Source organism: Amblyraja radiata, chromosome 24, assembly GCF_010909765.2.
Source record: "Amblyraja radiata isolate CabotCenter1 chromosome 24, sAmbRad1.1.pri, whole genome shotgun sequence".
Lineage (NCBI taxonomy): Eukaryota > Metazoa > Chordata > Chondrichthyes > Rajiformes > Rajidae > Amblyraja > Amblyraja radiata.
The window spans coordinates 25,436,127-25,724,484 of record NC_045979.1 but is presented as its reverse complement, the minus strand read 5'-3'; the positions used below and the strand labels follow the sequence as shown (position 1 = coordinate 25,724,484).

Here is a 288,358-nt window from a genome sequence, read left to right as displayed (position 1 = left end):
TTAAAGCCCTCCGTTTCTTCCTCGACAGCAGAACCAGCCAATTTCCATCTACCAATACACTCCTCCTCCTAGCAGTCCTTACCCTCAACAACTTCTCTTTTACTCCTCCCACTTCCTCCAAATCCAAGACGTAGCTAAGGGCCCTCGCATGGGTCCCTAGCTATGCCTGCCTCTTTGTAGGGTACGTCGAACAATCCCTGTTCCAGGCGTACACTGGCCCTATCCCCGAACTCTACCTCCGCTACATTGACGACTGCATTGGTGTAACCTCCTGCACACATGCAAACTCACTGACTTCATCCATTTCATCACTAATTTCCATCCTGCACTCATATTCACTTGGACCATCTCCGACATCTCCCTACCGTTTCTCGATCTCACCGTCTCCATCACAGGAAACAACTATTGACCAACAACTACTACAAACCTACTGGCTCCCATAGCTATTTTGACTGCACTTCTTCCCACCCTGCTTCCTGTAAAGACTCTATCCCCAACTCTCAATTCCTCCATCTACGACGCATCTGCACATAGGATGAGGTGTTCCATACCAGGACATCCTCTCCGATGTCCTCATTCTTTAGGAAATTAGGGTTCCCCTCTTACATTATAGTCGAGGCTCTCACTAGGGTCTCCTCGACATCCCACAGCTCCGCTCTTACTCCCCCTTCCCCCGTTCGTAACAAAGACAGAGTCCCTCGTCCTCACCTTCCACCCCATCAGCCATCGCATACAGCATATAATCCTACAACATTTTCACCACCTCTAACGGGATCCCACTACTGGACACATCTACCATCTCCACCCCTTTCTACTTTCCGCAGAGACCATTCCCTCCGAAACTCCCTGGTCAACTCGTCCCTTCACACCTAAACCACCTCCTCTCCAGGTATTTCCCCTGCAACCGCAGGAGATGCAACACCTGTCCATTTACCTCCCCCCTCGACTCCATCCAAGGACCCAAACAGTCTTTCGAGGTGAGGCAGAGGTTCACGCACCTCCTCCAACCTCATCTACTGTATCCGTTGTTCCAGGTGTCAACTTCTCTACATAGGCAAGACCAAGCGCAGGCTTGGCGATCGTTTCACTGAACACCTCCGCTCAGTCCGTCTTAACCTACCTGATCTCCTGGTGGTTCAGCACTTCAACTCCTCCTCCCATTCTCAGTCTGACCTTTCTGTCCTGGGCCTCCTCCATTGTCAGAGTGAGGCCCAGCACAAATTGGAGGAACAGCACCTCATATTTTGCTTGGGTAGTTTACACCCCAGCAGTATGAACATTGACTTCTCTAACCTCAGATAGCCCTTGCTTTCTCTCTCCATCCCCTTCACCTTCCCAGTTCTCCCACTAGTCTTACTGTCTCTGACTACATTCTATCTTTGTCCCGCCCCTTTCCTTGACATCAGTCTGAAGAAAGGTCTCGACCCGAAACGTTGCCCATTTCCAGAGATGCTACCTCACCTGCTGAGTTACTCCAGTACTTTATGCCTACCTTTGATTTACTGTAAACCAGCACCTATAGTTCCTTCTTACACATTTTATCCATATCCCTCTATTCCACGTGCCCGTCTAAACGTGTCTTAAATGCTGTATCTGCCACCAGCATAATCAAGGACATTTCTTATGGGGGCTGACTGGTTAGCATGCAACAAAAGCATTTCACTGTACCTCAGTACACATGACAATAAACTAAACTGACTGACTGTAAACTGACTGACTGCATCCTGGTCACTCCCTCTTCTCCCCTCTCCCATCAGGCAAGAGATACAGAATTGTGAAAACACTACCTCCAGATTCAGGTACAGTTTCTTCCCAGCTGTTATCAGGCAACTAAACCATCCTATCACCAATTAGAGAGCAGTCCTGAGTTACTATCTACTTCATTGGTGACCCACGGACTATCTTTAATCGGACTTTACTGGACTTTACCTTACACTAAACGTTATTCCCTATTTCCTGTATCTGTACATTGTGGATGGCTTGATTGTAATCATGTATAGTCTTACCGCTGACAACAACAAAAACCTTTTCACTGTACCTCGGTACACGTGACAATAAAGTAAACTAAACTAAACCAAACCATATTATGATGCATCCCAATGGAATCTTTAGAAATCGGTAAGAGTCATTGAAATCACGCTGAAACCCCTTCGTCTTCTGAGGGCACAAAATTCCCCTCTTTGGTACAATCCAGCATTCAATTCCAATCCAATCCCTCCCATTCTAATTCCTACCTACCCAGAACGGTGCCAAGTTGCTGTGGATTAACTCTGATAGCTGCCTATCACTGTAGTAGCAACAAAGAATGAACTTACAATGCCGTTCAGCTAATTTAGCCACATGAAGTTCATACGTCGAATGAAATCCATTTCAGCCAAATGGGTTCAGAAATACATAACAATCATAATGGTAGAAAGAGCTATGCTGTTCTCTCTGTGCAGTACACTTCATAGGATGGATGAAGCCTTAGTCTGAGGAGCTGCACTTCACCGTAGCACTGTATATAAACCAGAACATCTGCTCAGTTTTACCACTCAACTTTCTGCCACATAGATGGCGACAATCAACCACGAAATTAACGTGATTATTCTTCTGGGGGAAATTACCAAAGATGAGGAATTTGCATTCTGTCACTTTGCGGAAAACCTCTGACTCAACATTTCTTGGTCCACTCTGCTTCGGAATACCTCCATGTTCTGTTTGATTGTTGACAATTCTGGGGCACATCTTGAGAGGCCGATGGAGACAACTACTCATGCAATGGTTAAGAAGTCTCTGGAGGGGCATTTGAAACGCCAAAAGGTCGAAGGCTGTGAACCAAGTGCTGATAAATGGAATAGTTACCTGATGGTCAGCATGGATGTGGTGGGCCAAGGGTCTAACTATGGTGCTGTTTGACTCCCTGACTCTATTCATTGAATGAAATGAATCCTGTTATATTTCTGATTTGATGAAGATCTTGTCCAAGCAAGGTGATACAAACCCTATCTTAATCATTCTCTCTGTTCAAAAATTCCTGAAAGTACTATATCAGATAAATGTAAAGTGGAATTAGGTCTGGCTGTGTTTTATGATTAGCAAGTTACACCCAAAGGCAGAATGAGATTTCAGCGTTCGATAACTCAAAGGTCCAGTCTATCTCTAAGTGAATGAGACCTAGTCCTTGATCCAATGATTAAGATAGGGTGTGGTGTTCCATGCATCAATGAGAATGTGTGCATCATCTTTATCTCCCAGGGTTGCATTTCTCTGAGCTTAGCAGTCTCTCAGTAGCCCGTGTTTACCTTGGGGCCTCACATTGCCTAATTTATGAGCAGAGTATCTTGAAATCTGCCTAAGATCTCAGAAAGGGGTTGAATGAGAGTGCTACATTCCCAAGTGTTTGTCCACAACAAACTCAGAGAGGCGTCTAAATATTAGTGACCAGTTAGCCCAGATCTCGTGTTACTGGGAGGAACACCTGATTGACATAAAGTTGGAAGGTGTCAAATAAATCTCAATGTAATCATTTTCCATCCTGACCTGTCCACTATGATATTATCCTTTGTATAAAAATATAATTGCAATAAACTCCAAATCTTAGGGCATAAGAGGAATTTGAAAAGGAAACAAACAAGGAACAATTCCCTAAGGCCATGACTGCCCATGATGTGAGCCATGAATGTATCTCTGATTCAAAGAGCCATAAAGAGTCATAGAATCATACGGTACAGAAACAGGCCTTCGACCCACTGAGTCCATGTTGACCGCCAGCCCCCTATGTACACTAATCCCACATTGATGCCATTTCATTCTCTCTTTTTTGGGGATGTAGGTGGAAATCAGAGGACCTGGACGAAACCCTTGCAGGGAGAACAAGCATACTCCGCACAGACAGAACCCAAAGTCAGGATTGGACTCTGGTCACTGGAGGTGTGAGGCAGCAGCTCTACTAACTGCGCACATGTGTCTGTTAATTTACATTTGACAAATTGGCCTCTAAATTCCCTGTTTACTCAAAACCTTTGTGATACATTTTTATTTTCCAATCCCAAAGTTCCCTGATCCAATATATTGACTGTTTCCCTTTCTAAAGATGCTGTCTGATCAGCTGTGTCAAGTGGGGAAGGTGGAGGTATGGACTTGGGAGGCAGAGACAGGTAAACATAGAAACATGGAAGTAGGCCATTCGGTCCTTCGAGCCAGCACCGCCATTCAATATGATAATGGCTGATCATCCAAAATCAATTTTGTTGCTGCTTTTTTCCCATATCATTGATTCCGTTCGCCCTGAGAGCTATATCTAACTCTCTCTTGAAAACATCCAGTGAATTGGCCTCCACTGCCTTTTGTGGCAGAGAATTACACAGATTCATAACTCTCTGGGTGAAAAGGTTTTTCCTCATTGGATGGAGACAGACACAAGAGAGAGGGAAAAGAAGGTTGCTACAGGCCCAGAGAAAATATTATATGGAGTGTGTACAACATTTAGCAATTGTAAATCTAATCAATTCTAACTTGATTGGATGCCTTGACACTTCCTCATCTCTGACTTTACTCAAGTAATCTGGTATGGTCCTGTTCAGACAATTCCGGGTAAGTCCATAAAACAGACAGCTGGAAGTACACAACGTGTCAAGTAGCATCTGTGGAAGGAAATGGACAGATGACATTTCTTTAGAATGATCATGAGCGGATAGTCTGTTTCATTGCCAATACTGGGCCGGCCAACAGGGTGAATGCCCACAGTGTTCTCTGAAATGGACTATGAACAGTTCTCAGTTCAGCCTGAGAGGGAAGAGTGGCCTTCAGTTTAACTTCTGCTCCAAGCAATGGGATCTCTGACAGTGCCACACGTCCTTGGTGTTGCACTGGCTGTCAACCTTTAAATCTCAGCACCGCGAACTCAAATTTAGGACATGAAAGGAAACCAGAGCACCGGAGGAAACCACAAGACATAGGATCATATTGAAGCTATTTGGTCCATCGGGTCTTCTTTGCCATTCTATCATGGCTGATCTATATTTCCCTCTCCTGCCTTCTCCCCATAACCTTTGACACCCTTACTAATCAAGAACCTATCAATCTCCGCTTTAACAATACCCAATGACTTGGCTTACACATCCATCTGTGGCAATGAATTACATAGACTCGCCATTATCTGGCTAAAGAAATTCCTCCTCATCTCAAAAAAAAGGTCAAGGTCAAAAACTTTATTTGCCATTTGTGCTTACACACATAGGAACTCTTGTGCGGTTGTTCAGAGAGTCAAGTCAAGTCAAATTAAAAAGACACACAGAAAGACACATAATCTATAAAAACATATACTTCTCTAAAAATAAAAAATAAAGTGCCTAAAACCCTATATAAAGGGGAAAGTGAGAACATTGTAAATTGCACAAACCCTATATAAAAGTGTCGATTGCATTGTAAATTGCACAGGCCCAGGAGACAATATAATATGATATAATATGATATGCTATGAGGTAGGTCAGGACATCAGTTCATTTTGTTTTGGCCAAGAGTCTCACTGTGGCAGGGAAGAAGCTCTTAAAAAAGCGGGTTCTGTTTGTGGCGATGCTGTCCGCTCGTCTGTGCCTGAGGTTGTATGTGCAGTTTTTGTGTTTGAGCAGGGAGTGAGCTGGATGTAGTGTGTCGCTGATGATTCTCTCTGCCCTTTTTTGACAGCGCTGTGTGTAGATTGTGTCCATGGAGGGGAGTTCCGTTCTGATAATCCTCTCTGCAGTCTTTATGACTCTTTGCAGAGCCTTCCTCTCTGTCTGTGTGGTGTTTCCATACCACACCGTGATGCCTGTGGTGAGGATGCTCTCTATCAGTCCTTTGTAGACCTGGGTGAGAGGGCGACAGTGCAGACCAGCTTTTCTGAGCAGCCTGATGAAGTACAGTCTCTGCTGGGCTTTTTTCACTGTGGCAGCAGTGTTCAAAGTCCAGTTCAGATCTGATGTTACTTGTAATCCCAGGTATCTGTAACTGTCAGCCCTCTCCACCACAGTCCCCTTGATGATAAGGGGCTGCAGGGGGGGTGGATTTTTTCTGAAGTCCATTATTATTTCTCTTGTCTTGTCTGTGTTGAGGCTTAGGTCGTTCACCTCACCATAGGCAAGAATGTCGTTCACCAGACTCCTGTAGCCCGACTCGTCCCCCCCCTTGATGAGGCCCAGGATGGTGGTATCATCCGCATACTTAATAATGATGGTATTTTCCTGGGTGGAGACACAGTCGTGTGTGTACAGGGTGAAAGGTTTGGGACTGAGACAGCAGCCTTGTGGTGATCATGTGCTGACGGTGAGCTCTGCAGACACCCTCCTCCCCATCCTCACCACCTGTGGTCTTTCAGTCAGGAAATCCAAGATCCAGTTGCAGGTGGGAGTCGGGACGCCGAGGTCTGTCAGCTTCTCAGTCAGCCTGCCCGGGCGAATGGTGTTAAAAGCCGAGCTGTAATCCAGGAACAGCGTTCTGACGTATGTTCCTCTGCTGTCCAGGTGTTGCAGGATGTGGTGTAGAGCAATGGCCACTGCGTCGTCCACTGAGCGGTTGGGGCGGTAGGCGAACTGGAGGGGGTCGATCGTGCCCGGGACCATGTGATTGATGTGTGTGAGAACCAGTTTTTCTAGACACTTCATGGCAACTGGCGTGAGTGCCACTGGCCTGAAGTCATTCAGGGTGGATGGGTTTGTTTTTTTTGGAACTGGTACAATGGTGGAAAATTTAAAAATATGGGGGACCGCTGCTTGGTTTAAAGACAGATTGAAGATGTCTACATACACTCCAGTGAGTTGTTCTGCACAGGCCTTCAGAACTTTAGGAGGGACGCCATCTGGTCCCACAGCCTTGTGAGGGTTCACCTGCCTCAGAGCTTTCAGGACCTGTGTGGGTGTCACCTGAAAGACAGTGTCCGTGGGGTTGCAGGGGGCTTTTGAGGGGTGTCTGTGTTCAGTCTGTCAAACCTGGTGTAGAAGGTATTAAGGCTGTCTGGGAGGGTGACATCCTGGGGTCTGTAGTTGGTACTGTTTTCTTGTAGTTTGTGACTGCTTGGATTCCCTGCCACATACTGCGTGTGTTGTTACTTAGGTAAAAGCTTTCAAGTTTTTGGGAATAAGCCCTCTTTGCATCTCTGATGGACTTCTGTAGCTCGTACCGAGCTTTCTTGTACTCCCTTTGATCTCCTGACTTAAAAGCTTCCTGCCTTTTCCTGATCTTCTGTTTTATGTTTCCATTGAACCAAGGTTTCTGGTTTGGAAACACACGCACAGTTCTGGGAGGGGCACATATAGATGTGCACCAGCTGATGTAGTCACTCACAGCCTCTGTGTATTCATGAATGTCATCTGTGGCCACCTTAAAGATGTTCCAGTCTGTAGCCTCTAAACATCCCTGCAGGCTAGCCTGTGCACTGTCCGTCCAGGTGTTAACAGTTCTGACTGTGACTGGCTGTGCCTTAAGCCTCTTGGTGTAGGTGGGCTTGAGCCGAATTGCCAGGTGGTCAGACTTGCCGAAGTGGGGTATTGGTTCAGCTATAAAAGCATTTCTGATATTACTGTAGCAGTGGTCCAGTATCTTATTTCCTCTAGTTGGGAAAGTCACAAACTGATACAGTTTTGGTATGTTTTTCTTGAGGTTGCAATGATTAAAGTCTCCCAGAATAATAAAAGCAGCATCAGGATATTTGTTTTCATGCTCATTGATCATGTCGTGTAGCTCCCTGAGTGCAGCCTCTTCTTTGGCGGAAGGGGGAATATACACGACACTCACAATAATACATTGCAGTTCACTGGATAGATAAAACGGCCGTAGCTTCACAGTTAGATACTCCACATTCTCAGAGCAAGATTTAGAAATAAGCTTACAGTCGGACACCAGGTTTGTTTGACGAGGACGGCCGTTCCTCCGCCGCGGGTCTTGCCGCTGTCCGCTGCGCTCCGGTCCTCCCTGAAGGCTGTGTAGCCGTCTGGTGTTATCGCCTCGTCAGGTGTCCTTTCCTCCAGCCATGTTTCACAGAGCACAGCATGGAGCAGTCCTGTAAGTCCCTCTGCGTGGAGATCCGAGCATGGAGCTCATCCATCTTATTTACCAGAGACTGGACGTTAGCAAACAGTATGACCGGGAGGGCTAACCTTCCACTGCTAACCAAGCGCCGGAGTCGTCGTTCGGCCCCTCCCCGTCTGCCGCGTCTCCGCCTGGGCCTGTCGTTGTCCGGGTGTCGGCCTAGCGTCGAGTCGCCGTAGTGTATTAGCTCAGGGTAGGGGTTAGACGTGCTCGGGTCTAAATGTCCAAAAGGACTGCACTCTCTCAGCCGTAGTAGGGTTGCCCGGTCATAGACGCCGTTTGCTGACCATGCTGTTACCGTAGTATGGCACAAAATAACAAGAGACAGACAAAAAAGCAGGTTGACTCTGAGAGCTCCGCGACGTCGCCCACTCCATTCTAAATCCACATGCTTCCAGGAAGAACGTGCAAATTCCACATACTCACCATCAGAAGTTGGGATTGAACCTTGGTCACTGGGGCCGTGAGGTAACAGGTCTATCTGCTGGATCACTGCATTGCCCTAAATGACGGCATCTTGAAACTCCGTAATGTCTATCCCCATCCCTCGTCACTTCAGATACCATTTAAAACCTTTCCCCAGGCTCCGATGAACACTCATCAAATCGAAACATTGACTCTATTTCTTCCTCCACATTTACCGCCTGACCTGCTGAATGGTTCCAGCACCTGCCGTAATTCTGCTTTTGCATTCCTTCACGGAGCTATTGGTCTTTTATCCTGAAAGTTCTTCTTTTGGCGAGTCAATGTTTTTATTGGTAATGCTTTGCATTTGCTTTGTTAAAGATGTGATACGGTAAGATGTTGCCATGCTTGTTAAAAGTTTCTTTATTTTATAAAATGCACTTTCATTTCCAAAATTCACTCAATACTTTAAGTCTATGGATTGCCGCCAAGAATTTGTTTCTGCCATGCTCGGTTTTTTTTCTCCAGTGCGCTCATTTAATTAAAATCAGACTTCTGGTGCAGATCCTTAGCCGACCTCAGTGAAGTAAGCCGGACATATGAGCATTAATGGAACAACCAGCAACATATCAAGCTGCAGATGGAATGTCAATGATAAAACAACACAAAATCCACAAAGCATACTGTATGGTACTTTAATTAGACAGATGTCGTGAGGTTTTAGACTGTCAATAGGATAAATCACTCCTCCCATAACCCATGGAATGGCACAGCACAGAGGGAAGTCATTGAGTTTATCATGGTTCGTGTTGGCTCTGAAAAACTAGCCAATTATTTGCGCTCCCCTGTCTGTTCTCCATAATCCTATAATATTTTTTTATTTTTGTAGTAGTTATCCCATTCCCTGTTGGAACCTATTACTGGAAGTCACAACAACCTGTTTCGTACAAAAACAAACTTTTCCTTATTTCTCCTCTACCTTCCCCACATTGTTGTGTCCTGGTTACTAACTCCCCATCTGCTTTCTTCTCAGTTACTCGATCAAGGCTCCTTATGATTTTCAACCCATCTGTTATATCTGAGTATCTCTCCCTGAGAGATGGCGGAACAGTTGATGAACAATCAAATTAACAACAAAGTACAAATACAAGAAGTACTGGAAACTCTTAGCAGGTCAGACAGCATCTGTGGAAGAGGAGCAGTCAACATTTCGACCTTTCTCCAGAACTTCGTCAGAACTCATCGCAGAGCCGAACATTGGCTCTCTCCACAGACGTTATCTGACTTGCTGAATGTTTCTAGCACTTTTCATTTTTGTTTCCAATTTCCAGGACCTGTAGTTGTTTTTATTTTCAACAAGTGCACTTTATTAAATAAAAGGAAAGTTGAACAGTGTTTGAAAACATTTCTTGCTGAGGCTTTTTCCATGGAGACAGACTCTGGCACGTTCGACATTGAACATAAATGAGAGAGCAGTTACATGCCATAATCCTTAATGTGGTAACATTTTAAAATAACAGCTAATATAATGCCTATGTGACATCATTGATAATAAAATACTGAAAAATCTGTAAATGGATTTGGCAAATGGGATTGGTGTGCAGATGGGCAAAAGGTTGACATGGACATGATGGGCCAAAGTGCCCGTTTCTGTGCTGCATGACTCCGTGACTCTGAATGTCCGAAGACCTCCAGTCCTCAGGTTGTGGTACTCCTGTGGTGTCCTCTCCTCATTCAGCAGGGTCTGGTATCTCCACGCATGCATCCATCAAGCCTCTTCAGTCCTGTCTGAGGTGATTCCTGTCTCCTACCTGACTCCCACTGATAAGGGACACTCGGCTCTGTTGGGACCTCCTATGGCCTGGGCTGTCATGTGTGTTGACTTGCCTCTCTCTATCTCTTCCATTTCTCCTGTCCATACTCCATCTCATACTCTACCCAGTCCAGTCTTTTGGCTTCTCTGTAGTGCCGCTGTACCTGCTTTCTATTGTCAACATAGTTACAAGATTTGGGGCTGGTTATTTAAGATTGTGATGCCGAGAAATGTCTTTCATACATACAACACAAATAGCAGTTAATCACATTGTAGGGTCAGTAAAGTGGTACAGCCTTGAAACATTATATGCACACACATGATGCATGTTAACTGCCTTGTGATTTCTGATTCTCTTATCTCCCTCACAAATTAAGTTCTGCGTTACTAGGATTAATAAGCAGTGTGAAGACATTATTTATGTGTGCTACAAAGGTGTAGATCACGACTGACATTGTCCAGATGAATGAGTGGAGGTCAGAGTGTGGATACTCTCTCAAAACCACAGACCTATCAAAGGTCACGTCGCTACCTTTTACAGTTGTCCTGCTTGAAGTGGTGGAGGCAGGTTCAATTTTATCATTTAAAAATAAATTGGATAGGTATATGGACGGGAATGGAATGGAGGGTTATGGTCTGAGTGCAGGTAGATGGGACTAGGGGAGAATAAGTGTTCGGCACGGACTTGAAGGGCCGCGATGGCCTGTTTTCCGTGCTGTAATTGTTATATGGTTATATGGTTATATAAGTGCCCTCTCTTGAAGAAAGGAAATAAATTAGCAGTTGGGAAACTGATTGAAGATGAATGACTGTAGCAGGGATTTCAGGGCGGGCCAGTGAAAGGAAGAGGAAAATAATTATTTCAGTCTGTTCGCTAGGGGGAAGCAGCCTTAATCCAGCCATGAACTATGTCTCTGTTACCCTGTGTTTCTGCATTTCCTTCCCTACATATTGGATTGGACCCATCTTTGATGAGCCCTGTAACTATGTGGAAGGTGAGCTGATTGTGCTCCATGATCAACCCTTAGAGATTTCACCAAGTTGTCAACAGTGAACTGCACCCCATTGTCTGTGATCAGCATCTTAGCATCACATACCTGGAACCGTAATGGTTTAGGTTTATTATTGTCACATGTACCGAGGTACAGTGAAACGCTTTCTTTTGTACGTTATCTAAACAGTTCAGATATCCAATACATGGATGCAATCAGATCAAATTCAAGTACATTACATAGAGCAAAGGGGAAGATACAAAGTGCAGAATATTGTTCTCAGCATTGTAGCACATCAGTTCCTTAGACAATGTCCTCAAAGGAGCAGGGGTGAATCGAACAGTATCCTAGCTTATGGAAGGACCATTCAGAAGCCTGATAATGGAGGGGAAGAAGCTGTTCCTGAGTCTGGCGGAAAATAAAGCCTCCCACTAAAGAAATTGACCAAATCTGGTGTGTAAACAACATTAGGTTGGTTTTTATCTGGTAACGTGTCTCCTGTAGATTGCTTCGATGGTGGGGAGGTTAATACCCGTGATGGATCGAGCAATGTCCATCACATTCTACAGCCTCCTTCTCTCTTGAGCGTTTGAATTACCAAACTGAGCTGTGATGCAATCTGTTAGTACACTTGTAGAAATTCGAGAGAGTATTCCGTGACTTTCACTTGCTGCCTCACAGTGCCAGAGTCCCAGGTTCAATCCTGACCTGTGGTGCTGTCTGTGCGGAGTTTGTACGTTCTTCCTGTGACTGCTTGGGTTTTCTCCAAGTGCTCTGGTTTCCTCCCACACTCCAAAGATATACAGGTGTGTGGGTTAATCGGCTTCTGTAAATTGTAAATTATCCCTAGTGTATAGGATAGTGCTAGTGAATGGGGTGATCGCTGGTTGGCATGGGCTCGGTGGGCCGAAAGGCATGTTTCTGCGCTGTATCTCTAAAGTGTCAAGTCTAAGGTCTCACCGCAAAACAAGCCAGTGACGTCAGTCGAAAATGCGCACATAATTTCATCACCCTGCATTAATTTGATTTACAACTATACAGCATTTTTGTTAGCCAATCAGCTCGACATTGAGACCACCAACACCTTTTATGTCCATGGTACACAAAATTGCTGAAGAAACTCAGCGGGTGCAGCAGCATCTATGGAGCGAAGGAAATAGGCGACGTTTCGGGCCGAAACCCTTCTTCAGACTTTTATGTCCATGACAGGTCCATGTTCATTATGGGAGAATGAATGGAGTGTTGCCAATGGCATCCTCTGCTGGTGGGAGGTCAGCAATACAGGCAAGTTATTGAGAATGTTGCGGAGACAACACTTTCTCCTCACTGAAAGAACGATGGAATATTAGATCGTCAATAGAGTTTGGGTGTTCAGGGTGGAATTGTCCTATACTAGGGGGTATACCTTTAAAGTCAGTTGTCAAACTTTTAAAGGAGATGTGTGGGGCAAGACACAGACAGTGGTGGGTGCCTGGAACGTGCTGCCAGGGGTGGTGGTGGAGGCCGACACAATTGTGGTACCTAAAAGAATTTAAGAGCCTGTCTCACTTAGGCGATTTTTTTGGTGACTGCCAGTGACTGTCGCAGTCATAGTAGGTCGCCGAAAAAGCGGCGACTGGACCCCCCCTACGACAATGTCTACGACAAGCTACGACAACCTTCCACTTAGTCGATGTCAAGCTACAGCAAGTTACCAACAACTGGTGACCCATTAGGACGTCCACCTACGAGGCGCTGTCCTGTGCACGGCTGCCCAGCCAGCAGCTGTCTGTCTTTTCATCTTTTTATTTTTTATTTTAGTTAGTTAAGTGTTTTGTTTGGAGGTCTAGACTTTTTTATGTGGGGGGGGGGGGGGGAGGGGGAAACTACCTTTCAGGGTCCCTACCTGGTCGGAGAGGCGGCTTTTCTCCGGGCTGCAGCTTCGACCCGTCCTCGCGGCCTACCAGCGGGCCTGGAGCGGTGTTTCCTGTCAGGGACCGCCCAGAACCTCGGCTTCGGCGGCGGCACAGCGCTGGAGCGCTATCGCGGAGCGGGCGATGCCTTGCCTGGGTCGCCGCGCTGGAGCTCCGGTGAGCTGAAGATCGCTGAGGAAAACATCGCGGAGCTGCGGGACTGTGGAGCGACCAGCTGCGGGCGGCGGCGCTGAACTTTACACCGGGAGCCTGGGATCTCTAGATGAGATCGCCAGCTGTGGAGCTCCAACCGGCGCGGCCTTGTTGGCTTTGGAAGCCGCGGCCTCCAGTACGGAAGCGGCCATTCCAGGGTTCCCAAGCCGCTGAGAGGACTCTCCCGACGCCGGAGCAACATCACTCGGCGAGAACGGCCTGGAACATCGGGCCTCCGTAGAGGCAACTGTGGAGGCCTCAATAGGCCCGACTATGGGTGAACTGGGGTTGGGGACTGGACTTTGTGCCTTCCCTCATAATGGGAACCATTGTGGGGGGATGTTCTTTATGTTTAAAACTCTTATTAATGTTATGTCTGTATTCCTTCTTTATGTGCTGCAAAATGGCAAGAAGCATTTCACTTCACTACACCTAGGTGTATGTGAATGTGACCAATAAAATACCTTTGATACCTTTGATACCTTTGATACGACAACCTATGACCACACAGGCGACAACCCACAACAGCCAAAGTCAACCTACGACAAGCAACGATCCTGACGGCGACAACTGAAGACAACTGTAGACAATTCAGTGACTGATACCTTTCGCTGGTTGATGTAGTTTGGCGTAGGTAGTCACCAATAGAATTCACTGTTGTTGTAGTGTCAGTTGAAGTGTCGGCACCCGGCGACAACCACATCACCTGGCGACAACCTGCGTTAGGTAGACGAAAGTGCTGGAGAAACTCAGCGGGTACATATTTCCTTCGCTCCATAGATGCTGCTGCACCCGCTGAGTTTCTCCAGCACTTTTGACAACCTGCGTTATCCTGATGACAACCTACGACAGCACCTACAACAGGGGAAGACAAGCTACATCAAGCTACGTCAAGCCCACAGTTGCCAAAAAGTTTTGAACATTTCAAAATCCAATGGCAACCAGAAAAACGTTACGACTCTTTAGGCGACTACTCATGACCATACAGGCGTCACCCCACGACCATGTGGCAACAGCCTAGTTGCCTGTAGTCGCCGAAAAAATTGCCTAAGTGGGACAGGGGCTTTAGGATAAGCACATGGGAATGGAGGGATATGGATCACTTGTCGGTGGAAGGGGTTAGTTTAATGTAGCTTCATGTTCAACACAAACAACATAGCCGGAAGGGCTTATTCCTGGGCTGTGCTCTTCTATATTTTATGTTTTTCAAGTAGTGTTCTACATGGTGCCATGTAGCAGCGCTTGCATGCCCTTTACTAGTCAACTTACTTTTTCTCAAGGATGTAGGAAGGAACTGCTGATGCTGGTTTAAACCGAAGACAGACACAAAAAGCTGGAGTAACTCAACGGGATAGACAGCATCTCTGGAGAGAAGAAATGGGTGACGTTTCGAGTTGACCCAGTCTGAAGAAGGGTCTCGATTTTTCTCCTTACAGCCGTATCGGAAGTCGAGTTGGACTCCAGTTAACTCTGCAGTTGCCACGGAGACGATAAAGTCTCACACCTGAGCTAACTAATCTAGGCGTATTCAAATCAAAACACATTTACTTAAGTAGTAATACCTGATCCATTTAGCCTGTCTATTGTTCCTAAGATGGTTACAGATCATGTACCAGGTAATGGTTATGAGTAGGCCTGTTCTGCTTGGAATAGAATGACGAACATGGAACATTAAAGCACAGGAACAGGTCCATCGACCCACCATGTCTATGCTTTGAGGATGATGGATCAATTACAGTATTGAAAATCACAATTGACATAAAAAAACATTCATGTTGCACGATAATGATGAGGATTTACAAGATGTTGATGGAACATTATCACCTATCATTGATAACTACTTATCAGTAATGAAAGCATATCTTACTTCAAATAGAATAGTGACACAATTGAAGTCATAGCACAAGTCGGAGTCATAGCACAGAAATAGGCCATTATGTTCATGGAGATCGGCACGTCCCATCTGCACATCCCATTTGCCTGTGTTAGGGCCGTATCCATTTATGTTTTGCCTGTTCCAAAGACGTATGGGTTTGTTGGTTAATTGGCTTTGGTGAAACTGTAAATTGTCCCCAGTGAGTAGGATAGTGTTAGAGTATGGGGTGATCACTGGTCATCGCGGACTGGGTGGGCCAAAGGGCCTGCTCCCCTGCTGTATCTCTACAGTCTAAAGTAAAGTCTGTTCAAGTGCTTCTTAAATATATCTGACTCAACCACTTGCTTGCAGCAAATTCCAGATATCAACCACTCTCTGTGTGAAATAATCTACCCCTTTAAATCTCCTTTGTCTCGCCTTAAACCTATGCTCACTCCCTTACCCTTCCATGGGGAAAAGATCTTGATTATCTCACCAAACTCACTGGTACTGGTGCCTCTCATGGTTGTATCCACTTCTAGCAGGTCATCCCTCAGCCTCTTTCACTCTGTTGCAAAGTAGCCTCCTTAACCTACATCTCTCCCAGTAACCAAAGTCTTCCAATCCAGGTGACATATTGGGGATATCTTCTGCGCTCTCCCAGTGCAATCACATCTTGCTGCACCAGACAAGAAGCAACAGGAATGATTGATCGGTGGCACATTTCACTACCAGACTAGTAATGCAGAGGCATTGACTAATGGAGATTTAAACTCAACTCCCAACACGAAAGCCAATTTAAACTCAGTTGATCATTGCCACAGTTGTTTTAGTAACAGTGACCACAAAACTACCAAATTGTCAAAAAATATCCAGATGGTTCCTTTTAGCTGCTCAGGGGAGGAAATCTGTCATTGTGATTCCAGACACACCCCGTTGGTTTGGTGCTGGGAGTCAGAGGGTGATTGTGGTGGGCCGTCATTCAGATTGGAGACCTGTGATCAGTGGGATGCTGTCGGGATCGGAACTGGTGCCTCTGTTGTTGTGTCATCCGTGTTCATTATTTGGTATTGATGTTAGCTTTGGTTTATTATTGTCACGTGCACTGAGATACTGCGAAAAACTTTGTTTACATGCTATCCGGGCAAATCGTACCATGTGTGAGTACATTCCACAGTGCAAAAGAGAAAATAAACAGAATGCAAGTTATAATGTTCCAGCTAGAGAAAAAGTTGAGATTAAACAAAATGCAAGGACTGCAAGGAGATAGATTGGGAATCAGGAATTCGTCCTTAGCGTAGGCGAGATCCGTTCAAGTGTTTGACAACAGTTAGAAAGAAACTGTTCTTGAAGCTGGTGGTATATGATTTCAAGATTTTTTATCTTCAGCCTGACTGGAGAGGGAAAAAGAGAGAATGGCCTGACAATGGGTGGTCCTTGATTATGTTAACTGTATTCCCGAGCAGCATAAAGTGTAAGTGGAGTTGATGGAGGGGTGTGGTGTGGGAGACTGGGTTTTCATGACGGACTGAGTTGCGTTCACAACTGTTTGCAATTTGTTGCAGTTTCCGGCATATCAATTGCCATTCCAAACTGTGATGCACCCAGAATAGATGTCTTCCACACTCCATCTATGGAAATTGGGAACCGTCAATGGTGAAATGCTGTTTTCATCGCAGATGAAAATCAGATGCAAGTGGGGCACCAACACACTCTATGCAATCCTCGGTTACTGGGATATTCTTCAGTGCAGCATAGCTCCCAATAGACAATAGATAATAGGTGCAGGAGTAGGCCATTCACCCCTTCGAGCCAGCACCACCGTTCAATGTGATCATGGCTGATCATCAACAATCTGTACCCTGTTCCTGCCTTCTCCCAATATCCCCTGACTCTGCTATCTTTAAGAGCCCTATCAAGCTCTCTCTTGAAAGTATCCAGAGATACGGCCTCCACCGCCCTCTGAGGCAGAGAATTCCACAGACTCACAACTCTCTGTGTGAAAAAGTGTTTTCTCATCTCCGCTCTAAATGCCTTACCCCTTATTCTTGAACTGTGGCCCCTGGTTCTGGGCTCCCCCAACTCTCGCATGGCCAAACCCTTAATAATCTTATATGTCTCAATAAGATTACCTCTCATCCTTCTAAACTCCAGAGTATACAAGCCCAGCTGCTCCATTCTCTCAGCATATGACAGTCCCGCCATTTCGGGAAATAACCTTGTGAACCTACGCTGCATTCCCTCATTAGCAAGAATGTCCTTCCTCAAATTAGGGAACCAAAACTGCACACATTACTCCAGGTGTGGTCTCACTAGGGCCATGTAGAACTGCAGAAGGACCTCTTTGCTCCTATACTCAACTCCTCTTGTTATGAAGGCCAACATGCCATTCACTTCCTTCACTGCCTGCTGTACCTGCATGCTTACTTTCATTGACTGATGAACAAGGACCCCCGTTGGACTTCTCCTTTTCCCAACATGACACCATTTAGATAATCTGCTTTCCTGTTTTTGCTACCAAAGTGGATAACCTCACATTTATCCACATTAAACTGCATCTGCCATGCATCTGCCCACTCAGCGAACCCGTCCAAGTCACCCTGCATTCTCATAGCATCCTCCTCACAGTTGACACTGCCACCCAGCTTCGTGTTATCTGCAAATATGCTAATGTTACTTTGAATTTCTTCATCTAAATCATTGATGTATTTGTAAATAGCTGCTGTCCCAGCACCGAGCCTTGCGGTACCCCACTTGTCACTGCCTGCCATTCTGAAAGGGACCCGTAAATCCCTACTCTTTGTTTCCTGTCTGCCAACCAATTTTCTATCCATGTCAGCACTTTACCCTCAATACCATGTGCCCTAATTTTGCCCACTAATCTCCAATGTAGAGATTGTATCCACATTGTAGAGATCACATATGCACCACTAGTCATCCCACTAGTTATCAAGAAACGGATACAGAAAAGTCTGTCATTACATGAACAATGTCTAAAACAATAACAGTGAGTGAGAATAAATGTGCGATAAGAAAATATTGAATATATGCTGGAATCTGCAGCTTATCATTCCATAGACTGCAAGATTTGCAATACGTTTCTGATGAATTCACAGTTGGATCCACCTTAGTTATTTGGTTATGAGATCATTTCATTGTCACCTCTCAGCCATTAGTGGAAGATTTATAAACATTGCTAATAGGAATTGGGAAACAAGGTTTAAGGGAAAAGGAATGATTTTGAAGAAATGGTTATTTGTTTGAACAAACGAAAATCAATAAATATCAGTGTGCGGAACAACTGTGATGTCAAACCTGTAAGGGAAGAGTCATAGTCATACAGCATGGAAACGGGTCCTAAAGTCCACTGAGTACATTCTCACCACAACCAACTATTTACAATAATCTTCCATTTAATCCATTGTTCTATATTCTCCTCACATTCTCAATAATTCTTGCCAGTTTACAATGGCCAGTTAACCTACTGAACCAATTATCTTTGTCACAGGGAAAACGTGCAAATCCACACAGACAGCACTCTAGATCAGGATCAAACCCAGGTTTTCGGCACTGCGAGGCAGCAATTCTGCCTCCTATGCCAGTGCTAAATGGCAGGCTTACTCAGAGCCCTGGGGTTTAATATTAGTATTGATTTTGCAGATCTACATTTTGAGGATCATTTGCTTGCAGTTGCTGGCAACGGTTGTACCTTCGCCATTGCTGAAATTATCAGTTCTAAATGGGTACATTTGTTAAGGACAAGCTTTGTTATGTAACTTGCTTACATGGCGAGTTAGGCCAAAAGGCCTGTTTCCGTGATGCATTACTCTATGACTCCATATGTGTTCAGGGTTACTGGCTCGGACACTAGAGATTGAAAACTTCCATACTTTTCATCAAGGGCATTATTAAAGTTCATTTGAGTGTAAAAGATACCATTGGCTAAGCCGTACACTACAACGGAATGGTATTGGAAAGTTAACTTTGACTTGTAAGCTCCAGGCTTTGGAAGGGGAAGTTAAATCCCTTCTGACAAGAAGCAGGATTTTCTTCAATGAGTTATGACAATGTATCATCCACCCATCCTATGAACAGGGATCCTCCCTCTCCTCCCTTTCTTTACATGGTCTCCATATTCCCATCCTCATACCCCATTCCTTAATATCACTTTAATTCCTTGCATTCCCCAGATTAGGAATGTATTTGTTCTTCCCTGTATTACCATCTCCATTCCAAAGATTGATGCTGTATGATGTTCCGTGAAGACACATAGCAGATGCGGTTTGATACTGGTAACCACCACGCGTGCAACCTCCTTATGTTTCAGATATCTCTGGCCTAACACCAGTGGTAGTGGAGCAGTTTATGAACATTATCCAGTCATACAAGAGACTGTAAATACTGGAATCTACAGCAAAACCAAACTGCGGGGTCAATCAATATCGGTAGGGAGGAGGGAATTATTGGCATTTGGCATATGGACTGAGAGTGGAGGGGAAAGATAGCAGGAAAGAAAGTCATCCATACTGCTCAGGCTGAATGAGAAAATGGAAACACTAACAGATTTTGTCTATCCATGGTACTGCAGAGGAACTATGCACTCAACAACTGTAACACCAACTGTCTTTGCACAACTTTTCACTACACTGATACACCCTTGTGAGATGGATGGCCAACTTTGTGCAATCTTAATGAAGTCAAGGGAGATATATTAAAGTGAATAAAGTTGTTATAAAATGTGATAAACATATTGGCAAACAAACCACATAGATTTAGCCACTTGAAGTGACAATGGCAATATATGGTTCATAAAGCAGCACACAAACATTTCCCAAAACTCTCAGAAGCAATGTGTATTGTTGGGAAATCCAAAATGGATTGCTGCAAGATTGTTTCAAAATGGATTGCTTCCAAGATCGCAGCTGACAAAACAGCCAACTTCTTATCATTAAATCACTCAGCGAAACCACTGTCCGAGCTGAAATCTCTTACATATCAGAAAGACCTTGGAACAGATTGATGGCAAAAAAATCGTAATGGTTCTTTTAATTAACATGGAAAGTTCAGTCATGTTGTAATCTTGTTATTGTTAAACTATTGTAGCACATTTCCTTTCTACAAAGATTGTGTGTGTATTTCCTCTTTAATCCTGTGCATAGTTTTGAACAAGTCTTCATGTGTGACAATAAGCAGCAGTGCAAATGTATATTCTATCAAAGATACAAACAGCTGAATCTTACACAGACTACACAGCTTTTAATGATCTCCGAATCCATCAAATTACTTTTTGATAATGGGATACTTTCAACTTTATGTTAATGTAATAAACATTTTACACAGCAAGCTTGCAATGGTGTGACAATATAATGGTGAGGTGAAACAAATAAATGTGAGATGTTACATTTTGGTAGGGCAAACCAGGGACAGAAAGACCAAAGATTGCAGGTATGTTTCCATGAAAGTGGCAACATAAGTAGATAGGGTGGTAAGCAAGGCCTCTTGCCTTCATCGGTCTAGGTATTGAGTAGAGAAGTTGGATGTCAGGTTACAGCTGTATAAGACATTGGTAAGGACACATTTGAAGTACAGTGTATAATTCTGGTCATCCTGCTATAGGAAGAATGTCATTAAACTGGAAGAACGCAAAAAGTATTTAGTGGAAGTTCTAGAGAGTATTTGTCGACATACCGAATCTCCTCAATCTTCTAAGGAAGTAGAAGTGTTTGTGAGTTTTCTTTATGATTGCATCAATGTGCTGGGTCCAGGACAGATCTTCATAGATATGCACGCCCAGGAATTTGAAGATTTTGACTCTCTCCACCACAGTCACGTCGATGAAGACAGATTTGTGGATTCTCGATCTTCCTCTTCCATAGTCAACAATTAGTTCCTTGGTCATACTGACTTTGAGAGCAAGGTTGTTGTTCTGGCACCATTTGGTCAGTCAATCAACTTCCCTCCTATACTGTGATTCATCGTCATCTGTAATTCGTCCAACAACAGTAGTTTGTCAGCGAATTTGAAGATGGATTTGGAACTGTGTCCAGCTGCACAGTCATGGATATAGAGTGAGTAGAACAGAGGGCTGAGCATGCAGCCTTGAGGTGCCCCAGTGCTGATGGTTACGAGGAGGAAGTGTTGCTGCCAATTTGTACAGATTGTGGTCTGTTGATGAGGAAGTCGAGGATCGAGTTGCAAAGGGATGCGCAGACACCCAGTTCCGTGAGCTTGCTAATATGTTGGAGGGGTTAATTGTGTTGAATGCCGAGCTATAGTCTATGAACAACAGCCTAACATATGTGTTTTTATTGTCCAAATGGTCCAGAGCAGAGTTCCCGAGGAAGTCATCTCTTCCTCCCTTTCCCAATAGTGTTTCAGTCAATCCATAGTTACTCTGGATGATCATGTATCTCTGCTGTCCTCAGTAGCACCTCAGTCACGGCAGCCTCTGACTGAATATTTGTGCCTGTTTCAAATCACAATGCCCAGTAGGAGTCAGATTCAGGGCAGTCATGCCCTCTCATGAACTGCCTATGCTGGTCACCCTGACTTTGCCTGGCAACCTGAAGGACTTTTAAATCTTTTCTCTCTGCTTCTAATCTCTTGTCTGGCCGCTTGGTTCCTTGTCTGTGTTTTCACTATGTTTTAATTCTGTAGCGATGGAACAATAGGCTAAGCCAGTGATCTGACTTGCTTGGAATGTAAAACAAAATGTTTGAAGGTATGACCTAGATTTTGTGGTCTCTGATCAAATGGTTTTTCTTTTCTATTAATGAGTTCATGGCTCTGAGCGATGATCAAGGTTTCTTTGGGCTGCTGATCCCACATCTCCTGCTTGCCAACAGATCTGCTGCTGGATGCAGAGAACCATGTGTACTTACTCCTGCTGTGACTGCCCTCATGGCTGATCATAGAGTCATAGATCATACAGCGTGGAAACAGGCCCTTCGGCCCAACTTGCCCACACCGACCAACCTGTCCCATCTACACAAGTCCCACCTCCCTCTAAACATGTCCTACCCATGCACCTGTCCAAATGTTTCTTAAACATTACGATACTACCTGCCTCAATCACCTCCTCTGGCAGCTTGTTCCATACACCCATCCTCTGTGTGAAAAAGTTGGTCAATCTGGGTGTAACCATAGCACTGAAGAGGTAGGTCATAGAGTAGCTCTAATTTGGACTATGCAAAGGAATTAAGGGCCTCAGTGGATAACGTCTCAACTTTTGTACTCAGCGTCCCGACCAATGATAGCAAGTGTATCTGATATCTTCTTCATTACCTTCTCTCAGGAAATTATGTACTTTTAACCCTTTGTCTCTTTGTTTGACAACACTCTTCAGGGCCCAGCCATTCACTGTGTATGCCTTGTCCCGAAAGCCAGCTCTGAACTAATTGGTGATCCACTGGTACCCTTGAGGATCATTCAACAACAGCATAACAACATTCAAAATAAATTTTGAGGGAAAGTTTTCGAGGGATATGGACAATATGCAGGCAAATAGGACCAGTGTATATGGGCTTCTTTCTCATCATGGATAAATTAGGGCATGACTCAACGACTAAGACTTTATCCCACTGAAATGGTTCGCACCACATAGAGACTGAACCCATTGTCAACGCTTCCAAAGGAATTGAATGTTTGGGCATATCAAAATCTTTCAAGAGCCACAAAAAATTAAGCCTATCACTAAAAAAAAGCAATATTATTCAATGGTAAAACATGTTAAAGAAAAGAGTTTAACAAAGAGGCATGGTTTAATTTACTTAATAAAACAAGAATGTACATTGCCTGCAATTTATTTCCCTTGAATTGAATGCCTTGATTCCCTTGAATCTGTGTCAGGTTGCAATGTTGTCAGTTCACTGCACAAATTTCCCACAAGGAATCCAGTGTTTAACCTCAGTCAGATGACAACAGCCATCAGTTGTACAGAACTTTGGATCTCTCCATTGACTCCATGTTGTGCTGGCATTCCAAACATTTGCAACGCCATTGAGGAAAAAACCATCTGTTGCGTTGGGCAGCACTGTACCACAACTACTCAAGCCATTCGCTCGCACTCCAGTGACCCGGGTTCAATCTAGACTTTGCCTGTTGTCTGCATGGAGTTTGCATGTTCTCCCTGTGGCCACATAGGTTTCCTCAGTTTTTCTCTCAATCCCAAAGATATGTGGGTTAGTAAGTTAATTCTCCATTGGAAACTGCCACCAGTGTAAATGAATTATTTGGATCTGTGGGAGCATTGGTAGAAATATGGGGAGAAAAGATTACACGGACAATATTAAGGGGATGGGGATACAAGGAACAGCAGATGCTGATTTACAAGAAAAAAGACACAAAATGCTTGAGTAACCCAGTGGATCAGGCAGGATCTCTAGAGAACATGGATAGGCGACGTTGCCAGTCAAGACCCTTCTTCAGAGGGTAATGGAATTGTTCTGTGAGCCAGTATAACTTGATGGGCTGAAATGGCCTCAATTTTCCTCCTGGGATAAATAAAGCTCTATCGCATTGTATCGTATCGTATGCCATGAGAAAATATAGAAATAAAAACAGTTAGCTTTTCAGCCAAAAGTTTGTGTCAATGTTTCTCTGTGAACTCGAAGGTGTTCCTAACTCCCTGTTATTGGATTTACCACTTCTATATATGTAAACCCCCCACATATTATGTCAGTAAACCACAACGTTGAACTTTTCCAACTCCCTGAGCCCGGACCCCTGATTTATTACATGTTCTTACCCATGAAGGTAGGATTAAGCTGCTGGTGAGCAGCTGGAGAAGGTGTACTGTATGGTACGGCAATGCCCCATAGCTGTGGGAAATGTGGGATGGGAATGTGAGACAACCCTAGGAGGAAAGACAAAATAATGAGGAGATTTTCTCACTTCATTCTTGGGTTACATCAATAGTGTAAAATACAAAGAAAGCTGTTTACTGTTAATTCCGCCTTTGATCGTCAATTTTCATTGGAACCTTTCCAGGATTCCAATCCCACAGAAAAGTATGGATAGCATGATATTAAAACCCATGCATGCATTTGTGGAATGTCAGTTATTCTCTCTCTCTCATTTTCTCTCACTTTCCTTTTTTCTTTCTTTCTTTGAAACTCTGTCTACCCCTCTTTCTTTCCGGGTGTTTTTTCTGTCTCTCCTTCTATCTCTCCCCTTTTCTTACTCTTCTTTTCTCTCTCTCTCTCCTCTTTCTAGTTCTCACCTTCTCGCCCTCCCTTTCTTTCTCCTTTCTTCCTCTCTTTCTTTCTCTGTTCCCTCTCTTTCTTTCTCTCTAGCCGAGAGGGTGGTTGAAAATTGTGCATGGCGCCTCACTACCATGACCTGGTGGAGCGTCAATGCTGTATAAAGCTATATAAAGCATCTTGCTTTATGTATCAGGGACCATACCCACCAGTGTTTAAGAAGGAACTGCAGATGCTGGAAAATCGAAGGTACACAAAAATGCTGGAGAAACTCAGCGGGTGCAGCAGCATCTATGGAGCGAAGGAAATAGGCAACGTTTCGAGCCGAAACATTGCCTATTTCCTTCGCTCCATAGATGAGAGAGACATGTGGGAGAGAGACATGTGGGTCACGCTAAGGAAGGGCAAGGGGCAGAGGCAGGGACGAGTGAGTACTCCAATGTCGGTACACCTTGGAAATAAGTACTCCTGTTTGAGTACGGATGGGGGTGACAGCCTGCCCGGGGGTAGCGAGAGCGGACGGGCCTCCAGCACAGAGACCGGCCCTGTTGCTCCTGAAGGTAGGGACAAAAAGAAGAGGGCAATAGTAATTGGGGACTCTATTGTTAGGGGGTCGGATGGGCGATTCTGTGGACGCAGTCGGGAGACCAGGATGGTGGTCTGCCTCCCTGGTGCCAAGTCCTCGGACGTGTCTCAACACGTCCAAGATATCCTGAAATCAGAGGGAGAGGAGCCTGAGGTCGTGGTACATATAGGTACCAATGACATAGGTAAAAAAAGGGAAGAGGTCCTGAAGGGAGGATTTAGGGAGTTGGGAGGAGAGTTAAGGAAAAGGACCAAAAAGGTAACAATCTCAGGATTACTGCCTGTGCCACGCGACAGTGAGAGTAGGAATGGAGCGAGGTGGAGGATAAATGCGTGGCTGAAAGACTGGTGCAGAGGGCAGGGATTCAAGTTTCTGGATCATTGGGACTTCTTGGGACTACAAAAGGTAAATCATGTCTGACGAATCTTATAGAATTTTTCGAGGATGTAACTAGTAGCGTGGATAGGGGAGAACCAGTGGATGTGGTGTATCTGGACTTCCAGAAGGCTTTCGACAAGGTCCCACATAAGAGATTAGTTTACAAACTTAAAGCACACGGCATTGGGGGTTCAGTATTGATGTGGATAGAGAACTGGCTGGCAAACAGGAAGCAAAGAGTAGGAGTAAACGGGTCCTTTTCACAATGGCAGGCAGTGACTAGTGGGGTACCGCAAGGCTCAGTGCTGGGACCCCAGCTATTTACAATATATATTAATGATCTGGATGAGGGAATTGAAGGCAATATCTCCAAGTTTGCGGATGACACTAAGCTGGGGGGCAGTGTTAGCTGTGAGGAGGATGCTAGGAGACTGCAAGGTGACTTGGATAGGCTGGGTGAGTGGGCAAATGTTTGGCAGATGCAGTATAATGTGGATAAATGTGAGGTTATCCATTTTGGTGGCAAAAACAGGAAAGCAGACTATTATCTAAATGGTGGCCGACTAGGAAAAGGGGAGATGCAGCGAGACCTGGGTGTCATGGTACACCAGTCATTGAAAGTGGGCATGCAGGTGCAGCAGGCAGTGAAGAAAGTGAATGGTATGTTAGCTTTCATAGCAAAAGGATTTGAGTATAGGAGCAGGGAGGTTCTACTGCAGTTGTACAGGGTCTTGGTGAGACCACACCTGGAGTATTGCGTACAGTTTTGGTCTCCAAATCTGAGGAAGGACATTATTGCCATAGAGGGAGTGCAGAGAAGGTTCACCAGACTGATTCCTGGGATGTCAGGACTGTCTTATGAAGAAAGACTGGATAGACTTGGTTTATACTCTCTAGAATTTAGGAGATTGAGAGGGGATCTTATAGAAACTTACAAAATTCTTAAGGGGTTGGACAGGCTAGATGCAGGAAGATTGCTCCCGATGTTGGGGAAGTCCAGGACAAGGGGTCACAGCTTAAGGATAAGGGGGAAATCCTTTAAAACCGAGATGAGAAGAACATTTTTCACACAGAGAGTGGTGAATCTCTGGAATTCCCTGCCACAGAGGGTAGTCGAGGCCAGTTCATTGGCTATATTTAAGAGGGAGTTAGATGTGGCCCTTGTGGCTAAGGGGATCAGAGGGTATGGAGAGAAGGCAGGTACGGGATACTGAGTTGGATGATCAGCCATGATCATATTGAATGGCGGTGCAGGCTCGAAGGGCCGAATGGCCTACTCCTGCACCTAATTTCTATGTTTTTATGTTTCTATGTTTCTTTTGGGGAAGGTGGGACCTGTACAGAAAGGATGGGTTGCACTGGAACCCGAGGGGGACCAATGTCCTGGCGGGGAAATTTGCAAAGGCTACTGGGGAGACTTTAAACTAGAATGGTTGTGGCGAGGGACTCAAATAGAGAAATCTAGTAGACAGAATGGGAGGCAGGAAGCAGAAAAGGGAAGCACTCAGGCACAAGAGGAGAAAGAAAAAAAAGGAAATAAACAGAGAATATTTTAATGCTAGGAGCATTGTAAGAAAGGTGGATGAGCTTAGAGTCTGGATAGATACCTGGAAGTATGATGTTGTGGCGATCAGTGAAACATGGTTGCAGGAGGGCTGTGATTGGAAACTAAATATTCCAGGATTTCGTTGCTTCAGGTGCGATAGAATTGGAGGGGCAAGAGGTGGAGGTGTTGCATTACTAGTCAGGGAAGATATTACAGCAGTGCTTTGGCAGGATAGATTGGAGGGCTCATCTAGGGAGGCTATTTGGGTGGAACTGAGAAGTGGGAAAGGTGTAGCAACACTTATAGTGGCGGCGCGGCTCTGGCTGCAGCGGCTCTCCGGCAGTCCTGTTTGTTTTGTGTTTTTTGGGTTGTTTATTTTCGTTTTGGTTTTTAGTTTCTGTTTTCGGGGGGGGTTGAAACGGGGCTTGCTGTCTCTCCCTGCGGGGGAATGCGACTTTTATGTCGTATTCCCCTTCTCTGCCTCCGTCTGCGCTGAGGCCTAATGGCGGAGCTGGCGACCTCGAGGCTCAGGAGGCAGAGCCCACCAGGACTCGCCCTGAGCTCGCTCCCGTGAGGACGGCCCGGCTCGGGGCTGGAACAGGGCTTTTGTGAGGGGCTGTGACGCTCCCGTGAGGACGGCCGGCCCGAGGGAGGAACGGTGCTCCCGTCGGAGTGGCCGAGCTCGGGGGGGTACGGCGTTCCCAGCCCGAGGGAGAAGCGGTGCCCAGTCGGGGCGGCCCAGCCCGAGGGAGGAGCGGCGCCCGGAGGGGGAGGAACAGAATGAGGGAGGAGAGGGGACGGGAGGGGAGGAAAGACCCAGGGAGAGAGGGGACGGTAGGGGGGAAAGACAGAGGGAGGAGAGGGGCCCGGTGGGGCGGGACCAAGCCAGGGGAGGAGCGGTGCCCGGTCGGGGCGGCCCAGCCCAAGGGAGGAGCGGCGCCCGGTCGGGGCGGCCCAGTCCGAGGGAGGAGCGGCGCCCGGTCAGGGCGGCCCAGCCCAAGGGAGGAGCGGCGCACAGTCGGGGCGGCCCAGCCCGAGGGAGGAGCGGTGCCCGGTCGGGGCGGCCCAGCCCGAGGCTGAGACGGTAACGGCACTCACGTGAGGGTGATCCGGCCCGGGGCTGGAACGATGGTCCGGTGGCTTGGACGGTGTTCTGGCGGCGGTGGCCTGAGTCCGGGGTTCGGCCGCGGGCCAGCGGCTGCGTCAGCAGGACTGGTGAGCGGCAGCTTCGACCACCCCGGGCCGCGGTGTTTGAGCCGCGGGACAGTTGTAACATCGCCCGGGGGGTATCGCCTCAGCGCAGAGGGAGAAGAGGAGGGAAGAGACTGGAGACCTAAGACTTTTGCCTCCATCACAGTGAGGAGATGTTGGGTGGACTCACTGTGGTGGATGTTAATATGTGTTTATTGTTGTTTTTTATTGTATTGTATTGTATGTATGACTGCTTCAATTTCGTTCAGACTTCGGTCTGAATGACAATAAAGGCTATCTAATCTAATCTAATCTAATAGGGGTGTATTATAGACCGCCAAATGGGGATCGAGAATTGGAAGAGCAAATATGTAAGGAGATAGCAGATATTAGTAGTAAGCACAAAGTAGTGATTGTGGGAGGTTTCAACTTTCCACACATAGACTGGGAAACACACTCGGTAAATGGGCTGGATGGTTTGGAGTTTGTAAAATGTGTGCAGGATAGTTTTTTGCAGCAATACATAGAGGTACCTACTAGAGGAGGGGCAGTGTTGGACCTCCTGTTAGGAAATGAGACGGGACAGGTGGCGGAGGTATGCGTTGGGGAGCACTTCGGGTCCAGTGATCACAATACCTTTAGTTTCAATATAATTATGGAGAGGGTCAGAACTGGACCTAGGGTTGAGATTTTTGATTGGAGAAAGGCTAACTTTGATGAGATGCGAAATGATTTAAAAGGAGTGAACTGGGACATTTTGTTTTATGGGAAGGATGTAGAAGAGAAATGGAGGACATTTAAAGGGAAAATTTTAAGAGTACAGAATCTTTATGTTCCTGTTCGATTGAAAGGAAACAGTAAAAATTGGAAAGAGCCCTGGTTTTCAAGGGAAATTGGACATCTTGTTCAGAAAAAGAGGGAGATCTACAATAATTATAGGCAGCATGAAGTAAATGAGGTGCTTGAGGAGTATAAGGAATGTAAAAAGAATCTTAAGAAAGAAATTAGAAAAGCTAAAGGAAGACATGAGGTTGCTTTGGCAAGTAAGGTGAAAGTAAATCCAAAGGGTTTCTACAGCTATATTAATAGCAAAAGGATAACGAGGGATAAAATTGGTCCATTGGAGAGACAGAGTGGACAGCTATCTGCAGAGCCAAAAGAGATGGGGGAAATATTGAACAATTTATTTTCTTCGGTATTCACCAAGAAGAAGGATATTGAATTATGTGAGGTAAGGGAAACTAGTAGAGTAGCTATGAATACTATGAGTTTCAAAGTAAAAGAAGTACTGACACTTTTGAAAAATATAAAAGTGGATAAGTCTCCAGGTCCTGACAGGATATTCCCTAGGACATTGAGGGAAGTTAGTGTAGAAATAGCCGGGGCTATGACAGAAATATTTCAAATGTCATTAGAAACGGGAATAGTCCCCGAGGATTGGCGTACTGCGCATGTTGTTCCATTGTTTAAAAAGGGTTCTAAGAGTAAACCTAGCAATTATAGGCCTGTTAGTTTGACTTCAGTGGTGGGCAAATTAATGGAAAAGATACTTAGAGATAATATATATAAGCATCTGGATAAACAGGGTCTGATTAGGAACAGTCAGCATGGATTTGTGCCTGGAAGGTCATGTTTGACTAATCTTCTTAAATTTTTTGAAGAGGTTGCTAGGGAAATTGACGAGGGTAAAGCAGTGGATGTTGTCTATATGGACTTTAGTAAGGCCTTTGACAAGGTTCCTCATGGAAGGTTGGTTAAGAAGGTTCAACTGTTGGGTATAAATGCAGGAGTAGCAAGATGGATTCAACAGTGGCTGAATGGGAGGAGCCAGAGGGTAATGGTGGATGGTTGTTTGTCGGGTTGGAGGCAGGTGACTAGTGGGGTGCCTCAGGGATCGGTGTTGGGTCCTTTGTTGTTTGTCATGTACATCAATGATCTGGATGAAGGTGTGGTAAATTGGATTAGTAAGTATGCAGATGATACCAAGATAGGGGATGTTGTGGATAATGAAGAGGATTTCCAAAGTCTACAGAGTGATTTAGGCCATTTGGAAGAATGGGCTGAAAGATGGCAGATGGAGTTTAATGCTGATAAATGTGAGGTGCTACACCTTGGCAGGACAAATCAAAATAGGACGGACATGGTAAATGGTAAGGAATTGAAGAATACAGTTGAACAGAGGGATCTGGGAATAACCGTGCATAGTTCCTTGAAGGTGGAATCTCATATAGATAGGGTGGTAAAGAAAGCTTTTAGTATGCTAGCCTTTATAAATCAGAGCATTGAGTATAGAAGCTGGGATGTAATGTTAAAATTGTACAAGGCATTGGTGAGACCAAATCTGGAGTATGGTGTACAATTTTGGTCGCCCAATTATAGGAAGGATGTCAACAAAATAGAGAGAGTACACAGGAGATTTACTAGAATGTTGCCTGGGTTTCAACAACTAAGTTACAGAGAAAGGTTGAATAAGTTAGGTCTTTATTCTCTGGAGCGCAGAAGGTTAAGGGGGGACTTGATAGAGGTATTTAAAATGATGAGAGGGATAGACAGAGTTGATGTGGATCAGCTTTTCCCTTTGAGAATAGGGAAGATTCAAACAAGAGGACATGACTTCAGAATTAAGGGACAGAAGTTTAGTGGTAACATGAGGGGGAACTTCTTTACTCAGAGAGTGGTAGCGATGTGGAATGAGCTTACAGTGGAAGTGGTGGAGGCAGGTTCGTTGGTATCATTTAAAAATAAATTGGATAGGCATATGGATGAGAAGGGAATGGAGGGTTATGGTATGAGTGCAGGCAGGTGGGACTAAGGGAAAAAAGTTGTTCGGCACGGACTTGTAGGGCCGAGATGGCCTGTTTCTGTGCTGTAATTGTTATATGGTTATATGGTTAACTGTGATTGTGCTTATGTACTTTTACTGAACTGTGTGCAAGAAAGGAATTTCACTGTACCTCGGTACACATGACAATAAAGTACTATTGGGTGAAGTTGGCCATTTGGAGCCATTTCTGTTTTGTACGATTCCCCCTCAAAAATTCTGTGAGATGGATATATTTTTAGTGTGTTTTAAAAAGTATGTGTTATTTTTCTCTGGTTTGCTTTATGTGGGGGGTGAGGCGGGGGTCGGGGGAAACGTTTTTCTCAATCTCTTACCTTGCCTGAGATGCGATTGTTTTCCGGATCGTATCTCCGGTCGTTCTGTGGCCTAACATCATGGAGCTGGTGGCCTTGCTTGAGACTGACTTTGAGCCCCACCGCAGAGTCGTGGACTTACCATCGGAGCCTGCGATCCCTTGCCTGGGATCGACGCTTCAACTGCGGCCTACGAATTTCAACATCGAGGAGCTCGCAGTCTTGGGTAGAGACTGATGTCAGGATGCTCCAAAGTCTCAAGAGGTTCGACTAGCCCCGACCCCGGGTCCGATCGCCCGGCGCGGGGGAGCTGAGATCCCCCCGGTGCGGGAACTTGATCGCCCCGACGTGGAGGGCCCGACCGCCGACTACGGGAGCCAAGATCGTTCCATCAACGGAAGGCTCGAGGCCCCTGACCGTGGGAGAACAAAGAAGGGAAGCAATTGAACCTTTGTTTTTGCCTTCCATCACAGTGAGAAATGTAGAGGAGTCACTGTGGTGGATGTTTATGTTAAAATGTATTTTGTGTGTTTTGTTGCTTTTTATTGGTATAACTGTATGGCAAATCAAATTCCTCGTATGTTGCAAAACATACTTGGCTAATAAAGTACGACTATGATTATTATGATTATGATCATCTTCCAAAGTTCCCTGGATTCTTGGAAGATTCCAATGGGTTGGAAAGTGCAAATACAATGCGAAGACAGAGATAAAACAGGGAATTCTAGGCCAGTTTGTTAAACAGAGAGAGAGAGGGAAAGATAGAGAGGGAGAAAAAGATAGTAATAATAGGAGGGTAATCTTGCTACGGATAGAAAGGGGCTTCAGTGGGATCACACCAGGAACATGGTGCACAGATTTATTTACGGTTGGATATACATGCTTTGGAAGTAGTGCTTGGAGGATTCATTAGATTGTATCCAAGCATGGAGGAGTTTCCTAGTGAGGTAAGTCTGAGCAGAATGGTCCTTTTGTTTGCATGCTATCCAATATATTCAGATAATTATGTGCATCAATACAATCAAGTCAAACAAAAGTGAAACGTTAGAATTAAGAGAAAAATATCAGGGTGCAGAATATAGTTTCTCAACATTATAGTGTTACAGTTCCAGTGAAAAACTCCAATGTCTATAGTTGGATAGATTGGAAAATTGGGACCCTGCACTAGTTTATGGAAGAGCCATTCAGAAGGCTGATAACAGAAGGGAAGAAGCTGCTCCTGAGTCTGGTAGTACATTCTTTCAAGCTTTTGTATCTTCTGCCCGATGGGAGCGGGGAGAAGAAGGGATGAATGTGGTGATGAAGGAATGGCCCGGATGGGAAAGGTCCTTGATTATGTTGGTTACTTTCCCGAGGCTGCGTGAGGTGTAGATGGAGTTGATGGGTGGGGAGCATGGAGTGTGATTGACTGGGCCACATCCACTACTTTGCAATTTCTTGTGGTCCTGGGCAAAGCTGTTCCCAAACTAAGCCGTGATACTACACAACTGCATGCTTACTTCAGTGCTCTGTAAACGTTGCTAAGAGTCATCGGAGACATGTTGAATTTCTTCCGTTTCAGTCTCAGATCACTTTTTAATGAGATATAAAGACTGGAAGGTTAACTAACTCAGTGACTTGAACCTCAAGGCAGGGCCTGAGATAATCTTTGCACTGAGTCATGTTCACAGATGCTCAGGGTCTGCAGGTCAAATGGAGTTTACTCAGGATGGAACTTAAACAGCAGGGTAACGGAGAGGTCCGGCATTGTGCATCTACAATCAGTGCTGAGATGTTTCTGCATAACTGTTGCATTCGGTCACGGAGCCCAGCACAGAGCCCACACAGAGTTGTCAAGTGAGTCAGCCGTTGACCATTAGTCAGTGGGATTTCTGCCCTTCACTTCTCACTGGAGGAACATAAACTATGTCGGATACTTTACACAACTTTTCCCAACATGTTGACCTTTTGTTTCTGGGATTAAGAAAACCATTACAGCTCCTCAATCAGTCACTGCAGGGGTCCTGTGGAAAATGAAATTAACATTTGCAGATCATATACTAGATATACTGTCAATCCACACAATCCCAGCCCATAATTCATCAGAAAGATGTGATCATTTTAGCTGAGGGATATATACCACAGGGTGGCTTGGTTGGGTGATGGGACATCCATCTGGACTGCTGAAGGTTGGGACTGGGAAATATCTGTGCAGCGAAGGTGTAGATTCGCTTTGCGTCCAATGTTGCCTAGATGCATGAGGCTATTTGGTCGAATGGAAATAACGTGCCTCTCAGAGCTACTATGTGGATCCATACACAAATTATATTCTATATTCCTGAGGATTGTTGTAAGAGTAGGGCGCAAGGGGGCAGAGTGGAGGGGGTTTCATCTTTCCCTGACTGGAGATGGTTGGAGAGTTTTGCTCTTTAACAATCCCCACACAGCAGAGAAAGTGAACATGTTGAGCCGGAGAGCGGCTCGATCCCTTAATGCCGTTTGTTCGAAGCTGATAACACTTCTGTTTCCCGGCATTTAAAGAACACTAAACTGGGCCGTTACATCAGCTGAAATAAACACAGACAGCTCCTTGTTTATCTCCTTTCTGGTAATTGTTTCCATTTCCACCCTCCCCTAGTCAGCCCTTTGCGTGCTTGCTTGCCCAGTACAGAGCAGTGCTCTTAACATTTTCCAAGCTGTTCCCAATATACTGAGAAGTATTGTTATTCCGTCAAATATAATGTAATCAGCTTCTTATCCTCCAAGTGAACTAAAGTAGACTGACTAACATCTTGCATCGAACACCAGTTGAGCCAACCCACGCACACTGCAATCATTGCCCTTCTGAACATCGACAGTTTCTAAATGCAAGAACACTAGGATGAAGGTACAGGAGAAGGCCATTCGGCCCCAAATGCTACCCCACCATTCAATGCGATCATGACCAATCAATGCTGGTCTCAATTCAATGCCAGTTCTACACACATCTAGATTCTTTATTTTTTAAGATATTTATCTATCTCCACCCCAAATATATCAAATAACCTGACTTCTGCCACCCTTGAGGATGGAGAATCCTAGAGATTCACTACCCTTGGAGAAGAGGTGATTTTTCTCTTCATTCTAACTTTTGCATTTCTGTTTGGCTTGATAGTATTCATGTATAGAATTATCTAATTTTATTGGATAGCACGCAAACAGCTTTTCACTGTCTCTCAGTATACATGACGTTGATAATACTTAGTTTAAATTTGTTTAGTTTAGTATTATCACATGTACCAAGGTACAATGAAAAGCTTTTGTTTGCATGCTATCCAGTCAAGGAAAGATTATTCCTGAATACAATCAAGTTGTCCACAGTGTATAGATAAAGGATAAAGGTATAACCTTACGTGCAAGATGCAACACTGTAGTCCAATAATGTCTGATTAGAGATAGTTCAAATGTATCCAGTATAGTAGATGGGAGGTTAGGACCACACTTAAGCTAATAAGAGGACCGTTCAGTTGCCTGGTATCAGCTGAGAAGAAACTATCCCTGAATCTGGACGTATGCAATTCCAAACTTCTGTACCTCTTGCCTGATGGGAAGAAGAGGGAGTGACCGGGGTGAGACTGGTCCTTGAATATGCTGCTGGCTTTGCTGGGGCAGTGTGAAGTGCAGATGGACTCAATAGAAGGATAGTTGGTTTGTGTGATGGTCTAAGCTACATCCACAACTCTCTGCAAATTACACCTAAACCGACGTGTACAGTTACATTCCACATTCTATAACCATTGGTTTCAACGAGACTCTCGGAGCCACTGTGCTGGCTGTGCCGTCTTGTCCTCATTACTAAATTGCTTTGTGGGCTTACAAACTCCTCCCTTGCTCTGTAATCTTCTCTGGCCCTAAACACTTCTGGAAAGTCCACTGTCTGCAAATAGGACACCTCGCAGTGTTGTAGAGAGATACAGCATTGAAACAGGCCTCAGCCCAGCCATCAACGACTCCTTCACAATAATACTATATTAATCCATAGTTTTAGTTTTTTCCACCATGACACTGTGGCTATGAAGGCAAACTAATGCCTCTACTTCCTTAGAAGGCTTAGGAAGATTGATATGTCCTCAACTACTCTCACCAACAGATGCACCGTGGAAAGCGTTGCAGAGAGTTGAGGACCTAGCCAGATCATCATGCAAACCAAACACCTTTCCTTTAACTCCATCTACACTTCTCGCTGCCTCAGCAAGGCCACCTGCATAATCAAGGACCAGTTTCATCCCAGTCATTCCCTCTTGTCCCCTCTCCCATCAGGCAAAAGGTACAGATGTGTGAAAACATATATCTCCAGATTCAAGAACAGTTTCTTCCCAGCTGTTATCAGGCACTGAACAGTCCTCTCATCAGTGCGAACCTGACAAACTATTTTCGATTGGACTATATCAGACTTTACCTTCCACTAAATGTTGTACACTTTATCCTTTACCTGTGCACTGCGGAAGGCTTGCTGTAATCATGTATAGTCTTTTCCTTGACTGGGTAGCACACAAACAAAAGCTTTTCACTGTACCTCAGTACATCTGACAATAATAAACAGAACCAAATGACACTAAACTAAACTAAACTCATCTAAACTCAGGTGCAATTTACAGCGACCTCTTAACCCACTAACACACACGTTTTTGGGATGTGGGATGAAACCGAAGCTCCTGGAGATAACCCACATGGTCACCTGCAAACTCCACAAGGGCAGGACCCAAGGTCAGGATCAACCCCAGGTTTCTGGTGCAGTATACGATATGATACGATATTACTTTATTGTCAGAACAAAGTCTGAAATTTGTTTTGCATCGCAGCAGCTCCATTTACAGCATCACTTAAAAGATAAAAGACTTGCATTAAGACATCAAGCCAGGACCCAAAAATACATACATTCAACACAACATTACAATAACAGAAGACAACATTTGAGGCCTATCAGCGTGCATTTGATCTGGGATTAAGCGCCGTATTTAGTTTGAGGATTGACTGGTGCACTATGGCACTAGCACCACGCAACTGTGAAGCCCTTTGGCTTTGGATGTCTCAGGTCATGCTCAAGGCATTGTGTGGGCATGGATACATATTCTGTCAGACCATGGGAAATGGAGCTGTAGGCTGGGGCACTGCAATCCTCCTCAACCAGAGACCCGGGTTAGATCCTGACTATGGGTGCAGTCTGTACGGAGTTTCTACATTCTCCCTGTGACCGCTTGGATTTTCTCCGGGTGCTCCGGTTTCCTCCCACACTCTAAAGACATACAAGTTTGTAGGTTAGTTGGCTCCGGTAAAAAATGCAAATTGTCCCTAGTGCGCAGGATGGTGCTAGTGTGCGGGTGATTTCCGGTCGGCGCAGACTTGGTGGGCCGAAGGGCCTGTTTCTGCTCTGTATCTCTAAACTTTAATGTCTAAAGAGATGGCTTGACTGAAACATGTAAGATCCTGTGGCGGAGAGGATGTTTCCTCTTGTGAGAAATTTGAGACTACGAGACGTCCTTAAATACAGGAGAGGTGCCGGAAGACTGGCAAATGTTGTGCCTCTTTTCAGGAAGAGCTGCAGGGAAAATGCTGGGAACTATAGGCTGCAGAGCTTAACATCTGTAGTTGGAAAGTTACTGGAGAGTATTCTGAGGGATAGGTTATACAGGCATTTGGATGGGCAAGGGCTGATTAGGGATAGTCAGCATAGTTTTATACGTGGGATGCCTTGTCTCACAAATCTGATTAATGTTTTTGAAGACGTGAGCAAAAAGGTCAACTGTGTATACGGATTTCAGTAAGGCATTCAACAAGGTTCCGCATGGTAGGTTGCTCTGGAAGTATAGATCGTATGGGATCCAAGGAGAGATGGCTGAATGGATTGCAAATTGGCTCCATTGAAGGAAGCAGATGGTAATGGTGGAATATTGCTTCTCAGAATGGAGGCCTGTGACTAGTGGTGTGTCTCAGGGTTCGGAGCTGGGCCCTTTACTGTTTGTCATCTACAACAACGATTTGGATGAGAACATACAGGGCAAGATTAGCAAGTTTGCTGATGATACAAAAGTGAGTGGTTTTGCAGACAATGAAGATGGTTGTGAAAGATTGCTGCAGGATCTGGATCGATTGGCCAAGTGGGCGGAGGAATGGTTGATGAAATTTAATACAGGGAAGTGTGAGGTGTTGCGTTTTGGGATGTCGAACAATCTTAGGCCTCTGGGTAGTGTTGTAGAGCAGAGGGATCAAGGAGTACAGGTGCATGGTTCCTTGAAGGTCAAGTCACAGGTGGATATGGTGGTCAAAAAGGCTTTTGGCAATTTGGCCTTCATCAGTCAGAGTATTGAGTATATAAGTTGGGAGGTCATGTTGCAGTTGTATAAGACGTTGGTGAGACCGCATTTAGAATATTGTGTTCAGTTCAGGGCACCATGTTATAGAAAAGATATTGTCAAGCCTGAAAGATTTACGAGGATGTTGCCAGGACTAGAGGGTGTAGTAGTCTGGGTCTCTATTCCATAGAGTGCAGGAAGATGAGGGGTGATCTTATAGAGGTGTTCAAAATCGTTAGAGGAATAGATCAGGTAGATGCACAGAGTCTCTTGCCTAAAGTAGGGGAATCGAGGACCAGAGGAAATAGGTTCACGGTAAAGGGGAAAAGATTTAATATGAATCCGAGGGGTAACTTTTTCACCCAAAGGGTGGTGGGTGTATGGAACAAGCTGCCAGAGGAGGTAGTTGAGGCTAAGACTATCCCATCGTTTAAGAAACAGTTAGACAGGTACATGGGTAGGACAGGTTTGGAGGGAAATGGACCAAGCATAGGCAAGTGGTACTAGTTTCGCTGGGACATTGTTGGCCAGTGTGGGCGAGTTGGGCTGAAGGGCCTGTTTCCACACTGAATCACTCTATGACCCTATGACTCTAAGGGTCACTGTTTAAGAATTAAGAGTCACCCATTTAAAACAGAGATGAGGCCATTTTCTTTCATTCAGAAAGTTGTGAGGCTTTGGTATTGGTATTGCATTGGTGTTGGTATTGATTTATTATTGTCATGTATTCCAAGATACAGTGAAAAACTTTGTGCTATCAGGACAAATCATACGATACATGATTGTAATCAAACCATACATGAGGGTAGTCACGGTGGCACAGCGGTAGGTTTGCTGCCTTACAGCTAATGCAGCGCCGGAGACAGCGGGCCAGGCAGCAACCTGGCGAGAAGGAATGGGTGATGTTTCGGGTCAAGGCCCTTCTTCAGACTTGTTAGGGATAAGGGAAACAAGAGATATAGATGATGATGTAGAGAGATAAAGAACAATGAATGAAAGATATGCAAAAAAGTAACGATGATGAAGGAAACAGGCCATTGTTAGTTGTTTGTTGGGTGAAAACAAGAAGCTGGTGCAGATTCAGACAATGATGATGTCACAGGGGCTGGGCCACGAGTGTAACCCAAGGCCTCTATGGTAAGTCTGGTAATGCAGCGAAAGGACCAGAGAAGGGAGAACGGGGAAGGGCTGAGGTATGGGTGGTCCTTGATTATGTTGGCTGCTTTCCCAAAGCAGCGCGAAGTATAGACGGAGTCTATGGGGAGGACAAATTTATAGGTGGAGAGATTCTGCCTGTCCCGCTGAGTTACTCGAGCTTTTTATGTCTATCTTCAGTTTAAAACAGCATTTGCTGTTCATTCTTACACAAGTGATAGGTGGATACAGGCGAGGGGAATTTGATTGGCAGATGGATGAGCATCTTGCATGCCAACAACATGAACATTGAATTCTCCACTTTCAAATAATACTTGACTAAGTGGGACCCATTGGGTCCCTGTCACACAGGAGGCCTGGTCCCCCAACGCAACCTGTTCGCGAACGCAATATTCTACCATTCACCCGTTCCCCCAAAGCAATATTCCACTACTCACCCACTACGCGGCTCATTTCCCCTCATCCCCAGCACTCCCTCCCCCTCCTCTTCACCCTCTCTCTTCTTTCCCCTCTCCTCCTCCCCTCCCCCAATCCCTCCCACAACTGTCCCTCCCTCTCCTTTCCCCTACCCTCAGACACTCCCTCCCTCCATAACTCCTCTTCCCTCCCTACACCCCTCTAATCCCTCTATTCAGGCCTCGGATTCTCGGCGCGGCCTCTCCCCACCTCCGGAGCCTGCCGCGCAGGCCCGGAGCAGCAGCAGCAGCCGTCGGCCTCAGAGTCAGCCTCAGCGCCAAGGCCCCGGATCGTCGGCGCGGCCTCTCCCCGCCCCCGGAGCCAGCCGCCACTGCCCGCAGATGCAGCCCCAGCCTCAGTGCCACTCTTTCCTGTGCACCCCCTCCTGATGCCAGTAAGCATCAATTTTTCCCACTATCCCACCCCTCTTTCTCTCCTCTTTCTCTCCTCCCTGTCCCGTTCACCTATATCCCTCTCACTGGTTATGTATTTCACTTCTTTTCTCACATTGTCTCCTTTTCATCTCTAGCCTTTGTTCACCCATCTGCTAATCAACCCCCCCTCACCTTTATCCGTCTACCACTTTCCAGAATTTGTTCGGCCCCTATCTCTTTTCCAGCTTTCTCACCCTTTCCACAATCAGTCTGAAGAAGGGTCCCGACCCGAAACATTGCCTATCCATTTCCACTACAGATGCTGCTGACCCACTGAGTTACTCCAGCACTACTACTCATCTGGGAAAAATAACTTGGGCGGTGAGTTTGTGGAATGAATTCAAGAATGTTTTCTGGAACAGTATGTCGAGGAACCAGTGGAGTTTATTTAGATTTTTATTTTTTAACAAGGCAAGGCTAAACACTAATCATAGTATGAATTTTCTAGAGGGTGAGTAATCTTAGAAAAGATTGATGTGGCCAAGGCTGAAAAATGCAATCTTTAATTTAAACAAAACCATTTGCTTTGATATAAAAGGTTGGTTAAGAAAGCAAGAGAAATTATATTAAAAGATATAGTTGTAGATTGTCAATTGCTAACATTGAAAGGAAAAGTTCATAACTCTCAATGAATATATATTTTAAATTTAGTTTAGTTAAGAGATACAGTGCGGAAACAGGCCTTTCAGCCCACCGTGTCCACACCAAGTACACAGTATCATACACATACTAGGGACAATTTACAATTTTACCAAGCCAATTAGCCTGCAAACCTGTATGACATTGGAGTGTGGGAGAAAAGTGGAGTACCTGGAGAAACCCACGTAGGTCTCGGGAGAACGTACAAACTCCATACAGACAACACCCGTGGTCAGGATCGAACCCGGGTCTCTGGCGCTGTAAGGCAGCAACTCCACCGCTGCGCCACCATGCCACCCCAATTTGTTTGAGGAGTAAGGATTCCACCTGAAAACTAGCATAACCATGGCTAACTAGAGACGTCACAACTAGTAGAGGGTTTAAAGATGAGTTGCCAAACTGGTAATGACCCTGAGGGTTGCAAGGGTTTCAGTAATTCATAAAAAACAATGAAGAAATGGAAAACCTAAATCTTTATATTTGAGCATGTTAGCAAGTATAATAGAAATGGGTTAATAGAGCTTTGACAATAAATAAAGATATTAATTAAAATCAATGTGGCTCTTGTAGGGGTGAGATTATAAAGGAGAGTAATATTATGACAAAGATAATTAACAAATATTTTCTGTATGTCTTCATCGTGGGGGCTCAACTGTTAAATCCAAAATAATAGTTTTGTAAGAGAATGTTAATTAACAATAGAATTTAACAACATTCAAAGCAAACAGATCTCAAACAGTGATAGACCCAACCACGTCCCAGAAGGTTAAAAAATATGTTAGCAGGGATGCTGATTGCATTAGTTTTTACCTAAGATTCTCTAGTTTCTAGAACATTATCACTGGTTGGCAATGGAGCTCTTCTCCCAGAAGGTAGTGAATTTCTAGAATTCTCTAGCCCAGATGGTTGTGTAGGCTGGGTCACTGTGGGTAGTTTAAAAAGAGGTAAATGCATTTTTGAATGATCAGGCAATTGAGGGCTATGGAGAACTGGCACAGAAGAGCTCAGTGGGCCCAGGGGCTCTTCCCAAGCTGTATCTTTCAATCAATCAACTGCTTGCTGGATGAATCGTGAACATTTGCGAGAGCTCCAGTGTCAGGTTACAGTTAAGTTGCTTCAACAGGGTGGGATCAATAAATGGCACAGGAGCACTGGTTTCCATACACAGCCAAGAGTCAAAAAATATTTTTGTCTTGTGCACCGGGATTGGAACAATACTATTCTTACATGCTGCAGCCTCAAATGGACATTAACGCAACAACACAACAAAAAGATATACAACACATAATATTACAATAAATTATCAGTTAACAGGCAAGCAGGGCATAATATTACAAGCCCAAGTACGTGGTGCAACCTGATGTAAAGTTCACAGTAGTTTGGTGCTGAGATAGGGTTGTGGTTAGGGTTCGACAGGGTAGTTGATGGTTGATGGGAAGAAGCTATTTTAAACTTTAGATTTAGAGATACAGTGTGAAATAAGCACTTCGGCCAAATGAGTGCGCGCCGACCAGTGATCATCCCGTCCGTACACTAGCACGATCCTATAACCTAGGGATAATTTACAATTTACAGAAGCCAATTAACCTACAAACCTGTATGTCTTTGGAGTGTGGGAGGAAACCGGAGCACACCGAGAAAAAACAGGAAGTCACAGGGATGGGCAGCACGGTGGCACTGCGATAGGGTTGCTGCCTTACAGCGCTTGCAGCGCCGGACACCCGGGTTCGATCCCGACTACGGGTGCTGTCTGTACGGAGTTTGTACGTTCTCCCCATGACCCGAGATCTTCAGTTTCCTCCCACACTACAAAGATGTACAGGTTTATAGGTTAATTGACTTTGTATAATTGTAAATTGTCCCTAGTGTGTGTAGTGTGCAGAGATCGCTGGTCGGCATGGGCCGAAGGGCCTGTTTCCACGTTGTATCTCTAAACAAAACTAAACATATAAACTCCCTGTGGTCAGGATCGAACTTGGGACTCTTGCGCTGTAAGGCAGCAGCTCTAATGCTGAACCCCTGTGCCGCACTGTCGCACCACTTCCACTAGATCCCTTCAATGGTGGAGAGATCAGTATCTATGATGGACCAAACAATATCTATAGCATTCTGTAACCTCCTTCGTTCTTGGACGTTTGAGTTATGTAACCAATATGTTCTTGGACATTTCAGTATGCAACAATTCAGTATGCTCTTCACTGTACACCTATAGGAGTTCGATGCAGTATTCGGCAACATGCCTAATCTCTTCAAATTGCTGAGGAACTAGCTCATTGAGAAGGATGTTGTCCAGCTTTCAAAATATGGATGCCTGAATCACACACGTTAACCTTACATTTCAATCCTCATGGACCTGAATCAAATTTCAGACCTTATTCGTCCTCCCGAGCCTCATCGGCAATGTCAGCTGAGAGATAAACATTGACCACAATCCAGGGAAGAGCAACATGGATATGTAATGTGGAGCCACCACGATAGAGGTTTAAAGTCATATCTGAAAGACACCTCAGCAAATGTTGCACTCTCGGCCAGACCGCACTTACGCACTGAAGTATCGTGCTTACATCACTAGGGTGTATGCGTTGAGTGTGCAACCATGAAACTCAAAGATAATCCTGCTACCACTGACCCACCATTGACACTTGAGGAATCAAACAAAGACCCAATCAGGAATTTCCTTCAAGTTCAACCCAGCGCACATCCAAGACAGATGTGAAGGCTGACTTCTTGATGGCTAACATCTGTATTTATAGCTTTTTAATAAACCGACATATTGGGTTGCTTCATGTTTGCCGTTTTTTAATTGGAAACAGAAGTATTTCCCAGAAGCGGTCCTTTATGACCCACTATCAAAGCAACAAGGCTTCAACAAGATATGCCAGCTGCAGTTGTTTGGAAGCAACTATATCATGAGCAGAAATTACAGGCCCAGTGATTTGCCATGTGGTCTACTTTCATTTGGGTTTCAGCATGCACATCGTGAGCTTGGCACCATGTCACTATACCAGCCGGTTTTATTTAGCAGCTGTCAGCCACGGTGAATGGTTGGACATTCTTGCACATATTGTTCAGCATGAATATAATCAGAAGCTATAAAGAGTGCGGTGCATGTTGGGTTGAGGGAGATTGGACAGCCTCTTCTATAAAGCCTTTACATCTTTCCTAAAGTGTCCAGGACTAGAGAGACCACTCTGTTGGACATGACATGCCTTTAACCAGTACATGGAGTTATAGAACATAGACCAGTACAGCACATGAACAGGACCTTCAACCCACAATGTCTGTGCCAGACAAGATACCAAGATAAACCAATCTCATCAGCCTGCACATGATCCTCTATTCCCTGCATATCCATGTGGCTATCTCAAAGCCTCTTAAACACTGCTATCATATGTGCTTCCACCACCAACCCTGGAAGCACGTTCCAGGCACCCAGGACGCTCTGTGTAAAATAAATTGCCCCACACATTTCCTTTAAACTTTGCCCACTCTCACTTTAAAGCTATACACAAAGTAATCAAGTCTTTGACCTTTCCATCCTGGGAAAAAGGTTCCGACTGTTTACCCTATCTATGCGACTCATAATTTTATACATTGCTATCAAGTCTCCCCGCAACCTCCATCATTCCAGAAAAACAATCCAAGTCTGTCCAACCTCTCCTTATAGCCAACACGCTCAAAACCAGGCAGCATTCTGGTAAATCTCTGCTGTACCCTCCCCAATGCCGCCACATAATTCTGGCAATGGGGTGACCAGAACTGCAAGCAATACTCCAAATGTGGCCTAAACAAAGTCCCATGAAGCTGCAGAATGATTTCCAGACTCTTATACTCAATGCCCCAGCCAATGAAACCAAGCATAACATACTGTATGCCTTCTTAGCCACTCTATCTACATCTCTTGCCACTTGTAGGGAGCTATGGATGTGGGCTCCAAGACCTTTCTTTACTCCATTGCTGATGAAGATCTTGCCATTAACTGGAGGAACCATATTGGTAAATCTCTTCTGCACTGTTTCTGTCACTACCACATCCTTTCTACAGTCACAGAATGTAGCACATAAAAAAGATATTGTGGCCCAACATCCATTCTTATCTATGCTAATCCCCTTTTCCTCCCATATTGCTTTCCAATTTATCTATCTGTCTAAAGAAATGCAGTGATTACATTCACTATGGCAGCTTGTTCCATATACCCACAACCCTTTGTGTGAAAAATTGTCAGATCTCCTTTAAATACTTCACCTCATATAGATTTCCTTTGTTTAGACTTCCCTGCTCTGGGAAAAGAACTGTGACTATCTACCCTACCTATCCCTTCATGATTTCATAAACCACAAGCCTCCTGTGTGCCACAAAGTCCAATCCCAGCCTATCCAATCTACTCTTGTAACTAAAGCTCACCATTCCAGGCAAGGTCCTGGTAAATCTCTTCTACGCTCTTTCTAGCACTAGCACATACTTTCTATAGTATGGTGACGGAATTGCACACAATATTCCACAAGTGTTGTCTAATTTATGTCTTGTACAGCTGCAACCTGATGAACCAAATTTATACTCAAACATCCTGTCTCTGAAGGCAACCAATCTAAAAGCTTCCTTCACTACCCTATCCACCTACATTCACCATTTTCATGGAGCTATGAACTTGCACCCAGTGTCCCTCTGCACATCAACACTTCTAAGATCCCCACCATTTATTGTATATGTTCTATCAGTATGAAATGACCCAAAAATAGATTTCCAAACATTAAATTCCACCTCCCACTGCTCTGCCCAACTTTCTCGCTGTTCCATGTCTTGCCATATCCTTAAACATACATATAGATAACACCATTAAAACATGTGTTGTCTAAACATCACCTATCCATGTTCTCCGAGATGCTGCCTGACCCACTGAGATACTCCAGAAATTGCAGCATTTTTATCTAATCTGACCAGAAGTTATCTTCTCTGAAACGTGACCAACATTTTCTTCCTCGTCTCAGGAATATGTCTGGATTTCATTTCAGTGTTTGCCAAGAGGTATGGGTATTGGTTTATTATTGTCATGTGTGCTGAAATACAGTGAAAAACTTTGTTTTGCTTGCTATCCAAGAAATTCATACCACATGTGAGTACAATCAAATCATACACGAGTGCAACAGATAGTGCAAAAAGAAAGAAGAAACAGATTGCAGAACAGAGTAATAAAGCTACAGAGAAAGTGCAGATAACAACAAAAAGTGCATGGTAGATTGGGAGATTGGAAATACATCTTTATGTTATGAGAGCTTTTTTTCAAGGATTTGATGACAGTGGGGAAGTTGCTGCCATTTGTGCTTTTTGTATCTTCTTCCCAATGGGAGAGGAGAGAAGACAGAATGACTGGGATGTGAGTGGCCCGGGTGAAGGGGATGTTTTCCCCAATGGGAATATCTAGAACAGGGGCACAGTTTCAGCATGAGGGCTCGCTCATTTAAGACAAAGATCAGAAGGAATATCTTCTCTCAGTCAGTCAGGATTTTTAGCTTAGTTTAGAAATACAGCATAGAAACGGGCCCTGCAGCCCACCATGCCTCCACTTACCAGAGATCACTCTTACACTAGTTCTGTCCTACACACCAGGGACAATTTAGAGAAGCAAATCTTTAAAATGTGGGAGGAAACTGGAGCATCAGGATAATACCCGTGGTCACAGGGAGAACGTACAAACTCGCACAGACAGCACCCTTATTCAGGATCGAACCCGAGTCTTTGGCACTGTATGGCAGCGACTAACGCTGCACGACTGTGCCACCATTTGTTGGAATTTTGTATCCCAGAAAGTTGTGGAGACATCAAATTTAATCACAGCTGAAATTGCTAGACATTTTAACTATAATGGAATTGGGGTGTATGGGGAGAGCAGGAAAGCTGAGGCTGGGATTAGATCAGCACTAGTGTTATTGAATGGTGGAGTGGGCTCAAGAGCCTAATTGACCTGCTCCTGTTCCCGGTTCTTATATTTACTGGCAGTCATTTCTCACACTCCCTTATCTTCAATTTCACATCCTCTCTGAGTAATCAATGTCAAACTTGCACTTAAATTCTGACTCATTTTAAATCTATTTCTTTCAACAATTTTAAATATAGTTGCAGCTGCATCACTTGGTTTGTCCGGGGGCCATTTGGAGATGTTACATGATTGAAGGACTGAACTTTACCTTCACTTGAGATGAGATTTTGGACTGTGGCACTGCATAATAAACAGAACAAAACCAATATGACTTCAATGAACACCTGCAGAAAAGGAGCTTTGGTGAGAATTGGTTTGGACATAAAGTGCAGATTAGAATCCTGTGTACAAGAGTGAGGGGTTGGAGGATGTCGCCTAAGCAAACACACCAATAGATGATCAAGGAAGTTTGGCTTATTCCCAATTATACCAATTTCTATAGATGCACAAGAGAAAATGTGCTACTAGGATGCATCGCAGCTTGGCCACAATAATGACAACAAGGTTTCCCAACAGCACAGTTTCTTAGACCCTCACCCTTAGACCCTTAGTTTCTCAAAGCTCTCACCCTTGGTCCATTCTTGAGACTGACACCAATGGTCTGTGCCAGCTGAAATCCTGTCACTATTGTTTACAGAGCATCCTGTCCATCTGTGTGAACATCAGATCCGGAGTCTTAAAGAAATTGGACTGAATATCCACATATATTAAACTTGCCTCTCGATAGACACATGATAGCTACAACCTTACAAAAACCATACAATCAGTATGGTTTTCAGCAAAGTTTAAAGGATATGCGCGGGGCACGTTATTTTACACAAAGGGTGGTGAGTCCTTGGAACATGCTGTTGGGTTGAGACAGGTATAATAGTGGCATTTACGAAACGTTTGGATAGGCATATGGATAGGCGGGGAATGGAGGTATATGGTTAATTAAGACACATAAGATTTTGTCTTGACATCATATTAGGCACAGACATTGTGGGCCGAAAGGCATGTTACTGTGCTCAAAGGTTCAAAGGTTCAAAGGTTCAAATTTATTTGTCACATGCACCATAAGGTGCAGTGAAATGAATTTACCATGCAGCGTTTCAATTAAAAAAGGACATAATACACAACATAATTCAACACAGACATCCACCACAGCATTCTTCACTGTGGTGGAAGGCCATACAGTTCAGACAGTCCTCCTCCTCCTCCTCCTCCATTGTTCACCCATGGTCGCCACTACGAACGGCCCGATGTTCAAGCCCTCTGGTCGGGATGGTCGGAACGCCGACATCGGGGCAGGTCGAGAACACTCCGCGGCCCAGAACTCCCAAATCAGCCACCTCCTTACAAGATGTTGAAGGCCACAGGCCGGTGGTTGGAGTTCTTCTCCAGCGACCCCCGGCGAGGGATCACCCGCTCCACGATGGAAGGTCCGCTCCACGCCTGCTGCCAGAAGCTCCACACACCGAGGCTCCAAGATGTTGAAGGCCGCAGTCCGCCAGCCGGAGCGCTTATCCGGCGATCCCCGGCAAGGTGTTGCCCCGCACCATGATGTTAAAGTCCCCGCTGTGCCACCGCTGAAGCTCTGGGCCCGACTCCGGGAAAGGCCGCACCAATCCAGCTGTAAGGCCTTGAGGCGGGGGGAGAAGAAGCGACAAGCAAGGTCGCATCTCCGTCGAGGTTGGTGCCTGAAAAACAGTTTCCCCCCTTCCCCCCCCCCCCCCCCACCCCCCACACAAGACATTCAGAGAAACACTAAAACATACTTTTGGACATATTTTTTAAAAATGTCGATACAACGAACCCGTTGCAGGCGAGGCAACCGACTCGCAGCGCCACTGGTCCAGCAGTGCTGTACTCTTCTATGTTCTATGTTCTGTGAGACACACATGGACACACTAGGTAAGGATGATAATGTTCTTGTGATATATTCTGTATTTTCTATGACAATCTGGGAGTTTCTCTCCTTTGGGGATCTACACTCGTAACTTCCCACTGTCTCAAAACGCTGGCTGAAATGAGTTTGCAGCCACTCTGTTACTTTAATAATTGGGAGAATGCATTGCAAATAAATTTGCCAATGTTACTTAAGGATCTGGCCTTCTTTCTAGTAACACCTTCTTTATTGCCTAATCTCATTCTGAGTACCTTTGTACTTATCTTCCATTTCAACAATGTTATTCACCCAGACTGGAATGGTGATATTAAATCTTCATCCTTTCAATGTTGAAGTTCTCACATGCCCTTATACCTCTTAACCAAAACTGGTGCCTTCCAGTTTGGGTGTAGTCTATTCAAGAGATTTTTCACAGCATGCCTCTGGAAATCGCTGGACAGGTTTTTGCGATTAATCACATAACACAATACTTAAAGGACGACAAATTCAGAATATTATATCTTCCATTCATTCAAGATGGCATAGAGGGCATAGTTTTAAGGTGAGAGGGGCAAGGTTTAAAGGATATGTGTGGGCCAAGATTTTACACGAAGATGGGTGACTGCCTGGAAGGTGCTGCACAATTAGACGTATATGAGAGCGGCATTTAAGAGACTTTTGTATAGGCATATGGATGTGTATGGAATAGAGGGAAATGGATTATGGGCAGGCAGATAACATGGCATCATGTTTGGCACTGAAATTATGTTCTATGTTCTATGAAACACACATTGACAGACTATGTAAGGATAGGCAGATATAGGCAGACTAGAGAGATGCTGTCTGATCTGCTGAGTTACTCCAGCATTTTGTGTCTACCTTTGATTTAAACCAGCATCTGCAGTTCTTTCCTACACATAGGTAAGGATTTTGTTCTCTTGTGATATATACTGTATTTTTAAGGATAACCTGGTAATTTCTTGGCTATTGTTAGCAATAGTGTTTTTTTTTTTGCAAATTTTTAGTGGAACTTAAATTCCCCAGCTGCCATGTTGGGATTCAAACTTGGTCTCTGATCAAAGGTCCAAAATTCTGGCTGCAAGTCTGTCCAATAACCACAGCCATAGCCCTACCATATTGCAAAGTCTGTATAACATATGCTTTTATTTATTTATCCATTCATTCACTGGGCAGAGGTCCCACTGACAATGCCAGCATTTATTGCACATCCCTAAACAGCAGGGTGCAGTAAGAGTTGACAAGAGTTGGTGGTACGAGACTCACATCTAGAACTGACCAGGTATGGTGTTGATTTTATGTTCATTAGTGTACAAGTTGGTGTTTTTATGAAAACTCTTCCCAATTCCAGCTGTTATAAGATTCCAGATTGATTTAATTACTTGAATTTGTTCCCCAGCTGCCTTGATGGGATTCAAACTTGTGTCTCTGAATCTGTGTTCATGAACTCTGGTTATCAGTCCAATACCTTTTAACCATGATGCTACCAGGCCATTATTACAGTGATGATCGCACACTCTCAACTCTATAGCAGATACAATAGTTTAATTAGAGATACAATGTGGAAACAGGCCCTTCGGCCCCCTAATCCGTGCCAACCAGCAATCACCGATACAATATTTCTATCCTACACACTAGGGGCAATTTACAGAAGCCAATCAACCAATGAACTTGCACATCTTTGAAATATGGGAGGAAACCGAGTGGTGCCACCAGCGGTGGCTGCTTGCCAACAGTCTGTCTGTCCTTTCTTCTGTTTTTGTCATTTTTAGTATGTGTTAAAAGTATGTTTTAGTGTTCCTTGGTTTGTTTTACGTGGGGGGGTGGGGGGTGGGGGGTGGGGGGAAACTTTTTTTCAATTTCTTACCTCTACAGAGATGTGATTTTTTTCTGTATCATATCTCCGTCCCCACTGCGGCCTAAAGGGCCTGTCCCACTTGGCCGTCAGTTGCGCGTCACGCAGATGGCGCGCTAAGATTTTGTACGTCACTGCCTATGTCATCGCGCACCATGCACGCTTAATGCACACCATGCGAGCATCACGTGCGTGTCACGACGCACGCGTCGTGTGTCGTGATGCGTAAATGATGTCGCGTAAATTACGCGCCAATGACGGCCAAGTGGGACAGGCCCTTAACATCGTGAAGTTGGCGGCCTTTGCTGGAGACCGACGGCCGCTCCAAGCCGCGGGAGACTGCGGGGCTTTAACATGTCGGAGCTTGCGATCCCTTTGCCGGGGATCGAAGCTCTAACCGTGGTGCCTGTGGACTTTAACATCATGAAGCCCGCAGTCTCTGGTAAGAAGAGGCCGATTCTTCAACCGCCCCGACGCAGGGGTTTCGATCACCCCGACGAGGGCTTCGATCGTCGGCTACGGGGGCTTTGATCTCCCCGACTGCAGATGATTTGACTGCCCAGACTGCGGGAGAACAAGAGGAAGAAGATTGAACTTTATTGCCTTCCATCACAGTGAGGAATGTGGAATCCACAGTGACGGATTTTTATGCTAACTTTTATTTTATGTGGTTGTGTGTCTTGTTGCTTTTCAGTTAGTATGGCTGTATGGTAACTCACATTTCACTGTACCTTAACTGGTACATGTGACAATAAACTGTCCTTGAAACCTTGACCTTGAATCCTTGAAGCCGGACTGCCCGAAGAAAACCCATGCAGTCACAGGGAGAATGTACAAACTCTATAGTCAGAATTGAATCTGGGTCTCTGGCGCTGTAAGGCAGCAGCTCTACCTCTGCACCACTGTATCTGGAGATGATTCTTAGGGATAGGATTTACTCGCATTTGGAAGACAATAGACTAAAAAGCAGCAGTCAGCATGGCTTTATGTGGGCCAGGTCATGACCTACATACTTAACGTTTTTGTAAGAGGTGACAAAGGTGATTAATGAGGATGGGGCCATGGATGTCATCTACATGGAGTTTAGTGAGGCATTCGAAAAGTCTTCCATTGTAGGCTGACGCATAACAGTTAGATGCATGGAATCCACAGAAACAAGGTTGGATTTAGAATTGGATTATCCACAGAAGAAAGAGAGTAGTGGCGGAAGGGATTTATTCTCGCTGGAGTTTTGTGACCACTGGTGGGCCACAGGGGTCAGTGTTGGGAATGCTTTTTTTGTGATATATATTAAAGACTTGGATAAAATTGTAGATAGGTTTGTCAGTAAGTTTGCATACAGCACAAACATTGGTGGAGTTGCAGACAGTGAAAAAGACTGTCAAAGGGAGCAGCTGGACCAGTTACAGATGTGGGCGGAAAAATGGCAGATGGAGTTTAATCCACGCAATATGTTGTGATGCACTTTGGGAGGTCAATTGTAAGGGGAAACTATACAGTTGATGATAAGACCCATAACAGTACTGATGTACTGAAGGACCTTAGGGTCCAGCACCAGGTCTGCTGAAAGTAACAACACAAGTAGATCGAGTGGTAAAGAAGGCATACGGTATGCTTGCCTTCATCAGTTGGGACACTGAGTATGAATCAGAAAGTCATATTGCAGTTTTATTAAAACATTGGTTAGGCTGCATTTGGAGTATTGTGTGTAGTCCAGTTCATCCCATTAGAGATTTGCCAGGATGCTGCCTGGATTGGAAGGTGTTATCTATTAGGAGAGGTCGGTCTAAATTAGATTTTTGTCTCTGGAAGATGGGAGACTGAGGGGAGACGTGAGCAGGGTATTGAGTACATCATGGTGCAGTTGTATACGTCATTGGTGAGACTACACTTTGAGACTAATGTGCAGTTTGGTTTACCCAGCTAGGAAAGGGTGTAAAAGAGATTCACAAGCTTGTGGGCTTGAGTTATTGGGTGTTGGATTGGCTGGGAGTATAGGAGGTGGAGATGTGATCGTATTGAGATGTGCACGATCAAGAGGGGCATGGAGAAAGTAAATGCTCATATTATTTTTTCCCAGGATAGAGGAATCAAAAATGAGAGTACAGAAGGTTAAGATGAGAGGGGGAGATTTAAGTAAGGACATCAGGAGCAACTCTTTCACACACAGTGGTAGTCCATATGTGGAATGAGCTCCCAATTTTTTCAGCTGGAAAATCCACCTCTCTGTCTGCACAGATAAAAAATTGATTTGTAGATACCAATCCCTGTTTGAAAGAATGTGACTCGTCTGCAGGTCAGGCAGCATCTATGGAAGGAGCAACAAAGCCAACATTTCGGTTCGAACAACCTTTTGTCAGAACTAAATAGGAGTCATAGAAGCATGACGGTCCATATGGAGAAGTTGAGGGAAGGTCCATCCTGGGAAGAGAACATGGCGAAGATGGGTGGCTCTCTGTCATGGTAGTTGATACAGATGATCATGGCACACACTGACACACACTGGCACACACTGAAGAAAGCCCATCTGGAGAAATGTGTCTGGCATGGACACCAGATAAGAGGGATGAAAAAGCACTCACTCAACAACCGTTCCTTTGTTTTACCTCTGGCTTCCAGATCTATTTTGATCTATTTTGAAAGAGAAGACTGATTTCATTGTCTTATTTCCCCACTGTGAGGTCGCAGATAAATCAATTCATGACCTTTCCTGCTGAAGAGAGCAACCATTGGTCCAACATTGACCGTGTCTCTGCCCCAGTGACTCAAACCTTCAGCCCATTTCTGCACTTATCCAAAATCAACCCTAAATTGCAACAAGGATTCCAAACTTTTACAAAACAGATTTCAGCTTTAATGATGTTTATGATTTATTGTCACATTTTTCACACAGGGCTCATTGTGCAGGGTCTCCTCACCTCATCTGATCGAACATTTTAACATGTGACCTCCTGTACATCAATCAAATGAGCCCTGCGGAAAACCACACTGGTCACAGATCTCCAGTCAGAATGAAATGCTTCCATAATTATTCTCTGTCTTCTATGGGTAACAGTTCTGAATCCAAACTACCAAGTTCCTGGATCTTAATATTCTTGGTTCGCCTACCAGTGAGGAACTTTATCAAATGCCTCACTAAAATACATTAGATAACATCCACTTCCCTACCAATATCAATCACCTTTATCATCTTCACAAAAAATATGAATCAATGCTGCAGACTGACTGTCCATAATTAAGATATTCGCTTCCACATGTGAAACATCCTATCCCAATGAATACTCACCAATAGCTACCCCCCCCCCCCCCCCCCCCCCACTAAAGTGAGGCACATTGGCCTATAATTTGCTGGAGTAACTCTACTTCCCACAAAGAACCTCACATTTCCCTTCTCAAATTATTAGTAAGTTTGTGGATTTCACTTCAATTTGGTGGTTATAGTGAAGTGAAGAAGGCTATCAAAGGTTACAATGGGATTTTGATCAACTGGCCCTAATGGGGCTTTTTCACGGGGCGAGTTGACGCAAGATGTCACCAGAGTGAAGAGGTCGTGGTCCAGCACGAGTCTCGCACGATATAACGGGGGTAGATAAAGAGTTCCCACGGTACTCGGCATTTCTGTTATTTGTGCGAGTGACTTGTCCATTTCCCGAGCTTTCGCGTTAAATCTTGAATGAACATCGTGAACTACACGTGACACAAATGATGTAACTTTTTTTTTCACACACTATATATATCCTCCTTTGGTTGAATTGGCTCATTTGGAGACATATTTTACTGTGTATGTGGGAGACACAGATGGACTGAGCACAGTACCTCGGTCTTACTGTGTGTGGGAGAGGGGGAGAAAGAGACGTACACTCACAGAGGCAGAGTCTCTCAGCCTGTGTAAGAGGGAGGGAGAGAGAGAGAGAGGCACACACAAGGTGGATGTGAAATCTCACCTGCCTGTTTCAGTGACAGACACCCGCCGCCAGTAAATGAAGACACCCCCATCTGTCTCCCCCTCCTCTCCCTCGACTCCCCCACCTTTCCCTCCCAACTCCAGTCCCGTCCCGACCCCCTGGGAAACTGAATAGAGCAACAATATAGATATAGAAACTGAAACAATATAGAAACTGAATAGAGCAACATGGCAAAAACATCTGACACGCTTTACCCCCTTTCTTTGAGATTTTCTAGGAGCCATCTCTGCAAGTGTTCCTGTTAAAAAGATTATCCAACAATGACAATTAGGTGGGACGTCCTCGAAGGACACATACTCACCTTCTGTCCCCTCTGTCCAGCTTCCGGGTTTACCGTTCGCAGGAGTTCCCACGCGCTATATCTCTAAAATCTGAAGTTAGGTAATGTCTAAAGGAACTGCAGACGCTGGTTAATGCTGGTTAATACGCACAGAAGGACACAAAATGTTGGTGTAACTCAGCAGGTAAGTCAGATCTGGGAAGAAAAACATAAAAAGCTGGAGTAAGTCAGCGGGTCAGGCAGCATCTCTGGAGAAAAAGAATAGGTGACGATTCGAATCGGAGCCCTTCTTCAGACAGCCTAATCGAAATTGAGTCTGAAGATGTGTCTCATCCCGAAACATCAGCTTTTTTTCTCCAGAGATGCTGCTTGACTCGCTGAGTTACTCCAGCTTTTTGTGTCTGTCTTCGGTTTAAACCAGCATGTGCAATTCACTCCTTACACGGGTCTCTGTACAACATTGATTGGTAGCGTCCCGGACCCCTGGACCCGAGGACTCTGACCTGTATCTCTCAAAGAAGTACATGTGAAAAATTTCTCACGGACCATAAAAATGCGTAACCTTTCAGTAAAGTCCCTTTTAAAGTCCCTTTAAAGATTATAGTTATTTTCTTGAATCTCATTAACATAACTCATGAATAAGTTGATGTCCATATGCGGATGCAAATCTTTATTTTTATTTATTTTTAAAATTCAATCCCACAGAAGATAATTTTTACTCACCTTCTGTCCCCTCTGTCCAGCTTCCGGGTTCACCGTTCGCAGGAGTTCCCACGGTACCCGCAAGAGTTATTACGGATATCGCACTGGCCACTACGTTCATATAATGTTGCAATACTCAACCACAAGTGTACAAGTCAATCTTGGAGAAATTCAAACTTTCTTGAGTTTTCTCCCGAGTGACCAAGTTACACGATGACCTGCCGTTAGCGCTACGGTGGTCCACGGTGGTCCACGAATGCCGTACTGTTATCGCACGAGGTTCCCACGATGTTAAACTCCGGTTAACTCTTGCGTCAAGTCGCCCCGTGAAAAGGCCGCTTAAGGGCTGAGAAATGGCGGATCAACCTTAGCTCAGGTCAATGTGAGGTGTTGCATTTTTGTCATCCAGAGTCGTACTTGTTCAGTAAATTTTAGGAACCTGAAGAGTACTGTACAACAGAGAGATCAAAAGGTGCAGGTACATAGTTCGAAACAAGTGGTAACACAAGTAGACAGGATGATGAAGAAAGCATTTGGCACTCTTTCCTCATCAGCCAATGTATCGAGTACAGAAGTTGGGATGTTATGTTACAGCTGTACAAGATGTTGATAAGGCCACTTTGGAGTACTATGTACAATCCGGGTCACCCTGTTATTGGAAGGATGTCATTAAACTGGAATGGGTGCAAAAAAGATTTATGGGGATGTTTGAATTTGAAGGTTTGAGTTATAAACCTTCCACTAGGATATTTCCACTAATGAGAGAGTCTAGGACCAGAGGTCATTGCCTCAGAATTAAAGGACGTTCCTTTAGGAAGGAGATGAGGAGGAATGTCTTTAGTCAGAGGGTGGTGAATCTTTGCATTCTTTGCCACAGAAGGTTGTGGAGGCCAAGTTAATGGATATTTTTAAGGCAGAGATAGATAGATTCTTGATTAGTATGGGCGTCACGGGTTATGGGGAGAAGGCAGGAGAATAGGGTTAGGAGGGAGAGATACTGCAGATCAGCCATGATTAAATGGGGGAGCAGACTTGATAGGCCGAATGGCTTAATTCTACTCCTATCACTTGTGACCATATGACCTTATGATAAGGCAAGGCTGCATTGGCTAGGTCTTTTTTCACTCGAATGTAGGTGACCTTTAAAAGGTTTATATAATCATGATGGGAATCGATAAGGTGAACAGCCACAGTCTTTTCCAGAGGGCAGGGGAGTCTAAAACTGGAGGACATAGGTTTAAGGGGGGGTGGAGAAAGATTTAAAAGGGAACTGAAGGACAATTTTTTAACACAAATGGTGGTGTGTTTGTGGAACGAGCTTCCAGAGGAAGTGGTAGAGGCGGGCACAATTACGACATGTAAAAGACACTGGGAAGGTAGATGGATAAGAAAGGTTTGGAAAGATATTGGCCAGGCACAAGCAAGTGAAGCTAGGTGCAAGGTGAAGCAACTTGATTAACATGGGCAGGTTCGGCCGAAGGGACTGTTTTTGTGCTCTATAACTCTACAACACCATGACTTTCCAAGTGATCAGACCACATCTTCTCTGAAAGAACACAACTAATTTAACCTCAGCTGGCTATTGAAGTAGACAAGCAAGTGATTATATTGGCACTTGTACACAGATACTCTATTAAACAATATAACATAGTCTTTAGTAATTTTAGCTTGCATTAACAGAAATTAAAAAGATCTTTTTATTTGAAAATCCTGCAGGAAAATCAACTTTGTTATTGCGAATCTGAAACTCACCGGCCCCAACCACCTCTTCCCCATTGACACAAATGTATTTTGCAACATGATTTTCTATATCATCAAGCCACTTAGAAACCCATCTATCAAGTTGTATAGAACTACCTGTACAAAACACCACATTTGTCTTGTTCATATGCAGTTCAAAATGATTTGCAGCTGTTTGAAACGCTTTCTTAATTGGAATTTGGTCTCTTGGAATACAGCAGCAAAATCATATGCCATTAATTTTTTAAATGCTAGCCATGCCGAGGAATTAATTTGCTTCCTAGTAGGAATATTAAAATGGTTCTAAGTAGAAAAGAGGTAAAAGGTTTAGAGGGGACATAAGGAATTTTTTTTTACCCGGAGGATGATTGGAATCTGGAACGCCATGCCGATGGGGGAGGTGGAGGCAAAGATTTACAACATTTAAGACGGGCACTCAAATCACCAAGGCTTTGAAGGCTGTGGACCAAGTGCTGGCAACTGGGATTAGTGTAGGTGGGTGCTTGATCATGAACAAAGTGGGCCAAAGGGGCTGATCCTGCACTGAATGTTTGTTTCGCAACTGGGATACCACATTCAATTCTGGTCCTCATACCTCACCAGCAGCGTGTCCATTATTTTGACTTTTTATTGTTTATTTAGTATGTCCAAATGTTTGTTTTAATGTCTCTCGGTTTGTCTTATGTGGAGGGTGGTGGGGGAGAATAAGGGGAAACCGTTTTTCAGTCATCTTACTTCGACGGAGATGCAACTTTTTTCCATGTCCCTTCTTCGCCCCCCTCGTGACCTAACAGCTTGGATTGAAGCGGCCTTTCCCGGAGTTGGGCCGAGTGCTTCAGCAGCAGGCGCAGCATGGACTTTAAATCACGGAGCGGGGCCATTCCCTGCCCGGGATCGCCAGAAAGGAGTGCTCTGACCACCAGCCTGGTGACTTTGGCACCATGGGGCCGTGGTCTGCAGAGCTTCTAGCCGCGGATGTGGCGTGGAATTACCATTCGAAGCCTGGGATCCCTTGCCGGGGATCGCCTGATAAGAGCTCCGACCGCCGGCCTGCAGCCTATAACATCCTGAAGCCGTGGTCTCCGGTAAGGAAGTAGGCAGATTTGGGAACTCCAAGCAGCGAGTGTGTGTTCAATTCCCCCCGATGTTGGAGTTTCAATTCTCCCGACGAGAGGGCTTGCACATCGGGCCGTCCATAGTGGCGACTATGGAGGGTCAAGGCCCCCGACCACGGGGGAACAAAGGAGGAAGATTGACTGAACTGTATTGCCTTCCATCACAGTGAAGAATGCTGTGGTGGATGTTTATGTTAAATTCTATTGTGTGTTGTGTGTTCTTTTTAATTGTATGGCTACCTGGTAATTCATTTCACTGTACCTTAATTGGTGCATGTGACAAATAAATTTGAACCTTGAACCTTGAACCTTGAACCTTGAATCAGGTGATGGTCCCAGAGAGGGTGCAGTAGAAGTTTAGTTTAGTTTAGAGATACAGTGCAGAACCAGTCCCTTTGGCCCACTGAGTCTACGCCGACCAGCAATCCCCATACACTAGCACTATCCTACACACTAGGAACAATTTGCAATCCTTATCAAAGCCAATTAACCTTCAAACCTGTACGTCCTTTGAGCGTGGTTGGAAACCAGAGCACCTGCGGAAAACCCACAGGGTCACGGGGAGAAATTACAAACTTTGTACAGACAGCACCCGTAGTCAGCCAGGATCAAAGATGGCGGCGCCTGTCGGCAGCGGCCTCTGCAGTCCGTCTGTCTTTTTTTTCTTTTTGTCCTGTTAAGTGGATGTCTTGGTTTTAGTTATTATATTATTTTTAGCTGTGTATATGTGGGGGGCGGGGGGGGGGTGGTGGAAACTTTTTCATCTCTACCCTGTACGGGGACCCGACTTTTTCCTTGTCGAGTCTCTGTTGCCGTTGTCGTTGGGCCTAACATCGTGGAGCCGGAGGCCTCCAACCGGAATCGACCTGGGGCTCCAGTCCTGCGGGCTCACCATCTGGCCGACTTCGGAGTACGGAGCACTGTGGTGGCGCGCGGCTGTGACCCGACTTCGGAGTTCGGATGCTTCGGCCGCAGGCCCGGTGGACGGTAACATCAGGAGCTCGCGGGTCCCTGGTGGGAGACCGCTTTTCGGAGCTCCTGCAATGACAACTTCTCCCGCCCGAATCGCGGGGTTAAAAATCGCGGGGCCTTAAATCGCCCGGCGTGGCTTAAACAGCCGCGGGGCTTACCATCGCCCGCCGGGGGCTCCAACATCAAGATCCGGAGCAGGGCCTTACATCGCCCGGCACGGCCTTAAAGGCCACGGGACTTACCATCGCCCGCCGGGGGCTTTAACATCGGGAGAAGAATAAAGAACAGGGGATAGACAAGACTTTGCCTTCCATCACAGTGAGGAGGTGTTTGGAGATTTACTGGGATGGATGTTTGTGTAAATTGTGTTAGTTGTGCGTCTTGGTTTTTTCTTGTTCGTATGACTGCAGAAACAACATTTTGTTTGAACTTAGGTTCAAATGACAATAAACGGCATTCTGATTCTGATTCTGTCTCTGGCGCTGTAAGGCAGCAACTTTACTGCTGTGCCACCATGTCACCCTTTGCTAAGACATTGCCAGGATCAGTGGAGAAGCCGGATTTCTTCTTTTCCAAGAAAACGATCGACACATAATTTGATAGAGGTGGACAAGATGATGAGAGGCTCAGGAAGAGCAATTGGCAAGAAGTTGTGATAATTATTGATTTTAGCACAGGAGATGTAGATTCAGAATGAAGAGCAATTGGACAGGGAATGATAAATCAAAGGAAAAGCTTTTAAAAACAGAGAGTAGATATGATCTGGAGGGTTAACCAAAAGATGAATAATTATGGGGCAATCGTTCCCAGGACCACATGGGATAGGGAGGGGATGATACTGGAAGGATTACACTGCCAGTGGTCAAAATGGACAGCTCCTTCTAATCCCACAGCAGTAGGAGGGCATGCCTGACTTCTCCTAGGAAACACCCCTCTGGACAAACAGCGAGGTAGCGATTCATCCCAAAGGTTTCACAAGACCCGTAACATCCACCACTTCCTGCCCACTCATTCGCCAAATCATTTACACAGTGTCACTGTCAGCACAGTGTCCCATTCGATCAATTGTTGGCACTTCACGCCACAGCCAGACGGAAGCTATTAAAGATTTCAATGACATTACATGGCTTAAAACAGAGGCTGGTTTTATTCTCCCATGAAACAAGCAGGCCAAAGCTCCCTAATCACTCTCAGCTGATATTGCAACACCGTACCATGGTTGGATTTCTGAGGAAACGCTGTCTTTGAAGCAGCTCTTAACATCTTTGATGGCCAAGTTAAGAAGCCTGACAATAGTGGCCTATACACGCGGTGCTGTAAGACTCAGGGATGGGCCACTGTCTCCTTCCTATGCTGGATTGTAAAGCTTCTGTGACGGGCTGGTCTGGTGCTGCAGTAATAAAGTGTTGACTCTGCTGATACCTGGGCAACTGTAGCTCCTGAATGTAGTGCGATTAGAGATGGCGACCTATTCTTTGAAAACATTGAATTTTAACATATGTTTAATCCATGGACCAGGTCTCACAGCAACAGTGATTATTCGATGTCAATCTCTCACAGAGTCATAGAATTGCACAGCATGGAATGCTGTAAATAGTAAAGTGGTCAAAGGTAATGGGGAAAAGGCAGGAGATGAGTTGACAGGGAAAGATACTGTCCTCCCACCCCCCCCCCCCCCCCAACCCCACCCCCACCCCCACCCACACACACACACACACACCTCTTCTGGTAAACTTGTAAGCACAGGAACCTAAAGGTGAACGAATGTGGTGAATTGTACAAGTCAGTAGGTGGGTTTTCCACATTTAGATTAAATTTCCGCCAATTGCAGCATGCACTTTGCCTTGAGTCAGTGAATCAAATTAATAGCCCTGGTATTCCACAAACCTTGGCAAGAATTCCCACTTTGGTCCCATCACACCTATTCTGTATCATTATATCCTGCCCAGGATATTTTCCAGGGTTAACAGATGTTCTGCTTCTACTGCTGCTGGAGCCAGGACATCATCCATGAAACAGTCATCGATTCATAGAGGCATACAGCGTGGAAACAGGTCCATTGGTCCAACTGTCACATGCCGACCAACATATCCCATCTACACTAGTCCCACCTGCCTACATTTGGTCTATATCCCTCCAAACCTGTCCTATCCATGTACTGTACCTGTCTAAGAGTTTCTTAAATCGTTTCTTCTGTGCAGTATCAACCAACATGGCAGCACAGGACATTATCGTGTTTATTGAAGGCTTATGGCTATTTGCTCACCAAACCTGCTAAAACCATTGCAGAGGCAAGAGGAGGTTGGATTCTTTGGTATGAAAAATACCTTCAGCAACGCACATAAGGCGGTTTGAACTGCAAGCACACCGTGATTTGGAGAGAGCTATGTGATGGGTTAAGACATTGTTAATCCTTCTTCTACAGAGGCACATGCTGGCAAAGACAGAACAGCAAGCTACACAGCAGCACACAGACAGATGGATTGCAGAAGTCAATATGCAATGCACATGAAGTGTAATTAATCTAAATACCACATCAAACAAGGGCATTGTCATTAATTTGTTAATCAAGAATCATCAGTGCTGTGTGATTAATGGTGATCCAAGAACTCAAATGAATGGCATGATTAATTTTTAATATAGGTCACATCTCTGCCATGTGATTCATCTATAAACTATGTCTCACATCTGTGTAGTGATTAATCTGCAAACCAGGACCCACGTCTGCAATTGAATTTATATCTACACCAAGTCCCGTATCTCCAATTACGGGCGTCACGGTGGTAAAGCAGTAGAGCTGCTGCTTTACAGCGCCAGAGACCCGGATTCGATCCTGACTACAGATGTTTGTCTGTCCAGAGTTTGTACGTTCTCCATGTGACCTGTGGTGTGGGTTTCCTCCAAAATATTCGGTTCCCTCCCACACCCCACAGATGTACTGGTTTGTAGGTTAATTGGCTTGGTATAAAAAAATGTTTTAAAAATTGTCCCTATTGTGTGTAGGGTAGTGTTAATGTGCTGGGTCACTGGTCAGCATGGACTTTGTGGGCCAAAGGGCCTGTTTCCGTTGTAATGCTAAACTATAAACAAATACTACCGGGGGGCCACACGATTGGCAGCCCCGCTAACGGTCTGTCTGTTTTTGATTTTTAGTGTGTGTGTTAAAAGTTTGTGTAAATGTTCTCCGGTTTGTTTTATGTGGTGGGAGGGGGAGTGGGTCGGGGGAAACTTTTTTTCACTTTCTTACCTTGCCTGAGATGCAATTATTTTCCGGATCGCATCTCCGGTCGCTCTGCGGCCGACCATCGATGGAGCTGGAGGCCTCGGACTGGCCTTGAGCCCTACCGCTGACCATGGACTTAAGGCCAGAGCCGATCCCTTGCCTGGGATCGCTCCAACAGTGGCCTGCGGACTTTACCATCGTGAGCTCGCCGTCTCAGGAGAGACCGTGGATGTTGGGAGCTCCAACGACGCAGATGTTCGACCAGCCCTGACCCGTGGTCCGATCACTGGCTTGGGGGAATTGATATCCCACGATGCAGGAGCTGGTCGCCTCGATGCGGAGGGCCCGACTGCCAGCTACGGGTGTCAAGATCATCCAGTCAACGAAGGGCTCGAGGCCCCCTACTGTGGGAGAACAATGAAGAGATTTGAACTTTTTTTCGCCTTCCATGACAATGAGGAATGTGGAGGAGTCACTGTAGTGGATGTTTATGTTAATATGTGTTTTGGGTGTTTCGTTGCTTTTTATTTGTATGAATGACGGCAAATGAAATTCTTCATTTTGCCACATACTTGGCTAATGAAGTATTATTGTGATTGTGATCCCACGATTGCACTGTGATTAATCTTCTAAACCAACTTCACCTGAGCGGTGCAATAAATCTGCACATCTGTAAATCTCAAAAACTGGTCCCACAGCTGTTGAGTGCATCATTTGCAAACCAGGACTCAGAACTGTGATTAATCTGTGAACCAAGTCCCCCATCTGAAAGGTGATCAGTGTATAACCCAAATCTCCTCTGTCATGTAGTTAGCGCATGGATCAATATCACTTCTGCGGTAAGTAATCCGTAAAATGGATCTCACATCTGTAGTGTGATTAATCTAGAAATGTTTTCTCATATTTGTAGTGTGCACAAATCTGTAACACAATCTCATTTCTGTAGTGTGTAGATCAAACAAAGACCTATGATAATTAATCAAACCAACCTCCCCTCTATTGACTCAATTTATACCTCACGCTGCCTCAGCAAGGCTAGCAGCATAATCAAGTTGTACCCTGGCCACTCCCTCGTCTCCCATCTCCCATCAGGCAAAAGGTAGAGAAGTGTGAAAACGCACACCACCAGATTCAGGGACAGTTTCTTCACAGCTGTTATCAGGCAACTGAATCATCCTACCACAACCAGAGAGCAGTGCTGAACTACTATCTATCCCAGGGGTGGGGAACCTGCGGCCTTAAGGCCATTAAGTGCGGCCCACTTAATGAAGGAATCCAAATGTTGTAGAACAAATCCTTTTATTTTTATTAATATGTTTTTGTTCATCTTTTATTTTTTTAATTTTTATCTTAAAATGAACCTATTTAAAATACCAACTAGTAAAAAAAGATTCAACAAAATAATCCTCCCCGACTGACGGCCACAATTAAAACAAAAGAAATGCCTCCTTGCACTTTTTGACAAAATTCACAACCTCTTTAGTTCCCTTATTGTGCCATCCTTATCCTTCTTCCTTACTGGTACATGCCGATTCTAAACACTGATCCTCTGGCCTTCAGGACCTACCTGATAACAACTACTCCCAATTTACTCTCCCCAGATCCTGTCTAAAACTGCTGTAATCTGTTGTACTCCAACTTAGTACCTTCCCCCAGGTCCAGATTTATCCTTATTCATAACTATCTCAGCTCCCAAAAAGCTCGTCCACTGCACAACACCCATCACCTTGTCAGACTTGTTTCCCAGTACAAGGTCCAGTATGATCCATCTTTGAGTTAGATTATCCACAGACTATGGGTGCTTGTCTGTACGGAGTATGTACGTTCTCCTCCTGACCAACATGGTCAGGGGGAGAACGGTTTCCTCCCACACCCCAACGGCGCACAGGTTTGTAGGGTCATTGGCTTGGTGCAATTGTAAATTGTCTCTGGTGTGTGTAGGATAGTGTTAGTGTGCGGGGATCGCTGGTCGGCGTAGACTCGGTGGGCCGAAAGGTCTGTTTTCGCACTGCATCTGTAAACTAAACTAAACTAAACTAATCTAAGTCTGTACATGGCAACACATGGGCCAATAGCATGTCAACGAAGAGCTCAGACTGCCCCGCACTCATCAAATGCTTTTAAGAAATTTCTTTGGGGAAGGTTGTTCCAGACATGGCAGCCAAGTGGAACAGTTCCATTGTTTCTCAGATCTCACCTGCAAGTCAGTACATTTGCCAAAAAAAATCCTTAACTACTGCTTCATATCAAATTCTATCTTTGACGTTTAATCAACTTCATCTGCTATCGGTATTTTTACTTCATGAAAATAGTTCTTCATATCTGCTTATCTACTGCATTTTTAAAATGCTTTTTAAGAGTCCAACACCTGCTCCTCTGACATGCCGACTTCATTGAGGGTCGGCAGGATCCTAAAGTCCCACACAGTCAGTGCAGAGATTTCACTTTTTCCCTAGGACCATGTGGGTTTCCTCCAGGTGCTCCAGTATCCTCCCGCATTCCAAAGACATGTTGGTCAGTAGGTTAATTAGTTGCTGCAAATATCCCTCATCCCCTCGAGGATAAAGGAGGAAATCTGTGTTTGGAGTCTGGGGATGCAGGCGAGGTACTAAATGAGTACTTTACATCCGTGTTCACCAAGGAGAAGTACATGAAGGACAGTGAAATATCTGTGGAGAATACTAAAACATAATAGCAGTTTGAAATTAAAGAAGAGTAGCTGTTGGTGTCTTAACGAGCATTAAGGTGGATGGTGGGACCTGGTGGGATCTAAACCGTTATTGAGAAGGTGTGGGACCCTTGACAAAAATCATTGGGTCTTCTCTATCCACAGGCGAGGTCATGAAGGACTGCACAGTAGTTAATGTTGTTCCTTTATTTAAGAAGGGAAGTCGAGAGAATTCAGGTAATTATAGGCCGACGAGCTTCACATCAGTGCCAGGAAAGCTATTGGAGAAGATTCTTCCTGATAGGATTTACTCCCATTTGAAAGAGAATGGGTAAAATAGGGACAGTCAGCGTGGCCTTGTACATGGCAGGTCATGCGCATGGCAGAAGGACCTGGCAAACCAGGTGAGAGAACCTGCTGAGCCCAGTCCCTGTTCATCCCTGAAAACTAGGAACCGGTGAGGAAGTGGAGGGAGTCAACGACGGTAGTGGACGCTGGACAAAGGGCCGGTAAAAAGGTCTGTGGGTCTTACCTTTCTCGTCCCTGGGGCAGGAAGGTTGAAGATGGCCGAGCAAGGGGAGGGATGGTTTGCAGGACGACCGAATGGAGGTGACAGCTGCAATGTGCCTCAATGGCTATTGTTTATTGTCCATTGGCCAGCTGCAGCTGGGACTGGAAAATGGCACCAAAACATGACAACTCATTGGGCTGTTCTTATGTATTATGTGTTTATTGTACTTATGTATGGCAATAATCTCCTGATCTGTACGCAAAAAATATTTTCACTGTACCTTGGTACATGAGGCTAGGGCGGTGGATGTTGCGTACGTGGATTTTAGTAAGACATTTGTTAAAGGCCCCCGTGGTGGACTAATCCAGAAGATTAAGATACACGGGATTATGAAGATTAAGAGCCCCAGCACCTCCTCTGTCTCTGATAAAAGATAGAGGGTTGTGGTAGAAGGACAATATTCAGGATGCAGGAGTTCTGCGGGGATCCATGCTGGGGATTCTGCTGTTTGTGATATGCATAAATGACTTAGATGTAAATGTAGGTGGGTTAGTCAGTAAGTTAGCAGATGACACCAATATTTCTGGGGTCACAGACTGTGAAGAAGGCTATAGAAATAGTAATTCTGTCGGGGTGGAGGTGAGGACCACTCACAGACTTCCCTCCATGTACAGTCTGGCAATATATAGCCATGTTGCCTGCAGTTTAATCACTGCCCCACTCCAAACCTGACTTCTCTTGTACAGTTACAATGAGGCTTGAGAAAAGGATTCTCATTTTCCATCTGGACATTGTGGCATCGGAGATGACACCGTGATAATGACCGCACCAGACACTAACAAGCTAGGGCTTTATAACTTGGAGCACAGGAGGATGAGGGGTGAACTTATAGAAGTGTACCAAATCATGAGAGGAATAGATCAGGTAGACGCACAGTGTCTTTTGCCATAACTAGGGGAATTGGGAACCAGAGGACGTAGGTTTAAGGTGAGGAGGGAAGATTTAATAGGACCCTTTTTTACACAAAGAGTGGTTGGTGTATGGAATGAGCTGACAGAGGAGATGTTGAGGCAGGTACTATTGAAGTGTTTAAGCAACATTTAGACAGTAACATGGATAGAATAAGTTTAGAGGGATATGGGCCAAACACAGGCAGGTGGAACTTGTTAGTGTAGATGGGGCATGTTGGTTGGCGTGGATAAGTTGGGTCGAAGGGCCTGTTTCCACGCTGTATGATTCTATGAGTAGGGTGAACTCATAAAACATTATTTATTTATATTGACAAGAAAGTCCAGGTCTCTGGTTGTTCTCTCACCCTCTCCCTTCTCCTCTCCCTTCTCCTCCCCTGGCTGGAGCGCTTGGGTTTATAAGGACAAGGTTCTGGTGGGCAAATCTAATGTTAGCCAATTGGATACTACTGTTACCAATGGTGCTGAGGTTTGTCCACTCCTGGCCTGTCTGCCAATGATGGGGTTCGGAGCGGCATTGTCACAGCACGTTCTGGATTCAGTATTGAATTCTCCGGTTTTAGTTAGCTCACTCTTTCTTTCTGTTTGATCAGGCCAGGCCTTCAGTTGTAAGAAGAGATTGGATATGCTAAGACCTTTATACCTGGAGCATAGGAGGTCGAGGGGTGGCTTTATAGAGGTATACAAACTCATGAGAGGCATACATAAGGCAAAGGGTCTCACTCCTTTTCTCAGGGTAATAAAGGGTGTGGGTTTAAAAGAGAGAGGAAAGATTTGAAAGAGACCCAAGAAGCAAGTTCATCCCATAATGAGTGCTGTTTATATGGAACGATCTGCCAGAGGAAGCTATAGAGGTTGTAACAATAGCAGCATTTATTCAGGTGAATGGATAGGAAAGGTTTAGAGGTACATGAGCCAGATGCAGGCAAATGGGATCAGATGCATGAGTTGGGCAGAAGGGTCTGTTTCTGCACTGTATGATTCCATGACTGTGAATTTCACAGTCAAGCAGCAACAAAACGAGGGTCTTTTTGTAGCTGATGATGGAAACCATCAGGGACACGGCTGGGATCTGACAGAAGGAAGATCCCAGTGCCGTTCAACTGCAGGTAGTGGGAACAGGACTTCTGGCAGAAAACGACACATGGCAACAGCATGGGCCTGCCAGCATGTGAGCAAAGAGATCAGACTGCCTCGCACTCATTTAATACTTTAATCCTATTGTTTTGGGGCAGGTTGTTCCATGACAGCCAAATGAATCAGTTGTTGGTTATGTCTCAAATCTCACCTGCATGCCAGTGCTTTTGCCAAAAAAATCCTGAATTGTATCAAATTCTACCTTTCATGATTAATCAACTTCATCTGCTATTGGTATTTTAACTTCATGAAAAACACTTCTTCATGTCAGCTTATCTGCTGCAGGGTTTTTTTTTTAAGTCCCCTATTTTCAGGCTTCAGTGTTGGTGAAGGCAGGGTCCTAACCTCAGTCAGTGCAAGTTGCATATGTTGCTTATGTCCACATGGGTCTCCTCCGGGTGCTCTGGTTTCCTCTCACAGCCCAAAGACCTGTGGGTTGGTAGGTTAATTGGCCACTGTATATTTCCCGTATTGTGTGGGTGAGTGATGGCATCTGAGGGGAGTTGATGAGAATGTGGGGTGGATTTAAAAAAATGGGATTAATGGAGGATTAGTGTAACAATGGTTTGTTGATGGTGGTTGAAGGCAATGACATACCCATACCTATCGCTGGCTCTCCAAACTCAATTCAAGTCCCTGAGGTTTGAAAGCGAAATGTCCTCCCGAGGATGAGACATCAAGCAAAGGCTCCATCTGCTCTCCCACATAGACATGAAAGTGATAGACTCATGGCCTAATAGAAAGATACGGCACTGAAACTGGACCTTCTGCCCACCCAGTCCATGCTGATCATAAACCACCCATTTACACTAATCCTATGTTAATCCCATGTTTTATTATTCCCATATTCTCATCACTGTGGGCGGCAGTGGAACTGCTGACTATGGTCCTGACTATGTTTTACTGTGCAGAGTTTGTACGTTCTCCGTGCGTTTTCTCCGGGAGCTCCTGGTTCCTCCCACATTCCAAAAGACGTGCAGATTCTATTCCTCACCTACACAAAATCTTCACCTCCATCTCTGATGTCATTTGTAGCGCCTAAGAGTTCTCCCCAGTGTATTGGTCAGTTAACATCTCAGAAATGATCTTCTAATCATTCTTCTTTTAACAAAAACAATGACGCAGATGGTAGAGCCACTGCCTCAAAGCTCCAACGACCCACATTTAATTCTGACCTCAGCTGCTGTCTGTGTGGAGTTTGCACGTTTTCTCCCTGTGACCATGTCTGTTTCCCCAGCTGCTCCAGTTTCCTCCCACGTGACATTTGCTTGATAAATAATTGGCCGGTATAAGAGAAGGGTCCCGACCAAAAACGTCACCCATTCCTTCTCTCCAGAGATGCTGCCGGTTACTCCAGCTTTTTGTATCCATGGCCAGTATAAATTGCCCCTAGTGTCTTGTGGGTGCTGAAAGTGATGGGAGAGTAGATTAGAGGGAAAGTTAGTGGTGGAATGGGACTACTATGTAACCTGGCATGGACTCGATGGGCCAAATGGCCTCCTTATAAAGACCTTTCCTTCCCCAATTTTGATGATTGGTCGCAGAAATGATTCACTGATTCTCTTACCACAGATGCTGCCTGACCCACTGAGTTCTTTGAGCATTTTCTTCTTTTGTCACAGTCCTAGTCATTTGGTTTTGTTGATGTCTGGCTGGATTCACTGGCTTGAAGATTGGGTTCTGGGCCTTGGTGGTATCTTGGACTGGCCTTCATTTCTACAGGAACGGCCTTCAGTGCATGTCATCAGGCCGCAAGGCAGCCAATCAGCATTGGAGTTTGAGCCCCTCTGTCACCATAGCAACCTGGAGTAGGGTGAGGTTCCATGTGAACGCTGGAAGTGGAACTAAGCTGCCCCCTAGTGGTGCTACCCCGCTCCTCCTGACTCTGTCTTCAGGTACTGATAAACTACAGGCATGAACATTGAATTGTCCAACTTCAGGTAACCCAGATCTTCCTTCTCTCTCCTTCTGGCTTCCTTCCCCACCTAGTTCCATTTGTCTATCACAGACATAATAAACCTTCTGATCCCCATCCCCATCCCCCCCCCCCCCCCCCCACTACTGATTCCATCTGCCCCACCTCCCTCCCTTATCTGGTTCCACTTATCACCTCTTCACTTATTAGATTCTAACAGATGCAGCCTCTTGCTTCCACTTACATCTTTCAGCCTCTGTTTCTACCTCCACCCCCTCCCTTCCTTCCAACTGGCTCCATCTGCCATCTTTCTCTTTCCTTACCTTTCCTTACCTGTCTCTATTACCCAGCTGACTCTATCCCTTCCCTACCCCACCTGGACCTATCTGCCCACCATTTCCCACATGGTTCCATCTATCGCCTGCCAGCCGCTGCCTCACCCTTCCCCCTCACCTCTTTATAATGGCCATCTCCCCGCTGCACTGGCAGACCTGATGCAGAGTCTCGACCCGAAACGTCAACTATCCCTCCACCTCCACAGACGCTGCCTGACTCGCTGAGTTCTTCCAGCAGTTTGTTCCTTGCTTCAGGTACTGACGCATCTACATGGTGAACCCAACCTATAATGTTGTCATAATGAAGCAGCTTAAACACTGCTCTTTGCAAATGTTTTTCCAACATGGGTGATTCTCTCTTGTGCCATAAACCATGGTGTTAATTGTTAATTTAACACTTGTCCTGGTCTGAGTATGAACACCATTCTCATCCTCTGCATGTCACATTCACTAAACGCAGAATTTCTTCAGCCTCTCCTTTACTGATTAGTTGCTCTATCCAGAGTCACAGTGCAGCTTCCGAGTTGGAAGGTCAACAGTAGACATGGTCTTTTCTCTTCGCCAGCTCCAGGAGAAATGCAGAGAACAACGGATGCCCCCGTATGTAGCTTTCATTGACCTCACCAAGGCGTTCGACCTCGTCAGCAGAGATGGCCTATTCAAGGCTCTCCCAAAGATTGTCTGGCCACCAAAACTGCAGAGCATGATAGAATCCTTCCACATCAACACGAATGGGACAGTGCAGTTTAATGGCAGCTTCTCTGAGCCCTTCGACATCTGCAGTGGCGTCAAACAAGGCTGCGTCCTTGCGTGTGCGGACATGGCGCCGACGGACGAGAAACCAAAGCAAAGAAGTCGAAGCCAAAGAACCGAATGGAAACGAGGCCCAAACGCCAAATAATCGAAAGAGTAAGAAGCCGAAACGCCAACTAACCGAAAAGATGGGACGCCTAAATGCAAACTAACCGAAAGGGCGGGACGCGTAAAAGCCAATTAACCGAAAAGCTGCATTGCCTAAAAGCAAACTCGCCAAATGGCCACTCTGTCGAAACGCCACCTACCCGAAAGGTGGTGTCGCCTAAAAGGCAACAAACTGAATGCCGCTCAACAGAAAAGTCAAATAACAGACATGTCGTTGCCGGGGCCGGGACTTGTCAGCGATTGGTCCAGACCCCCACGTCCATCACATCACTGTGGAGGGATGAACATTGTCCCACCACTCCGCTCCACCCAACCCACAGCCCGCGGAGGGTGGCTGTGGGAGAGTGGGGGCTGTCCTGAGGGATGCGCACCTTCGGTCGCTTACAACTTGGTGCTTGGGTTCAGATTGCCCAGCCACCTATGGCTTGTGTGGAAAAATGACCCCCACGCTCCTGTCTCCCCTTCTCTCAACCCTCTTCTCTTCTCTCTCTCCCCCTCTCTCAGAGCCTGTCACTCCCGTATTGGTCTTTTCAGCCACAAGCGATGCTGCTTTAGCCGAGGTTTGGAGCAAGGTGGACCTACTATTCTTATGCAAATAAATCTGGGGCTCCATGAGCTGTTGCACATCTCATGTTGCACACCTCTTGTTGCACACTCCTGAAACTTTCACAGCCTTGTCCGGACCCATCTGCTCTCACGCCATTCATTACAGCCTCAGACATGGTATTAACTGCTGACTATCTTGAATGTCTGTGTTTAAGTTCTTGTTATTCAAGATAAAGGTTGTAGCGCTGTGCATAATTTGGCAAGGAGAGGGCTGTTAGAAGCTAGGGAGATACACAGCCCAGACTTTTCTTTGAAACATTTTTGAATCCAATCAAGATTTTGGCAGACACAATGCACTGGGATTATTCATCAATCCTGACCAGATTGTTCAATGGGGAGAGTGATTAACTTTGTCGACAATATATTGCCCAATCTTCCCTTCATTTCAAATTTCACTTACACTTAACACACAAACTTAGCACTGATGTTTTACAACCAAGTGAGTCATTTGACCAAAGGAAGGAAACCATTAGCCATTTCGCAGACCTTTTGCTAAATCATGAAGTCAATAATAGTACTACAACTGTTGGGAACATTTAGGCTTTTTGGTTGTAATTATTACCACTTTGATCATTCAATACATGAGAAGTGCCAGCAGACCAAGTGGAGCCCAGAACTTCATTTGACTCCCAAGCAAGTTCCTCATTGTGCTTTATTCAATAACTGTTCAATTGGAATCATAAAGTCACAGAAACAGGCCCTTCATGACACTGAGTCCAACGTCATCACCCATCACCATTTACAATTATACTATTTTTCAATCCCATTAACTGCCCCCTCAGATTCTATCATTCACCTACATACTGAGAGCATAGGAAAGGTTTAGAGATGGTGAGGAAAGGTTTTGATATGTGTTGGGAAAAGATTTCAAGATCGATAGGGAAGGTTGGACATGAATATGAATTTGACTAGTTTCGATGGGGCATCTTGGACGGCATGGACCAGTTGGGCCGAAGGGCCTGTTTCCCATGTGTATGGCTCTATGACTCTATGGCAATTTACAATGATCAATTCACCTACCAACCTGCATGGATTTGGGATGTGGGAGCAAACCAGAGTACCCGTAGAAAATTTAAGCAGTCATGGAGAACATGCAAAATTCACACAGACAGCACCCAAAATGGGAATCAAATCTGCGTCACTGGAGCTGTGAGGCAGCAGCTTTACATCTGCACCATCATACGGCCCTGATTGTTCTGGGGTTATTTATCAGTAAATAATCTGCTGGCCATTAATTTGAATTATGGATGTGTCTGCGTGCATCCACCCTGTGTGTGTGTGTGTGTGTGTGTGTGTGTGTGTGTGTGTGTGTGTGTGTGTGTGTGTGTGCGTGCGTGTGTGCCCACCGAGTCCGCACCGACCATCCTACACTTATACACTATCCTACACACACACTAGGAATTTACACATATACCAAGCCAATTAACCTACAAACCTCTATGTCTTTGGAGATGTGGGAGGAAACCGAAGATCTCGGAGAAAACCAATGCAGTCATGGGGAGAATGTACAAACTCCGTACAGACAGCACCCATGGTTGGGATTGAACCTGGGTCTCGGACGCTGCAAGCACTGTAAGGCAGTAACTCTACCTCTGCACCACCGTGCCGCCCGTCAAAGCCCATGTGTGTGTGCATGTGTGTGTGTATTTTGTGCATGTATGTATGAGTGTGTGAGAGAGAGTGGAAATGCAAGTATCACTCCCATTGCCCCAAGGAAGCTTTACAAATCTTATAGAAGTTTAATGACTTCTCCAGGAAACCAAAGTTAAATAAATCGCCAAGTAAATAATAAGAATCTACAAAAACACTGAGATGAGAAATGGTTAATATTAAATAGTTCCCATGTTACATATTGTGATTACATGGGAGACACATAAATAGAAGAAGTAGGCTACTGGGTGAAGACTGTTTGGTGAATAACCCACTACCTGACACCTGAAAGCTCTCCCATCCCCTCCAAGATACAATGCTATAGCACTATGGCGCGGATTATTGTTGCACCTTCAACAGCCAAGGGGTCTGACATCATACATTACAGAAACTGCCCCCTCTGCCCATTTATTCTGCGCAAGCAATCCAACAAAGAACATAGAACATAGAACAGTACAGCACAGGAATGGGCTCTTTGGTCAACAGTGTCTGTGCTCAACATAATCCCAAGTTTAAATTATCTCACCTGCCCGTACATGATTCATATCCCTCTATTCCCTGCACTTCCATGTGCCTATCTTTTTAGTTAAGTTTAGTTTAGTTACAGCGCAGTATCAGGCCCTTCGGCCCGCTGAGACCATACTGAACAGCGACCCCCTACACTAGCACCATTTTACATATGGGAGGAAACTGGAGCACCCGGAGAAAACCCACGGGAAGAACGTCCGAACTCCATATGCAAAGCACCCGTCATCAGGATCAAACCCGGATCTCTGGTGCTGCAAGGCAACAATACTGCTGCGCCACCATGCTACCCTAAAAGCTTCTTAAAAGCCATTATTTTATCTGCCTCCACCATCAGCTCTGTAAATGTGTTCCAGGCCCCAGACACTCTTTGTGTAAAAAACCTGCCCTGCACATTTCCATTAACCTTTTCCTCTCTCATCTTATAGCTATGCCATCTAGTGTTGGACCTTTACACCCTGAGAAATAGTTTCTGACTGTTTAGCCTATCGATCACTCTCATAATTTTATATACTTCTATCAAGTCTCTGGAGAAAACAATCCAAGTCTATCCAACATCTCCCTGTAGCTGAAACTCCCTAATCCAGGCAACATTCTGGTAAAGCTCTTCTGTACCTTCTCCAAAGCCGCCACATCTTTCATGTAATAGGTCACCCAAAACTGCGCACAATACCTTAAAAGTGGCCTAACCAAAGTCCTATAGAGCTGCATCATTTCTTCCTGAGCTGGTAGAGCTGTTCACATCCTGAACATCATTTACAATAATCCCTTGTCAATCTCCGTACATTCCCATCTATACTTCTCAGATTCTACTACTCACTTATACATTATGGGTAATTTACAGTGACCATTTAACTCACAAAGTCTTTTGGATGTGGGAGGAAACCAGAGTGCCTGTAGGAAATTCTCAGGATTGCAAGAAGAACGTGCAGATTCCACACAGACAGCATTGGAGATTGGAATTGAACCCATGTCGCTGGAATCGTGAGGCAGTGGCTCTACAAGCAGTACCACCATGCTTCCCCAAACATAGACCTAGCACCTAACCTCCTAACCTGGTTCGGCTCCTCACCCTTACTCCGCCAACCTGCACGCCCCACTGCCAGACACAAGCCCTGCTCCTAATTCTGCACAGAAGCTGGGAAGAAGAGCGAATGGTGAGTGTTTTGTTGGGATGTTTATTCCTCATCCAGTTGTTAAACAACAGAGGTTGTGGAGCAATCTTCTGAGGTCCCTTTTTAGGTCAGAGTTACGTCGATGTGCGTCGGTGCAATGTGTGCATGGTGAACGTGTTCTGACCCCTGCCGCAGATCGCATGATAAACTCTGAGGTCCCAGCACGACTTGTTTCCCCTGAATTATTGAAATTAGTTTGAACGTACTGAATGTGTTTTGAAAAGAATATGATGTTGAGTTCACGGATCTTGATTGCAACTCACAAGGAACAAAAATCCTTTAACTGTGAGTCACAGCATGTGTTGCACATACTGCTGGCTGCCACCTACAAATGGAGCACTGGAAGCAGTAAACAAGTGGAGAGCTGAGCCCATTTAACATTGTGCCATTTACAGACTGAAACATCGCAAACTTACCCACCCTAAATGGGTGACATACTTTGGCTCAGACGGTAAAATGACATGTAAACAAGTATTATCATATTCCCGGAGATTTCTTCCTACGATACATCTGCCTTCAACCTATTTATTCAATTAAACCAGCTCCTTTTAAACTTTCTCCAATATTTTTACAACAAATAAACAACATGGCAAATGTCAAAGATTTTTTGATTCTTTGCCTGATGCCTACGAAGAGTTTCTACAAAATACTTTGCTGTGGCGGGACAAATAAAGAAAGTTAATAAAAGGGCAATGCAGGTTTTTTGGGCAAGAACTAATCTTAAAATGTTACAAAACTCAGCTTGGGGTTCACTGGATTCAGTTCTGGCTGCCACGTTGTCGGAGCATTGTATTAAGGATGACACTGAGGAGATTTGTTGGAATGGAAGAAAGGTTATAGCACTTTAGTTACATTTCAAGTGCAGAGGAACAGGGATCATTATCCTTAAAGCAAGCAAAGTCAACGGGAGATTTCAAAGCATGGTTCAAAATTAAGGAAGATTTTAAAAGAGGAAATATGGAGACTCAATTTATTTTGTCAAAAGGATCAGGAACCAGCACATTCAGTTGGACGTAACCCTTGTATAAAAAGGAACCGCAGATGCTGGTTTACACCAAAAATAGACACAAAATACTGGTGTAACTGATGAAGTCTGATGAAGGGACTCGACCTGAAATGTCAACTATTCCTTTTCTCCAGAGATGACTCATTATGTTACTCCAGCTTTTTGTGTCTATCTTAGGACTAATTGGATAGCTCTTTCTTTAGTCAGAGGGTGATAAATCTGTGGAAATCACTTCCACAGAAGGCTGTGGAGGCCAAGTCAATGGAGATTTGTAAGGCGGAGATTGACAGATTTTTGATTAGTACAGGTGTCAAGAGTTATAGGGAGAAGGCAGGAGAATTGGGTTGAGAGGGAAAGATAGATCAGCCATGATTGAATGGTGGAGTAGACTTGATGGGCCGAACGGCCTAATTCTGCTCCAATAACATATGAACCTATGAACTATGGGGCAGTGAATTCCTGATATTTGCCACCTTTTGCAAGAAGAAACTCTTATTCATCTCAACTTTGAATGACCTCCCCCTAACCTTGTAACAATGTTATCTATACTTAATTCTATAATTATGAAAACCCTATAATTTTATTCTTTTTTTTAGAGGTTTAGAAACAGGCCCTTCAGCCCACCGAGTCCGCACCGACCAGCGGTTCCTGCAGATCAACGCTATCCTACACACACTTGAGACAATCTATATATACAGCAAGCCAAACCTGTACGTCTTTGGAGTATGGGAGGAAACCGAAGATCTCGGAGAAAACCCACGTGGTCACGGAGAGAACGTACAAACTCCGTACACTCAGCACCCATAATTGGGATCGAACCTGTGTCTTCAGTGCTGCAAGCGCTGTAAGGTAGCAACTCTACTGCTGCGCCACCGTGCTGCCCATTCCTTAAACTTCCACCTTCCTAGAAAAACAAACCCAGTTCATGCAATCTCTTTTCGGGCTCTTAGGAAGGGAAGTTTTCCACATTTGGTTTCTTACAATGAGTGGTGGCCATTGCAAACAAGGTACCACGGGTTTCACTAAGCAAGATCATGGCAAGACAACTGAAGATCAGTGCACAAAATGGATATTAATGCACAACCATTAACACTGCTTTACATATAATATGCATACTCACTCGTTCACACGCCACTGGTGAGGACTCCTGTGCCTAAACCCACTGTGCAGTGGGTTTAGGCACAGGAGTCCTCACCCACTGCCTCCCTCTAAGCCTCTCCCACCCCTCTTCGCCATCCACACTCTGGTCACCGGCTCTCACACCCAGTCTGCAGAATGCTAATATTCCCCCTTTAAGATGCAGCACACAGAACTCCAGGTGGGATTAAACTGAAACTTCAGGGCTGCACAGTGGCGCAGAAGTAGTGTGCTGCCTTACAGCGCCAGATACCCAGGTTCGATCCTGACTACATGTGTTGTCTGTATGCAGTTTGTACGTTCTCCCTGTGACCGTGTAGGTTTCTCCGGGTGCTCCACTTTCCCCCCACACTACAAAGACTTACAGGTGATTCAGGTTAATTGGCTTCTGTAAATTGCAAATTGTCTCTAGTGTGTAGGATAGTGCTAGTGTACAGGGTGATCGCTGGTCCACATGGACTCAGTGGGCTGAAGAGCCTGTTTCCATGATCTATCTCTAAAGTTTAATGTAAAGTCTAAAGTAAAGTCTTATTGATTGGATTGGATTGGATTGGATTGGATTCAATTTATTGTCATTTATTGTCATTATTGACAACGAAATGGATTTTCCTTACAGTCAAGTAACATTAAAATAAATAATAAATAAAACATTAAAAAAAAGCACAAACACAGAAGTCCACGACACAACATAACCCCACAGCAGCACCAAAGTTGAGGAAGGTACCATAGTCCAGCCAGCCTCCCCGCCGATCTTCCCAGATGTTCACCCGTGGTCAGGGCCTCCCAAGCACCCGCAGTCACTGCCACGGGCGGCCCGATGCTCAGGCCCTCACGGGATGATGGAACACCGACGCCGAACCTTGAAGGAGAACGTCCTCAGCGGCCCAGACCTCCAGATCAGCCACCTTCCACCGGAGTCCGCGGCTCCTGAAGTCCACAGGCCGAGCCGGGTGGAGTCACAGGACTCCGCGATGTTGGTCAGTGCCGCCCGCGTTGGGAGCTCCGCAAACCACAGCTCAGCGATGTCGGTGCAGCAGGCCCAGCACCCGGGGCTCCAAACGGCGATCCCTGGTGAGGCATCGCCCGCCCCGTGATGCCCCTGCTGGAGCTCTGGTCGGTCCCGGCAGGAAAGGCCGCGCCAATCCAGTAGGTAGGCTGCAGGGAGGTGGGCGGGGGCGAGGATGCGACTCGAATAATAGTCGCATCCTCTCCAGGAAGCGACTGAAGGAAGGTATCCCCCTTACCGTACCCTCTTCCCCCACATAAAGACATTAAAAAACCCACAGAAAACGCTCTTCAACATAACAAAAAAACAAAAAGATACCGGACTGAAGACGGAGGCAGCTAGTAACAGCGCCACCGGATGTCCTTCACATCCTAGCTCTCCAATGATAAAAAAACATTCCATTAGGTTTCTGTTTACTTTAAGCCTGACCTCCTCATGTCATGATGCTATATTTGATCCAATTTTCACACGGTACAATTCATTCATTGTGTTCTACACATGATTCCAGCATCTGCAGATCTCTAACAATCCTCACCAACTTCTACAGATGCAACGTAGAGATCATTTTATCAGGATGCATCACAACATGCTTTGGGAACAACTCCATCCAAGACCGCGAGAAATTGCAGAGTTGTGGACACAGCCCAGATGATCATGCCAACCAACCTCTCTTCCATTAACTCCATCTGCACTTCACGCTGTTTTGGCAAGGCCACCAGCATAATCAAGGACCAATCTCACCCCGGTCACTCCCTCTTCTCCCCTCTCCCATCAGGCAAGATGTACAAAAGATTGACAACGCATACCTCCAGATTTAAGGGTAATTTCTTCCCAGCTGTCATCAGGCAACTAAACCACCCTCTCACCAACTAGAGAGCTAGAAAGATCTCCCATTTACCTCATTGGCGACCTTCAAACGATATTTAATTGGACTTTATTGGATTATCTTGCACTAAACATGATACCCTTTATCATGTATCTGTGCACTGTGGACAGCTTGATTGTTATCATGTGTAGGAAGGAACTGCAGATGATGGTTTACACCAAAGGTAGACACAAAAAGCTGGAGTAACTCAGCGGGTCAGGTAGCATCTCTGGCAAAAAGGAATAGGTGATGTTTGGGTCTCGACTGATTGGATAGTATGCAACAAAAAGCTTTTTGTTGTACCTCAGTACACATAATAATAATAAACTGAACTAAACTTGTGTCTACATAAATTATTCTTCACTCTTTCTTGCTCTGATTGAAGTAAAACCTCCACCCATCTGGAGGTCCATGTGTCTCACCTTTGCCCACTCCTTAATCTATCAATATCTCTGTAGGATTTTCTGCTATTTATGGTACCACTGATCTATGTGTGTGTGTGTGTCAAAGATACCAGAAGACATATCTCCCTCCAATGTGCTAGCTAAGTTATCTCAAGCTAACATCAAGGACAGGGTAAAATTCCATGGTCTATTATTAGGCTTGGCAGGGGCCACTTGGAAACCAAGAAGAACAAAGCATGTTGGATGTTATTTAAGAATGTGACTAGTAGTGTGGATGAGAATACATCATTGGGTGTGGTGTCTTTCAATGTTCAAAACACTTTGAATGAAGTGCAATGCCAATGTTAGCACTCATGGAACTAGAGATGCATATTAGTGTGGACTGAAGATCAATTCATAGATGGGAAATAGAATTAAAGGATCATGTATAGCATGGCATACAGTACATAACGTCACTGGCTGGGCTCCACTATCTACAATGTACATCGATGACTGAGATCAAGTGTTCAGAGGGAACAAAATTGGGTGGCAAAGAGAAAAATGAGAAGGATTCTAATGGATGCCACAGGTGAAATAAATTGGCCAGAAGAAATGAGAGGCAATTAAATCATGATTGTTATAGTGGTGGGGTAAAAATAAGAGAGCAAAGCTTCCGTTATAAGGTAAAGGAATAGGAACTTTTGTTATAAGATAAAGGAATAGTCAAGTCAAGTCAATTTTATTTCTATAGCACATTTAAAAACAACTCTCGTTGACCAAAGTGCTTTAAATCAGTGAAGGTACTAACGTGCTACATACCATGGTACATAGATCTAACAATACCTGTACATACATAAATACATACATACAGCACTCCCTCAGGGGACCTCAAGAAACTTGTGAGTAGAAATAGGTTTTAAGTCTAGACTTAAAGGAGTCGATGGAGGGGGCAGTTCTGATGAGGAGAGGGATGCTGCTCCACAGTCTAGGCGCTGCAACCGCAAAAGCACGGTCACCCCTGAGCTTAAACCTGGACCGCGGGATAGTCAGTAGCACCAAGTCGGCCGACCTGAGGGACCTGGAGGTAGAATGGTGGGTTAGCAGATTTTTGATATAGATGGGGGCAAGCCCGTTAAGGGCTTTGTTATACATATAGGAGGAGCTTGAATTTGATTCTGTACCGTACTGGGAGCCAGTGAAGAGAGGTCAGATTCGGGGTGATGTGGTCCCTTTTACGAGTACCCGTCAGAAGTCTCACTGCGGCGTTTTGGACCAATTGCAGGCAGGACAGAGATGACTGGCTGGTGCCAGTGTATAGGGAGTTGCAGTAATCAAGGCGGGAAGAGATAAATGCGTGGATGATTTTTTCAAGGTCGTCGAATTGGAGGATTGGTTTGATTTTAGCTATCGTGCGAAGCTGGAAGAAGCTAGCTTTTACCACCGTATTGACTTGTTTGTCAAACTTTAGTGCAGTCAAATATCACGCCAAGGTTTTTGACATACGGTTTGACTAAGGAGGTTAAGCTTCCAAGACTGCCTGTTATCGCTTTGATGGAGTCCGAGGGGCCGAGTAGGATGACCTCAGACTTGCTCTCGTTTAGTTGGAGGAAGTTCTGCGCCATCCAACACTTTATATCCTCGAGGTAGTGCATAAGGCTGAGTAGATTTGATCGGTTGTTGGGTTTCAGGGGGAGATAGTGTATCGTCTGTATAGCAGTGGAAAGAAATGCCGTGCCTTTAAATGACTTGGCTGAGGGGGAGCATATACAGAGAGAAGAGAATGGGGCATAGGATGGAGCCTTGTGGAACCCCACAGCAAAGGCTAGCTGGGGAAGAGAAAGAGTTGCCTAGGTTTGCAGAGAAACTCCTATCTTTGAGGTGGGAAATAAACCAGCTCAGGGTAGTGCCATCAACACCAACCCCGTACTGGAGACAGTCAATTAGGATGGTGTGGTCCACTGTATCAAACGCTGTGTTGAGGTCGAGAAGGAGCAGGATTGCACAGTCACCGGAATAGGACCTTTTTAATGATGAAGGACTGGCACACATACATACAGGTCACAGAAGGTTAGTGTGCAGACAGAGTTAATATTAAGAAAACAAAATTAAGAGCATTAATCATAGAAGGATTGGACTGTAAGTCCAAGAGGCTTTGGCAGTATATAGCGTCTAAAAATCAGTGCACTGGAGTGTTCAGTGAACGTAAATATACCATTCAAGGGTCTGTTGCTGGGAAATTGCACAGCACATTCCCAGCATATGTCATTAGGCTGGAAAGAATGCAGTGAGGATTTACGTAGATGTAGCCAGGACTCGAGGGCCTAAGCTATAGGGAGATGTTGGGCAAGCTAGGACTTTGTTCCTTGGAGCACAGGATCTTACAGAGGTGTATAAAATCAAGAGGGAAATTGACAGGGTGAATGTACAAAGTCCTTTACCCAGGTTAGGGGATTCAAGAATCAGAGGACATTGGTTTGAGGTGAGAGGAGATAGATTTAATAACAACCTTAGAGGCAACTTTTTCATTCAGAGGGTGGTGGGTTTATGGAACAAGCTGCCAGAGGTGGTAGTTGAGGCAGGCACTATAACACAATTTAAAAGATACTTGCACAGCGATATGGATAGAAAAAATTAAGGGCCTGTACCACTTGGGCATCATTTGCGCGTCATGCAGGTGGCACGCGAAGATTCTGTGAATCCCAAAATCCTAGGGCGCCGCGCGCAATCGCGCGTCACTGCCTATGCCACCACGTCTCACCACACGCCGTGCGCACATAACGCACGCCATGCGCGTGTCATGCATCATGACGCGTAAATGATGTGTAAATCACGCGCAAATAGCGCCCAAGTGGGACAGACCCTTTCGAGAGATATGGGCCAAACACATGCAAATGGAGTAGCTTAGATCAGGCATCTTGGTCTGTATGGGTGAGTTAGACCGAAGAGCCTGTTTTTGTGCCATATGACTGTAGACATGAAGTTCAGAACCATGTGCATTGGAAATTGGGCCTTGCACACCTTATACATTCAGTGGCTTTTCATTTGTACAACCTGCCAGTGCAGTAAGGTCTTGGGTTAGGCCCTGACGCCTACAGGTGTTATGAGAGAGGGAAAGAAGTTAGGCATGGAGGAGGGTCATTCAGTTCTAATATTAGGGTAAGTAAGTTTACCGCTGAATATTTAGTTGATGAGCAACTTCTTTCCACTGAGAACTATAAATGTTTGTTTAAGAAAGAACTGCAGATGCTGGAAAAATCTAAGGTAGACAAAAATGCGGGAGAAACGCAGTGGGTGAGGCAGCATCTATGGAGCGAAGGAATAGGTGAAGTTTCGGGTCGAGACCCTTCTTCAGACTGCAAATGTTTGAAACTCTCTACCTCAAAGAATGCCGAATGTTGAGCCACTCAGTTTGGGCAGGAACATGGAATTGAGGCCATCGTATTAATCATGATCCTATTACTCAATTGAACAGAGCACCCACTCCAACTCCTGTTTATTTTGTTAATATGTAATGATTATCACCCAGGAATTAGAATCATAGAGTAATTGAGAGATACAACACAATGACAGGTCTTCCAGCCCACTGAGTCCACACCAATCATCAACCAATAGGTTTGTAGGTTAATTGGCCTCTGTAATCTACCCCGAGTGTGCAGGGGGTGGATGTGAAAGTGCGATAACAGAACTAGTGTGAAAAAGTCATCAGTAGTCGACATGGTCTCAGTGGGCCGAAGGGCCTGTTTCCATGCTGTTTCCACTCATCTTCATTTCACTGGCCTGCTGGACTTCCAGCTCCTCTGACATGTGTTGTGATTTATGGAGATGCCAAGCTCTTTGTAAAACATTCCTTATCCAAGAACAAAATATTATCATAACTTATACTAAACTCCAGCTCTCTTGTTTATCATGCTGAGAAGGAGGAGGGTGTTTTGCTTTTGGTGTGATTGCTGAATGCTTGCACTTGCAGACTGATACACTTATTGTTTTGAAGAGAGTTTGCAGCTGCCTTGTGCTTTCATCATTCAGGTTCCCCTCAAGCCACTGTCGGCACAATCTAAGCCATCAAGCTGACCTTTCTGTTGACTTGCAGTTTGTTGGATCCGATGCCAAACATGTTAAAATCTTGTGCTCATCAAGTTGAATCGAGGTCAGTGCTAAGCCAGGTCTCCCACTATTCCACTCTCATAGTGGAAATCTACGCTTCATTTCAAGAAGTAAGATGGGTTAGAGGCAAAGTCCGTCTCCCGTGGTCCCATAAAGGAATCTCAAACACTACATCTATCCGTTGGCTTAGCACAGTGACGGAGATGGTACAGCCACTGCCCCACAGCTTCAGCAACCCAGGTTCAATTCTGATCTCGAGTGCTGTCTGCTTATTCTCCCTGTGACCACGCATATTGCCTCTCTGGCTCTTGTTTCGTCCCACGACACCAGGATGTGTTGGTTGGTGGATTCATTCACCCCTTTAAATTGCCCCAGGTGTACGGGTGAGCAAAAGAATCAGGGGCGGAGTTGATGAGGAGAGAATATGTTAAGTGGGGGATGGGACAACTCTATGAGCCGGCATTGACATCGTGGGCTGAATGGCCCATCGAGTCTAACACATATTGTACGCTCAAAGCCTTTTTATTTGTACAGCCCACCAGTGGAAGGGACTACAGTGACCAGTGCTTACAAGTGCCATGATAGAGGGAGAGAGGGTGGGCATGGAGGAGGGTCATTCATTTCTAATCGAGCCGGAGATGTTGAGGGACTGCTTCCATTTAGAGGACTGCAAATGTTTGGAATTCTCTATCCCAGAGACATCCAATGGACCCGATGGGTTAAGTGGATTATGTCATCAGAAAAAAGGAGCAGGAATAGGCCACCCAGCCTCTCTATACTGCCCCACCATTCAATATCACGATGATTGACCTCAGCTCCTCTTCTCTGCCATTTCTCCTTACCCTTGTATCCCTGAAACTATCAAATATTTATCTGCCTTCATATGACCCAGCCTCCGCGACCTGATCGGGCAGAGAATTCCAGAGTGGAAATGTCAAAGACTAGAGGGCATTTTTTTAAGGTGCAAAGAGCAAAATGTAAAGGAGATGAGCAGCACAAATATTTTAGACAGAGTGATGGGTGCCTGAATTGCACAGTCAGCGTTCATGGTGGAGGCATTTACAATAGTGTCGTTTAAGAGGTTTTTAGTTGATATTCACTGTCTTCTGAGAGGAGAAATCTCTATGCGTCTCAGTGTTAAACATCCCTTTATTTTGAAGCGCTGGCCCTTTGTGACTCTCTCAGTAATCTGCCATCTACCCTGTCAACTCCCCTTAAGATTGAACACTTCATTCGTCTAAACTCCAACTAATACCGACCTAAACTATTTAGTCTCTCTTATAGGACAACACTCACATTCCAGGAAGTAACCTGGTGAATCTCCTTTGGACTGCCTCAAGTATTAATCTATTTTTTAAGTAATGTTTCACTGGCTAAAATGGATATTCGGAGTTTGTTTCAATACTCCTTCATCTATTTCCATTGTAAAATATTACCTTTGCTTTGCCTTCATTGATCTAAATCCAAAAATCTATCCCTTTTAACTCCCAATTTAGATTTTTACCTATTTGTTTGACTAAATGAATTGTTTAAAAACAAGTATCTCTGTGGGATTTGTGCCAGACATTTAAACTGGTATTTCTGCATTGGAAATTCCCAAAATTTCATTCAATTATTCTTTGGATGCTAATTTTTAATGAATGTGATTTTGACATCTGGAATTAAATATTCATATATAACTCTGAACATTAATCTGAATTTCACATGGCCAATGTGGAATTACACATGATCACTGCTGAATTCAAGTCTCTTCTATTAGAAATGCTCAGAATCAGTTTCTCGTGTCTCTCCAAAACAACATGATAACTCCACTGATTTGACCATGACCAGGCTATGTAATTGGTATGGAGAAACAAGGAACTGTAGATGCTGGTTTGGAAAAGAAGACACTGGAGTATTGGAGTAACTCAATGGGCCAGGCAGCATCTCTGGCAAACATGGATAGGGTGATGTTTCGGGTCGGGACATTTCTTCGGATTGATTATGATGGGGGGAGAGAAAGCTGGAAGAGGGAAGAGGCAGGACAAAGCTTGGCGAGTAGTGGATACAGATGAGAGGGGGTTTTCATCGGCATATGATTGAACAAAGGCCAGAGATGAAAAGGCAAAAGGTGTGAGATCTTTTTCTTCTTCTTGCATATGACGTGCACAGCCTAAAGTTGTAGGACAACTTGTTCTATTTGATCTTATTTGATTGTGCACGCCGGGTTGATTGCATTCGTCGAAACAGGGCGGATCACGTGAAGGTTGCAATCTTCCACCCCAAGGTGTGAGATAAGGATGGAAGTGCAAACTGTGACCCCAGAGGAAGAAATATAGGTGGATGGGGAGGGGGAATTGTGAAATGGGTGCGAGTTCAGGTGGGGCACAGGGAAAAAGGAGGTGGGACTTTGTGGGGTGGGGGGGGGGGGGGGGGGATGTTGTGGAGAACGTGGAAGTTTGTAGGCTAGTTGCCTGAAATTGGACAAATCTATGTTAATACCATTAGGTTGTAGGCTATCCAAGAGGAATATAAGGTGTTGTTCCTCCAGGTTGCGCATGGCATCACACTGGCAATGGAGGAGGCCCAGGACAGAAAAGTCAGTATGAGAATATGAAGGGGAGTTAAAATGGTTAGCAAATGGGAGATCCTGCAGGTCCTGGTAAACCGAGTGGCAGTGGTGGGCAAAATGGTCCCCGAGTCTGCTCTTGGTCTCGCAGATGTGAAGAAGTCAAAGGTTTCAAAGGTCTTTTATTGTCACATGTACCATATCACAGCGATATACGAACTACCATATAACCATATTTTTAAAAAAGCAAGACACACAACTACATAAATGTTAACATAAACATCCACAACAACGGATTCTCCACATTCTTCACTGTGATGGAAGGCAAAAAAAGTCCAGTCTTCCTCCTCTTTATTTTCCCGCGGTCGGGGCAGTCGAAACTCCCGCAGCCGGCGGTCGAAGCTCGCACGTCGGGTGATTGAAGCTCCTGCGGCTTGGAGTTCCCAAAGTTCGTTCAGACTTGCATTTGTTGGTGTACTTTTGAATTACAATAAAGTCTTACATTGATTGATTGATTGATTGATTGATTGATTGAAAGGCAGAAAGAGAACGAGACACAAACAGCCCATAATTTGTAAACCACCCAATAAGCTGCAACTAGCTGCTATTTTCTTTTCACACGCTTTGAGTCTGATTATCTAAAACCTAAATGACTAAAATAAGTAAAATAAGTAAAATAATTAGCATTCCCATTCCTTCAAGATAATACGAACACTTCTGGACTTAAAACAAAAGAGACAATACAAAGGTTTAACAGTGTTCAACTCTCAGCAAAATCTCACTTATTGATAACTTCTTAAAATGAACTTAACACCTACACACACACCTGTCACATATAGACAAATTCTCTCTCCCTCTCTCTCTCTCTCTCTCTCTCTCTCTCTCTCTCTCTCTCTCTCTCTCTCTCTCTCTCTCATGTTTGATTTCTAAGTTTTCTTGATTCTGAAGGAAGGTCGGTTATAGAAACATAGAAAATAAGTGCAGGAGGAGGCCATTCGGACCTTCGAGCCAGCACCGTCATTCATTGTGATCATGGCTGATTGTCCCCTATCAATAACCCGTGCCTGCCTTCTCCCCATATCCCTTGCCATTTTTGGTAATTGGTACCTTCATCATTTTTTCCCTCTCCACAGTTACTGTCTGATTTCCTGTATATTTCCTGCATTCATATGTTTTTTAAATTCTTAGTTTCTATCTGTACACCTTTTAGCTTTTATTATCGTAGCATTGTTCAGGGGTCAGTTCTGGGTCCCTGGGAGTGAATAGCAAGTCTGCCACAGATTGTTCTTGTCTTGCTATGTGTCATGTACTGTGGGGAGAATGGAAGATCTGAACAAGCTACAGTAAATCTTTGGCACTTTGGTGGTGCCGGGCTAGCAGATATTCTGGACTATTGTAAATGCGTCTCTATTAATACCCAAATACACATATATGTTAATTTTTTTACATTTTACACAGTGAATTCACAGATTCATAGAGTTATACAGCATGGAAACATTGTAATTGTACCAGCCTCTACCATCTCCTCCATCAACTCGTTCCATATACATGTACCCTCTGTGAAATATTTGCTTTACAGGTCCTTTTCACATAAAATTATTCCCTCTCACCTAAAAACTTAAAAACACTTTCATGCTTCCTTACCACCAGCGGTGTTGTAGGCAGACAAAAATGCTGGAGAAACGCCGCGGGTGAGGCAGCATCTATGGAGAGAAGGAATAGGCAACGTTTCGGGTCGAGACCCATCTTCAGATTGTTGTCGGGGGGGCGGGGAAAGAAAGGAAGAGGTGGAGACAGTAGGCTTGTGGGAGAGATGGGAAGGGGAGGGGAAGGAGGGAGAAAGCAAGGACTACCTGAAATTGGAGAAGTCAATGTTCACACCGCTGGGGTGTAAACTACCCAAGCGAAATATGAAGTGCTGTTCCTCCAATTTGCGCTGGGCCTCATTCTGACAATGGACGAGAAAGGTCAGATTCGGAATAGAAGGGGGAGTTAAACTGCTGAGCCACCGGGAGATCAGGTTGGTTATTGGGAACTGAGCAGAGGTGTTGGGCAAAGCAATCGCAAAGACTGCGCTTGGTCTCACCAATGTAGAGAAATTGATACCTGGAACAGCGGATGCAGTAGATGAGGTCGGAGCAGGTGCAGGTGAACCTCTGCCTCACCTGGAAACACTGTTTGGGTCCTTGGATGGAGTCGAGGGGACAGGTAAAGTGACAAGTGTAGCAATTCCTGCGGTTGCAAGGTAACATACCAGGGGAGGGGGTGGTGTGGGTGGGAAGGGACGAGTCAGTCATTGGCATAGGAGTTCGGATCTTCAAGTTTCACAGCATTGAGATGGGAGTAGATTCGCCAAACTACACCCAACAGTGCTGCTATTAACTATTCTCAGTCTATGCTTAGCACATTTTACCACCGTGGCTAAGCATCCTATCAGCCCAAACGTCTTTGGATTGAGGAAGAGCAGCATCTCCTATTCCGCTTGTGTAGCCTACAACCCAATGGCATGAACATTGAATTCTCCAATTTCAGGGAAACCTTCCCATTTCCCCCCCACCCCCTCCCCCCCCCCTCTCATCCACCCTATTTCCCCCCATCCCCTCCCCTCCCCCCCTCTCATCCAACCAGTTTCCCCACACCCCTCCCCTCCCCCCTCTCATCCACCCCTCATTTCACTTCTCTTTACCAACTTTTTCCGAACCTCCATCAGTCTGAAGAAGGATCGTGACGAGAAACACCGTCTGTCCACTCCCCTCCACGGATGCTGCCTGACCCGCTGAGTTCCTCCAGCATGTGTTTTTTGTGCGGTCCTAAGACTGAATGGATGGACAGTGTGTCTCCTTCATTCTGGTGCCAACCATACCGTTCACCAACATCAGCCAACACAGCCTGCATTCAGTAGCAGGTCTGGTTTATCGACCAGTTACTGGCCTTTAAACTCATTGATAGTGCATCTCGGAACTTGAGCTAACCCCAAAACATGTTGGCACACGTCAGATAAAGATGATTCCCTTCCTCCCCCAGGTGACAGCTCACGCTGGGAGTGTGTGTCCACCAAACTCAGCTGCAACTGTCCAAATGTGTTTCATGTCCGCCTGTGGGAGCCAGAAACCTTTGACCACTTCAGAAAAGTAAGTACTAAGTGAAAAGTTGGCAGTGATTCCCTTGGACTGGCCCGTGTCATTGGCAGGCTATTCAACACACACTGAATGAATAAAACGTTCAAAAGCATTGCTTTAACATTGCAGGTTATTTGAACGTTGAACTTGTGTACTGTTATAATGAACCGAGTTCCTGCAGTAAATAGCTGCAAAAACACAATCGTTTGACAATCTCTTGTTTGCTTACTATAATAACCTTTTGCCTCCACAGTTCATTATTTATCTGAGTTTACAATAGTTGTGAGTCATAGAATACTAAAATACTAATGAGTGAAGGATGATGCAGCGGAAAGGGCTATGAACCTTCCTAGTGTGAAAAACAACCTATAAGATGCATAAGATAGATACAAAATGCATGAGTAACTCAGCAGGTCAGGCAGCATCTCTGGAGACAAGGAATAGGGGATGTTTCAGGTCAAGACCCTTCTTCAGCCTTCTGTTACTCCATCATTTTGTGTCTATCTTTGATTTAAACCAGCATCTGCAGTTCCTTCCTACACCATAAGATGCATAGATAGGGTAGACAGTCACAACCTTTTTTTCCCACAGTGGAAATGTCCAACATTAGAGGACATAGTGAGAAGGGGATAGGTTAATGGAGATGTGCTGGAAAGTTTTTTACATAGAGAGTGATGAGGGCCTGGAACACATTGCCAGGGGTGACAGTGCAAGAGCCTTTTAACTCTTACTAGACCAAGTGCAGACCCGTTGGGTCTGTTTCCCCAACGGCGTTTTGCAGGAGGGGGGGAGGGGGGGCTGCGGCATCAAACTCATATTAACCAACCCCCAAACACACAGGTGGGGGGAGGGGGGGGGGATGGGAAGAGGGGAGGGAGGGGAGAGGAGGTGGAGGAAATGGGACAGATTTGGGAGGGAAAGGAGAGCGGGGTAGGGGGTGAGAGAGGGGGATGGGGAGAGAGATGTGGGGGAGGGGGAGGATGGGGAGGTAGGGGAGGAGGGAGGGAGGGGGAGAGGGGTGGGGGAGAGAGGGGAAAGAGTGGGGAGGGAGAGTGGAGGGGGAAGGGGGAGAGGTGGAAGAGTGGGGAGGGAGGTGGAGAGGGGTAGGGGGAGTGATGGAAGAGGGACAGAGGGGTAGGAGGAAGGGGGTGGCGTAGAGAGGGAAGGGGATAGAGGGATGGGTGGGAGGGGGTGCGGAGAGGGAAACATAGAACCATTGAAATTAAGTGCAGGAGTAGGCCATTCGGCCCTTCGAGCCTGCACCACCATTCAATATGATCGTGGCTGATCATCCAACTCAGTATCCTGTACCTGCCTTCTCTCCATACCCCCTGATCCCTTTAGCCACAAGGACCACATCTAACTCCCTCTTAAATACAGCCAATGAACAGGCCTCAACTACCTTCTGTGCCAGTGAATTCCAGAGATTCACCACTCTCTGTGTGAAAAATGTTTTTCTCATCTCAGTCCTAAAGGATTTACCTCTTATCCTTAAACTGTGACCCCTTGTTCTGGACTTCCCCAACATCTGGAACAATCTTCCTGCATCTAGCCTGTCCAACCCCTTAAGAATTTTGTAAGTTTCTATAAGATACCCCCTCAATCTTCTAAATTCTAGCATGTACAAGCCGAGTCTATCCAGTCTTTCGTCATATGAAAGTCCTGACAACCCAGGAATTAGTCTGGTGAACCTTCTCTGTACTCCCTCTATGGCAACAATGTATTTGAACATTGGGCATTGTGACATCACACAATGGAACGTTCACCAAGTGCTTGTGCTCCTGCAAAGGCATATGTAAATGGATCCATTCCGATTGGACATCTGTGAGCATAGGGCATTGTGACATCACACGATGGAACGTTCACCAGGGGCTGGGGCTGGTGATGCTTCTATGGGTGAGAAGCCAGTTTATTTTTGAAATATTGGGGGGGGGGGTGAAGGATTTGATTAAAAACGTGCACTTAAACACGACGACCAATGGCAAACCCGTTGGGTCTGATCCCCCAACGCAGCCGTACCCTACCCGTAGCCCCCACTGGGGGGGGGGGGCGGCATCACCCCCACTAACCACCCCCACACACAGAGTTGGAAAAGTGTATAAAGACCGTCCCCTACCTGTAGCCCCCAGCGGAGACGTGGTCGTCGAAGTCGGGTTCTGGCCGTCTTAAAATAGCGTATATTGAAGTCGTTGAAGTCGGGTCCGTCTCGGCAACGGGGGGGGGGAGGGGGTGGCGGGGCGGCATCACACACACGAAGCATCCCCACACACAGAGTCTTAAAAGTGTAATGCCCCAACGCAGCCGTTGCCTACCCGTAGCCCCCACGGGAGACGTGGTCCTCGAAGTAGAGCCGTTCCCGAAAGGCCGTTTTTAAATGGCGTCGCGTGAGGTTGTGCTGCGGGCACCAGCAGCCGTTATGGTCGCAGGCCAGCAGGAGGCGACAAAATGAGTGAGGGGGGGGTGGGAGGAGAATGTTTTAAAGAAAAAAATGGACATAAACATAACGAAATGTAATGAGGAGTGGATAGCTGGAAGGGAAAGTGAAATGTCTACCGAAATGGCTGCTTGTATGGGTGAGTAGCCAGTTTTTATTTGAAAAACTGGGGGGGGGGGGGGGGGGGGGGGCATTACACTTTTGCGTTGGGGCATTACACTTTTAAGTGGTGAAAGTTCTGACATAACAGGAATCAGTCTGGTGAACCTTCTCTGTAATCCCTCTCTATGGCAACGATGTCTTTGAGCATTGGGCATTGTGACATCACACGATGGAACCTTCACCATTGGCTGGGGCTCCTGCATAGGCATATGTAAATGGTTCCATTCCGATTGGACATATGTGAAGATTGGGCATTGTGACATCACACGATGGAACGTTCAGCAGGGGCTGGGGCTGGTGAAGGTTCTGTGGGTGTGAAGCCAGTTTAGGTTTGAAATATTGGGGGGGGGGGGGTTAGGATTTGATTAAAAACGTACACTTAAACACGTCGAAATGTAATGAGGAACGGATACTTAGAAAGAAAAGTGAAATACCTACCAAAATGGAAAAGATGTCGGCGATTCAGCGTTCCCCCTTATCCTTAAACTTTGACCCCTTGTTCTGGTCTTCCCCAACATCCGGAACAATCTTCCTGCATCTAGCCTGTCCAACCCCTTAAGAATTTTAAACGTTTCTATAGGATCCCCCTCAATCTTCTAAAATCTAGCGAGTACAAGGCGAGTCTATCCAGTCTTTCTTCATATGAAAGTTCTGACATTCCAGGAATCAGTCTGGTGAACCTTCTCTGTACTCACTCTATAGCAAGAATGTATTTGAGCATTGGGCATTGTGACATCACACGATAGAACGTTCAACATGGGCTGGGGCTCCTGCATTGGCATATGTAAATGATTCCATTCCGATTGGACATCTGTGAGCATTGGGCATTGTGACATCACACGATGGAACGTTCAGCAGGGGCTGGTGCTGAAGCTGAATCTATGAGTGAGAAGCCAGTTTAGTTTTGAAATATTTGGGGGGGGGGAAGGATTTGATTAAAAACGTGTACTTAAACACGACGGAATGTAATGAGGAGCGGATACTTAGAAAGAAAAGTGAAATCTCTACCGAAATGGAAAAGACGCGGGCGGTCCTGCGTCCGGTTTTGGAGTTGCGGAGAATCAAAGGGAGCGCGCCAGCAAAGGGAGTGGGCCAGGCTGCCGGACGGACGGCCGGACGGAGTTCCGTTTCGGAATCTGGGGCGAGAGTTTTATATAATAATAGATATGCCACTATAGGCATTTAATAGTGCTTAAATGCTATTAAATGCTTGTGGAAGTGCAGGGAGTAGCTTACTTATTATTTTTAAAGATAGAGTACAGAAATAGGCCCTTCCTGTCCACTCTCACACTGTTCACACTGGTTCTATGTTATTCCATCCCCTACAAACCAGGGCCTATTTACAGAGTCTAATTAACCTCTAAACCTGCAGGTCTTTGGGATGTGGGAGGAAACTGGAATACCCAGAGGAAATCCACATGGTCACAGTGCGAACGTGCAAAATCCACACAGACAACACCCGAGGTCTGGAATTGAACCCGGGTCTCTTATGCTGTGAAGCAACAGCACTACCCGCTGCGCCACTGTGCCGCTCTGAACCGTGTGCTGTTATGGTTGAACGGGGAGCAACAGGATGGCTGGGCTGTGGTAGGGTGGGGTTAGGTAAGCTTTGATTACATGAGGTGGCATAGCATAGGCTGAAATGGGGAGTATTGAGTGCTGATGGATATTGGTGGATTATCAATGATGGTAAAACAACTACCTTCTTATGTGAAACTCACCTTAGTTCTGGACATGCTATAGGTGTCCTCTGGTTTACTAGAGGGGTGTGTGTGTATGAAGGACCACTGCCCTGTCTTGGCCTGAGTAAATCAACTGATTATGTTGAGCAAGTCTTCAGCCGGTCTTTGGAGGTTGGCAATCAGTTAGGTGAGGCAAAGACATTACACTGCGCGATTATCAATTCCCCATGGTATGAGTTAGATTGCATCCCGGGTGTGAAAGTCTGACTTAATCAGTCACTATTCGGGAAAGTAAACACTTCTTGGAAACCGTGCGTAACATTCGCCCACTCGAAACACGCAGAAACATTTTAAATTCCCATACACATCACATCAACCCAAGCCAAGATTTGTTTGATATCAGAGTTACATCGGACGAAACCAGCTCCTGTTTCTGCTTTTCCGGAATGTTCTATTGCTCAACTAATAACGATAATTTTCTCATTGTTTACAGCAGCTTTGGGTCTTCTGGTGATGAAACAATGACTTTGATGTGGGTCCATCTTGCTCCAAAGCCAAGAACAGTGACACAAGAGGTTGAAATCAACAGTTACAAATAATCGGGTGGCAAAAAGACAAAGGAATTGCTGGGTCAGGAGAAGCCAAACTTATTTTTGTTCAACTTCTCCCATTTGGGTTGTGCAGTTCGGACGTACATTCATATTGTTGTGGGTCAGGGCTTGGTTCCAGTGGTGACCAGCCACCCTTGTGTGGTAAATAGGAACCATATGCAGAGCCCCTGTTACTGCCAAACAGTGACAGATGTGTGACCATCACCGAGACATTATTGGCTTGCAAGCGTATTTCATTGAGGAGGCCTTCAAAGTGATGCCCCTAGATTTCCATATCACAAAGCAGGTAGATGTGCTGCTGCCTCTCAACACTACAGCCTTCTATAAGTGTGGCCTGTGTACATGTGGAGGCCCCCTGTCCTAGAACCTGTCCTGTCCTGGAGTCAAGAGTGTTTTACTGTCCTGCAATGGAACAATGACATTTCTTACTTGCAGCAGCACAACAGACGTAAACATAGTACTCAGTAGACAGCATAATGTCCTGCCTTGGAGTGTGTTTTGTCCTGGAGCACCCTGTCCTGGAATGGCTTGTCCTGGAGTGTGGTGCTTGGAAATGAGTATAAACAGGTAGTTGATGGTTGGCCCACACTCAATGGGCTGAATGGCCTGTTACTGTGCTCTGAGACTCTACAACTATGTCATTCTCCTCTGGGATTTTTGGTACCGAGCTGTTCTGTGGTCACTTCACTCAACCCTAGTTTGTGTCTGTAATAGAGATATTCCACCACGTGTTGGAACAGCCCGGCCATGCAGAGTGTACTTGTAAAGTTCCTGTAATGTGGGAACTTTTGCACCAGATTGTTAACTCCGAAACACTGTTATTCACCTAACAGAGCTGGTACAATCTCTGCTGTTCCTGCCCTTGCCCAATGGTTCTTTGGCAGCTACTGTCGCACTGTTGGCAGTGTCTGACAGAATCTTGACATCATTTTAGTTCAATTGTAGGAATGTAGCCGTTGTTGCGGCTCACGTTCCACTGACAGAATGCACTCGGTCATCGTGGGGCTCCCTTCCCTCTCACCGCTGTTGCTTCTGAGGTAGAGTATAACCATATAACCATATAACAATTTACAGCACGGAAACAGGCCATCTCGACCCTTCTAGTCCGTGCCGAACACGTATTCTCCCCTAGTCCCATATACCTGCGCTCAGACCATAACCCTCCATTCCTTTCCCGTCCATATAACTATCCAATTTATTTTTAAATTATAAAAACGAACCTGCCTCCACCACCTTCACTGGAAGCTCATTCCACACAGCCACCACTCTCTGAGTAAAGAAGTTCCCCCTCATGTTACCCCTAAACTTCTGTCCCTTAATTCTCAAGTCATGTCCCCTTGTTTGAATCTTCCCTACTCTCAGTGGGAAAAGCTTATCCACGTCAACTCTGTCTATCCCTCTCATCATTTTAAAGACCTCTATCAAGTCCCCCCTTAACCTTCTGCGCTCCAAAGAATAAAGCCCTAACTTGTTCAACCTTTCTCTGTAACTTAGTTGCTGAAACCCAGGCAACATTCTAGTAAATCTCCTCTGTACTGTCTCTATTTTGTTGACATCCTTCCTATAATTAGGCGACCAAAATTGTACCCCATACTCCAGAATTGGCCTCACCAATGCCTTGTACAATTTTAACAACAGTATGTCGGAAACTCCAGGGAGAAAGAGGAGGCAGTGGCGGTGATGGGGCGATGAGAGGGAGAAGGGTTTGGGGGGAGGGGCCGATACCCAAGGGGAGGGGAAACCTGTAAAGCACTGCACCTCGGTACACGTGACAAGAAACACAACTAAATTGAACTAAACAGGGGGAAAGTTTAATGGACATGTGCGGGGCAGGTTTTTTTTACACAGAGAGTAGCGGAGGCCTGGAACGCATTGCCAGGAGTGATGGTGGAGGATACAATAGTGGAGTTGAAGAAGCTTTTAAATAGGCACATGGAATTGCAGGGAATAGAGGGATATGGATCATGTACAGGCAGGTGCGATCAGCTTGGCTTAATGTTCGTAAAAATAAATTGAGGGCCATTCTGTGCTGGACTGTTCTGTGCTCTATGTTCTATGTTCTATGCTATGGAGAGGTGATGAATGGAAGTGGTCATGTGTTAGGCAAGTATTTGGGGAGAGTTTTATGTGCAGTGCAAATGCCGGCAAAGGGCAGCTGGGGAGAACGTTCAACTTGCAGCTTCTGTGCAAGGAGAGGGAAGTTAAACGGGGAGTTGGGTGATGGAAGACGATGCACCTAACTCAACCCCTGCGTCGGGTAAACATTACAGCCGGCTGCAGCTCATCAATTCATTCTCTGTGTCAGTCGAGGTCAAAAGCAGGAATGCAAACCCAATTGATTCACTGGGGTTACACAACACAGAAATATGCTTTCAATCAATCAAAATTAGAACCAGGCAACGGTTATGCCTAAAAACAAACTTGCACGTGCCACTTCCTGCCCTATCTGACCCATTTCATAGTTGCTTTGTACGATTCGCTCGAGGAAGGTTTTTCCAATGTGGACTTCTCTCTGGGGTTTGACGAGAGTCACGGCTTCGCATTACAACAAGCTTGATTCAGACACCATCCCAACCAGGCCACAAGATTCCGAAGGCGTCATTAATTCTGTTTTCGGCCCTAAAAATGTCAGAGCAGGTCGGTAAAAGGTCAGCCCCGAGGTTCAGGAGGCACAGTGGCACAGCAGTTAGAGCCGCCACCTCACAGGTCCCGAGACACGAGTTCGATCCTTAACTCGGTCTGCGTGGAATTGGCACGTTCTCCCTGCGACTATGTGGGTTTCCCCAGGCTGCTCCAGTTTGTTCCCACCTCCCAAAGACCTGTGGGTTGGCGAGTTAATGGGTCACTGTGGGGTCGCTGTCAATTGCCACATAGTGTGTACGTGAGTGGTAGAATCTGGCAGAGAATTGGCAGGAGAATAATATGGGATCAGTGTAGGGTTAGTGTAACCGAGTGGCTGATGCTACCTAAGATAGACACAAAATGCTGGAGTAACTCATTGGATCAGGCAGCATCTCTGGAGAAAAGGAATTGGTGACGATTTGGGTCGGAACCCTTCTTCAGACTGTTGACCTGAGCTTCTTTCATTATGGGCTTTCTATGAGGGAGGCAGATATAGGTTGGCTGTGACCACAAGTCATGTTAAAGAGCTAGGAGGAGCAATCCTTTCCCTTTCTTCCTCCTTACTCGTTGAGCTGATCAGACCAATGATCAGACCCTTGAGCAGATCCCCACACCATAATGGGCCAATGACACATTCAGACAAGAAGTGGAATTTCATTAATCTCTGATGCAACTATGCATTTACAGAGGTTCAAGGTTCTCTGCTCAAAAAACAAGTGAGATTAGTGTAGGATGTGGATGAGTATAAATGGGCGCTCAGTGGTGGACACAGACTCAATGGGCTGAATGGCCTGTGACTATGAGTGAATGCAGTAGAGAGAACACTGTGGGAGCAGACATCATCGTACGAGGCCAGAAAGCAGGCAGGACATCCTCTCAGCAGTGAGCTCGGAGGGGGTGGAGAGTGGGGAAGAGCAGCAATTAGATGTCACGCAGGCCCAGCTTCGAGAGGGTGCCTAGAGTGTGGCACACAAACAGCAAGCTCAGCCCAATGGTCAATCTGTGCTCCACACCAGCCTTTGCAAGTGGGTGTTGAATCAGTGGAATTCATTGCCACAGACGGCTGTGGAGGCCGTTATTTAATATGTTTAAAGCAGTGATTGAGAGATTCTTGTAAGGGATGTCAAAGGTTATGGGGAGAAGGCAGGAGAATAGGGTTGAGTCAAAAATAGGTCAGCTGTGATTGAAGGACGGAGACGACTCGATGGGCTGAATGGCATAATTCTGCTCCTATGTCTTGTGGGTCCCACCTCACCAAGGCATTTATGCAACTTTGCTTAAAATATTCAAGTCCACTCTGAGATGTTTTTCTCTGTCAACAAACAAGATCGGTGCAGCTGGCAGAGTCACTGCCTTGCCGCTCCAGTGATCCAGGTTCAATCCTGACCTCAGCTGTGTTCTGTGTGGAGTTTGCCCGCTCTCCGTGTGATCACTTGGATTGCTGTGGGTGCTCTGCTTTCCTCCCACATCCCAAAGACATACCATGCAATGCAATAAGATGGGGAATTTGTGTAGAATTTGTGTAAATGGATAGTCAGCGTGGAATTAGTGGGTGGAAAGGCGTGGAATTGGTGAGCATTTCTATGCTCTATGACTCTACCAGATGAATCTCAATGTGATAGCATTGTTCTTTAATGACATTCTAACAATCATGTGGTAACGAAATCTATCCAGAACATACTAAATGATTGATTACAGACAATCAATTCAATTCAATGAACTTTATTTATCCGTTAGGAACTTTGGTTTCAGCAGCCATACAACAAAAAGAAACAATTTTACAAGACACACAACCAACTCAATTCACACAGACATCCATCACAGTGAATCCCCACCACCCAATGTCAGGCTAACTGGTCTATAATTCCCTGTTTTCTCTCTCCTGCCTTTCTTAAAAAGTGGAATAACATTAGCTACCCTCCAATCCACAGGAACTGATCCTGAGTCTATAGAACATTGGAAAATTATCACCAATGCATCCACGATTTCTAGAGCCACTTCCTTATATCTAGAGCCACCCCTATCCACATCAACGGGACGGAGGTGGAACGTGTTTCCAGCTTCAGGTTCCTGGGGGTCAACATCTCCGATGACCTCTCTTGGACCCACAATACATCAACTCTGGTCAAGGAGGCTCACCAGCGTCTCTTCTTTCTGAGGAGACTGAAGAAGGTCCATCTGTTTCCTCAGATTCTGGTGAACTTCGACCGCTGCACCATCGAGAGCATCCTTACCAACTGTATCACAGTATGGTATGGCAACTACTCTGTCTCCGACCGGAAAGCACAGCAGAGGGTGGTGAAAATTGCCCAACGCATCACTGGTTCCTCGCTCCCCTCCATTGAGTCTGTCCAAAGCAAGCGTGGTCTGCGAAGGGCGCTCAGCATCGCCAAGGACTGCTCTCACCCAACCATGGACTGTTTACCCTCCTACCATCCGGGAGGCACTGCAGGTCTCTCCGTTGCCGGACCAGCAGGTCCAGGAACAGCTTCTTCCCTGCGGCTGTCACACTACTCAACAATGTACCTCGGTGACTGCCAATCACCCCCCCCCCCACCGGACACTCCTCCCACAGGAAAAACACTATGACTGTATGCATGTAAATAGATTTATTTATTGAAATCATATTCTATGTCGCTCTTCCAGGGAGATGCTAACTGCATTTCGTTGTCTCTGTACTGTACACTGACAATGACAATTAAAGTTGAATCTGAATCTGAATTAAGTACCCTGGGATGCAGACCATCAGGCCATAAGGGATTTATCAGCCTTCATTCCCGTCTGTCTATCCAACACCATTTCCTGCCTAATGTGTATTTCTGGGCACCATGTTATACGAAAGATATTGTAAAGCTTGAAAGGGTTCAGAAAAGATTTATGAGGATGTTACAAGGACTAGAGAGTGTGAGTTATAGGGAGAGGTTGAGTAGGCTGCGTCTCTATTCCATGGAGTGCAGGAGGATGAGGGGTGATCTTATAGAGGTGTACAAAATCATGAGAGGAATGGATTGGGTAGATGCACAGCGTTTTTTGCCCAGAGTAGGCGAATCGAGGACCAGAGGACAAGGTGAAGGGGAAAAGATTTAATAGGAATCCGAGGGGCAACTTTTTCATACAAAGGGTGGTGGTCATATGGAACAAGCTGCCAAAGGAGGTTGGGACTATTCCATCATTTAAGAAACAAATTTAAGACAGTTACATGGATAGGACAGGCTTAGAGGGATATGGACCAAACGCAGGCAAGTGGGACTAGTGTAGCTGGGACATTGTTGGCCGGTGTGGGCAAGTTGGGCCAAAGGGCCCGTTTCCTCACCGAATCACTCTATGACTACTAGTTTCACAGTCGTCCTGCTTAGCTTCACTGTTTGTATCCACTCGTTATCACCTTCTTCACAACCAACAATGGACCATTGTGGGTTCCACCTTTCCATGATAATCGTTGCTGGCTTTGATTTGTCCATTTGCATATCTTTCATTGCATACATTTCTCAGTGCCTTTTCATATTGCTCGTTTCACTCTCCATTGAATCTCAGTTCTGAAGAAGGGTCTCGACCAGAAACGTCACCTGTTCCTTTTCTCCAGAGATGCTGCCTGACCGCTAAGTTTAGTTTAGTTTAGAGGTACAGCGCGGAAACAGTCCCTTTTGGCCCATCGGGTCCGCGCCGACCAGCAATCCCCGTACATTAACACTATCCCATACTCGCTGGGGACAATTTTTACATTTACCAAGCAAATTAACCTACATACCTGTACTTCTCTGGAAACTGAAGATCTCGGAGAAAACCCACGCAACTCTCGGGCAGAATGTACAAACTCCGTACAGTAGTAGGGATCGAACACAGGTCTCCGGCGCTGCATTCGCTGTAAGGCAGCAACTCTACTGCTGCAGAGGGATATAGGTCACATGCAGATAGATATGTGGAAGTATATTTCTTAAATAAGGTGCAGGCTCATTTGGAATGGGATCAGGAATCTATTTTTCACACAGGTCTGGAGAACATGTGAAATACATCAGGAATTCATTCCACTGAATATGTTGCTGCATATCAGTAGTTTCAAAGAAATTGTAGAGCGAAGAGCAAAGATGGGTAATGGAGTGTGAAGAACAGATTGAGAATTCATTAGATCATAAGAGATAGGAGTAGAATTAGGCCATTCGGCCCATCAAGTCTACTCTGCCATTCAATCATGGCTGATCTATATCTCCCTCATAACCCCATTTTCCTGCCTTCTCCCCATAGCCTCTGACATCTGTACTAATCAAGAATCCATCTATCTCTGCCTTAAATATATCTATTGACTTTGTATCCCGGGCCTTCTGTGTCAAAAAATTTGACAGATTCACCACCCTCTGACTAAAGAAATGCCTCCTCATCTCCTTCCTAAAGGAACATCCTTTAATTCTGTACGATTCAATGGGGTCCCCCCTCATTCTGCTAAACTCCAGCGAATATAGGCCCAGTGCCGTTGAACGCTCACCATAAGTTAACCTACTCTTTCCTGGCATCATTAGAGTCATAGAGTGATACAGTATGGAAACAGGCCCTTCAGCCCAACTACCCCACATCGGCCAACATGTCCCAGCCACACTAGTCCCACCTGCCTGCGTTTGATCCATGTCCCTCCAAACTTGTCCTATTCATGTAAACTTCCCTGTTTTTGTATATGAGCCCTCTCAAAATAAATGCTAGCATTGCATTTGCTTTCTTTACTACTGATTCCACTTGCAGATTAACTTTTTGGGAATCCTGCACCAGCACTCCCAAGTCCCTTTGCACCTCCGATTTCTGGATTCTCTCCCCATTTAGATAATAATATACGCCTTTATCCTAATTGGAGAGCGGGCTCTTCCCGAACTCTAGCTAGAGATGATAAAACTACCAAATGAAAACTAGATTCTCAAATGTACACAGATAAGATGAATTAAATATCACAAACTCATCCAAATACGATGAAACCTCCTCACCACCTGCCTAGTCAGACCTTGGTGTTCGCTCATGCTCAAGTGAGAGGTTATCGGAGAATGAGTGGGATTTTGAGATAGTCGTTGCCTGAACGTGCTATAATTATTATCTGCCAGCTGTTGTGGAGCAGCTGGTGGCCAAGTTGAACTATTGGAGAAGTTTATATATGTACGTGTTGAGTGCTGCTCCAGGTAAACAGATCAGGGACCTTGGCACTGACGTCACTGGGAGGTTTATCACCCTGTAGTACTGCAGTCCTGAAATGTTTTCACTTTGATGTTCTCAGTCCTCTGTCGGGTGGATAATGCGATGGCAATTATCCAACAAAACACAGGGCATGGTGCCATATTTCGGTAGAAACTGCAGAACACTCTTTGCAATGTATCTTTGAGGAGTAAAGTCCACCGTACCTTGCTCGTGCCACCAACGCAGTTACATACACAAAACCCCGATTTCATTGCGACGTCACGGTCCAAACAACGCATGACAAACAGCTGGTCATTCTTCTTTGGCGGTTGATGAAGAACTGGCACCTACATTCTGATTTCCACCACATCCACATATCTCAGTCACAGGTGTGCTTTTGAAGTGTTGTCTTTGCCATAGGGCAGTGTTTCCCAGAGTGGGGTACGCATATTCCCAGTGGTATGCGAAAGGTCGGCAATTTTCAGCTATGTATTACTGAAAAGTAGTTTAATTATGAGAAAAAAATACTGTGGTCACAAATTATTTTATACGTACATATTTGCAAATATATTATATATTTCGTATGAATTCTCCAACTCAAGTTGTGATAGCTGCTGCATTTGGGTAGTCTGCACATTCCCGTGCGACAACTCGTAGATTTTCGTTCAGCCTCACTTGCCCGAACGGTTTGCACTTCATGTGCATCAGCGACTAAGAAAGAGTAATCATATGGTCGTGGGTAAATGCCTTTCTAGCCTTTAAATTCTCAATTACGGATCATTGGTTAAAAACTGGGTGTATAAAACACACAAAAGAGAGCAATCAGGAAGTAGCCACAGACAACGAGAAAACGTTGATATATCTGGGCCATATGAATGCAATGAAATTGAGAAGGGTGCGCCACCTGACATCTCTAAAGGACCAACTAAGAAGATGGCGAAGAAACTTCATAAGTACGATGTAAATTACTTGAAATATGGATTTTCATGGATGGGAGATGAAGATGAACCAGCTCCATTATGTGTAATTTTTCATGAAATTTTAACAAATGAGAGTATGAAGCCTTCCAACTTGAAGCGCCATTTTGAATCAAAACATATCGAATACAAAGACAAACCTGTGGAATTTTTCAAGAATAAACTTAAAGATTTTTTTTAAATCTCAGAAAATAATGTGGGGCCTGACAAGAAGTGAGAATAAAAAAGCCTTATTAGCCTCATATATGGTTTCGCTCTTAATAGCGAAAAATGGCGCACCGGAGACAATTGGCGAAACTTTGGTCAAGCCTGCAGCAAAGATAATGGCAGAAGTAATGATCTTTTGTTCGTATTTGTCTCTCAAATAATACTGTTCATCGAAGAATCACCAAAATGGCTGAAAATATAAAACAAATATTATTGTCCGACATCCGCCAGAATCGTTATTATCCACTGACATTGCGAATTTTGGAAACCTTTTGGTGTTTGTTAGGCTTGAAAAAGACCAAAAACTTCATGATGACCTTTTATTTTGCCAACCTTTGCCAGAACATACAACTGGAGAAGAAATCTTTTATACTATGGATGAATTTATGCAGCAAAACAAACTTGATTGGAAGCATTGTGTTGGAATAAGCACGGTCGAAGCGAAGGCCATGGTTGGATCTAAAAAAGGGCTTGTTTCAATAACACATTATTGTATACACAGAGAGGCTTTGGCTACACATATGAAGTCTGCTGACCTAAAAAAGTTCTAGATGAAGGCACGAAGCAGTGAAAAATCATAAATGATATTAAAGGACGTCCGTTAAATGCCCGACTTTACTCATGTTTACAAATACACAGGACTAGATGTTAAAAGTCCAAAGTGCCAAATATCAATTTACTCCCGATGGTGATGGGAGCCTTCTGCACTCACCTATGCTCCTCCGATGTTGAGAAAGGCTAGGCAGACACGTCATTGGGGTTATCAATTGGGCACCTACTTTCATCAACGTTTCGCTGATTGAACCCACGACGTCTCCAGTAGGCTCAGCGGTGCATTCTGGCGTCCCAGAACCACCCCCCTCTGCATCTGTCTAGTCGGTTATTTGGGAGACCAAATGGGGTCTTTCCTCTTCAGCCAGAGCCACTGGCTACGCCGCTCTGCCACCCGTGATGTTTCTTTGATGGCCTGGCGTAGGGCTTGTCCGCTGATCCCCAGGCCCTTCATCAGTCTTAAGGTAGATGTTGCCACGAATCCTCGACATCCAACTTCTACCCGACTTTACTCACAACTGTGTGAAGAAATGGGTAGTAATCATACCCAACTTCTTTTCCAGACCGAGGTTCGTTGGCTTTCTCGTGGAAGAGTGTTGACTCGTTTATTTCAACTCCGGAATTAACTACTAGTTTTTCATAATGAAAGCTTTGAATTGAAAGAATGTTTACAATACGGGAGATGGCTCTGTCAATTAGCATATCAGGCAGACATATTTTCTGTTTTAAATAATCTTAATTTGTCCTTACAAGGCAAGGACATTTCTATATTTCACCTTCAAGATAAGGTGAGCGCCACAGTGGCTAAATTTAAGTTGTGGCAAAAGCGAGTTGCTAATGGAGAACTGGACTCTTTTCCATCTCTTCATGAATTACATGAAGTTCGAGCGAACTAATTGAAGACGGTGTGATGATTATTATAATACAGCATTTACAGAGTTTACAGATGAATCTAGAAAGGTTATTCCCTGAATTGGCCTAGATATTGAGTGGATAAGATAGCCATTCAACATCAATCAATCAGTGCCAAAAGGTCTGTCATAAACAGAAGAACAACTTTTGGAACTAGCTTCTGATGGATTCTTGAAAAACAAATATAAAGAGAACACATTATCTTCATTTTGGTTACAAACACAAAATGAATTTCCAGAATTGTCAGATAAAGCCCTAAAGTTCATTTTTCCATTTCCAAGCTCATACCTGTGTGAAGTTGGATTTTCGGCCCTTATGGACATTAAGATGAAGAAGATGAACTGCATGTTAGATGTTGAACCACAACTGAGGTTCAAATTAACAACTACAGAGCCAAATTTTGCCAAAATATTTCCGCAACATAAGCACTTTCATCCTTCACATTGATGGTAAATTATTTTAATTAAAAATTAATGGATACTTGATGGATACTTTATTAATTTTATTCTAGTAATTATATATTATATTATAGAAAACTTTTGTTTACATGCATACATTAATCCAAAATAAAAATATATGCAACTTATATCGACTTTTACAATGAAATACGATTGTTTTTAACGAGGGGTGCAAGATGCAAACGAAAATTTACGAAGGGGTACACGGGTATCAAAACTTTGTGAATCACTGCTGTAAGGAATCCCCTCCCAATCCCCCACCCCCACGGTGAGAGAAAGATGGAAGAGTCCACCAGATTGACTCTTAATGAGATAAGGGCTGGAAAGCTGCGCTTTTTATTTATTGCCAGTGCTAGTGTCGAGTTATTGGCTTAAAACACTATTATTCTGAAATGGAGGGCAAGGAAAATTACTGAAGTGTTGTTTAGAGACTACAGTGCATTGTGACAGCATATGTAAGAAAGGCCTATGACAGGGTCAAAAATATTATACACCAGACCCATACGAAGCTTTTCAAAAAGGGGGTGGCATGGCAGGATTATAAAAATGTAATGTGAAATAAGTGCACGCAACACATATCACAAGCACAAAGTTCAAAGACCCTTGTGGCCGGGGTCCAGGGCCCTTATGCGGGCCCTGGAAGCTCTGGGGTTTTAGATACTCTCTGGTGCATTCTGAGCCTTATTTTGGAGCATTTTTGCACCAAATTTATGACCAATATTTTAGAAATAATTTTGGTTGAGTCAAGAGTAATGAGTGGTTGGAATGGCATGATTGGGGTCATTGTTGTACACATTTTTTTTAAATCGAGAATTGAAGCAGTCCATGTTTTAATAATCAAGTTGTACTGTAAAATGTTATGTAAAATGTTATAAAGGAGCATGCAAACTCTGCAAATAAAATACTGTATGTTTTTGCAGTAAAAAAAACATTTTTTTAGAAAATGTTTTGTGTGTTGATTTGATTGCCTGTTACTGTTCGGCTGTGTTAGTGTGTGCACATTAAAAATATGATGCAAAATGAGAGTCGCAAACTATGGAATACATATTTTTTAGTATTGTTATCAAGGAAAAGAAAGCAGTTCCAATTGTTTGATATTATTCATATGGAGGAAAAAATATAATTGCTCTAAAACCTATCTTTTGCAATCTCACTAAAGATAATCCCTCTTTCCCTCCCCCCTCCTTCTTCCCCGTCCCTCTCCCTCCACCTCTCTCTCCCTCCCCATCTCTCTCTCCCCCCCTCCCCCCCTTCCCCTCTCTCTCTCGTTGGCCTTGGGCCCCTTAGATTTTGAGGCCCTAGGCTTCAACCTATGAAGCCTCTAGGTAAATCCAACCCTGCCGAGGCCCCCCTAGATCTCGAGGCCCTAAGCTTAAGCTTGTGAAGCTTATAGGTAAATCCGGCCCTGATGATTGGAATATGTTTTTTGCGGGCAAAGGGACATGTAGAAAGTGGGATGCTTTTAAAAGTTTGATGGTGAAAGTTAAATGCATGAATATGCCTATTAAAGTAAAGGGCAAGGCAGGTGTGTGTATAGGATAGTGCTAGTGTATGGGGTGTTCGTTGGTCAGCGAAGACTCGGTGGGCCGGAAAGCCTGATTCACGCTGTATCTCTAAATGGTATAGATGATGTGAAGGCAGATGGGATTTGATTAATTTGACGTGATGCTTGGCACAGACAATGTGGGCTGAAGAGCCTGTTCCTGTACTGTTCTATGGTCTGTGCTCTTTGGCACCAGTTGTTAAAGACGCTGCATATGAGAGGAGTTGCTAAACTCCCTTGACAAGCTGCAGCAGTGCATTATAGAAGGATTGCACATTTACTAAAAGATAGCCAAAACTGAAAACAATAAGTTGTAACAACTAACAACAAGCGATAAAACTGTGAATACTGGAAATTTGAATGTTTTATCAGAAAAACTTCATAATGATCTTTGGCCCATTTGGCACCATCTAGAGATAATTGAGAGACAGGAATATCAACACATCGTTTCTGTCAGACAAATGCATCCAGTAACCAGGGTTAAACCTTGGGTTATGATGGAGTGAGGTAGACCAGCTGGGACCAACATGCAAGAACACACGCATTAACAGTGGGCACGTGGTGTAAGGAGTGAAGACATCCCCCTGATCCTCATGCCTGCATTCAGAGTTATATTCATGGGTTATCCACTGGGAAACAGAGGAAGAAAAGGTGAACAAAACAACTGCTGGAATGTTGCTGGAGAAACTCAGCCGGTAAAGCAATATCTGAATGGACCGACCGTTCTGAGGAAAATCACTTTCTACCTGTAAGTAAAGCATTGGTGCTAAATGTTCGAATGATATTCGCTAATATCTCTGCAGGTCTGGCGATGCTACGACCCCCAGGAATGAAGGCTTTAGCTGACCTGAGCCGGCCCGACCAACGAGGCCTACTCTGACCGGCGAAGCCTGCACCCTACACACATCCCCCGAAGCCTCGACTTGGAGTAGGTGCCGACCCGACCGGACGACCAGTCCAGCTTTTCCCTTCTACTCCTGAAGTCTGATGAAGGGTTCCAACCCAAAATGTTGTCTGTCCATCTGTCCTCCACAGATGCTGCCTGACCCATTGAGTCCCCACACTAATGGGTCCACACACTAATGGGTCCCCACACACCTATAACCCACCCCTTATGGGACCCCACACAACAATAGCCCACCTCCAACAAGATGCCACACATCCAAGACCCCACCTACCACTAACCCACACCCAAGAGGCCAAGCCTCTCTTACAACCAGATCTGTCCAGGACACATCCTATCCATGACACTCCCCACACCATGCTTGACCCATAGCCAGGACTAACCCCAGCCACACCCCACCCCAGTGTCACAGGAAAAACTGCTCAAGACTGGAAGACCACCCAATACATATTTTGCAAAGTCCAACCACAAGCCCAGACATCCATTTGAACTTTGTTAATAGAATTACAAATGGCTTTCAACACTGCATGTCATACGGAGAGGGCTAGTGTCTGGCCTGTTTCAGCATTTGGAAATGTCCCATAGAGGTCTTGATGTCAATCAGCCTCTAACTACACACAGTATGACACAGCACACTGACCCTGTCACAAACATTAGAGGCTCCATTTTGATGATGTGTGCATGTTTATGAATCACTGCTGGACATTCTGCAGGCTTGCATAGCAGCTTGTCTTTGAGTTGATCAGTATTCTGCAGATGGTTTCTGCAGTGACAAAGAACTTTAGTAACACCACACTCTGCAATTGATGGATGGAAGATTGTTGAATACAAGGGTGTGATATCTCAGCCTAAGTTGGATTCAGAGTTGCTGCCTCAGAAGGCAGTGGAGGCCAATTCTCTGGATGCTTTCAAGGGAGAGTTAGATAGAGCTCTTAAAGATAGCGGAGTCAGGGGATATGGTGAGAAGGCAGGAACGGGGTACTGATTGTGGATGATCAGCCATGATCGCAGTGAATGGCGGTGCTGGTTCGAAGGGCCGAAGGGCCTACTCCTACACCTTTTGTCTATTGTCTATAACTGTCCACTCCTGGACTGAGTGCACAGTGCACTTTTGAACACACATGTGAGCTTTGTGCATTTCCTGAACACACGTTAGCAATGTGCATTCCCTGCACATATCTCTCAACCCCGTTCTCCTGCCTGCTCCCTGTAACCTTTGTCGCCCTTACTAATCAAGAACCTATCCATTTCTGCGTTAAAAATTCCCAATGACTTGGCATTCACAGCCGTCTGTAGCAGTGAATTCCACGGATCCACTACCCTCTGGCTGAAGAAATTCAGCATCTCCATTTTAAAGGAACGCCCTTTTATTTATGCCCTCTGGTCCTAGACTCTCCCACTATTGGAATCATCCTCTCCACACCCTCTCTATCTAGCCATTCTCCAGTATTAGCATCTTGTGTACAGTTTTCCCCGAGAGAGTGCTTTCCATAAACATACATGTGCTTACCGACAACATTGTACTTCCTCAGAGCACACATGTGTGAGACCCGTGCTTACACTGAACAGGAATGTGAGGGCAGTGCTCTACCTGAATTCACAACTGTGATCATGGTGCTTTGGTCCAAAGACACCAGTTTGAGCTGACCTTTCCCTGGGCATGAATATTGACCATGTGCTTCTGAACCAATGAGCCTGAGCACTGTGGTTTGTGCACACACTGTGGGTTTTCTTTCAGCCCTTTATTATGGGAACCGTATCCCCTCTGAGATCATAGGTCAGTGCACTGTGCTGTCCTTCACTACGTGAATGTGAGCCCAGAGCATATTCAGCATTCATGAGTGTGAGCAGTGTGCACGCTCAAAACTCCACGGTGTGAGGACTATCTTTTCCCTGCAGTCACAAGGAGGGCCACTTCTTAGTTTCTGCACACACTCGTGCAACCACTTGTGCATTTTGTGAACTCACAAGGTGTGAGCTTACTCTAATTTAGTTTAGTTTAGTTCAATTCAAATCAGTTCAGTTCAGTTCAGTTCAGTTTAGTTTAAGGGCCTGTCCCACATTCACGACCTAATTCACGACCTCTGCCGTGTTTGCCCTTGACTCATACTCGCAACATGGTCTTCACAAGGTCGTAGGAGGTTATAGGAGGTCATAGGTAGGTCCAAGTTCAAGTTCAAGTGAGTTTATTGTCATGTGTCCCTGTATAGGACAATGAAATTCTTGCTTTGCTTAAGCACACAGAAAAATAGTAAGGCATTTACTACAGTACAGATAAATGTGTCCATATACCATGATATAAATATATACACACATGAATAAATAAACTGCAAATAAAGTGCAAATAACAGAAAGTGGTTGTTAATAATCAGAGTTTTGTCCGAGCCAGGTTTAATAGCCTGATGGCTGAGCGGAAGTAGCTATTCCTGAACCTGGTTGTTGCAGTCTTCAGGCTCCTGTACCTTCTACCTGAAGGTAGCAGGGAGATGAGTGTGTGGCCAGGGTGGTGTGGGTCTTTGATGATACTGCCAGCCTTTTTGAGGCAGCGACTGCGATAAATCCCCTCGATGGAAGGAAGGTCAGAGCCGATGATGGATTGGGCAGTGTTTACTACTTTTTGGAGTCTTTTGTAGGTCGTGATGCTAGTCATAGGTACTCGTGGTATTGGGGCGTTTTTTCAACATGATGAAATATGTCCACGAGTAAAAAAGGTCGTGAATTAGGTCGTGAAAGTGGGACAGGCCCTTAGTTTCATTTCATTTTGTTTTGTTTAGAGATACAGCATAGAAACAGGCCCATCAGCCCACCGAGTCCACGCCGACCAGCGATCCCTATACACTAGCACTATCCTACACACTAGGGGCAAGTTACAATTTTTACCAAAACCAATTAACTTACAAACCTGTACATCTCAGAGGTGTGGGTGGAAACCAGAGTACCTGGGGAAACCCCACTCGGTCATGGGTAGAATGTACAAACTCCGTACAGACAGCACCCATAGTCAGGATTGAAACCAGGTCTCTGGCGCTGTGAGGCAGTAACTCTACCACTGTGCCAATGTGCAACCCTCTAATATTTTTAAAAATCCTGAACTACTGGGAGCCCAAAATAAAATCAGAAAATATTGGAAACACTCAGCATCTGTGGAGAGAGAAATAGCGTTACTATTCAGCGTTAAAGAGTCGGGTGAAGTGTCTTCAACCTGAAACATTAACTCTGTTTTTCTTTCCCCAGACACTGCCTGATCTGCTGAGTGTTTCCAACATTTTCTGTTACTATTATTGAAGGTTAATGACTGACCAAACCAACTGAAACTTTTGAGGATGTAAGTAAGAAAGGTTGATGGGGGAATATACTGGATGATATTTATATAGACTTTCAGAAGCACCTGACAGAGCCCCAGCCAACAGATGGTTAGCAAAGCTGGGGCCTGTGGAATCAAGGGGTCAGTGGCAGCAAGCATTAGACATAGCCCGAAGATCAGCAATGCAGAATTAGGTGACTGTTGTTTCTCAGACTGGGTATAGTACGTAATGGTTTTCCAGGGTTCTGTGCTCAGACCATTGTTTTTATTTATGGATATTACTGACTTAGACATGACTATGTAAGAGATCCTAATTTTCAAATTAAAGGGCACAGTGACACAGTTGGTACAGCTAGTGGCTGCCCCTTGGATGCTGTCTGTGTGGAGTTTGCGTGTTCTCCCCGTAACTGCATTTGTTTCCCTCGGATGCTCCGGTTCCCACATCCCAAAGACCTGCTGGTTGGTGGGTTAATCAGCCAATGTAAACTAGCCCCTGGAGAGTAGCAGAATCTTCGAAGGATTGATGGCTATGTGGGGAGAATAAAATGGGTAGAAAGGAACTGCAGATGCTGGTTTATACCAGATAGACACAAAATGCAGGAGTAACTCAGCGGGTCAGGCAGCATCTCTGGAGAAAAAAGGATGGGTGATGTTTTGGGTCGGAACCTTTCTTCAGAGGAATAGCTAGGGTAAATGCATGGAGTCTATTACCCAGAGTAGGGGGAATCAAGAACCAGAGAACATTGGTTTAAGGTAAGGGGGGAAAGAATTAATACGAACTTGAGGGGCAACGTTTTCACACAAAGAGTGATAGGTATATGGAACGAGCTGACGGAAGAGGTGTACTGTACACTGCACAATGACAATAAAGTTGAATCTGAATCTGAATCTGAATCTGAATCTAGTTGAGGCAGGTACGATCACACTGTTTAAAAACATTTGGACAGGTACATGGATAGAATAGATTTAGAGGGATATGGGTCAAACGCAGGCAGGTGGGACTAGTATAGATGGGAATAGACTTTATTTTTGGAATTAAGTAAAATCTCAGTGCAGAGGAGATACCATAGTTGGGGCTTCCTCGTGACAGACAGGAAGGCAATAAAGGAAAGCGCTCTATTGGCCTCTGCTGTTCACTGCTCTTTGTTCACTAAGGGAGTTTGCTGCTTGTAATGAGGCAAGTGGCCGGCAGGTGGTGGTGTTAGTACACAGTTCAGCACTGATAATCCCAAAACAGTCGGCTCTTAGCATGAAAGGAGACAAAGTGCTGGAGTAACTCAGCGGGTCAGGCTGCATCTCTGGAAAACATGGATAGGTGACGTTTTGTGTTGAGGCACTTCTTCAACCCTGAAACATCATCTATCCGTGTTGCCCAGAGATGCTGCCTGACCTGTTGAGTTACTCCAGCACTTTGTGTCCTTTTGTGTATTAACTAGCATCTGTAGTTCCTTGTTTCCACTCTCCTTAACATGCCCCTATTTTTCTCCCAGAATTACTGCAAAACCAGGGATTTGTTGCAAATGATGATGGAAACACATGTTTAAAAATATGAAGAGAGAGTTAATGAGCCTCAGAACTGCTGAATCTCCAAGGCAGTGCCTCCAGATCGCAGCATCTATCACCAAGGATCCCCATCATCCGAGCCATGGACTCCCAGCTACCGTCGAGCAGGAGGTATAGAAGCCTGTAATCCTACACCAACCAGGTTCAAAAACAGCTACTTTCCTATCAGGTTCTAATCCTTTCCTCGACACCAGAGCACTACAGACTGCAGTATTTTTTACTCACCTTTTATTTTGCACAGTGTTTTTGCTTTCACTGTTTTGTAGAATTTATGTATAATTTATATTACTGTGTGTTTGTCTAAGTCTATGTGCCTATGCTGTGCTGCAAGCAAGATTTACACTGTAACTGAATCTCACTGCACATGTGCATATGACAATAAACATAACTTGACTTGACCCCCAGAGTATTTAAAGAGGTGGCTGTGGAGATAGTCGATGCTCTGAGTCTGGAATGGTTCTCACCAGTTATAAGGTAACTAGTGGAACTCCACTCCTGTAGAGAGGAGGGAGAGAGAAAACAGGCAACAGTGGATTACCAACATGTCAGTCTAAAGTTTATAGTGGGGAAAATGTTGGGCTCTAAAATACACAACGTGATGTCAGTCATGAAACATAGAAAATAATAATATGAATGAGCACAGTCCACATGGATTTGTCAATGTGAAATCGTGTTTGACTGATTTATCAGAGTTCAATTTCGTTCTAGTTTAGAGATACAGCATTGAAACAGGCCCTTCGGCCCACCAAGTCTACACAGATCTGCGATCACCCCATACCCTAACACTATCAAGTTCAAGTTCAAGTTACATTTATTGTCACGCATCAATTGGTACAGTGAGATTTGAGTTACCATACAGCCATACGAATATCCCACTCACTATGGACACTTTACAGATGCCAATTAACCTACAGTCCTGCACATCTTTGGAATGTGGGAGGAAAGCGGAGCACCTGGAGAAAACCCACGCAGTCACACGAGTTAGAAGGTCGAAGACTCTCTTCTAAACTCGCTAATTAGATCGCCAAGTGGGACAGCCCCTTTAGCCTGTTCTCCCTCAGGCCGGAAGAGTTTCCTCCAAGTACTCAGGTTTCCTCCCACATTGCAGAAACATGTGGCTTGGACAGTTAATTTACTGCCACACTTTGGCTGCCAGTGCGTAGGTGGGGGTAGAATCTGGGTGAATATAAATGTGAATGTGGGGAGAATAGAAAAATGGGATGTAGACAAAATTGCTGGAGAAACACAGCGGATACGGCAGCATCTATGGAACGAAGGAAATAGGCAACATTTCGGGCCGAAACCCTTCCTCAGACCCTTCTTCAGAAAAATGGGATGTGAATGTGAGGCTTATGATTCCATGATGGATGTTGGGGAAGGAAGGTTATGCTGAGGTGAAGAATTGGCCATTATTTCATTGGAAGGTGCAGTGAGTTCAGTGGGATGAACAGTCTACTCCAGCTCCTGTTTCCCACCAGTTCTGGTACATCTGGCCACTGTGTACACAGCTGCCGATGGAGAGCACTGGCAGTGACTTAATCCAAACATTTGGACAAGAGGTGACTAGTAGTGTACAATCATTAAAGTCACGTGAACAGTGGGTCTCTCTCTGATCTCAAATCCCATAGAGCATGGAAACAGGCCCTTCGGACCAACAAGTTTAAACTGACCATCAAGCAGTCATTTGCTATTATCCCATTTATTCTATTCAGAAGTTCAGAAGTTCTAAGTTCTAGGGTCAAAATTAGGCCATGCGGCCCATCTACGCCGCCATTCCAATCATGGCTGTTCGGCTGATTTATCTTTCCCTCTCAACCCCATTCTCCTGCTTTCTCCCCATAACCCTTGACACCCATAGTAATCAAGAAATTGTCAATCTCCCCCTTAAAAATATCCATCAACTTGGCCTTTACAGATGTCGGGGGCAATGAATTGCACAGATTCACCGCACTCTGACTAAAGAAATACCTCCACATTGCCTTTCCAAAGGTACGTTATTCTGAGGAGTTTATTCTGAGGCTATGGCCTCTGGACCTAGACTCTCCCACTAGTGAAAATATCCTCTCCACATTCACTCTATCCCGGTCTTTCATTATTCAGTAAGTTTCAATGAGGTCTCCCCTCATCCTTCTAAACTCCAGTGAGTAGAGGCCCAATGCTCATCATATGTTAACCCAATCATCCCAGGGATCATTCTCGTAAACCTCCTCTGGACCCTCTCCAAACCCAGCACGTCCTTCCTCAGATAAGCTCACAATACTCCAAATGCGGTCTGACCAGTGCCTTATATAGCTTCAGTATTGCATCCTTGCTTTTGTAGTCTCCCCACATTCCCATCAATTCTCCCCAGATTCCACCACTCACCTATAACATTCGGGACAAATATTCCAAGCTTGCCTGACGGTAACCCCGTGCTCACCCCCTTCCCCAATTCACTCACTTGTGCCCGAGTGAATGATGAACATCCCATGTTTCACCAGCGACCAGAACCCAGTAGATCATTGGCCAACATGACTTCTCCAGCAGGAAGTGGTCGTTGCACAGGGGAAGTTGGTTGCGGCATTTGAAGTGTGGTAACAGGAGCGTGAATCCAAGGGTGTGTGTTGTAAGGACACTGTAACTCCTCACGTTCTGCTCCGGGGACTTCATGAGTGGGAATAGAGTCTTCAGCAAAGCACATATTAGCGCAGGGAGAAGGGAGGTGAGAAACTCTTTGGCCTTTTAATCACGACCAGGTTAAGTTGCGATGTAGGCATGATGCCATTTGATGTAGAAGAATGTTTGCTTTGACCCCATTTCCACGGAACCACACAGCTCTGAGAGGCTCACAGTCAGTATCAACCTTACACACACACAAGCTCTTAACCAGAGATCCAGGCCACCATTACTCAGGCTGTTACCATAGAGACCAAGCCTCCAAACCCTCCCCCAGGTAGGTTCTGCGTTGTCTTTTGTGTGTGTCACCGCCCATCTTGGTCCCAATTCAATCCACCATCCCACTGGTCCTTGGTCCCTATCCCAGGGCTCGCAAACTCACCTCTCCACCTGCATTCCCTCCCTTGAGAAGAGGGGGTGGCTGAGGAACAGCCTTCAGCACCAGTCCCTGGTTGAAGGGCCTATTTTACCACATACAGTGAACCGGGCATTGCCTAAACAACTTGCTGGTGGATCTGTGTAATAACCTCCCAAATGTATCTCTGCTGACATGTTTGGAGATGAAACATCAGGGTGTGTTGTAAACAGTGGAAGGAATGTAATGTTATACTTGCTACACTAGGACTAACATTATTGTCCTGATTATATTCTACCACTGTCTAGTGTCAGAATAACATATATTTTTGGGGAAAGCAGGGACAGTAGAATTGGAGACAGAAGGAACTGCAGATGATGAAATCTTGAGCAAAACACAAAGTGCTAAAGTAACTCAGAGGATCAGGCAGCATCTGTGGAAGAAATGGACCGACGACGTTTCGGGTCTGAAAAAAGGTCCCGAACCGAAATGTCTCCTGTCCCAACCCTCCACCGATGCTATCTGACCCGATGAGTCAGTCCAGCACTTTGTGTTCTACGTAAGATTCCAGCGTCTGCAGTTCATTGTATCTCCAAGTGGAATTGTATGTTAGCCTTGTTGGGGCTCGCATGGTCATCGTGGACTGAATGGTCAACTTGTGTGCTGTTTCAATCATTCCTCAAAAGCACAGGCCGTGATCATGCCTTGTGCAGAACTCCCGTTCGCTAGCCATGAATGGGCCTTCCAGGGCACCAGCCTGCCGGAGGTCATTTGTGGCCGGTCCTGATTGTTCCTGCTCTTTTCTCATCTCCATCTCTTCATCCTCACCTCCCCCCACCTCCTACGTTAAGTCTGAAGAAGGGTCCTGAGCCGAAACGTCACCCATCCTTTTTCTCCAGACATGCTGCCTAACCTGCTAATTTACTCCTGCACTTTGTGTCTATCTCAGGCCATGATCATGTTGGGTGTGAGGGGACTGAAGGCTGGTGAGTGCATGAGGAGCAGAGGGTAGGAGCTCTGGGCTCTCCAATGTCATGTGATTTCACACTATGCTACAATCACAACTTTCCACAACCGCGATGCTTTACAGCCTTCAGCTAGTTTCATTTCCACGTTTCCCTGTCTGTGCTAAATTTGCACATTCATCCTGTGGCCATGGAGCGCTTCCCCTGAGTGCTGCGGTTTCCTCTCACATCCCAAAGACATCAGAGTTCCTTGGTTAGTTGGTCAGTGCAAGTTACCCCTAGTGTGGAGGTGGGTGGTAGAATCTGGAATGGGAAAGTTAGGAGAATAAGTGACAGGGAAAATGAGTTGGGAAATGTGAATGCTCTATGATACGGCATGGACTCAATGGGGCAAATAGCCTCCTTCTCCGCCACAGGTGATCTGGGGCTATTTCCCACTGCACAATCCATTGTATTACATGCCACACTTCCACCTAATACCCAACAACTTCCTTGGCACACAGGGGTCCATTTGGCAATAGAACTTTCATGCTGCTGCTCGGTGAAGGGAGAGGTGGAGATGGGGATGCCAGTCAGAGTCGTTTTCTTAGGGTAGGAGTCATAAACTAGATGAGAGAAATTGAAAGGAGATCTAAGGGGCAATTTTTCACACAGAAGGTGGTGGTCATCTGGAACGAGCTGCCAGAGGAGGTGGCAGAGGCGGGTACAATTACACTGTTTGAAAGCCATTTGGACAGGAAGGGAGTAGAGGGATAATGGCCCAAAATGGGTTTACCATAGATAGGCAACATGGACAAGTGGGACTGAAGGCTCCATTTCTGTGGTGTACAACTCTATTGTTCTATGTCCCAACAAAGGTCAGAGTGGCCAAGCATTTTAGACAGCTCAGTGCTTCAATTCAGCTTGGTTCTCAACCTGGAGGGGAACCAGTAGGCGGTGGCACTCCCATGCACCCACAGCGCAGGCTCCTGCCTGTAGAGGGCAGTGTTCAGGTGCGCAATTGGAGAACCTTTGACTGGTTGCGGCAGTGCAGTTAGTCAGTCATCACAGAAATAAATTGTTCAAAACACCGAGCAGGTCAGGCAGATCTGAGGCACAGACACACAGCACGGAAACAGGCCTTTTGGCCCACCTGGCAATGCTGACCAAGATGGTATTCTGGGCTAGTCCCACTTGTCCACATTTGACCCATATCCGTCAATATTTCCAATCCATAATACTGAAGATGGGTCTCGACCCAAAACGTCACCCACAATATTCCTTTTCCCCAGAGATACTGTCAGACCTGCTGAGTTACTCCAGCATTTTGTGTCTATCTTCGGTGTAAACCAGCATCTGCAGTTTGTTCTTACACACTATCAATATTCTTGTCCAAATGTGTTTTGTAAGTTGTACTTGTATCCATCTGCAGCTTTCCTCTGGCAGCTCGATCCAGATACCAGTGAGTGAAAAAGTTGCCCCGTGGATCCCTCTTAAATCTCTCCCCTCTATCCTTAAGCCTACACCCTCTAGTTTTAGAATCATCTATCATGATAAAAAAAGACTATGAACGTTCCCTTTATCCATGCCCTTCATCATTTTGTACACTTTGATAAGGTCACCCCTCAGCCTCCAACACTCCAAAGAAATTGTCCCAGCCTATCCAGTCTCTCCCTGTAACCCAAGCCCTCAAGTCCAGGTAATGTCCTGATGAATCTCTTCTGCACTCCTTTGAATTTGAGGAATGAGGGACAGAGTTAGTGTTTTCGGCGAATGCCCTTTATCAGAACTGGGAAATTGAGAAAACAAGTTAGTTTTAACGATAAGGGATAAGCATATCTCTGTTATAAAGGAGGCCAGGATCGGAGAACAATCTGGGTGTTTACAGAGCAGCCTGGTTGATAAATTAACGAGAGTTGTTATGAAAAGAGCAATCAAAAGGACTGGTAACAGCTGTAAAACACAGCTCAGTGCCTCTGCTTAACTTAAGACCAAAATAAATTGCAGGCTGAGAATTTGCAGGTACCTTGGCTGAGAGAGAAATTGCAGTAACCCTCGGTGAGATATATGAATCATCATTAAATACTGGTGAGGTGCCGGAAGACTGGAGGGTGGTAAATGTTGTGCCTCTATTTAGCTGTAGACCAGTGAGCCTAACATCTGTGGTAGGCAAGTTACTGGAGAGTATTCTGAGGGATAAGATATATATGCATTTCGATAGACAGAGGCTGATTAGGGAATCAGCATGGATTTGTACATGGGTAATCATGTCTCACAGATCTGATTGAATTTTTTGAAGATGTGACCTATAAGGTTGATGAGATCAGAGCTGTAGATGTATAAACCAGCTGTAGATTTAGCTGAGAATGTACAAATGTGGGGTGTTGTATTTTGGGAAGGTAAATCAGGGCAGGACCTTCACAGTGAGTGGCAGGACTCTGGGGAGTATTGCAGAGCAGAGAGATCTAGGAGGTACATAGTTCCTTGAAAGTGGCGTAGCAGGATCGCAGGTCTGAAGAAGGGTCTTGACCCGAAACATCACCCATTCCCTCTATCCAGAGATGCTGCCTGTCCCGCTGAGTTACTCCGGCATTTTGTGTCTATCGCAGGTATATAAATAGGGTGGACAAGATGGCTTTCGGCACATTAGCCTTCATCAATCTGAGTAGAAAATTTGCCATTTTTTTAATAGTTGTACAAGACTTGGAGGGGCCACATGGTTTCAGGGAGAACGTGCAAACTCCATATAGACAGCACCCTTAGACGGATCAAACTCAGGTATCTGGCGCTGTGAGGCAGCAACTCTACCGCTGCGCCACTGTGCAGGCCCAAAGATGAGATGAATTTTTTTCTCAACGAGAGCCACTCTACTGGAAAGGAAGTTGGAAGCTGATACTCGCTGGGTGTGCAGATGAGTGGTGTGACTCACAGGCGCAATGTGTAAGAGCTGGTTTGACGAGCTGTACGGCTTCCTCCTAAGATTTATCCGATTCCATGAGGAAAAGGTGCAGAGCAAAGTGGGGAGGGATGTCATTCAGACCTTGGAGAAGATGGGATGGGATCACGTGTTAAATGGAACAGGAAAGCCTGATCAAGCCCAGAACATTGATGGTGATCAGCTTTCAGTGCAGGCTCAATATGGTAATGTGCAACCACATACCAAGCACACTTATGACAGAACAGGAAGGAAAACTGGGGCTGAGAGAAGAGGTGGAGGAGGGGAAACAAGTAGTTACCGTCAAGAGCTAACTCACACCATGCGTGGGTCCATCACTCTGAAGTTCATTCATCTAGTGGGCAGCTCACTGACTGATCATCAATGAGGTAACATTCCATTCCATTCTATTTGTCTATTTATTTCCCTCTGTTTAACCTCGCCTGCTGTGGTAGGAAGTGAAACCGGAATTAAGCCACCAACCTGACAGCACGGCTTAAAATTTGATGCTTCAGGCTGAGGTTAGAAGAAGCAGCCATCTTGAGAGTCGGAGGAAATAAATGTGCACTGTTTACCATCCTGACTCTTGTGACTGCCTTTGGTGTTATTTTGATCACCTGAATATTGCAAAATTGGGGTAAAAAGAACACTGCAGGTGCCGAAAATCTGAAACAAAGCGCTACAAAAAACTCAGCAGGTCAGGCAGCATCGGTGGTAAGAGAAACAGTTGACATTTTGGGTCAGCGACCTATCGTCTGACCATGATGCCCCATCTAAACTGACCTATTTACCCATGTTTGGCCCATATCCCTCTGAACCTTTTCTTATCCACGTCTCTGTCCAAATGTCTCTTAGGACATTTAATGTCTTCCCATTTTGTTGTTGCCTGTTTCTCGCTCCATAGATGCAGCTGGATTTATTTTTTTGTGGCATTTTCTGTTTTCCTCTCCTACCATATTAGAGTGGCTTGTGTTTTGCAAGCCAATGCTCACAGGAATATTAAAGAAAGGATGCACAGACAACGTTACTGCCCAGATACAACGGGGTGACCACAATCCATTCCTACTTTATAAGAGGTGAAAGGACAGGAGATTGCCTGGGTCAGTTCCAATGCCAAATAATAGTTTAGTTTGGTTTAGAGATGCAGCTTGGAAACAGGAAACTCTGGCCCAACGAGTCCACACTAGTTCTATGTTTTTCCCCTTTCTCATCCACTTCGTACCAACTTGGGACAATTGACAGAGGCCAATTAAACTACAGGCCCCTGCATGTCTTTGGGAGGTGGGAGGAAACCAGAGCACCTGTAGGAAACCCACACAGAAACAGGGAGAACGTGAAAACTCCATAGAGACAGCAGCTAAGATCAGGATTGAATCCAGGTCTTTGTTGCTGTAAGGCAGCAGCTCTACCAGCTGTGCCACTCCAGCAAGAGGATGGATGCCAATGAGCGAGGGGTATATGAAAGCTGACAGAGGGGGTTCGACCCCTGTCCTAGACAGGCGAGTGGACTCAAGAGGGCACCTGCCCTTCTAACACTGACAAATGGGACTAACTTAGATGGGCATTTTGGTTGGCATGGACTAGCAGGGCCAAAGGGCTTGTTTATTTATTCTATGGCTCTATAACTCTATGGCATCTCATTCATTGCTCTGATGCAAATGGGCACGAATTGCCAGGTCCACCCAAGCGCCTTGTGTCTCGGGTATTGGGTGTGTCAGGGAGGACAGAAGAAAAGATTCAAAACTTCCCCGAGCTCCCAGCGGCCCCACCTGACTCCTGGGAATCTCTGTCCCAGTCATAGAGTCACAGAGCATGGTATCAGACCCTTTGTTTTTCTTTTGAGGTTCTCCCAATAGCGATAACTTTGCAACATCTTCCCTGTCGTGCCCCTTCTGAGCCGTATTTCCATGTCAGTAACACCCAGCTATTACAATTATTGCGATTCCCGGTTTGCTGTGCCCTGCAACCCTATCTACAGGCATTATGATATCGTCTGAGAGTTATTGGGGTTATTCAGCACAGAAATAGGCCCTTTAGCCCAACTCGGCCACGCCGACCAATTGCTTAACCAAGCATCTAACCCATATCTATACAAGACGTTCCCATCCATGTACCTGTCCAAGTAACTTAAATGTTATCATTGTATCCACCTCTATCATTTCCTTGCAGCTGGTTCCATATACCCACCACGCTCTGTAAAAACACTTGGCTCTCAAGTCCTCTTTAAATCCTTCCCCTCTTACTTTAAACCTATCCATACCCTTTAGTATTATGGTGTAAAATGTTGGACAAACTTGGGTGGTTTTCTCTGGAGAGTTGGAGGCTGAGGGGAGACGTTATAGAAGTATATAACATGATGAGAGGCATAGATAAGGTGGACAGTCAGAACCTTCCTTGCAGAATCAAAATGTCAAATATTAGTGAGTGGTAGGTGCCTGGAACACACTGCCAAAGGTGGTGATGGAGGCGATATGACAGTGGTGTTTAAGTGACCTTTAGAAAGGCACATAGATGTGCAGGGAGTGGAGAGATATGGATCGCGTACAGGCAGAGAAGATTAGTTTAACCTGACATCATGTTCAGCAAGGACATTGAGGGCCGAAGATCTGTTCCTGTGCTGTGCTGTTCTATGTTCTATGAATAATTTCTGCACCTTCTGCAACTTAATCACATCCTTTATCCAGACCAGGCCAGAACTGCATACAGTATTCTGGGGGCAGTCTCACCAACGTCCTATAAAATTGCAATATGCTGCCCTAACTCTCATACTCAGTGCCCCGTCCACCAAGGGTAAGTCTGCCATGGTCTCATTCACCACTTTGTTTACCTGTGTTGCCACTATTAGGAAACTATGTACTTGTAGCCCTAGATCTCTCTGTTCTGCAACACTACCCAGGTCCCTGCCATTTACCATGCAAATAGTGTGTAAAGTGTATCGCTCCACATTTGTTTGGATGAAATTACATCTGCCAGTCCTTTGCCCACTTTATCCTTTGTCCAAATGACCTGCATTTACAGGTGTTATGGTATTTCTGTTGCTTCTACTAGTCTGCCCTAAAATTTAAAAGTATTATAGAAACATGGAAACATAGAAAATAGGTGCAGGGGGAGGCAATTTGGCCCCTCGAGCCTCCACCTCCATTCATTGTGATCATGGCTGATCATCCACAGTCAGTAATCCGTGCCTGCCTTTTCCCCACATCCCTTGATTCCGCTAGCCCTTAGAACGCTATCTAACTCTTTTAAATCCATCCAGTGAATTGGCCTCTACTGCCTTCTGTGGCAGAGAATTCCACAAATGCACAACTCTCTGGGTGAAAAGGTTTTTTCTCATCTCAGTTTTGAGTAGCCTCCCCTTGATTCTTAGACGGTGGTCCCTGGTTCTGGACTCCCCCAACATTGGGAACATTTTTCCTGCATCTAGCTTGTCGAGTCCTTTTAGAATTTTATACGTTTCTGTAAGATACCCACTCATCCTTCTAAACTCCAGTGAATACAAGCCCAGTCTTTCCAATCTTTCCTCATATGACAGTCCCGCCATCCCAGGGATTGATCTCGTGAACCTACGCTGCACTGCCTTTTTATTTATTTTTTATTTTATTTATTAGAAGTACAGTACAGTGGTACCTTTTTTTCAGGTGCCAAATATATGTTGACATGATACATTCTATGTACAACTACATTTTTTAAAAAAAAGAAATGAGAGAGAAAAAGGTAATAGAGAGTAGAAGAACGTGTAGTGTGTGTAAAAAGAGAAAGGGATAGTGAGGAAGAAAAGTAAGAAAGAAAAAGGAGCAAGAGAGAGATTAGCAAATAGGAGATAGGAGATGAGTTTTTATATTGTTGACCATCTTTCACCCAGACCTGAAACAGTTGGTTTTTACGATTCTGTTGCACCACATGAATCCAAGAAGTCAATAAATGGAGACCAACTCGTTAAGAATTGGTCTGGTTTATCTATTAGGAGGAGTCGCATTTCTTCAAGATGTGCTGTGTCCAACATATTTATAATCCACATTTTAAGCGTTGGTATGGTTGTATTTTTCCAAAACTTAAGTATAAGTTTTTTTGCTATTATTAACCCATAATTAAAAAATGAATTTGGACATGAGTTTAATTTGTTCCCGTCTCCCGTTACTCCAAGTATAATCATTTCAGTGTTAGGCTCCATTTTTGTCTTGAATAGTTCTGTGAATATATCAAAAATATCGCACCAAATTTATGAAGTTTTATGCAGGAAACAAAAGAGTGTGTAATATTGGCATTTTGAGATAGACATTTGTCACAAATGGGAGAAATATTTGGATGAAATTTGTTCAGCCTAGTTTTTGAATAATATAGTCTATGTAGTATTTTGAATTGAATTAAGTTGTGTCTTATGTTAATCGAACATTTATGTATATATATCAAATACTTTTCCCATGTTTCTTTCGTCATTTTTATCATTAATTCTCGTTCCCAGTCTTCTCTAAGTGCCTCTGTTGATGGTAGTTCTCTATTTAAAATACTATTATATAGATATGATATTAATTTTTGTGAGTCACTGCCTTAATAGCAAGGATGTCCTTCCTCAAATTAGGAGACCAAAACTGCACACTATATGTGTATATATTCTTCTAGATTCTCCTGGCTCACATTATAACTCCCCATCCCGGTTCAGCATTTGCAAATAAACAAATAAAGATACAAATTGGTGTACTTCCAGTTGAAAGTGAAATTAAAAATGAAACAAGTTATAGCTTGAGACATTTTCCCCTCAATTAGTTTGAGTAAACTTCCGAAAGGAGGGCGGAAACAAAACACTTGCTTTACCAAGTTGGAAAGCGACCAAGTTAGTTTGCTGAAAGCAAAATGCTGTTGCAGCAAAGTGGTGGCAGATTTTTTTAGCGGCCAGTGAAAGACAAAAAATATACAGAGTCAGTGAATCGGGGAGTACAGGGAGTCATACAGCAGGGAATAGGCCATTGAGTCTGCTCTGAACACCAAGCTCTCAGCTATAATAATCCCACCCAGCCATATTTTATTCTCCCCACATTTCCATAAATTCCCCACATTCACTGTACTTTGCATATTAGGAGCAAAGTACAGTGCTCATTTGAACTACCTACCTGCATGTCTTTGGGATATAGGAGGAACCCAGAGCACCCAAAGCATCCCGAGGAAATCCAGTGGAGAACGTGCAAACTCCACACAGACAGCACCTGAGGTCAAGATTGAACTGGGGTCTCATGGACAAGCTATGCCACTGACTGACAGATTAATCAGAATATAGCAGAATATAGCCAAAAAGGTGGCTCAAAGGCAAGCTGAAGGTGACCGAGTCTGATGAGAAAACAAATCTTACATCACAGTAAACAAAGATAAACAACTGCAGATGAGGGAAACACGAAACAAAACAGAAAATTCTGGAAACAAGTACAGTTTGAAACTGCTGAGTGCTTCCAGTATTTTCATTTTTTTAATAACCAGCTAACCCCTTAGGAGCCTTGGTGTATGGAAGGATATTGGGGTACAGGCACATTGCTCCCTGAAAATGGCATCACAAGTAGATAGGGTGATGAAGAAGGTGTACGGTACGCTTGCCTTAATTGGATGAGGCATTGTGTGTAAGAGTCAGGAAGTCAAATTGCAGCTTTATAAGACTTAGTGTTGAAGTGGTGTGTGCAGTTTTGGTCATCACACTATAGGAAACATGTGTGGGCTTTGGAGAGGGTGCATAAGAGACTCATCAGGATGTTGCCTGGATTAGAGAATTGGCTCTTATTAGAGGTTAGACAAACTTGGATTCTTTTCTCTGGAGTGGCGAAGGCAGTGGGACCACCTGATAGAAGTTTATAAAATGATGTGAGGCATGGATAGGAAAGATAGTCAAAGTCTTTTTCCCAGGATGGAAATGTATAATATGAGAAGACGTACGTTTGAGGGGAGATTTAAAGGAAACTAGACCAAGTGCAGACCCGTTGGGTCTGTTTCCCCAACGGCATTTGTGGGGGGGGGTGGGGGGGGGTGAGAAGAGGGGAGGGAGGGGAGAGGAGGAGGAGGAAACAGGATAGATTTGGGAGGGAAAGGAGAGCGGGGTAGGGGATGAGAGATGGGGAGAGAGATGTGGGGGAGGGGGGGATGGGGAGGGAGGGGAGGAGGGAGGGAGAGGGGTGGGGGGAGAGAGGGGAAAGAGTGGGGAGGGAAAGTGGAGGGGAAGGGGGAGAGAAGTGGAAGAGTGGGGAGGGAGGAGGAGATGGGTAGGGGGAGTTATGGAAGAGGGACAGAGGGATGGGGGAAGGGGGTGGGGGGAGAGAGGGAAGGGGGTGGGGTAGAGAGGGAAGGGGGTGGGGGAGAGAGGGATGGGAGAGGGAGAGGGGGAGGAGAGAAGGGGGAGAGAAGTGGAAGAGTGGGGAGGGAGGGAGGGGTAGAGGGAGTGGTGGAAGAGGGACGGGGGAGTGGTGGAAGAGGGACAGAGGGGTAGGGAAAGGGGTGGGGGAGAGAGGGGAAGGGAGGGGAAGAAAGAGGGGTGGGGGAGGGAGAGGGGTGGGGTAAGGGGATTGAAGTGGAAGAGTGGGGAGGGAGGGGTAGGGGGAGTGGTGGAAGAGGGACAGAGGGGTAGGGGAAAGGGGGTGGTGATAGAGAGGGAAGGGGGGTGGGGGAGAGAGGGATGGGTGGGAGAGGGAGAGGGGTGAGGAGAGGGAAACAGAAACATAGAAATTAAGTGCAGGAGTAGGCCATTCGGCCCTTCTAGCCTGCACCACCATTCAATATGATCATGGCTGATCATCCAACTCAGTATCCTGTACCTGCCTTCTCTCCATACCCCCTGATCCCTTTAGCCACAAGGGCCACATCTAACTCCCTCTTAAATATAGCCAATGAACTGGCCTCAACTACCTTCTGTGGCAGAGAATTCCAGAGATTCACCACTCTCTGTGTGAAAAATGTTTTTCTCATCTCGGTCCTAAAAGATTTACCCCTTATCCTTAAACTGTGAACCCTTGTTCTGGTCTTCCCCAACATCCGGAACAATCTTCCTGCATCTAGCCTGTCCAACCCCTTAAGAATTTTGTACGTTTCTATAAGATCCGCCCTCAATCTTCTAAATTCTAGCATGTACAAGCCGAGTCTATCCAGTCTTTCTTCATATGAAAGTCCTGACATCCCAGGAATCAGTCTGGTGAACCTTCTCTGTACTCCCTCTATGGCAACAATGTCTTTGAGCATTGGGCATTGTGACATCACACGATGGAACGTTCACCAGGGGCTGGGGCTCCTGCAAAGGCATATGTAAATGAATCCATTCCGATTGGACATATGTGAGCATCGGGCATTGTGACATCACACGATGGAACGTTCACCAGGGGCTGGGGCTGGGACTGCTACTATGGGTGAGAAGCCAGTTTATTTTTGAAATATTGGGGGGGGGGGGGGGGGGGGGGGAGAAGGATTTGATTTAAAATGTGTACTTAAACACGACGAAATGTAATGAGGAGTGGATACTTAGAAAGGAAAGTGAAATCTCTACCGAAATGGAAAAGATGTCGGCGATTCTGCGTCTGGTTTCGGCGTAGCAAGGAATCAGGAAGAAAGGCAGCCGGCAGCCGTCCATGTAAATGGATCCATTCCGATTGGACATCTGCGAGCATTGGGCATTGTGACATCACACGATGGAACGAATCAAAAGGCAGAAAGGCAGCCGGACGGACGGCAGGCGGCAGCCACAGACTTTTATATAATAGATAGAAGATAGATAGATATGCGATGCAAGTTTTTTGCCACAGTGGGTACCAGGAACATGCTGCTGTGGAAGGTGGTGGATGCAAATATGATGGCATTGTTTAAGAGGCATTTAGAAAATCACATGGACAGAAAGGGAATGGAGGGATATGGACTATGTACCAGCAGATGGATTAGATTCATTTGACATCATGGTTAGCCCAGGTATCGTGGGACAAAGGGTCTGTTCCTGTATGGTACTGTACAATATTATACAGGATGTACTTTTAAACCACATTTCGCAAATGTCATGTCAACCAAATTAGGTATATTTGAATGTAACAAAAGAAACAATGCAATCATTTAAAGATGCAAATTAGAGTCATGGGATCAAAGGGTCACATAGCAAGGAAACAGTTTCATCAGCCCATCGAGTTCAATCCAATCACCAAGTCAGCATTTTTGCACTAATCTGACCTTAACCCACTTTATCTCCACGTTCCCATCATTTCCAACCCAGATTCTACCACTCATCTACACTGGGGACAATTTGCAGAGGCCACAATCGGCACATCTTTGAGATGTGGGAGCAACTGAGGAAACCCACTAGGTCAAATGAAGAACATGCAAACTCTACACAGATAGTGTCTGAGGGCAGAATTAAACCTGGGTCATTAGAGCTGTAAGGCGGTTGATCCACCAGCTGAAATATGCTATTTTTACAATCGTTGCACTCTTGTACTTATGTATGACTGTGCTTATGTACAGTTTGATTTGGGAGGAACAAGGGAGGTTTACAACAAGAGATGCAAGGTGCTGGAGTAACTCAGTGAGTCTGCCAGCAACACTGGAGAACATGAATAGGCAACAAAGAATATCACTGTGAGTTGATACATGTGATAATTAAGTATCATTCATTCAGTCATTCATTCATTCATCATTCATTCATTCATAGAATCATAGAAAATAGTTGCAGGAGTAGGCCATTCGGCCCTTCAAGCCAGCACCGCCATTCAATATGATCATGGCTGACCATTTGCTTCCTGTCTGCCAACCAGTTCTTTATCCATGTCAATACTCTACCCCCAATACTGTGTGCTCTAATTTTGTACACTAATTTCTTGTCAAAGGCTTTTTAAAACTCCAGATACACCACATCCACTGACTCTCCCTTATCCACTCTACTTGTTACATCCTCAAAAAATTCCAAAAGATTAATCAAGCACGATTTCCCCTTCATAAATCCATGCTGACTTTGATGATCCCCACTGCTATCCAAATGCGCTGATATAACATCTTTAATAATCGACTCCAGCAACTTCCCCACTACCGATGAAAGGCTAACTGGTCTATAATTCCCTTTTTTTTTTCTCCCTCCTTTCATAAAAAGTGGAGTTACATTGGCTACCTTCCAGTCCACAGGAACTGATCCAGAGTCAAGCGAACATTGGAAAATGATCACCAATGCATCCATGATTTCTAGGGCTGCCTCCTTGAGTACTCTGGGTTGCAGACCATCAGGTCCTGGGGATTTATCTGCCTTCAGTCCCAACAGGTTACCTAACACCATTTTCTGACATGTGGATTCCCTTCAGTACCTTCCTCGCACTAGATCCTCGGTCCCCTAGTATTTCCAGGAGATTGTTTGTGTCTTCCTTAGTGAGGACAGAACCAAAGTACTCATTTAACTGTTTTGCCATTTCCTTGTTTCCCATTATAAATTCCCGTCTCTGCCTGTAATGGACCTACATTCGTCTTCACTAATCTTTTCCTTTTTACATACCTAAGGAAACTTTTACAGTCAGTTTTTATATTCTCCGCAAGCTTTCTTTCATGCTCTTTTTTCCCTTTCTTAATTAACCCCTTTGTCCCCCTCTGTTGAGTTCTAAATTTCTCCCAGTCCTCTGCTTTGCTGCTTCTTCTGGCCAATTTATATGCCTCATCCTTGGATTCAACACTATCCTTGACTTCCCTCGTCAGCCACGGTTTAGCCGCCTTCCCAGTTTTATTTTTTTGCCAGTCAGGGATGAACAATTTTGGAGTTCATCCATGCAGTCTTTAAATCTTTGCCATTGCATCTCCACTGTCAACCCTTTAAGTATAATTTTCCAGTCTATCCTAGCCAATTCCTGTCTCATACCTTCAAATTCTCCTTGGTTCAAGTTCATGACCTTAGTCTCTGAATTAACCGTGTCACTCTCCATCCTAATGCAGAATTTCATCATATTATGGTCACTGTTGCCCAAGGGGCCTTGCACAACAAGATCGCTAACTATCATTACACAATACCCAGTCCAGGATGGCCAGCCCTCTAGTTAGTTCCTCTACATATTGGTTTAAAAAGCTATCCTGTATATTCAACATCATTCAACGTTTCAGGTCAGGACCCTTATTCAGTCTGACACAACCATCACCTATCAATCTTCTCCAGAGATCCTGCCTGACCTGCTGAGATACTCCAGCACTTTGTGTCTTGAAGGTGACCCAGTTTGCTGAGAAAAAAAAATCGCACTGAACGAAGATCAAAAAACTGCAGACGCAAAATTTGAAACAACACCGAAAATGCTGGAAACAGGTGCGGCTTGAAACTGCTGAGTGCTTCCAACTTTTTTTTGGGAAAACAGCAGGCTATTTAGGAGCCTTGATGGACAGAGGAATCTTGAGGTACAAGCCCACAGCTCTGTGAAAGTGGCAACACAAGTAGATAGGGTGGTAAAGCATGTGTATGCTATGCTTGCCTTCATTTGTTGAGGCATTGAGTATAAGAGTCAGGAAGTCACGTTGCAGCTTAATAAAACTATAGTTAGCTCAGTTTGGAGTATTATGTGCAGTTCTGGTTACTACACTATAGGAAAGATGTGGGGTTTTGAAGAGGGTGCATAAGAGGTTCACCAGGATGTTGCCTGGATTAGAGTATTGACTACAAAGAAAGGTTAGATATACTTGGAAAATGACACAAATAGCTGGAGTAACTCAGCAGGTCAGGCAGCATCTTGGATTATTTTCTCTGCCGGGTCGAAGGCTGAGGGGCAACCTGATAGAAGTTTAGAAAATTATGCAATGTGTGGATAGGGTAGACAGTCATAGTATTTTTCCCAGGGTGGAGATGTCTAATACGAGAGGACTCGGTTTACAGTGAGGGGGGAGGTTAAAGTGTAACAGAAATTTGTGACGCAAGTTTTTGACACAGTACGTGCCTGGAACAAGCTGCTATGGGGGATGGTGGAAGCAGATACGATAGCAATGTTTAAGAAGCATTTAGAAAGGCACACAGACAGGGAATAGAGGGATATGGATCATGTGCAGGCAAATGTAGTTTAATTTGATATCATGGTTGGCACAGCTATTGTGGGACAATGGGTCTGTTTCTGTGCTGTACTGTACTATATTGTATGCACTTTTATACCACATGTCTCAAATGTCAGGTCAAGCAAATGAGGCATTTTTGAAGCTCAACAATGTAGCAGAAGAACAATGTCATTTACGGCTGCAAATTAGACCCATAGAATCAAAGGGTCTCACAGCAAGGAAACAGGCTCTTCAGCCCATCAAGCCCAAACTTATCGCCAAATGCCCATTTTTGCAATAATCTGACCAGCCTGAAGAAGGGTTCCGATCCAAAACTTCACCTATTCCTTTTCTCCAGAGATGTTGCCTGTCCCACTGAGTTATTCCAGCATTTTGTGTCTATCTTTGGTATGAACCAGCATCTGAAGTTCCGTCCTCAATGTAGAGATAAGTAACTGCAGACGCTGGTTTAAAAAAAAAGAAGAAAGTGTTGGAGTAATTTGGCAAGTCTATAGATGAGTCCCGACCCAAAAATGTACCCATCCATGTTCTCCAGAGACGCTACCTGGCCCGCTGAGTTACTCCAGCACTTTTTGTTGTTTTAAATAGTATGATTTTACTGAATTGTTTGCAAAACAAAGAATTTCTCTGTATCTAGGGACCTGTGACAATAAAGTACCCTTGAACCATTGAATGAGGATAGTCTGAATATTAAGATTCTGATTTGGGGAAAGCTGATTTGGCAAGATAGAACTTGGCAAAAGTAGACTGAGAGCAGGTAAGAACCAAAAAGTGGGAGTGTTTTAGATGTGATTCAGGGCGAACACATTCCCATAAAGGTGAAAGGCAATGCCCACAAAACTCTGGATGTCATGGAAGGCTTGCTTAAATAACAGAGAGCGTGCTGATGGAAGGCAAGCAAAAATGAAAAGTGCCCATCCATTCAACTGCATCGAGGATGTAGAAGGGGTGTGTAAGAAATAAATTAGAGGGCAAAGTGGAGCCATGGACAATCACCCAAAGATAAGATTACAGTGAACTTGAATACATTTTATAAGATATCAATAGCACAAGGGTAAGTTAGGAAGTGGGAGTCTGTTACAGACCTAAGGGGCCACTCTGTGCATGGAGCCACGTGAAGTGGGTGAGGTCTTAAATTAATACAATGTAGTTGGAGATCTCAGGAAGGAACTGGGTGATATTCCAGAGCATATTGTCATAAAAAGCAGGTATTGGACATAAAGTTGGATAAATCCCCAGGGCCTGTTGAAATGTATGGAGACTGCTACTGGAGGTGAGGAAGGAGAGACCTGGGGATCTGACAGAGAATTTTAACCCTTCACTGGTCACGGGAGAGGTGTCAAAAGAGTAGAAGATGCCAAAAATGGTTCCTTTAATCAAAGGTTGGAGGGATGAGCCAAATAATTACAGACCAGTGAGTATTAGGGCTGCGGTAAGGAGATTATTGGAAACGATTCTGAGGGACTGGGTCAATCCACACTTAGATCCAATTTTAGCACTTTTATTCTCTCCCAATCTACTCCCCCCCACCCCCCTCAGTTTACAACACTCGCCTACACAACTTAGAGATCCCTATCAACCTGCAAATCTCAATGCCTTTGAGAAGTGGGAGGAAACCAGAGCACCCGGTGGAAACCCACACAGTCACAGGGGGAACGTTCAAGCTCCATACAGGCAGCACCCAAGGTCAAGACTGAACCTGAGAAGCTGGAGCTGTGAGGCAGCTACTCTACTGGAGGGAGGGGATGTGGGTCGATTAGGGTACAGGAGAAACTAGTGCGAAAATGGGATTAAGTCGAAGGCCAACATAGACTCAATGGGCTGAATGGACTATTTCTACGTTGTAAGGAAATACACGGGCGTGTGTGTAATTCAGCTGCAGCATCTTCACACGGAGAGCACAGGATCACTTCAACAAAGCAGTGGGTGATTATTTCCTTACAACGTAGAAATAGTCCATTCAGCCCATTGAGTCTATGTTGGCCTTCGACTTAATCCCATTTTCGCACTAGTTTCTCCTGTACCCTAATCTGTTTTAAATATCTGGGAGTCCACATCTCCGAGGATATGACATGGGCATCACACGCCTCAGCACTCGTGAGTAAGGCAAGGCAGCGCCTTTACCACCTCAGGCAATTGAGGAAATTCAGAGTGTCTCCAAGGATCCCCCAGTGCTTCTACGCAGCGGCGGTGGAAAGCTTCTTGTTCGGGAACGTTACCATCTGGTTTGGGAATTGCTCTGCCAAGGACAAGAAGGCTCTGCAGAGTAGTGCGTTCGGCCGAACGCACTATGGGAACTTCACTTGCCCCCCTGCAGGAACTATACATCAGGAGGTGCAACTCCAGAGCCAACAATATCATGAGAGACCCCTTCCACACCTGCAACGGACTGTTCCAGCTGCTACGGTCAGGCAAACGCCTCCGTTGCCATGTGGTGAGAACGGAGAGGTTGAGAAGGAGTTTCTTCCCAGAGGCCATTCGGACTGTAAACGCCTATCTCACCAGGGACTAACTCTACTGAACGTTTTTCCTTCCATTATTTATTATGTAAAAGAATATGTGTGTTATGATTGTGTTTATAGTTTGTTTGGTTGTTTGGTTGTTTGTCTTTTGCACAAAAGTCCGCGAGCATTGCCACTTTCATTTCACTGCACATCTCGTATGTGTATGTGACAAATAAACTTGACTTGACTTGACTTGATTAATTGGGGCGGAGCCTAGTGGAGTTTTTTTATTGCACAGTCATTAAAGGAAGAAAAGTGGGTAAACAAATGTGGATGAAGGTGAGTCATGATTGAAGGTTCTTCTCCCATGCTTCAAAAATGGAAGTGCACTGGAATTAAAAAGGGTCAAAGTTCATCCACTTCCCACTCTCCTGGAATTTGCTCAGCTAAATTTGCATCCAAGTCCTTTGCTTTAAGAAGCAAAGAGGATTGCAAGAGGGAAGGAGGAAGCCCAGATTGCAGAACCATTTTCCACTTGTGCTATCATTGCACAGGAGCGAGTGCTGAATGCACAGGATGCATTGGGCTGGCCACAGCTATTTTTAATGCATAGATTTCTGCCCTAACTGCAAAAAGATGAATTAGTTGGTATTTCACTGTTAATGAACTTCAGTTCACACCCTGTGAAAGGTCATTCATATCCGGCCCACACCACAAGTACACGGTTGAAAGGATGACCTTTTTTCTAGGGAGCCCTGTGCACTCTGTATCGATCATCCACTTTAACCCCAACCACTTCCTCTACATGTGGTGAAACAAAATGCTGCAAATACTCAGCAGGTCAGGCAGCATCTGCAGAAACTGAAATAATGCTTCAGGTTGGAGATCCTTCATGAGAATGAAACATTAACTGCATTTCAAAAGTAAAACACAAACTGCTGGACTAACTTAGTGGGTCAGGCAGCATCAATAGAGGAAATGGGATTTCAGGTCGGGACTTTTCTTCAGACAATCTGGAAAAAGATCCCAACCCGTAAGGTTGCTTATCCATTCCCTTCACGGATGTTACCTGATGCACTGAGTTATTCCAGCACTTTGTGTTTTATTCAAGATTACAGCATCTGCACTTCTTTGTGTCTCCATTAAGTCTGTTTTTCTCCCTCTCCGTAGTTGCTGCCTAACTTGCTGAGTGTTTCCAGCATTTTGATTTGTATTTCAGATTTCTGGCATCTGTAACAGGCAGCATCTCTGGAGAGAAGGAATGGGTGAAGTTTCGTGTCGAGACCCTTCGAAAGTTTTCGGGTAGAGACCCTTAGAAGGGTCACGACCAGAAACGTCACCCATTCCTTCTCTCCAGAGACGCTGCCTGATCCATGCCGGTCACCAGGGTGAATTCGGCACAGAGACTAACGGCAGCAGCGCAACGCTTCCGACGCCTCCGATGGCCCAGGACTCTTGCACTGCTCCATGGCCGGAGCTGCAGCGAGCGACTCGCCAGCCCGGCAAACACTCGCCAGCCCTGGCTCCCCGTCCACATCTGCCCCCGCCGCTGCTTCTGCTTCCATCCAGTGGCGGACTGGCCAGGGTGTCAGCTTGCCCAATGGCAAGTGGGCCCCTATATCAAGTGGGCCCCCTATATCAAGTGGGCCCCTGATGAAGTGGGCTCCCTTTGTCTCCTGGCAACCAATATTTTTAGACCCAGTCCGCCACTGCTTCCATCCCTCCCTCAGCCCCGGCTCTCCAATACCCGCGGCCCATGCAGTTGATATTAGATTTGAAATTCTCGTTGATCACAGAGCGTGAGAAATTTGTGATCAGCGTTAGAGAGCGTGAGAATTTGTCGAAATGCATGAATCTCACGCTCAAAGCATGAGTTGGCAGCCCTGTAGTTATTCCTATTTCATTTATTCGACTGTTCAATTGGGCTTCTATCCATGAATTCTCTCTAATTCTGATTCTCATTGATTCTTAGGTTAAACCACACAATTTACACTTGTCCCAGGGAGAGCCTGTGATTTCACCATTCCCCCGAATTCAGAGGATTCATCAAGCTGCCCTTTATTGAGTAAGTTGTGGATTCCTTCTTCCTGCAGTGTGTGTCTGTATTGTGAAACTCACAACATTTAAGCAGCAGGTTACCGGCTGCTATTCATATCTTTTGAGTTGGAAGCTAAAGGATGAGTAAGTGCTCTGCGAAAAAGATTTAAAAAAACCTTTATGCATCTCATCTGATAGTGCTGCTGCCTTGAAGGATCCTTGTACATTTGCACCCTCTGTTCCTCCCTATTCCCCAGGTTCTGACCAGGTATTGTTTATATTTAGATTTACTAGAATGTTGCCTGGGTTTCAACAACTAAGTTACAGAGAAAGGTTGAATAAGCTAGGTCTTTATTCTCTGGAGCGCAGAAGGTTAAAAGGGGACTTGATAGAGGTCTTTAAAATGATGAGAGGGATAGACAGAGTTGATGTGGACAAGCTTTTCCCTTTGAGAATAGGGAAGATTCAAACAAGAGGACATGACTTCAGAATTAAGGGACAGAAGTTTAGGGGTAACATGAGGGGGAACTTCTTTACTCAGAGAGTGGTAGCGGTGTGGAATGAGCTTCCAGTGGAAGTGGTGGAGGCAGGTTCGTTGGTATCATTTAAAAATAAATTGGATAGGCATATAGATGAGAAGGGAATGGAGGGTTATGGTATGAGTGCAGGCAGGTGGGACTAAGGAAAAAAAGTTGTTCGGCACGGACTTGTAGGGCCGAGATGGCCTGTTTCCGTGCTGTAATTGTTATATGGTTATATCCTAGTGTTAATAGTCCTTCTGAACTTATCTTTCGGGATTAAGTTCCATCTGGCATCACGGTGCCATTCTTAGTCTTAATAAAAATGACTCAGACTCCAATGGATTGTTCTAAAAGTATATCTACTTCATTCCTACAGGGATAAAGGGGTGGGGAAATCTGCTGCCCTTATCCAACTACTCTATATGTGGCACTAGTCCATGGAAATTGGTCTTGTTACTGGACTAGCAAACAGTCAGTATTATAATTGCTGCCTTACCAACAATGTGTCTACATTTTCATATGAGATGGGAGGCCATTCTGTCCAACGAGTCTGTGTCAGCTCACAGAGCAATCCTTGCCACCCTACACTGATTTTCCCTATGATCCACTCTCCCCACATTACCATCAAGTCACCCTCATTTTCTAGCGTTCACCCATGCATTAGGGGCAATTTACAGTGGCCATTTAATCCACCATCCTTAAGACGTTGTAGGAAACAAAAGCACCAGGGGAACCAATGCAATCGCAGGGAGAACGTGCAAACTCCACACAGGCAAGACCAGAGGTCAGGATCGAACCTAGGTCTCTCTAGCTGAGAGGCAGCGGCTCGACTAGCTGTGCCACAGCTTGGCGCCAACCCGGAGCATGCGCCCTTTTTAGGGTGGGCACATACGGATGTCAAACCGGATGGCATCACCCTGCTGCAGACTTCTGCTGCCTCAAACGCAAGAAGACGATTAGCTACCACAGGTCAGTTACATGTCCCCCCCCAGATACTCAGCTCACACAGAACCTTAAGTTGCCAGTGTGATCCAACAATTTGTGTCTTTGCTGCCAGTGTGAGATTAACACAAGCATCAAAAGGACACGTGGGCCAGTAACAAACAGCACATAATACCATCAAGCCAACACTGGAAGTGGAACTGAGAGACGACGGGGATCTGATTTTATGCGACAGAAGTTGGTGACAATACCCCCCAAAAAACACAGGATGGAACTGGGACCATGATAGACATCAGCTGGTGTTTATGCTGTAATAAATGCAAGGTGGCATAGACACTGAAATAAGAATAAAATGGCTCTGTGGCTGTCATAGAGAGGAGTTGCCATAGAAACAAAAGGACTGTGAAGTTTTAATGTACATATATGAACAATGGAGCTGTAATAAACACAAGTTGGCAGAAGCAAAACAAGGTGCTGCTGGTGCTGTAATGCAAATAAATGGAGCTGATACGATTGTAAACGCAAGGTCCCTCTGGAAGGGTGCGATGACATTGGGGTAGCAATAGGAACACATTACAACCGATACAAGAAAAGCACAGCAGTCTTGAAACTCTAATAGAAATAAATGGTGGTTTTGTATAAGCATAAGGTGGCACTGAGTATGTAATAGGGTGACCCATGGTTTGTAACAGATATGGTGCCAATGCTGTAATAGAAATAGGGTTGATAATGGAAACAAGTTATTGCTTGGGTTGCAATAGAATCAAGCTGGCGACAGGTCTGTAATAGATGTTTAGTGTGGCTGCAAGGGGAACATGCTGGTACCGAGGACTGTAATAATGCAAGATGGTTCTCCGTCCGCATTAGATGCAGATCCTAAGACTGCAAGGGTTGAAAGGGTTCAGAAAATATTTACGAGGATGTTGCCAGGACTAGACGGTGTGAGCTATAGGGGGAGGTTGAGTAGACTGGGTCTCCATTCCTTGGAGCGCAGGAGGATGAGGGATGATGTTATAGAGGTGTACACAATCATGAGAGGAACAGATCAAGTAGATGTACAGTCCAATGCCCAGAGTAGGGGAATCTAGGACCAGAGGACATAGTGTCAAGGTGAAGGGGGAAATATTTAATAGGAACCTGAGGTGTAACCTTTTCACACAAAGGGTGGTGGGTGTATGGAACAAGCTGCCAGATGACGTAGTTCACTCTGGGACTATCCCAATGTTTAAGAAACAGTTAGACAGGCACATGGATAGGACAGGTTTGGAGGAGGGATATGGACCTTGCGCATGCAGGTGGGACTAGTATAGCTGGGACATATTGGTTATTGTGGGCAAGTTGGGCCAAAGGGCCTGTTTCCACACTGTATCACTCTGACCTTCTGATTCTAAGCTGGAACTTGATCTGTAGTGGAAATCAGATGGTAGTATGTTTGAGAAGACATCTCAAACTTTAAAAGAGAGCCAAGCTGGAAGGAAGAAGACTTGGTATGTAATGAAAACAAGCTGAATTGGGCTGTAACAGAAGCAAGATAAAGCCAGACTAAATATCGTCACAGTTCATGCTCAGTCTGTTGGTACGAAGGCAATCCTGAGGCATCTCATCAACAATGAGGCACTACAATGCCCCTTGGCAAATATTGATAACATACAAACATTGATGCATTACTAGGTACCCCTTTGATGTATCCCTTTGATAGATGGAGAGCAGAAGAGAATGCAGAGATAAGCCATGTTCAGCTGGAGAGGTATTGAGGAACAGTTTGAGGATAAGGAGAACTGGACATCTCGAAATTCAACAGTAAATGAAAACCAAAGAACAGCAGATGCTGGAAATCTGAAATAAAATCAGGAAATGCTGAAAACACTCAGCAGGTCAGACAGCAGCTCTGGAGAAATAGTTAACCTTTCAGGTTCAGAACATTTACATGAAATGTGAGAAAGAGAGGAAACGAGTTCATTTTAGGCGCAGATAAGATGGAGATAGGGTAATTAGAACAAAGGGAATGTCCTTGACAGCGTGAGAGCCGAAGACCTAAGGTGGGTGTTAAGGAGCAATTAAAACAGAAGAAAGGTTATTTATCTGTGTAATGTGTTGCTACCAATAAGGTTGTGGGAAATGTCCACTTGGCCAGAATTATTGTACATATACAAGGCAGCATAGTGGTGCACTGGTAGAGCTGCTACCTCACAGCGGCAGAGACAGGGGGTCGGGATTCAATGTAAGACTGGGTTGAGAAGTCAGTATGAGGCTAGTAGCCAGTATGGATGGTGATGACAGAAAGTTCAGCGGGCAGAATAGGCAGGAGCATGGCAGGGAGCTAGGAAGGACAAGTCTTGCAAATCTTGTAGTTACTTTGGCAATCGCCACACCACAGGGTCTGATAATAGACACAAAGTGCAGGATTAACTCAGCAGGTCAGGCAACATCTCTGGAGAAAAAGGATGGGTGGCGTTTCGGGTCGAGACCCTTTTTCAGACTGAAAGTAGAGGGGAGGGAACTGGAGGTAAGAAAAGGCCAGAACAGAGCAGGACCAGCAACAGATGACCAAGAAAAGGTGGAGCCCATAATGGCTTATTGTTGGCTGGGGAAGAGGTGATGGTGAAGCGATACAAGGATGCAAACAGTGAAACTAGTAGGGTGACTAGGGCAGGGGAGGGGAAGAGGGGGAGAATGCAAGGGTTACTTGTAATGAGAGCAATCAAGATTTAAGATGGGTTGTAAGCTGCCCAAGAGAAATATGAGGTGTCATTCCTCCAATTTACCTGTAGCCTCACTCTGACAGTGGAGGAGGCTCAGGACAGAAAGGTCAGTATGGGAATGGGAAGAGGTGTTAAAATATTTGGCAACCAGGAGATCGCATAGGTCAATGTTAACTGAGCGTAAGCGTTCAGTGAAACGATGTGGGTCTGATAGGTGGGAGAGGAAGAACATAGCAGGGAATTGTGAAGGAAATTATACCTTTGAAATGCTGAGATAGAGAGGGGAATATGAGGCATGTTGATCTGTCAGTTAATGCTGGCTTCACTTTCCTGGTGGTAGTTCTGGTGCATTTGGGAAGTCATCCTGCACTCGTTCCGACACAAAGGGTTACTTAAATCAAAACACAGATATTTTTTTAGAAAGTTTTGCAAAGTTTGGGTTCTATTCCATTCAAACACTGTTGAAGCAAGAATACAACCCAGATTGTGGGTGGCACAGTGGCGAAGTAGTAGCCTTGCTGCTTTACAGCACCAGAGACCTGGGTTTGATATTGACCTCGGGTGCTGTTTGTATGACGTTTTTACATTTTCCCTAATGTATAGGATAGAACTAGTGTATGAGTGATCGCTGATTGGCACGGACTCGGTGGGCCGAAAGGCCTGTTTCCACGCTATATCTCTAAACTAAACTAAAAACAAAACTATCTGTGTCTTGTGATGGAATGTGATGAAAAGGAGTTGTGCAAAGCAAGTTTTGTTTACACAAGGGTAGTGAGGGCCTGGAATGCGCTGATTTTGGATAGGCATTTGGATATGCAGAGAATGGAGGTATATGGGTTATGTTCAGATAGATAAATTATGGTCTTAGCATCTTATTTGGCACATTGTGGGCCGAAGTGTCTGTTCTTGTGCTGTACTGTTCTATGCTCTAATGGGCCCATATCGCCCTTGTAGTGACGATAACATTCTCACTCTGACGGGCGGGGCACCTTCGCCAGGGACCTACATGACCCTCACCCTATGGGGCAGAGGCAGCCCCTTCAGTTAACGAGGTATGCACATTGCACATGCTATCCTCCTGGGTGCTCCAGTTTCCTCCCACAACCCAAAGTGCTGCTTGGTGGTTTAGTTGGCCTCTGTGAATTGGCCCTGGTGTGAAGGGCAGCTCACAGCATCTGCTGAAGATTGCTGCTTAGCTTGACTCTGCAGTGTGAGCGATGAAGTGGATGGAGGAATTAGCGTCCCGCTCATCAGAGAAATCGTTCCCCACCCAGCCCAGGCACACCTGCCCCAATTCCATCTGCCCTCATTCGCTTTCTTTCTGCTTCTATTCTTTTTTAGTTTCTGCATGCCTGCCTGGGCAGGGCTGAAACCAGACACCTGGGTGGGCAGCTCGCCAGAACCCGGCCTTGGTTCCTGTTACAACTTTGTTCTACGGTATGGCAGCAAATGTCTCAACCTCTCACAAGCCGGCGGGGGTCGAGGTGGAGTAGGGAAGGAGAGGGGAGTTTGGGTTGATAATGGGAGGCTTATGTTGGATGGAGCACCCCAACTCTGACTGCAGGAATCTCCTATTTTGCCACAAGAATTGTTGCAAACTTGCACGTTGTATGATTGTGCTTATCTATGGCATGAGTTTGGAGAAACAAGGAACTGCAGATGCTGGTTTACGCAAAAGGACACAAAGTGTTGGAGTGACTCAACAGGTCAGGCTGCGTCTTTGGAGAACATGGTTAGGTGTCGTTTTGGGTTGGGACCCTTCTTCGGACTCTGATTGCTTTCTCCAAACACAAACCAACTGGAGAAAGCAACTCTGACGGTACGTACTGTATGTAGAGACACAGGGCACAGAAACGCCAGGCCACCAAGTACACGCCAGCTATCAACCACTCTAATCCCACACTGAACACATTTTATTTTCACAACATTCCCATCAACTCCTCTCAGGTTCTACCACCCACCTTTACAGTGGAATGATTAACAATGACCAATTCACCCACCAGCCCACACATCTTTGGGGTGTGTGAGGAAATCCAATCTGTCACAGGGAGAACGTGAAAACTCCATGCAGACAGTACCCAAAGTTAGGATCGAACCCGGGTCCCTGGAGCTGTGTGGCAGCGGCTCTACCAGCTGTGCCACTGTGCCGCCTTGTGAAAATAGTAATCAACTACCATCCCGAACAGTATCTAGTGGAGGACCTGCCATACAGCTAAGAACGAAGGTCCAAGAGCTACAGCAACAGCAAAGGCAACTTGGTACAACCAGCCGTGGTTACGTAAAGGTTCCCTTCCTGAGAAATCTCCCTAAGCCAGAAATGTCAATTTTCTAGAGTTACCAATATCGTACATACACTTACTATAATTCATTCATTTCATTGAATAATTACTCTAACACTGCCCATGATTAAACTATTGGAACATATACAGTCATTAATAAATACATGAACATTTTAAGTATTGTTATCTTGAGAAATGGTAGAAAATGTAGGGGAGCAATTCTTTACATTTGGATTTCCTTACGTCAGGTCATCCATAACCTGGGGAGCCTCTAGATACTTGTAGAACCAGTGAGAGTCTCAGTATAGATAAGGCACCCCAGGATTGTGGCAGTAGTAATGGGGGGAGCTTAGTGACATTAGTGCAACCTCTGTTTCCGCTTGTTACTGAACTTAGGAAGAGGTGTTAGTACATGACACCACTCCTGTGTGTCTACCACTCATGCTCCGTTACACTTCCCTCCCCACCTCACAGTTCCAGAGTCCCAGTGTCAATTCCGACCTCTAGTCCTGTCTCTACGAAGTTTGCATGTTATTCCTCTGACTGCGTGGGTTTCCTCTGTGCGCTCCTGTTTCCTCCCACATCCCAAAGAGGTGAGGGCTGGGAGGTTAACTGACTACAGTAAATTGCCTCTGGAGTGTAGGTCCATAATGGAATTGATGGGAAAGTGTCAAGTCGAGTTTATTGTCATATGCATGACTAGTAAGAAGTTCTGATACAATGCAAATCTTGCTTGCAGCAACATCACAGGTACATAAACTGAAACAGCACACATAAACATAAATTGTACATACATTATACAAAAAAGATTGTGCACAGCAAAATAACATGAGTGCAAAAATGTTCAATTAGAAAACAAGCCTGTGGTAGTCCTAGAGATGGTCTGTCGGGTTCTATTGCCAAGGTAGGGTTAGGCGTGAGATAAGTTCAATCATCTGTAGGAAAGTAATTGTTCATGAACCTCGTGGTGTGGACTTCTGGCTTCTGTTGCACCTGCCCGAGGTTAGCAGCGAGACGAGGGCATGGGCAGGATGGAGGGGCTCCTTGATGATAGATGCCATCTTTTTGAGGCAGCTCCTCGTGTAGATGCTATTGACGGTGGGTAAGGCTGCTTGTTATGGATGATGGATCTCGATGAGTCCACCATTCTCGGCATGTTACAGAAAAAAATTTGTGGGCGAATGATAGATCTATGTGATGGCATAGACTTGATGGGCCAAATGATCTTCTTCAATGTCATAAGGAAATATGAAAATAAGGAATGCTCACGACTGAGGGAAGTTGTAGACTGCAGAAAGAATGCCAAAGAGGAGGAGTAAGGAGTAAGGGGGGGTTGGATATGGCAGGATGTAAATGGAGATTCAGGAGCAGAATGTTAGAGAGAATGGAGAAGAGCGGAGGAGAAGCGCAATGTGAAGAATGAATTGGGGAGGGTGGAGAAGAAAGATGACAGTAAGTGACGAGAGGAAGTAATGAGGAGAGAAGAGCAGGGAAAGGAGGAGGAAGCAGCAGGACTCGGGTCTAAGGCCCAGGCAGGATGTGGCACAGGAAATTCAGCTAAGCTCTACAACACCACTCAGCACAAATTGTTCAACCAAAGCAGGGCGTGAGAGCGACCCAGTGTTGCAACAACTGGCGCCTGACCTGCACCCCGAAAGAGGCACCCTCAGCCAGAGTGGGATGGGAAGAGATGGGGGGCAGCTTATCACTCTAAATCCCACTGCCTCTCCCAATCCCTCTTACTCAAAGCTAGAGTTCAGTCATAACATCTTGGAGTCAAATAGCGGAGACAGCTTTCCACCCACCTTGGACTTACTTACCATCATCCCGCGGGGTCACAACAACGGAAGCCTGGATCGCCTCAGTGCAGAGGGAGAACAAGGAGGGAAGAGACAAAGACTTTAAGACTTTTGCCTCCATCACAGTGGAGCCTGGTGAACTCACTGTGGTGGATGTTAATTTGTGTTTATTGTGTGTTTAGTTATTTATTATTATATGTATGACTGCAGGCAACGACATTTCATTCAGACCGAAAGGTCTGAATGACAATAAAGGAATCTAATCTAATCTAATCTAAAACCTCTTCCTTGCTGATCAGTAAGTGTCCATTTTCCACCACTTGGTCCTTAGCCTTCCAAGTGTTGGCGATTGGAGTGCTCATCGAGATAATTCTTAAGCTCAACTATATGAACACACTTTGATTCCACTCCATGAACTACCTCTCCATTGTAACACAATATCGAGCCCTCCCACGCTTCCTCGGAGAGTGCAAGAGTTAGTGTCAACCCCCAGACTGAGAAATAAAAAACTTCAGAGGGAGGATGTTATTTGGTTTTCAAGGATCCCAATAAGGAGCATTAACGTGAAAAGGGAGAGGCAACCAGCTCCTAAAAGAATGTGCAGGATTGAAGAGGGTTATTGAGAAAAGGTGATCAATTGAAATGTAAACTGTCTCTCTCTCAGGAGGTGCTGCCTGACTTTTTCTGGCCAGCATTTTCTGGCTTTATCTCAGGTTTGCAACATCTGCAGATTTTGTTTTGAGATAGAGAGCTGCCTGATTAGGAGGAAAGTATGCAGGGTTAAGGGGAGAAAGTAGTGGGAAGAAAGTGGGGCACAGACATACCCTTACTCCCAATAACCAGTACAGGCCATCCTCAGGTGACATAAATCGATTTTGTCCATGTCGGAAAAAGCACAAAATCACTCAATACAGTGACCATGCCTCCACGGTGTTGTAATAAGTAGCATCAAAAGGTCAATAAGCCTGATAAGATCGAATAGAGACAGAAAACTAGTTCTGCCATTTGGAAAGAATGAAAAGTATGAAAAGTATGTTCATACATCAGACCTCAGTTTAATATTATCATGCGAGCTTGTTCATAACCCAGGGACAACCTGTATCTATTCTATGGACACGTGTGTTCACGTTTGCATACAATATATGTGCCTGACATTTCCATGCAAAAGCAGTTACTTTTGATTCTATCCCAATTGTCTGAAAACATAGAGGAAGAGTCAGAGAGACAGTCAGTCAGAGAGACAGAGGGTCAGAATTATAAGGAAATCTAGACAGAGAGAGAGAGAAAATGGAAGTGAGTTGTAGAGCATTGGAGACAAGATGGAAAAGACACAAGCAACTGTGGGGGCTGGAATCTTGAGTAAAATACAAAGTGCGGAAGTAACTCAGCAGGTTAGGCAGCATCTGCGGAAGGAATAGATGGTTAACGTTCTGGGTAAGGATCCTTCAGACTGATTGAGGTTGGAGGGAGGGGGAAAATGGAAAAGAGGTGTGGGGGGCGGGGGGGCAGGTGGGATAGGGGAAGAGGAGATGGGGAGAGGAAGGCAAATGTTCAGGCAGAACAGAAGATTGAGTTGGAGTACTTTAGGCAGTACAAAGTAAAGTGAGACGTGGACATGGTGCCCGGGAGAGCTACAAGAGGTCAGTGAGTATACACAACTTTGAGGTAACAAGATCCTCAAACTGAAGGAGCAAAAAATACCTGTGGTTTTCCAATGCCTGTGTTCGATTGCGTTTCGCACAACATGTTCATTCTTGAATCTAATTTCAACACACCAAAAATATCCTTGAATTACAGGATTTATTTTACTTTTAATATTATTTGATCGTCCACGTGAATCTTGGAAGCATTGGAAGGTGAGGTTCAACGCACAAATTCATGGGTGCCGATTTATTCACCAATTTAATAATAGTTAGTGGGGCAATCACATCACGCATTGACTAATAATCCAGAATTCCCAGATTTCAGAATTATCAAATCTGCAGATTAAATGCCATAAATTCATCAATGATTGCAGTGCTCTGAAACTGAATATCACCAAATTAAACAGATTACTTAATCACAATTTTAAAATATTATTTTATATTACTTATCAAACAGAACCATACAGTGAAGGACGCAAAGTGCTTGAGTAACTCGTGTGTAAGAAGGAACTGCAGATGTTGGTTTACAACGGAAATAGACACAAAATGCTGAAGAAACTCAGCAAGTCAGGCAGCATCTCTGGAGAAGAGGAGTAGGTAATGTCTCGGGCCGAGTCCCTTTGGCAGACGGTCTGATGAAGGGTCTCGACCCGAGACGTTACCTATTCCTCTTCTCCAGAGATGCTGCCTGACTTGCTGAGTTTCTCCAGCATTTTGTGTCTGCTTGAGTAACTCAGTGGGTCAGGCAGCATCTCTGGAGAACATGGACAGGTGATGTTTCAGGTAGGGACCCTTCGTCTGAAATTCTCCAGAGATGCTGGCTGACCTGCTGAGTTGCTCCAGCACTTTGTGCCCGTTTGTTTAAACCAGCATCTGCAGTTCCTTGTTTGTACAGAACCATACAGTGGATGTAACCAAACACGTTGTGGTTATTGTACTCACGTGCAAAGTCAACGTGAAACCTCAAATAAATTATTTCTCATATTTCTTCCCACTACAAGAGGCCATTCAGCCCATCAAGTCTGTGCTGGGTCTCAGAGCATTCCCACCATTCTCCACATATTCCACTAACCTGTTCTCTCTCACATTTCCACCCTCCCTCCACACTTCCTCAGCCATCCACTACACTTGGGGCAATTCACAATGGAGAATTATTAACCTTTAGCCGGAGGGTGGTGAATCTGTGGGATTCATTGCCACAGACGGCTGTGGAGGCCAGGTCTTCGGGTATTTTTAAAGCAAAGATTGACTGGTTCATGATTAGTACGGGTGCCAAAGGTTATGGGGAGAAGGCAGGAGAATGGGGTTGAGAGAAAAGATAGATCAGCCACGATTGAATGGTGGAGTAGACTCGATGGGTTAAATGGCCTAATTCTGCTCCTACAACTTAGGAACTTATAATTATGAACTTCTGAACTGACCAACCTGCATGTCCTTGGGATGTGAGAGGAAATCCAAGGGGAGAATGAGCAAACTCTGCGTAGACAGCGCCCGAGGTCAGGATTGAACCTGGGTCTCTGGAATTGGGAAGCAGCGTCCTTACCTGTTACACCATTGTGCCTCAAGTGAGACCAACCAGAATGAAGTGAAACCTGGATGATACTAGACCAGGCCATTTAGGGGATGAAATGTCTCCTAATGCAAAGCAGAATGGATATCTTGAACTTCCTCCTGTAGAATGCTGATAAGTGGAAAGGAGAAGTGGTGAATGAAGAGTTTCAAGTCAGAAGTCGCTAAATGTATCTTCAGACAAAGGATACAAAGTTAAGGGGAATATATATATGTGATACATATGGATATGAAATAGGGGGGGAGCTTGGAAAGTGGGACAGAGGAAGGGATCTGGAGGTGGAAAGGGGGCTTGGGTGCAGGTCAGAGAAACAGGTAACATACCCGACTGAACTCCTCGAATCCAGCATCCACTATATACACTCCCCACATCACTGAACAGTGCCCCCCACCCCCTTCAAAGGTGTCAACAAGATAAATCAGTGTGACAGTTGTAATATTTACAAACAATGCCGTACATGATTCATTAATGGGATGTAACAAAGTGCAAATCCAAATAAGTGCAAATTGTTATAAAATTATACCTGGCTGCAATGCACAAACAAAACTTCCCATCACAATCAGATTTTTTGTGCTATCTGGCCCTTCTCCTTCATCCCAAGCCTCCTCTCTATTCTCCTGACCCCTTTTCCCTCTCTCCTATTCCAATCTCCCTCCAACCCCTATTCCATTCACACCCCATATCCTCTTGGATTGGGTGTATTGAGCCACAACACAGAGTGCAAGTGAACATAAAGTAACACAGCAGCATCTCTGGAGAACACGAATAGGTGATGTTCTGCGTCAGGACCATTTTGAACCTATCCATGTTCTCCAGAGATGCTGCCTCACCTGCGGAGTTACTCCAGCACCTTGTGTTATTTTGTGTATTAAATAGCACCTGCAGCTCCTTCTTTCTACAGAATGCAGATGAGAAGGCAGTCACAATCATCATTACAGAAGCAGACCCTCCAGCCCATGGAGTCCATGTTAACTATCAACCACCCATTATCACTGGTCCCATTTTATTCAGCCCACATTCCCATCGACAACCCAAGCAGAAAAAAGCGCTGGGGAAACTCAGCAGATCAGGCAGCATTTGTGGGGGGAAATGTACAGTCGAGACGGCTTCAATGGAATCTGCGGAATTCATTACCACAGGCGGCTGTGGAGGAAAAGTCATTGGGTATTTTTAAGGCACAGATTGACAGATTCTTGATTAGTTAGTGTGTCAGGGGTTATGGGGAGAAGACAGGAGAAGAGGGTTGAGAGGGAAAGGTAGAACAGCCATGATTGAATGAGTAGACTTGATGGACCGAATGGCCTAATTCTGCTCCTCTAACTTATGAACAACGGTTTGGGTCCAGAGGGTCTCAAGATGAAATATCATCTGCCCATTGAGTTGCTCCAACGGTTTGCTTTTTGCTCCAGATTTCTGCATCTGCAGTCTTTTCCTTCCCCATCAACTCAACCCCACCCATCCACCCCCGGACTCTATCACTGAACATTTGGACATTTGAATCCAGCATACTGTCGTGAAGTGGGATTCGATGCACATTTGATTTGCTGGCGAAATAACTTTCATTTGAATACGTTTATTGCTTACTACTTTAAACAGATTGCAGAATCGACTGTGGTGGGAAATAGGATCCGCCCAGTCCCGTCCTCGCACCACCCCACCCGTTGAGCCGGAGTTAAGTCTTGGGGAGGACGGATGGCACATTTTAAATGTTAGTCCCATATGTTGTATGCACGCCTCACGTCTTATTATTGTACTTGTGCGGTAGTGTGTCTCCTTTTGCATCGTTCCCAGCTCATGCATTGCTTTCGGAATAACTTTCCCCCTATGCAATCCCGAGCAGGGGTCTGCAGCGAGCCGGGAGGGAGGGGGCTGAGAGATATGGGGGGAAAGAGCCGGCATCGACCCCCCCTCCTCACCCAGCCCGGGGGGGGGGGGCGGAGTAGGCGCGCCGGCCGCAGTCCCAGGGAGCCGCCCAGCCCGGAAACCAGCACCTGAGAGCGGCGGCGGGCGGCAGGTGAGAGCGGGAGGTTGTCTGCACCGCGGGGGAGGGAGGATGACCAGGTGCACGCCGCCACCGTCCCGTTGCTCTCCTTGTCCCCGGGCACTGCAGCCCCCCCGGCCATACCCCGCCGCCCACTGACCACTGACCACTGCCCCGTTTGTCTGTTGCAGAGCGGGCGGCATGAGCCAGTTAACGTCGGTTTTCCGGCGGAGCATTCGGCGGCTGACCTGGCATGGACGGCAGCCCCAGCGCCCCAGACCCAGTGAGTGCGGGCCGGGGGAGCGGGGGTGGGGTTGGGTTGGGTCCGGGTGGGGTCAGATTGGGGAGGGGTCAGTGAGGGGAGGAGAGAGTTGGGAGGGGGCGGGAGGGTTAGGGGTCAGTGGGTGTAGTGGAAGAGGAACAGGATTGGGGAGGGGTCAGTGGATTAGAATGGGTGGGGTCAGATTGGGGAGGGGTCAGTGAGGGGAGGAGAGAGTTGGGAGGGTTAGGGGTCAGTGGGTGTAGTGGAAGAGGAACAGGATTGGGGAGGGGTCAGTGGATTAGAATGGGTGGGGTCAGATTGGGGTAGGGGTCATCTGAGTGGATTGATGTTGGGACCGGGAGGGATAAATCTAGATAGGTTCAGCACGTGGCCGTGGTATTTGGGGTGGTGCAGAGTGGGTTCATGCTCAGAGAGTATTGGGGTTGGTTGGTGGGTGACACAAGTGAGATCGGTTTGGAAGTTAAATTGGAATTGTGAGTTTTCTGAACAAATATAAAATGCAGCATTGGAGTTTGGTTTCAGGGGGTGAATAAAATGAACCCTGAAGTGTATATTTCATATTTCCTTAGGGCAGAGTGAAAGGCCTGTCATACCATTGGATTGGTGCCAGCTCACAGACCGATCCCATTGCATCACTCATTGTCGCTGTTACATATCCCTTCCAGAACCCTTCAGCTCCTCCCACTTTTTTTCTCTCCTTCCAAGCTTTATTCAATAATTGCATATTACAGTGTACCTGAAGGTACAAAAACGTTCAATAATCACATGACATCAGGCAATCATCATAATACAATAGTGGCATCTTTATCTACAATTCACTCGATCCCCTCCCCCCGCGGCGACCAGCGTTCACGGAAAGCCTTTAGTGTCCCCTTGAACACCGCGTGTTCCCTCTCCAGGGACACACGAGCACGGACATAGGCCTGGAAGAGGAGCAGGCAGTCAACTCTGGTGTGACCATCGACTACCCGCTGCCTGGACCCACGAATGGCCATCTTGGCCAGGCCCAGGAGCAGACCAGCAGGGAGATCCCACCCTCCCGATCGACCCTCCCCACTCCCTGCCTTGTACCCAAATACCAAGAATCATGGGACTAAAATGCAACCAAAACTTGACGAGCAGCCTCTTCAGATATTCGTACAGGGGCTGCAACCTCTCACACTCCATATACACGTAGAACATTTGTCTCTTCATCGCCGCAGACGTCAGCTCCTCCCACTGTGTCGTGAACTGACACACCTGAGGGCACTTCACAGTGGCCAATTAACTTACTGCCCCGTGTGGGAGGAAACCAGAGCCCCTGAGGCATTTGGGGGTGGGGGAGGCTCATGGTTGCAGGTAGAACATGCAAGCTCCCTACACTGTGCCAGAGATCCAGATCACAGGAACTCGACCAGCTGCATTTAAATTGTACTCCAGTAGATTGCATTGGTTATAAAATGGGCTGTAGTGGCACAGCAAATATCTTTTGCTCCATAGTGAATGTCAAATCCAAGTTTGCCAATAATACTGTGGATATCTAGCAGCAGTATAAACTTTGGAAGCATTACAAGCATTGCAAAGACACAAATCATTTATTAGTCACTTTGGGGAAGCACACAATGCAGCAAAATCCCCACTTTCCCAAAAATATTCTTTATTTGTAAATATATTTGGTGCTTTCTCTGCCTTAATTGTATCAATTAAGCAATTCAATTCATTCCCTTGCACTTTGCCAACACTGCTTGTGTGCCTCCTTGAAGAAATGCCCGTGTGGCTGAGATGCTGTTGCACAGGATCTAGTCCCTCGCTATCCAGTGATAGCTGGACAAAGGGTCGCACTGCTTCCCCACAAATGAACTTTGCAGTGGTTGCAACGAGTTCCACTCGACACTGCTCCTGCACCACCGGTAGTGTTTGCCTGCGACATCTCCTCACAACAGAAGACCAATAGGCTTCGGGCTGAGCAAAGTGCATCTTTCACTGAGATGGTGATCTTCTGACAGCAGTTAATGTCTATCTCATGTGAGGGGCAAATGCCTGTGGCCAATCTGTGGGCTGGAAGAAAAACAGATGAAATATCTTCACCTTAGTATAGAGCTTCCATTCTGCAGCAAGCCATACACACTGAGACGTGGTAGAGATTAGTAGCAAAACAAGCTGGGAATCTTATAGTGACCATCTCTCTTGACCTCCCTAAGCAAAACAGTCCAGGCACCTGCTTGAGGTTTAGAGTTTAGTTTAGTTTAAGACACAACAATAGAAATGGCCCTTCAGCTCCCTGAGTTTACACAGAGCTTTGATCTCACCTCACACCAGTTCTATGTTCTCCCACTCCCTACACATTAAGGGCAATTTTACAGATGTCAATTCACCTACAACCTGCACATCTTTACACAACGATCATGGGAATGATAAAAGGCCCATCAACCCACTGAGCCAGACTGACCTTAAAGTCATGCATTAATCCTATTATTTTAATTCTCTCTACGTTCCCATCAACACACAGACGGCAGGCACCCAGGGTTAGGATCAAACCAGGGTCTCTGGCATTGTGAGGCGGCAGTAGCTCTACCAGCTGCACCTTTGTGCCGCTTGGGGTATACAACAATTTTAATTTGAGCCTTAGCCCCTTTAAATAGCATAGTTTCAGCAGAAAGATGTTAGTTTGCCTTGTCATTTCTCAGATATGTGAGTGCACATGTCACGGCAGATGAACATCTGCTATTTGTTAACTTTGGGAATGCATGGGAGAATCAAAATCCAGATGGAAAATGAGAAGACAGCTCTGCCAATCGACACCAGGAAACAACAAAGTGTCCTAATTGCTCTCGGCAAAGAATTTGCTTGTTCCCAACTGCCTAAACCTGACGAATGCCTTCTTTTTCCTGACCAGAGCCTCTATATTTCTCAACAACCAGGGTTCCGTAATCTTGCTAACCTCGTCCTTCACTTTGGCCAGAACATGCTGTCCTTGAACTCTTGCTATCTCACTTTTAAAAGCTTCACATGTGTCAGAAATCCTTTTAGCTTGTGTCCTGCCCAGTCAATCGCTGCCGGTTCCTGCCTGATGCCACCAAATGTGGATGTGGAGAGGATGTTTCCATTAGTGGGAGAGTCTAGGACCAGAGGCCACGGCCTCAGAATAAAATGACGCATCTTTAGAGCGGAGATGAGGAAGAATTTCTTTAGTCAGAGGGTGGTGAATCTGTAAAATCCATTGTCACAGACTGCTCTGGAAGTCGTCAATGGATATTTTTATGGTTATAGATTGATAGATTCTTGAATAGTAAGAGTGTCAGGGGTTATGCGGAGAAGGCAGGAGAATGGGGTTGAGAGGGAAAGATAGATTCATCATGATTGAATGGCAGAGTAAACTTGATGATTGATTGGCCTAATTCTTCTCCTATAACATGAAAACTGTCCTTGACCCAATTTGGGACCTTAACTTGTGGCCAATCCTATCTTTCCCCATAATTATTTAAAAACGAATAGGATTATGGTTACTGGTCCCTAAGTGCTCTTCCACTGACACTTCAGTCACTTGCTCTACTTCAGTCCCCAAGAGCAAGTGTTGTGCCCTCTTTAGTGGAACCGTCTATATATTGAGCTCCTGGCTGTCCTGTCTTCTAAACTTGCTCTTTGATTTACAGTATTGGCCCCCAACTTCTCATCTGTCTCTACTGCTCCTGGACCCACCTACTGCCAACCCAGTTTAAACGCTCCCTAGCAACACAAGCATATCCCTCCCCCAGGATAATGGTTCCCCCTCTAGTTTAGTGCGATCTGTCCCTCTTGTACAGGTCACCTCTGCCCCAGAAGAGATCCACAAGGCCTAAAAAGCTGAATACCTGCACCCTACACCAGGTTCTCAGCCATGCATCCATTTAACATCCTATTTTTGCCCTGACTAGCACATAGCACTGGGAGAAATCCCGAGATAACTACCCTTGAGGTGCTGCTTTTTAACCTCTTTTCTTATTCCTTATATTCACTCCACAGGACCTCGTCCCTTTTTCTACTTATGTAATTGTTACCGATGTGCACAACAAACTCTGACTGCTCACCACCCCGTTTGAGAATGCTCTGCCCCAAGACGTCCTTGACCCTGGTACCCCAGAGGCAACACACCATCCTGGTGCATCATTTGCGGCCACAGAATCTCCAGTCCATACCACTAACTACCTAGTCTCCTGTCACTATCACTCTGACTAACTCCACCCTTCCCCACTGAGCCTCAGAGCCTGTCATGGTGCCAGAGGTCTGGGTGCTGCTACCATCTGAAAAGTCATCCTCCCAACAGTATCCAAAGACATAAACACCCCTATGCCCCCTAGCAAAAGCAAGAGAGTATAGGTTTAAGGTCAGACGGAGGAGATTAGAAGGGGATCTGAAGGGTAAGTTTATTTATCACAGAGAATGGTTGACAAATAGAACTTGCTGCCAGAAAAGTTGGAGTCAATTACAATCTTTGGGTATAAAATAGCAATGTTACAACATTTTGAGATTTAAAAAATCAAGTCTGTAATTTATCCCATCAGATAAAGCATAAAAAGAAGTTTAATTTGACACCTAATTCACTTTCATATCTCAAGTATTTAAAAAGTTATGGCCATTTTCATACTCGGAAATTAGCATCTTGTTCCCTATTGATTTTCTATGGACATAACAAAAAAGCTGTGATCGTGTGCAGTCAAAAGCCCATAACCTTCTTAAAAATTAAGAGAACTGAATGAAATTTTCAGTTATTGTAGATTGAACCATTCTGAAACAAATATAAAATAATCTTACTTGGATGACCTGAAATTAAAGCATATAATTAGTTAGTTACCCAAGTGTAGCTAATTTCAAACTTCAATTACTAGATCTAAACATCTATCCATTTCTTAATAAATGATTAACATTTTTAAATAGCCTAAGTGTCCAAATAATATTCATAAATAATTCACAATAAAACATGATTTTTAAATCTCATTTACATTAATTTATAGGCCAAATGGAAGGAATTTAGTGTTCAATTGCTGTAAATTAAAGTCCATTTTAAATCAGCTTTCTAGTGGGATCCTGTGAACGTGCTGGTTTAGAACGTTCACATTACGCTAGATTTGTGCCCTCAAATCCCCAGAAAAATACTGCGGGATATAATGGGCCCAAAATGAGCTACTCGCAATATTAAACTTTGTATAAAGGGATCTTAAGAAGCCCTTTTTAATGTAAAAATAAGCAGCATACCTTCAGTTATTTGCTCTATGAGACCCTGACAGCTGCCGTTGGTCGCGGGTTTAGAGATTGATTTTTAAACTACTATAACTATTATACGAGGCCTTTAAAACTAATAATAGCTTTTGCGACGGGGTCTTCCAGCGATTTTTCGTTAATAATTAACTAGGCTGAACATCTTCGATTTGAACAGCCTAGAGAAAATCACGTTTTAAACCCGCCCCCTCTAAACGGCGCCAAAATCGCGCACACCCGCAGTGACAGATTTTCAGCGACGCTTCAGGTAGGCTTTGCAACATACCTATATAAAAGGCATTTAGACAGACATTAAATAGGCAAGATTCATGAGGAGGTACACAAAAAAGCTGGAGAAACTCAGCGGGTGCAGCAGCATCTATGGAGCGAAGGAAAAAGGCAACGTTTCGGGCCGAAACCAGCTTTTTTGTGTACCTTTGATTTTCCAGCATCTGCAGTTCCTTCTTAAAGATTCATAAGGATATGGACCGAATGCATCCAAATGGGACTGATGTAGATGGGCAAAGTGGTTAGTGTGAACATGGTGAGCCGAAGGGCCGGTTGCTGTGCTGTATCTCTGACTCCAATAGAATGGGTTTCACTAAGATTGGACAGGGTTTGTGTAGTTTGGTTTTACTGCTCTGAGGACAGGGGGTGGAGGGTTGAAGTTGCCGGGACACAGGGCAAGGGGGGACTCGGGGGTGAGTGTCGAGGACACAGGATCACGGGTCAGAGGGATGTGGTGTTGAGTGACCCTGAGATGGCTGGAGAGGGACTGATTGGTTCAGTCAGTGAGCAGTATTGGGCATTGGGTCAACAGGCCAGGTGGAGAGAAGGTGTCTGCCAAATGTAAATCAGGAAAGGCGAGGGGATCTAGTGATTGGAAGAGTTAATTCGTGCCCATGATGAAATGATTTCCGGGGCAGTTGTGGGGTTTGGCGTTGGAACCTGTAGTTCATAGATAGACCCTCTCAGATCTGTGCTGAGGTACGTAAAACAATTCAGCAAAGTCACAGGCCCTTCGGCCCACAATGTCCATGCTGAGATTGATGCCGTTAATTTCCCAAAGGACACAAAGTGCTGGAGTAACCCAGCAGGTCAGGCCCGAAACATCACTTATCCATGTTCTCCAGAGATGCTGCCTGACCCGTTGAGTTAGAAACATAGAACATAGAAACATAGAAATTAGGTGCAGGAGTAGGCCATTCGGCCCTTCGAGCCTGCACCGCCATTCAATATGATCATGGCTGATCATCCAACTCAGTATCCCGTACCTGCCTTCTCTCCATACCCTCTGATCCCCTTAGCCACAAGGGCCACATCTAACTCCCTCTTAAATATAGCCAATGAACTGGCCTCGACTACCCTCTGTGGCAGAGAGTTCCAGAGATTCACCACTCTCTGTGTGAATAAAGTTCTTCTCATCTCGGTTTTAAAGGATTTCCCCCTTATCCTTAAGCTGTGACCCCTTGTCCTGGACTTCCCCAACATCGGGAGCAATCTTCCTGCATCTAGCCTGTCCAACCCCTTAAGAATTTTGTAAGTTTCTATAAGATCCCCTCTCAATCTCCTAAATTCTAGAGAGTATAAACCAAGTCTATCCAGTCTTTCTTCATAAGACAGTCCTGACATCCCAGGAATCAGTCTGGTGAACCTTCTCTGCACTCCCTCTATGGCAATAATGTCCTTCCTCAGATTTGGAGACCAAAACTGTACGCAATACTCCAGGTGTGGTCTCACCAAGACCCTGTACAACTGCAGTAGAACCTCCCTGCTCCTATACTCAAATCCTTTTGCTATGATTATAACATACCATTCGCTTTCTTCACTGCCTGCTGCACCTGCATGCCTACTTTCAATGACTGGTGTACCATGACACCCAGGTCTCGCTGCATCTCCCCTTTTCCTAGTCGGCCACCATTTAGATAATAGTCTGCTTTCCTGTTTTTGCCACCAAAATGGATAACCTCACATTTATCCACATTATACTGCATCTGCCAAACATTTGCCCACTCACCCAGCCTATCCAAGTCACCTTGCAGTCTCCTAGCATCCTCCTCACAGCTAACACTGCCCCCCAGCTTAGTGTCATCCGCAAACTTGGAGATATTGCCTTCAATTCCCTCATCCAGATCATTAATATATATTGTAAATAGCTGGGGTCCCAGCACTGAGCCTTGCGGTACCCCACTAGTCACTGCCTGCCATTGTGAAAAGGACCCGTTTACTCCTACTCTTTGCTTCCTGTTTGCCAGCCAGTTCTCTATCCACATCAATACTGAACCCCCACTGCCGTGTGCTTTAAGTTTGTATACTAATCTCTTATGTGGGACCTTGTCGAAAGCCTTCTGGAAGTCCAGATACACCACATCTACTGGTTCTCCCCTATCCACGCTACTAGTTACATCCTCGAAAAATTCTATAAGATTCGTCAGACATGATTTACCTTTTGTAAATCCATGCTGACTTTGTCCAATGATTTCACCACTTTCCAAATGTGCTGCTATCCTATCTTTAATAACTGACTCTAGCAGTTTCCCCACTACCGATGTTAGACTAACTGGTGTGTAATTCCCCGTTTTCTCTCTCCCTCCCTTCTTAAAAAGTGGGGTTACGTTTGCTACCCGCCAATCCTCAGGCACTACTCCAGAATCTAAAGAGTTTTGAAAGATTATTACTAATGCATCCACTATTTCTGGAGCTACTTCCTTAAGTACTCTGGGATGCAGCCTATCTGGCCACTGTGTCCTTTTAACTATTAAAGAGCATCTGTAGTTCTTTGCTTCTACACCAAGTTAATCTTCTCTGCTTGCACATGATCCTTATCCCTCCATTCTCTGCTTATCCATGCGCCCCTCTAACAGCCTCTGAAAAGCCACTATCGTATCTGCCTCCCCCAGCCCTCCCGGCGGCTCGTTCCAGCCTCTCCTCAGAGCTGATGGCCTCTAATCCAGGCAACGTTCTGGCAGCCGTGAAGTTGTCACGGTAACCAGGCAGGCATGGCTGTAGAAAGTCCCAGGGATTCCACAGCCGGTGTCCATCAGAGTCTGAAGTGTTTATAACAGGCCGTAAATTGCCGGGGAGTGGTAGGGTTGCCATGGCAACCCATGAGTTTCGCAAAAATTAATGTCCCCACGCCGATGATCTTCCCGTTGACCTGTGACCCATGGAGGCAGCTGGAATGTGGAGCTGTTCCCAGCCTGGGTCCCTGAGGATTTCGTCAGTGGAATGTGCCTGGGGCCTGGTCGCATCATCATATAATACTTGGCCAAACAGTTAGGCGGGAATTCTGCAAAATTATTTTTAATGCTGTGTGCTGCTGTGATTTGACCCTCCTGGTCTCCGTAACAACCGCCCCCCCCCCCGTCCACCTCCAGCCTCCATGCACCTGCCTCACCCATCCCCACCTCACATCCCCTCTGACCGCCCTCCTCACCCCCTCTTTCCCACCCATCTCAGCCCCTCATCCCATTCCTCGCCCCCTCACTTCCCCCCCTTTTCCTCTACCCCCTTCTTCTCCCCTCTTCCTCTTCCCTTCCCTTTCCTCCCCTTCCTCAGTCCCTCTCAACCTCCCCCTCCATCACCCCCCAACCCTCACCGAAACACCTCATCTGTTCTATTGCCTATGTTGGCTGTGCACTGTGTGATTCATGGCTTATACACTGATTAGTGTGGTGATATTGTTGCCAGAGTTGCATCAATAACACGCACTGGAGAGAGGCGGAACGTTTCCTTGTTTATTTTGGGAAACCCCCAAGCATTGATTACATAATAGGAGGAGATCAGAGTTCGGGACGTAGGGCTGCAATTCAGAGCCTGGGACACAGTGCTGCAGATCAGCGTCTGAGACACAAGGCAGCAGGCCAGGGTCTGGTACACTGAGCAGGAGTGTGTGGAGACTGAGGGGTTGGGTGGGAGATTGCTGAGCCGAGGCAGCCAGGAAGACAAGATCCCTGAGAATAAGGACGATGCCAGAAGCAAAAGCAAAATGGTTCCGATGGAAGTTTGTGAATTACATGAGCTGTGTTTCTAAAGCAGGTATCGAAAGGAGCGTCTCTGAGAGAGAAGCAAAGCCGGAGAAAGATTTGTCCCGTTATTCCGGTCAGTTGTTCTTCGAATACCTGGTGGTTGTTTCACTGAAGAAATCTGGAGAAGTGTACGAGCCACAGATTGCTTACCAGTTTCCGAAGGTAGGTTCCTATTTTAATTTGTCACAGCGAGTCAATCAACATTCGGCTTGAGCGGGGAGGGGAGGAAGTGAACGGTGTTATTGAGCAGTCTGCCTGGTAAAGATGGCTCAATAACTTCCTCCTGGATGCTTATGAAACGGGTTTGAGCAAAGAGGAAATGTCATAAAAGTCATTGCAAAACCTGCAATGTTTAAGCAAATGCCAGTGTGTGTATATCGTGACCAGTGCGTTTTGCATGTGGATAATCGGTGAATCACTTGGGGTATTGTAGGCACTGACAGATTCACACCTGGAAAACTGACTTCATGTTAATATTAATTGTTGATTAGTGTATTTATCACCGCCATTTTACTAGGTCTGTATTTACCACATTGCCTGTTTTACTGTGGGGGGGGGGGGGGCTGTTTTATTGTAAGGGTCTGTATTTATCACAGTGCCTGTTTTACTATAGAGGGTCTGTATTCACCACAGCTTCTTTACCATAGCCTTGCTTTCTGTAGGGGGTCTGTATTTACCATAAAGTCTTTTACTGTTGGAGGTGTTGAACGTGGTGGAGAGAGCGCATTTCAATCGTTACCAGGGTCCACATCTCAAGTTGTTGACTTGACTTTTTTGGGTCCCTTTCAGAGGGAGAATCTTGTACGTTCTCAGAAGGAGGAAGAGGAGAATTTACTCAAGGCAATCCCACTGTTTTGCTTCCCCGACGGCAATACCTGGGCCCCGCTCACCGAGTATGAGAGGTTTGTACACGTTCATTCAGTCTGCCTCACCACTGAGGCAACATTGCAACCTGCTCACCCTCTCCCTGCTTTTAATGGCCGTGCTTAGAAGAAAGATCTTTCTTGTGATGTCTCCAAAGCATTTACAGGGGAGAAGTATTTTTGAAGCATAGTCACTATTACATTGCTGCATGAATGGGCCACAGCGATAGCAGTAAGGTGGTATAGATCAGGTCCAGTTTGTGTTGATTGAGGGTAGATGTTGACAATTTGGATTCAATGGGATAAAATCACATACTTTTCGTCCACTAGTTTCATGATTCAATTACCTCAGCATGGAGGGGCAAGTAGACCACAGTCTTATTTACCTGACAACACAGTTCAGTTTAGTTTATTGTCATGTGTACCGAGGTACAGTGAAACACGGAATGGCTCCCATTGCACACTCCCAGAGCAGCTACAATTACGCTAGTTACAAAGTGAAGTGCTCGATACATTGCCCCAACACCCACTCCCAGGGTAGGTACAACACTGTAGTTGTAGAGTGAAGCCCTCTCTACACTGCCCCAACATTACACCCATGGGTGGAGGGGCAGAGCCTGGGGCTGAGGGGCTGGCATTTGTAATTTAAAGGGTGGCACTGTGGTGTAGCTGGCAGAGCTGCTGCCACACAGTGCCACAGACCTGGATTTGATCCAGGTGCCGTGCCCTTATCTGCTTGATAGCACGATCCCAACTCCAACCATTTCTTATGTGAAACATTTCTCACTCAGCTCCCCTGTTAAACCTCCCAACTTTCATCTTAAACCAATGCCCTCATGTCTTGAACACCCTGCCTTGAGCAGCAGATCCCAGAGCTTTAGATCATTATACCGGCTTAATGCCAGAATAGAAATGCGCTTGTGCCTTTCTCTACTGAAGATTTTTGTTTCTTTTTCAGTGAAACCTTCTCCTTTGTCCTGACCAACGTGGACGGCAGCAGGAAGTTTGGGTATTGCAGACGCTTCCTGGTAAGATTATTCCCCAGCCTAATTGCCCCCCTCCTTTTCCAAAGGTTGAAAATCAATCGACGTTCTTGATTAGTGCATTACAATAATGCCAAACTGTAGTCTGAAACTAGAGTCTTAAATTGAAGCAATTGTGATATGTGAGTGGTTTGGAGTAGATGGGAAATTAAATTAAAAATATTACTGCAGATTATCACCAGTAAAAGACAGAATGAAATTTAAGGCTGGGTTAAAGACTTGCGTTTGTCCCTCTCAAAATGAAAGTGGAATTCTATCATAGTATAGAATATGATCAAATCATAGTCATTATACCACAGAAATTCTTTACATATGAAATCACAAATTCAACCCATTTCAATAGATGATCTAATACAAGCCAGTTGGTTCCATAAGGTATTATTTTGAGAAACTGTTTTGAAGGAATCATGTGAATACATCCTCGACTATTGTTCAGAACTGTATTTACCCAGTTAAGAGAAGGCTACAGACCACATAATGTTTGCTTATTCATTTATCGGACTTATTTTTAGCTATAAAACCTCCCGGCAGGAATGGTCAGCCCGCAGTTTTGATCCCCTTGCCCAAAGAAGGATATTCATAAGTTCATAAGTTATAGGAGCAGAATTAGGCCATTAGGTCTATCAAGTCTACTCTGCTATTCAATCATGGCTGATCTATCTTTCCCTCTCAACCCCATTCTCCTGCCTTCTCCCATAACCTCTGACTCCCTGAAATGTAGTATTGGAGGTAGTCCAAAGGAGATACACCAGGCTAATTCCTGGGCTGAGAGGGTTGTCTGATCAAGGGAGGCTGGACAGTTTGGGTCTGTTAATACAATAATACTTTATACAATACAATACAATAATATTTTATTAGCCAAGTATGTTTTGCACCATACGAGGAATTTCATTTGCATACAGTCATACCAATAAACAGGAACAGAACTCACAAAATAAATTTAACATAAACATCCACCACAGTGACTCCTCCAAATTCCTCACTGTGATGGAAGGTAAAAGAAAATTCAATCTCTTCCCTTCTTTGTCCGCGGTCGGGGGCCACGAGCCCTCCGTTGACAGGACGATCTTACTCCCGTAGCCGGCGGTCGGGCCCTCCGCGTCGGGGCGATCAAGCGCCTGCATCGCGGGGATTTCAGCTCTCCCGCGCTGAGCGATCGGACCCCGGGTCGGGGCTGGTCGAACCTTCTGCGCCGTTGGAGCTCCTGACATCTACAGTCTCTACCCGAGACTGCGAGCTCCTTGATGTTAAAGTCCACAGGCGTTGGAGCGTCGATCCCAGTCAAGGGATCGGCTCCGATGGTAAGTCCGCACACCGTGGTGGGGCACAAAGTCAGTCCCGAGCAAGGCCGCCAGCTCCATGATGTTTGGCCGCAGAGCGACCTGAGATACGATCCAGAAAACAATCGCATCTCCGGCAAGGTAAGAGGTTCCCCTGACCCCCTCCCCCACCCACCAGATTAAAACAAACCAGAGAACATTAAAACAAACTTTTAAAACACAATAAAAATAACAAAAAAAGACGAAAAGACAGACAGACTGTTGGCGAGGCTGCCATCATCAGCGCCCCCTGGTGGTCAAGATTCCTTGCATTATAGAAGAATGAAGGGAGACCTTACTGAGACATACAAGATCCCTGATGGGGCGTGATTAAACGTAAATGAAGGGATGTTTCCCTAGTGGGAGAATCTTGAACAAGGGGTTACAATATATGGGGCTGGTCATATACAACTGAGGTGCTAGAAACCTGTTCTCTCTTCTCGTGTAATCCTTTCCCAGCTAATGGAGAGCATGAAGAATGGTACTGGACTGGAATGAAAGGTTTAGAAAGTTGTGAGTTTTTTGTGATAGCAGAGGATTGGGAGAATTCCGGGACCAACCCAAATAATCAAAAGAAAGGGGAAGGAGGCAGAATTTTGGCAAAATCAATTGGCGTAAAAACGGATTGTAAGAAGCCCCAAGAGTTTGTGCAAAGGAAGAGCAGTAAAAGCAAGTTCTGGTCTTGTAGTTGTTTATTATTCCTGCAATAAAGCAGAAGGTGGCCATTCCCAACTATGCCAGGGATCCTCTGGCACGTGACCTTGTCTGGCTCCCAGGTCCCTGCGATCATCAACATTACCCTTCAAGGGAGTCGTTAAATTAAACATTACCAGTTCGCAGACTCCTCTACAGAGAAACAAAGAATTGCAGATTGTATCTCTGCGGCCAAACATCATGGAGCTGGCGGCCTTGCTCGGGACTGACTTTGTGCCCCACAAAATGCTGGAATATTTAGGACCTGCAGATGCTAGCTTACCCCAAAAACAGACCGTGTTTAGTTTAGAGATACAGAGTGGAAACAGGCCCTTTAGCCCACCGAGTACATGCCAACCAGCAAACCCCATACACTAGCACTATCCTCCACACTGGGAACAATTTACAATATTTACCGAAGCCTATAAACCTGTATTTCTTTGGAATGTGGGTGGAAACTGGAGCAACCAGGGAAAGCCCACGTGGTCACAAGGAGAACGTATGAACTCCGTACAGACTGCATCCGTAGTCAGTCTCCTTGGCCCGCTGAGTTACACCAACCATTTGTGGGGCATAGAGAAGGCGGTTCTCTCGAACAAAAGTCCCTTGGGAGGGTATGAAGTCTACTAAAAACTGGAAGAGGTTTTGGAGGGAGGTGATGGTTTAAGTTTAGATTTTACTGTGGTACAGTGAAAAACATTGTTTTGCATGCTATCCAACCAAATCAGATAATGCCATACATTTATGCACTCATGCCAAATTCAAATAGAGCAAAGGGAAAGATGCAGAGTGCAGAATATAGTTCTCAGCAATGGGATAGAGGTGAATTGCACAGTACCCTAGCTTATGGAAGGACCGTTCGGAAACCTGATAACAGGGGAAGAAGCTGTTCTTGAGTGGTGGTGCACGCCATCAAGCTTCTGTATCTTCTGCCCGATGAGAGCAGGCAGAGGAATGACCAGCGTGTGTCAAGTCTTAAATTATGTTGGCTGCTTCTCCGAGGCAGTGTGAAGTGTAGTGGGGCGTCTGATCTAATGGGGACGAGGGAGAAAGCTGAGGCTGTGATATGATTCCGCAGTGGAACAGGCAGGCAGGACTTTTAGACTTTAGAAATACAGCGTGGAAACAGGCCCTTCAGCCCAGCGAGTCCATGCCGGCTGGCGATCACCCCATACACTAACACTATCCTACACACTACGGACAATTTACATTTTCTTACAGAAGCCAATTAATCTATAAGCCTGTAGGTATTTGCCGTGTAGGAGGAAACCGGAGCACCCGAAGAAAACTCTCACGATCACAGGGAAAATGCACAAACTCTATACAGACAGCACCTGTAGGAAGGATTGAACCCAGGTCTCTGACACTGTAAGGCAGCAACTCAACCACTGTGTCACATGTGGCTGATTCCTGTTTCCAGGAGCACATGGTTGATTCCAAGAAACAAATTGGAATTGTTTGTTCCACCCTATGGAACACTACGAGAGAGCCCTCAACTTGTGGGCTGTCGTTCACCATCCCTTCCTCAAGGCGATGCAAAGATTGACCAGCCAGTACTGACGTCCTGAGAGAGAGGGCCTGAACAGACACCATGCAGTGCAGAGTGACCCAGCCAGGACACACACTATGTCCATGCAGTTGGCCCCAAGGTCTCTGGCGCAGGTGTCCCTGCCTCCTTGAGATGTGCCAAGATGTTAGGTCCATTTGCTGCTTTGTTGCAAAGAATGAGGCAATTGGGCCCATTAGCTCTGTGCTGATGCTTATGCTCCCTACCCATATGGAATAAGAGGGAATGGGTTGCGGGCAAATATGTGGGATGGGATTGAGAGCTGGAATGGACCTAGCGGGTTGAGTGGCCTCCTGGGTTATACACAAGTCTGAAATGGAACAAGGAGGAAAATGGTTGAGTGGAGATTCTCCACAGTTGGCAGAGGAGGTATGTTGTGCTATGCCCCTGAAGTCCACGTCTCTGGTTAATGTAGTAGCCTCCCCTCCTCTCTCTTGCAGCCTCGTGGTGGAGGGGTTCAGTTGCCGGAGGTTTTCTGCATCATCAGCTGCCTGGGCTGTTTTAGCCTCTTTTCCAAGGTAGGCTTCAGAATGTGGGTGTGGGGTTGGGGAGTGGTTACAGATGAGGTGTGTGGGTGGCGCATGGTTACAGCCCCCGGGTAGGGGGTGGTTACAGGCCGGGTATGTGGGGGAGGGAATGGCTACAGGCTGGGTGGGGACGTGGGGTGTAAGGGGAGTGGTGGGGGTGGTTGCTGATGCAGGGCGCAGGGACGTATTACATGGGTGGTGGTTGGAGAGGGAGTTACCAGTGAAGGTGTGTAGGGAATGTGGGATTGCTGGGGTGCATGTGTCAGTCTGTGCCGTTTGGTCACGCGCCGCTCACGGGACCCCACGCCGTTCTTCCGGACCCTGGGCCGTTCACGGAACCCCCCGCCGTTCACGGGACCCCGCACCGTTCAGGGGACCCCGGGCCGCTCATGGGACAACTGCACATTGCCTCTGCAGATCCTGGATGAGGTGGAGAAGCGAAGGCAGATCTGCATGGCTGTGATCTACCCTTTCATGCAGGGGCTTCGGGAAGCTGCATTCCCAGCCCCGGGGAAAACAGTTTGTGTGAAGAGCTTCATCCCGGGATCGGGGACAGAGGTGAGTCTGCAGGAATTGCGGGCCAGGGCTGGGTAGAGTCAACTTGCTATTTTGTTCTGCATTGCTTAATGTTGTGCTTCATGCTAACTCAATCTATTGGGTTTGAAGCTCAGAAGAGGGAATGTCCAGGGTGAGACTGGTCCTTGATTAAGCTGAGGCAGCGTGAAGTGTAGATGGAGTCAATGGAAGGGAGGTTGGTTTGCGTGATGGTCTGGTTATGTCCACAACTCTCTGGAGATCTGGCATGAAGGAGAACCTTGGACAGATCAGGCACTATCAGGTTGAATAATGAGGCAGGCTTGAGGGGTCGAGTGGCCTATTCCTGTTCCCATTTTCTGGTGCGTTGTGCATAACCTGTGGATAGGCAGGGTGGGTGCTGCTAGAGGCAAGTCTATTTCTCACCACTCCTTGGAGCCTGACCCAACTATGACCCGCCACACACTGCATGAGGTTCGGGATCAACCAAGATGGTTGACTGGACAGCAGTCTTGGAATAGGTTCACTGCCGCGTGGGATTTCACCCACGGGCTTTGATCTGGCGTGGCACGCTTAAGAGATGGCCTTTCATTTAAGGATTACTTTCCCCTGCATTCCCATCTCTGCTCCCCTCCAAACTCCCTGACCCTCTCCACCCCTCCCTTCTCTGCCCTCACCATCCCTTACCTCCAACGCACCTACCCCACCCTCACTTTCTGCCCGTCCACCTCTCCCATTACTTAGATTGTGTTGGTGACAGCTCATTTCTGTACACGTTTATGTCAATCAGTGGCCCTCCCTATTCAGATTAAAACTATTTAGGATTGAATATGTTTCAAAGAGATAAAGTTGTTTGACGGGTGCTATAATTGAACTGGTTCCCAGATGGTTAGCCACTTCCTCCCATTCTAGTGCTGCCTGTTCACTGCCTCGTGTGGAGGAGACAGCAAAATAGAATGATAAAATCTTGTGGCTTTAGTGCAATCTCAGTCAACATCCAACAAGATTCCCCTTCCTCCCTCCACCCAGCCAACAATCCTTTCCAGCCCTTCAACAGACAAACTCAGTGTTAGTTTATTATTGCCACGTGTACCGAGATACAGCGATTAGCAATGTTTTGGGTCCTGTCCAGCCAAATCATGCATACATCCGAATCTATTAGGTAGTACGACAGGGAAAATAAACAGAGTGCAGAATATGGTATTACAACTGCAGAGAAAGTACTGATATAACAAAGTGCAAGGGCTATAGAGGTAAATCAGGTGAGTGGGAATTCATGCCTAGCGTGTGCTTTGAACTTGGCTCTGACAATGCACAAAAAACAAAGTTAGCAGGAAGCTGCAACATGTAGTGGGAATGCAAATGGCATATTGGCCTTTATTGCAAGGAGGTTGGGTTTTAAAAATAAGGAAGCATTTAGGAATAAGGAAGCATTGTTTCAAAGGTTTCAAAGGTTCTTTTATTGTCACGTGTACCAATTAAGGTACAGTGATATTCGTATTACCATACAGCCATACTAAAAAAAGCAACAAGACGCACAACTACATAAAAGTTAACATAACCATCCACCACAACAGATTCCACATTCCTCTCTGTGATGGAAGGCAATAAAGTCTAATCTTCTTCCCTCATTGTTCTCCCGCGGTCAGGGCGATCCAAGCTCCCGCAGCCGGCGGTTAAAGCCCTCGCGGCGGGGTGGTCGAAACTTCCGCGTCAGGGCGATCCAAGCTCCCACGTAGGAGGGTTGAAGCTCCTGCGGCTTGGATCTCCTGACGTCGGTCTCTAACCAGGGACCACGAGCTCCACAATGTTAAATACCGCAGGCTCCAGTGGTTGGAGTTCAAAGGTCGATCCCTGGCAAAGGGATCGCCAGCTCACGATGTTAACTTCCCGCAGTTGGAGTTCCCAAAGTCGGCCTCCAGCAAAGGCCTCCAGCTCCTCGATGTTAGGCCGTATTGTATAGTGAGGCTGCACCTGGGGAACTGTGTTCAGTTTTAGACCCCATATTAAAAAAACACTGTGATCCAGCACCCACAAGACTTGACTGGCGCATGGCTACAGAATATACCCCCCCCCCCCCCCCCCCCCCCCCCCTCCTCCCCATCAATTGTTTTTCTTTGAATATGAGAACTGGAGAACTGTTCTTGTTTAGAATAGACCTGCCAGGACACGTAGGGTGCTAGGAACTGTGTTTGTAAAACTGTGTCAATCTGAAACAATGCAGCTGAAAGAAACACCACTCTGAGGTACAATGAGAAGCTTTGTTTTGCTTGCTATCAACACAGATATAGGAGGGGGGAGGTGGGAGGTAGCAGGGAGATTGTCTGGTGGTGGTGACTCTGCCCTGAACAACCAGTGGTGATGTAAAGGCACAGGAATGTGGATCTACCACCAACCTACACCACACCCTCCTCCCATCCCTGTCCGCATCCCACCACCACCCAACCATTCAACCCATCACACTGGTTCCACGAATGCTGCCTGACCTGCTGAGTGTTTCCGCCATTTTGTTGTTCTCATCTCTGGTTAATGTAGCTGCCTCCCCTCTTCTCCTCCTCAGAACATCGAACTGACGCGGCCCTCTGATTCTCGCCTCGAACACGTGGACTTTGCCTCGCTGTTCAAATATTTATCGGAGGAGCACATCATCGATATCTTTGCGTCAATGCTGCTGGAGAGGAGAGTGATATTCCTAGCCGAGGAACTCAGGTAAAGGAGAGAGAAGCAAAAAACCCATGGGCAGGGCACAAACACTGCTCTGGGCATAGGGTGTGGGCACATGTGTGACTGTGAGCAGGCGAGTGCATGCGTGCCAAGATCAGTGGTTCTCGATTTGATTACCTGGTTCAGTTCCCACACTAGAGGCCTAAGACGGATAACATCTTTGGCTCAGAGTATCGGGCTGAATGACAATAAAATCTGAAGTGAAATGTAAACAATAGCCAGAAATACTCGGCAAGTGGGGCAGAGTGAAGATAAACCGGTGATGTTACAGGTCGAAGAGCCTTTGTCAGAACTGGGCAGGAGAGAAAGCAAGTTAAGTTCTCAGCAGCGGAGAAGATGGGTGAAGGATGGGGAGAACAAAAGAAGTATCTCCCATAGAGTGAGACCAAGTGCGTTAATGCGGCAGCTGGCAGCACGGAGAGAAAGCCTGAGCCAACATCACATACAGATGATAGACACAAAATGCTGGAGTAATTCAGTGGGACAGGCAGCATCTCTGATGAGAAGGAATGGGTAATCCAGAGATGCTGCCTGTCCCTCTGAGTTACTCCAGCATTTAGTTTTAAATCTTTGGTTTAAATCAGCAGCTGCAGTTCCTTCCTACATCATATACAGATGACTGGCAGAAATGGCATGTTCTGGTAAACTGAAAGATGGTAAGGTTCTGACTGTCCACCCTATCTATACCTCCCATAATTTTATTGAAATTTATAAAATGATGAGAGGGAAAGTAAGAGTCCTTTTCTCAGAGTGAAAATGTCATAGACTAGAGGGCACACCTTAAGACCAAAGGGGGAATTATAGGGGATTGATCGATGGAGATGGAAAAATGGACCAGGGAAATCTAGAAGGTTGCGATACCCTTCAAAATGCTGGATGGGAGCTGAGAGGAGTGTATGTCTAGTAGTGGAATTCTGATATTTCATGCAGCAATAACCAAGTTCATTGTACTGAGCCAGCATCTATATCACACCTGTAACACTAAACCTGCCCCAAGGTCCTTCACAGATACATAATGCAAAGTAGGATGGCACAGTGGAACAGAGGTAAAGTTGCTGCCTTACAGTGCCAGAGAACCGTGTTTGATCCTGACTACGGGTGCTGTCTGTAGATTGTATCTTCTCCCTGTGACCATATAGACTTTCCCCCGGGCCTCCAGTTTCCTTCCACATTCAAAAGACATGCAGGTTTGTAGGTTAATTGGCTTCTGTAAATTGTCCCAAGTGTGTAGGATAGAATTAGGGTACAGGTGATTGCTGGCCAGTATGGACTTGGTGGGCCGAAAGGTCTGTTTCCATGCAGTATCTCTAAACTAGACTAAACATTACATCAGAAATGTTACTAGGTGCGCAAATGCTTAGGCTTCGAAGAAGAGGGGAATTATTGAAGGAAGGATCCCCAGTATGAGGGGGCAGGCGTTGATGAGAGGGGGTGCAGGGGAGGCTATTGTTGGGGGAGTGCAGAGTTCATGGGTGTGGGAGCGGTACTTTCTGGAGAATGCCCTGTCATTGTGGAGGCAGGGTTTGATGTGGCCCACAATTATGAAAGGCCTGGTGGTGTCGTGGAGAGAGAGGTTATGGAGCAATGCCACAACTAGAGAGCAAACTAGCTGTTCCTATTCTGGGAAGTTCTCACTTCCCCGTTCAGCAGAGGATGAGTCATGGAGCTTTTGGATCAACCAGTGGCGTGGGAAACAGGAGACAACAAGAGACTGGGAGTCAGCAGTACCCAGGCAAATCAGCAACCCGATTCAGGCGGAGTTAGACTTTAAAGATGCAGGTCAGAAAAGGCCATGAGACCATGCCAACCAGCAACACAAGCACTAAATTGTTTCTATGGTTGTGTTTGTCTATAGTTTGATTTTTACTGGATTGTTTACAGAACACAAAATTTCACTGTGTCTAGGTACATGTGACAATAAAGTATCATTGAATCAAGTGCTCGTTCAGATAGCCCATGAATGCTGTGACAATCATTCACCCACTCAGAGATTCTAACCACGTGCAAACCTGCCGACTCTAACCCTAAACCCATGCCCTTTACCATTAAAGTTCAGCGCCGTAGGTGGCCGCTATTTGTATACATCGGTTATACAAGCAAAGAATTTCACTGTGCCAAGTCACGTGACAATAAAGTATTCCATTCCATTCCAATGTTGCTGCTGCAGGGAAATGGTTCCCATGTGTACCCTGTCTCCACCCCTCGTAATGTTCTGCACCTCTGTCAAGTCTCTCATTACTGAAACTAACTATTCGCAGTCCTGATGACATTTCACTGACCTGCAAAGTTAATTCTGTTCCTTGCCGCTAGATCAGAATATCAGGGGTTAAAGTCAGTATAAATACACTTTCCAGGCTTATCTCAAAGGGCTGCATTGATAGAAGTACCGTTCATCAGATGAGTCATTAAGCTGCCTCAGAGGGAAAGTGAAACATCCCAAGTTACTTGTTAAAGACAAATAGTTCATAGGTTCATAAGTCATAATAGGAGAAGAAGTAGGCCATTCGGCCCATCGAGTCTACTCCGACATTCCGTCATGACTGATCTATCCTTCCCTCTCAACCTCATTCTCCTGCCTTCTACCCATAACCCTTGACACCCTTACTAATCAAGAATCCGTCAATCTCTGCCTCAAAAATACCCAATGACTTGGCCTCCACAGCTGTCTGTGGCAATGTATTCCACAGATTCACCACCCTCTGACTAAAGAAATTCCTCCTCATCTTTCTATGTGTTCTTTATTCTAAGGCTATGCCCTCTGAGCCTATACTCTAACGCTAGTGGAAACAACCTCCCCGCATCCACTCTATCTGGGCCTTTCACTATTCGGTAAGTTTCAATTAGGCCCCCCCCCCCCCTCATCTTTCTAACTCCAATGAGTACAGGCCCATTGACGTCATATGTTTACCCAATCATCCCCGGGATCATTCTCCTAAACCTCCTCTGGACACTCTCCACTGCCAGCACTTCCTACCTCAGATTTGGGGCCCAAAACTGCTCACAATACTCCAGATGCGGTCTGACCAGTGCCTTATAAAGCCTCAGCATTACATCCTTGTTTTTATATTCTAGTCCTCCTGAAATAAATGCTAACATTGCATTTGCCTTCCTTACTACTGATTGAACTTATAAATGGACTATAAATGAATCCTGCACCAGTACTCCCAAATCCCTTTGCACCACCACAGGATTTCTGAATCCTCGTCCCATTTAGAAAATAGTCTATGCCTTTATTCCTGCTACCAAAATGCATGACTCCACACTTTGCTACACTGTATTCCATCTGCCACTTTTTCGCCCTCTCTCTCAACCTTTCCAAGATTTTGTGTACCTCTATAAATCGCCCCTCATCCTTCTGTGCTCCAAGAAAAAGGTCCCAGCCTATTCAACCTCCCTCTATAGCTCAGGCACTCGAGTCCCGGCAACATCCTCATAAATCTACTCTGCACCCTTACCAGCGTAACTACATCTTTCCTATAACATGGTGACCAAAACGGAACACAATACTCTAAACGTGCCCTTGCTGTGCAAAGATGCCCTCCCACATCGCAAAGACATGGGTAAATAAATTGGCTGCTGCGAATCAAAGGGGATAAGATGGGCATGCAGGAGCGAGAGAGAAAGAGAGAGTTGCAGGGCTCGAAGGGAATGAGACTGAGATAGACAGAGCTTGGAGCTTGTCACAACATGCATCTCTGGCACCAGCCTTGCACGGCTACTCACAAGGAAACTGATTTATATTGTCGTAAACCTCTTTTGATGTGGACAATGCAGTGGGTGAGTTGGTCGCTGAGGTTGTGGCATGAGAGTTTGAAAAGGTAGACTATGCATTTGTGGACATTTGAGAGATGGTCTAATTGATATCTATCTATATTACTAAAACTCTGTTCTTGACCGGTTTTGGCGATCTGTGCTGCGATTTCCGAGAGAAAGCCGCCACCTACGGCCGTCATTTTTGGCCACCTTGCTCAGAGCCCCCCTCCGCCGCATGTGTGCCGAGGATTTTTCCCGTTGATTAAAAATGACAGAGATATTAATGTTTTTACAAAATTCCCCATTCTCTCTGCTGCCCCCGCTGGCGGCAGGGGGGAGGGACTATAAAACCAGGAAGTGGTGTGCCTCAATCAGTGTATGCAAGCTGGAGGAAGGCAGAGGGTCACGTTTCTCTGAGCTGTGAATGAACACATGTCTACTCAAATGTAAGTGCCCTTCGTGGTTCTAAAATGCTTGCAGAATGTGTCTATTGGTTCTAAAGCTTGCAAAAAATATCTATTGGTTCTAAAGATAGCAAAAATATGTCTATTGGTTCTAAAGCTTGCAAAAAGTGTCTATTGGTTCTAAAGCTTGCAAAAATGTCTATTGGTTCTAAAGCTTGCAAAAAAAATGTCTTGGTTCTAAAGCTTGCAAAAAAAATGTCTATTGGTTCTAAAGCTTGCAAAAAAATGTCTATTGGTTCTAAAGCTTGCAAAAAAAATGTCTATTGGTTCTAAAGCTTGCAAAAAAAATGTCTATTGGTTCTAAAGCTTGCAAAAAAAATGTCTATTGGTTCTAAAGCTTGCAAAAAATGTCTATTGGTTCTAAAGCTTGCAAAAAGTGTCTCTATTGGTTCTAAAATGCTTGCATAAAAATGTCTTGGTTCTAAAATGCTTGCATAAAAATGTCTATTGGTTCTAAAATGCTTGCATAAAAATGTCTATTGGTTCTAAAATGCTTGCATAAAAATGTCTATTGGTTCTAAAATGCTTGCATAAAAATGTCTATTGGTTCTAAAATGCTTGCATAAAAATGTCTATTGGTTCTAAAATGCTTGCATAAAAATGTCTATTGGTTCTAAAATGCTTGCATAAAAATGTCTATTGGTTCTAAAATGCTTGCATAAAAATGTCTATTGGTTCTAAAATGCTTGCATAAAAATGTCTATTGGTTCTAAAATGCTTGCATAAAAATGTCTATTGGTTCTAAAATGCTTGCATAAAAATGTCTATTGGTTCTAAAATGCTTGCATAAAAATGTCTATTGGTTCTAAAATGCTTGCATAAAAATGTCTATTGGTTCTAAAATGCTTGCATAAAAATGTCTATTGGTTCTAAAATGCTTGCATAAAAATGTCTATTGGTTCTAAAATGCTTGCATAAAAATGTCTATTGGTTCTAAAATGCTTGCATAAAAAAGTCTATTGGTTCTAAAATGCTTGCATAAAAAAGTCTATTGGTTCTAAAATGCTTGCATAAAAAAGTCTATTGGTTCTAAAATGCTTGCATAAAAAAGTCTATTGGTTCTAAAATGCTTGCATAAAAAAGTCTATTGGTTCTAAAGCTTGCAAAAAAAATGTCTATTGGGTTTAAAGCTTGCAAAATGTGTCTCTATTGGTTCTAAAGCTTGCAAAATGTGTCTCTATTGGTTCTAAAGCTTGCAAAAAATGCCTATTGGTTCTAAAGCTAGCAAAAATGTCTCTATTGGTTCTAAAGCTTGCAAAAATGTGTCTCTATTGGTTCTAAAGCTTGCAAAAATATGTCTATTGGTTCTAAAGCTTGCAAAAATATGTCTATTGGTTCTAAAGCTTGCAAAAAGTGTCTGTTGGTTCTAAAATGCTTGCAAAAAATGTCTGTTGGTTCTAAAATGCTTGCAAAAAATGTCTATTGGTTCTAAAGCTTGCAAAAAAATGTCTATTGGTTCTAAAGCTTGCAAAAAAAGTCTATTGGTTCTAAAGCTTGCAAAAAAATGTCTTGGTTCTAAAATGCTTGCAAAAAATGTCTATTGGTTCTAAAATGCTTGCAAAAAATGTCTATTAGTTCTAACGCTTGCAAAAAATGTCAATTGGTTCTAACGCTTGCAAAAAAATGTCTATTGGTTCTAACGCTTGCAAAAAAATGTCTATTGGTTCTAAAGCTGGCAAAAAAATTCTATTGGTTCTAAAGCTGGCAAAAAAAATGTCTATTGGTTCTAAAGCTTGCAAATGTGTCTCTATTGGTTCTAAAGCTTGCAAAAAATGTCTATTGGTTCTAAAGCTAGCAAAAAGTGTATCTATTGGTTCTAAAGCTTGCAAAGAATGTCTATTGGTTCTAAAATGCTTGCATAAAAATGTCTATTGGTTCTAAAATGCTTGCAAAAAATGCCTATTGGTTCTAAAATGCTTGCAAAAAATGTCTATTGGTTTTAAAATGCTTGCAAAAAATGTCTATTGGTTCTAAAACGCTTGCAAAAAATGTCTATTGGTTCTAAAACGCTTGCAAACAAAATGTCTATTGGTTCTAAAATGGTTCATACTGGCGCTCCAGAAAGCCCCTCCTCTGCTTGAAGTTGAAAGGCACTACTTACTGCAAATGGTGGCTTGGGAGCTTTGACTTGAATTTGAAAGGCACTACTTCCTGCAAATGGTGGCTTGGTTGCTTTGGCTTGAAGTTGAAAGGCACCTCTTACTGCAAATGGAGGCTTGGGTGTGGCTTGAAGTTGAAAGACACCACTTACTGCAAATGATGGCTTGGGTGTGGCTTGATGTTGAAAGACACCACTTACTGCAAATGGTGGCACGAAGTTGAAAGGCACTACTTCCTGCAAATGGTGGCTTGGGAGCTTTGACTTGAAGTTGAAAGGCACTACTTACTGCAAATGATGGCTTGGGTGTGGCTTGAAGTTGAAAGGCACTACTTACTGCAAATGGTGGCATGAAGTTGAAAGGCACTACTGACTGCAAATGGTGGCTTGGTTGCTTTGGCTTGAAGTTGAAAGGCACTACTTACGGCAAATGATGGTTTGGGTGTGGTTTGAAGTTGAAAGACACCACTTACTGCAAATGGTGGCTTGGGTGTGGCTTGAACTTGAAAGGCACTTCTTACTGCAGATGTTGGCTTGGGTGCAATGGCTTGAAGTTAAAATGCATTACTGCAAATGGTGGCTTGGGTGCTTTGGTTTGAAGTTAAAAGGCACTACTGTAAATGCACTTACTTCCTGTTTGCACTGTATATTGATTTTAGATAAAATGCTACCACTTACGGCTGTGATTTTTGGCCATCTTACTCAGTCCCCATGGAGGAGGGAGAGGTCACGACTCGCTGTCTTTAGTGGCTTTGCACCCTACTTCAAATGGTATGAAACTGCACTTGAATTTGGTGGCCTTGCACCCTGCTAGAAGTGGTAAGAAACGGCACTTGAATTTGGTGGCCTTATACCCTGCTTGAAATAGAATTTCAAGGATTAGCCGCGAGTCAACTACCAGCCCACCAGCCGTGAGTGAGTGAGTTGCCAGCACAACAGGTTTGATTGACTGAGACGCCAGCCCAAGAATCCATTTGGCGCACAATTTACATACTAGCCCTCTGGAAACCAGTCCCTTCAGCCCACAACACCCATACTAGCGCTCCAGAAAGCCTTCCCCCCCCCCCCCCCCCCCCCCCCCCCCCCCCCCCCCCCCCAACTGGCCACCAACATTAGAATTGGTGGAGAGGTGGAATATTGCGTTGGATGACCAGCCCTCCTGTGTGATGCTGGGACTCAACGGGTCCCACTTAGTCTAGTATTTAATAAAATAATGTGGTAGACAATAGGTGCAGGAGTAGGCCATTCGGCCCTTCGAGCCAGCACCGCCATTCAATGTGATCGTGGCTGATCATCCCCAATCAGTACCCCGTTCCTGCTTCTCCCCGTATCCCCTGACTCCGCTAACTTTAAGAGCCCTATCTAGCTCTCTCTTGAAAGTATCCAGAGAACCGGCCTTCACCGCCCACTGAGAATTCCATAGACTCACAACTCTCTGTGAGAAAAAGTGTTTCCTCATCTCCGTTCTAAATGGCTTACTCCTTATTCTTAAACTGTGGCCCCTGGTTCTGGACTTCCCCCAACATCGGTATCATGTGTCCTGCCTCCAGCGTGTCCAAACCCTTAATAATCTTATATGTTTCAATATGTTTAATCCTTCTAAATTCCACAGTATATAAGCCCAGCCGCTTCATTCTCTCAGCATTAGACAGTCCCACCATCCCGGGAATTAGCCTTGTGAATGTTCAGAGACAATTTTCTTTGTCTGAAATGTCCATGGTTGTTGGAGTTTAATTGTACCTCATCAACCGGGGCATGGTTGCCCTGGACGAGTCGGGCTGAAGAGCCTGTTTCCCTGCTATATGACTGTGACTCGGCCAGCCCAGAGGGAAAAGTCTGACTGAAGCAAAACGAATCTGTGGAAACAATGCCTCAGCAAGCAGTAATCTGTCTCGGGGTGCTTGAACCAGGGCCATTAAATTTACTGGAAATTCATAGATTTCTATCAGAATATATTGTGTTGTGGCACGGTCTGTGGACCTCATTTGTAGTGGGTGGAGTGTGTGAGGTGGGGATGTCTCTGAGGAATTAGTCACCCTATGTCTGTGGTAGAGAGGGACTGGGTGAACACCTCTGGCTGAGTATGGGTGGGGTGGGGACTGGGAGAGAACTGGACAGTGTGGGGTTCGGAGGAGGGGATAAACAGTCAGGGAGGTTTAACGGTCTAGAAGAGCTGGACTGTGGGGTTGGGTGGGTGATCTGAGGATTGGTGGGGTGGGGGGGGAATCGGGCAGTGTGGAGGGTGGGCAAGATGCAGGGCCAACGGGTGGATGGTGTGTGCACTGGAGGAGCGGAGAGAGGGTGAGAGTAGGGGAAGGCGGGGGAGGCAGTCAAGAGGGTGTGGCATTGGTCACTATATGTCAGAGAAGATGTTTCACCACGGCTCCCTGAACCGGAGGTGTGATCAACGGCCCCTCTGCCCTTTGACGTATTCCTCCTCCCCCCCCACTTCCCCTCCCTCTCCTTGTTGCTGTCTGCAGGAAGCTGCAGCTAACTGTGCTCTTCCTCCTTGCTCCCCTGCAGCACCCTGTCTCAATGTATCCACGGTGTGGCGGCTCTGCTCTACCCCTTCACCTGGCAGCACACCTACATCCCCGTCCTGCCCAAAGTGATGCTCGACATCGTCTGCTCCCCCACGCCCTTCATCGTGGGAGTGCAGAGGCAGTTCCTGGAGGAGCTACAGGATATGCCCATCGAGGAGGTGAGTGCAACGTGCGGGTATCTGCCCCAGCAGGGCTGTGAGATCGGTCGCAGGGACCGAAACAGAGGCTCCGATGGAACAAGTGTCACATCGAGGGGGGGTTCGGGCACGCCGGCAGTTGTGTCGCAATTATTGGATCTCTGGATGAGATCCGTCGGGAATACTGCGTTGTTCTGAGGATGTAGGTAGTTCGTTGCAACATGGTATAAAAGTTCTTAAGAAACTTGTGTAGGAAAGAACTGCAAATGCCGCTTTACACAGAAGATAGACACAAAATGCTGGAGTTACTCAGCGGGTCAGGCAGCATCTCTGGAGAAAAGGAATAGGTGATATTTGGTCGATACCCTTCTTCAGACTTCATTAGCAAGTTTTAATTGGGATGAGTGGAGCGGAAGGCACTGCAGCCACTTAGAAGTTCAAGGGAAAATTTGGATCTTGTTTTTTTGGATAGAGTTTGAATGGGCACAGAGCAGAATGCAGAGATTGAATAAATGACGAGCACGTCAGCTGGGCCTTGCTGCTGCCGAGGGACCTGTGTTCCATAATCCTATCCTGCCTGCCCCCAGCTTTTCCCCCTCTGATCCTCTTGCCCATTCCCACTGCTACAGCGTGTACCCCTGACCCAAACTCATCCACTGCACCCATCTTCAACTTACTCCCTCCACCTGCCCCCCACCACTGCAAAACAAGATCTCTCCACAATGATTACAGCAGAGAAGATGACCATTTGACCTATCATGTCCATGGTGGACCAGAGCAACTCACTGGTTTCACCCCCTCGCTCTTTCTTTCCAGGTTTGCAGTCTTTTTCCACCCAGTATTCATCCAACGTCCTCTTCAAAGCCCCAATGGAGCATTACTGCACCATATCTACAGAAAGCATGTTTCACATTTCAACCACACTCAAAATGTAAATCGGGTGTAACCCGTGTTTCCATAAGGCAACTTGGATATGCTGCGATTGATGAATTGGGGATAACTATTTGTATTAAGTGGGCTGAATTGGTTACAATGCAATTTCAATCGAGAAGGGTTTCGTCCCGAAGCATTGCCTGTTTCCTTCACTCCATAGATGCTGCCGCACCCGCTGAGTTTCTCCAGCACTTTTGTCTACCTTCGATTTTCCAGCACCTGCAGTTCCTTCTTGAACAAAACCACTTAAAAGTTACTTCGGAAATTGCCAGCAGAAAAAAGCTGTTTTAGAGCTTCTCTTTACAGCATAGGCTGCCGCTTTATCATGTTTTAACAGAACTACCTGTCCCATTAAATCTCTTCCCGCCCTATTCCAAGGGAAACAGTCACATTCTGTCTGAATCAACTCTTGTAACTGCAGCCCCTCAACTTTTCTGGATTCCACCACCCCCTACCTCATCCTCACCCCAACATCCTTCTTGTAATGTGGTGAACAAATTGAGCACAATAGTTCTATTGAGACTGTATCAGTGTTCTGTATGATTCCCCTGCTTTTAGGCCTTTACTGGCAGAGCTGTTAAACCCTTATCAATCACTCACTTTCCCCAGCAGCCCTGCCACTTTCAACAACCTGTGCGCACGTGCCCTCAGGGTACCTCTCTCTTGCACCCTTTTAGAACTCTATCCTTTATCCCATGCTTCGTACTGAAATGCATAATCTTGCATTTATCTGCATTAAACATTATCTGCCATGTGTCTACCCATTCTGCTTGTCCTCCTTCAATCCATCGCTATCCTTTTCACAGTTCAAAACAAGTTTTGTGTCCTTCGCAACTTAACAATTAGCATGCACATCTAGGTCATTAAATTTGATCACTAAAAGCAGTGGTCTCATAGAACATATAACAGGCCCTTTGGTCTACAATGCCTGTTTCAAACATAATGCCAAATTAAACTAATTTCTTCTTCCTGCACGTAATCCATTTCCCCGCATTTCCATGTGCCTATCCAAAAGACTCTTCATGCCCTTATCTGATCTGCATCTACCACCATACTTGGCAGTGCATTTCAGTCACCCACCAGTCTATGTAAAAATAATTTCTCCTGCACATCTCCTTTCAACATTGTTCTTTTCAACTTCTAGCTATGCCCTCTAATCTTTTACATTCACACCCTCGGAGAAACATTCTGACTGTCTATCCTACCTATGCCTCTCATAATTCTATATACTTCTATCAGGTCACCCGTCAACCCCAGATTCCAGCGTGAATAATCCATGTTTGTCCAACCTCTCCTGGTGGTTAATACCCTCTAATCCATGCAGCACCCTGGTAAACCTCTTCTGCACCCTCTCCAAAGCCTCCACGTCATTCATGTAATTCAGGTGACCACATTGCATGCACTATCCCAAATGCAACCTAACCAAAGTCCCATAAAGCTGCAGCATGACTTCCTGACCCTTGTAATCAAGGCCCCAAATAGCATGTTGGCCGTTTGGGGCCTTGTTGCTTCCACAGTCGGCAGGAGCGATTCCAGCATCAGTCTTTAGTGAGCATTATGATCGATCTACGTCCAATCCAATAACCAACCGACCACTGCCACCCTCTCTTCCCTGTCTCCTGACCAAGTTCACATCCGAGCGATCATTGCCCCTTTTATGCCTTGTGTTTATAAGCCTAATATCTGGCATGTTTATAAAAACAGTCTGCAAGCCCATAGTTGCTATATCAACTCCTATCATGTCCCGATCTTTTATCTAATCCCGTTAATAATTATCCTTCACAAACCCCACTCATTCCTATAATCCTTTTATTATTTAGAAGGTAGACACAAAATGCTGGAGTAACTCAGCGAGACAGGCAACAATACTGGAGAGAAGGAATGGGTGACATTTCGGGTGGAGACCCTTCTTCAGACTGATATTATTTATCTGACTCTGGGCAACTTTCGGATTCCCAGTTATCTTGACAGCTAATTGTTTTATCATGCACTCTTTTTGGTTCTCTTATTTTAATGTTCTCTTCCTCTCAGATTCAGTCTCAATTAACCAGTTTCCACCAGGTACTTGCAACCTGTCACTTGCTTCAGTTAGTACGAATGTTCTGCAGTCGTTGACGTGATCCTCGCACTCTTAATGGGCAGGGTTGCGGACTTATAACTTGTACAGAACAGAAGCTTTCAGCCCATTTTGTGTCATCTTTTACCCATTCAGTATTACTCTGGCACATCTTGTACCCCATTGCCACTCAGCGATTCCCTTAATATCTAGAAATCTATCATTCCCGTACAAGGGAACAATGTTTCAGTGGAAACATTGTGGGTAAAGGGGGTAATGACTTCGACATACATATAAGATTGTGTAAAGCAGATGGACTGTAACAGTCAGGAGGGTGAACTTATGCTGTATATTAGAGGTCATTTTTAGAACAATACATTGAGTAGCCAGTGGGGAAACTAGTTTATATTTGGAGAGACAATAGTATTTAGGAGCTGGAATCTTGAGCAAAAATCAAACTGCTGGAAGATCTCATCAGGTCAGGCAGCATCTGTGAAGGTAAAACTTCCCCTTCCCCTGGACCCTTCCACCCACAACCCTTTTGCTCCGAGAGATTTGATTAAATTAAATGTGCCCTTCTCTTTTAGGGTTTAATTGTGGATCTTCACACTGGAGAGTTCTTGAAAAAAGTAAGTAGCAGTTTTCGGAATGCAAGTAGATCTCGGTAGTAGGATAATTAAATTCTTGCAATCCTGGATTCTTATCTTCAGCAGTATTCCAGTTCCCTTTCATGGCGCGAGGGATAAGGGTATAATTAAACCAAGGGGGTGAGGGGCTTGCACCGAATCCACCATTGGATGGGGTGGTGGGATTAATCCAAGTTCTCAGTTGAGGTAGGTGGGGGGGGGGGGGGGGGGAGATGTAACAATGTCCAATCAAAGTATTTTAAGAATGTTAATCAGTCTCCTCTGTCCATGAGTGACTGCATCTTAGCAACAAATGTTCCTGATTTTGTACCGTCCGTCCCCAGTACAGCACAGAACTTGACTGGTTGATGAGACGTCCGGGCCTGTTGGTCGATACAGATTCCTGATTTGGTCTGACTTAGTATCTGGCAATTGGGAAATGTGGGCCTCCAGTGAGTGATCCATCCCAGCCAAACCAGGGCCAGTCCTGGCCCTTCAGCATGTGTTCAACCACGGTAGCCCTACGTATTTAAAGGATGATCCACTCCAGCCAGCCCTGGACTCGGGGTATGATCCACCCTGGCATCAAGATGGTGCTCCACCCTGGCCAGACCTGGGACATATGTAGCCCTCCAGTGCATGGCCCACCCTGGCCAGACCTAGACCAAATCTGGGCCTCCATTGTGTGATCCACCCCAGACAGGCTTGGCCCTCAAGTGTGTGATCCACGCAGTCAGTGGGCTCTGAGAGGGCTCGATGTACGATGGGCCCAAGGAGGGGCTGTTCGAGGACAGCTCACCACTTTAGCTTTTCTCACTGCAGATTGGAGATGAGAAAGACCTTCTGCCTAAAAAACTGTACAAGGAACTGTTGAACACCCTGCAGAACCAAAGAAAGACCTGCCAGTGTAAGAGGGCCAATTGCCTATCCTTCTCCAATATTGCCAACTCTATGTTCATTAAGACGCTGATTTTTAATACTCCGTTTCCTCCACTTTGAGGGTGCCCATATTTGGCCGGGTCTTGGCCCAGTGGAAAGTAGAGTTGTAATCCTTGTTACTTTAACATTCTCCAATCACTAATCTTGCAGACATATCATGCTGTTGGATTTATCTCCTTTTTAATGTTCTTCCCACTCAAGCTTTGTCTCTCCGGCTTCTACTGCCAAATCTTTTTGGACGCAGGAACTAAATGCTTGAATCCAATGTCTGAATTTGCCATCAAAGTTTGCACAGTTTACAGTTAGCTTTCATTGGGTTCACATACAAAATAAAACCAGCTTTACCTATTATTTAATGATCTGGGTTTACCACCATCATCTATGCCCCCTTTCACACCTCACCATCCTTCATCCAATTATCTGTGGACTTACTCAACGCTCTACATTCTGTTTCAATCTCTTTTTCTTTAGAAGTAAAACAAGTAATAAAGTCGTTGGAGTCTGAAGAAGGGTTTCGGCCCGAAACGTTGCCTATCTCCTTCGCTCCATAGATGCTGCTGCACTCGCTGAGTTTCTCCAGCATTTTTGTGTACCTTCGATTTTCCAGCATCTGCAGTTCCTTCTTAAATAATAAAGTCTTCGTGTTTCTTCAGTTCTCTTGCAGTTCTATAAGGGCACCAAAACCTCTAACCCTTAGCCACCACAATCTTGCTCTCTTTTCTGATCAGCACTAATAAGCAGTGTGCCCTCTATGTTCTTCAAGAAGCTTGGATTCCTCTTTATCATTTCTAGCCCTGTTGCCAGCTCTGAACTTGATGCTGCTCAAAACTTGAATCCAGCTGCCAAATCTTGGGTTGATTGAAAAAGCATAACAGTCGTTCTACTCTCTTGTCTTTGGTTTCTTCTTCGAGTCCCTTTGTGCTGTTGGCAGCAGTCCTCTGAAACCTACTCTCTCTGGCTCCAGGTACACATCATACCTTCCTCTTCACTCTCTATATCCTCAATCTGCTGAGCTGAAAATTCATTGCATTTTGCTCAGATTTATAATTTTCCCTCGAACATGGAGCTCTGTACCTAGAAGTCAGAGTCAGACCCTTCAGCCCATTTGTCTATGTCAATCTTCAAGTACCCACCAACATTAATCCCATGTACCAGTCTGTAGCCTTCTATGCCTTAGTCCTTTGTCCAGAGACGTCTTAAATGTTGTGAAAGTACCTTCCTCTGCCACACTCTGTGCTCAGATTGTAACTGTCCTCTGCATTAAAAAAATCTCCCTAAACCCCATCTAAGTGAGGTCAGGAGCTGAAAGACTGGAGGGTGGCTAATGTAGACCCCTTATTTTAAAAAAGTCTGCAAGGATTCTTGGAACTACAGACTTGCATCAGTGGTGGGGAGTTATTGGAGGGAATTTTGAAAGGCAAACTTTACATGCATTTGGAAAGGCAAGAACTGTTTAGGGATAGTCAGCATGGCTTTGTGTGTGGGAAATCGTGTCTCTCCAATTTGAGTTATCTGAAGAAGTGAGCAAGCAAATTGATAAGGCCAGGTAGATGTTGTCTGCATTGACTTTATCACGGTCTTTGACAATATACCACATAGTAGTCTGGAAGGATAAATCACAAAGGATCCAAGGAGAACTAGGCAATTGGATACAAACATTGGGTTGAAGGTAGGAGACACAGAGCCCTGTGTGGATGCTCTAACAAGTTTGAAGGTAGGAGACACAGAGCCCTGTCTGGATGCTCTAACAAGTGGTGTGCCACAAAGTTGGGTTATTTATGTTGATGAATTTAAATCCATTATTTATGTTGATGAATTGGACGCAACTGTAGGTGGCGTGATTAGTATGCTTGCAGATGATGCTAACATTGATGTTAGAGTGGACAGTGAAGAAAGTTATGTAGGATTACAATGGGACGTTGATCAACTGAGCTAATGGGCTGAGGAAAAGCAGATAATTTCAGATAGAGTGAATGTAGAAAGGATGGTTTCAGTAGTGTGAGTGTCTAGGGCAAGAGGAAAATGAGATATCTTTAGAATGGAAATAAAGAGGAATTCTTTAGCCAGTGAATCTGCGCAATTCATTGCCATAGGGCGGCACAGTGGCACAATGGTAGAGCTGCTGCCTTACAGTGCCAGAGACTACAGGTGCTGTCCGTACAGAGTTTGTATGTTCTCCGTGTGACCGCGTGGGTTTCCCCCAGGTGCTCCGGTTCCCTGCTACATTCCAAAGATGTACAGGCTTTTAGGTTAATTGGCTTCGGTAAAAATTGTAAATTGTCCCTAGAGTGTAGAATATTGCTAGTGTATGGGGATCGCTGGTTGTGCAGACTCGGTGGGCCAAAGGGGCCTGTTTCCACACTGTATCTCTAAAGTAGTTTAAAAAATCCAGTGGAGGCCAAGTTATTGGGTATTTTAAAAGCAGAGATTGATAGGTTCTTAATTTGTAAGAGCATCAAAGATTAAGGTGAGAAGGCAGCAGAATGGGGTTTAGAGGAAAAAAATAGATCAGCCATGATCCAATGGTGGAGCAGAGTCGATGTACCACATGGTCAAAGTCTGCTCCTACTTCTCATGGTCTAAATGTGAAGTGATGCATTTTGGTAAAACACACAACAGTCTCCATTAAGGAATAGTAGCACCGTGCTCCTGGTGGGATGGGTGCGAATGAATGTGCTCTCAGGGGACAGCTCTTCCTGAGTTGACAGTGACTCCATAGTGATAATATTAATGTACCTTTGCATTCGTCTCCCAACAGCGAGTGAAGAATTGAATGATTTGGTGACAAACACCTTCGTCCTTTTCTTTGTTAAAATTGTCGGCCATTATTCCGCGCACATCAAGCGAAACAGGGAGCACATGGTCTTCCAGGAGAAGGAGTTCCGGAAATCCATCACATCCAAATCGATACGGAGTTTTCTCAAATGCTTCATGGTGACCCAGATGTTTTCATTATTTATTGAGGAGCTCGAAAGACATCCTCTCCCTGAGGAAGGTAAGGATGAGGACCAGGTGATCTCTGGAGCCACATGCGGGCAGGCCCAAAGTTGCAACAGGCTTCAGTTCCATTGAACTTTGTAACTGAACTGCCGCTCAGTCAGTAATGAACAAGAACTATCACAGAAACAGCTGTGATGGGAGAGCAGCCAGACATGGGATGAGCGACCACTAGCCGGCCTCATTGTTCCTGTGAGTGGGTGAGGAGTCTGCTCATAGTTTCCAATACTGCTCCGCTCCAGCCACTGAGTCCATGGCAGTGGTGGGGATTAGGAGGAAGAGAGAGGAAACATGTAGAAATGTCCCTTTCCCACCCTCTGGGTTCAGAAGATGCCTGCAGCCCCACAGCCGCCAGCAAATCGATCCCCACCAGACATTCCCCCACAAGTCCTGAGGTAGCCTTGCTCTTCGTCTCTACACTTTCCCTTCCTTTTCCCACCAGCTCCCTGTTATTCCCAAATCTACCTCATCTAACTCTTAGAATCAGGATGGGATTTGTATGGAATAATAAACAAACTGCTGGAGGAACTCAACGGGTCAAGCACGATCAGTGGAGGAAAAGTAATTGTGATGTTTCAGGTCAAAACCGTGTATCAGGACATTTCTTGTCTCCCTTTTATTACTTCACTACTGTCTCTAGGATTTGTGTGGATGGGAACTTGCTGATCAGCATGGATGTGATGGGCCAGAGAGTCTGCTTCTGTGCTCTAAAACAGCATGCAATAGAGAACATTAATAGTAGAGTTGGAGGAGCAAGATGCAAAATAAGCACATTTAATTTTCAATCAGACCTCTATCTAGAAACGCCAAACTAATACAGAGAGCTAATACAGAGTTATGTAACGGTTCCATTCTTGAGAACTGTCCTGATGTCAATTTCTCCATGTCTGAAATGTCTATTTTCTATACCTACCAATATCATATTTGCTATAATTATTTTATTTGACTGACTATTCACTCTTGCATGACCATAATTATATGAATGGAATAATGTTGTATCCAGTTATTATAAACCTTAAAACATTATTAGAATGTTACAGAAAGAGACCCTTCAGCCCATCTCTACTGTGCTGTATCTCTTAACTAAACTAAACTCTGTACGTTGCCCCTAGTGTGTAGGTGATTGGTAGAATCTGTTCGCATACCCTCACACGTGCTCTCTCAAATGTATACACTGGCCTCTGCATGCTCCCAATGTCTCATCATCTCAAAACTGCCCTGAGTACTCCTCCGCTTGGATCGGTCCTGGGCCAGATTTCCAAGCAGGCGTGGGAAGAGATTACCAAGTGGACCGATGAAAAGGCTCCATGATATGCTCAATGCCTCCTTGAATAAATGTGACATCCACACATCACCCTGTCATGGGCGATACTGACCATTTCATCTAATTCTGCTGCCCCAAGTCTATTGTCCCCAACCTGGGCTCTCACCGCTACACATCCCCCTCTGACAGACCTTGTAAAGCCTGTAATTTCATGTCTTGACTCATTGGGTGTAAAGAGCCTGGGACCTGAAACCGGTCCAAACCAATTTCTGAAGATCAGAAAAAAACTGCAAATGCTAAAAATCTCAAATTGAACATATAACAGTACAGCACCCGAACAGGCCCTTTGGCCCACGATATCTGCGTCGACCATAATGCCAATTTATACCAAACCCACCTGCATGCACATAGACTACGTTCTTCCATTCCCTGCCTGTTCATGGGTCTGTCTAAATGCTTCTTAAACATTGCATCTGCTTCCACCTGTTTCCAGGCAATACGTTCCAGGCCCCTGCCACCCTGTGTAAAAATACTCCACAACTCTTTTTAAATCTTCCCCCTCTCGCATTAAACCCATGCCCTCTAGTACTTGACATTTCCGCCCTGGGAAAAAAAACTCTGACTTGCCCCTCTTATCATTTGGTATACCTCTATCGTTACCTCCAAAACACAAAATGCTAGAAAAACACTCAGCAGGACAGGCAGCATCTGTGGAAAGAGAAACAGTTAATGCTATAGCCCAAAGACCCTTCATCCTGAGAGGTGGCACAGTGGCACATCAGTACAGTGCCAGAGACCCGGGTTCGATCATGACTACGGGTATTGTCTGTACGGAGTTTGTAGCTCCTCCTGTGACACAAAGCTGGGTGGCAGTGTGAACTGTGAGGAGGATGCTGAGGATGCAGGGTGACTTGGACAGGTTGGGTGAGTGGGCAGATGTAGTTTAATGTGGATAAATGTGAGGTTATCCACTTTGGTGGCAAAAACAGGATGGCAGATTATTATCTGAATGGTGTCAAGTTGGGAAAAGGGAAAGTACAATGAGTTCCTTGTTCATCAGTCAATGAAAGTAAGCATGCAGGTACAGCAGGTAGTGAAGAAAGCGAATGGCATGTTGGCCTTCATAACAAGAGGCGTTGAGTATAGGAGCAAAGAGGTCCTTCTGCAGTTGTACATGGCCCTAGTGAGTCCATACCTGTAGTATTGTTTGCAGTTTTGGTCTCCAAATTTGAGGAAGGATATTCGTGCTATTGAGGGAGTGCAGCGTAGGTTCACGAGGTTAATTCCCGGGATGGCGGGACTGTCATATGTTGATAGAATGGAGCGGCTGGGCTTGTATACTCTGGAATTTAGAAGGATGAGAGGATATCTTATTGAAACATTTAAGATTATTAAGGGTTTAGACACGCTCTTGTTTCTTGGTTCTTGGTCCTCCAAAATATTCCAAATGTAATTTAAACTGGAGGTGGACCACGCTAGACACAGGAAACATGTTCCTGGTGGTGGGGGAGTCCAGAAACAGGGGCCACAGTTTAAGGTTAAGGGGTAAACCATTTAGAAAGGAGATGAGGAAAAACTTTTTCACACAGAGGGTTGTGAATCTGTGGAATTCTCTGCCTCAGAAAGGAGTGGAGGCCACTTCTCTGTATGGTTTCGAGAGAGTTGGATAGAGCTCTTGAAGATAGCAGAGTCAGGAGATGCGGGGAGGGGGCAGGAACGGGGTACTGAGTGTGGATGATTGGCCATGATCATGGTGAATGGTGGTGCTGGCTCGGGGGGCCGAAAGGCCTACTCCTGCACATATTGTCTATTGACTAAGTGGGTTTTCTCTGGGTGCTCCAGTTTCCTATCACGCTCCAAAGATGTACAAGTTTGTAGGTTCGTTGGCTTCAGTAAATTTATAAATGTAATACAAATATCATGTAGGATAGTGTTAGTGTACGGCGTGATCACTGGTCAGTGCAGACCCAGTGGGATGAAGGGCCTGTTTCTGCACTGTATGTCTAATGTCTAAAGAACTTCTTGGTAACATCGAGAATCTATCTCTCTTCCTCTTTTACTCATCTTCCTTTCGTTGTCTCTGTGCAGGGTTTTTTGAACGGAAGATAAAAGAATACAACGAAAGCAGAAAGAAGGTGAAATAACAGAGCAGACAACATCCCGTGGACCATCTGAGGGTAGTCTCCAACCTCTGCCTGTAAAAGAAAGACCACGTCCCGCAACACCGTCAGAATAACCTCTTGGCGTTCAAACAAGAAAGCAGGGCCTCAAAAGTTGACTTGTAAATATTAGTGCTTGAATTTAACTGGGAATATTTTTGGGAAGGACTCCGTGAAGAAAAGAGGATGTGATATGGGGAGGACTGGCAGTGATGCTTGCTTACTGTACTCTGAACTCTTTGTGGAACTGGAATTACCGACGGCTGAGCAAAGACTACGCCTGATGCCGGATTGGCCCTGTGTGTTCCTGGTCCGTGTACCAGGCCTATGTCAATCCCGGCACCTTTGGACATACCCAGCAAGTGAATGAGTTAGTCACATAAAGCAGGTGAGAGTATCACAACTCTCCCAATTACACAGCAATGTATAAAAATGGCCCTTATTAAAATCTGACAATGTGCACTTTAACCACATGTGATTTATTTCTACGCCAAATCTCAAATTGTTGAGTAGAGGCAAATAAATAAATTATGGGTCTTTGTCCCAAACATTGTGGAGGGCATTGTACTCAGCAGCACAGACTACACAAATGGATTAAAAATTATTCTTTAATTTAATTTATTTAATTAACATTTCATTTTCGCACCCATTTAGTGTAATGAAATTGGGTGAACTATTTTTAAGCAAGCACCTGCATTTTGATGTGTCCGATGTGGGAAAGGGTGGTATTTCAATGCAAATCTTTCTCGAGCTGCCGAATGTAGGTGGGAATTGGAGCATGAGCCGGAATGCCTGGAACCTGAAACCAGGGCTGGTTTAATGGAAGTCCCGTGGTTTTGATGCTGCCAAAGCCTTTCAGTGATACTTCCTGGACTTCCAACAATGCTGTGAGTTTTATGCTAAATCGAGATTATATTAAATGTACTTATTTTTCAGATAATGTGAATTTTTTTGTTAATTTAGAAATTGTGATGATACACTGGCCTGTACATATTGTAAAGAAAATTACAGATGGAAATTTGAAATAAATGGCTTGATTCAAACATCGTGGCATGTTTCTGTTACTTTATCAAATGCCTATTGGAACTCCATATGTACCACATCATCTGAAACACCCTTAACGAGTCTTTGAAAATCTCTTATCAAGTAAATGTGTCTGTTTATGTTCGATGGTTTTACATGCTTCTGTAAATTTGCTCAATTATGGGAAATGGTGTCATTCTGGTTGGAGGTCCGTGACCAATGGAGTTCCGCAGGGATCTGTGCTGTGGCCTCTGTTGTTTGTGACAGAGAGAGCGGTAGAGATAGATAAATAAATGACGGATGTGAATGGGTTTGAAAGATTGCTGGAGTTACGGTCAGTGAGGAAGGCATTCAAAGTATACAATGGGATACAGCTACTGAAATCAGCAAATAAATGGCAGATAGAGTTTAATCCGAGCAAGTGTGAAAGGTTGCGTTTTGGGAGGTCAAACGTGAGGGGAGAGTATATGGTGAGGGTATGATCCTTAACAGCATTGATGTGCAGAGATTTTGGGTCCAAGTCCATAGCTCCCTGAAATAGCAATACATTTGTAAAAAAGATAGACATCACCTGTACTTTTTCTCTAGAGATGATGCCTGACCTGCTGAGTTACTCCAGTATGTTTTGTCTATCTTTGGTATGAACCAGATTCTGCAGTTCCTTGTTTCTATGTGGTAAAGAAGATGTGTGGTATGCTCGTCTTCATTGGTCAGGGCATTCGGTGCAAGATTCAGACAGTCATGATGCAGCTCTATAAGACTTTGGTTAGGCTGCCGATGGAGTATTGCATGCAGTTCTGCTCACCCCAATACTGGAATGATGGGGAGGCTTTAAATATGGGGCAGAATGCCTGAAAGTTCACTAGTATGCTACCTATAATTAGATGGTATTAGTTAAAAGTTCAACAAACTTAAATTGTTTTCTCTGGAATGCCAGACGTTGAGATGAGACCCCTGTAGAAGTATATAAAATATTGAGAGGCATAGATAGGAGAGACAAATAGAAATTTTTACCCAAATGTCATGACTAGAGGGTGTTGCTTTGTAGTGAGTGTTAATGAGATGTGCAGAGCAAATTTTTTTTACACAGGGGGCGATGAATCCCTTGGTCACACTGCCAGATATTGGTGGTGGAGGGAGATACAATAGTAATGTTTAAGAGGCTTTCAGATAGACAAAGGGATATGCAAAGAATGGAGGGATATAGATCATGTGCAGACAGATGAGATTAGTTTATCTTGGCATCATGTTCTGCAGACAATGTGGGCCAAAGTGCTTGTGCCTTTGTTATGTTCTATGGAAGGGTATGGATCTAATATAGGCAAATGGGATTTATAGAGAGGTAAAACAAACAGCATGAAGGTGGTGGGTCAGGGAACCCTTTTCTGTAACTGATATGCTGGTATGGAGCTCCAGTACAAGAATATATCTACGTTCATACATAGAACATAAAGCACAGGAACTGGCATTTCAGCCTAACAGGTTCATGCTAACTAGGGCATTGAGGACTCTCGAGAACCTGTGTAGAGATAAGAGACTTGGAGCAATTTAGCTTCGAATGGTGGGGAACACGTGAGAGACCTTCTGACCCACTCCAGCTCCTAACTCCCATTGTTCTTGTATTCTATGCCTCCGGTCACAAAGCATTTTTACCATCTCCTCTATCAACATCCCATCACGGAAGATGTATGCACATGTACCGAGTGTCCCCAGCACAATATTTTACACTGCCATGGTAAACAAAATCCCTCCATACTCTTTCTGTCAAAATATATTGCTTCACACCTCTGTTCAACTTCCCCATCTGCAAACCCATCTTGTTTCTAAAATCTACTCAACACATTAGCTTATTTGCACATTTTGAACTTTTAACCATAATGAACTCATTTGCATCAAAACAAAATGGTTCCGAGCTTCAACTCCAAGGCAAAAATATTACCAACAATTTGTCAAAGGACTAACAATTTGTCAAGGACTAACAGCCAAAATAACACAACAAGTCCTCTACCTCCTCAGGACATTTAGGAAATTTGACATGTCTCCAATGAATCTAACAAACTTTTATAGATGTACCAGAGAAAGCGTAATGTCAGGTTGCATCACAGCTTGGCTTGGAAGCATCTCTGCTCAAAACTGCAAGAAATTACTGAGAGTTGAGGATGTAGCCCAGTCCCATCACACAGACCAGAATCCCCATTGGGCCAGACAATGTGGGCCAAAGAGCTGTCCTATGCTGTGCTCTGCATGGAAGCTAAAAACATCAGATAAATAACAAAAAGCCAAGCTCCTCTGAAGAAGGGTCTCAACCCGAAACCATGTTCTCCAGAGATGCTGCCTGACCGGCTGAGTTACTCCAGCACCTTGTCCTTTTCTGCTATACATGTGCATTTTGTGGAATCTTGTTCTACCTGTATTTCAACAGAAACTACACTTCAGAAATACTCTATTCTCGATGTGTTATTTCAGTATAATCTGATTGCCTGTGGAGAGAGACTGTAGCGTTCCCAGGCCTTTATTCTGGCTGTTTGAACAGGGGTCAGATGCAGGTGAACATTCTGTTGTGAAAGGTAACACAGCTGTGATTGCTCAAACGCAGCCTGACTGAAATGTCTCAACGTTGTCTCTGGCAGCAGGGAACTGCCAGCTTCTCACTCTCTTGGCAAGTTACAGCTTGTCTCTCGCTGTTTGATTAACCAGACCACAGTAAATGGATTAAAACATTTTAACATCAAACTAATATTCCCACAGCCCACATCGTTTCCTTGTGCCTGGGTTTTACCCAGCAATTAATTTCCGTCTTCAGTCAACGTAGACTTTGCCCTGTTAGACCTTACCCTGTAATTATCCCAGCTCCCACAGCACAAATAAACCCTTTTATTTATGGTATAGGTTATCTATATTACTAAAACTCTGTTCTTGACCGGTTTTGGCGATCTGTGCTGCGATTTCCGAGAAAAAACCGCCACCTACGGCCGTCATTTTTGGCCACCTTGCTCAGAGCCCCCCTCCGCCGCATGTGTGCCGAGGATTTTTCCCGTCGATTAAAAATGACAGAGATATTAATGTTTTTACAAAATTCCCCATTCTCTCTGCTGCCCCCGCTGGCGGCAGGGGGAGGGACTATAAAACCAGGAAATGGTGTGCCTCAATCAGTGTATGCAAGCTGGAGGGAGGCAGAGGGTCACGTTTCTCTGAGCTGTGAATGAACACGTCTACTCAAATGTAAGTGCCCTTAGTGGTTCTAAAATACTTGCAGAATGTGTCTATTGGTTCTAAAGCTTGCAAAAAAATGTCTATTGGTTCTAAAGCTTGCAAAAATATGTCTATTGGTTCTAAAGCTTGCAAAAAAATGTCTATTGGTTCTAATGCTTGCATAAAAATGTCTATTGGTTCTAAAATGCTTGCAAAAAATGTCTATTGGTTCAAAAATGCTTGCAAAAAATGTCTATTGGTTCTAAAATGGTTCATACTAGCGCTCCAGAAAGCCCCTCCTCTGCTTGAAGTTGAAAGGCACTACTTACTGCAACAGGTGGCTTGGGAGCTTTGACTTGAATTTGAAAGGCACTACTTCCTGCAAATGGTGGCTTGGTTGCTTTGGCTTGAAGTTGAAAGGCACTACTTACTGCAAATGGTGGCTTGGTTGCTTTGGCTTGAAGTTGAAAGGCACCTCTTACTGCAAATGGAGGCTTGGGTGTGGCTTGAAGTTGAAAGACACCACTTACTGCAAATGATGGCTTGGGTGTGGCTTGATGTTGAAAGACACCACTTACTGCAAATGGTGGCACGAAGTTGAAAGGCACTACTTCCTGCAAATGGTGGCATTAAGTTGAAAGGCACTACTTACTGCAAATGGTGGCTTGGTTGCTTTGGCTTGAAGTTGAAAGGCACTACTTACTGCAAATGATGGTTTGGGTGTGGTTTGAAGTTGAAAGACACCACTTACTGCAAATGGTGGCTTGGGTGTGGCTTGAAGTTGAAAGGCACTTCTTACTGCAGATGGTGGCTTGGGTGCAATGGCTTGAAGTTAAAATGCATTACTGCAAATGGGGGCGTGGGTGCATTGGCTTGAAATTGAAAGGCACCACTTACTGCAAATGGTGGCTTGGGAGCTTTGAAGTTGAAAGGCACTACTTACTGCAAATGGTGGCTTGGGTGCTTTGGCTTGAAGTTAAAAGGCACTACTGTAAATGCACTTACTTCCTGTTTGCACTGTATATTGATTTTAGATAAAATGCTACCACTTACGGCTGTGATTTTTGGCCATCTTACTCAGTCCCCCTCCGCTGAGCAGATGCAGAGAATTCTTCCCATCAATGAAAAATAAAAGTGTTATTAGTTTTTTTTTAAATGTTGAGAATCTCTCTCCTGTTAATCACTCCATGAAAGCCACACCTTTTCCGGTGGGGGAGGGGTTATATAACCCGGAAATGTGGGTGTGGCTCAGTCTCTGCAAGATGGAGGAGGGAGAGGTCACGACTCGCTGTCTTTAGTGGCTTTGCACCCTACTTCAAATGGTATGAAACTGCACTTGAATTTGGTGGCCTTGCACCCTGCTAGAAGTGGTAAGAAACTGCACTTGAATTTGGTGGCCTTATACCCTGCTTGAAATAGAATTTCAAGGATTAGCCGCGCGTCAACTACCAGCCCACCAGCCGTGAGTGAGTGAGTTGCCAACACAACAGGCTTGATTGACTGAGACGCCAGCCCAAGAATCCATTTGGCGCACAATTTACATACTAGCCCTCTGGAAACCAGTCCCTTCAGCCCACAACACCCATACTAGCGCTCCAGAAAGCCCCCCCCCCCCAGATTACATTCAGAGTATAGTTACCTCAGGCACTGCCATATATGAGTTGACCATATACTACCAGTGTACATCAACATGGGGCAGATACAGAGCCATTTATGTACCTTATTTGTCATGTCCAGATCAACATCCAGCACCCTGTGAAACAATTATATTTTAGATGGAGATAAGACCAATAGGGGAGAGACTCAACCCTCTGAAGTTTCAATGAATCCCCAGGCAGTGGATTATGACATTATTATTTATTAAAGTCAGAATACTGGAACATAAGACCTGACAGTTCACACACCAAGGGATCGAGCTGCAGCGCAGTCCAGCTGAACACCTGGAACAATGCGGATAAATTCAGTTCCAATGTCACAGTGTGGGTTAAGCCACTGACCCAGCGAATTCTCGCTCGAAACCAGGAGATCGGGCTAATTCTCCTTGCAAAGTGCAGTTAGCGCCTTTCTGAAGAGTTACGGACCCATTGCCCCTTCAAACCTTACAGCATCCTAAGGGCTTTTTTGGTCTTGCTCTTTAATTAGGGTTGACCAGCATTGGTGAAGTCTTTGCACCTCTGTTCATTAATTCCAGACAGGACGGTTAAAAACAGTAATGATTATTGCATTCAGTTCATAATTAAATTGTGATCTCTCACTAACAGCGTATAAAATTAGAAGGAATGTGTCATATATATTGTAACGTGATTTGCGACGGAATTGAGTTCAAATATTGGAATTTGAAGCAGGCGAGATGGGGGGAGGAGGACTATATGTTTAGAGGAGGGCTTCTGATTCGGGGGAGAGGTAGCACTGTATTCACAAGCTCCCCGCCAGGAGTGCCCTTCGCTCTCCATTGCGCTCCAGTCCCGGAAGTCTGTCGTAAAGAGTTTCGCTGCACAAGTCCACCTCAGCATGAAGGGAGATCTTCTGCTCAAAGGAAAGAGGGAGGGAGATTAGTGGGTGTACCCACAACAACACCAACAGCACCAATACGTATGTATAATCTATTCTTAACCTTACAGTTATCCCTTCAGATTTGACGTTACTGTGCAGATGGGGTGATGAAGGGAAGCAGTGCTGTCAGAGGTGGAGCTGTTTGGATGGTACATTAACCCGCGGTCCAGTCCACTAATACACCAGAGCATTCAACCCCTTCAAAGGTCCACAAGGTTACTCTCGCTGCGCAATTTCACTGTAATGTTAACGTTAACTATTACAGCTGTAAGCACAGAAACAGGCCCTACGGCTAACCAAGTTCACCCCCATCTGCAAGAACCCATATTAATCCCATTTTCCTCTCCCCAGACCCAGGATCACCTAATAATTCCTGGACCATTACTTCTGGACTGTTTCAGGGTTCAGCTGTTTGGCTGAGAGCTCAAATCTTCATCCCTGTCCTTGTGCATGTTCCCAGCTACAGTGTGGTGCTGCACTGATGCACACTGTTGTCATCACGCCTTCTTTACACTCTCAAAGGAGAATTAAATGGTCCTAATGGATGGAACAGGTCTGGAGTGTCAGCACAGCTCTCCCCCTCCTCGATCTGCCAACCACTCCCAACCCAGCTCACCTGAAAATCCCGGATGTAGGTCAGGAAGTAGCTGAGGAAGGAGAAGGCGAGGGACCACTCGGAGATTGTGCTGACCATGTGCAGCTTGTAGCCCTGGTGAAAGCAGAGAAACCGCAAGTGAGCATCGCTTCCCCAATCAGTCACCACGACCAGCACTGCCTGACCCAGTCTACAGCTTTCTTCGGCAGAGAGAGTGCCGAGTGACCAGAATACCAGAGTTTAGTTTAGTTTAGAGATACAGCGTGGAAACAGGCTGTTCGGCCCACCGAGTCTGTACAGACCAGCGATCAGCCGTACACTTGTTCTATCCTACACACATTGGACAATTTACAGAAGCCAATTAACCTTCAAACCTGCCCAGAACACTCAGGGAAAATCCAGGCGGTCACAGGAAGAACATACAAACTCCTTACAGAGAGCACCCGTAGAATTGAACCCAGGTCTTTGGCGCTGTAAGGCAGCAGCTCTATCACTGCAGCACTGTGCCGCCCACCACCACTGTGCCCCAGAGAGTAGTGGAACCAGAGCTAGATGTGTCTGAACGAGCACATGAATTGCCCGGGGTTGAAGGCCATCTGCTGGAAGATGTGATTAATGCAGATGGTTACTGGTCAGTATGAACATGATGGGCTGTTTTACTGCTGCACGTCTCCTTTGGAATATGCCTTGCAGATGCTCAGTCACAAACAGTTCCTGCAGACCCGGCATTGTATTTAACATTGAGAGGCCTGGTACTTTTCTTTTATTCCTAGTTTGCAGGTTCTATGGGCTTTTGTTGCAGAGCAGGTCCCAAACCTGTTCACCTGTGCCACTTCATTAGTAAAGGCATCAAATAATACATGGAGAAGACAGGAGAATCAGATTCAGAGGGAAAAATAGAATGGCAGAGCAGACTCAAATGGCTAAACAACCTAATGATGTGCGAAGGGCTGAATGGATTATTTTCCAGATTCACAGCATTGAGGGGCAGAGTGGTCTCGTCTTGTTTCTAATTAACATCTTAACGGGGCTGAAGTGCCACTCCATGTTCATCATTAACAGTATTGAGGGGCTGAATAGCATTTTTCTATTTATCAGAATCGAGAGGTCAAACATTCCTAGGTAACTACATTGTGGGTTGAATTGTTCCTAGCAAACAAACTTAGATTGGCTATATGGCCTCTTCCTGTTCCAAATTAACTGTTGATGGGCGAATGGCATCCTCCTGTGCCTAATTTTTTTTTCTTTTTAATTTTTCTATGGATATACGGAAAAACTTACTTATTTCTTCTATGTAAAGCACATTGGTTTCAACGCGAGTTGATTTAAACGTGCTATATAAATAAAATGTACTTACTAATTAATAATTTGATGCACCGATTGGATGATACAGCATGAAATCTGGCCCTTCAGCCCATCATATCTGACAACCAAAGTGTCTACTTGAGCTAGTCACATTTGCCTGCGTTAGGCCTAAATCCCTCTAAATCTTTTCTATCCATGAACCTGCCTAAAGGTATTTTAAACCAATGATAGTATTTGTCACACGACTGACAGCAGAGTGGCCTCTTCCCTGTTCCTTTGTATCTGGCCCAAGGGGCAGAATAGCCTGTTGTTCCACAGTCTGTTTCCAGAGTTCCTGGCTACCATCACAGGCTTCTCAGACTCCATTGCTTGTTCATTCTTACAGGTCCCAGTGCAATGGATTGTCTCATTAAAAATTGGAAAATAAGCACTCTTAATTAGGATGGGGAATTAGTTATGTGGACTGCTTCACTTAATCCACCATCAAGCCTTGTGAGCCAATGGGGATTTCAAATGCTACCCCCCTTCTTATCAATGGAGTTCCAAATTTTACATATTGGGCTGTTCAGGAATTAAACAAATGTATCCATGTTATAGAATCATGCAGCTCGGAAACAGGCCCTTGTGCCCCATCTCGTCCATACCCACCTAGATGACAACCTAAGCTAGTCCCATTCGCCCATGTTTGACCCATGTTTATGTGAATTGGTTGAATATTTTTGTTTTCAACAGTCACATTACTAAGTTTAAGAGTTATGAACCTGCAGGAACATAAGCCTGCTTCAGAAGAGCACATCCTGCTGGCCTTAAGGGCCCGTCCCACTGCAGCGACCTAATTTGCGAGTTTAGAAGTTTGCTCTCGACTCAAACTCACAGCACGGTCGACACGTGGTCCTAGGAGATCACTGGAACTCTCCTTCATGCTCGAGGGAAGTTCCCGCATACTCGCGGCCTCAGTTTGGTCGAGGAAAATTTTTCAGCATGCTGAAACATTTTCCACAAGTAAAAATTGTTCGGCATGGTTCTTTTGAACTCTTAGTGCAGTGGAGTGGGGTCGCTATGTAGTTATAGGCAGTCGAGGTAGCCGTACGCAATCTCCTTTGCTGACCGGGCATTTTAATTGGCTCATTGGAGTTTTCAGGACCAAGGAAAACTGACCGCTAATGTTAAATGCCCGCTAAACTTTATTAAAAGTTGTCTGGCTTCTTAAAAGTGTCTCCACTCCTTCTCCCCCCTTCTCTCCCCCCCTCCCCTCCCCTCTCTCTAAAGGACTTACTGTAACTGTGCCAGCCGTCTTTTACCTTTCTGTTCATCGCGGGTGTGAATTTCAGATAGCGCTCCCCCGCTTTCCCTGGCCCCCATCCGGCTTGCGGTTTCATCGCTGAGGGTCGATCCAGCTCGAGGTTTTTCAGGCGAGTGCCCTCGAGCTTGAAGGTCGAAGACAGTCGCTGAATAGTCGCGTTAGTGGGACAGGCCCTTGAGCCGAGAACTTTGAACAGATTCTCATACGTGGAAACTTGTCAAAGGCCCACTGAAAGCCCATATACACATCAACTGGCATGCCCTCATCCTGCTAGTTATCTAAAAAAAAACAGACTTGTCAACTATAATTTCCCTTTATTGAACTAATGGTGATTTTACCCAATCCCCACCATTCGTTCCCAAGCATCCTATCACCACCACCTTAATAATAGATTTTATCTCTGGAACACAGGTTGAGAAATCTCTGTTTTACCTCCCCAGCCCTTGTTTAAGGTGGCATTACTGTTGCTGCATTCCAACTGTTCTGAAATCCTTATAATTTTAGAGATGAGAATCTGTATGGTATGTAGCACAGATTGCCTCTATCTCTTCTTTAAACTTTACCTTATCTGAAGGGTTCCAGTGTAACTTCATTGCCATCTCAATGGTGGGAATTGTAGTGTAGAGAGCCAGAGAGGAAACAAACACTGTGCGGGAGAAAGTTAAAGAAATGACACCAAACTTTTCAAATTCAGATAACATGCCCTTTCTTCCGGTCTACATACAAACCATTTCCACCTGCCTTGCTTATTCCTTTTCCTTTCTGGGTATAGTATGACCTCCTGAACTAGTCCCTGTAGTAATAAACTACACGTCAATAGTACCTTATCCGTCTTGCCACATTTGCTCACTCCAACAAATTTTTTTAATTTTATTGACATTCAGCATTGGATCTGGAAATTCCAAGTCATAAGCCTACACCTGGAACTTTACATTTGTTCCACTTCATGTAGTGACAGAATTGGGCTGCATTTCAAATTAGTCTCTAATTTTTGTTCTCATTTCAAAGATCCCACTTCCTTTCTGGCAAAATTAATTTACTGGAAGTAGCTGTGCATTTTCCTCCAGCACATTCTAAACACCAGCACACCCACAACACATTCTAGTAATTATAAGGCAGACTTCCAAACCTCCAACTTAACTCCTAAACTGATCCCAGGGAAGTCCCTTCGACAGGAATCTCCTCCCATCCTTCTTTGAAATGCCCTTGATTGGAAAATTCCTGTTACTCTTGTCAGAGTCCCTCCAAATGGGAATTTCCAACTGATTTGTGGAAGTTCTCATTTTCAGGGAATCTGAAACTGAAATAACATTTTAACTGAAATAAATGAAATAACATTTATCTCGCGGACATTTTTCAACATGTTGAAAAATACGCCACAACTTAGCTGAGGTCTCGAGTACACGGAGACTACTCACGAGCATGAAGGAGAGTTACAAAGACTTCCCACAACCTTGTGTTGACCATGCTGCGAGTATGGGCCGAAGGCAAACTCGCCAGAACTCACGGATTAGGTCACCCAAGTGGGACCGCCCCTTGACATTGTTTAATAGAGTAACATTGCAACAGTGTTAATAGAAGCAATTGCTGGTCACTATCAATGACCACCTGCAGTGAATCTAGCAGCTGTGTTCTTAAGAGAAGATAGTGTCTGATTATTGTAGGGGTACATGTAGGAAGGTTTTTTCTTTTAACATTGATTTCTTTTTTCCAAGACGGCTTTTACTCTGTTTGTCAATTTCCAATGTAACTTTGAAATGTTCCCGATCAAATCATGGTGCAACCAATTTGGTCAGCTTAATACAAATAGCATTTCGTAATTCATCAATTCAATTCACGATATGGAAACAAATATTATAGCATAATTTAATGTAATAACAAATGAGCTGCAGATGCTGGTTTACCGAAGAAAGACACAAAATGCTGGCGTAACTAGGCTGCACCTCTAGAGAACATGAAGAGTCCCGACCCGAAACATCACCTATCCATATTCTCCACAGCTGCTGCCTGACCCGCTGAGTTACTCCAGCATTTTGTGTCTTTTTATTATAGCAGAACTACCTGCAATTGTAAAAGTTGTAAATTGTAAAAATGACTATCGACCAGTGGAACTAACGCCGATGGTGATGAAGTGCTTTGAGAGGTTGATCATGGAGCAAATCAACTCCTACATCGACAAAAACCTGGACCCACTGCAGTTCGCGTACCGCCACAACAGATCAACGGTGGATGCGATCTCGCTGGCCCTCCATTCCGCTCTGGACCACTTGGACAACAAAAACTCATATGTCAGGCTGTTATTCATTGATTACAGCTCGGCATTTAACACAATCATCCCCTCCAAACTGGTTACCAAACTCGCAGAACTGGGTCTCTGCGCATCCCTCTGCAACTGGATCCTCGACTTCCTCGTCCACAAACCAGTCTGTTCGTATTGGTGGAAATGTGTCAGCCTCAATACCAATCAGCACGGGAGCACCTCAAGGCTGCGTGCTCAGCCCCCTGCTGTACTCACTCTATACCCATGACTGCGTAGCGAACCACAGTGCGAACTCCATCATCAAGTTCGCTGACGACACCACTATTATGGGGCGTATCACTGATGGGGATGAGTCAGAGTACAGAAGAGAGATCGAGCAACTGTCCATATGGTGCCAGCGCAATAACCTGGCCCTCAACACCAGCAAAACCAAGGAACTGATTGTGGACTTTGGAAGGAGTAGGAGGGGGACCCACAGCCCCATTTATATCAACGGGTCGATGGTTGAAAGGGTCAAGAACTTCAAATTCCTGGGCGTGTACATCTCTGAAGATCTTTCCTGGTCCGAGAACACTAACGCAATTATCAAAAAAGCTCATCAGCGCCTCTACTTCCTGAGAAGATTACGGAGAGTCGGATTGTCAAGGAAGACTCTCTCTAACTTCTACAGGTGCACAGTCGAGAGCATGCTGACCGGTTGCATCGTGGCTTGGTTCGGCAATTTGAGCGCCCTGGAGAGGAAAAGACTACAAAAAGTAGTAAACACTGCCCAGTCCATCATCGGCTCTGACCTTCCTTCCATCGAGGGGATTTATCGCAGTCGCTGCCTCAAAAAGGCTGGCAGTATCATCAAAGACCCACACCATCCTGGCCACACACTCATCTCCCTGCTACCTTCAGGTAGAAGGTACAGGAGCCTGAAGACTGCAACAACCAGGTTCAGGAATAGCTACTTCCCCTCAGCCATCAGGCTATTAAACCTGGCTCGGACAAAACTCTGATTATTAGCAACTACTTTCTGTTATTTGCACTACCAGTTTATTTATTCATGTGTTTATATATTTATATCATGGTATATGGACACATTTATCTGTTTTGTAGTAAATGCCTACTATTTTCTGTGTGCTTAAGCAAAGCAAGATTTTCATTGTCTTATACAGGGACACATGACAATAAACTCACTTGAACTTGAGTTTCAAGTTGCAGACTACAGAATCTATAATTGTTACTATGGAAGTTTTGTGTAGAAAATCTCATTGTGGAGAGGATTTCCCTATTTATTCTTTGGAATTAGTTATCTTTTACTAATCCTGCAAGAATTTGTCAACAGGAGTAGGAATTACTGCTCCTGTCTCCATTGTAATGAATTGTTGCTGAAGGATACTGCTGAGGATGCTTCCGGCACACCAGATTAGGAGTGTGCACCGGATCCAGAAGATCCCTATTCCATGGATTGCAGGCTGCATCTTGTAGGATATAATGGTGTGGAGCAGGAGGTAGATGATACCCATCCCAAAAGTCAACACGGCACCAGTGATGTGGGCTTGAATTAACGTCGTTTTCTAAGGGGTAAAAGAAAAGATAAAAATCGATTTAATACCAAAAAGACACTTCACATAGCAAATGATTCGGGCCCTGTTGTAGGTTCAAATGTAAAGAGTCATAGATTTGTAACACAGAAATAGGCCCTTCGTCCCACAAAGCCCGTGTCAACCTTTTTTGCTCATCTACACCAATCGCATTTCCCCACATTATACCCATGCCCTTCTAAGCCTTGCCGATTTCAGTGTCTATCCAAATGTCTTAAATGCAGTGAGTGTATCACATTCCAGATATCAACCACTTTAGAACATAGAACAGTAGAGCACAAGAACAGGTCCTTTGTCCCACAATAGTCTGTGCCGAGTATGATGCCAAGACCATGGGACGACATGGCACTTCAGACTCCAGGGTGCCTCTCCCCAGGGTGACTGTAGCAAAGGTTAGATCGGCCTTCTTGGGGGTAAACCCGCGAAAAGCAACTGGCCCAGACGGAGTTCCTGGCCGTGTCCTTAGTAGTTGCACGGACCAGCTAGCGGGAGTATTCGTGGACATCTTTAATCTCTCCCTACTCCGTTCTGAGGTACCCACCTGCTTCAAGAAGACCACCATCATCCCAGTGCCGAAAGGAAAAAAAATATCTCATGCCTAAACGACTTGGGTCCAGTGGCCTTTACACCCACCATCATGAAATGTTTTAAGAAACTAGTTATGGAACGCATTAAACCTAGTCTACGCAGTGGCCTTGACCCACTGCAGTTCGCCGACTGCCACAACAGGTCCACGGACGATGCTTTCGCTCCAACCCTACACGTATCCCTAGAACAACTGGATAAGGGAGACACCTACGTCAGACTCCTATTCATAGACCACAACTCTGCCTTTAAAAACCATTATACCACCCAAGTTTATCACCAAACTCACAGGACTTGGTGTCCGCACTCATCTCTGCAACTGGATCCTCGACTTCCTGACCAACAGACTGCAATCGGTAGGGATAGGGGACAAATCATCCTCCATGATAATCCTCAACACAGGGGCTCCGCAAAGGTTGAGTTCTCAGCCCCCTTCTTTACTCCTTGTACACCCACGACTGTACAGCCATGTACAAATCTAATTCAATTTTCAAATTCGCAGACAACACCACTATAGTGGGCAGGATCAAATAACGATGAGATGGAGTACAGAAAGGAGATTGAGAACCTTGTGTCCTGCTGTCGAGACAACAACCTTTCTCTGAAGGTAGACAAAAATGCTGGAGAAACTCAGCTGGTGAGGCAGCATCTATGGAGCGAAAGAAATAGGTGACGTTTCGGGTCGAGACCCTTCTTCAGACCACTTTCTCTGAATGTCAGCAAGACAAAGGAGATAGTGATCGACTTCAGGAACTGAAGCAGTACCCATATCCCGGTTTGCATTGATGGTGCCAAAGTAGAGATGGTTAAAAACTTCAAATTCCTAGGAGTCAATATCACCAACAACTTTTCCTGGACCACCCATATTGAAGCAACGACCAAGAAAGCACACCAACACCTCTACAATGGATCGATTGTAATCATGTATTGTCTTTCTGCTGACTGGTTAGCAAACAACAAAAAAGCTTTTCCCTGTACCTTGCTACACGTGATGATAAACTAAATTGAACTGAAACTCCCTCTACACCTCCCCAGATAAGGCCTAGGGTTAGTTAGATATAGAAGGAAGATCACTTAACACTATCGCAGCAAACAACTCCCACGACAAGGATAGTACAACACGATACTTTGTCACATGTACCTATGAACAGTGAAAATCTTTGGTTTACCTACAGTCCAGTAAAACTATTATAGATAAGCACAATCATAGATAAGTACAAAAGTGTAATGATTGTAGTGTAATAGTAGACTTCACCGAGACAGTACACAGAGTCACCACGTTCCTGGCGCCAACATAGTTTCAAAGTTCATAAGAACTTATCTTGGCCTTAATCGCCCATTGTCGTGGCGACCTTGATCCTCTCCTCTGTCTGCCGCCAACTTGAAAACGGTCCTTTGTGCAGCATCCATGGTTGAAAGATGTCAGTAGCCTCAAAATTAGCCCTATGTCCGACCCTTTCGACTCTGGGCAGGCAAGCGGGGCCTTCTGGGCTGGTCCTCTGTCCACAGTGGGCGGGTCAGGCCTTCCAGGCGGGTGAGACCTCAGTTGGCGAGTCACGTGGGTCCGCGGTACTCTGCCTGCGGTGGGCAAGCTAGGCCTGCTGGTGGGACTGGCACAAGAGTGTCCGGGACGGGGCATGTAAGCCCAGCCCTGCTGCTGCTCCTCCTCCTCCTCCTGTAGTGAGGTACACATGGAGGAATTTTGCCACCAAGCAATTTTGAAATGCTTAGGGCAGGTTTAGCACAGGATAGGTAGAGAGCCAGACTCCCTCAACATTGCCCATTAAACACTCCCAAGTCAGATAAAAAAAGAGTTTAGATATGGAGTCATGTTTCCGATGCTGATTTACTTAGATGTTCCCAGGGAAGGTAGATGGTGTACAATATGAGTACCAATGAATAAGAACTCATACCCAGAGCCTTTCTGCTGGTTAACTGTAAAATGTTTTGATGGACCTTATCCCACTCACTGTGCAGATTCAGTGTCTTTTGTTCATGGATTATAATGAGTTTCCATGGACACCACTGAGTGTAATGTCCATGCTAACCCAATGCTCCACTCTAACCCCTCTGTATCATTGCTGCATTGGGAAACGCCCACATCCATGCATCTTTGCTCACCTGGAAGTTTGCCACTATGCAGAGCCCCAGGCAGCTGATTAGACCAAGGCCAAGGCCTATTTGGTTCAGTTTTAAAATGATGCTGACTTCTTCTCGGTTCAGAGCCTCCACCTGTTTGTATCGCACATACATCGTTCCAACACCTGTGGGGTAAAAGACCAGGTGACAACATGGAGCTGCAAACTACTCGAACTTTACCTCAATTTTCTGATTTTAAAGCGCAGTGGAACATAGTTGAGTTTGGTCAAGCAACAGTTATGATTCCGAACTTAGAGGCCTGGGTTAATCAAGATAATGCGTTCAATCCCACCAGGGCAATACTAAAAATCTTGTTAAAAGAAGCCAGTGACGGTAAAAGTAACTGTTGGCAGATTTGTCATAAAAACTCAATGAGTTTGTCTTGTCCTTTACGTGATCAGTCTTGGCAACCTTGCCCAGTAAAGCTGGACCAATGCCAACATAATCAACCCTTATCTATCCTGAACAAAGATCAGTTTTCATAATTGGAGACAAAAGAAACTCCAGCTGCTGGAATATTGAGCAAAACACAAAATGCTGGAGGGACTCAGTGGGTCAGGCATCATTCATGGGACCCTTCCTTAGTCTGCTGTAGTAGGGGTATGAAAGCTGGAAAAAAGAGGTGGGTGCAGGGCAAAGCCTGACAAGTGATAGATGAGTATCTGTGAGGGGATGGGTGATTGGCAGGAGGATGGAGATAGTGGCAAAGCTAGAGAGAAAAGAGACAAAAAGGTGTTGGATGTGAAAGAAGAGAATGAATAAAATGTAAAGCTGTGCATGGGTTTGTTATTACAATAAAACTGATCGTCCTGTACTCTTGGGACTAGAGGTGCTGGACTGGCAGACTTGTGAGCTATTGGATGTTTCCCTCATTACTACCCAAACGCGCCTTATTTTTACATGATATGCAGCAGGGCTTAAAAGGAGCAGGATATAAACAAGAACTCTGACCCTTATCCGACTGCCAAATCACCCACACTCCTATCCCTTAGTGTTCTGAACTGGAACTCCCGCTCCAGATATTCCCTCTGCTCACAGTCTGGACTCTGGCCCCGACCAAACTCAGGACCCTCATGGATCTGACCGTAGACCCCTCTTGTACTCCAGGCCCACAGCCTACCTTCCGATCGTCGAATAAAACAGATTCTTGACCATCAGATTTATAATCAGTGTCACCTCTTTGGAGTTTTACTCCTGTTGTTATCGTCTCATCTCCTCTAGTGTAAGAAGGCAGATCTTGGAATTAAATCAGGTTCACAACACAGGAGGCCGTTGCGGGCCTATCAGAAGATCTAACCAATCTAGTCCTGTATAAAACATTACAGCACATGATCAGGCCCTTCTGCCCACGATGTCCATGCCTAACAAAATGCCTACTTCAACTAATCCCTTCTGCCTGCAAGTGCTCCAAATCCCTCCCGCATATCCACGTGTCAACCTAAAAGCCTCTTGAATCTACTATCGTATCTATTTCTATCACCACTCCTGGCAGTGCATTCCAGGCACCTATCACTCTCTGTGTTAAAAAGAAAGTTACCCCACACATCTCCTTTAAACTTTCCCCTGACCTTACAGTTATGCCTTCTAGTATTTGACATTTCACTCTGGGAAACTGATGCCAAATTAAAATACAGACTGAAGGCCCTTTTGTTATAGTCTCATCTTCTCCAGTTTATGAAGTCATAGAGTTAAAAGAAGTTCACAGCACAAGAGGCCGTTCAGTTGGCCGAGTTGTGAACATGTGGCCCAATGAGTGTCGTACACAGCTCCTGTATACTCTTCAGGGCTAAATTAGAAAAGCATCCCATCTGCCTTTTCAACCACTCGATTGACCCATCATGCTGCATCTAGAATCCGTGGATATACTCTCCGAAGTCCCCAGTCCTTGTACTCCACGCAATACACTCCCATTTATTACATGTTCCTTTGTTTGTTGCATCTATTCTAATGCTTGAGTCTCCTCTTTTCTGACCCAAATGACACTTAGCTACCCAACTGACCACGTATATATCTTCCTACAATCTAATTTCACTGTTGACCACACAACCTATCTTTTCACATCTTCTACTTTACTATGATCTTACTTTTCATTCTAAATCATTAATAAGTATTACAAAATACAATGGACTGAGAATTGGACCCTACTGGAAAACACAAAATCATACACCAATCAGGATTCTTGATTTCCTACCACTGAGCCAATTTCAGATTCAGTCTGATGGTTTCTTAAATCCAATGGGTTTTTTACTTTCTTTTATGAGCCTTGTCAAAACTTTACAAAAATCCAAAAGATTCAAAAGTTAAAGGAGGTCTTCCCTTGATAAATCCAACCTGACCAGCCTTATTCATTTAAATGTCTCTAAATTTAGTTTATTCTGTCGATTAGAATTGATTCCAATAACATGTTCTTTGCAGTAACAATAGTAGATGTTACTGAATTATGACCACTCCCACAAAAACGCTCTGCCACTGATATCACAGTGGCACACACAGTAGGAGGACATTCATGTCTGTGCTGGTTCTCTACCAGAGCAAGCTGCTCTTTCTATCCATACCCAGCCCTTTCTTCATAGCTTTACAAATCTTTTTCCACCATATATGTATCCAGTTCCTTCTTAAACGCCACAGTGGAACCTCCCTCCACATCTGCAGACAGTACAACCCAGATTCCAATCACACAGTGTGTAAATAAAAGGTTTTTCCTCATGTCACTCTTTATTCCCTTCCTCAGAGACCTCTAATCCTTGACCCCGCCACCAAAGTGAAAGCCTCCCTCTGTCCGCTCTGTCCTGATCCTTCAACATCTATCTAATCATCCCCTCAGCCTTCTCTAATCAATCCTTGTTAACTATAGTTCTTCATACAAGGAATTCAAATAAATCTTTCTGGACCCAATCTAAACCCTTGCTCAAATGTAGCAAACAGAATTGAACACAATAATACAGTCTAAGCCAGACGATTTGTTATAAAGATTTGGCACAAATTCCCTGCTTCTATACACTATGCCTCTATTGATAGAGCACAGAATTGGCTATGCCTCATCAATCACTTTCTTTGCCTGCCCTGTCACTTTCAAAATTAGTGGACACATAGCCCCAGGTTCCCTCTGCTCCTGCATACTTTTAGAATAATATCCTCCATTGCCTCCTACCTTCCTACTAAGATGCATCGCCTCACTTTTTCCACATTAAACTTCATCTGTCTGGTCTCTGCCCATTCCACCAGCCTGTTTATGTTGTGCTGCAATGTCTCATTACACTCATTACACTTCTCAATCTCCACAATACTGCCAATTATTTTGCCATCTGTTAACTTTGAAATTATGGTTTGCCTCACAAGCCAAGGTCATTAAAACAGATAAAAGATCCAATATCAATCTCAGGGAATGCGCAAATAGACACTATCCTCTGCTAAAGAGAAAAACTATTCAGCATGATCCTCTGTTGTCTGTTATTACACCAACTTCATACTTTCACTATCAATGTCCCTTTTGTTCAAATATTCGAGTCTCAATACATCCAACACTGTACCCTGGAGACACCCCGTCCCAGGCAAACGACCCATCCTGCCCTGTGCTGGCCAGAAGCCCCATCGCATGCGAGGCTAATGGTGCATCCTGCCCAGTACCAGAGAGTCACCCTGCTATGGGCAAACACTCCGTCCCTCCTGGGTAGAAACCCTGTTCTAGTGCGATATGATTTTGTTTTCATTTAGTAGCTGGAGTGATTCTAGGTCTACAGTTCATTAAGTAAGTTTGTTGTGTGATCCTGACATTGTGTGAAAGTTGGGTTGGATTTGGAAAAATATGAGGTTTATGATCGGACAAGTGGTGCATCTGGTAGATTCACTCCCTTACAGTTCCAGAGACGCTTGATCCTGACCTCGGGACCTGCTTGTGTGGGATTTACAGATTCTCATTGTTTGTTCCCATACCCCAAAGATGTGCAGACTGGCAGATTAATTGATGTAAATTGTCCCTAGTGTGCACACAAGTGTTAGAATCTGTGGTAAGTTGACGTGGATGCCAGGAGAATAAAATAGGATTCTGACATCTACCACACACAGGTGTGTTGCTGGATGCAGTTACATTTAAATATTTTTTAATATTTTGTTTAATACAATAAAGTTTGAATTTTGTTTTGCCATTGTTATCAAATTGTAACACATGATAGCTTAAACCGTGTGTCCAATTCAAAAGTCAGGCATTTGGGATATATTTAGTCTGACATGAATGAGAGAGGGTTATGCAAGCAGCTGAATGACTTCCCTTTGCTCAGGGGAGCCACAGACATTAATGCACAGTAAGACCACTGGGAAATACAACCATTGCTCAGTCCTCCATAGTCTTGTCACACAGTCACAGGAGTTGGTCAATCAGACATTCACCTTCACTGATTCCCAACCAGTAATTCCAAAGCTTCAAATGACTGAAAATCACCCCAAAATGCTTGTGATTACAACGCAGTCTTGGGGAGATGATGGTGAGAATAATCAGTACTGTTTACCTATGATGGCAACAGTTAAAGAGTAACCACCTTCCAAAACCCTTTCCCCAACTCTAACTCACCAATCAATCGAACAGAATTAAAGATACGACAGAACTCTTTACACTGGGCCTCTCGGGTGTTGCAGCAGGTGTATCAAAGTGTGGCTTAAGTCTGCCCTTACCCAGGAATGCAGAAATAGTCAACATGATCCCAAATAAGCAGCGTTCAGGTGGAGTTGTCCCAGTGTCACTGTGAAGGAGAAACAAACCATGATGAGCATTCAGGAATGGGTAAAGGCAGCCATAAAACTGCAAACTAAATCCTGGAAACAGAAGAAACTAAAAACCTGGGACAGAGCTGTTTCGATCAGATCAATTAGATCTGGGGATGGGAAGGATTGTTCTATGAAGATCACAAGAAAATAGCATGAGTAGGCCACCAAACCCCTCAAACAAGCCTTGCCATTCATTACAATCATGGTGAATCTATGTTGACCTCGATTCCTCTTCTGTGCTAGTTCCCCATAAACTTTGATTTCTTGAGTTTTCAAATATTTATCTACCTTCACTGCAGATACATTTTATGAGCAGGCATCCACCACCCTCAGGAAGAGAATTCCAGAGATTTAGAACCTAGGTCATAGGATACGGAGTGGGTCATGCGGTAGCTCAAGATATTGGATCATGGCTAAACTCGTCCTTGGACACAGCTCCATTCCTTTGTTTAGAAGTCTCAACCCTCCCCAAACCAGGTCCCCAAAATTCCCTCTCAATGGCTGAGCCTCTACAGTTCTCTGGGTCAGGAATTCCAAAGACTTGGAAAAATCAAAGGGAAAAAAAAGGACTGCTCAGCTAAATCTTAAATGTACCATGACTTAATCCGAGTTTATGCCCCCTCACCCAGTTGGTCAATATCATCTACCCTTTTGAACACCCCTTACTACAACACAACCCTGCCCCCCCCCCCCCTCCCCCCCAGAATCATCGGGCTTGGACTTGAGTGGAGCCGACCAGTTGCAATGGCTTACTAATGTCAATTTTGTTCACTTACTTAGGCCATATCTCAGCAAGATAATCTTTCTGGCTTAAACCATGCTTGAGTGGAGCGGAGCTGTAGGGCTTTGTACATGCCAGGAGCTCCTGGGAGATTAGATTGCATGGGATCCAGGGAGAGCTAGCTAACTGGATACAGATAAAGACACAAAGTGCTGGAGTAACTCAGCAGGTTAGACGGCATCTCTGGAGAACATGGATAGGTCATGTTTCGGTTAGGGACCCTTCTTCAGTTTGAAGAAAGGGCCCCGACCCGGAAAGTCACCTATCCATGTTCTTCAGGGATGTTGCCTGATCTGCTTAGTAACTTCATCATTTCATGTCTTTTTAGGTAAACCAGCATCTGCAGTTCATTGTTTCTACATTTTAACTGGATACAGAATTGTCTTAATGGTAGGAAGCAGAGGGTGGTGGTGAAAGGTTGGTTTTCAGGCTGGAGGCCTGTGGCTAGTGGAGCGTCTCAGATCTATGCTGTTTGTCATCATAGCACGATTTGGACGAGGCATGTTTAATAAATTTGCAGATGACACTAAAATAAGTGGCATTGTAGACGGTGAAAATGATTAGCAAAGATTACAGCGGGATCTTGATCAGCTGGATATGTCGGTCAAGAAAGGGCTAATGGAGTTTAACTCAGATAAATGTGAGCCGTTTCATTTTGGAAAGTCAAACTGCGGCAGGACCGTCACAGTTAACAGTAGGGCCATGGGCTATATTGCAGAGCAGAAGGATCTAGGAGTACTAACTACATGGTGAAGAAGGCTATTGGCATGCTGGTCTTCATCAGTCAAGGAACAGAGTGTAGAAATTAGGACATTTTGTTGCAGTTGTATAAGATATTAGTGAGGTTGCACATGAAGTATTGTGTTCAATGTTGGTCATCCTACTACAGGAAAGGTGCCATTAAGCTGGAAAGAGCGCAGTGAAGGTTGACGACAATTTTGCAGGACTCAAGGACCTAAACTATAGGGCAAGGTGAAGCAGGCTAGAACTTTATTCCTTAGATTAAAGGAGGCTGAGGTGCGAACTTATTGATTATGAGGGGAATAGATAGGGAAATCAAGAACTAGAGAGCATTAAGTTTAAGATGAGAGGGTAAAGATTTAATAGGAACCTGAAGGACAACTCCACACAGAGGGTTTCTGGAGATTTCTGGAGCTGTGAGGATATGTTGCTATCAGCTGCTATAAATCCTCTCTGAACAACCATCAAAAGATGTCAAAGTTTATGTCAAAGATGTCAACGTGAACTCTTGCACAATGTCTTCCTTAAATATTCTTTTTTATACAAGGAAGACCAAACTGTATGTCATCACTGATATGGATTATAAATATCTCAGCTCCAGCATGGACCATGCAACTACAGCCTGACACTTTACTCTTGATTCCAAGTTAATTAATCCTCTATTCATGTTAATATATTACCCTCAATATCACGTTTTTATTGTGTGTCGCTAACTTTTATGTAGCATCTTTCGTGACCTTTTAGAAATCCAAATTAAGTTTTCCCTCCACCCACGTTGCTAGTTATATCCCCAAAGAACTCTAATGCACATGAAAATAGACACAAAATGCTGGAGTAACAGTGGGTCAGGCAGCATCTCTGGAAAAAATGAATTTGTGATGTTTCAGGTCGAAACCCTTCTTCAGACAGTCAGGGGAGAGAGAAACTAGAGATATGAAAAGTTTCAGAACAAATCAGAGCCGGCACTGATGACCAAGTAGAGCCCACAATGACCCATTGTTGGCTGTGGAAGAGGTGATAACGTAGGGATATATGGAAGCGAACAGTGGAACTGGCAGGACGGCTAGGGTGGGGGAGGGGCAGAGAGAGAGGGAATGCAGGGTTTAGTTGAAATTAGAGAAATCAACATTCAAGCTGCTGGGTTGTAAACTGCTTGCCCAAACAAAATATGAGGAACTATTTCTCCAATTTGCATGAAGCTGCCTGACCTGATGAGTTACTCCAACATTTTGTGTCTATCTTTTGTGTAACACAGCATCTATAGTTCCTTCCAACACATTTTGTCTAATAGACATGATTTCCCTTTCATAAATCTATGTCGGTATTATCTAATTATATTATTATTTGTTTGTGCCTGGTTAGTACTTCCATAAATATTAATTCCAGCATTCTCCCCTTCATAGAGGTTAGACAAGAAGTTCCCTAATTTCTGTCTCCTCCATTTTGGTAAATGTTTTGCCAACAGCAAACACGTTTCCAGAAACTAGAAAATTTTGGAGGATGTCAACTTTAAACTAGAGAGGCAGGGGATGAGAACCAGAGCAGATGGTCAGAAATTGAAAGAAGTGAGGGGATGGTAAAGATTAGGAACAATTAGTCTCAAAGGAAGGACAGGCAGGAAAAGGTGAAGGATTATGTTGAAGTTGACGGGCTGAAGTGTGTTTACTTCAATACAAGGAGTATTGTGGAGAAAGCATATGGATTTAGAGGCTGGATTGATGCTTGGGACTGTGATGTTGTGGCCATTGCAGAAACTGGACATACTGGAGATTCATCTGCTGAGGTGATACGAGTAGAGCTTAAAAATAAGAATGGTGCAAGCAATCTTATGGGATTGTGCTATAGGTACTCAATAGCAAGCGGAAGATAGAGGAACAGATATGTAGACAGATTACTGAAAGATGCCAAAGCATCAGAGTTATCTTAGAGACCTAATTGCCTGTTCTTGTGCTGTACCTTTCTATGACCTGCTCTATATTCTAAGTTCTTCTGGTTTAGACATGCATTTACAGAGAGCCAGAGTTTCACCATGGCCTAATCACACCAGCTGTGCTATCTAAAAGATTACCCACTATTGCTTCCTCTGATGTTGCTGCACCACACTTCAACCACAGTCCAGGACCGGAAAGAAGTTGCATGCGAACTAGGAGCAATGGGGAAATCAGCTCCTTATTCCCGCACCAACACATCATTTAATAATATCACTGCTGATCTGAATTTCACCTCAACTTCCTGTGTACGCACTGTAACCTTACACCACCTAGCTTATCAGTCTATCCTTGCCTTAAAAATATTCAAACACCCTGTCACTACTTTAACAATGGTCCTATCATCGCAGGATGGAAATAGGAAATACTAGAGGGCATAGCTATAAGGTGAGAGGGGCAAGGTTTAAAGCCCATTCACACCTACTGTGCTATCTAAAGCATTAAGCACCCACTACTCACTTATCTTGAGGCTGCTGATCCACACTTCAGAGAACAGTCCGGGACCGGGGAGAGTCAAGACCATATTATGTCCATTAGCATTACCATTAGCAACCATACCTAGGTATGGTAATCATAATAGGAATAGGTAACCATATCTCCACAGTTAAGTATCATTTAGTTTAGAGATACTGCGAGGAAACAGGCCCGTGCTGTACAGCATCACCAATACACTAGTTCTATCCTACACGCTAGGGATAATTAACAGAAGTCAATTAACCTACAAAATCCGTATGAAGGAACAGCTGGTTTAAACCAAAGATAGACACAAAATGCTGGAGTAACTCAGTTGGACAGCAGAGAAGGAATGGGTGACGTTTCGGGTCGAGACCATCCTTCAGACTGATGTTGGGTGGGGGGGGAGGGGTGGGGGGTAAGGTACAGTAGATAGATAAGTAAGTGTGAAGGTGTGAAAACAGGGCAAAGGGAATGTAAATCAAGGAAAATGTAAAAAATAGAGCATTATTAGCTGGGAGAAGGCAACAACAAAGCAACAGAAATAAAATGTAGTCAGAGACAGTATGACTGGTCGAAGAACTGGGAAGGGGAAGGGATGGAGAGAGGTGGGAAAGCAAGGATTATTCAAAGTTAGAGGAGTCAATGTTCATACTGCTGGGGTGTAAGCTGCCCAAGCGAAATATGATGTGCTGTTCCTCCTATTTGCGCTGGGCCTCACTCTGACAATGGAAGAGGCCGAGGACAGAAAGGTCAGTGTAGGAATGGAAGGGGGAGTTAAAGTGTCCAGCAACCGGGAAATCAGGTAGGTTCAGGCGGACTGAGCGGAGGTGTTCAGCGAAACGATCGCCGAGCCTGCACTTGATCTCACCGATATACAGGAGTCCACACCTGGAACAGCGGATACAGTAGATGAGGTTGGAGGAGGTGCAAGTGAACCTCTGCCTCACCTGCAAAGACTGTCAGGGTCCTTGGACGGAGTCAAGGGGGGAGGTATACGGACAGGTGTTGCATCTCCTGCAGTTGCAGGGGTATGTACCTGGGGAGGGCGTGGTTTGAGTGGGAGGGGACGAGTTGACCAGGGAGTTGCAGGGGGAATGGTCTCTGTGGAAAGCGAAAGGGGTGGAAGGTGAGGACTAGGGCGGCTCTGTCCCTGTTATGACTGGGGGGAGGGGGAGCAAGAGCATTGCGGGATATCGCGGAGAGGCGAGTGAGGGCCTCGTCTATAATGAAAGAGGGGAGCCCCCGTTCCCTAAAAAATTAGGACAACTCTGATGTCCTGGCATGGATCACCTAATCTTGGGCGCAGATGCAGCGTAGATGGAGGAATTGGGAGTGGGGGATATAGTCTTTACAGGAAGCAGGGTAGGAAGAAGTGTAGTCTAGATGGCTGTGGGAGACAGTGAGTTTATAGTAGATGTCAGCCAATAGTCAGACTCCTGTGATAGAGACGGTGAGAACAAGAAACAGTAGGGAGATGTCGGAGATGGTTCAAGTGAATTTGAGTGCAGGATAGTAATTAGTAGTAAAGTTAATTAAGTCAGTGAGTTCTGCATGGGTGCAGGATGTAGCACCGATGCAGTCGTCAATGTAGCAGAGGTAGAGTTCAGAGATAGAGCCGGTGTATGCCTGGAACAGTGATTGGTCGACGTACCCTACAAAGAGGCAGGCATAGCTGGGACCCATGCGAGTGCCCATAGCTAGACTTTGGATTTGGAGGAAGTGAGAGGAGTCGAAGGAGATGTGGTTGAGGGCAAGGACCAGCTCTGCTAAGCGGAGGAGAGTGTTGGTAGAAGGAAATTGGCTAGTTGTGCGGGTGAGGAAGAAACGGAGGGCTTTACATCCTCCCTGGTGGCGGATGGAAGTGTACAGTGATTGAACGTCCATAGTAAAGATGAGGGAGTGGGACATGGAAAACGTAAGTCATTGAAGAGCGTGTGAGGTGTCTTCAACATAGGTGGTTGGATCGGGAGGGGTACAGGATAGAGTCGAGGTATGTGGAAATTAATTCAGGGGAGAGGAACAAGCAGAAACAATGGTTCTGTTTGTGAATGTTGGGAGAAGATAAAACTGGGCCATGCATGGCTGGGGAACGGTAAGTTTGGAGGCATTGGAGGGCAGATAGCCGGAAGTGATTAAATCTGAAATGGTCTGTAAGATTATGGCCTGGTTCTCATCTGTGGGATCACGGTCCAAGGATAAGTAGGAGGAGGTGTCCGAAAGTTGTCATCTGGCCTCAGCCCAGTAGAGGTCAGCACGCCAGACTACCACGGCAACTTGCTTGTTGGCGGGTTTGATTATAATGACGAGGTTGTTAGAAATCTGCTCATCTGTGGAATGTGGGAGGAAACATGAGCACAAGGAGAAAACCCACATGGTCACAGGGTGAATTTACAAACTCCATACAGAGACAGCACCCCTCGTCAGGATCAAACTTGTCGCTGGCACTGTAAGGCAGTAACTCTACCGCTGCGCAATTGTGCCACCCCAGTATGTTATGAATACAGTACATGCTGCTGCACAGTCACACTCTCTGTCTGTAACTATCCTCATGGGACGGTAACTATAGTTAGCTGCACCCTGCCCCACAGTGTGACTGACCTGATGTACGGCACCAATGGATCAACGTGATGCAACGTGACAGCTGTAATGAAGGAGAAGACGAAGGCGGCTCCTGACCAGATGACCAATGCAGCAGGAAGGAAGCTCATCCCCTGCTGGAACCACCACATCTCCGTCAGTCCAGGGTTTCGACTCTCCAGAGAAAAGTCACCACCCAACTCAATCTATCAGAAGGAATGAAACACAATACCAGGCTTCAATGTTTGTGCAAAGTGAGCGACAGAACTAACTGTGAACAAGTCTTCCTCAGCAACAGCTTGCTGTATTTTCACTTCCCCATTTACTGAGTGAACTTTATCCTCCGACACATTTAGCGGAAACAGGCTTTAAGTCATCTGCACTTCACATCCCTAAACATATGCAAAGTTTCACAGAGAAGGCGTAGGGGATTTTCTCACACCTGCACTCTTTGGAAGTGGCACAAGGGTCAATAATGTAGAATCATAATCCAGTATTTCACAAATCTAGGAACACCCAGTAAACAACAAGAAGCTCCATTGAATTGTATAAAACATTGGCTCAGCATAACTGGCATGTTCTTGGTGCTGGAATCAAGATGCTATGGCTTGGAATGAATACAGAGGAGATATACTGGAATCATCCTAGAGATAGGAGACTTCATTTGTACGATGAGATTAGAGAACTCAGTAGACACAAGAAATTACAAACGCTGTAACACCAACCATCCATTTACACTAATCCTACAGTAATCCCACATTTCCATCCTCTCTTTCCAGATTCTATCACTCACATATACACCTGGTACAATTTACAGTGGCCAGTTAACCTACCTAGAGCCTAACATCTGTGGTTTGTAAGTTACCAGAGAGTATTCTGAAGGATATGATCTACATGTATTTGGAAAGACAAGGGTTGAATAAGGATAGTCAGCTTGGTTTTGTATGTGGGAGGTCATGTCTCACAAATCTGACTGCTTTTTAAAAATGTGTCCAAAAAGGTTGATGTGGGCAGAGCTATAGATGTTGGATATATGGATTTCAGCATGGCACTTGATAAGATTCTGCATGGTAGGTTGCTCTGGTAGGTTTGATCGTATGGGAGCAGGTTGGGTTGAAAAGGTTAACCAAGAGGCACATTGAATCTTTTCCTTTATTAGCTGAGGTGCTGAACGCAAGGGGACAGACATTTTGTCCATGAACCTGACTTGTTCTGATGGCACACTTTTGAAGCAAGAACCAATGTTGAGAACGTCTCAACCATCCAACTCACCAAAGCCCCATTGCTCACCAAAGTCCGCCCTCTAGACCACTATGTGGATACCAATTCAGTGCTTAGATGATGGTGAGAATAAAGTACATGAACAGAGAGGATAGTAAGGATAAAGCTAGTACAAATAAGAGGCGTGAGAGCGGAAATATTAGTGAGAATAATATCTATGTGATAAGGAAGGAATAAGAGTCAATTTCAGGGAAAAAAATAACAAGGTGAATGGGAGACACTATGAACAGAAGGATTCAAAATGTGCAACTTTATGCGTAAATAAATTCTGCAGAAAATAGGACGCTAAATAATGTCAGAAGATGCTGAAATAGTCAATGTATAATCGCAAACAACACAGATCCCTGCAGAACTCAACTGGTCAGACCCTCAGCCTGAGCATTGTCTTCCACCCCAACCCTTCGTTCTTTATCAGTAAACCAGTTCTGAATACAAATGACAAAGTCATTGTTAATCCCATGCATTTTAATCTTCTGGATCAGCCCATTATGTGGGACTTTATTAAATGCCTTACTAAAATCCATGTAGAAAACATCCATTGCTCTACCCTCATCAATTACCTAACAATCTTGCACCATTCTGCTGTTTTGCACGTCATTGGATTTATTGCTGTATTTATTACTGTTTACTATGAGCTACATGTGAGCTAGGAATTTCATTATACCCTGGTGTGTATGACAACAATCTAATTAAAAACTGTTCACTGCTCCACTGTTCCATCTCACCCCATGGCTCCTCAGGAAACATACCGAATTTGGATGCTTGGAAACAAAGAAACCACACTCTGGACTAAAAAGCTCCTATCACAGTCTCCTGCCTCTCATCGAGAGAAATCTGGAACTCAAACCATGAATTATACCACATATTCATAGTACTAAGTCTGCACAACATATCCTATGCTTTTATTTTAGATTGTTTTGGTCTTAAAGAGTCTGCTTGCCTTCAATACAACACTGACTGTATTGCAGGGATATCGTAATTCTGATCACAGGATCTTCCCTTCAAGACAACTTGTCAGCCCAGCCTACGAGTCTAAAGGTCATGGCAGCACATGATCACGGCTGACATTCCAATGCAGTTGGATTCGACAAAGCAATTGCCAAGTTAGATGTTGGACTTGCGCTTTTCCTGTCTTGGGTGAAAGTGAAAGATCCCATTCACTGTGGGAAAACTCCACGGATCTTGTCCCATAAATTCCACTGTCAAATAACTCAAAACATGTTCATTTTATTCATCTGCAAAGTACAGAGACTTTCAATGTAATATGAAATTATCTTCGGTTAAAGTGTTTTCATTCACTGCATAGTTACAACTATTACAAAGAGAAGGAGGAAGTTAATGATTGAACTGGTCGGGAGTGAAGTCGTTAGCAGAGTCGGATGTCCAGAATCCAACCTGTTACTCAAAGACAGTAATCTCGTTTTCCTTACCAGGATCCTGCAGTCAGAGAACCCACATACGCGGGGAGCTGATGGTGCCGGTATTCGCACCAACCTCGTGGCATACAGTGTCCGTCCCTAAACTCTGGGTTTCCCTCAGCTTTGCAAATAATTTGTTTGGATCAAATTAGATGCCAGTCTACCAAACACCAGTTCTCCACGTGAATTTGGTCGGTTTGTTGTCAGTGATACACTTTAAAAAGTCCGTTCTATCTCAGTCACAGCACGTCCCTCCAGTAACCGTCGCACCCATGACTTCATTGTTTACACTGGACTACAGCTGGCAGTCTTCCTGAATATAATTGAAAGATCCAACAAGGCTGACAAGAGAAAGCGCACTCTGCATGGAACAACTCCGGCTCATAGCCCCATCTGCAGGACTTACACTCCGCAACATTTGTGGCACTGGCTCAACTACAATGCAAAGCGTCTCAACTGGTTTTGGAGTAGTGAATTTTAGATTTCGCCGATCATTTTGCTTTCTGGCATCACCCCTAGTTCTGGACTGCCAGAGGTCTAACCTGTTACATCTAAATTACCTCAATTATGTAATTGCTTCATCTTCAGAGGGAGGGAAAGGAGGAGGGAGAGAAAGAGTGAGGGGGAGGGAGAAAGGGAGGGGGAGGGAGAAAGACGGTGAAAGAGAGGGAGGGAGAGAGACAGGAGGAGGAAGAGAGAGGGAGGGAGATGTGTAGGGTAAACTTTTTACAAAGGGGATGTTTTCAGCTGATTGATGTGGAAGCACATTTGGTAGTGGCATTTAAGATACTTTTGTATAGTCACATGCATATGCAGGGAATGGAAGGATATTGATTATGCGCACAGATAAGAGTTGGTCTTGGCATCATGTTCGGCACAGGCATTGTGGGCTGAAGGGCATATTCCTGTGCCGCAGAGTTGTGTATTCAAAGAGAATTCCAAAGATACATTGAAATTCCAATAATCAGCTGTCTGACCATTCAGAAATCCTGATGGTTTGGCATGTGGCTCACCAGATGATGTTTGCTAGTCATCCTTCTGTTTTCGGAACTCTGGTTCCTGCAGTCCTCTTACACTCAAGGAGGCTCTGTTTCTCATCCTATCAGCTAAACAGGATCCTACTTCCCATGCTTCCTTTACTGTAAACACACCCAGCTCACTGCAAATTTTATTTTAAGATTTCACACCATCTTAAAGGGATGAATTAAAATGTGTTGGGGTATTTTGTGTTTTTTTTAAAACAGCATCCAGTAATCTGGAAAACTTTCAAATCCAGCACCACTAAACCCCATGTGTACTGGATTTTCAGTTTTGCCGTAAATAACTCTTGACAGAATAAATGTCACCTCATCTGTCTTAATTGGGTGGCATTTAGTTTTTAAAATTTCTATGGGTGGCGCCAGCAATGGTTGCATCACCAACAGTCTGTTTGTCCCTTCCTTCTTTGGTGTTTTAATAGTATGTGTTAAATGTATGTTTTTAGTGTTCTTTAGCTTGATTTGTGTGGGGGAAACTTTTTTAATCTCTTACCTCGACGGAGATGCAATTTTTTTCTGTATCGTATCTCCGTCCGCACCGCGGCCTAACTGTGTAATTGGCAGCCTTTGCTGGAGCTCCAACCACGGGAGCCTGCGAACTTACCATCACGGAGCTCGCAATCCCTTTGTCAGGGATCGACCTCTGAGCTTCAACCGCGGGATCCTGCGGACTTAAACATCACAGAGCTCGCAGTTGGATAGAGACTGACTTCGAGAGTTTCAAGCCGCTGGAGCTTCGACCGCCCCAACGGCTTCGACCGCCCCGACGCGGGGGCTTCGATCGCCCCGACATGGAGGCTTCGACCGCCGGCTGGGGGAGCTTCGATCGCCCTGATGAATGATTCAACTGCCCCGACCAAGGGAGAAAAAAGAGGAAGATTGGACTTCATTGCCTTCCATCAGTGAGGAATGTGGGGAATCCGCTGTGGTGGATATTTATGTTAACTTTTATATAGTTGTGTGTCTTGTTTTTTTTAGTATGGCTGTATGGGAATTCGCATATCACTGTACCTTAATTGGTACACATGATAATAAAAGACCTTTGAAACCTTTAAACACATTTTAATTATAGACCCAACACCATTCCAGGAGCTACCAATGAAGGTCCCAACCCAAAATGTTGCACCCTTTCCCTCCACAATTGCTCACTAATCCACTAATCAAAGAGTTTAATTTGGTCAAATTTGGTTCATAAATTAAAAATGGAGATTTGCTGAAAAACAGAAAGCAGTCAAATTTAAAAGAGAATTTTCCCAGACTTTTCAGCAAATCTCCATTTTTAATTTACGAATCAAACTTGACCAAATTCAACTCTTTCACTAAGATACTCCAGCACTCTGTTTTAAGATTCCAGCTTCTGCAGGTCCTTGTGTTTCCAGGAGTTTCCAATGATGGATGCACCAAAGACAAGTTCTTCAATTATTAAGCGGTGTTCCTTTAGATGTTGTTCCTTGTTAGCTTGCACCAACACCTCTTCACCACACAATGCCATTTTAGAGCATCACTTGTTGAAATGGGAGCAGGTTGGTTTGAAGCCTTTTTGCCTCAGAATTTTAATCTTGGTTTTCATTAACACTGTTTGCTCTGCATTTGCGCGATTTAAAGGGACACTTTCATTTTGTTTTAACTGCTGTACTATGCTGCACAACAGTCCGGAGGTAGATCATTGATTCTGAAATATGTTCCTCCTACCCAGAGTCCATGGACAAAATCCACTGCCACCCCACCCAGGGCTTGGAACCTGCAGTGGTCCTGGTGATCTGCAGCTGCAGGACAAGCGTCAGACGTATGGCCAGGAACCTTGAGAAAGAGGATTTCTAATCTGCAGAGACTAGTTTAGAAACACTTCTTGCTTGTGTTAAAGTTGTGTTAACTTGCATGGCATGCTTCGCATCATTAAACACCATTTTAGATCGTCATCTTGCATTGTGCAGTTTGTAATAGAATCGAAGACGAACGACAGAACTGCTGTAGTTTTGGGAGCAACAGCAGCAGGAGATTAGCAAGAGATACGACTGATTGGCTCTAGCCCAAGTGGGAGGAGAGAAGTGAAAACAGTTAAAGTAGAGTCCAAGGACAGGCAGACTTTACTCAGAACTGCAGTAGTTTTGGGAGCAACAGCAGCAGGAGCTAAGCAAGAGATACGACTGATTGGCTCTAGCCCAAGTGGGAGGAGAGAAGTGAGTCAGTGCAGGGAAAGCAGTTGAAAACTGAGGAATTTGGTTTGAAAATTGGTAAATCAGGCAATTTATCAGTCAATTTAAGTAAGACGGCACTTAGCGAGCGGCAGTGAGTGAGCGGCCTTGCGAGAGAAGTGCCCTGTGAGAAAAGTGTGAGTCTTTGGCTCGAGAGTCTTCGGCGCTGAGGAGAGGAGACCACGCAATACGTTTGAGAGGTAGAGACGAAAGAAGGAGATGTCAGGCAAGCTGATTCAGTGCGATGCTTGCAGTATGTGGGAGGTCAAGGACACCGCTGGTGCCTCTGGCTGCTACAAATGCGAGAAGTGCATCCAGGTAGAGCTCCTGAAGGGCCGTGTTGGGGAACTGGAGAAGCAAGTGGATGACCTCCGGTTCGTCCGAGAAACGGAGTCGTTCCTCGACAAGTCCTACAGTACGATTGTTACACCTAAGGTACTGGAAGAGAGAAGGTGGGAGACAGTGAGAACGGGAGGGAAGCATGGAATGCCAACTTCCCCGGGTGTTGTACCTCTTGTGAACAGATTCACCCACTTAGAAGCTGTCGGGACAGAAGAGGTGTTTACACTGGGCGGCGGACTGGCTTGTGATGCGAATAGGGCTGTTGAGCCAAAACCAAAAAGGCCTAAGGCAGGCAACGCCATTGTAGTGGGAGACTCCATTGTGAGAGGTACGGACAGGGGTTTCTGCGGCAACAGACGGGATGCAAGGATGGTGTGCTCCCTTCCTGGTGCCAGGATCCAGGATGTCACGGACAGAGTGCAGAAAATCCTCAAGGGCGAAGGTGAACATCCGGAAGTGGTAGTGCATGTCGGCACAAACGATGTCGGAAAGAAGGGGATGAATATTCTGCAGCGTGACTTTAGAGAGCTCGGAAAAATGCTGAAAAGCAGGACCTCCAGGGTTGTTATCTCCGGTTTGCTTCCAGTTCCTCGTGCTGGCGAGAGCAGGAACAGGGAGATACGGCACCTGAACGTGTGGCTGAGGAACTGGTGCACGGGGCAGGGATTTAGATTCTTAGTTCACTGGGATCTGTTTTGGGGTAAGGGGGAACTGTACAAAAGGGATGGATTGCATCTTAACAGGTGTGGGACCAGCATTCTGGCAGGCAGGTTTGCCACTGCTACACGGGTGGTTTTAAACTGAATAAGGGGGGTGGGGTGTCGAATGGGATAGTGGAGGATGGAGTTAAAGGGAAAGGGTTTCTTAAATGTGTGAGCGTAGAGACAGAGGGGTGTAAAATGAGGGTAGAAGCAATAGGTAGCAAGGTGAAAAGTAAAAGTGGCAGGCAGACAAAACCAGGGCAAAAATCAAAAAGGGCCACTTTTCAACATCATTGTATAAGGGGTAAGAGTGTTGTAAAAACAAGCCTGAAGGCTTTGTGTCTCAATGCAAGGAGCATTTGTAATAAGGTGGATGAGTTGAATGTGCAGATAGCTATTAATGACTATGATATAGTTGGGATCACGGAGACATGGCTCCAGGGTGACCAAGGCTGGGAGCTGAACATCCAGGGATATTCAATATTCAGGAGGGATAGAGAAAGGAAAAGGAGGTGGGGTAGCGTTGCTGATTTGAGAGGAGATTAACGCAATGGAAAGGAAGGACATTAGTTTGGAGGATGTGGAATCGGTCTGGGTAGAGCTGCGAAACACTAAGGGGCAGAAAACGCTGGTGGGTGTTGTATACAGGCCACCTAACAGTAGTAGTGAAGTTGGAGATGGTATCAAACAGGAAATTAGAAATGCGTGCGACAAAGGCAAAACCGTTATAAAGGGTGACTTCAATCTACATATAGATTGGGTGAATCAAATTGGCAGGGGTGCTGAGGAAGAGGATTTCTTGGAATGTATGCGGGATAGTTTTCTAAACCAACATGTAGAGGAACCAACGAGAGAGCAGGCTATTTTAGACTGGGTATTGAGTAATGAGGAAGGGTTAGTTAGCAGTCTTGTTGTACGTGCCCCCTTGGGCAAGAGTGACCATAATATGGTTGAGTTCTTCATTAGGATGGAAAGTGACATTGTTAATTCAGAAACAATGGTTCTGAACTTAAAGAAAGGTAACTTTGAGGGTATGAGACGTGAATTGGCCAAGATTGACTGGCAATTAATTCTAAAAGGGTTGACGGTGGATATGCAATGGAAGACATTTAAAGACTGCATGGATGAACTACAAAAATTGTTCATCCCAGTTTGGCAAAAGAATAAATCGGGGAAGGTAGTACATCCGTGGATAACAAGGGAAATCGGGGATAGTATCAAAGCGAAGGATGATGCGTACAAATTAGCCAGAAAAAGCAGCATACCGGAGGACTGGGAGAAATTCAGAGACCAGCAGAGGAGGACAAAGGGCTTAATTAGGAAAGGAAAAATAGATTATGAAAGAAAACTGGCAGGGAACATAAAAACTGACTGCAAAAGTTTTTATAGATATGTGAAAAGAAAGAGATTAGTTAAAACAAATGTAGGTCCCTTGCAGTCAGAAACAGGGTGAGTTGATCATGGGGAACAAGGATATGGCGGACCAATTGAATAACTACTTTGGTTCCGTCTTCACTAAGGAAGACATAAATAATCTGCCGGAAATAGCAGGGGACCGCGGGTCAAAGGAGTTGGAGGAATTGAGTGAAATCCAGGTTAGCCGGGAAGTGGTGTTGGGTAAATTGAATGGATTAAAGGCCGATAAATCCCCAGGGCCAGATAGGCTTCATCCCAGAGTACTTAAGGAAGTAGCTCCAGAAATAGTGGATGCATTAGTAATAATCTTTCAAAACTCTTTAGATTCTGGAGTAGTTCCTGAGGATTGGCGGGTAGCAAACGTAACCCCACTTTTTAAGAAGGGAGGGAGAGAGAAAACGGGGAATTACAGACCAGTTAGTCTAACATCGGTAGTGGGGAAACTGCTAGAGTCAGTTATTAAAGATGGGATAGCAGCACATTTGGAAAGTGGTGAAATCATTGGACAAAGTCAGCATGGATTTACAAAAGGTAAATCATGTCTGACGAATCTTATAGAATTTTTCGAGGATGTAACTAGTAGTGTGGATAGGGGAGAACCAGTGGATGTGGTGTATCTGGACTTCCAGAAGGCTTTCGACAAGGTCCCACATAAGAGATTAGTATACAAACTTAAAGCACACGGCATTGGGGGTTCAGTATTGATGTGGATAGAAAACTGGCTGGCAAACAGGAAGCAAAGAGTAGGAGTAAACTGGTCCTTTTCACAATGGCAGGCAGTGACTAGTGGGGTACCGCAAGGCTCAGTGCTGGGACCCCAGCTATTTACAATATATATTAATGACCTGGATGAGGGAATTGAAGGCAATATCTCCAAGTTTGCGGATGACACTAAGCTGGGAGGCAGTGTTAGCTGTGAGGAGGATGCTAGGAGACTGCAAGGTGACTTGGATAGGCTGGGTGAGTGGGCAAATGTTTGGCAGATGCAGTATAATGTGGATAAATGTGAGTTTATCCATTTTGGTGGCAAAAACAGGAAAGCAGACTATTATCTAAATGGTGGCCGACTAGGAAAAGGGGAGATGCAGCAAGACCTGGGTGTCATGGTACACCAGTCATTGAAAGTAGGCATGCAGGTGCAGCAGGCAGTGAAGAAAGCGAATGGTATGTTAGCTTTCATAGCAAAAGGATTTGAGTATAGGAGCAGGGAGGTTCTACTGCAGTTGTACAGGGTCTTGGTGAGACCACACCTGGAGTATTGCGTACAGTTTTGGTCTCCAAATCTGAGGAAGGACATTATTGCCATAGAGGGAGTGCAGAGAAGGTTCACCAGACTGATTCCTGGGATGTCAGGACTGTCTTATGAAGAAAGACTGGATAGACTTGGTTTATACTCTCTAGAATTTAGGAGATTGAGAGGGGATCTTATAGAAACTTATAAAATTCTTAAGGGGTTGGACAGGCTAGATGCAGGAAGATTGTTCCCGATGTTGGGGAAGTCCAGGACAAGGGGTCACAGCTTAAGGATAAGGGGGAAATCCTTTAAAACCGAGATGAGAAGAACTTTTGTCACACAGAGAGTGGTGAATCTCTGGAACTCTCTGCCATAGAGGGTAGTCGAGGCCAGTTATTTGGCTATATTTAAGAGGGAGTTAGATGTGGCCCTTGTGGCTAAGGGGATCAGAGGGTATGGAGAGAAGGCAGGTACGGGATACTGAGTTGGATGATCAGCCATGATCATATTGAATGGCGGTGCAGGCTCAAAGGGCCGAATGACCTACTCCTGCACCTATTTTCTATGACATAGCCAGATCAAAGCAATGCTTCGGTGAATGAAATGATTAAATGTGTACTAAGTTTAAAAAGTAACATGCAGTGATAGTGCCTCTTTGCAACAACATGGCTTCCTAGCCACCAGAGTGCGGTCCTCAGCCGAGCTCGCAGCCCAACCCAGCACGGCTCGGACCAAAGTTCATAGAGCGGTGCCTATGATCTTTGGCTCGGACGACCACCGATGTGCATCAAATATAATAGAGCGGAGCAGCTCGCTATAGGAGCTTTGGAGCGGAGCTCCCGCTCTATGATCTTTGATGTGCGTTGTCTCGTTGGATGCCGGCGGACGTCAAGTGATTGGACGTTGCGTTATCTCATTGGCTGCCGACGGCCCTCGGGCAGAGGGCGCGAAGCCTGGGAGCTCGAGCTGGCGGCGCGCGGGCGGACACGCGCCCGGCTGCGGACAGCGCGAGCGCCGACGGTTCCCGCCCAGGAGAGCACGCCTCGTCTCGCAGTGAGGACGGCCCGTTGCTGTGGCGACAGGAGAGTGGGTGGGGGTGGGGAAGGTGTGGCCAGAGGCAAGGTCACGCGGTGGCGGGAAAACGTCGACGGACTGTAGAGGGTGAGGTGTCTTGGAAAGGGGTCTGAAGTGTTCAAGGATAGGGGTGAGGTGTCGGTGGGTGAGGTGATTGGGGATGGGGTAGATGTGTCCAGGGGCGAGGTGTCGGGGAATAACCATGAGTCGCGAGGAAGGAGCGTGAGGTGTCGGTGGACGAGGGGTCAGGGGTGAGGTATCGGGGTGGGCGTGAGGTGTCGAGGGTGATATGTGGTAGGAGGGAGCGTGGGGTGGCGAGGGGGGGGGGGTGTGAGATGTTGAAGAAGCGAGTGAGGTCGAGAAGGGGGTGAGGTGTTGGGAGAATAGGTGCGGGAGGGGGAGGTGTCGCGGGGGAGGGGGGGGGGGGGGAGATGTCGAGGAAGAGAGTGAGGTGCCGAGAAGGGGGTTAGGTATTGGGGGAATGGGTGTGAGATGTTGGGTAGGGGTGAATTGTCAGTGGGGAAGGCATGAGGCATCGGGAGGGGTATGAGGTGTCAGGGAGAGAGGATTAGATGTCGGGGAGGGGCATGAAATGTTGAAGATATGGTTTGGGTGGATAGGGAGATGGGGAAGGGGCGTGATATCAGTGGAGGAGCAGAGGGGAAGAGGATTTGTGGTATCATGGGAGGGATGGGAGATGGGATGAGGTGTCGGGTCGGGGTGTGAGATATTGGGAAGAGGATGTGAGGTCTTGGAAGGGTTTGATGTGAGGTGTTGGAGAGAGGGAGAATGAGTGAGGAGGGTGTGTAATGTCGGGAGGGGGTGTAAGCTGTTGGGGAGATGGTGTGAACCACTGGAGGGAGAGAAGCTGTGGGAGAGCAGAGAGGATGTAAGGCTCAGGGCAAGAGACAGTGAGGTATTCTGGAGGAGAGCGTAGTGTGTGAAGTTTGGGAGAAAAGACGGAGAGTGAGTTGTCATAGTGAGAGTGGATGTGAGGAGAAAGAGGACGAGAGGTGTTCAGGAAGAGAAAGAGTGTGAGGTGTCCATGAGAAAGTGAGTATTGGGGGATAGGATGTGAGTTGTCTGGGGAGGGGGCATGAGGTGTTAGTGGAGGACTATGATGTGTTGGGGGAGAGGGTTTGAGGTGTCAGGTAAGAGGGTGTGAGGTTTCATGGGAATGAGGGGATTTGAGGGTGAGAGGATGCAGTATGTCATAGGATGAGAGTGTGTGGTGACAGGTGTGAAGGTGTCAGAGGGAATGGTGAGGGTGTGAGATGTTGGGAGGAAAGAGAGTGAGCGAAATATAGTGCGAGATGTCAGGGAGAGAGAGGGTGAGAGGTGTCAGGGAGAGTGAGAGCGTGGGGGAGAGTGAGGGTGTGTGGTTCAGGGGGAGAGGGGAAAATAAGCTGTGTAGTACGGTGGGGGACGATGAGTGTGTGCAGTACCAGGAGTGGGGTTTGACTCTAGGGAAGACAATTAAGTTATTGAAGTAAATTGAAGGATCCAAGAGGTATTAACCTCCTTGTTTGCCTCCATCATTATATTGCATTCAGATGCATTTGTCTTTGAGTCTTTAATACGTGTAACTGCTCTTGCGACAGTCATGCTTTCAAACTGAAGGAACTGGTCCTGGTGAGCAGCGTGGCCATGAGTGTTCTCGGCGAGCGGGGCCAAATCCTCCAGTTGGCCCTGTTCGCCCGCCACGATAGTCGACGGAAGCTGGGCTGTATGAGCGTGGAGGGACCTGCGAGTAACCGCTGAGAGAGAACAAAGGGACCTGACAATGGGGGTCCGCCGAGAATGGGGAGGGATCCATCGTGGTGGGGTGGGGGCGCTGAGAGAACAAAGATGGACCTGGCATGGGGGGGGGGGGGGGCACCAAGAGAATAAAGAGGAACCCAGCGTGGGGGCGGGGGGGAGAGGGGGGCACTAAGAACAAAGAGGAACCATTGGGACTACTTTGAACACTTTGTAACTTTGTGGGTGCGCTATACGTGGCAACTCTTTGCATACTTTGTGCATGATATGCGAAACAAAGAATTTCACTGTGACATGTCACATGTGATAATAAAGTATCATTCATTTATTCATTCACCTTTCCCTCATTACACCATACAAGATACGTATTCAACATGGCTCAATGAACCCGAAAGGACCATGTCACAAGCAATACTATGTGTGCCTAAAGATGAAGTGCCAACCTGTGAAGCTGCAGCTTAGGCAAGTGTGCTAACAGCATACCTACCTCCTAATTGCCATTAGTAAATGTTTCTTATAAACAGGAAAATAAATCAGAACTGCAATCCAGCCACATCTAATCATAATTGGTCAGAGAGAATTAAGCAACTAATGGAAGAAAGAGATTCCAAGAACATCCCCATCCTCATAATAATGTGCATCAGTCACAAATGCTGAATGGATGATCTTCCTGCAGTCCCTACCATCACGTACTGTATACCAGTCTTTAGCCAATTCAATTGAATAATCGAAGATAGACACAAAATGCTGGAGCAACTCGGGGACAGTCAGCTCTGGAGAGAAAGAATGGGAGAAGAGAAGGAATTCAATTGGAAAAAATCATTGTATTTTATTTAAACACAGCAAAGGCCACAACATCCCATCAAGTCGATCCACAAGTATGTTGAGGAACATGTACTCTTGCATTTGTGTACAGTGCCGCTGAGTACATCGCCCAAGCATGGTGCCGCAGCGATCATACTAGCAAGCTAGACGCCATCCTCAATGACACCATGCGGATCATCACTGCTGCCTACGCCCTACTCCGACGGATCTTCTGCCGGTGCTCGCAGGTACTTCACTCAAACACTGGTGTGCAAGGCCACATCGGATGCCAAACATCCTTTGCACCACCTTGCTCAGGACTCACAGCAACTGGGACCTCAACGCCTGTGATCTTGTCGCCCCTTCTTCCGTCAAGCAGCGACCCTCTGTGGCTCTGGTTTTAACACATTCGGACCAGCTGGGGACAGACTTCGCAGCCCCACCCGGCTCGGACCATCCCCGTGGGTTGCCCTGAGTGGGTTGCCCTGAACCGGCTCCGTGCAGGGGTCGGCCAGTTCAATGCCAACATGCATCGCTGGGGGGCTGCATTCATCAGCAGCCTGCGTGTGTGAGGCAGACCAGCAATTAGCGCAGCACATCATTTTCGACTGCGCTGTCCTCCGCCCTCCTGGTGGAGGGGTAGACCTCACGGCCCTCAACAGCACATTGAACTTGCTACAGCGACTGGAGGGCATTACATAACCTCTGCTGCCTCAAACGCAAGAAGAAGACGGTACATGTACAATAAAAATCTTGATTGCAATAGCATCAGGGGCATATAGTCTCAGACAGCACGTGGAAACAAATTATACATTAGTTACATATTTTACAACATAAAAAGAAAATGAGTGCAATGAAACAAGACATTAGTGCACAAATATATAATTAGAAAACCAGTTCATGATAGTGCAAGAGGTAGTCCTCCATGTGCCATTACCGAGGTAGAATTAAATTTGTTTTGGTTGGAACAATTATGATTGTAGGAAAGTAGGTCCTTCTGAATGCCTTGCACTGTGTCTCTCGCCTCACACCTCAAACCCTCTCTCTCCTCGATACCTACACCTACAAAAACTAGTGATGTAGGACTTAAGGGTTTTGTACCTCTCAGTAGAAGTGAGAAGAGGGCATAGCCCGAATTATGGAGACCATTGATGATAGATGTCAACTTCTTGAAGCAGCGCCTCACATAGATGCGTATCATGGTGCGGAGGACCACCAGTGATGGACCGTGCTGAGTGCACCACTCTATGCCAATCTTGTGGGGGCGCTGCAATGGTGGCAGCCCTGTCAGCAGCGCGTTAGTTATTTTCAACTTTTTTTATTTTTTTAGTATGTTTTAAAGTATGTTTTTAATGTTTCTTTGTGTGTTTTGTGTTGGGGGGTGGTGTGAGGGGGAAACCGTTTCGGTCGCCTCCTCCAAGGAGAGGCAACTTTTTCCAGGGCGCCTCCCGCGTGGCCTAACAGCGAGGATCGGCGCGGCCTTTCCCGGAGACGCGCCCGGGCTCGGGGCTCCGGCGGCGGGTGCAGCGTGGACTGTCAACGCGGAGCGGGCGAGCCCTCGCTGGAGGGGAGCGCTCCGTTTCGTTGGCCCGCAGCAGCGGCAGCCTGAAGCCGCGCGCGGTCTGCACAGCTCCAGCTGGCGCGGCGCCTACAGCCCGGGATCCCTCGGGGGGGACCCGGGGTAAGGAGAAGCTTCCACCGCCGGCCCGCGGCCGTCTTCTACCGCGGGCGCGGTATGGACTTAACATCACCCCTGGAGGGGACCTTCGACCGCCGGCCCTGCAGTCTGCGGTGCTTCTGGCTGCGGCGTGGAGGGAACTTTAAATCTTCGGCCGCCGGCCTGCGGCCTACACCAACATAAAGCCGCGGTCTCCGGTGGGGAAGAGCCGACTCTGGACTTACCTGGACTCGTACCTTGTCCTTACCATCTGGACGCCCGCAGCGGCGGCTGCGGAGGGTTGATGGAGGGAAAATGGAGGAGGACTGGCCAAATTGTGTGCCTTCCACCACAGTGATGAATGCTGTGGTGGATGTTTATATTAAATTTTTATTGTGTTTTTGTGTGTGCTCTTTATCATTGTATCGCTGCTGACATTTCCATTTCACTTGCACTTTTTGTGCAATGTGACAAATGAACCGTATTGTATTGTATTGTATGCTGCCTCTTGCATTCCTGTGCATTGGAATTGTCATACCAAGCATGATGCAACCAGTCAGAATACTTTCGCCTTGTAGGAGGTTATAGTGTGCAAGTCCTGCCACAGCTGTCAAGCATCTGTCTGTGACTTCAGCTTAGCCCAGGATTGTTTATTTATGCTTGCGATGACCTTCTTCAGGTTGTACGTGGACTTCTTATACGACTCCAGATTGCCAGTCCAAAATGCCACTGATCTAGCTCTCAGCAGATGATGAATCTCAAGAGCTTCGATTTGGAGAAGACCTTTAATGTTTTAAATATGCTCAGGAGGTCAGGCAGCAAGAGTTAATGTTTTAGGTTGAAGATGCTTTGTCAAAAGTGGAAAGAGAGGAAATGAAACAAGTTTTAAGTTGCAAAGAAGATGGGGATGGGATTGGACAAGAATGTATCTGTGATAGAGTGAAGTCAGTGTTATCCTGGGCCTAAATTTTATTTCAACCTGTCGATGGGTTATCGATAGAGAGTGCACAAGTAGTACAAATAAAGTAGTATAAAAAAAGTTATGAAATGAGGGGTGTAGGAGGGTAAGGGAGAAAATCTGTGCCAATATCATAAATGGATGACTTACAGCAAAGATGGCCAGTTCTGATTAAGCTAGTTATCTTAAGTTGTAGACTTCAATATTAAGTCCGGAGCGATTCTGAGCTTCCTGTTACTCCCACTCTGACCTTTCTGTCTGTGGCCTTCTGCCCAGCTATAACAACGCTAAACACAAACTTGGTAATGCCAAGACATCTTGAGCATTATCGAATTCTTCCTCCAGTCCTCCGGGCCTTTTGGTGACTCTTCTAGTTCATCCACGTCAATCGACTCCTGTTGTGGGGAGTGAAATAGTGTACCCTGATAAAATACTTTGCAAAGTCAGAGCAGAGGATAGTGGCACTTATAAACTGCAACAGAATCATCTTCATGAGACATAACAGCACAGATGATATAGTGGTTTTGTACAGTTAATCAAAACAACAAAGGAATTTTATCATCAGTATCAAACACTTCTGGTGAGTAAAATTAGCACATGTGCAGCATCTGCTTCCCACATAGTTTGTGATTCAGAGGCCACTCTACCTCTCAACTTCCCTAATGGCGATGACACTGAAATTGATTCTCAGATCGGGGCTATCGGATTCCTTCTTGATTTTGTCTCAACGAAGGTGGTGAAAAAGCATTACTCTTTATGTTCTTGTCCTGTGTGGGTAATTGATAGAGTAGAATGTTTGAAAGTGAGGGCTGTTGTGTATGGATTAATGGTTTGTGTAGACACAAAATACTGGAGTAACTCAGTCAGAAGAAGGGTCTCGACCCAAAACCTCACCCATTCCTTCTCTCCAGAGATGCTGCCTGTCCCACTGAGCGACTCCAGCATTTTGTGTCTACCTTCGATTTAATCCATACTCACCAGCCCTCACTGAGTTACTCCAGCATTTTGTGTCTACCTTCGATTTAAACTAGCATCTGCAGTTCTTTCCTACTTATTGGTTTGTGTAACTGTCAGCAGGAAGGAGTAATATTGGCAACAGAGCTCACCTTCCGATGTCTCACAAAGTCTTGACATTTTTTTCAGCATTGCTCCTTTCTTTGGGGATTGTCACTGTATGCAGATAGTATGTCAGACCCTTCCTGCCAGATTCCTAATAGTTGGCTCTCTTGCTACATAGCATGTGCTTTCTGGCAATGATCCCAGCCACTAAGGCCTTGGAGTCCAAGCATGTTGACATGGACATTTCTCTTCTCTCTTTATTGATCTCTTTTTCTTGAACTATTTTCTCTCTTTTCTCCTATCTCTCCATCACAGCCTGGCAGTCTTCTCTGTGAACCATTGTAGACTTAGTTTCTTTCTGGCTGTGTCAGGGACAGAAGGACTATTACCAGCATTTGATTTATTTTCAAACAATATTTAAAGAAAGCATTTTATTTCAAATTAAAGTAACGCTAATGGCCAGCTGGATGCCTGATATCACAAGCTGACTTTTGTTTTGAAAAGCATCATTGCTTTTTTGGAGGGTTTTCTCCCCACATTATTCTGAAATGTGCTATAACTTTCTATTTGTTCCAGATTTGATTGATTGAAAAATGGCTCATAAACCAACAGGACGAAGAAATTCTGTTAAAAACCAGGAGAAAAAAAACTATGATTCATTGTACGGGTTCAATGAGGAAAATGAGAAAAAGTTGGGATGCAGCTATGAAGATGAAAAACTAGGTAAAGCACAATTAAGTGCTTTAAAAATAATTTAAATTATATTTATTATTCTGTTTTCGTTATGTGAACTGGCTAGTAAAATCCATCAATACCTGCAGCCTTTGAATATAACCGTGTTAAACGAACCTTCACCAATAGAGTAGTTTCTATGAAAGTGTCTTATAACTAATCTATTGGCCTGGATTATGGTGTGTGGAAAGGAGAATATGTGATTGAATATTGCCCTCTAATTACAGCAATAAAACCATTGTGTTGGGTTGTGGACCTAAATTTTTTTTAATGAGGAGCAAGGATTTATTGAATACTAGACTAAGTGGAACCCGTTTGGTCCCATTTCAAGCAGGGTGCAAAGCCACCAAATTCAAAAGCAATTTCCTACCATTTCAAGCAGGGTGCAACGCCACCAAATTCAAATGCAGTTTCCTACCATTTCAAGCAGGGAGCAAGGCCACCAAGTTCAAATGCAGTTTCCTACCATTTCAAGCAGGGTGCAAGGCCACCAAATTCAAAAGCAGTTTCTTACCATTTTAAGCAGGGTGCATGGCCACCAAGGTGACCTCTCCCTCCCCCATCTTGCAGAGACTGAGCCACACCCACACTTCTGGGTTTTATAGTCCCTCCCCTTCCTACTGAAAGGGGCGTGTCCTCATGGGAGGAAGCAGAGGGTGATGGTGGAAGGTTGTTTCTTGGACAGGTGGCCTGTGACTAATGGTGTGCCTCAGGGATCAGTGCGGGGCTCTTTGCTGTTTGTCGTTTTTTTATCAATAATTTGGATGAGAATGTACGTCATATTTATCAAGTTTGCATATGACACAAAAGGCATTGTAGGATCGAAAATTGCAGCAGAATCTTGATCGGTTGGGCATGCGGGCTGAGGAATGGTTAATGGAGTTTAATACAGATAAATGCGAGGTGTTGTATTTTGGGAAGTCAAACCAGGGGTGGGGGATCTTTGCATGGCGAAGACTGAAGGGGAACCTGACTGAGAAGCATAAATAGGCTAGACAGTGAGAAACGTTTTCTTTAATAGAGCAAACTATAACAAGAAAACAGTTGTTTAAAATAAATTGTAAGAGATTTAGAGGGCTCTTGCACTTTTACACCACAGGATGATTAAAATCCGGACCACAGTGCTTGAGGGAATGGTGGAGGCAGGCACTCTAAAGGGCCTGCCCCACTTACGCAATTTTTACAGCGACTTGCCGGCACCTGTCATAGTTGCAGTAGGTTGCTGAAAGTGTTTAAATTTTTGAAAATCCAGCGGCAACCAGAAAAAGGTACGACTCTTTGGGCCACATGTTGCAAGGTGACGCCTGTATGGTTGTGAGTAGTGGCCCAAAGAGTCATACCTTTTACTGGTCGCCGGTGGATTTTCAACATTTTGAAAATTGTCGTCGACCTGCTGCGACTGACGGGTGCCGGCAGGTCGCCGAAAAATGGGCGTAAGTGGGACAGGCCATTTACAACATTTAAACACTTGAAATGCCATGGCATGGCTGTGCATAGACTTAAGTGCTGGGAAATAAGTATGATTACTGACATAAATACTAGATCAAGGGGTGTGTTTCTATGCTACGTGATTCTATGGTTGCTCACTGATCACACTTTTCAGGATTTCAGAAGATTATTGTATGCACCAATGTGCCTGTCCCTGCAGAGCTCCACGGGATTGGATTAGAGCAGCACATTTCATGGGAATTGACATTTGGCATTAGGGTACAGCAGTCCGGTAGAAGGAGAGCCTGCTGAGCCCTGTAACTGAGATTTCTTCCCAATCTTCCAAATTTGAGAGAATGAAGATAACAAATAATATGCCACCCAGTAATGGGCAGCAACAGTAGAAAGAGAAACAATCAAAGGTTTCAGTCAGATCCTTCATCAGAATTGAAATCATGACAAAACAAGTTTGTTTTAAGTTGCACAGAGGATGGGGATTGACTGATAGAATAAAGGGAATATCTTTGTTAGGGTAAGACTAGGATTTCCTTCATATTATCCAGTTTGCAAAGAAATCCAATGAATATGTTGTTTAGGATTGTTAGAGTAAAAACAAAGAGCGAGGTAAAAGCTTTGAAATACACGTGGGAGCCATTTAAAATGAAACCAAAAGGGAACGCTGGAAATGACAGTGGAATAGTATCTGTGGAGAGTGAAAAAATGAATACTATTACAAGTGGATAAACCTTAGAGCAGAACTGGCTATTTCAGACACGAACAGAGAAAACAAGTTCACTGAAATTGTTGAATATGATGTTGAATGCTGACAGCTACAACATGACCAGATAGAAGGTGTGGTGCTGTTGTCCAAGCTAACATTGCGCATTGTTGGAATAGTGCAGGAAGCCACAAACAGAACGTCAGAGTGGGAGTGAGATAAGAAATTAAAGTGATAGCTAACAGGATAGCTAACAGGAAGCTCAGGGTCAGGTGAAGTTATCACCTATCTGCATTTGGTTTCTCCAAATTAGAGGAGACTACATCGTGAGCAATATAAGCAGTACACTACAGTGATAGAAGTACATGTAAAATGCTGGTTAACCCTGATGAGACATTTTGGGCTATGAGATGGTGGCAAGGGAAGAGGTAACAATTTGTTACATGTACTATGGTTGGATGAGAAAATGCTGTGTGAAGGGAAATGGTTGGAGATGGAAGAGTGGACCAAGGAGTCACAAAGGGAATGGTTTCGCCAGACTTCTGAAAGGATAGGAAAGGACATTGTTGATGTACTGCAGATCCATTGAATGCAGAGGCGGGTGGACTGGAAAGTAAGGACCTGAGGAACTCTATCCTGGCTCAGGTCCAGTGCAAAGGAGGGAAGAGCAGAAGTGCAGGATGTAGATTATTGGCAGCAGAGAGCTTAATCAACTATGTTAGATTGGAAGGCATGATTAATCTCAGAGGTCTTGTAATAAGAGTGGATATGATGAGGTCAGAGGAACTTGGCGAATGGAATTAAGTCCTTCCATGAGGCAGAGTGGGAGGAAGAATAGTCAAGATATTTGTGAAAGTTTATGGGTTATAATAGATGTTTGTTGCTGACTAATCCTCTGAAAAGGAAGACAGAGATCCAGAAAGGGAAAGGAAGAGTCGGAGATGTGATGGGTACAACATTGTGGAAATTGCCGTAAAAAACAGAAATTGTCAAGCTCCATATGAGTGCAGAAAGCAAGACCTTCTACGCCTGCTTGGATGAGACACTGTCTAGAATCCCCAGGGAGGATAAGATTCTTCTCTTCGGAGACTTCAACGCCACATCGGGAAGGGTACCATAGGCATTGGGAACATCAACTCCAACGGAGCCCTGCTTCTCAGCAAATGTGCTCAGCACGACCTCCCCATCACTAACACCCTCTTTCACCAGAAAAACAAACTTAAGTCATCATGGAGACACCCCCGCTCCAAACAGTGGCATCTCATTGACTGTCATTGTACGAGCCAGGGATCGCCGTGGCGTGAACATCACAAGGGCAATGATTGATGCAGATGACTGCTGGACAGATCATCGCCTCAGCCGCTCCATGATGTCCATCAAACTCAAGAGGAAGAGGAGGATTCAAAAGAAGCAGATCTGGCAAAGGCTGAACCTTGATAGCCTGGAGGTAACTGCTACCCAGCAGCGACTTCAGGCTTCTCTAGTGGAAAGCCTCCAATAGGAATATCCTGATGACATTGAAGAGCCCTGGAAATGGCTCAAATCCTTGATACCTGCAAAACGATCTTTGGGTGCAATTCCAGAAAACACCAGGACTGGTTTGACGAGAACGACACAGAAATAGAACAGCTCATCTCCAAGAAAAGGAAAGCCTTTTGTGCCTGGCAAAATGATGTAAACTGCAAGGCCAAAAGAGCGGCTCACTCCAGAGACAAAACAGACGTCCAGAGTCGGGTGAGGGAGCTTAAGAACCCTTGGTGGGCAGAAACAGCTCTGGAAATTAAGAGACTGGCAGACTCGGGTGGCACCAGAGGCTTCTTCAGCGCTACTAAGGCCGTCTATGGTACAAGCTACTGCGGCTTAAACCCGCTGCGCTCAAAGGACGGGCAAGAACTGCTGAAGGACAATGTCCATAAACGCCCGATGGAAGGAGCACTTCCAGGAACTCAACAGTACAACTGAACCAGACATTACCGACCACATCCCCCAGAGTCCCATCAGAGAAGACATGGAAGAACCTCCCACTATGACAGAGGTTCAAGATGCCAACAAAAGCCTTAAGAACAACAAGGCCACCAGTCCTGATGGGATCCCAGCTGAGATCTTAAAGGAAGGTGGACCGGAACTCCTGTGCCACATCCGCGCTCTACTCCTCCAGGTCTGGGAAAAAGATCTTGCCTCAGAACTCAGTGATGCTCTAATAGTGACAATTTTCAAGAAGGGGGACAAGGCTGAATGTGGAAACTACAGGGGCATCTCGCTCTTGTCAACAACAGGCAAAGTCCTTGCTTGTGTCCTCGCAAACCGACTTCTACCACTGTCTGAAGAGGTACTCCCAGAATCACAGTGTGGCTTCCACCCATCCAGAGGTATAGCAGACATGATATTCACAGCATGCCAACTCCAGGAAAAATGTTGTGAACAAAAACAGCCTTTGTACAAGGCCTTCATAGACCTGACAAAGGCTTTTGACTCGGTAGACCATACTATCAAGGTATGGTTGCCATGACAAGCACATCAGAATATTGAGGCCACTACATGATGGCATGTTGGTCACAGTGATCAGCATCTGCGGCTCTGAGTCCGAGCCCTTCACTGTGGAAACGGGGGTCAAACAGGGATGCATCATTGCACCCACCCCGTTTGTCGTCTTCATTGCTGCCATACTTCACCTCATTGGTGAAGAGCTGCCACAGGGGATCCCAATCTGCTACAGAACTGACGGTGGGCTCTTCAACCTTACTAGGTTGAAGGCCAAGAGCAAAGTCAGTGACACCGCCATTATGGAGCTTCAGTATACGGACTACTGCGCCATTGCAGCACATTCCGCAGAAGACAGAGGCCTACAGAGCTAATGCATACAGAGCCCTGGGCCTAGCCTTAAACATCAAGAAGACCCAGATCCTACATCAACCTCCACCCAACCAGCCATCTACCCAGCCCAATATAAAAGTGGACGACATGACTCTTGAAAACGTTGACCACTTCCCCTACCTTGGCAGCATTCTTTCTTCAAAAGCTGACATTGACTCTGATGTCAACCATCGACAGAGTTGTGCCAGTGGAGCCTACGCCAGACTCGGGAAAGAGACTTTGAAGACCGAGACCTAAAGGCTAAAGAAAACCTGCCGGTTTACAGAGCCGTTGTCCTCCCCACTCTGTTGTGTGGAGCTGAGTCATGGACCACGTACAGCAGGCCTGAGAGCCCCTGGCGGGCCAAAGAAACGTTTCAAGGACAACATCAAGAGTCAAGGGTGTTTTATTGTCGTACGGATGGGGCAATGAAATTCCACATCACATCGAGCAACTAGGAGCACATTGCACTAGACAGGCGCTCCTAGAGGAAATCCGTGCAGGAAGGAACTGCACGTCATGAAACGGAACTACGCCATGTCGCAGAGACAAAGCGACAGCACCATAAGGAGAGAGAGAAGGGGGCTCGACGACTACCAACCACCGCCAGTCTCCACTGCACACATTGCACCAAGGTGTGTGGATCGCGGATCGGCCTCTACAGACATCTACAGACCCACAAGTAGACGACTTGCACTTCCACAACTTGCACTTCCAGACTGGTCTATTGTGTTGTTCAGCGGACCACGGATTTATTTTAAGTTCAAAACATAAAGTGCTGGAGAACTCAGCAGGTCAGGTTGGATCTATGGAGGGTCTGAAGAAGGGTCTCGACCCAAAACATCACCTATTCCTTCTCTCCAGAGATGCTGCCTGACCTGCTGAGTTACCCCAGCATGTTGTGTTTCTCTATGGAGGGAATGGCTAGGCGAAGTTTAGAGTCGGGTCCCTTCTTCAGGCATTTTTTTAAGGGGTTGGGAAAGATCAAAAATTTCACGATTTAAATATGTTGTTACGAATATAACTAGTAGTGTGGGAGAAAATTCCATGAGCCATAATTGCCACATACATACCCAAAAGTAGAAATGTAGAAAGTTACAGTGTGTAAAAAAAAAAAAAGATATTATGAGCTTTGTAGTCTCCTTGTACCAATCAAATGCCAAATTCAATACTTTGAAAATGTGCAAAGCAAAAAGTAGCATGTTCTCTAGAAAGGCTTATCCTAAAATAATTGATCAGAAGGGTGCGATTTTCAGTCAGGACGTCTGTATCATTCAGTCAGTGAGCTCGCGGTCGCGGCCCCTCTACATAAAAACAAAGTGTCAATGCCTCTTCAAGGTCTATTAATCCACCAGTAGCTTCAGTTGCAGGTACAGCTGAATGGATTTGACGCTCGGGCGAGGCTATGAATTTATATGAATTTTAAAAATCTGATACGTTTAAATTGGTCAAAAGCTACAACCACAACGTGATAAATAACACTTAATAAAACTAAAGCAAATAAAGGCAAACAGAAGAACTAACTTTGAAGGTGAGAGAGAAAACAACACACATAAACTTATTGTTTTTAAATTCATATAACATCCCTAAATGACGGGTACAAATTACTAAATAACGTGGGTGGAGAAAAATGCTGGAGAAACTCAGCGGGTTAGATGCTGCCTCTTCCGCTGAGTTTCTCCAGCATTTTTGTCTACCTTCGATTGTTCCAGTATTTGCAGTTCAGCGGGCCAGGTGGCACCCGCGGAGAGAACGGACCAGGAGCCGCCACCGGCCAGGGCTCCCCCCCCCCCCCCAACAGGAAGGAACCGCAGATGCAGCTGTCCCCGCAAAATTAAAATTTAAAAAATGTTACATTCAACCAGCTTTAGAGTATAGCTACTCTGTGTCAGCATCCATTTATGAGAATTTTTATATTTGTAGAGGAGGCTGCATTGGCACTTGGGAGGAAACGGCCAGCATCCAGTGCACACACTCAGCAGGAAGAGGAAATGGACGACATTAATGTTGGGTACGACAATCATTTTGTTGAATTTTTATAGATTTTGTAGATGAAGCGGAATATAGTGAACTTTGATACATATCTCTGCTATCTTGCTTAAAGCTCAGGATATGTTATCCAGGATTGAGGAAAGCAATACAATCAAATGTAAAAGTGGAAATTATAGCATTACATATAGAGTGAGACACGTTACCAATAGCTGTTGTACTAAGAAACTGGCATAGACTAATGTCTTCACTGCTGCTGCACACTGCATACCAGGAATTTAGTTGAGGACTCCCGTAAAATGAAAAGGTTAAAGTAATCTAATGGCCATGCAGCATCATTTAAAATGAGTCAAGGAGGTCATGTGCAGAGGTTGCCTGTGAGGGCTGGTGTTAGGTCGGCTGGGGTAAATGAAGCACATGCTCAGCATTGAGACGCAAGGCTTGCATGCTGAGTATGGGCACCAGTGGGATATCTGCTCCATATTTTGTCTTCTGTCTGAATCGTATGGTCTTTTTCAATACTTCCTGTTGGATGTGTTGGAAACTATTGCTCCACGCATCTCTTTACTGGATGCATAATTTTTTTCCAGCCTGTGACTTCTTCATGGCACAAGCTTAACACCCACAACAACCGTTGAATTTGTTAGCATGGAAAAATCTCTGGGTTATGAGAGCCCTGATTCTTGATACATAGTGTATTCCTGAACCCTGCATCTCAGAGCTGAGTAGCTACACTGCTTGCCTTGGCTCACCCAACATCAGCTCTCACATAGAAACAGAAATATTGCAGATGTTAGAATCCTGAAGTGCTGGAGGAACTCAGCAGGTCTGGTAACATCTGTGGAGAGAATGCATAGATGTTTAGGGTCAGGAATTCTCCACTTTCAAGTGATGTTACCCTACTCCTTCCCCCTCTTTCACACACTTATCTCTCAGTCCCAATTCCCCCTTGTCCCTTTGGTCTCCGCTTTTTCCTTTCCCCTTTCTACCCATATCCCTCCCTCCAGTTTTACATTTCACTCATTTTCTCACCTTGTCTGACACTCATTTGTCTCCTTTTCTCCTCTAGTCTTGTCATTTACTACACCTATCTGCCAATAAACCCCCCTCATCTGCATCCACTTGCTGGGCTTTGTCCCGCCCCCACCTCTGCTTTCCAGCGTCCTGTCCCCTACTTCAGTCAGTGCGAAAAAGGGTCCCAAACCAAAACATTCCCTCCACAGATGCTGCCTGACCTGCTGAGTTCCTATAACACTTTGTGATCAGCTTTCACATGCAGCCTTTATGTCTCAGAAATTAGCACCACATGAACCTCGTGATGATGAAATCACTGTTGTATTGCTGTAGGAGCACAATGCAGACTGAGCAGATGTATTTTTAACGTACTAAGAGAATATACCTGTCCGTGTTCAGTTTCCAGGGCTAAGAGAGCTGTAATGAATGAGTGCTCTGCAGAGTAGCACAAACTGTTGTACCATTTTATATTTGAATTCAAGAATATAACTTGAATTGAAAAAAATAGGACATTCGTTCAAAAAATGTGCAAACAAACATGATGAGAAAATGTCTGTGTTTGGTTATTATTTGAATGACCTGATGTAATTTCTGATTTTTTGCATTTGACACTTATTTTCTACCGCTAATTATCACAACATTCAATTAAAAAAAAGACAAGTTTAATGATGGAGTATAGGTAATTTAGTTTAATTTATTATTGCCATGTGTACCTAGATACAGTGGAAATACTTGCTATCTGGTCAAATCATATTGTACAAGGGTACAATTATGCACAAGTAAAAGAGTGAAAAGACTGTAAGTAGATCCTCTTCAGGGATAGCAAGCAAAGAGTCGCCTAACTCTGGAGCCATCTTTCAACTTTTGTGTCTCAAGTCTCTGAAAAGTCCAATCTTGGCCAAAGGAGATATGCAAATTTTTATTGCCTCGCTTTAAACCTCAGTGACCTGGTGGCACTGAATCGATGAAATAGAGGTTGGCCTGGCCCAACATGATGCTGTCACCTCCTTCTACCTCCTCTGTTCAATCTGCTTGATCACCGGGCTTCTGTAGGGTCTCCAGTAGCCACCTTCACCAACAACTATGCCATCCGTCGCCTCCCACAGCCGCTTGTGCCAAGGAATTTTAGAGTGCTTTCTGAGGTTGTGGGAGGTGAAATCCAGATTGTTCATCGCTACTGACTTTCCCTTGCAACTTCCATTGCCACCATCCTGAGAATGCTGTTGAGAAAATGTCCTAATCTTTTTTTTCACATTAATTTAATCCTTGAATGCGTGAGTACAAATAGTTAAAGCCAGAGAAACAATTTCAACAATTACGTTTGATAAATAGAAATACACATCCAGCTAGTTAATGGCAGGCAGCTGAAGGGCAGATGTGCTATGGACGAAATGCAGTATTTTGAGGAACAATTAAAAGTCCTGTAACCCCCTGACTGCCAACTCGATTAAAACGTGCCAGATAAGACCTGAACTTGATAGCTGGGGACCGGAGAAAGTGATCCCTGGGAGATAAATCATAAAGGTGAAGATCGCAGTGAGATTACAGATATTATCAAATCAGGAGATGAAAAGCCAGCTGCAGTGGAGTAGTTGAATGATTGAAAGAAAGTTTCCTGCCCCTCCTCATCCAAAGAACAACTCTAAAAGCATAAAGACTAACATACCACTTTTTCTTCTTCTCACTTGCTGCACCTGCATCTTTGATCATCAACAACACATTTAATTAAACAAGTAGTAGGAAAGAACAGATGCTGGTTTAGATCGAAGGTAGACACAAAATGCTGGAGTAATTCAGCGGGACAGGCAGCATGGGACGGGACCATTATACATGACAACAACTGACCAATGCCATATACAGGTGACAAACTGGTTCAATTTTTGCAGGCGTTCGTAAATAGATTTTTTTCCTCATGTTGGAAAATACACAGAAAGTCAATATGGTAACTATACCTCCACAGTATTCTAATGAATTCATAACAGGCACATTAGACTAAGATGGATGAACAATTACTAAATGAGAGAGGAAAGTAGTTCTGTTGTTCGTAGGAACAAACATTCAATTTTATACAGGCCTTTCAGCCCAACTAGTCCATGCCGACCAAATTACCCAACCAATCCCGCTTCATGTGCCTTGTCCATACTCCTCCATATCTTTTCTGTCCATGTACCTATCCAAGTGTCTTTTAAATATCATAATTGTACCCGTGTCTATCACTTCCTCTGGCAGCTTATTCCATATATAAACCATACTCTGAAAAACTAACCCTCAGGCCCCTTTTCGATCTTTCCTCTCTCACCTTAGAATTATGCCCTTTGGTTTTAGACTCTCCTGGCCTGGGGAATAAACTGATTATTCATTTATATTTATTGTGTATTGCATGTTTAACCTTTTAATTTAATAATTTTATGGGAGCTCGCTCATTTGTAACCCCGGGATGGCCTGTGCTTCAACTTATAGCATACTTAAGCATTCAGGAATTCACTGATTGTCTTCACTGTTTTTGTTTGAGCGTCAACAGTCAGGCAGAGGCATGCAGATTTGCAAGGATTGTAGACTTCCTGACTGGTCTAGTGACGATACACTGCGCACATGTAGTGCATTTGCCTGCTCTTGAGAAATGAACACTGCATGATTCACAAGGCCTATCATTCCCAAAATATACAACTTGGGCCAGACCATGCGAAGAAATTTCTTAGGTCACTATCATGAATCCATGAGGTTCACAAAACTTCGTGCTCATTTGGAGGATTGGATGTTGGGAAATTAAGTATTTTCCCTACCTTAGTTTTGGATCTGCATCCATACTCCAATGAGTGAAACTGATTGCCAGTATAATAATTAACGTAGGACCTTCAGAAATAGTGAATGCCAACGGATCACATAGAATATGATTCTGGTTTCTCTACTGCCCTAGGACTGCCCTACAATTCTCTCCAGGAAACATTGCTTACTGATTCAAAACCTGTATTCTCCCATTCAACCTCCCTTCTCAGTTTTTGCCTGTGACCCTTTCAAGAGGAGGTGGTCGAGCAACAGGTGGTCGAATAACAGATGGAGCAGGCAGCAGAGGCAATCAGCAATGATACAAGACTCCTTAGGTATTTAGCCCGGGACTATGACACTGCTCGGCAATTCTCTTGAGGATTTACCCCATAGACTCTACCTGAGCACGGATAATGGAAACGCTTAGACCACCTGCCTTTGATATTCTATTGTCAAGGCCCCATGGTGAAAGGTTAGCATTAAACTCCCACACTGCATTTCAGTTGCAGTTGATACCAAAGATCTCCGCTCTAGAATCTTTGGTTGATACCACCTACAGCTGCTTCCTAAATCCTTGATGCTTGCTACAATAAGAATTGCAACACATTGCAGAAAAGTTTGCCATGATTGCCAGGCAGTTTCCATGGAGTAGTTCCCAATGGAACATTCCTTTGCCGCAAGCAAAGAATTCCTTAACCCTTTCAGAAGTATTCTCTGTTTCAAGCAGCGACGCAGTCTGGTGGTTTATATTACTAGCAGCTCCAACAGAATAAGTATCGCACACCGGATTTAGGAAAAAAACAGGTTTTTATTTGTATTAATTGTGCACATCAAACCTAACTTTAGCAGCTGTCCCCAGCTTCGGAGCTGATGCTTTGAAATGTTGGGGCAATTCTCTTAAGGATTCACTGCAGGGACCAGGGAGATAATAATGGTAGAAATAGTGGACATACCCAGGCCACCTGTGTTTGGTATTCAATTGCACTTCGATTGTCGTTGACACCACCTACAGTTGCTTCCTAATGCCTTGATGCTTGCTACAATAAGACTCTTCAGCTCCTTTTCTTGAGCTGCTGGGTGAAAGCGAGGGCATGGAGCTTTGTGGGTGTTATTGCCTCAGAGTCCAGAGTGATTCAAGCAAAATGAGGTTAATCATGGTGACTATGTTAAGGGCCTGTCCCATGAGCATGCGACCTGCATGCGGCAAGCGCGACCAAACCGGAAGCGGGGACCGCGCGGAGGTCGAGTGATCCCCGTACAGGGCCGGTCCCACCAGCATGCGACTGCATGCGGCGAGCGCGACCAAACCGGAAGCGGGGGCCGCGCGGAGGTCGAGTGAGTGACGTGAGGTTCGAGCGAAGTCCGCGGGAAGTTCGCGCGTGACGTGCGGCGTCAAGACGCGTACGGCGTCAAGATCCTGTGTACTGGTTCGAGACGCTGCGCATGCCCGTCGAGGCGGTGCGTACGGCCTCAATGCGGCTGCGGGCCGGTAGGCCGTTGCAGCACGGAATTTTTGAATACGCTCAGTTTTTCGGAGCCCCGCGCGATGTCGGGACCAGCTCCGCACAACTCCATACGGCTCCGGCGATCGAAGTGGGACCGGCCCCGCGAGGCCGTACGGTTCAAGCGACCACGTTAGGTCGCGCTTGCCGCATGGAGTCGCATGCTCGTGGGACAGGCCCTTGATACTGTTAAGCAGAATGACCAGCACACATTAGATGCACCTAGGAAAAACCTTCACTAATGAGAGGAGAGAGTATATGGTAATGGTCAAATAGATACTTGCGTACTGGGGCTGTTCCTCGCATTGCCATTTATACCAAGTCCTGAGGCTTGAGCCACACCACTTCAGTTAAGGTGCTGTCCCACTACAGCGACATAATTCGTGAGTTCAGACGAGTTTGCCCTCGACTCATACTCGCAGCATGGTCGACACGAGGTCCTAGGAGGTCTTTGTAAGTCTCCTTCATGCTCGAGAGTAGCCCCCGCGTACTCGAGGCCTCAGTCAGGTCGCGGTGTATTTTTCAACATGTTGAAAATTGCCCGCGAGTAAAAAAAGGTCGCCATGGAAAAAATCAATGTTTTTTTTACTCGTAGGTTTAGTCGAGGTAGGTCGTAGTAGGTCATAATGCTATTTTTAGGTATTTTAAGTCAATCAAAGGTAGTCGAAGGTAAAGCTTGTTGAGAAACAAAAGGTAAGAATGCCCGCTAAACTTTATTAAACATTGTCTGGCTTCTTAAAAGTGTCTCCACTCCTTCTCCCCCCCCCCCCCCTTCTCTCCTTCTCTCCCCCTCTCTCCCCTTCTCCCTCTCTGCGCTCTCTAAAGGACTAACCGAACTGTGCCAGCCGTCTTTTACCTTCCTGTTCATCATGGGTGTGAATTTCAGACAGCGCTCCCCTGCTTTCCCTGGCCCCCGCCTTTGCGATGTGTTTGTGTGTGTGCAGAAGGTCGATCCGGCTCGCGGTTTCATCGCTGACGGTCGATCCAGCTCGAGGTTTTCCCGCGAGGACCCTCGAGCATGAAGGTCGAAGACAGTCGCTGTAAAGTCGCATCAGTGGGACAGGCCCTTTACAATAAGAATTCTTCTCCAGGTGATGAGCCTTTATGAAGAGCAGGCCCCACCACCCCCCCCCCCCCTCAGGTACGTTAGTACCTCCACCAATGTAAAGCACTTTGGCCAACGTGAGTTGTTTTTTAAATGTGCTATATAAATAAAAGTGATTTGACTTGACTTCAGTTTGTTACTTGAAACACTTGTTGCAGGCAATTTTAGTCACAATTTTTTTTGTGCATGCATGCAGCTGTGGCGTCTGAACTTGTGGTTGTCATCCTGCCTTGGTATGTCAGAGTTGACGTATTAGGGATGTGGATGTTACTCGTAGCTGTGTTTGAAGGCTGCAAATGTTAGAACTCTAGCCTTCTTGCGTATGGCGTGCACAGCCTAAAGTTGTCGGACAACTTGTTCTATTTGATCTTATTTGATTGTGCACGCCGGGTTGATTGCATTTGTTGAAACAGGGCGGACCACGTGAAAGTTGCAATCTCCCACCCCAACTCTAGCCTTGACATATCTTTAAGAAAAATACTGCAAATGCTGAATATCAGAAATATAAATGGAAAATGTTGGAAATACTCAGTAACATCTGTGCATGAGAATTAATTAACAGCTGAGAATTTCAGTCAGTGTCTTTCATCAAACTGGTGAAAAGTAGAAATGAAGCAAGTTTTAAGTTGCAGGGAAAGGTGGTGGGAGGGGGACAATCAGAGAGAACAAAGGGAAATATATATATTTTGGGAGAGAAATTTAATGACACAAGAGGAGGTTCTGCTGAAAGAGGGCGATAGAGGTATGTTTGGAGAAGAGGTAAGTAGGCATATATTGGCACGTTTTTTCAGTTTCTGACAGCACTTGCGCCAGGTGTAGTGCCATTTTTTCCAAAGGGGTAACTTGGTAGCACTTTAGCTTCACCTCAGCTCTGCGAGTCTCTGAAACACTGTCTCCTGCACTCCACTAGGTGAATATTGAGAGTGGTAACTGAAAAATCAGAGGCATTCTCCCTCACTACCAGTGTCCATATCAGCCCTAACAACAGACATTAGCAAGGGGGTTATGATGGGTTTCACATTCATGCTCTACCGGCAGGAAGAAATCGGATAACTGTACAGCACAGGATTCATGCTGTTTAGGAGTATGCTAGTTTCTAGGCAGAGGATCCTGACACTTGATGGCACTGTAGTCAATGTGTTTTTCTAACATGTAGTGGAAGGCTATGACTAATAGGAAAGTACTGCTGCTGTCAAGATTTATTTCAATATGGCTGTAAGTTAGCTTTGCATGCCGTTCTTCAACTGGATCAATTTGTTTCTTAATTATAATCCTTTTTAATAATCCTAAATATGTCAGAACTACCAGGGAAAATGGAACCCAATTTTTTTTACATCAGGGTATTTACTTTAATCTTGTCTATTACTATTGTTCATGGGCATTACCTACTCAATATGATTTATATGTGCTTATTTGGAATGTTGTTGGAAGTCATGGAGCCTTACAGGATTAATGATGTTCAAGCAGCAGCATATGGTGCACAGTAATGTTAGCTTCACTCACATAAGCATTTTCCACATTTAACGATTTATAAATAGATGGCAAGTTATAGTCACTAATAGCACCTTGTTCAAAATGGTGACTTATATAGTGAGCATAGAACAGTACAGAACAGGAAGGGGTTCTTCGGCCCACAATGTTTCTGCTGACCATCATGCTAATTTTAAATGCACATTTGCCTGCAGATGGTCTATACCTCTGCATGTGCCCGTCTAAATGTCTCTTAAACATTTCTATCATATCTCCTTCCATCACTTCACCTAGCAGCACATTCGTGACACCTAAAAAATCTTGCCTTGTAAATCTTCTTTAAACTTTTCCTCTCTTGTTTTAAAGCTATGCTAATATTTGACATTTCAATCCTGGGAAAAAGACTGACCATCTACCTTATGTACGCCAATCATCAATTTATACACTTCTATCAAGTTGCCCCTCAGCCTTCAATACTCCAGAGAAAACAATCCAATTTTGTCCAATCTCTTCTCTTAGTTAATGCTCTCTAATCAGGCAACAACCAGGCGAACCTCTTCTGCACCCTCTCCAAATTTTCCAGATCCTTCTTGTGATGCAGCAATAAGAACTGCATGCAATACTTTAAATATGGCCTGACCAAAGTTTTAAACAGCTGCAACATGACTTTCCAACTTTTATATTTAATGCCCCAACCAATGAAGACAAGTATTCTGCAAGCCTTGTTTACCACCCTAACCTCATGTGTTGCCACTTTCAGAAATCTGTGCACCTTATATTCTGGCATTATTTCTCTGCTTAGACTATGATAATTTGCACTTAGACTATGATAATTAGGTGATATATCACATTCAGGTTTGTCACTTTACTTAAAATACAAAAATGTTGCTTCAAACTCAACCTTATGTCACATGCATAAACGGAACTCACTATCAAAACATGGAGGGGACGGGGGACACAATTTTTTGGCGACCGCGCGCGCATGCGCACACTCACACGCGCGCGAGGCTTCGGAGGCTCAATCCAGCGCTAAATGCAGCTCAACTGCCTGTCTCACCGGGTTAACTAACAGCCCTGTCTGGACTGACGGGATACCAGCGCTGCTTCTCCGCGCTGGCCATATTTCCCGCAAGCACAGGCAGGTTAACCTGGCGGGGATGTCGCCCACCTCTCAAAACATGGGGGGGACGTGTCCCCTCTGGCCCTCCTGGGTTTTCCGCCCCTGGTCACATGCATCAATTCCATTTGCTGACTGATGATAACTATTGGTGAATATTGATATTGAAGCCATTAATATAATTTAATTCTCAGATCTCCAGCAGAAATTGTATAATTGAAGTAGGACTGGCACTTTTATTTATAGAGTATGTACCAGATATGTTGCGTTTTCTGTGGCATTACCCCTGAATTCAGTTTCTAAATTCTTTAACCTTATGCCCAACTCATTGTTGTGTTTTGATCCAAGGCATAGAACTCCATCTGATACTTCACCTTAAACATTCTCTGTGAGTATTGGCAGACGGTGCAGTTGATGCCATCAGAAAGGAAGCACAGTTTCCACATTACCACAGGGTTAACATGCGGTTCCATCAATGATGACAAGATAGTTATCATGAGTAGCAACCTTGCTCTTCCGCATCTGTAAAACTGAAGCTGAATGTTCACAATATAGCAAATTCTGAAATGTGCTTCAAACCACTTATTGCTCTACCCTCCAGAACTGTGCTGTCTGTATTCTATTTTACACCATGCGTTGTTCACCCAACATCTCTACACCTGTCGATCTACTTTTGCCACGTAAAGTTTCAAACTCTTTTTGTTATTCTTATGCTTACTTTCAACACTCTCTATGGCTTAGCCTTTTCCTACCTTTTCTCTAATTCTGTCTTTAAATATGAAACCTGCTTGCAATGCTGTTACTTGTAGAATTCCCTCCTTAAATCTCTCCCCCTCTCTCATTCTTCTTTTCTTAAGGACTCTCATTATAACGAGAGCTGGGAAGTGGAAGTTACATAAATAATTTTTGACCATCATAAAAACATTTGGTGAAATGACCTCATGCTGTATGGTGATTTTTAATGATTCTATGATTGATCCTTGTTCTATCCATTTCATTTTTGAAGGATTTTTATTTGTCTGCTGCGTGGCCCTCATGAGTACACCTGGTATTTAATATTGGTCCTGTGAAGTATCATCAAGGTTTTGCTACAGTGGTGATGTTTTATAAATGCAAGTTGTTGGCTTTTAATTTCGTATCTTTACATCATCATCAGCCACACCTTGTCATCCCGAGAGTTACTGAAACCATTGTGCCCAAATGAGATTTCTATCTAATTAATTATAGAGCAGGGATTGACCTAAAATCTATGTTACTGAGGTACTTACATACCAAGCCAATAATTGGTCCTAACCCAAGTAGGATTTGATTTCTATAGAATTAACTAGACTAAGTGGGACCCGTTGGGTCCCATCATCACACGGGAGGGCTGGTCACCCAACGCAATATTTCACCTCTCCACCAATTCCAATATTGCTCGCCGGTGGGGGGGGGGGGGGGCTTTCTGTTGCGCTAGTATGGGTGTTGTGGGACGAAGGTACTGGTTTCCAGAGGGCTAGTATAGACATTGTGGGCCGAATGGGTTCTTGGGCTGGCAGCTCAGTCACTGAGGCCTGGCAGTACAGTCACTCGGACCTGGCAGGCTGGCAGCTGAGAAACTGCCAGAAATTCTGCCCAAAACAGGTGACAGACTGAGAGAGAAGGGGGAGAGGGTGGACTGAATGGATTATTGGGCTGGCAGTTCAGTCACTTACGGCTGGTGGGCTGACAGTTCACTTACTCACGGCTCGTGGGCTGGCAGTGCAGTTACTCACGCCTGGTACGCTGGCAGTTCACTCAGTCACCCTTCCTCCCTTCACCCCCCCCCCCCACACTCTGCTCCTTGTCATTCACACACCAACACACAGACTCATTCACACACACACACACACACAGACTCATTCACACACACATACACACACACACACACACACACACACACACACACACACACACACACACACACACACACACACACACTCATTCACACACACACACACACACACAGACTCATTCACACACACACACTCATTCACACACTCATTCACACACACATACTCATTCACACACACAGACTCACTCTCACACACACAGTCTCATTCACACACACACACACAGACTCATTCACACACACACTGACTCATTCACACACACACACACAGACTCATACATACACACAGACTCATTCACACACACACACACACTCATTCACACACACACACAGACTCATTCACATACACACACAGACTCATTCACACACAGACTCATTCACACACACCCACACACAGACTCATTCACACACACACACACACACACACACACACACACACACACACACACACACACACACACACAAGCCAGTTGGACAAAAACACTTTGCAAGCCAACAAAACACGTTTGCTGAAAGCCCTTTAAAAAGCCAACCCAATTGGGCAAACACTTTGCAAACAACAAACATATTTCCTGAAAACCACATCCCGGAAACTCACCGTGGAGTTGACATGCGTTCAGTGTTATTCGCTGCTCAGAGAGCCGTGATCCTCTCGCTTCCTCCGTCTGGCAGAGACTGAGTGAGGCACGACACTTCCGGGTTTTATAGTTCCTCCCCCCTGCCGCCAGCGGGGGCAGCAGAGAGAATGGCAAAAAAAAATTAAACATTAATATCTCTCTGATTTTACATCGATGGGAAAAATCCTCTGGTCCAGTCCGGTGGAGGGGGGCTCTGAGCAAGGTGGCCAAAAATGATGGCCGTAAGTGGCGGCGTTCTCTCAGAAATCATATCGCAGTAAGTCAAAAGCGGTCAAGATCAGAGCAGCACCTTTCACTGATAATATAATTTTGAGAGTATGGGTGATGTTTTAATCACTTGAGGGCAGGTAGGTAGGTTTATTTAGCAGGCCCATTCTTAGTCACGTGTGTGACCAAAAATATGACAAATTGTGGAATACATCTCTTCTAATTCTGAAAGCATTGCCGGTATATTGTTTCATACTATATTTGATTCATATTGTTTTAGCAAGTGAAATATTTATGTTATGCTGATAATGTTTGTTTAGGGTCAGAGGTCAAATATGACTGGTTACATGTGTGACCTCACACGGAAGCATTTTTTTCATAACTCAGTTTTATCTTACAAACACTTGTGAATTTTAAAAAGCTAGAATGTTTATATCTTTATCAGACATGCATTATAGTTCTGTAGGTAGGAAAATAGTAATGAATAAGATTAATCTCTTACAATAATATTTTAATGGATTACTTTATGTGATGCCATTTGGTAACATGTGACATTTGGTTCACTTTCCAAAGAATGGCCCTTACAAACTCTGAATTTAAAAAAGCTAGAATGTTCATATCTTTAGCAGACGTGCATTACAGTTCTGCAGGTAGGAAAATAGCAATAAGATTAATCTCTTACAATATTTTTTTAATGTATTACTTTATTTGATGCCGTTTGGTAATATGTGTGACATTTTGGTTCACTTTCCGAAGAATGGCCCAGCAGGTGAGTGATTAAATAGTAAAAGCAGTTGGACTGATAGGAACTTGATGCAAACACATTAACTTCTGGATTTAGCTGAAGCATGATTTCAGTTATCAGGAAATGCTGCAGGAGAGGTGTTGATAATTAAATATATTGTCAGTCATTAGTTACAAGTTTAATTGAAGGTCTGAAATTTGACTTTTAACACACAGATTTCCTGAGCATTTATCAAAAACCCTGTTGAGAGCAGAGAGATAGTTAGTGGGAACTCATGTACTGATATTGTAATCTCAATAAATATCACAACTTTGCATGTTCTCACTTGAATGCCTGTGAATAGTTTTCTTTATATGAGATGTGCTAATAATATCTTCAGTAAACATTTGAGAATGTTTTGAGAGAAACTGCAGTGGCCACGTTTTTCAATATCTATCCTTTTATACCTGCTTACTGTGAAGATAGGGCTAAAGATAGGTGCTGTAGAACCTAAAGAAGGGGTGGGCTTGTACCCAAGAGAGATTAACTCAACGTGGGTGCAGCTATTCGAGCCTGTATTCTAGCTCTACATACAGAGGTTTCGTTTTTTATGTCAGCACATTAATATCTCAGGGGGCCTATCTGTCACGCTAGGTCTATAACTTCCATGGATAAGACATGCTGTTTGTTGTTACTGGTGGATAAAGTCTATGTAGTCAAGGCCCTCAACCGTTATGCTTTGTAATCATTCAAGGACCCCATTGGAGACATTGTCAAGCTTTTAAAGTGTAACATTTAACCTGTTGGATAGAGCTGATATGTCTGCTAACATCTCTGCAGATTATAACAATCTGAGTAAGAAAATACTTAGATTTGCTCCTGTGGCTGAAACCCAAGATGCACAGGGTGATTATTGGATTGCATTCATATAGAAGCTAAGGAATTTGTAGAAAAGCCTGGCATGTTCAACGATTGCAAGGGATACTATTCCTCAATGTGCAGATTTTGTGTAACAATGTAGGTCGCAAGGCATTGCAAGCAACTGTATCATTATTCCGAGGTCCTACTAAATATGTGCTTAACATCATGCCTGCAGTTCCCATTTGATCAGGAACCTGGAAGAAATGTGGTAATGATTGGTCTTTATTGGACCTGCTGCAAAAAATAAATTGGATCTCCCGTCAAAGAGCTCACAATGCATCAGAAAATTACATTTTCCCTATAGCTATGTTATGAATTTGGATTCAAATGAGTGAATTTGGATTGTACTGGTATATAAAAACTGAAAGTGCTGGAATACTCAGCAATCAAATAGTACATGTGGAGAGAGAAACATAGGTGCAATGACCCTTTGTTAAAACCCATCAGATGTTTTCAAGGAGAATAATGATAATGTTTGTTTTTCAGAGGGTGTACCTGAACTGCTGAGAATGCTGATAGTTTATAATGTGCCACTGCATAATGACCTGATTACTATTCCCATCTGGACATGTTTGAACAACATACCAATTAGCAGCTGACTGAAGAATTTGTATTGCAATATCCTTTTCATTCCATGATGAATCCACTGCCCGGTACCTCTTATTATTCCTGATAGGCAATTTAACCATTTACTTCCACAACCAGATTCGTCTATTAAAGTGTGCTCCTGACTTTTATTAGTCCTTCGCCATGCCAGACAAAAATCAGAGTGTTATATCAAATCCAGAGCTGGTATTGGTTTTAACTGTACAGTTGATATACTGCAAAAATATTACTTTTAACAATATTTTGTATGCTGTGTGTGTGTGAGGAGGGGGGTTGGTAGGTGGGAATTCCACTCGTCAAAATGTTCTTTCAAATGTCTAAGCAGAAAACTTGTCAGGTTTTTTAGCTGCCCCACTTTTATATTCATTTTATTTGAGTTAAATTTACAAAATAATATTGAATTTTGTATTTATATGAATAATTAAATTAAATTTTGTTGCTTCCTGTTAGCTGTCTTCCTTTCTACTTAAAGTATGAATTACCATTTTAGTAAATTTTCAGCATGTATGGTAATTATGCCTAAATTATTTTTATGTCCTTTTCAGTTACGGTTATTTTCTTCTCCTTTTAAGTGATTGCTTAGAATTCAATGATTTTCTACTTTTAGTTTTGTATTAGCTTGGTTGTAAAGGCTCATCAAAATATTTTGATTAAAGGACTCATTGCAAATAAGAAAAGAGCTGACATCTTAGCACTCCATTCTATTATTTGGTGACAAAACCAGAAATAGGAAGGCAAATGGATGCTTCTTCTAAAAACATATCTTACTCCATTCGATTAATTTTCTCTTACCAGAATTAAAATTCAGTCTGCTCTAAAGATTGCACTAACTGGCAAAATAATTCTCAGAAACAGTATAAAAAAAAACATTTCTCTCTTGGAAGATTTTGCAAAAGAAATCTGAAATACAGAAATCCAGTTCTAAACAGAAAATATAAAACTCTTGAGTTAGTCCTACTGAACTCTTACAGCTTGTGAGCTATGTCAGTTATGGTACATGTACATTCACATTATAAACACTGTATCTTATTTCTGTCATCTGCGTTGTCTTAATTCATTTATGGGATGTAGACGGCACTAGTGTGACGAGCACTTATCTACATTAACCCATCTACATTAAAAACCTAAAGTTGAGTAATCTTATTGAACTGCTGCAGTCATACTGGTGATTGTTCTCCCACAGTGCTGTTAGATAAGGATTTACAGGATTTAGACACTGAAGGAATGATGAATGTGGACAGTTCTGTTAAAGTAACAGAAAGAACAACAAACAGAACTGCCCTTCAGGTCTCCTCCGCCAGTGTTAATGCTATATTTTAATATAACAAATACATTCCATTTATATTTCTGCTGTATGTTTAGGATTCCTTTACCTCAACCCAAAAGAATTATAATAGTTTTGTTTTAATTTTGAATATGTTCTACTGATATTAAATGACACTGTAGGTAAATAGATCTTATTAATTATTCTTATCTGTATTTGTAGTACTGATGTGGCGACCATGCTTGAGCGATTTGGGGGTAAGTGTTTTTATGTCAAAATATATTAACAGGAATTTTAATTAGATTACATGATCCTTAATACATTTAGTTTTATAATAAATCAGTTTTGGATCAGATGTTGCAGACATGAATAAAATTGAAATCCTCTAATTAAGAATTATTTGAGTTAATTGCATCTTACAATAAAAATGGAGCCTCTATTTGCAAAAAGGAAAGGGAATTATGATTGGTTTAATATCTTCAACATTTTTTTGCAACACAGATACGGACACCACACATTTGCCAAAAATAACATGATTGTATTTCAGATTATACAAGAACTCACAACATTCACAGAATGTCTATAAACACTTGTTTATTAAAGCAGCTGTTCTACATCGGAGTCTGAATTTAGCATGGCATTTTGTAATAATCCTTCCTTCTTACAACGGAGCATTTTCTTTCCCATCCTTGCAAGCAACACTGTTGTAGTTACAGAGCATCTTGAGGGAGAAAATACCTAGCACAATGTACAGAAAGCGTAAGAAAGAACTGCAGATGCTGGTTGGAATCAAAGGTAGACACTAAATGCTGGAGAAACTCAGCAGGTGAGGCAGCATCTCTGGAGAGAAGGAATGGCCACCGTTTCAGGCCCAGACCCTTCTTCAGACTTGTAGATTGGCTATTTCATACTAGCCAATTATAGTGCGTGTTAGTAGTAGCTCCGCCTAGTATGTGCTTTATAGTATCAAGAGCTCGCTTACTCTAGCTAGTAGAAGTAGCAGCTCGGAGCTGTAACGTATGCAGATCCTATGCTGTAAGTGATTTAATAAGCATGTGTTGTATCTTAGTGTGCGTTCGTGTCTCATCATTACAAGACTGATGTCAGGGGAGGGGGCGGGACAAGGATAGAATGTAGTCGGAGTCAGTAAGACTAGTGGGAGAACTGGGAAGGTGATGGAGAGAGAAAGCATGGGCTAACTGAAGTTAGAGAAGTCAATGGTCATACCACTGGGGTGCAAACTATCTAAGCGAAATATGAGGTGCTGTTCCTCCAATTTGTGTTGGGCTTCACTCTAACAATGGAGGAGGCCCAGGACAGAAAGGTCAGATTGGGAATGGGAGGGGGAGTTGAAGTGCTGAGCCACCTGAGATCAGGTAGGTTAAGACGGACTGAGCGGAGGTGTTCAGCGAAATGATCGCCGAGCCTGCGCTTGGTCTCACCGATGTAGAGAAGTTGACACCTGGAACAGCGGATACAGTAGATGAGGTTGGAGGAGGAGACAGAAAGTGTGTCTGCTTGACGGTTCCCAATACTTTATCTTAATTTTTCAAAATTGTACAAATTTATATATGTGTATAAAACAATTTGGGTCATGATCTTTGCCATAGTTGCTATGTTTTCATTCAATACGTGCAATAATATGGTAATGGTAGATGTTTCACAAAAAGTTTGAAAATTTGAAGTAGGAATTAGTTCAGCTAGCTACACCTCTTATCAGGAGAAAGAAGGAGAATTTATTAAGAGAACAAATTCAGCCAAATGAATTAGATTGCTGGTGGAGGGGAACTGTTGGATCTCGTTTGAAGAAAGAAGCAGAGATCCCTTATAGACCACTCTAGTGAGGGATAGAGATCTAAATTAATTATACAATCAATTAACTAGCTGGAGCCTGGGTATTAATTATACAATTAATTAACTAGTTGGAGCCTGGGTATTAGAAATTGTCCAAGCAAAAGACAATATCAGAGGTGTCATGGATGTAAGTGGGAAGGAACTGGACTGGGAGAAAGGATGGAATCAAGAAAGGAAGAAATACGTTTGGTTGGGAAATAGCAGGCTAAAATAAAGTTTCTGCTTGGGTAATCCTGCTAGTGGTTTTGGGCAGAAGATCAAAGGGACTCCAGAGCTTGGAGACATAAACCCCGTTTATATCAACCATTATATGGTTGAAAGGGTCAAGAGCTTCAAATTCCTGGGCGTGCACATCTCTGAAGATCTTTCCTGGTCCGAGAACACTAATGCAATTATCAAGAAAGCTCATCAGCGCCTCTACTTCCTGAGAAGATTACGGAGAGTCGGTTTGTCAAGGAGGACTCTCTCTAACTTCTACAGGTGCACAGTAAAGAGCATGCTGACTGGTTGCATCATGGCTTGGTTCGGCAACTTGAGCGCCCTGGAGAGGAAAAGACTACAAAAAGTAATAAACACTGCCCAGTCCATCATCGGCTCTGACCTTCCTTCTATCGAGGGGATTTATCGCAGTCGCTGCCTCAAAAAGGCTGGCAGTATCATCAAAGACCCACACCATCCTGGCCACACACTCATCTCCCTGCTACCTTCAGGTAGAAGGTACAGCAGCCTGAAGACTGCAACAACCAGGTTCAGGAATAGCTACTTCCCCACAGCCATCGGGCTATTAAACCTGGCTCGGACAAAACTCTGATTATTAATAACCCATTATCTGTTATTTGCACTTCATCAGTTTATTTATTCATGTGTGTATATATTTATATTATGGTATATGGACACACTGATCTGTTTTTGTAGTAAATGCCTACTATGTTCTGTTGTGCTGAAGCAAAGCAAGAATTTCATTGTCCTATCAGGGACACATGACAAAAAACTCACTTGAACTTGAGGCTGTGGAGCGAAGATATCCTGAGGAAGTGAGACCTGGGACTATCTGGGAGACAGTGGCCTGATCACAATGATGGGTCATGGTCCAGGAAGTTTAAGAATGTATTGGGGAGCCATTGTTTGTCTTCTGCGAGATAGAGACCACAATGGCACTACCCCTTGTTGACAGGTTTGATGATAATATAAGGTATGGTTCTGAGTGAACAGAGTGCTTCAAATTCAGAAGTGAGTAGGTTAGAGTGAGTAAGGATGATTGAAAAATCAAGATGGTCGATGGCACGTTGGCAGTTGATGATCAATAGATCTGGAGAGGGTAAGAAACTACAAGGTGGAATGAGAATTCTGGAGATGGGAGATAGGGTCTGTGGTTTGTTCCAAAGATCCTTGGCCACAGAAATCTGCATGAAAATGGAGTGGTGGAAGAATCTTATGTAGGTTGCAAACATCCTGTCAATCGTGCTTTAAGACTTTGTGAAACCGAGGATTTCATTGCCTGGAAATTGGATTGCATCTGAGTAAGTGAGCTAATTCATGTGTGTGGTTAGTCTATGTCCCTGGTGCACATTAGAAGTGGTATTGTATGATAAAAAATTATTACAATCATAGTGTAAGGCCAATATCCAAGGCACTAAGACCACAATAAAAATCGCCTCACACAAGATTTCACATAATTCTGGAATAGAAGCTTTCATGAATACAGTAAACCCTTCATTTTGGCAAATCTGCTGTCAAAATCCTCTGATGCAGTATTTCTTTGTCATTACCCATATCACATAGTCTTTGTAGCTCCATGATGAGACGTTTAGTTCTTCTATTAATGAAGAAATCATTCAAAACAATATTTCTGATCCCTGGGTAACGTACTAAATGAACCACTGATAGTCCCTGATGCCTCTACTTGTGTCCATGCAGATACCGCTTTGTGAAGATTCGGGTTAAATCTCCCAATAATGGAATATGCTGGGAGGTTGTATCAAAAGAAAAAGTTCTGTTCCTCTCAGAGATAATCCGCTCCAAAATACTGAAATCTATTCATTTTAGGCAGTCCTTGAGATTGAGGATGACTTGTTTCCTCTCTTATTTTACCGGAAATAAGGTCACTGATTAGGCCACGTGGGAATCATAGACTCTTCCACAGTGTGGTTGGTTTAGTTTATGAAATGTCCAAACTCTTTTTACTATTTTGCTTGGGCCTCTGTATAGTCCGAATGTGTGGACTCCAGATTCTCATAATGATCCAAAATTAATTTTCCCATCTTGAGCTGATATGGGCCTGGGATTCCTGCAGTCAGTGAGGAGGTTGCAATTTTTCAAGGAGGCTTTGAGAAAATCCTTGGATCGTTTCCTCTATCTGCATAGTAATGGAATCTGTTCTTAAAGAAGTGGTAACAGTGCACTTGGGGTGACAGAGCCAATTTGATTGTGCTAAAAGGAAACTATGTTTGACAAATCTGTTGACATTTTGAGAGGTTGTAGCATGTGAAATAGGCAAAATCTAAAGGATTTTATACAAAATTAGAGTCTACGATATTGATATTATACAGATGTTGGTTGAGGATTGGTTAGGGGACATAAAACAGTAGGAGTAAACAGATCCATTTCTGGTTAAGAGACTGTGAATGATGGAGTGCTGCTGGGGTGTCCATGTCTCTGTCTCTGTCCATGTTTACTGATGAAACAAAGCAAGGTGTCCGTGTGAGATATAAGGAGGATGCAGGGGGCCTTCGGGAAAATATCTACAGTTTGAATGAACAGACAAGGACATAACAGATGGAATATAATGTGGAAAGGTACGTGTTTATCAACTTTATGGAAAAAATAGAAAGGAAAGATTTTATTTAAATGATGAGAGATTTAAAGATATTGGTGTTCAGATCACAGATAGATCACAGAAAGTAAGTATGCAGGATTGGCAAGCAATTAGAAAGGCAAATGGCATGATGGCCTTTATTGCAAGAGGATTGGGCACAAGATTAGAGACATACTTCTCCAGTTATGTAGGGTTCAATTGATTACTTTGACCTACATCAGCACCAAGAAAACCACAAAATATTTTATCTGCATATATTATTTTTATTTTGCCAATAGGTCACTTAATATCTCTCATTATTTTGACAACAGATGATATACCTTTTTTGGGACGGGATCCACCAGCATTTGGAAAGGCATAGACTCTTTAGGGATAGTTAGCCTGGCTTTGTGCTTGAGAAATTGTGTCTCACAAATCTTAATGTGTTTTTTGAAGAGATCACCAAAAAGATTAGTGAAGGCAGGGCAGTGGACATTCTTTATATGGACGTTAGCAAATACTTTGACAAGATTCCATATGGGAGGCTAGTGTGGAAGCTCAGATTCCAGAGAATCCAAGATGAGCTAGTCGCCAATTGGATTCAATATTGGCTTCAAGGAAGAAGTCAAAGGGTAGTTGTGGAGAATTGTTTTTCGGATTGGAGGCCTTTGACTATTGGAGTGTTGCAGGGGTCATGTTGTATACATTAACCATTTGGCTGACAATGGAGTTGGGAAGTTGGTCCAAGAAATGGCAAATGGAATTTAATTCTGACTAGTGTGAGGTGTTGCATTTGGTATGTCAATCGAGGAGACACAATAAATAGTAGAACCCCGAAGAGCGTTGCAGAACAGCGAGATCTAGGAACACAAGCGGATGGTTCCCTAAAAGTGGTGAGTCGGGTGAACAGTGAGGTGAGTGCATTTAGCTTGTTTGCCTTCATTGGGAAGGGTATTGAGTATAAAAGTTGGTACATCATGATGCAGCTGTAGAAGTCATTGGTTAGACCATATTTTTGTGCAGTTTTGGTCTCCCAGCTATATAAAGGATATAATTAAATTGGAAAGTGTGCAGTAGAAATTCACCAGGTAACATGTTACCTGGGCATGCGGGCTTGAGCTTTAAGGAGAGGTTGAATAAGCTGGGACTTTCATCTTTAGAACGTAGAAGGCTGACGGGTGACCTTATTAAGGTATACAAGATCATGAGTGACATGGACAAGGTGAACACTTACAGTCTTTTGATCAGGGTAGAGTATTCAAAAATTAGAGGGCTTAAGCTAAAGGTGAGAGGGGAAAGATTTAACAAGGAACTCGGGGACAACGTTTTCACTAAGAAGACAGATCACATCTGGAAGGAGCTGCCAGAGGATGCTGTAGAAGCGGATACAATCCCAACTTTAAAAATATACTAGACCAAGTGGGACCCGTTGGTTCCCATTCCCCTCAACGCGCGGTTGCGGAGGGGGGGGGGGGTGCGGCCTGTGACTTCACACACACACTAACCACCACACACACTAACCACCCCCCTTGATATTATATTGATATTATTCATTTGCTCCTTTAACCCCATTCCCCGCCCTATCCACTCACGCATAGCCCTCAACTCGCAGGCTCAGCTAGCGAGGGAGTGGGGTAGAAACAGAGGGCAGAGGCACAGAGAGGGCAGAAGCACAGGGGCAGAGGCACAGAGAGGGTAGAGGCACAGAGGGAGAGGGAGGGTGGTGGAGAGAGAGGGCACAGACTGCAAGAAAGGGGCAGAGACAGCAGAGAGGCAGAGAGAGAGAGAGGGGCAGAGAGAGGGGCAGAGAGAGGGTGGGGATAGAGAGGGTGGGGAGAGAGAGGGGGGTAGGGAGAGAGGTGGGAGAGGGGGGGTGGAGGCCCGGGCCGAGCCGAAGACCGAGCCGAGTCGAGCCGAAATATCTGCATAGAGTTGTGAAGATGTAGAATTAATTCCCTTTAGTTTGTGGTCAATACTCATGAAAAATGGATTATAGATGAGGAGAAAAAAGTGTGGGTATAAGGTGGATAATTGAATTTAGATCAATTTGTTCATATAGAGGTTAAATAGTGATGTGTAGGAAAGAACTGCAGATGCTGTTTTAAATCAAAAGTTGACACAAATTGCTGGAGTAATTCAGTGGGACAGGCAGCATCTTTGGAGCGAAGGAAGACCCTTCTTCAGACTAGGAGTGATTGTGATGAATAATGATGATTGGGGGCTGGGGTGGGTGACCTATTTCTATTATTCAATATTTAGAATATATTCCTAACTATTCCTCACATGCAGGTAATGACTTAGAACTGAGACATCAACTAATCTATACACAACTGCAAACTTTGAAGAATAACAATATTGGCAGGTGGCAGGGAATTGAGATGCATTCACAAGGAACTTTCAGATAGAGTAGGGGGTTCATTACGGAAGGGTTAAAGCCTAGGCTCCTCATTGCTTGTTACTTCCTTTGCAGCTGATATTAATAAGGCTATCCTGGCAAAGAAGAAACGACTGGAGGTGTATACTAAATCTTCATTAAAGACCAGCAACCAAAAGATAGAACAAGTTTGGAAAGTGCAACAAGAAGAAAGGTAGTGAAGAAAAAATTCTGTTCAGACATACATGAAAGCAAACATTTATTACGCATCCAGTAGAGAGTCATGGAGGTAGACCCCTTGATAAATGTCTTTCACATGCAATTGCATAGCAATGTATTTTTTAATAAGTTTTCTTTCAAGTAGTTTTTGTTTAATAATTGCCATTGGGCAACTGCACAACCACTTAATTGTGCATTGATCTCAAAACAATTCAATTTAAGATATCTACCTAAAGAATTGTATTTTAAATGCAGAATTGCATTTGAATCAACTTGGGTGCATCTTCATTTTTTGTCAAGGTCAACAAAAAGCAATGTATTCCACGAATCTGAGTTTCTGGTGAACCCCAATATTTTCTTCGGCCCAGGCTGTGGGAAGAATGGCATGGCATGCTAGTTGCTGCCTGTACATTGGAGCTGTAATATTTGTGAGCATGACATATATCCACTAAATAATACACATTAAGTGCTGTGCCAATCCTCCTGAAGTCCAAAAGTTAAAGTGACGTTGATAATACTTTTATACTTGCTCTCAGTGATAATCCAATTTTAATCTGGCACAAAGATTGCATCTGTTCTTGAAAAGAAGAGGTACCTTTCTCAATTAAACCCCGTCACCCAATGTTTAAAGGGACCAAAACTGAGTCAGGTTTCCTGATATAAAGATTGCACAAATGACACATTAACACCGGTAATCTTTCCATCTGTGATACTGATTAAGTGGGCCATCTGCTACCAGAATTAAGCAGACTTCTTTGAAGTGATACTGAAACGTCAGTAGCAGTATTTAACTATTGCAGAGCAACAACCCATCTAAAATGACCCTCACAAAGCAGTGAATATATTCTAAATTGCCAACTGTTCCTTGGATTGTTGTGTATTCCTATAAAGAGATTGAGGGCTAGAAATCATGAATCCCATAAACCATGTGTTAAAATGGCACTTTGGGAGAGACCCACGCCTGTGTAAAAATAAAAAAAGCTACAGATGCTGGAATTTTAAAGACTTCACACATTTGTGAACCCCTTCCTTATCAGCCGTTTTCTTACCCACATTTTTTTGCAGTAGCTTGTGATGGTTTGGAATGGCATATAACATGCATTTCTAAAAATGAGGGTTTTGAAATCAATTACAGCAAAGGGGGGCATTCAGCCCATGATATTTATGCCAAGTCTTTGTAGAACAGTCTAGCAATCCATCCCATGATCCTTTCCATTAGCCCCACAAATCTATATGCTAGATTTGTGTTCATATCACCTGGGTAGGAACTCTGTTATGCAACCCTGACTTCAAAAATAGGTATCAGGCAGGCATTGTATATAAACAAGATCCCACTTTGTCATGAGCTAACTACAGATTATTGCTGCACCCGCTGAGTTTCTCCAGCATTTTTGTGTACCTTCGATTTTCCAGCATCTGCAGTTCCTTCTTAAATACAGATTATATGATGTGTCCTCCTTCCTGAAAACTTGAGATCAAGGATTTGACCAGCTAACAAAGGTTACAGTAGAGTTGGGACTCAAATTGTTTATTAATTTTTTTGATGAACGGATGTATTTAGTTCTTGGTGAAGGTAGTTGTGCTATGACTTGTGTTTCCATCATGTGAATTTTACATAACACGATTGATGTATTAGGGAACACTATTTGAAATTAGTTATAACGCAATATTAATCGTGAGCTAAAGAATCACTTAAAGCTTACTTTTGAAATAAACATGCAGAAATAAAAGTTGTGGCGGGGAAATAACTTTCCATGTATCATCCCTGCAGTAATTAGTCACCATTGTTTCTAAAGAACATAGCTGCTATTTATCCACAGGTGCCCATTGAAACAGACTTTAATACTTTTAGCTTGCACTAACAAATATAAAAATATATCTTTTAAAAGCACTTTTATTTTAGAAAATCCTGCAGGAAAAATAATGTTGTTTTTGCGAGTCTGAAACTAGCCTCAGCTCCCTTTTCCACATTGTTCCCACATCAATTATTTTTACAATGCAATTTGCTATAATCCAAGGTTTCTTTGGGAAACAATATAAGCATCTGGATCTATCGTTCTGTTGATTCGTCACTTGTATGCTGTTTCAATGCCAAACAAAAAACTTGGTGGTTTTAACCTAAACTATGATTTGTCAATATCTGACTTTACTTGCAGGTCACATATGTTTAGTACATATTCCAGCAATAGATCTTTGCTTTGTCTGCCTGGAGGCCAATGATTCCAGCGAACATTGCTAACAGACAGTGATTGAAACTAGGAGGTCACCTGAATCCTATTGTACAATCTATCCCAAATGTTTTTGAAAGGAATGTGAGTTGGTTCTGAGTGGAATCTCTTCTAAATATCTGCTGCCCTGCACAGAATATTAGTTCTGCACTCATTTACTTGACCTAAGTAGCTGCCTTACAGCTATTCCTGATATATGAAGCGACTGTGGGTAGTATTGATAATGATGGATGCTGTTTCCAGAACAGATTACTGAATAGGTATTGCAAACATTACCCATGCTATAATTTAATCCTTTTTTTTGTTTTATTCATTTAGACAAAAGCTGTCTGATGATTACTGCAAGCAGTTCACTGGAATCTTCCAGCAATGGGAGAAAGATATTCAGAAGGCCAAAGACCAAGAAGAGAAAATAGAAGTATGTATCTAGACTTTGTCTTGAATAATAGTGCTTAACCCACTGATTTGTACGTTTACAAAATCAACGTGATGTTACAGAGGACAGAACAAACCATTTAATTACTAAATATGAACAAAGAAAAATAGAATTCAGTCATTAAATTGACTGATTAACCAAATCAAACCACAAGCAAGGTGGTCATCATGAATAATTAATACATATTGCTAACTTCATTGTCTGCTTATTGTAATAATTTGAACTCCAGTGTTCAACATGGAGATTTTTTTATTTAGTGTGCTCATTGTAGCACAGGGTTAGGTGGAAATTGAGCTTGGATAGAAATGAAATTAACATGGTCAATTTGAGGTAAATCTGGAATGCATCATATTCTTCAGGCATTCACTAGACTAGGTGATAGAATTTGTTTCACAATGAATTAAATCCGGTGGTGCAGTGGTAGAGTTGCTTCCTTACAGTGCTTGCAGTGCCGGGGACGCGGGTTCCCTCTCTCCCCCCATCCCCTCTCCACACTCTACCCCTCTCTCCCTCTTCCACTACTCCCCCCTACCCCTCCCTCCCTACTCTTCCACTTCTCTCCCCCCTTCCCCCACCCCTCTCTCTTCCCCCTCCCTCCCCACTCTTATCCTCTCCCCCCCTCCACACTCTTCCCCCCCTCCACACTCCTCCCCCTCTCTCCCCCTTACCTCTCTCCCTACCACTCTCCCCCTCCCTCCACACTCTTCCCCCTCTCCCCTCCCCCACCCCTTTCTCTCCTCCTCACTCTTACCCTCTCCCCCTACCTCCCCACTCTCTCCCCCTCCCTCAACACTCCCCTCTCTCTCCCCCACCCCTCTCCCCCTCCCCTCCACTCTTCCCCCATTCCCCCCTCCCTCGCCCCCACCCCTCTCCCCCCTCCCTCACTCCTCCTTCCCCACTCTCTCCCCCTCTCCATCTCCCTCTATCCTCACCCCTCTCCCTCCTCCCCACCCCCTCCCTACTCTTCCCCTCCTCCACCCCTCTCCCTTCCCCCACCCCTCTCCCTTCCCCTACCCCTCTCCCCATCCCCTCTCTCCACCTCTGCCCCGCCCCTCTTACATCCCCTCCCCCACCCCTCTTCTCCCCCTCTCCCACCACCCTACCCCCCTTCCCCTCTCCCCCCCTTCACCCCCATGTGTTTGGGGGATGGTTAGTGTGTGTGTGACGCCGTAGGCTCCCTCCCCCCCCTGCAACCGCGTGTTGGGGGAACAGACCCAACGGGTCTGCACTTGGTCTAGTAACTGTTAAAATTCTGATCTTGGATGGGTGTGTATTTATGTGTGTGTGTGTTTTTATTTGTGCTGTTCGTCTGTGATTCACATCTCCTCGAAAACACGACGCGATAAAGGTGAAATGTTTACATCCCCTCTCTCTCTAGATGCGCCTGCGAGGTGGAGGACAGTAGGGGCGGGATTGATGATCAAGGGCGCCCATTGGATGAGGGGGATGTCTGTCAGCAGACAGTGGGGGGGGGGGGAGCAGGACATAATTATTCAGCACGATGATTGGAGGAGAGAGGTGTTAGTCAGAGGCGGCGTGGGAGGGCGGGATTGAGGATATAGAGCGGTGATTGGAGGGGAGAGGCTTCTGGGGGCGGGACAAGGCGAGGCCTGGGGATGACAGCGGGAGGGTGTGCACTGTGCTGAGAAAGGCCGGGGCACATCTGCAGTGCCGGGGCCTTGTCGGTGTCCATAAGCGTTTTAAAGCAAGTAGAGGTAGTGTGTGTGAGCCCTGGTGAGCGGAGGGGAGAGTCTCTGAGTGTGAGTAAAGGTGGGACGTCGCTGTGAGTGTGAGCAGTGAGGGATTCCCTGCGAGTGAGCAGTGAGGGGGTCCTTGTGAGTGAGCAAAGGTGAGGGGTTTCCTGTGAGTGAGCAGTGGGGTTCCCTGTGAGTGTGAGCAAAGGTAATGGGGGGGTCCCTTTGAGTGTGAGCAGTGAGGGATTCCCTGTGAGTGTGAGTGGCGAAGACCCATCGAGAAATTAAGGGTAAACAGGCAAGAAAATTGTGTCATTTCAAGGTACAATTATCAAAAAAATCTGCATAAAGGGGGCACTGCCCCCTTTTACCCCCGCCAGGGGCATTGCCACTTGGAATCCTACATCTCCATCTCTTTTTTTCAGTTTTTTCCTGTCTCATGCCTGAACCCATCAAAACTTCTCAATCTTCAAAGCAACAGAGGCATTGATGAGCTCTCTTTGTGATTGCTTCGTTAGATAGAGCTCTTAAAGATAGCGGAGTCAGGGGATATGAGGAGAAGGCAGGAACGGGGTACTGAGTGTGGATGATCAGCCATGATCACAGTAAATGGCGATGCTGGCTTGAAGGTCTGAATGGCCTACCCCTGCACCTATTGTCTAATGTCTAATATGCAGAGGTCAGGACAGATCTTCAGAGATATGCATACCCAGAAACTTGAAGCTGGTGACTTTCTTAAACCATCATTAAACCCTTCTTCAGACTGATGGGGGTGTTTTGATGAAGCCAGGTTCATGGATCCCCAATTTTCTGAAGTCAACAATCATCTTTTGGTCTTGCTGACTATGCAAGCAAGATTGTTGTTTTGGCACCATTTGTGATGTTTGGTGGACTGTGTGCGGTGTGAGGACCGTTGCTCCTCCCGTGAAGCAGGTGGCGCTGCACAGGACAAATGGAGATGTTTTGTATATAGTTTCTCCTGTCTAGACAGTGTGTGTGTGTGCAGCCATTTTTGAGTTGTCTTGCTGCCAGCATTGAGTAAAGCATTAAAGACTTCTCTTGTAAATTGAAGACTCAAGTTTTGTGCAGACCTAGAAAACGAACATGAATGTGGTGTCAGAAGTGGGATACTTCGGCTGCGTCCAAAGACCTAGATACGAGCCTATTTTTTTAATAATATATATTTTTTCAACCAATCTCGCAAAGCATTTCATCACCACGGACATTAGTGCCAGTCTTCTGGGGCACCGGTATTATTGCTGTTCACTTAAAGCAGGTGGGAACCTTTAAGAACAATGGACAATAGTGGGAGGGGGGGGGAGGGAACAAAGAACAATGGGGACCCGGCATGGGGGAACTGTTGGGGGGAGGGGGGGAACAAAAGGGGAGCCAGCGTGCTTTGGAACTTTGTCAGCGCTGAAGGTGGCTGCTATTTGTATACATTGTGTATGCAAGCAAAGAATTTCACTGTGCCTAGTCACATGTGACAATAAAGTATTCCCATTCCTATTCCTATTTTAGTAATGAGAGATTGAAGATATCGCCAAAAACTTCAGCCAGCTGGTCCACACAGTTTTGAAGAACACGGCCAGATACACCATTGGGGCCGGATGATTTCAGAAGGCTCACCCTCATGAAGGTTCTTCTGATTCGGTCTCAGAGACTGAGATTACTGTATTGCAGGGACATATAGCTCCCTGCGACACCGTGAAAATGTACATTGATGTTCTCTCTTTCAAAGTGAGCGTAGGAAACAACAAGCTTGTCTGGGAGTGATGCCTTACTGTTGCAAGAGCTACCACTTGGTTTTGCCTTGTAAGTAGTGATGGTTTGCCACATCTGCCAAACGTCCGTCTCATCCACCATTCTGGACCAAAATTGTCTGTTTTTCTGATGGCCGTATCAAGGTTGCATGATCCTGGACTTCATATATGATTCTCTAACACCTTACTTGAATACCCAAGATCTGGTCCTCAGTCGATTACAGACATTCTGGTTCATCCAAGGCTTTTGAATAGGAAATACTCAGATGGTCTTGGTAGGAGCACACTCCTCCACACATTTCATTATTAAGTCAGTAACAACCAAGGCATATTTGTTTAGGTCCGTTGTTCAATCTTTGAACATCTCAATCTACTGATGCGAAGCAGTCATGGAGTTGTTCCTTTGCCTTTCCTGATGAGCTCCTCTACTTTGGAGTTGAGGTCTTCGGTTGTTGCCTTTCCAGAGGAGGGAGCCCAGCCAGGTGGTATGTTCTTTCATAGTGGAACACTAGGCATCTTTGGTGATGGAGTAATAATAATGGTCGAGGGTATTTGATCCTCTGATATTGCAGGTCCCATGCTCATGGTAGTTTTACTTCTTCAAACTGGCCTTGTTGAAGTCCCCTGTGATTATAGGAAAAGCTGTGGGTCACACCTTTTGGGTTTTTTTTTACTATGGTGTGCAGCTCCTCCAATGCCAGCTGAATGTCTGCCTGGGGCAGGATGTAGACCACAGTCGTGATGATGGTGGTGAATTATAATTATTAATTTGTAAGAAATCACAGCTTGATCACTGAAATAGTTTAATATGCAGGGGGGGGGGTGAGGGGGTGCATCCAATGATTGTGGTAGCTTTAGTAGACTAAAGTTCAATGCATGAGAAGTATTTTAACTTTAAGGAGTAAGACTTGATTTAGGTCTAGAGGAGAGTGAGTATTTACCCAGAGACCTGCATAACAGGGTTGAGGAGTCACCACAGGGATCTTCAAGGCTGGTAAAGCACTGGGTTTGCTGCAGTGCTTGAACTAATGTTAACAAGATCCCAGGGATTATGCTGCTTGAAATGTGAGGAGAACAGTCAAAGGGATATAAACTTCTTGAATTATTTCTTCTGCAGAACCTATTCAGGCAGCAACAGAAGCTTTTTCAACAAATGAGAGTGGTCCAGGGGCAAAGGCTGAAGAGCATCAAGCAGTTGTTTGACCAGTTTCTGAAGGTAAATCTTGAAGAGGGCTGGTTACAGAGAGATGATTGATAGAAAAGTAATTCTTTTTTTTAAATGATAAATTAAAATTAAAGCCAGTCCAAAATAGTATTTATTGGAAGTGTTCATTCTTTTGCTTGTCTGTTTCTCATCTAACCCCGCTGCTGCTTGGTCACTTTGATTAGTACCATATTTGAAGTTACAACTGATGACACAAAATGCTGGAGTAACTCAGCGGAACAGGCAGCATCTCTGGAGAGAAGGAATGGATGATGTTTCGGGTCGAGACCATTCTTCAGATTGATGTCAGGGGAGAGGGAGATACGTAGATAAGGAAGTGTAAGATGTGTAAATATGACAAAGGTAATGGTGATCAAGGAAAATGTAGAAAAGATAATTGTTAGCGGGGAGAAGATAACAACGTCAAAGCAGATAAAATGTAGTCAGGGACAGTAAGACTGGTCAGAGAACTGAGATGGGGAAGGGATGGAGAAAGAGGAAAAACAAGGGTTACTTGAAGTTAGAGAAGTCAATGTTCATACCGCTGGTGTGTAAGCTGCCAAAAACGAAATATGAGGTGCTGTTCCTCCAATTTGCGTTGGGCCTCACTCTGACAATGGAGGATGCCCAGGACATAAAGGTCAGTGTGAGAATAGGAGGAGGAGTTAAAGTGTTTTGCAACCGGGAGATCAGGTAGGTTAAGGAGGACTGAGTGGGAGGTGGTCTGTGAAGCAATCGCTGAGCCTGCGCTCGGTTTCGCCGATTTACAGTTCACACCTGGAACAGCGGATACAGTGGATGAGGTTGGAGGAGGTGCAAGTGAACCTCTGTCTCATCTGAAAAGACTGTCGGGGTCCTTGGACGGAGTTGAGGTGGGAGGTATTGGGAGGTATACAGTGCCCTCCATAATGTTTGGGACAAAGATCCATCATTTATTTATTTGTATCTGTACACCACAATTTGAGATTTGTAATAGAAAAAAATCACATGTGGTTAAAGTGCACATTGTCAGTGTCAGTGTTTATACATAGACCTTCCATTTCAGGGCACCATAATGTTTTGGACACAGCAATGTCATGTGAATGAAAGTAGTCTTGTTTAGTATTTTGTTGCATATGCTTTGCATGTACTGACTGCTTGAAGTCTGCGCTTCATGGACATCACCAGTTGCTGGGTGGCTTCTCTGGTGATGCTCTGCCAGGCCTGTATTGCAGCCATCTTTAGCTTATGCTTGTTTTGGGGGTTAATCCCCTTCAGTTTTCTCTTCAGGATATAAAAGGCATGCTCAATTGGGTACAGATTGGGTGATTGACTTGATCATTGACCAATCAAGAATTTACCATTTTTTAGCTTTGAAAAACTCCATTGTTGCATTAGCAGTATGTTCGGGATCATTCTCTTGCTGTAGAATGAACTGCCGCCCAATGAGTTTTGAGGCATTTGTTTCAACTTGAGCAGATAGGATGTGTCTATACACTTCAGAATTCATTATGCTACTACCATCAACTGTCGTATCATCAATGAAGATAAATGAACCAGTACCTTCAGCAGCCATAGATGCCCAGCCCATAACACCCCCACCACCGTGTTTCACAGGTGAGGTGGTATGCTTTGGATCTTGGGCAGTTCCTTCTCTCCCCCATACTTTGCTTTTGCCATCACTCTGATATAAGTTAATCTGTCCACAAACCTTTTTCCAGAACTGCAGTTGCTCTTTTAAGTACTTCTTGGAAAACTGTAACCTCACCAACTTATTTTTGCAGCTAACCAATGGTTTGCATCTTGCAGTGTAGCCTCAGTATTTCTGTTCATGAAGTCTTCTGCGGACAGTGGTCATTGACAAATCCACACCTGACTCCTGAAGAGTGTTTCTGATCTGTCGGACAGGTGTTTGGGTATTTTTCTTTATTATAGAGAGAATTCTTCTGTCATAAGCTATGGAGGTCTCCCTTGGCCTGCCAGTCCCTTTGCAATTAGTAAGCTCACCAGTGCTCTCTTTCTTCTTAATGATGTTCCAAACAGTTTATTTTGGTAAGCCTAAGGTTTGGCTGATGTCTCTAACAGTTTTATTCTTGTTTCTCAGTCTCATAATGGCTTCTTTGACTTTCATTGGCACAACTTTGATCCCCATGTTGATAAACAGCAATAAAAGTTTCCAAAGGTGATGGAAAGACTGGAGGAAAGGCTAGGTCAGGGGTGGGGAACCTGCGGCCGTCTAGGACAATAAGTGCGGCCGTTTGAATGAATCCAAATTTTGTGAAACAAATCCTTTTATTTGTATTACTATGTTTTTGTTCGTCTTTTATTGTATTTATTTTAATCTTAAAATGAACGTATTTAAAATACCAAAGACTAAAAGATTCAACAAAATAAACCTCCCCGACTGACGGCCACAATTAAAACATTAGTAAGTCATGAGGCCTATTTTAACACCTGTTATGCTCATGATTTAGTTCTAATGCGACTCTAGAATGTACGTTAACCTCCGGGCCTGGCTGGTGCCACCACCACCTGAGGCTGGTTGACGAGAGGGAAAATGTCAGGGAGAGTCCGCTGGCGCGAAATTAGGCGCGAAAGGTTGCATTGCAGAAATTAAAAGATGAAAAGCAAAGGCAAAGGCAGTTATTTCAAGGAGCGGTAATGCTACTGAAGCGACTTATAAAGGAGCTTATATACTCGGGGGGAAAAGGGAAGCCATTTAGCGATGTAGAAATCGTAAAAGAATGCATTGTCGAAGTTGTAAGATGCTTAGACCCCGATAAGGTTTCAAAGTATAAACAACTGCCTCTTTCAAGGAGAACTATAACTGATCAGCAGCATGAATTAGCCCTCAACGTAACAGAACAACTTCACGCAATACTCCAAAAGAAAAAAATATATTATTCAATCACTTTGGATGAATCAACTGATACTACTGAATCGGCGCAGGTTTCATTCGGGCCATAACAGTTAATTTTCTTTGCTACGAAGAGTTACTCGCTTTGGGCACTCTTACGGGTAGAACACGAGGAAGTTCTTCAACAACTTTCCAGATAAATGTCGTGAAGTTAGACTGGATTTGGTTAATTTAGTGAGTGTATGTACAGACGGTGCACCTTCAATGACAGGAAAACGTGAAAGGTTTATTGCACAGATAAAAAAGGTATTATCAGATCCAGATGCTCTAATTTCTTTTCATTTTATCTTACATCAGCAAAATCTCTGCTAAATCTACTATTTTAAGAGACACTTTGCAACAAGTTATAAGTATTGTTAACTATATTCGTGCAAATGCAACACAGCATCGTCAGTTTCGTAATATGCTAAAGTTGGATGATGAGGCATTCAGTGTGGATTTGCCGCATCATTCTAAAGTGTGTTGACTATCGCAGGGACAGGTGTTAGCAAAATGTTTAACTTCGCGAGAACAGATAGTTAAATTTCATGAAGAACAGAATCAGCAATGTGAATTATTGAAAGAAGATCTCGAAAGAAATACTGCATTTCTGTGTGATATGATGTCAAAGCAAAATGACTTGAATGTTTCTTTGCAAGGTAAAACTAAGTCTATATATGACATGGCAAGAAATCCAAGCATTTCTAAAAAAAAACTATATTTTTTCAAAACTTTTCTTCTTCATAATGAAATTTCGGATGAACATTTTCCCCAGTTAGCGAAGGTCATTGATGAACAGGAGGATTCATGCGAATCATTTGAAGAATACGCAGCTGTTATAGACTTATTAATTAAAGAATACAATGAAAGGTTCACTGACTTTGAAAATCATGACATCACACTCAAATTAGCATTTCAACCTCACCAAGTTGATGTATCCAAGGCTCCTAAAGAACTACAGATGGAATTGATTGAGCTCTCAGAAGATGACATTTTAAAGTCCTTATTTGACAGAAAGAAAGATCAGATTGAAATATGGAAAAATGCAATAGAATACCCACATCTTCGGCAACATGCATGAAAAATGCTTTCTTGCTTTTCAACCATTAAATGCTGCAAATCTACATTCTCCTACCTAACCCAAATCAAGACGCCCTTAAGGTCACAAATGACGGATACCCATCTAGAAGATCAGCTGAAACTGCGTACCTCCATGTTGCAATCAAATATTCAAATGCTTTCCCACAAAAAGCAGTCACAACAAAGTCATTGATAGGTTAGTTAACTTTAGAATTAACAAAATGTTTTCATTTTCTTGAAGTTAGTACATAGTAGATTTTTACAAAATAATGTACATTTTGAAGTATATCTAATTGAAGTTTCTTGGATGCGGCCTTATTAGATTACAGCTAACTTAATGCGGCATTCCAACATGGAAAAGGTTCCCCACCCCTGGACTAGGTGTTGAGAGCTCTCTTATATCGGCATTAAGGAGGCAATTAAACACACCTGAGCAATTACAAAAACCTGTGAAGCCATGTGTCCCAAACATTGTGGTGCCCTGAAATTGGGGACTTTATAAACACAGCTGTAATTTCTACATGGTGAAACAAAATGTATAAAAATGGCTTTTTATAAAATCTGACAATGTGCGCTTTAACCACTTGTGATCTTTTCTATTACAAATCTCAAATTATGGCGTACAGAGGCAAAAAAGTAAATGATGGGTCTTTGTTTCAAACATTATGGAGGACGCTGTAGGTGTCCCTATAGAGTAGAAGAGTCTGTAAGACAAAGCAACAGGATGTCCTATTAAAATATATAGCATGATACATATTAATAAAGGGAAGCTGGAAGGAATCACGTGATGGCAAGAACTAGATGTAGGCATGACTACAGGAACAAAAACAGTACTATGCAGGATATAAAATATTTAAGGAAGTTAATATGGAATATGGAAGTTGCACTGGGCAAGTTTCTCCTCGATGCTCTGGTTTCCTCCCTCAAACCAAAGGTGCTGGTGTGTTAAATGGCTACTGTAAATCACCCCCAGTTTAGGTAGTCGGAAAATTAGGGCTGAGTTCCTGGGTATCTGGTCATTGTTTTGGGGGACTTTAACAAAGCTAACCTCAGCCGTGATCTTCCAAAGTACAGACTTCAGGTTACCTACCCCACCAGATGGGAGAGAACACTTGACCACTGTTACACGTCAATTAAGAACGCATATCGCTCTGTTCCCCGGGCGGGTCTGGGTTTCTCTGATCATTGTCTAGTTCATCTTATTCCGACCTACAGGCAGAAACTAAAATCTGCTAAGCCTGTGGTCAGCACAACGAAAAGTCTCCACTATTGTCCCTCTACCCAAAAAGACAAGGATTACTGGTCTTAATGACTACAGGCCTGTTGCATTGACCTCTCTAGTCATGAAGACCCTTGAAAGGCTTGTTCTGGCCAAGCTGAAAAATATCACGAACCCCCTGCTGGACCCTCTTCAGTTTGCATATCGAGCCAATATTGGCGAGATCTATTGGCCCAGTCATCCTGGGCCTGCACTTCATCCTCCAGCACCTAGACCACCTATGCGAGGATTTTGTTTGTTGATTTTAGCTCTGCATTCAACAACATTGTGCCAGAGCTACTATACTCCAAACATTCCCAGTTGACTGTTCCTGTACCCCTCTGTCGGTGGATCACCAGCTTCCTGACAGACAGGAAGCAGCATGTGAGGCTAGGAAAGCACATCTCGGACTCGCAAGCCCTCAGCATAGGAGCACCGCAAGGCTGCGTACTCTCCCCTCTCCTCCTCTCTCTACACCAATAACTGCACCTCCACTGACATCTCTGTCAAGCTTCCTAAGTTTGCAGACGACATAACCCTGATTGGACTGATCCAGGATGGGCAGGAATCTGCCTACAGACAGGAAGTGACATAGCTGGCGTTGTGGTGCCATCGCAACAACATGGAGCTCAATGCTCTTAAAACTGTGGAATTGATAGTAGACTTTAGGAGAGCTCCCCCTCCCCTCACCCCACTCACCATCAACAACACCACAGTCACATCTGTGGAGTCTTCTAAGTTCCTGAGAACCATCATCTCCAAGGACCTTAAGTTGGGGGGGGGGGGGGGGGGGGCTACCATCGACTCCAGTCATAAAGGCACAACAGAGGATGTAGTTCCTGCGGCAGCTGAGGAAGCACAATCTGCCATAGGCAATGATGGTACAATTCTATACGGCCACCGTAGAGTCTGTCCTCACCTTCTCCATCATGGTCTGATTTGGCTCAGCCACCAATTATGACATCCGGAGGCTGCAGTGAATCATCCAATCAGCTGAGAAGGTTATTGGCTGCACCCTTCCCTCCATTGATGAACTGTGCACTGCAAGGGCCAGGAAGCGAACGGGTAAGATCATCTCTGACCCCTCTCAACCTGTCCACAAACTCTTTGAATCACTTCCCTCTTGAAGGCGACTCCGGACTGTCAAAGCTGCCTCAGCCAGACATAAAATCAGCTTTTTTTCCACGAATAGTAGCGCTACTGAATAACCAAAAATCTGTAGCCTCCTTTTGCTCTGGTATTTTATTTAATTCACATGTTAATCAATGATGTTTTATTATTAATGTTTTATGTGTCATTCCTAACTGTCACTGTATGTCATGTTGTCACTTGAGGGCCGAGCACCAAGGAAAATTCCTTGTATGTGAATACTTGGCCATTAAACTTATTCATTCATTCAATATTGGAAGGGATATAGAGGGAAAAATGTGGGGGGAAAATTGGGAAGTAAGCAGAAAGCAAAGGATAGTAGGACCTCTCCGATCGTAATCTCAGGATTACTCCCTGTACCACGTGCTGGTCAGGATAGAAATGGGACAGTGTCAAGAGTTATGGGTTGCAAGGGAAAGATAGATCAGCCATGATTGAATGGCGGAGTAGACTCGAAGGGCCAAATGGCCTACTTCTGCTCCTATGACATGAACAGGAAGATGGCTAAAAAGCTGGTGCAAGAGGGTGAGCTTTAGGTTCTTGGATCAATAGAGACAAAACACGGCTGGAGAAATACAGTCGGTTGAGTAATATCTGTGAATGGAAGGGAATGACTTGAAGGGAATGCTTTGGGTTGAAACGTCGACCAGGTTCTTGGATCATTGGGATTATTTCTGTGATAGGTGGGACCTGTACAAGAAAGACAGATTACACCTGAGGTGGAAGGGAGTCAATGTTTTTGCAATCAGACACAAGATACCTCATGTGATGGAATTTAGAGCAAAAAACAAACTGCTGAAGCAATTCAGTGGGCCAGGAAACACCTGTGGGGACAAAGTGATGATTGATGTTTCAGGTTGAAACTTTGCATCAGAACATCTCCATCCTTCCAGGGAGGTTTGCTGTTGCTACTGGAAAGGGTTTAGATGGAGAGAAAATAGTTGAGAATAAATTGACGTAAAAATTCATATGACAATAAACAATAATAGGCCTTTATGGCCAAACTAAGACTCTCACCTTTTTAACAGCTCTGAACTTGAAAGGGTACAAGATTACACCAGAAATAAAGAGGCAGTACAAAAGAGTGGCAAATCTTGTGTACTACATCAGTGTAATCTACTATTCTTATACTCTTATACTTAGTTATGATTGTACTTAGGTATAGTAAGATTTTTACTAAACTGTATGCAACAAAGGAATTTCACTGGACCTAGGTACATGCGACAAAGCACCTTTGCTCCATTGAGAGGTTGACAATAGTAATTCAATAGATGTACTTTTGATTTTCAAAATACTTTTCTTTTGGCACCTCCTAACAGAAACAGAAAGATGTCAGTGAATGCAGAGTCATGGAATACAATCACAATGGAAAATTCACAGTGGAAAAGCTAGATAAGAGTTATACAAAGATTAGTATGGACCATTGCTATTCATACTGATATTTAGACTTTGGAATCAAAAATACATTTTCTAAATTATCAAATGATAACTTGTGTCTCTGGTTGTATAATATTACCTCATTGCTGCACTGGGTGTGCACTGGGTGTGTGAGCCAAGAGTTATTTGTTCAAGTATGGAGTGGAACTTGAACCCACAATCTTCTGACTCAGATCAAGTATATTACCGACTGATCTATGGCTGACGCACAGCTTGAGCAGTCATGCCTGATAAAATGGCACTGCTCCAAGAACTGTTGATATTGTGAAAATAATAATACAAAGCTCCCCTCTGCACAGGAATGAAAGGAAACACTATAAATATTAGAAGTTCACAAATAGTCTAATACTCTGTACCACACAGAGAGCGGTGAATCTCTGGAATTCTCTGGCACAGAAGGTAGTTGAGGCCAGTTCATTAGCTATATTTAAGAGGGAGTTAGATGTGGCCCTTGTGGCTAAATGGATCAGGGGGTATGGAGAGAAGGCAGGTACACGATACTGAGTTGGATGATCAGCCATGATCATATTGAATGGCGGTGCAGGCTCGAAGGGCCGAATGGCCTACTCCTGCACCTATTTTCTATGTTCTATGTTTCTATGTATCACCTATTCTGAGTACAGTCTGCTCCATTTTTTGCTCTAAGCTCATATACTCTTAGATTGTCTTCCTTTCTCCACTCTAAGATTGTGCGTTTGTTGATTGGTTGCTCCTTGCTGTGTCTGATTTAAGATTGTCAGTCTTATTGTTTACCCCATTTTGTACTTGCTGCATGCAGTGTCCACTCAAAGATAGTCCATTCTATGATCATCCACATTAAGATTGCCTTGCTTTGCCCACTCCATGCTTTGTCCACTCTAAGATTGTTAGCTCATGGTTTATCTCCTCTGTGATTGGTACTGCAATCAGAATGCCACTTTATGTTTGTACTAATGTTCACCCAGTTCCCTGAAGTCATCTGATATGTACATTCAGGACAATGATGACAGCATTTCACCTCTCAAGCAGCATGTGCATAGCTGTACTGCAACCAGCATTCCCTGACTGTTCCTTCATTGGCCTTGAACAGTAGGCTGAAACCAGCCACCAAGAGCTGGAATCATCAAGGTCATCTATACAAAGGGAAAATGAGCAGCTTTCCAGCAGCCAGATCATATTTGTGCTGGAGATGTTGTGACAAAGCACTAAGAAATCAAAACCCACCTGCAACGTTGTCAAATGGGAAAGGCATTAGGATATGTAACATTACTGAAAGGTGTTATGGTTTGACCCTATTGTAATGTATCCTAAATCACCAGTATTGGGAAATTGTGTTCTTAATTAGAGCAAATATATCTTAATAGTGCAGAAATAAATCTCACTGGTGTGGCAGATTCTGTCTTTGCTGCACGCTTCTATTCAGCACCTAGAGATATTGTTAATGACAATGATAGTATGTGAATTGGAGCTAAGCCTTTTAATGGCTGGAGAAGTGATTCTTTACCCAGATGAATTGCAGCCACACTGCTTCGGAATACATGATTACAAAATAGTGAGACATGCCATATCTGTCACAATCTGGCAATAATTGCACAAGATCCTTAAAGGGAAGTTAGAACATGGAAAATGGGTGTTGGAGTAGGCCATTCGTCCCTTCAAGCCAGCACCACCATTCAATATGATCATGGCTGATCATCCAAAATCAGTACCCCGTTCCAGCTTTTTCCCCATATCCCTTGATTCCCTCAGCCCAAAAAGCTAAATCTAACTCTCTTGAAAACATCAAGTGAATTGGCCTCCACAGCCTTATGTGGCAGAGAACTCCACAGATTCACAACTCTCTGGGTGAAAAAGTTTTTCCTCATCTCAGCCTACCACTTATTCTTAAGTTATGACCCCCCTGGTTCTGGACTTCCCCCCAACATCGGGAACATTTTTCCTGCATCTACCCTGTCCAATCCTCTAAGAATTTTATATGTTTCTATAAGATCCCCTCTCATCTGTCTAAATTCCAGCGAATGCAAGCCCAGTCGATCCATACTTTCATCATACGTAAGTCCCGCCATAACCTGGTGAACCTACGCTGCACTCCCTCAATAGCAATAATGTCCTTCCTCAAATTAGGAGACCAAAATTGCACACAATACTCCAGGTGTGGTCTCACCAGGGCCCTGTACAACTGCAGTAGGACATCCTTGCTCCTAAACTAAATCCTCTCACAATGAAGGCCAACATGCTATTAGCTTTCTTCACTGCCTGCTGTACCTGCATGCTTACTTTAATGCAGCCATTATAATTTCCCAGGTCTCGTTGCACCTCCCCTTCTCCTAATCTGACACTATTCAGATAATAATCTGCCTTCCTGTTTTGCCACCAAAGTGGATAACCTCACATTTATCCACATTATACTGCATCTGTCATGCTTCTGTCCACTCACCAAACCTATCCAAGTCACCCTGCAGCCTCATAGCATCCTCCTCGCAGCTCACACTGCCACCCAGCTTTGTGTCATCCATAAATTTAGAGATGTTACATTTAATTCTCTCGTCTAAATCGTTAATATATATTGTAAACAACTGGGGTCCCGGCACCGAGCCTTGCGGCATCCTACTAGTCACTGCCTGCCATTCTGAAAAGGACCTGTTAATTCCTACTCTTTGCTGCCAACCAATTCTCGATCCATGTCAATACCCTACCCCCAATACCATGTGCTATAATTTTGCACACTAATTTCTTGTGTAGGACCTTGCCAAAGGCTTTTTGAAAGTCCAGATACACCACATCCACTGGCTCTCCCTTATCCATTCTACTTGTTACATCCTCAAAAAATTCCAAAAGATTAGTCAAGCATGATTTCCCTTTCATAAATCCATGCTGACTTTGACCAATCCCTGCTTTCCAAATGCGCTGCTATAACATCTTTAATAATCAACTCCAGCATCTTCCCCACTACTGATGAAAGGCTAACTGGTCTATAATTCCCCGTTTTCTCTTCTTTTTTAAAAAGTGGGGTTAGATTGGCTACCTTCTAGTCCACAGGAACTGATCCAGAGTCGAGAGAACATTGGAAAACGGTCACCAATGCAGCCACGATTTCTAGAGCCACCTCCTTGAGTACTTTGGGATGCTGACCATCAGGCCCTGGGGATTTATCTGCCTTCAGTTCCAACAGTTTATCTAACATAATTTTCTGACTAATGTGGATTCCCTTTAGTTTCACCCTCCCACTAGATCCTCGGTCCCCTAATATTTCCGGGTATTGTTTGTGTCTTCCTTAGTGAAGACAGAACCAAAATAGCCGTTTAAGTGTTCTGCCATTTCCTTGTTTCCCATTATAAATTCACCTGTCTCTGACTGTAAGGGACCTACATTCGTCTTCACTAATCTTTTCCTCTTTACTTACCTAAAAAAAACGTTTACAGTCAGTTTTTATATTCACCCCTTTGTCCTCCTCTGTTGAGTTCTAAATTTCTCTCAGTCCTCTGGTTTGCAGCTTCTTCCGGCCAATTTATATGACTCTTCCTTGGATTTAACACTATCCTTGACTTCCCTTGTCAACTTGATTCAAGTTCAGGACCCGAGTCTCTGAATTAACCATGTCACTCTCCATCCTAATGCAGAATTCCACCATATTATGGTCACTGTTGCCCAAGGGGCCTTGCACAACAAGATTACTAACTAATCCTTCCTCATTACACAATACCCAGTCAAGGATGACCTGCCCTCTAGTCGGTTCCTCTATATATTGGTTTAAAAACCCATCCCATAGATTTCAGGAAATCCTCTTCCTCAGCACTGTTACCAATTTGGTTGATCAAATATATATGTAGATTAAAGTCACCCATGATAACCGCTACACGCATCCCTAATTTCCTGTTTGATGCTATCCCCAACCTCCCTACTGGTCTGTATACAACTCCAACAAGCGTTTTCTGCCCTTGGCTATTTCGCAGTTCTACCCATACCAATTCTACAGCATCCAAGCTAATGTCTCTCCTTGTATTGTATTAATCTCCTCTTTAACCAACAATGCCACCCCACCTTCCTTTCTGTCTATCCTTCCTGAATATAGAATACCCCTGCATGTTTAGCTCCTAGTCTTGGTCACCCTGGAGCCATGTCTCCTTAATTCCAACTATATGATATCCCTTAACTACGAACTGCGTAATTAATTCATCCACCTTATTTGAATGCTCCTCGCATTAAGGCTCAAAGCTTTAAGGTTAGTCTTTCTTCTCTCCCTTCTAGCTTTTGCTTCTGTCCTCCTATGGCCCTCTGTCTCCTTGCTTTGGGTCCCATCCCCCTGCCCTGTTAGTTTAAACGTGACCTTTCCTACATTCTTCCCTGTTAGCTGCACGGATACGCTTTCACCTTTTTGACTCCACCCCCACCCACCACCCTACTTTTTAGTTTAAACCCACCCGAAGTTGAATATAACCTCATGATCCCTATCCCTTGCCTATACTGCTCAAACAATATTTATCATGTCCAAAACTGAGGGAGAGACGTACATGAGAGGCATATCAATGAGAAATGTCATATGAATTGAGAGTGACAGGATATGTTGACAATGTACAAGAAGTATGAATCTATATTGAACAGATCCAATAGTTTGGAAGTGTCTGACTTGTAATACTTTACCTTGAGACTTCATCTGCTATACCCTATTATGTGCTCTGAAACGACCATTTCATGTAAGTGGGGGTAACTCAAATGGACAGGCAGCAGCTCTGGAGAGAAGGGATGGGTGACGTTTTGGGTCGAGACCTTTCTTCAGATTGACATCAGGGGGGAGGGAGATACATAGATAAGGAAGTGTGAAGGTGTGAAAACAGGGCAAAGAGAATGGAGATCAAGAAAGATGTGGAATAGATCATTGTTAGTTGGGTGAAGGTAAGGACAAATCAAGCAGATAAAATGTAGTCGGAGACAGTAAGACTGTTCTGAGAACTGGGAAGGGGGAGGGATGGAAAGAGGGAAAGCAAGGGTTAATTGAAGTCAGAGAAGTCAATGTTCATACCGCTGGGGTGCAAGCTTCCCAAGCATAATTAGAGGTGCTGTTCCTCCAATTTGCGCTGGGCCTCACTCTGACAATGGAGGTGGCTCAGGACAGAAAGATCAGTGTGGGAATGGGAGGGGGAGTTAAAGTGTTTAACAACCGGGAGATCAGGTAGGTATAGACGGACTGAGCGTAGATAGTCATGAAACAATCGCCGAGCCTGCATTTGGTCTCGCTGATATATAGGTGCATCTCCTGCGGTTGCAGGATAAAGTACCTGGGAAGGGGATGGTTTGGGTGGGAAGGGACAAGTTGACCAGGTAGTTGGGGAGGGAACACTCTCTGCGGAAAGGGCGGAAATGGGAAGATGTGGCTAGTGGTGGGATCCCGTTGGAGATGGCGAAAATGTTGGAGGATTATGTGCTGTATGCGTCAGCTGATGGGGTGGAAGGTGAGGACTAGGGGGACTGTCCCTGTTACGACTGGGAGGAGGGGGAGCAAGAGCTAGAGTCCCCCTAATTCATCATCCGCTCTTGTTCCTCCTCCCCCCAGTCGTAACAAGGACAGAGTACCCCTAGTCCTCACCTTCTCCCCGTTCAACTCGTTCCTTCCCACCCAAACCACCCCCTCCCCAGGTATTGTCCCTGTCCCTATGCCTCCCCCCTCAACTCCGTCCTAGGACCCTGACAGTCTTTTCAGGTGAAGCAGAAGTTCACTTGCACCTCCTCCAACCTCATCTACTGTATCCGCTATTCCAGGTGTGGACTCCTATATATTGGCTCGGCGATCGTTTCGCTGAACACCTCAGCTAAGTCCGCCTAAACCTACCAGATCTCCTGTTTGCCAAACATTTTTAACTCCCCCTCCCATTCCCACACTGACCTTTCTGTCCTGGGCCTCCTCCATTGTCAGAGTGTCCAGTGCAAGTTGGAGGAACAGTACCTCCTATTTTGCTTGGTTTTCGCAGCTTCATGGCCCTCAGGATCGGGGTCGCCACATGGTCGCTGGGTGACGCTTGTATTGTCGTGAGTTGCCTCTCAAGTGTCGTGACGTTTTTTCATGTCGCCACTGGATTTTGAAATGCTCAAAACCTTTCGGCGACAGTGGGCTTGACTTTGCCTGTCTTCTCATGTCGTAGGTTGTCGCCAGGATGACACCAGGTGACGTTGGTTGTCGCCGGATGATGACCTCGGTAATTTCCATTAGGGACAACCTACGTCATCCTACGTCAACCGGTGACAGTACCGGCGTCAAGAGAAGTCTTCAGTTGTCTTCATTTGTCACCGACAGGGTCATAGCTTGTCGCGGCTGGTATGTGCTTGATGCCAGGAAAAGGCTCAGTGCACAGTTGTGAAGCACAATTGATAGGGTCCACTACAACTATAATTTGTTACCATTTCACCGTGAAATGATCAGTAGATCAGTACCACCACGTAAAATCAAAATTAAATCATGCTGTGCTATAAAAATAGGCAATGTGCTATCCAATGTCTGGGCTACTGTTTACTCTCTCAATTTATTTTGGCAATATCTCCACACATCATCTGAACTGAGCAGTGTGTGCTCCACACATCATCAGCTCCATACACTGTCACCTTTGTAAAATGCTCTCTGCATTTTGTCACCATGAAATATCTCCTTTATTTCCAACGACAGTGAGTATTCAATTTATCCATGCTCCTTATGATCTTGTACAGCTCAATAAGGTCACACCTCAGCCTCCTATGCTCAAAAGAAGAAAGTCACAGTCTATCTAATTTCTCCCTATAACTCAAATCCACAAGTCCGTTAACATTCTGGTGAATCTCTTATGTACTTAATGATATCCTTTTCAACTTAATGATATCCTTTCTATAGATGAACGACAAGAACTGCTCGCAGTACGGTCTCGCAAACGACTTGTACAGTTGCATCCTTGGGGTGGGAGATTGCAACCTTCACGTGGTCCGCCCTGTTTTCGATTAATGCAATCAACCTGACGTGCACAATCAAATAAGATCAAATAGAACAAGTTGTCCTGCAACTTTAGGCTGTGCACGCCATACGCAAGAAGAAGCTGCATCCTTGTATCCCAACTTTCATTCTCAATACCTTTCCCGATGACAAACACATTCTTCACATGTGTCATAGGTTATGGGGAGAATGCAGGAGAATGGGGTTAGGAGGGTGAGATAGATCAGCCATGATTGAATGGTGGAGTAGACTTGATGGGCCGAATGGCCTAATCCTACAATCACATTAGACCTTATGACCTCACAGTCTACCTGACTCACCATTTTCAGGGAACCATACACCTTTATATTTACGAGGATACATATTTACGAGAATGTTGCCAGGACTAGACGGTGTGAGCTATTGGGAGAGGTTAAGTGGGCTGGGTCTCTATTCCATGGAGCATAGGAGGATGAGGGTAGATCTTATAGAGGTATACAAATTCATGAGAGGAATAGATTGGGTAGATGCACAGTCTTTTACCCAGAGTAGGTGAATCGAGGACCAGAGGTTCAATGTGAAGGGGAAAAGATTTAATAGGAATCTAAATGGTAACTTTTTCCACAGAGAGGGTGGTGGGTGTATGGAACAAGCTGCCAGAGGAGATAGTTGAGGCTGGGACTATCCAATCGTTTAAGAAACAGTTGGACAGTTTTGGAGGGTTATGGACCAAGCGCAGGCAAGTGGGACTAGGGTAGCTGGGACATTGTTGGTCGGTGTGGGCGAGTTGGGCCGAAGCGCCTGTTTCCACACTATCATTCTCTATGACTCTCTCTCTCTCCAACTATGACCTGTACTCCCATATATATGGTCTGCAACATTCTCCAGGGCTCTGCCAGTGCTGGACTACATTGTTCAGCACTAGTAGAGCAGGACTACATTGCCATCCAAATGTATAATTGGATGTGCAACTATCAGCTGGCTCACATTGATACCAATAAAATACCTTTGATACATTGGATTCCATGTGATCTAACCTTCAGACAAGCTTACCATGCAGACCTTGTCAAAGGCCTTGCTGACGTCCATAAATACATCTCCCACTGCCTTGGCCTGATCTATTTTCTTGGTGATCTCTATCAGATTCATAACATGATTTCCCACGCACAAAGCTATGCTGACCATTCATAATCAGTCTGTGCCTATCAAAATGCTGGTAGATCCTGCCTCTAAGAATCCCCTCCAACAACTCACCCACCACTGACGCTAGGCTCACCGGCCTGTGGTTCCCTGTCATGTCGTTACTGTCGTTCTTAAAAAAAAATAATACAATAGCTGCCCTCCAGTCTTCTGGAATTTTACTTGATGCTAATGATGATGCAAGTATCCCTGCAAGGGCCTCCACAATTTTCTCCTTAGCTTCCCACAAAGTCCGAGGAGGTACCTGCTCAGGCTCTGGGGATTTATGCACCTTAATGATCTTCTCCACAGTAAAAACAGTATTCATTTAATATTTCCCCATCTCTTGTGTTTCAACACAAAGACAGCAAAACCTATCATTAAGGGAAACTCTTCTTTCCATAACCCCCTTTTACTCGTAATATACCTGTCGAATCTCTTGGGATTTTCCTTTACTTTGCCTGCCAGTTCCATTTCATGTCCCCTTTTTACTCTCCTGATTATTTTCTTAAATGTACTCTACACTTCATATACTCGTGGAGGGATTTGCATGATCATAATTGCCCGAGTCAAATGTATCTCTCCTTGTTCCTGACCACTCAACATCTCTCGTTAACCAGGCTTCCCTAAGCTTACCAGCCTTGCCGTTCACTTTAACTGAGCGTCTGCCCTTGTAATATTGCTATCTTACTTTTGAAAGCCTCCCACTTGCCAGCTGTACTTTTACCTGAATACAGACTTGCCATATCAACCCTATCTGCAAGTTCCTGCCATGTGCTATCAAAATCAGTCTTGCCCCAGTTTATACCTTAACTTGTGGGCCAGTATTATCCTTCTCCATTACTACTTTAAAACAAATAGAATGATGGTGGTTGGTCCTAGAATGCTCATCCAGACACTTCTGTCACTTGCCTTACCTTGTTCGCTAAGACAATGTCCAGTGTTGTCCCCTCTCTAATAGGGTCCTCCATGTATTGATTAAGGAGGCTTTCTGTGTCACATTTAACAAACTCCACCCTGCCCAAGTTCCTTACACTTTGGATGATCCAGTCAATACAACGGAAGTTGAAGTTGAATTTGCTGAGTTTTGGGAGGCCTAGAATAACAGCGATCCCATCACTGTTATCATTCCCTTCCTATTTCTTTCTACCCATATAGCCTCACTGGACAATCCCACAAGAATAACCTATCTAAACACTGTAATTATGTCTTTCCCTAAACAGAAATATTTCTCTTTTTCTCCTTTCTTCTCTTACCTGCATCACCAGATTCTGGTAAGATCTGTACCCCACCATCTTGTTTTGCGTCACCTGTACCAGCCATTGTGTCCTCTCTGCTTTGCATGTTTGTGCACCTTCAGCATTACGCACCATGTGCTGGGCATGTCATCTCTTCCAGACACAGTCTGTTCTGTGTAGGATTAATTGCTCTGTGTCTAGCTTTGTGTGCTGCTTGTTCTGAGTCAACTGCTCCAGAACATCTGTTTCCTGCATTGTCTGTCCCCTGAATCATCTACTCCACTCTCAACGGCTCTCACATTATACTTTGCAAGTGTGTAGATGAAATTATAATGAATTTAATATTATTTCCAGAATTTAGAGGATTTGGAGAAGAGTCACACAGAGCAGCAGTCGGCTGTGCAGAGCGAGCTTCGCAAGGAGATGGCCCTTTTTCAGAAAAGGATTTTAATGGATACTGTAAGTAGTATAACATTCTTTGATGTCAAGATGCTTGTGGATTATTGAGTGCACTATTATATAGTGCACACCTGTCAATATTCGCATGAACAACAAATCTGGAGTGAAAGAGCGTAGGAGGCAGCCAGCAGGCTCATTCTGTGTAGCTCCTGGTGGATTAGCATGTCCAAATATACACTTCTCCGTTCCTTCCCGTTGCATCCAAGTTTTCCCCCTCCAGTTATTCATCCAATTCTGACCTAAAAGTTAGCAATGTGCCCTTTTCTATTATTGTCTTTGTAATGTCTACAGATTTCTAACTGATTTAAGCCATTCTTAATATGCGCCGTCGTAAGTAGCTCTGCTGCTGGTAATTTGAGAAGGCTATGCATATTATAGTGAGGCAATGAACCTCATAATATATGTGAACAATTCTTGCTGGCTGAAATTGGTGAGCAAAAGAATCAATCCTGAAATCAGAGCGAGTTGTCCTGAAAGAGTATTTGTCAGTTGGATATGAGCCTGGTTGGATGCAACAGATCTTCAGTTGCCCCAGATTATTAGATTTGATCCATGCCACTTATTCTGGTGTGGTCTCTACACAGCCAATGTTTATAAACAACTTTGACATTAACAAACATTTAGTAAAATTATTATTTTTTAAAGGTCTGAACAGAAACACAAAACCAATTCAGATCATTAAAATTAATCTAGAAAAAAGATAATAGCCCAGCTTCTTTCTTTCGGGATTGTTGTGTTTGAGCCAGATTTAAGGTCCAAGACTGAAAGGCAGATTTTTTAGCCAGAAAGCAAGATCTTATTCAGAAAACCAGTACGAGGCGACTTTGGACAAAGACTATGCCAGCCCAGAGCAATCCTACCTACCTCCACTACTTTTCCTTGTATTTTATTCTCTCACATTCCATCAATTTGCCCAAACTTCTCCCATTTATGTATATAGTAGGGGCATTTACATTAGCTAATTTATACACCTTCAGGATGTAGGCGGGAACCTATGTCGCAGGGAAAACATACAAACTCCATGCATCCATTTAAAATGCTGTAGCAACATCCAGTTTAGTTAGTTTAGAGATACAGCGCGGGAACAGGCCCTTCGGCCCACCGGGTGTGTGCAGACCAGTGATCCCTGCATATTAACATTATCCAACACACACTAGAGACAATTTTTACATTTACCAAGCCAATTAAGCTACAAACCTGTACGTCTTTGGAGTGTGGGTGGAAATCGAAGATCTTGGAGAAAGCCCACGCAGGTCACAGGGCGAACGTACAAACTCAGTACAGACAGCACCTGTAGTCGGGATCAAACCCGGGTCTCCGGCGCTGCATTCGCTGTAAGGCAGCAACTCTGCCGCTGTGCCAGCAGTTAATTTACTTGATAATGAATTAATCGTGCTCTATTTAAGATAAAATGTAGTTTAATAGCTTTTGGATGCAATTTAAAATCCATTGTAAAAAAATCTTTGCTCTAACATGCAGCAACAGCAGGAGATGGCCACTGTGCGGAAGTCTCTACAATCCATGCTAATGTGATCTCATCTGGTGAACACAAACCCTCAGAAACCATTCTATTAATACTTCTGTGATGTTGCAGCAACAAACTCAGTTTATCGTTATAATCTCAAAGTTCTGCTTGATTTTAAAGATGCCTTCAACTTATCATAGCAGTAAAGGTTTTGCTCTTTAAGTCTTGGCCATGATGTTGAAGTTGTTAACCAGAATTAAAAATGTTTTACTCTGTCTCATGGTTTGCACCTCTGTCCACATCCACCCTCCCTCCACATGCAGTGTTATTGTTCAGTCACATTAAAAGTGTTTCAGAGTTTGATCTTTTTGTCAGATTTGAAAAAATTAATTAAGGACTCAATTGAAATTTACAATTGAAAAATCCCCAGGGATTTTGCCCAAGTGGCGTGGAGAGGACAATACCTCATGTGGGAGAAGCTAGAACTAGGAGTCACTGTTTAAAAATAAGGGATCACCGACTTTAGACAAGGCAAAAATTTGTATCTCAAAGGGCACTGAAAGGCGTATCTGAATATCAAGGCAAAGGTAGGTTGATGCTTGAATAGCAAAATGGACAGAAGGTTACAACACAGACAGGAATGCTGAACTGAGATTAGCTATGGCCAAGCTTTGCCTATTCCTGCTCTTAATTAGTTTGTTTGCTCTAATACACATATTACCAAATAACATTTCATATCAAGCTATTTAGAGGCAAGAACGGATCACCAAAATCATGGTGGAAAGGTAGGTTATTATCTTCACTATCTGCCAAACTACCCACTTTTGTATCAT

The 288,358-nt window shown here is 44.7% G+C and overlaps 3 protein-coding genes across 6 annotated transcripts; 2 read left to right on the top strand and 1 right to left on the bottom strand.

Moving 5' to 3' along the window:
• Positions 1–147,387: 147,387 nt before the first annotated feature.
• Positions 147,388–187,250, top strand: dennd2d (DENN domain containing 2D). Of its 2 annotated transcripts, XM_033042679.1 has the most exons (13): positions 147,389–147,472; positions 147,631–147,722; positions 156,972–157,126; positions 157,754–157,866; positions 158,786–158,855; positions 162,890–162,967; positions 163,394–163,534; positions 166,071–166,219; positions 175,073–175,250; positions 178,806–178,847; positions 179,667–179,751; positions 182,542–182,778; positions 186,133–187,250. In XM_033042679.1, the coding sequence occupies exons 2-13, from the start codon at positions 147,641–147,643 to the stop codon at positions 186,186–186,188; spliced, it is 1,386 nt and encodes a 461-aa protein (XP_032898570.1). In that variant the 5' UTR covers positions 147,389–147,472; positions 147,631–147,640; the 3' UTR covers positions 186,189–187,250. The 2 variants fall into 2 exon arrangements, with proteins under 2 accessions (XP_032898571.1, XP_032898570.1); XM_033042680.1 differs by lacking the exons at positions 179,667–179,751; positions 186,133–187,250 and having other exon boundaries at positions 147,388–147,472; positions 182,542–182,689.
• Positions 187,251–192,259: 5,009 nt separating this feature from the next.
• LOC116986900 (DNA damage-regulated autophagy modulator protein 2-like) lies at positions 192,260–217,097 on the bottom strand. Of its 2 annotated transcripts, XM_033042677.1 has the most exons (8): positions 216,763–217,096; positions 214,073–214,257; positions 207,416–207,483; positions 202,730–202,872; positions 199,819–199,996; positions 196,738–196,820; positions 193,588–193,680; positions 192,260–192,944 (listed from the first exon to the last, which is right to left on the bottom strand). In XM_033042677.1, exons 2-8 carry the CDS (start codon positions 214,201–214,203, stop codon positions 192,834–192,836), a joined length of 807 nt encoding a protein of 268 aa, XP_032898568.1. In that variant the 5' UTR covers positions 214,204–214,257; positions 216,763–217,096; the 3' UTR covers positions 192,260–192,833. The 2 variants fall into 2 exon arrangements, with proteins under 2 accessions (XP_032898568.1, XP_032898569.1); XM_033042678.1 differs by lacking the exon at positions 193,588–193,680 and having other exon boundaries at positions 216,763–217,097.
• A 7,562-nt stretch (positions 217,098–224,659) lies between these two features.
• Positions 224,660–287,800, top strand: sycp3 (synaptonemal complex protein 3). 2 transcript variants are annotated; one of them, XM_033042675.1, is made up of 9 exons: positions 224,660–224,836; positions 231,562–231,708; positions 238,640–238,727; positions 254,132–254,166; positions 261,028–261,145; positions 263,697–263,796; positions 268,389–268,487; positions 285,956–286,060; positions 287,540–287,800. In XM_033042675.1, exons 2-9 carry the CDS (start codon positions 231,579–231,581, stop codon positions 287,591–287,593), a joined length of 729 nt encoding a protein of 242 aa, XP_032898566.1. In that variant the 5' UTR covers positions 224,660–224,836; positions 231,562–231,578; the 3' UTR covers positions 287,594–287,800. The 2 variants fall into 2 exon arrangements, with proteins under 2 accessions (XP_032898566.1, XP_032898567.1); XM_033042676.1 differs by lacking the exon at positions 268,389–268,487 and having other exon boundaries at positions 224,691–224,836.
• Positions 287,801–288,358: the final 558 nt, after the last annotated feature.

Bases quoted from the DNA above. Each gene is read 5' to 3' on its own strand.
- dennd2d (XM_033042679.1), top strand. From the start codon at position 147,641: ATGAGCCAGTTAACGTCGGTTTTCCGGCGGAGCATTCGGCGGCTGACC. The intron at 147,723-156,971 runs GTGAGTGCGGGC...GTGTTTCTAAAG, and splicing joins GCCCCAGCGCCCCAGACCCA to CAGGTATCGAAAGGAGCGTC. The intron at 157,867-158,785 runs GTTTGTACACGT...TTTCTTTTTCAG, and splicing joins CCGCTCACCGAGTATGAGAG to TGAAACCTTCTCCTTTGTCC.
- LOC116986900 (XM_033042677.1), bottom strand. From the start codon at position 214,203: ATGTGGTGGTTCCAGCAGGGGATGAGCTTCCTTCCTGCTGCATTGGTC. The intron at 207,484-214,072 runs GTCAGTCACACT...TCTCCTTCACAG, and splicing joins CCATTGGTGCCGTACATCAG to TGACACTGGGACAACTCCAC. The intron at 196,821-199,818 runs GTATCCTTCAGC...TCTCCCGCACAG, and splicing joins TGCCGGAAGCATCCTCAGCA to TGTTTGTTTCCTCTCTGGCT.
- sycp3 (XM_033042675.1), top strand. From the start codon at position 231,579: ATGGCTCATAAACCAACAGGACGAAGAAATTCTGTTAAAAACCAGGAG. The intron at 261,146-263,696 runs GTAGTGAAGAAA...TTATTCATTTAG, and splicing joins AAAGTGCAACAAGAAGAAAG to ACAAAAGCTGTCTGATGATT. The intron at 268,488-285,955 runs GTAAATCTTGAA...TATTATTTCCAG, and splicing joins TGTTTGACCAGTTTCTGAAG to AATTTAGAGGATTTGGAGAA.